Below are 269439 nucleotides of genomic sequence, written 5' to 3'. Positions count from 1 at the left end.
AGCACCCACAACCCATGTTTATTTTCTCCAGAGATGAAGGGGGGACTGCAGGTCAGCAGGAATTGTGCATTCTGACTGGTATTTATTGACTCAGAAGTCCTTGCTGACAGACAGACAGACAAGTAGAAAAGGCTTCCATTACAGTGACGTCGTTTCTTTCCCTCTTTGCCCCTGAGGCTTTCACTTCTGACACTCTTTACACATTGCTGTGGCTTCTCCAGCTGCTGCTGAGGCGAATGGCAGCTGCCTTTCACCTCTCTGGTGCTGGAAGACTGGATGCCCGTAGGGAACAGGACTGTCAGGCTTTCGGTGACATACTGCAGCACATCTATCAGAACTGCAGCAACAACACAGAGCTTTGGTGTTCAGCTTTCCCTCTGGGACCTGGGTAAGACTGGAAGTCTGGGTCAGATGCTGGATGTGAACTCCGGGTGGCCACTGGGGGTCAGTACACAGGGTCTGTATGAAAGTGAAACACCCTGTGCTCGCCCCCATTTCCACCTTCCGTTCCTCGAGAAACTCTCTAATTAGGTTTTTATTTGCCCTATGTTAATACTGTGCTTTAGGAGAGATCTTAGCAGTTTGCATGAGTGAGGGTGAGGCACACCTACTATCAGCTCTTCATAGGGATGCTGTGCTGCAACTCTGGAGCCTCCATCCGTGTCAGTGGCCATGGCTTCAGTACTTTTGATTCCTAGTGTTGTTCCTCCAGAGGGTCTCATTGGATTTAAGACCCTGCTGGAGACTTCTGTCTGTTGCAACCATTACAACCACCTATGCTTTTAACCACACAGGGCAGCCTTTTATAATGAGCCATCACTGGCAGTGCAATATATTGGATACTTTTTCCTTTGTCAGAATTGAGAAACAAAATGTCCATGTTTAAATAGGGTGAATTGTTTCTCCTGTCCCCCACCTTTTTTTTTTTTTTTTCTTAAGATGGATTGTCTCATTTTGAGGCCAATAAAGAAAAGGTGTCAGTTCCTAGAGGATGCAACAGGCTGAGGTACAAGATACTGAAGTATTTGCAGCAAAGCAGTATCAGATAGATCAGGTCATAAACAGTAGATTCTTTACTCACTTTAAAAGCATCATACTCGCAGCATGGGTGAGTGAATCACACTAATCTCTTGCTTAGTGAAGTTTTCACTAGGAAGATTCAACAAAAGGGTGCCCTTAGTCAGATTCAGTCCTTAGGAATATGCTGTCTGTGTAAATACAAACAAGAACCCAAGCATCAGATAATTTTGTCCACTTCTTGATTGCCAATGCAATCTTACACGCAACAGTGCATGCTTTGTTTTAACAATCTTAAACAATGAGGTATCTTCCACATTTGGATTCTTATTGTTTTTCTTGTAATTTGATTCATGCAGTGAGGCATGATTGCAACACTTTTTGTTCAGTGACAGAATGCTTCTTACATCACCTAACATATATGGAATTCTTTTCAGGCTCTACCTCATTAAAAACTGATGCTCAGATCTCCTGCTTCTCTAATGTACAGGGGCAGATCTAGGCATATTTTCACTTTGAAAAGATTTCCTTTCCTTTTCATTAATGACATCTGTACAGCTGTCTAAAGACTGCGGAGATTTCCTTCTACACTGCTGGATGTTTACTATCTTGGTAATCTGTTTGTGAAGGGCCACATGCTTTTGTTCCTTCCATAAAGCTCCTTTAAGTGTAGCCCGTTTTCCCTAATGCGGCCTTCCCAGTGAATAGGAGTAAAAGGGGTGAGGGGCTCAGTATTCAGTGTTGCAAGGAAAATGCGCTTTCCTGGGTATGACTGTTAGCTGCTGAGAATACCTAATGTCAAATGGCCATGAGTGCAGAGCTCTCCTCAAAACAGAGCACATAGAGCATCTTCAAGGTGCTTACATATGCACATCAGCGTAGAGTCCTCAATGTGAAAATGCTAAAACAGCCTCCAAGTATTTTCTAATCCAGCCTTGCTGAGCTTTAGGTGTAATGGAGTAAAATATGTTACAAGGATGCAAAAACTGAGCACAGCTATCACTGTTCTAATGGTCTTCCATGACTCAAGAGGGAATAATTGGACCACCTAGTCATACCTGAGGGCTAACATACACCACTTGAATTCCCTGAGCTGATTCCTGTTTAAATAAGAGCACGTACATAGAAACAAAGCAACCCTTGATTTGAAAACAAACTTGGTAATTACTAGTCTGTTACAGGACTGTCCCACCTTATTTTTTGTATCTTTAATCCACATTTTTTTCCCCATGAGGTGCAGTGTTCTCATGTCAGTGGTTTTCAACCTCTGATCCATAGATTTTTGGAAATCCGGGGACTGCTTCTAAAGGGGCTGGGAAAGAAAAGCAATTTTTTTATACATGCTGTGTTGTAATCTACATATGTGAAATTTCTAAGGAAGATAGCACGTCTGCAGGAAATTGTTTTGGGAATACAAAAATCAAAAAGTGTTTTTCAAGTACTGCTCCATGTGACTAGTGTTACCCTTTTTCATTTTTTCCTGACCTTAATAGGAAATTATTTTAGGATCTAAGAATACTCTTAATTTCTAGCTCTTTTCTGAAAATTTCCTGCTGTTACATCCCTGTGTCAGTAGCGCTAGATGAAATAGGAGTTCTATCATGCATGAGGCTTGAGGAATCATGGACATTTTAAACACCACATTGTCTAAATTTACTTAGGGTTAGGCATAATGGAGGGGTGACAAATACTGATCAGATTCTTTCCATTTGATAAGGCTGTATGATCTGCAGCAGAAGACCCTTACTTTGAATGTCTCCTGTGTTGGGGTGGGTAGGAAAGTAATATGAAGAGCTTTTTGTCATGGGAGGAAGCAGGAGACTTAAATCCTAAATTTGTGGTAGTTTTGTTATCTTTAGATTCTTTCAGTGCTCTCTTTCAAGAAAACCATGCTGGCTGGTACTTCCACAACTGACTGAGCCTCTCAGGAGTATCCTGTACATGCAGATAGGCTGCGCAGTACAAGGGATGTTTGCATTACACTGGAATAGGTTCCCTGCTACTGAATTATACTGCATTTGGCCCAAATTCTTGTGTGTCTTTGACATGACATCCCTTCACTGGGAAGATGCTGACATGAAAGAGTTTAAGTTATCTCCCTAACAAGATGGGTGCAGATACAAATGTCCTGGATTTGGAGGTGATTTTTTTTTTTGATCTCACGCAAGCCACTGTAAGTCACAGTTATGTTTGATCGCTACTTCAGATCCTATTTAATCCCTTTGAAGTCCATTCCACTGTGTTTTCTTTTTTCTACCTTGTCTCTTGGTAAATGTGCAACCACGGACCGTTCAGCTGTAGTCCTCCTCTCAAAAGGCTTATGGAAGTGGCATGATGGCCATGTGACATGGCATCTCAGGTGATGGAAATCCAGCTATCAGTCACATAACAGGTACATATGTGGCAACTTAACAGAAAGGCTCAAGCTGAAGAGACAACCTAAAAAATGACCCATGGGAGTACATAAGTAGTAGGGTTCACCTCAGCAGAAACTCAGGGGAGTCAGTGCTTTCCCAGGTATACTGTACTCCAGCCATACCTTGTGCCTTCTCTGGCACATTGTCCCTGCCATCATGCCTGATTCTGCTAGCAAGCAGGATGGCCCAGGTGAACACTACCATGGAAACTCTGACGTGTCCTGTGGGCCTCCTGCTCATTAGTTTTGCCACATTTCCAGTTCTGTTACAGAGGCCACGGTGAAATGCAGCCTTTGATTTGTACATGGATCACTCACAGTTTAAGTCATGCTGGTTTATCAGAATCAGAAAGAGATCAATAGGAGTTAAAAGATACTTTTCTGAGAAAAGGATGAATAGTCAATCCTCAAGGTATGAGTCTGGGTTCAAGAATCAAATAAGAATGAAGAAGTAATATTGCAACCTGTCCATTTTGTTGAACAAATGCATATGCAAGTATAAGGGGAAAATAGTTAACTAAATTTTGTTATCCAAAACAAGCAAGGGTGCACTCTCCTAATCCTGTGTAGAAATGTATTTTTTGTCACGGTCTCGTAGGCATACATATTTAAATTGAAAAGCTCTAAACTTATGGATTAAGGTTTTGCAATATAGTTCAGCTGGAATTATCAATCTGGAATTATGAAATATGCAATGGCAAATTGTTGTTGATGCTCTTGGCTGCTTCCCTTTTGTCTAATTTTGCTTCTGTGTGTATGCCCTGCATCCCTCCTTTATTTCCACGTCTCTCTCACCTGTACCTAACATGCCTGCTATTAACACGTACTGTTAATATTGTAGACTGCTAATATTATAGTTTTCAGAGACGCTGCACAAAACCAAAAGCAGCTGCCTTTGGCTTTGACTGGAACACAGCACCTCTCAAAATCAGACACTAATGTTTTTCAGTTGGAAAAGCGGATTCCCTTCTATAAAACAATGCTTTTCATTTACAATTTAAAGAACTCCCCATCTATATAGATTTTAAAATGCTGTGTACATGCTATGTTCCTACAGGAATCTGGCAGCCATTTCTAGGGAGCATTAAGCAACAAGATCTTGTAGTGAACAACGGAATTATTTTTTATTTAGAGATTACATAACTCTAACAAAATGGAAACCAGCCCTGTGCTTCACTGTAGACCAGAACTTTCTCTTCCCAGATGGAGGATGACCTTTAATTGTGTCAGTTCCACCCCACATCCTCAGAAAACAAGGGCAGCTGCTTCACACATGAAGGGAAGCAGAGACTGTCGCAGCCATATTGATTGAGGATAGATCATTACTAAAGCAACCTTACAATAGCTACATGAATTAGACCCCATCCATCAGTCAGGTCTGTTAGACTCTCCAGACAACAATAACGGATCTTAAATGTCACAAACTGAGTTAGCCCCTGCCTACATCTTTTCTGTTTAACAGCCACGGTCACAGGAGTACTAATGCATCCAGAAAAGCTGCCTGTCAAGTTGGGCAAGCAAGGTTTAATGCTAGCAGTACAAAAGGTGAGCAGCTGTGGTCACTCAGTTATGGACATGGAGGAATGGACTCATGGGGAGCTGATGGTGTCCTTGCTCTCAGTCTGCTGGAGAGGGAGCTGCCATGCAGACTTCAGGTAAATGGGACTCACAGCAAAGCCTAGAAGTACTAGAAATGCACCAACAATTCTACCCCTGATTAATTCATCAGTACTTCCATACATGACTTATCAATAATTGTCCCCAAAATTCTGGCAGCACTTATGTTCCCCTATCTTTCCCTCCTTTTGGTCGAGCCACTGTGCTATATGTTCAGTTTTTGATTCTCTTTCCCTGTTCCTTTAATGTCTTCTTGGTGCTGAGGGGGTGGGTAGGCAGGGTTTTCTTGGACCCCTTCTGTGGAACAGCTGTGATTGTTTCCCAGGGATGTGTGAGAGTTGGGAGAGATAGTGAGGCATGATTTTTGCTATATGCTGAAAGGCTTTCTCCATCAACCTGAAGAAGGACCTGAAACGTGGTGAAAAGGTATAGAGTTGTCAGCTCCAAAACAAAAGCGTTTGCACAGTTGGGAAGTAACTGGACAGTGTCTGCATCCTCTGATGAGCTGAGACAATTCCATTACCCACAACTTGCCATAAATCAGCGGTCTGCTGCTCTGAAATAGGCATTCAGTGTTTGCTCTGCTATTTCTTAAAGACTGGGGCTCTCAGTCAGAGAAATGACTTCAGTGCAGTGATTGGCATGGAGTCACTTTATCATTCCTTTTGACAAAGTTGTCACTGAATGCAGTCACATGCTAAAATACAATTAAAAAATTTGAATTCACTTTGGCTATGTTTATGTTAACTTTCTGTGAACAGTCAAGCAATTTAGTTTTATTGACAAGAAAATCTGTAAAAAGTCAATGTCAAAGATACATATGTGTGCATTTAAGTAAACTAGTTTTAAGTTCTCATGCATAAGCATTCAGTTTTGAAGTGCTTACACATTCCCCCAGCCAAAGGAATGGAAACAATACAATGTGATTTATCTGACCAATCAAACCTAACCCAGACAGCTGCAGCACAGGCTCTCTTGCTGGCTGTTATTTCAATACCGACAGAAGAGGGTAGATGCCTCGGATTGCATTTGTGTTTTGAGCCGGTCACTTAGCTCTTTTGCTGATTACGCAGAAGCTAGGAAGTGCACAGCCCTTAAGGGTCAGATGTGAAAAGTGTGGGAGCCTACAGCTATGAACCTGGCACTCACCAAACAACTGTTTGCTTGTGGCATTCACTAAATTTGGTCTTACTGAGAGGTCTGTTTTTGCATTTTAAGTACTAATATGTTGTTATGAAGCAATTTGCATGCTATGCTGAATATGAACTCTCACACATCCCTGATTGATTTAAAATCATTAAAAGAACTGTTGACAAGTTTCATGGGACAAGTAGCATATTAGGACAAAATGGTGAAAAATCTGCTGACATTTGGTGTCACAATGTGCTCTAGTGTAACATGAGGGAGGCACGATGCCATCATTGACATCAAGCAACATTTGCTGTACCTATGTAACACTGTCATATGAATATTCCTGTGAACAATTCAGAAATGAAAAGCAAAGGCCTCATTAAAAAGGAAAAAACTGCCTTCAAGAACCAACAATTTGGTCACTCCAAGGATATGCTAGAAGGCCAGCAAAACTGCTGCCAGGCCTGGAGATGTCTAAATTCCTTACACATCTACACCTTTCCCAGCAAAGCTCCTTGTGATCTTGAAGATCTGCTGCCGGGCCGTTAAATCTTGACTGTATTACATAGTACAGCACGTAACCTGCAAGATCTCAAGGAGAAAACCAGTGTGGTGTGTGCAGGATTCTCTCCAGCACCTATCAGGTTTCTGTGAAATGAGAAATCCATGCCTGGGACTCAGCAGCAGTGCAGGTTTTGTACATGCATGTCCCATCTCCTCCACTGCCCGGGATCCCTCCAGCAGCCCCAATTTGTTTGTAGCTCCCTGTCCGTGCTGGTTCTTGCCATCGCTCTTACTTCTCTTTCCTCTGTCTTCATCCATAGCAGAGAGTCTCTGCCAAGGATGTGGGAGAAAAGGTGATCTGAGAATGTCTTCTATATATTTTCAGGGAGTGTATTTTGACTGAGGTGTGGATTTGGGAAAATTATAGCGATCAAAGTACAATACTCCTCAAGTCATCTACTAAACCGCTTCTGGCTAAACTGTCAGCATGACCTGCTTGCTGTCTAAAGTAAACACTAAACAAAGTTCTCCCTTTTTTTTTTTTTTTTAAATCAAAAAACAAAACCAAAAACACAAAGCAAAACAAAACACAACAACAAAACACCATTATTCTGGAAATCAGAAAAGCGATTTATCTTTTTTTTTTTTTCCTTTTCTTTTTAAACCAGAAATGAAAACCAGATGGATTTAGAAATCTGCGAGCACAGTGATTTTCGGTTTGCCACTCAACCGCCCCCCACCCTTTGGCATATCTCAAGCCAAACCCAAGCCCAGCCTGAGGTGCCTGCGGTGGGGAGCGGCCGGCCCTGGCTGCCACCTGGTGGCTGCAAGACCAGACCCAGCATGGCCTGGCTTGGCTTGGCTTGGCCTGGCTTGGCCCAGTTTGTCCTGGCTCAGCTTGGCCTGGCTTGGCTTGGTTTGTCTCAGCCTGGCTTGCCTTGGCCCTGCAGGGGAGGATGGCCAGGTCAGCAAGGGGAGCTTCTGCTGGCCCCTGAGAGCACAGCCGCAGCGGACATCTGCTGCGCACGTTTTATTTATTTATTGTTTGGAATGGCCGTGTGAGTGGCGCGGTAAGTCTGACACGTTTTCTCAATCTGTACCCCGAGCAGGTAGGATTGACAGCTGCAGAAAACCGTATATTCGGAGTGCTAAATAGGTTATCTGCCGCCCGTAAGAAAGAAAAGCATTGAGCTTTGCAACTGTGCCTCCCAGTCGTGCCCTTGTTTTTGACTTTGCCACTGGCAAGGCTGAGTGCCTGACCCCTGCTAACGTGCGGTGCCTTTAATAAGGGGAGGGAGGGAAGTAATTTTATACTCAGCGTGTGAGTGATTCATGTTCTCAAAGGGGATAAAAATGTTATTAGAAAATTCTCCTGCCAAATGTGTGGCAAACGAAACCAATTTATTAATGCTGTGAAGCCAATGTGTGAAATTGGGATAAAAGGTGAGGTGCGGTCTCACCCCTGTGCTTACTGCAGCAGAATGTGCAGCAGCACAAAAGGCTCTTGTCCTCAGAAGGTGGGTGCTGCCCTTGTGACTACAAGCACTGGCAGCAAACAAACATTTTCTTCGGCTCAGAGCATTAGGGTAAGAAAGAGATGCTGAGTCTGAAAGAGCAGACCTCCATCGTGAGCCATCTAGCTGCTGCTTGAAACCTGTAAAACATTGTCAGGACACCTTTGAAATGCTTTTATTCTTTCCATAGTTCAAGGCTTCCTCTTCATTTAGGGTTATTCTTTATTTTATTACGTGCTAAGCAGTCTCAGCATGCTCTATGTTGAACAAGACACAAAACAAAAACAGTCCCAGACCCCAGAATACTCTGGATTTGAAACAAAGTCCGCGCAAGTAAGGCGTGGTTTTGGAGCCAAGCAAGAGGCCCAGACATGGTGCATGCTTTTATACTAATGTATTTTACATGGGTTAATGGCGAAGGTGACCATATGTTTGCGAAGTACCCATCAAACAGCTGCTGTACCATTGACAAAAGCATGGTGAAAGAAGTTTATATCAAAGGAACTCCACTGCTGAAACATCAGGAGTCCTCTGCCTCGTGCCCTTAAACTGAAGGGACTGTGGGCCTTCCTGCACCCCCTCCTTTTTTCTTATCTCTGCTACCACAGTGCTTGATGAAACTGATTGAAGCAGCATGGCTAGGGCCATAAGCAGTATAAGCAATGCTCAATTCTACATCTTTTTACCTCATATGCAAATAGCATCATCTCTGTTTTCAGCACCTGGAAAACATCAGCATCTGGACAAAGAACAGCCAGGCAGAGCCTGGCAGGACAGAGGAACTCTGCGGGGGAATTTCTGCCTTGAAAAACTCATCTTCAGAACAGAACATACCCATTCATCTATGGTATCTGCCTTTATATCATCAAGTAAGTCAGCATGGCCAGTTCTTCTGGATTCCTTGCTCTTCTGGAATAGCCCCCAAAACATGCATACTAATAACCCAATTTCTTGGCTGTAGGAATCTGGACACCTAAGCCTTGTTCAATCAGATTTTGATTTCACTGTGGCAGTCATTATCTACAAGGTGGTGGTTTATTGTATTATTTATACCCAGAAACAAATCTGGGAATTGTTCTGATTCAGTTCTGGTGAACTATAATGCAGCCATTTGCTCACTTAACAGCACAGACAGGATACCAAAAACCTTATTTCTGTCCACCATCTCTACATCAGCTCTCTCACATATAATATAGCTGAAGGTTCTGTTATCATTATTCAGGGCCCTATCTGGGTCTGACTAGGATACTAAAGCATCATCTAGAACAAGGTTGTTCCATGGAGAAGGCTATACTTACAAGAATATTTGTTTACTTTTCAGAAGCGTATCCACACAGAAACTCGATTTTAGCTTGTGTATGACTTCAGTGGGAGCTAAAAAATTGCAGAACATTTATTATTTTTCCCTTCTGTTTTGTTCTGGGGTGTTGTGAGGGGTAGTGAAACTGGAATCTGTAATGCACAATCTGGAAAAGCGCATTGCTGAGACCAACTACTTATGGAAAGGTTTTCTGCGTACTGTGGAGTAGAAATACCGCATGACTGACGTGTGATAAACTGAGTGGAGATGTCTTACTGTGAAACCCAATGCTTATTATACACCTCTAATCTCAACAAAGTAGAAAAGCAAAACCTTAGCCAAGTCCCATCTTTTTGCTCACTTTTCATTCAAGAAAGCATTTGTCATATTATCCCCTACTCTGGCTGTAGGGAGGAAGACATGATGTGAAGACAAGCTTTGAACAAAGAAGTGAAATGTATTCACAGTATTTCTGAGCAAAAAGAGGTTTGAAAACTGTCTATTGATCTTTCAGGCTAAAGAGGAATGCTCAGAAATTTGATGAGAGTATAAAGAATAAATTTGAGTTTCTATATGAAAGCACACAACATGGTACGAGTGACTGTATATCTTTTTCCATTTACTTCATGGGCTTGATCTCTGAACATGGTTGTGCAGATTTAGCTATTCTCAAAACAGTAAGTTTTTATTTTTCAATCTAGTTTCTATTAATGAATCTTGTACTGGTAAATTTATTCAGATACAGGAGTTCTTCAGGCTTCTCACAGTTCCCATTGTACTCTTGACTGGCTGCCATTGAACCAGCAAACATGGTTGTGTTTTGTCTGCAGCAGAGATACATAGTTTCTGACATCATTTTAATAGTGTAAGTCACAGAGCACAGTGGCTCAGGCAGTTTAGTGATCCAGAAACCTAGTTAACAATTTGGATTGGTATTAAGTACCAGTAATCACGTGTTAGAAGAGTGTTTCCATCTAGCTCTGCTTGTGGCTGAAGTTGAATGGTGAAGTTTGCAGAATGAGTAGCCCTGTCCCTGTACTCCATATAGTCAGATTACAGCATTCAACTTTCATGCCATTATTTACAAGTCCCTGAAAAAGTCAGGTAACTACAGCTGATTATCAGAATGTAGTGATGTAGTATTCTAAGGTAGAGTCCAAGGTCTCTAGCACATAAACAACCATAAATATATAAAACCTACTGTCAATGAGCAATAAGAAAAGATTCAACTTCTAACTACATACATACCTCAAAGTTCCTGGCTTCAGGAGAGGGTCCTGTCATCATTCCCTGTCGTACTCCTAATCCAAGCCCCACAGTGTTTTTACGTTCACAAGTAGGTCATTGTTGCTGTGTGTTCCTGGTTTTATCTCTTCACTTCATGGGTGAGCTGTCTATGTACTCTACTTTTAAGAATAGGTTTGAGAGTCAAAGCTTAATTCCAGGGTTTGTTCACCCTCTTTACAGTAGTGACCTCAGAAGTATCTGGATGTGGACTCCCTTAGTTGTTACAGACGAGAAGAAATCTCAGATGTTTTTTGTGTGTTGAAATACAATCAAGTGTACACTTCCTTGAAGTATGCATGTACTTAGTATTTTCTGTCAGATCAGCTGTTTCCATATATTATTTGGGCCCTTCAACAACACCAGGAGGCCAGTACAGTTAATCCATGGACTTTCATAGAAGGGCCTTCAGAACAGCTGGAATCTGTTGGCAATCTAGGCAAAGACTATGACTAGATTTTAAAGCAAGATGGACACCTGAAACTGCATCAGAAGTCTTCCATTTCCAGACCATTCTCCAACAACCTGTTAACCACAATCCCACCATTTTTCTCTTCTCTTTCACTAACATGAAGATATTCCACTACAATCACTACAAATCAGACATGAAGAATACTCTGAAATTGTCTCTGTTATTGGAGGAACTAAAGTCTTCTCCATGGAGCCCCTGGGGAGCATTTTCTCAGTTTGACAGGATCTAAGAGGTTACAGTCTAGTGCTAATTCTGGAAATGCATACCCTGGAGAGATGCTGTTATTTTGCTAAACTCTGGTATGCAAACCTGTTATCTGAATTGACTAATCCTTCACTAAAGCCTCTCATGGGTCAATGATATCTGAAAACTATAGTCTGATTAGCAGGCAAACATAATATAAGACAAGTAACTTCATGAATTCTGGAAGGAAAGAAACATGGTTGGCATCTTGTAGTAACTTTGGTTTCCAATAATGACACAGGAGAATGGAAGCTCTTCCTCTAATTGTCTTCAAGAGTGCATTCCTGAATGTATTCTCTGGGGTCAGTGAAGGGCTAAGCTTACCTTGCTGTCTCTCCATCAGCAGGGAAACACTGGGAAGGGCTCTCCTCAACAGCTAGTTATTGTCATATTGACTATCGGAGGTTAATCTCTATGAGATATTATCACTTGTTTCATGTATAGCTGAAACAGTCTCATGTGTTCAAGCAACACTGTAGGAAGAAAGAACATAGAAAGGAAATTACAAGCAAATTAGCATCACAATCTTCCATCTTGCCCTTGGACAGCCCACAAGTCCTTATAAGCCTTGCTTCCACAGAAGAATTTTAGTTTACCCACTCTGAACAGCACAAATACCCAAGAATCTTTTCTGCCACAAATAAATAGTTTTGTATATTGCATGGAGACATAACAAGCAAAGCAATGGAAAGGACAATCAACTGGCTCTGATGCTGCCTGAACCAATGTGTCAATCCTTGGGAGCTCTGCTGAAGTCACTGGAATTACTCTACATTTCCACTGGTATGAATGGATCAAAACATAACCTCATTTGTGCTGTAATTTACTCTGTTAGGGAAGCATAAGAATTTCCCTTTTGTATTACAATACTTAATTGGGTGTTGTTTATTATTGCACTGTTATTATCATATGGTCTAAGTGTTAGTGGCCAGAGTCATATCTCAGTATAATTTTGCATTTCCTGGAGTCCCAGATCCTTGGATGTCTCAGACCCACTGCTTTAGCCAGTAGCAGTACAGGTGTGGCTGAACTGTAACAACCTCCTGGTATTGCTTTACCATATAAACTCTGATTTATAGATGCAGAGCATATCATTTGCATTTGTTGTTGTTTGCAGCTGTATGACAGCAGTTCACAGTGGGCCAGAACTGTATCTGCTTTTGGGTGTTAACATTCTCACAACACGACTGTGTGATTTTGGCTAGTTTTGTATTGAAGGAAATTCCCAAATGCATACATACATTCATATACACATCCTCTTGCACTTGCTCCACTGTTCTGCTAGTCCTTTTGATGCTGATTGCTCAGATCTTGTACCAGAAGCACAATCCGTTAATTTTAGGGAATTCCTCAGAAGGAAGTTGTAGGCCATAGTCTGGCATTTTGTACTGAAGAAAGCCTGCCTACTGACTTGAAGTTCTGTACTTCAGCCAGCAGGAGTGTTCACTGCATGGCCTGCTTTTTGCATGAAACGGTAGCTCTGCACTCCTTTGCATGTAAGTATTTGTACACTCAAAAAAGGACATTTTCTTTAGTCACAGTTTGCTCTATCATAATGCTTATCTATAGGAAACCTAGTATTTGAATTTCACTAAGTATTGAGACTTTTTTTTTCTTTATACTGTCTCAGCAAGTGTGGTTTGCTCCGTGAGGAAAGATGAGCTAGGAGCTGAGGGTGGCAGCAGGGCAGGCAGAGGCTGAGACCTCACTGACACAACAGCACAGTCCTGCAGCACCCAAAGAAGCTGAGCAGGGCAGGTCCAGTGAAGGCAACAAGGCTCAGACAATGAATCTGGTGATTGCCACACAAGACCAGGTCAAGCCAGGAAGTCAAGCCACAGAGACAGGCTCAGGATTAATGTGGTATGAGGCTAGGCACAGGTAGGTGAGGCAAAGGTGAGGCCTTAAATCTTAGTGCAGTTCTTGAGAAAGGTGGGAGGCCTCTCACACAGCTTATTACATCTTTTTGTGGCATCTGATCTAAGGTTACACAGCCATGCCTTTCCAGAGCTGGTTTTGAGCACAGGTGGCTAAGCACCTAAAATGAGAAGGAAAGAGATTGCAGAACATGTTGATGCACTCAGGACAGGTTCTGGTATGTATCAGGACACTTTAATTTATGCATTTATTCAGCAGTAATTGATACCTTATGGATTCATGTTCTTATCTAGTCTCCCAGTATCTGAGAGACAATAGTATCAAAGTTACCTCCTTCTTCTCTTTCATTTACTTCAGGAAAGCTTTTCCTTGTTACCATATTTCTTATAACTTGAAAGTAGCCAGTGGTCTTTTTGCTATCTCATGATCTCCTTGTACATCTCTACCTGTATAATGTCCTTGCATTAGGGGGAAGATTTGTCTTTATTACAGTCATCATTCTGAGAAATAAAATTCAGAAGCTACTGACTGCTGTGAGTTACTATCTGAAAAAATTCTTCCAGGCCAAATAGCTGTTCATGTTGTCCATATTCAGAAAACTCAGCTTTCGCTTTCAGCTTTCTAGTGCAGTCTTCTCTGCAGTCAGGTGATGGCAGGGGCCATCACAGTTCTAGAGATGTATATAAATACTGTTTGATGTAAATAAACACTGTGTTCCTTGCAGTATTTGAAGAAATACTGCTTTGATCAACAGTATGTCTACAAACAATGAAGGTATAGAATTTTCCATGTCTGGTATCATACAGGGCACATCCATCCCCTGGACCCTTCTGCCCTTGAAACACTTTTCAGAATTGCAGAATCTTTTCTCTTAGGGACTCAAAATGTTACAGATTTGTTTAGCGTCTATTGTGGGCTGCTTATATGTATGGAAAACATTCACTGGTCTTTCTGCTAGTGCTGGGCTGCTGGTTACCAAAAAAAGGCACGCTCAGGCTGTGAGGACTAGGAATTGGAAAGAGTTGTCTAGAGCAGAGGTGAGGCAAGAAAATGAGGAAAATTTAATAAGTGTTCTCTAGTCTTATCTTTCATTAAAATTGTAAGTAACGTATTTGCTTAGATGCAAGGCAACTTTGAAAGGAAGACGTTGAACATTTTTTGTTCACATGAACTTTGGAAATGAGTTATTATATAACTTTGCATGCAAAACAAAAAATGGGATGTTTTCCTATATTGCAGTTACAAACTAGATCAGGATTGTCCAGGCTTCCAGCACAACAAGTTTGATACTTTGAACTGCTTCTGTCTCACTGCAAGGTGCTGGGAAACATGCTTCCTCTAGCAGCTGGCTATAAGCAGGGGGCATGCCTGCCCTCCCTCGTCAGGGAGGGGGGTCTATAAGCATTCAGTATGGAGTGAGACTAATGTGGGTTGGGAGTTTATAGAGTGTTTTTTTTCTGAAACTTTCTTCCCCCATCCCACAAATTGTTTTATACTTAGGGGAGTCCAGTAAGCTTTTTTGTTATTAGAGGTTTGGAAAAAGCTTTAAAAAGCACAAAGAGAATTTAAGAGACATCTTCCTGATTTTGTAGACCATCTGCAATAATAAGAAGCCATAATATGTCAGTACTCTGTTCATACTGGTGGTAGGTACTAGACTCCAGTAATAATATCTATTATAGTGTTTATTGCTACAAAAAAAAAAAAAAAAAAAAAAAAAAAAAAAAAAGCATGCCATGATAAAGAGCTATGCTGTCACATCACATTACCTGGACTGTGAGTTCCTGACTGACAGATGACGATCAAAGTGGAGGATGTAGTAAATATGTGCAATTATGATGTACTGACTTTTTAAAGTATGTATAGTAGTTGTTGGGTTCATATTTACCTAGTTTGGGAAGTACATCTTCAAAGAATTATTTTCTTAGTAGCTGACGACTGTCAGGGAGCAGTGAGGGCCAGCTGCTCCCAGATGTTTAGGGAGCTGGGAGCTGAGGACAATAACATGTCTGGCAGGGCAATGGCTTAAGTAGTCAAGGCCTAGTCCCACCATAGTCAAATGAGACAAGCAAAGTAAACTAGAGCCAGGTTCAGCCAAAGCCCAGATCATCAGACAAGCTTGTGATGATGAGGCAGGTGCAAGGTCAAGTCAGGAAGTCAATCCACAGGTCAGGGTTGGAGCTGATGAGGGTAAACATGGTTGACAGAGTCCAGTCACGATGGGACAGGTCTGCAGTGACAAGACAGGTGCATGGTCAAAGTCCAGATTAGTGAGGTTCAAGATCAGGCAAAGTCAAGGTGGTGGCTGAGGTGACAACAGACTTAACACTGTCTTAGTACACAGCTCAAGCAAGGGCTGCAATTAACCCAGGGCTGAATACATATTTTGCTCCTGCACACATGGGCAGGGTGTGTGAGAAGGCTGCAGGTAAGGCTGGTCAAGGCAACTAGGGCCTTTTAATGCAGTTGGGGGCCTGAGTGCTGTTCAACTGAAAATACAGAAGAAATAGTTAGAAATTTGGAGTTTTCCCACTTTAGCTCCTTGTTTAAATAAATTTTTGCTCCGTACAAAGTCTTTTACAATTCCCGTGCTCGAATTCTGCTTGAACTAGCTCATATGAAAAAACATTTCCCTATCAGGAAGTAGGTTTTGCTATCTAAATTGATCACTGTCTAGAGCTAATCTAAGGTTGCATCTTCCCTTGCAGAAGCTCACAGAAGAGCTTTACCTACAAGATTCAACCCATTTCTAGGGAACATGGGTAGTGTGTGTTCACTGATTTTTTATCATAGAATCAGAGAATGGCTCGGGTTGGAAAGGACCTTGAAGATCATCTGGTTTCAACCCCCTGCCATGGCATTCTTAGGGTATTAATCTAATTTTGTATGAAAGTGAGTTGGGAGCATGCTCTCTTCTCTTCTATAAACAAAAGACAGATGCTATGCTTTCAGTTTGGGTCAGTATCAGATAAGGTTAAAAGAAACACTAGGCTGAGAACAGGTCTCCAAAAAGACTTGTTCTGGAGACAAGAGAGATGTATCTTCACCTTCTTTGGAAGAGCTGTAGACTAAACAACTCAGTTGGATTGTGTAAAACTCTGCATAAAGTCCCTGTGCTGCATGATCCACTCTTGTAGTCCTTACCTCATGTGTCCCCAGTGAGAACCCAGGCCATATAGCTGCTGGCTCCATCTGGAACTCTGATGGTTCATGTGGCAAAAGAAATTTTCTACAATTAAGTATTAACTAGGGCTCGGATTTGAACCTTGTTCTTTCCTGTACTGGACAAGTCCTAATCTGCTATTTTGTATAGTCACTTTGACTCCCATTCCACCCCATCAGACGTTTGACTACTTCTTCAAAGTGTAATGCTGTCAAAAGGAGAAATCAAAAAGGGGAAACCTTGTCTCTTAATTTCCTTCTTTCAAGTCAGAGCAAAATCTCCTAACTTATTATTAGAATAGCAGTGGTGAAAACAGTTCAATTTTCCTGTCTCATAGCTAAAATGGCTTTGATGGCTGGTCAAAAATTTTGTTAGTTTTGTAGTTAAAAAAGCTTTGTGTATATGCAGTGTAGTTTTCATACAACTGGAAGCTTGACAGTTTGAGAGAAGTTCAAATAACTGGGCTTTATTTGGGTAAAAGTCAAATCTTTGGTTCTGGTCTGGAAACTGTGTCTGCAGCAAAGAGCCCTTGAACTTCTGTTCATTTTGACTTTGCACTGTTCAATTATTATAATTACAATTCTTAGTGATTACCATCTTTCCTAGCACTAGACTATATAGTGCTGAAGACAGTACTGCACAACTGAGTGGAAAGAAAGAATGCAAGATAATAGGAATAACATATGCTGCTGTCTTGATAGGATGCTGAGCACTGTAAATCAGAGTGGACTTCAGCCAGAAACAATCTTCAGCCCCTGCTGAGTGTGTCAGCAGCATAGAGTTCCCCTAGTTTATGTCCCTTTGCACAAAGATTGTGCAAATTTGAGCCCCCAACCCTCTGGTCCAATAAATTCTGAAGTAAAGAAATCTTGATTCTGCATTCCTGGAACTGCTGATTTCAATCTCAAGACATTTGGCTTTTTTTTTTTTTTTTTTTCTGTATATTTTTCCCTTAAAGTGTCTCTAGTTGAATGAGATAAAATTGTTTTTCTACAGTGTATTGGCAGAAATAATAGAATGTTAATCATAAAATCCCAATGTATTTTCAGCCAGTGCCTATAAACTAATTCAGATATGCTGAGAATGGGCAGTTGTACCCCATGCTGACTTTAATATCAGCTAGCAACACATTGTCTTCAGAAGAATTGCATCACCTTATGCTAAGGTTAAATAGAGTATTTGGAGGCAGTTTCTTTATGCTTTTGCTCCTGTTTTGACAGTTCATGCCCTTTGTGGTAAGTTCTTTGAGTGAAATTCCACAGTCCCCAGCTGGAATGTAAGGAGAAGTGGAAAACCTTTGGCAGTGAAAAATGTTTCTGCAGTTGGCCAATCATCAGGTGAATAAACACAATTTCCATGACAACCATAACCTATAGTCAATGAGTAGCATGTCTGTCTGAACATGATAAATTTATTTTTCTCTGCATGTAGCCGAGCATTCAAATAGGATTCTGTATTTGGAAATAACCCATACTGGGATCTATCTTAGACTCCTCCTTACCTGCTAGTTTTCTTCCTTTTAGTTTCATGTCCAATTTCCCTTTCAGAATATAAATGGTGTAGCGTGCAGGATTCTTTTAGAGCTGTCACACAAAGAATATTCCTTAGATAGCAGGAAATGCAACTTAAATGAATGGTCTAAAAATGAACTGGTTAGACCTGTTAAATTACAGTTAGTGCCATGCTCTAGAGGTGAGTTGTCAAGTTGTTCTTACTGTGAAGTTCTGCATGAAGCTGATACAGCATATTCCTACCCAGCTGGAATGAAGTCTTTTCTTTTCACCTGTTCAGAGTTAATGGAATGCTATACACTAATAGAACAAAATAAGTAGGTAGCCCTGGTGGGATGAAGTCTATCAGTTACAAAGCAGTAACTCTGACAGCAAAGTCCAGCTCGTGGGGAATGACTGAATATGACCTTTTGGTGCAGTGCTATGGCTGAGTGAACCCAGTGAGTGATGGTTGGGTGATCACTGGATGTATAAACAGACAGTACTGAATAAAGAGATCATATTTCCTCTGCAAACAGAACTGGTGATACATATCTAGCACTAGATGTGTGCCCAGTTCTGCTGTCTACACTTCAAAAAGGTGATGAAAAAATGACAAGGGCTAAGAAAAAATTACAAATGCGACTGCAAATGGAGTCTTCATAGTGAGAGAGCAACTTAAGTGCAAGTTAGAAGGAAGCTCAGCCATGTCTGTAGGTAACTATATGGACTGGATTTTGATCAAACAGCTCAGACAAAGGCAGAAATGATCCAGAGAATTAAAGTTAGAGGTTGTGAAATAGAAAAATTCACACTAAAAATCAAGTTCAGACACTTATGGTGAGACTAGTGAGTTGCTGAAAAAAAAAAATACCAGTAATACAGTGTATGCCTCTTTACTTGAAGTGATTGAATAAACTTACATTATTTGTTGTCAGTTTGCCTGTGAGATGTCCCCAGCTCAGCAAGGAGTTTTGGGGATTTGTATAGGGGTTCTGTGCCTTGTATTGCAGTGAAAGCCATTACACAGATTCCCATTTTTTTCCTTTAGCCATTAAATCTGTGTGTCTACCTGTCCATCTGGCATGTGGGATTGCTAATTCCCTTTTGTGGTGGGCTTTGGGCACAACAGTATTTTGCCAACTGTTGTGTAACAAAGATACTGAAAGCTGAGACAGTTTTCTATTCAGAATCTACAGGAAGAGTAAATTGAAGCCACTGGGATCATCTTTCAAACTCTCATCATTAACAAAGAAACTTGCCTATGCTTATTTTAGTTTTGTTCTTGTATGAAAATTTCACATTTGGCAAATAACTGGGATCTTGCTGTTGCTGGTGGTGTCTTCACCACACTCCTCCATTTCTTTTGGCCAACCACAGCTGTTGTGTTGGTGCTGAGTGGCTAGGAAAATAATGATCTGGAACTCAGCAGCATATTGTGTGCAAGAGCAATGAGTTTATGACAAGAGTATGCATGAAATGAATTACTGCCATGACCTCTTTGGAAACCCTCGCTTTCCTTAGTCACGGCTTCTTTGTAGATAGCTTGGCCATTCCTGGTAGACTAGAGCTCTGGCAGTGAACAGTCATACCCAGGCAAGAGACTGCAGCTTGGCATGTGGGAACAGGAGGGTGGGACAGGGAACCAGAACAGGCTCTTTGAAAAGTTGAGGCTTAATTTTGCTCTGCCATGGTGTGGGGCCAAGATAATTTTTCTGAGTCAGGCAGCTATGAGCATCTAGATGAGGAGGGTGGGACTATGTGCCCAAAAGTAAGAAAGAAGAAGGACAGAGACATGTAGTAGGATGCATTGAAAGAGCAAACTTGGAAGGAAAAGTGAGAGTCTTCATTCCTTTCCAGGTTCTGGGGTGAAAACTGAGAATCGCAAATTCCCTTTTTATTCAGTTGCCTTTGAATAATACTGTGAGATGACTTCATCTCTTTTCATAGGACTAAAGAAGTTAATAGAATCATAGAATCACTTAGGTTGGAAAAGACCCTTAACACCATCAATTCCAGTCACCAACCACCACTGAACCATGTTCCTAAGCACCACATTCACACATATCTTAAATAACTCCAGGGATGGGGACTCCACCACCACACTGGGCAGCTTGCTCCAATGTTTAACCACTCTTTCCATGAAGAAATTCTTCCTGACACCTAGTCTAAACCTCCCCTGGTGGAACACGAGATCATTTCCTTGCATCCAATCCCTTTTCACCTGAGAAAACAGATGGACATCCACCTCAGGTAGTTGTAGAGAACAATGAGGTCCCCTCTCAGCCTCCTTTTCTCCAGCCCTAGTTCCCTCAGTTGCTCTTCACATGTGTTGTTCTCTAGTCCCTTCACCAGCTCAATTGCTCTTCTTCTTGGCCACCTGGGCACACTGCTGGGTCATCTTCAACTGTGTGTTTACCCAGGTCCTTTTCTGCCAGGCAACTTCCCAGACACATTTTCCAAAGCCTATACTGCTGCATGCGGTTGATATGACCCAAGTACAGGACCTGGCACTTAATCATTTTGACTCAGACCATTGATCTAGTTAACGATCTAGTATTGCTGTTGTGTATTTGGTAGCACAATGTAGAGCTCTGTTGGGTGAAAAAAATCTGTTTTTCTGTCAGTGATCCATAGACGTATCATTAGTGTGCAACATTTTAGAGGTTCTAGTTTTTCAATTGTAGGTGAAAGTTTTAAAGAGGAAGTGTCATATGGTCATGTAGTTAAAGGTAGAACCATTGTGTGTGTCCATTGGAGAACCTAATTAACTTAGGCAGCATAAAAACAGTCACAGTAGTTTATTTTCGATTTCAGAGTTTCTGTCATCGCAATAGCTACTAATGTTTTTATAAGTTCATTTTTTTGTTTGTTGAATAGTATGGTTTCAGCCTGGCAGGTAACAATAGTCTCTAACGTAGTAGGTATTGGCTGCATTTTGGAAGACTTGTGCCTGAGCACAGTGGTGTTGCAACTCGGCCTATGCTGAAATCCTTAGTCTGTTTTCATTTTCTCTTACTCTTATCATTCCCTTTCTATGGCTTCCCTGAGTCCCAGCTGTCCAAACCAGCACATGCCGAATTCTGCTGCCCATCTGTTCATCTACACAGAGAAGCGTGACCACATCCCCACAGCCTCAACCAATTTCATTCACTTCCTGCTGTCTTTGGATTCCAGATAAAAGTTTTTTTTCTCTCTCTCTTTTTTTTTTTTTTTCTCTAAGAAACCTTCCCCTGATCTGTCCACTTTCTGATGTTAATGTGTGTGGTTTGTATTTAGAAGGAAGCTTTACCATAATTGCTCTCCATTGGCTGCGTTGCCCTCCTAACAAGGACTGTGTAAGTGTGTGACTCAAGACCACAGGAGGGGCATGCATTTCTTTGTATTGGTTCCTGCTAAGCATTCAGTCCTGTGTGTCTCTGTGTTTCAGCCATCACCTGATCTCACCAGGAAGTTCTTGTATCAAGAATTTGCATTTACCACTATTATGTTAGCAGTAGCATTAAAAGCTCCAGTCATCAATATGGCTTTCTTATGCTTGATGTTACATGAACTCATGAAAATACAGCCTCTTCCCCAAATTGCTTACAATGTGCTAGCACCACACAACTCATACTCATGAAGCAAGAAGGGTCTCATTTTATTCCCTGGTATAGATGCCTGCAAAATGAACATCATCTGGAGGCAATGGATCATTTTACCTAGGCCACCAAACATGTGTTTGTTGCTAATAACTTTGGTTTGTTATTCAAGCATGACCCAGCAAAATGAATGGTCTGGATTCAGAAGTCTTTGTATCCCAGCTCCATTCTTCCCCACACATTATGGTATAATGTAAGTCCCTGATCTGCGGACATTTGTTTTATATCCCTATGTAAAGTACCATGTGTTTTACAGAACAGAACATAGTGACAGCCACATTTTCAGTCAATGTGGTTTGGGATTTGGATGTCTTTCCTCTCTCTCTCTCTCCTCTTTAGGTCACTGTATTGTTTTCAGAATGGGTATCTCACAGCCATGAACAAGTTACATATGTTGAGTTTCATTTTTACCTAGGAACTCATTGGATCCTGCACCAAAAGTTTGCTGCAAGTTTAAGAGATGGACAATTTTTAGGAAAGATAATCACAGCAAAGCAAAATGTAGTTCTTTCTTGCAATCATGACATCCAAGCAATGAGTAAGCCCACCAGAATACCTGTCTGGCACTGTACAAGACTGTTGTGTCCATCTGTAAGCCAAAGCACTCCAAGTGATGACCAGTGAAAGCAGGACACCATTGCCTGGGAAACCAAATAAATATAAGCACACAGCCATCCATCACTGCCATCTGGAAAAGATTGGGCTGAACGTCTTCCTGTCAGGATCTGCTACAGTATTTATTTGTATAGCTGAGCTTTGACTTTGGGGATTTCAGCAAAATATTCCCATCAGCGATGATTCGAAGAGAAGATTTGGTCTGATTGTCAGGCTAGTGTTAAGTCCACTGTTCAATTTTGCAAAATTACAATTGCAACTAATAGTTGCATTTCTTTTTTTTTTTTTTCCTCATATGTAGGCACCTCACATATGTGGAAATGACATGTAAGAGATGACCTCATTTTGGCATTATGTACATGTGTTACCAAAGCACCGTGAATGATCATGAGCTGGTGACATGTACAGGTGTAAATGATTCATGATGGATGAGCTTGCTTCTCAAGTATATGTCTAAGCTTGATAAGAAGCACAAGTTTTTGCTTAACACAAATAATCTGGTGGGTTCTCCCTAACATCAGAAGATAAACAAAGGCTGAAAGACGGAATTATTTTAAACATCAAAAAATAGGAACATCTGAATGTACTAATATATAAGGAGCTTGTGAATCAGATAAGTAGTTCTGAGGATAAGGCTGTGCTAATGGATGTATATAACAATGCAGTAAACAAACCTTGAAATTTAATAAAGTGATACTTAAACCTGCAAGGTCAGCATGAGACATACAAGTTATACAGAACAGAAGAGGGTAAAGAGACAATTCTAGCTGGCCACAACTCAACAATGAAAAGTGTACTAATTCATTTTTTCTAAGTGAGGACACAAGAAAAGGGAACAAAAAAAATATAAATGTGCATTTGCTGCTAGCTGCCAAGGCAGAAGAGAATAAGAACAAAATGTCCTTAAACGAGGACATGCCACAAAATGCCAAGCTTAGGGAGGAGTGTAAGCTTTATATATGCTGATAACTGTAAGAAATTCACTTTAGTCAAATAAGCACCAAATAGCTTCCTAAACTGAATGGGAAAAACAAAACAAAACAAAAAACTTTATCATTCAGAAGGCAGGGATTCTAGTAGCATAGCCACTGTCTGGTATCTGTTTTACCATCTGAGAGGGCTGGAGCGGATGAGAGAGGCAGAGTGTAGTTTGGCAGCAGGACCCTGGTGGTTCTGTCAACAGAGGACATGGAGTGAATTAGTGATTTCTTGAGTGTATGGATACAAAGTAAAGAAAAATCTAGAGAGAATAAAAGAAGATTAGGAAATCTAGGACCAAACCCTAAATTCCATGGTCATTGTTTACTTACTTTTCACTCAAGTTGGCACCATTTGACTTCCATGGGAACTTATATGGATAAAACCACAATAAAATAGAATTAGAGCATTAAAATTTTGATTATAGTGGATGAAAGATGTTGAGAACAAGAGCGAAAAACTGGGTTCTTCAGTGGAGGAGGAAAGCAGCCATGCTCATTTTTATCATCCTTTTCTAAATGCACACAGTGAAGCTTGCAAAAACCTAGTGCTTCCCATCAATTTATTCACTTTTATACCATCTTGCTAGTGTTAAATGCATGGGAGTAAGGAAATCCAGAGGTTTTCCACACATGGCCTTGTCTTCATTATTTCCCTGGGGATTCATGTGATCTGGGAGAGGAACCATTTTCCTTCCTGGGAGAGCTGTGTCCTTCCCATAGCGGTCCTAAGAAATTACCATGAAGACATCCTCACAGAGCTTGCGTTTCCCTAGAGCCTTCCCTTCCAGACCCATTGTAATTACAGCACAAAGAGCTAGCGTTTCTTTATGCAAATAACATTTTCAGAGAACAAGAAGTAGGCAGCATATGTAAATAGGCGTTGGTCTGGGATGGGAGGATTTATACACAACTGATCTGTAAATGAAAATGTTGGGACAGAGAGTGTCAAAGCTTACTTGAGACTGGAAGGGATAGGAGAAGACCAGCAAAGGAAGAAGAATGAGTTCATGCTGTCAAAAAGCATAGGGGAATAAAAGAAGGCATTTTATAAATACATCAGGATGAAAAGAAAATATTGGAGAGGGTTTAAGCATGTTTGGATATAAAGAGGTATCTGAAATCAATGATTATTCAAATTAGTCTAGATTCTTTAAAGTGATTTTCAAAGCTAAAGGAAGAAAGAAGGCCAAACCATTAAGTAAGTATGAATCATTAAACTACATTTTCTTAGTAAATTGAGCATCTGGAAGGATGGCTGCCCAGGAATATAGGTGGTTTCAAATAATGAATAACTTTTTATGTTATTTTCTTTTTAGTTTATGGCATTATCAGTGTCATTTTCTAGACAGGAAAATGGAAACACAGTATGTTCATTCTGTAGGAAAAAAGCAGAGATTTAATTAATACATTCAGAGAAAGAACCACTAATATTCAAGAACAGAATTCAGTAGTCAAACTCTTTAGTCTGTAAAGTTGAAATGAACTTAAATAAAATGTAAAAACTCCTGTTTTCACTGAAACTTAAGAAGTTAAAAACAATGAAGTCAAAGGGAAGAGCAGAAGATGAGGTGGAGAAGAAATACAATTAAAAATTCCCTCCACTGCAGGACTGTAGCTTTGTGTTGTTGGGAAAATATCTCTGGCACATTTACATGTTATGGTGATGAATGTACTACCCTTATGCTTAGATATTTAGGTGGGTAGATGTGGCAGAGATGCTAAAAAGTCATACCTGCTTTCTATATCCAGTGTCTTGTTGACTGTGAGGACTCACTCTAGAGATGTCAGACAGCATTACTTCTGCATTTCTTGGATATACTCCATTGGAGGACGCAGAAGTCTTATGCTCTGCTTAGATATCTAGAAAAATCATAATGCACAGTTATAAATCGGCATTTATATTGTTCACATATCCCTAATGACTTCAGCTAGCTCTCTTCCTGGGTCATGATGCTTTCTTTGGCTGCGTTACTGGCATGTAGTAGCTAGCTGGCAGTGTTCTGCCAATATGCAATGCATTACCAAGTCTTTTGAGTAGAGATGTCATTTTATTTTTGTTGTTTTATATTCTGTACCAGAACTTTGAAAAGGGGAGCATTGACATTCTTCTAAAACTGGGCTGAATGTACCACAGAATTATAGAATGGTTTGGGTTGTAAAAGACCTAGGTCATATGATTCCAGCCCCCTGCAGCAGGCAGGAACACCTTCCACTAGACCGGCTTGCTACAAGCCCCATCCAATCTGGTCTTGAACACTTCCAGGGATGGGGCATCCACAGTTTCTCTGGGCAACCTTTTCCTGTACCTCACCACACTCATAGTAAAGAATTTCTTCCTTGTATCTAATCTAAATCCCCTCTCTTTTAGTTTAAAGCCATTATTCCTTCTACTATCAATATACTCCCTGACAAAGAGTCCCTCCCCAGCTTTCCTGTAAGCCCCCTTTAGGTACTGGATGGCAGCTATAAGGTCTACCTGGAGCCTTCTCCAGGCTGAACAACCCTAAGTCCCTCAGCCTGTCTTCATAGGAGAGGTACTCCAGGCCCTTGATCATCCTCATGGCCCTTCTCTGGACTTGTCCTTGTGCTGTGGGTCCCAGATCTGATGGCAGCACTCCAGGTGGGGTCTCACAACAGCAGAGTAGAGGGGGACATTCACCTCCCCCAGCCTGCTGGCCACGCTTCTTTTGATGCAACTCAGGATACGGTTGGCTTTCTGGGCTGCAAGGGCACATTGCCATCTCATGTTGAGCATCTTGTCAATCAGCACCCCCAAGTCCTTCTCAGAGCTGCAAAATTTCACCGTGCATTTTCAGCTCACTTTGTACTGCTAATTCATGCTATATGCATGTATGTCTTGTGATAGATAATACTTTGGCTTATGTGTTTTGCAGAAGCAATTGTGTGTCTCATCCTCTGTTCATAAGAACAGCGTGTTTGTAATTGAAGATGATCAAAATGAAGGCTGAAAATACAGAAAGACATTAAAATTATAACATCTATTATTGTGTATATCTCATGACTTTTAGGTGAGTTTAATCATCTGCTTGCATTTGAGTCACAGTTTCTGAGCTCTACAATTGGCTATGTTTCAGTCTGAAGCTAAAGGGGAATTTTTGCTGTTGACTTCCATATTTGCAAAACTAGGCCATTATATAGGACTCACATCGGTTGATCTAATCTCTGCTAATAGACTGTATTTATTTTATTTTATTTTATTTTATTTTATTTTATTTTATTTTATTTTATTTTATTTTATTTTATTTTATTTTATTTTATTTTATTTTATTTTATTTTATTTTATTTTATTTATTGTATTTATAAGCTGCCTCCAAATATGCTGTATGCACTGATCTGATGAGGGAGGGATTTATGTCATTTTAGAAAAAAGAAACACAGGAAGTCTCTGGTGAAAAGAAAGAAAATAAAAAGAAAATCGCCTGCTTGAACAGAGGCTAGATTTTGCTTTGATGAAGCCGCAAAGAATTTGAGCACATATGAAGAACGTCTCCCAAAAGTTTTTAGAACCCAAGTAAGACATACTTCACCCCTTAAAGCATTAACATAGAGCAAGCCCTCATGTTCTGTAGGTACATTAGCCACAACATATCAAGCACTTCCTATTTATGACTCCGTCATCTCTCGGGTACCTTCTGTTCAATTGGCTCCTTCAGCCCGGTAAGTTGTCCTCATTCTAGGACATTTTAAGTGCAGAAAGACTGGGAAGGCAGGAGAAGAACAAAAACAATTCAGTTTGTATCGTGCTACTGACAATTATTTTAAAGTGATAGAAAATGAGGGAGGAAGCAGAAGGCTGAGTGAAAGCAAATGTAGAGCCCGTCATCAGAAAAAGAAGTAAGATTGATGCTAGTGAATGCTGTGGCTGTCTCAGATGGCATGCAGGCTACCAGCTGCACTGTTAGCTGTGATATAAACACTTTTTTATTTTTTTTTTTAATATTCATGATAACTTTTTGAAAACATTCTTCTCATTTCTTGAGTCACACTCTATGAACTGTAAAGTCACAGTAATGTGCTCCTAGGCCAATAACTATTTAGTCAGGAGCAGAGCTGGTAGATATTTTTCACTTGAAAACAATTTTTGATGAAAAATGGCCTCTTTTGTGAAACCCTCTGTATTTAATGAAAAACAGAAAGCAAATATGTTCTTTGACTCTAAGAGTAAATATCATCCCAAGGCAGTGTGAGCTCCACATGAAGGGGGAAATCAAAGAGTGGGAAAGCGCACACGCTCCCTAGAGCTTCTTTCACTCACAACCTGTCATTTCCTCCATAGGGGTGCTTAATTTAAACTGTTGCGTGGTACAAATCTTGAATATGGATGAAAATAATATTTACAGGAGGAAGACCCCAGCTGTTGAATGCCTTATCAGAGTGGTTGTCTTCAGATTGGAGGTATATCACCCATCTCTTTGAGACATACCTATGTAATGATACCTTCCAGCTACCTTTCATTTTAGTATTATGCATAGTCTTCCAGTAATTTTGTAATATTTATAGTATGACATGGGTTCCCAAGCACACTAAGCTATGTCTAAGGCATTTTTCAGTCTAAACATCATTACCTGTCATCATTTCCTGATGTGCTTAGTCTCTTTTTAGAGCTAGTAATAAGCTGGATTCCTCTCTATCATTTATGTATTTGTGCAGTAAATAGTTTTGGAGTCATATGTCATTGTACATCTCTGTGCTGAAACATATGTGAACTCTCAAGGACTGAATTTCATCTCAACATCGTATATAGCAGGGGGGTATCAGCCTTGTACTGTATAAGGAAGTTTGTTTATTGACTAGCTTGGTGCTTCATTCCTTAAGCACATAGTATAAAAAAGACTAATACTGTGGCTGATTGCATTTCATTGGTGTACTCCTATAAGCTGATGTCTTAATTACATTACTTGTCAAGATGAAGGGTTGCAGACCCAAAAGAAAAGATACACTGAACAGGACCTCTGGTGACTTGGGGATTTGTTATGGGAGGCTTATCCCAGGAAAGGGTCCCTCTTATACTTTTCTAAAGAAAGGCAATGATCAGAGGCCATGGATCACCTAAGAATTTATCTGGCAGGTCTGACAGCTGTGAAATTGTCCTATCAGCAGTGTCATTGAAGCGAGTACTGCACAGATCTTGAAACAGAGCTAAATGACGAAGTATCTCTTATTGGGCTTTACTTCCTCCTAATTGTTCCTGAGCTAAATAACTTCTTTTCTAATGGTGCATGATGTTGGAAAGAACTTTGTACTTTTTCCTTAAATCTGGTCTGGTAAGATAGCACTGGGAATCTGCTGTGTGGAGGATTAGTGAACATAAGGACTGTGTGTTCCTTTACTGGCTATGCTGCACCTGCTTCAGGCTTAGGAACCCTTGGTGTTCTGCAGGACTGTTCTTCTCTATATTACAAGAAGCCAGACTTGACATGTTTGGGAAGAGAAGTCTCTGTTGGTAAGCAGTATCCAGAGCTTGTTGGCAAGAATTAGGAATCCTAGAAAAGCCATTGACTTCATTTTTCCTTGACTGCTAGTCTAATAACATCTCTGTCGTCCAAGGCAGTTTCATCTGCACCAAGGTAGGCACTTGAGGCATAGGACCTCATAATGGATGTTCTAACACACATCCCTACTTGTGTTCCATGATGAGCTGAGTTCAGCACAGCTTGAGGTTCATGATATTCTTTTTTTAAATTTCCTTTTATTTATGCTGACATTCTGAATTTTGAAAAAAAAATTGTTGTGGATTTATATTTTTGAAAGAAAGATTCTTATATATCTTTGAGCCTAGGATGTCACTCCTGGTAAACGAAAGAAAAACTGAAACTTTTACATATAACTGTATTTTTTACCATTTTTGATCGCCATTCTTTAGCAGTTTTTTTTTCAATATGACATGTTGTTCTCCCAGAACTGAGAGAGAAGAGGTTCTGAGTTTTACATCTCTACCAAGACACAACACAACCCTGAGGAGCCAAGGATGCTTCTGAACCTCAACCTGTCTGAAGTGTAGATCCTCTCCATCCTCAGATGGAAGAAGGAACAGTTGCAACTAGCTGACAAAGCTTATTGGTATAGTGGGAATGATTGCTAAAGCTGGGGTTGCAGACTTTTTTTTTTGGTTCAAAACCTCTCTTTGATTTGCCCATCATCATCTGAAATTCTCACCTAAGGGACTCACATGTTCAAGCCTGAACACTGGTCAGATTTCTTAAAAAATGTGAGTTAAAGTGATTTAGTCATTCCTGAGCACGAGGAAAAGTGCAAAAAAATGTTCTTTTTGACTCTATAAAGAGAGCCAGAAGTGCTCTGGTGATAAAACAGCTGCAGGCAGAACCTTCAAATTAGACAGAAAAAACTTCTTCACTAAAAACAAAAGTTTGTGAGTACTCTGATGAAAAATTACTTTAGTTTTGTCTGGATAACAAGCACTGAAAAAAATCACTGTTGGTCTAGGCGTAGTTCATTTTAAAGAGCTCTTGCAGCACTCTTAATAACAAATGCCCACTGGAGCCTTTACTATGTTCATTGTGTTTCCTATATATAAATTATGTTCATGAACTGTTTGTTTGGCATATGCAGTAGTGGAGGGCACTGTACATGTATATTTGAAGTAGGGGAAATGGCAGAAGTAGGCAGAAGGCGGCAGATTTCATTGGTGCTATAGTACTATGATTGCTGGTTTAATAATTGCCTTGGCATTCTTGAGGATCAAAATGCTACGGAAATACAAGTTATAATGTAGTTATATAAAATTAGAGCGGCAGTAAAAATGAGAGTGGGCTAGCGGCAGGAGAGGATACATGAGAAAACAATTCCTAAGCTGAAATGTGGATTAAAGGTTCATTTAGGCAGGTTGCTATGTAACTCTGGACTGACCACAAGCATGTTAAGGCAGCATTCAGCTTCTCTGTAAAACATTTGCTGGTCCACAGGAAGAGTTTGTTGCATTAAGTAATTTATGGGGTGCTAAGAAGTTCCTTAAGCTATTATTAAAAACATACAAAATCTTCCCTGGTTAGGATTCTAGTAACTCAGACTTCTAACTAAGCAGAACTGATAGGGCAGGCCTTTTGATGTTTAATGAGTTCTGAAGCAGATGTGAGATGTGATAGACAGGGGAGCCGGGGTGATTTAGTGCTCATGAAACAAAATGATGAGATCCCCTCCTGAAAAAGAAAATGTAGCTAAAAAGGACAGATTTTTTTTTCCTTCTCTCTCTTTTTTTTTTTTTTTTCTTCCTTCTCAGTGCATGTGTTTTTGATTTCCTCACCCCGTGCCTCTCAGTGCTGGCTCGTTTCCATTCAAACACACACAGAACACTGAAAACTAATTAGCCCTGGATGCAGCCACAGGAAGTTAGCCTGCCAAGTCCCCTTTCCCCCACAATTCCTCAACTTTCTCAGCTTGCCTCAGGCCAACGGCCTTGCACTGGGCCTCTCTGTGTAGGTTGCCAGGTCTAATTTTACAATTTCCCTTCACCTTATCAAGTGTGCCCCAGGCCCAACAAGGGGGACAGGATCAGAGCCAATGTTGTGTTGTGGGCCTTTCTCCCCCACACCCAGTCCCCACCCACCTTTTTTCTTTTCTGCATCAGTTTTGGGAGTCTTGCTTGTATCTAGTTTCAGTGTTGACTTGTTAATCTGACCTTTGCTAATGCTTTTTAAGGGAACCAAAGAGAACTTCACCATCCTGTAAAACTTGAAAGTCCCTCCTCTCCAAGACTTTTCTTGAAGGTTAACAAATTTTCCCGAGAGCCAGAGAACTACAGGTGTCAACCATTTTCAAGCATCTCATTTCAAAGCAGAGCCCACCACAATCCCAATGTGAGAAGCCAGAATCTGATTAGAAGAAAGCAGTGGGCTGGATGCCAATCTACAGTGGGCAGAGCCATGACACATGCAACTTAACTAGAAAATACCAGCGTGGCTGCAAAGTTCTGGAGGTCTAGAAACATTCAGGTATTTTCTTCTGGATTCCTATGCTCAATTGTTGTCTGACATTTAGCAAAAGTCACTTCAGCCCTTTTGACACCCCTTTCTAGGCTGGTGTTAACAGGCCATAAATTTTATGTAGAGTACTTTGAGCTTTGTGGATGAAAGGCACTAAAGTAAGTGACAACTGTTACCAAATCTCAACAGGAATGGGTGAAGAGGAAAAAGAATTGGGTAACCAAACTCCACTTTTCATTCTTCTGCGGCACAGATAAGTGGGAACTGATGGCTTTGTCATAATGTTGTCCCTCCAGGCCAGTGTCCAGATCCCACCTGACTGTGAAAAGTCTTCAGAGGAAGACTTGAGGACCCTGTAGTACAATGCATGACAAAAGAGAAGAGTCTAATTTGACCTTTTTCTGTCCTATTTGGATTTCCAGGAGTTAGAAAGTGTCTTAATCCCTCAAGTACAAAATGTTTGCTATTGTTGCCTGTGACAAATGTGGATGTTCTTCAGAGCCACATAAATATCTTGTCCTTTTCTGGTTTTGTTAGGTTTTGAGCTGTGACAGTTTCTTGGAGCAATGAGTTCAACAGTGTAATTGCATGTTGTGTGAATAAAATCCTTTCTTCATGGTGTGTACTCTGAATCCATGCAGAAACTTATACTATCTCCTGGTGTTGCACCTGCCCCATAGACAGAGAATCCAACCTGCATGACTGGGAGAGGGAGGTCATCTGGGAATCAGCTCTAAATGAACTCACAGTTTGAAAATGAACTGAAGGAAAATGTTAAGTACAGCTGGGAAGGTCTGACACAGGAGAAGAATAAGATCCCATTCTTGTTTCACTGTCCCCTGATGCAAGAGATAGGAAGAGTTTTGTGTGAGCTTTGTAGTGGTTATATTTTAAATACATTTAAAATCTTTTTTTTTTTTTTTTTTTTTTTTCTGCAGTGTAAGCAGTAGAATCTCCAATCTGGAGCATCCTTAAATGTGTGGCATGGAGCATGAGATCAGTCCATTAAGATGAGAGGGACTGCCCTGGTGACTGCCATAATGCTGATGATTAATTAGTTTATTGAACTCAGGTAGACTAGACTATTTTTAGGAAAAAAACAAAACACAACAACAACAACAAAAAAACAGCTCTTCTGCAGGTAAAGATAATTCTGTTAATCTGAATGATGACAGACATTCCTCCAATCAGTGACATTTGTAGTATTAACTCTGCGGGGCAGAGTTTGTCATTTCCTCTGCATCTGGACCTGGCACAAGTGGCTCCCAGTCTGTTTGGCCTGTTCCTGTTACAACTCTAACAAATGTAAATTTGGCAGGGTGGTAGAACTTAGTCTGCTAATTGACCTGCATGCTCTCCCTCTGGCTTATAACAGTTCTCAGAGTGCTTGCACAAAAATAGCCTCTTGGTGTTTTGATCTGTGCCATGACTCTAGTCCAGTCCAAGATTATCACATCACAACTGGTTGGTCTGAAGAAATCTGTGAATCCCAGTGAGAACTAAAAAGCAGGACAACAAATGTCTAACATAAGAAATAGGCTTCCTTTCAAATCTATGAAGTCAAAGAACTTATGTTGTGACATGTCTGATTTGCAAGTACAGCTAGCTAAAACTTTTCCATCCATACCAAATTTTAAAAAGTGTGAGAAGCTGATCTCTCACAAATGAATTTGTGATAAACTATAATCTCCCTCCTGTTGAATAGCACTTAGGATGCAAGATCCTAATGATCTCTCTTTCCAGTCTTGCATATCAGCCCAGATTCCTTCAGGATCTTCCTTATGTAACACAGAAGAGGATGATCTATGAAGTCCTTTTTCTGGAAGGTGCATTTGTGCATTACATACACAGAGACTTACTAGAACACTTCTGTTATATTTTGTTTTGTAAAACTAGTGTGTGGGAATGACCTAGGTGAGGACTCCAAGCCTGATGCAACACCCTCACCTGCTGCTGTCATGTCTTGGAAGATAAACCAAAGCTAGTATCTACAGAGAAAGGGATTCAGACAACTTTGACTGTAATCCCCACCGCTCTGTCCATCACCTTTGGTAATGTCTTCAGTCTGTGACCCTCAGAGTGTAGCTGGATATGATTTTGGGGTTGATAACTTCTTTGAGTAGCCTTCTTAACTTTTCCTCCATATTCTTTATTCCATTCCCCTCTTCGTCTCTGTTTCTTTGCCATCTCTGCTTTCCCAGTCTTCTGTATTTGATCTGTATTTCCCTTCATATCCACCCCCCTCTTCTAATACATGGAAAGGCAAAATTCCTGAAACAGAACAAGTGTCCAAAAGAAAATCAAGCAAATGAGATAATAATGAGCATAAGACACTTCCAAATCAATGTAGTTGGATGTCTTTTCAGTGGCTTCACCCTGTCTTTTTGTTTGTGTGCTACAGCTTGGTGGGAAGTGTTGAATATTTATTTGATTTGGGCATTTTCCCAGGGAATCTGGATTCTTTCGGTAAAAACTCAACATGCCTCAGAAATTAAGATTTTCAGTGTAAAGGTACTAATCTGCATAGTTTACTTGATGTCTCACTTATTCCCACTTGTCAAACTCACAGTCTCTAGTTGTCATCTCACAATCTCATGTGGCACCTTTCTCACCATCAGTCCCTTCATGGTGCACCAGCCAGGGTATTAAAAAATTATCTATGGCTCTATACTAGAGAGGCATAGCAGCATGAGTTACACAAGCAACAGCTCTTCAAAGACGCAAGCTAACATTTCAATAGAAAATGTCAGATTTCCCCTAGAAAGATTTTTTGTCTTCACAAAAGCTGTAAAGAGGAAACACACTCATCTATCTAGTAAAAATATTGATTTTCCATCAAGATGATGATTTTTATTTTATTTTATTTTATTTTATTTTATTTTATTTTATTTTATTTTATTTTATTTTATTTTATTTTATTTTATTTTATATTTTTTTTTACACTCAGTCTTACTTTCTCTCTCTGTAAGCTCTTTGGGTTTGGTCTTTACCTATCTTTTGGAATCTTTAAAAAATATTTTTTGGAGTATAAATATGTTGTGCAATCTGGTATAACTACCACAGCTGGTCTTTTGAGTGATGGTGTGTTATCTTGGTAGCAATGGGTTTATTGGTGGAGAGACTGTGCACTCCTCCTCTCTCAAATCTCTTACCTACTTCACACATCATTAGCACTGCTGGTGGCACTTACAGCCCTGTTTTCTTCATGCATGAGAGCCTGCCTGGTCTTCAAACCAGACTGCTCCAGATGCTGTGCATGAAGACTCTGGTAGTGCTGTGCAGTACTGGTTACGGGGCAGCCTTGTGTTAGCTCTTTTGAGCACTAGAAGGCTAAGATATCCAGTGGGCACCTTTATGGAGAGGAACTTGCCACTGACATGCCACTGACGTTATATGTCTTCAAAAGGGTAAATGATTTTGATATCTGATATCGTATGGGTATTTTTCACAGATGAATATTTGGCACTTTTCTTGTGCTTAGTCACAAACAGCTACACAGAGAAGAACATGACAGACAGATACTAATGAGAGATAAATGTCTAAGTTGCTATATTTTACACATATATATATGTATAGTGAAAGTGAAAGAATGAAATTAATTACCCCTACTCTGTCAGTGGAAAATGGAGACCTCTGTAGTGCAGCTCACATCCTGAGAATGTCTCCGATGCCACTGTCATCTTGGGTTCCCATTTCTGAGAAACCTTCTCTTTATATATAAAATATATCTATGCGTATAAACAAGACTTTTTATTTTTGAAACACATGAAATAATTTAGTACACACTAGAAAATAACTTCCAAATGCCCTCTTTTGCCTGCACTCTTCTGAGAACATATGGGGAGGATAGTACATACCTTCCTTAAAAAGAAAATGAAAATGTCATTGTTTTCCCCAAATGAGTTTGAAAAATATATTTTGAAAAAATGCAACTCTGAGATCAACCCTTCCATGTATTGATGATATCACTACATCATACAAGAAACCAGTTACCTCTGCAGAAACATTTATTGGTTTCCATCGTGCTGCATTGTTTAAGGGATGAGACAGCACGCTCTGCAGAGTGCAGAACTTCCTCTCTTCTCCTCTCCAGTTTAATTGCATTTCTGTTCTCAGCATTACTTAACTTTACAGGCATGTTATAAATATTGTTCTGCGTCATAGATCATGCCTATAATTTATACAGCATTTTCACTTTGACATAGTTTACCAAAGAGAAAGCAAAACATGGGAAATAAAAAAAATAAAAAAATAATAATAATAAAAAAGCCAACCTGCTCATTTGAGAGAAGTATAGCTTTTATTTTGCAGAAGCTGGTCTGATGTGTTTTGCAAGGCATGATTATTCTGCAAAGTCATTTTGGAAAGGTTTGATAAAACCATGATTTTTTTTTAAACTGACAAAACACATTTACAGAATTTTTCTCCCATGTGTACATGGTTTCATATAATAGTTTTTGTTTTGAATTCAAGATGAAATCATGGCTGATTCCCACCCAGAGTGAGGTAATCAGATTAACAGTAGGGGAATGCCTAGTAGTGGGGAATGCCATGTGAGAACACAGGCAAATGTATGAGTGAACTGCTTAATTCCGTGAGTTTGACATCCTATAGTAAGAAAGAGGGGTGGAGAGGAAGAGGACAGGAGAGATGATTTGGATAGTTTTACATGTGTGGGCCAGAACTGGTTCTTCAAATCACAAAGCTGGTACTCAAACCCCAGGGAAGGAGACTGATAGCATGGATTCTGCTGTTGCAGAAATTGTGAAATTGCACACAGAGAATGTAGGAGACTTTTGGCAACAGACACGGCCTCAACTTCATCTAAACCACAGGTCCAGACATTTTCTCTATTTCCTCCAGCAAGTTAGATGTTCAACTCCTTTGACAGAAAATGAGACTATAATCCCAGGCAGTGACAGAATGTGACATCACAGGTATGTGTTCAAATAAATGCATCTTTCTTCCCTGCCGTGCATGTGAAGCCATAAAACCTTTTGCTCTGGTTTACAACACTGGGAAGTACCATCTTGTGCCTTTTCAGGTCTGCCTTTGGCAGTTTGCTTTGCTGGGTGAAAGTGGTGGCAGTAGTGGGCTTCTGAGCATGTAAGGAGATTCTCTTCAGGAACAGCTATCTGAATATTTTCTGTTTCTACAATGAAATGGTACCATACTGAAATGGTGTGTCTTTACAGTACTCTGATGGGATAAGTACTTGGATAGTGAAAGATGGATTTTTACATAAAAAGAGCTGGTTGATTGGAGAACATTATGGTGTCAGAAAGGTATTCCTCTCTCCTGGGGTATGTCCTGGCCTTTAAATATCCATTGTAATTCAGATTTAGTACAAACACATACTGTTCTATGTTAAGTAATCCATATTATTGATGGTGAGAGTTTTGCTCAATTAGCAAGCTTGCAATCTAGCCTACATTTTACTGTTTTTTTTTTTTTTTTTTTTTTTTTTTTTTTTTTTACCTTTCTTTTCATTAAATGATACCTATGCAAACTGTCACCTATGTCATTCAGCGTATAAATACATTAACATTTGTCTTACAGTTGACTCTCAGAGTCTCACGTGGCTGATCCCAAAGTGACCTTCATTTTGAATTTTAGTTATGACTGGAAATAAATATCTAGGTAACACTTTTTTTTTTTTTTTTTTAATAACCTTAAAATTAGCATGTCAAATGGTTGGAGTACCCATTTTTCTGCAAGGGGAGGTTTTGGATTTTGAAAGGCTCTACCCAGAAATGTATTTTTTTTTGACACATTCAGCTAAAACACATTTTATCATCCCTGATCTATATTTTCTTCTTCTTCTTCTTCTTTTTTTTTCTTTTTTAACCAAATTTTAATTATTGAAATAAGCTTCTGTATTTCATTACAGTCTCTGTAGTTTGAGTTCCTGATCTCTCTTGGGAGTGAGGTTCTCTGGCTGGATATATTTCAATGATGTACCCAAAATTTAGTGATCCCCAATACAGTATATCTCAGAAAAAGGAGCAGTATGGAAGGTGCATATGGGATGGGGATGGATCTCATCTAATGGGTTCAGTAATGTACAAAAAATGTAAAAAGTGTAAATGTATAAAGAAAGTGCTGACAGCTTTTGCTAATGGCACAGACCTGGGGACATCACCAGTGCAGAAAGGGTTACAGTTCACACAGGAAAAAGTGAGGGTCTTGGATATTGATGCATAGAAATGGGAGGGCAAGGTTATTCAGAACAAGATATGAACTGGAGATTTTTATGTGATTGCAGGCTGGGAGTGAGTAGTCAGTGTGATACAACCATGGAGAAAACAAATGTGATCCTACAGTGTATTGAAATATTTCTAGCAGAGTTTGACTTTTAATATTGTTGCAGGAGAACTCAGAACACAGTTCATGTCTGGCAAAGGATAAACTGAAAATACAATTGCAGTGGAGGCCTGCTGGAGTGGTTGTGAATAGGAAGCTTGTCTTACATGTAGAGACCAAGCCAATTTGTCTCTTTTTAACTCAGCCAAGAGAAGACCAGGAAGAAGATACTGATGTTCTCCGTACGTACTTCAGGGCCAAGTGGCTTGGGGTAGAGAAGAGCAATAAGCTGAGTGACCATCCTGGCACAAGAACAGATGGCTCTGAGCAAATGTGTGCTATGAATTGGAAGGGTGAGGAAAAGCATCAGTAGGAATAATGGAAACTGGAAGCTGAACAAACTTTAAGATGAGTTTGAGAAGTGTGTTAAAAGGATTATATGATGTGATTGCCTGCTTTGGTGACTCTGGAGGTTCATTACAATCCTATGTTCTCTTGCCTTTCAGACAATACGTCCTTCACTGGACGCCAACCCTTAGAGGAAAAGAGGGCTAAAACAGATTTCCTTCAGTGTGCTAGGATGAAAAGTCTGCCCACAGATCAACTGCACAGTTTGTGCCAGTTTTTGCATATTTTAAAGGATGGGGATTGTGACTGTTGCATCTCTGTGGATCACTGCTTTCTAGTTCCAGTCATGTGGGATCTGCCTCAGGTTTGCCAGGAACTAGGTAAAAAACTTCCATTTCATGTTCTCCATATGGATGCTGTCTAGCACATGACATCACCTAAATGCCCATAATCCTGGCTCTCCCCTCAAAAGACAAAGTGATTAGAGAAAAAAAATAAACCAAATATCCTCCCCTCCCCTATGCCAAAAAAGTGCAAAAGTAAAAAATTTTCATGAATTGAAGGTGCAATGAGGGTTTGTAATTAGTTACAAATACTTAATTGCGGAGTTGTTTTCTATGTTTTTGTTTGGGTGGGAAGCCTACAATTACTGTTAATGCTTTGTAACTTACTTTGTGACATGTGGTAACGCTACAGAGAAGAAAGTCCAGGAAACACATGCGGCTGACAGGCAGGGCCAATCGTTTTCTTCTTGCCAAGTAGTTCATATGTGTTTCTGGCAGTGAGTTGCATGACACCTCAGGTTCCCTCCCTTGTCTTTCCAAGAGTAACAGAGGTTTTCTTCCTTGCAAAGGAAAAATGAAATCATGACAAGAAGTCATAAAAGCTATCATCCTGAGACATTCAAAGGAGTTTAAGAAAGGAGTTGTGGGGTTTCTATTATTTTGAATAATAGAAACAAATAATAACAGAATTATTTTGTTGCAGATTATTACTAGGTGCCTCATTATGTATTTTATTTTGAAGTGTTTCATTTCTTGAAGGTGGTGACCTTCAGAATGCTGACAGAAAAACTGGATGATCTTATCTGACTTTGTATAGCCCAGGTATCGTGATGCATATTAGAAGAAGTGTAAGCTGCTCCTAAGGTATGTTGAGAACATGGCTTTCAAATTACACTTTTGTGTCCACTTTACTCTTCAATAGTGTCTGCATGGGTACATTCTGGGAAAGCAGTGGTAGTTTCCCTGCAGTACAGAAGGAACTGACAGCAAGTTGGGTAGTGGTGCATTGGAGCTGTCCTGTAGTAAACATTGGGAAGATAGATATCCAAGCCCACTCAAGTGATTAGCCCATCTGCTTTTATATATATATACATATATATGCATACACACATTTATATATATAATTCCAGCAATTGCATAAACTGTCTTTCCCTTCTCTCTGATTTGAGAAGACTCTAAGTATTTTACCCTTTATCAGAAAATTACTCTTTTTTTTTTTTTTTTTTTTGGTCAGGGGAATCTTCACCTCCCTAGTCTCTTTCAGGATTTCTTTGTTCTTTCTCTTCTGCAATTTTCAGTCCCCATTGCTCCTTAATATCCTGCTACACTGAGTAGTCCCTCCATGTCTGCTCTTCCTTGCACACAGCATCCTCAAAAAGTTTTGCATTTCCTTCCTCTTTATTGTCTCCCCAAACATCTCTATTTTCCTTTAGTTTTGACCTCCTCCTACATGCTTTCTTGTCTCTTTGACAGTGCAAAGTAGTTTCCAGTGACAGCTACTCCTGTTATCATTGCTAAAGATAAAAGTGTCATGAATGGCAAGACTCGCCTAAATAGGTGGTAATCAATTCAAAGATGAGACCTGAATTCTCTTTTTCAAAATACAATTCAGTTTGTCTTCTCTCCCAGCTTTGCCAAATCTACACACCAGTCTCTTATATTTCATATATATGATCTCATGTCAGAGCAGACATTTTCTGGAAAATCTGAGGCAAATTGGATGAGGCATTCTTGGATTTATATAGAAAATGAAGCATTCTTTTAACTATTTTTTTCATATACTTTTTTTGGCTTTTTATGACTCAAAAGCAACATGGGCTGGAAAATTCCAGATCTGCCAAGACCATGGGTTTTCTCTGTAGACTCTAGGTTTTCAAGTTCTTCTAGGGGTCTACAGAGTAAAATCAGAAAAAGGGGCAATACTTTTTGGTTGGTCCTTTCTCCATTCCCTGCCTGATGGAGGACCGCCAGTTGGCGCTGTGATGCACATCGAAGGACAATCTCCTGTGTAATTACCCATGCAATTGCAGAAACAGAGGGTTAGGGGCCAGGGAAAGAGCTTAGCTCTTTAGATGGATGAGAAGCTGCTTTGAGTTCAGCTCTTGTAGTCTTGTATGCTGGGCCAGTACATGAATGAGGCACAAAGACAACCTGAAGCTTCACTTCAAATTTGGGTCACAAGAGTGAATTTCCTGGTGCACCCCAGACTCAGACTGGATATTGGTCCTCCCCATGACCTCCCCCCGTTTTTGCTGCTGTGCTGTATCCATGTGGAGGCCAGCTGCATCAAGCCAATATGCAATTGGCTTTGTATGTAAATTATCCTGTCCCACTTCCGTGGCTTCTGATTTGTCACTGCTCCACACCTTTCTTTCCCAGATAACCATTGCATCCTATTTGCCCTTTAATATAAATGTCTTTCTGTGGGAGGAGAGCCTGTCCAACCCTTCAGAAATTGCTGGGCTGTGTTTGCCCACTTCTCCAGTCTTCAGTGAATAGAAATACATTATTGAGAAAAATACAATTTCTCAATAACATAGAAAAATACATTTTCTCAATAGTGTAGAAATACATTACTGAGAAAAACAGGAGATGTGGGAGAAGAGTCCTCTCCTCCCCCCAAATAATCTCTGTAGATTTGCTAAATTCATTGTGAATTTTGATTAACCCCACATGACGTTTTTTTTTTTTTTGGGGGGGGGGGGAATACATTAATTATTTACACAAACACATCAATGACTGATTCTTTTGACTAGTTTGGTGAAAGTTTATTAGCTAAGTTGAAAAAAATGTAGATGCTGTATGAGATTTGCTTGCTGACTGAAGAAGCCCTTTCAAGCTAACTATGACATGTTTAAAAGTCTGTGTAGCTTCTCTTCTCAGATGGGAAAGCTTACATGATTTTTTTGATGATGCATAGGTTGGCAGTGATGGGCAGTGTGAGGCAGTCTGCTAGGAGAACAGTGTGACTGTTAGGGCAGAATATGAACTCAGTGGCCAGCACAGACCTTTATTTGAAATGGGCTTTGTGCTGACTTTTTGCATAAGACGAATTTGAGTACAGAAGCATGTGAAAATTTGTCCCTAGAAAAGCCAGCATTGCAAGAAAGAATGTTAAATTAAAACTAAGAAAAATACTATTCATATTAGAAAAGTGAAAAATAATGGTGAAAGACTAGAATTTAAAATAAGTAAACTTAATGGGAAAATTAGTGAGGTAACTTAAAAATCTAAAGCCCCAGAAAGTTCAAGATTTCAACAACCTTTAGTTTGCTTTTGTCTTGCCATACATCTTCCATTTATAATAAAGAAAAAAACAAACAAACAAACAACACTACATTTGGAGTCTGTATATTGACAAGATGAGCCATCAGAGTACATCATATGTAATTAAAAAATATCTTAAGCACCCACCCTGGACATGTGGACATCTACACAACCTGAAACTTTCTTCCAACTTTTTTATCTATGGCAAAACCTTGACTTTAGTGTTTCACATAAGAAACAAAGATTCCCAGCTTCCCACTTAAATTACCCGTTCCATATATTGAAGGTATTAAAACTATTTAATCTTTTTACAATCCCCAATGGTTTTCTTTAAATCAGCTTTTCATTGGGAATTGAATACATACTTTCTGTAACATAAACTGAAATCTGGGAGTTGTAAGCTGCCAGCAAAATATGAAGGTATGCTATATTTGCCCAGATATATAAGATATGACAGGATTTAATATATATTAAATTTAACAGGTGCTGTGATCTCCCGCATAGATACACATTATTCAAAGACATACCCTAGAGAACTGCATTCCCTGTTAGTTCTACATTTCTGTCCTCTCCAGCATATTTTTATCTGTAATCTTACCTCCCATATCTTACAATTTAGAGTCATTATATTTAAGCAACATTATCTATATTTTTATCAAGTTCCTAAATTACAGGCAACATATGCAACCTTAGCTCCAGCTTCCCAGAGGTGTAAGTTGGAGTAATTGCAAACTATTTAGATAAGATGTAGACATTGACAGAAACAGAATATAATTTTGATGTCATTTTTCTCACCCAGTCAGAAAAGCTGTTTCTCTTACATGTTTACTATTAGAATCTTCAGGTGGAAAAAATAATAGGGAGATGGTGGGTGAGAAGAAATAAGAATGGTTTTATTTTTGTGAAAGCTCCTCAGTTTGTGGAGGACTATCGATTGCTACCTTGCAGCTGGGATGTAAATCCAACCATGTCAAATGCAGTCAGATACAAGTGATCACCTGTTTCACATGAGAACAGATGTAAAGCAGGACAAGATAGGGAATAAGATGCTGAATGCTTGGGGTACAGGCCTCTCATCAGCTTGTCAGGAAAGCTCAAGAGTTCACATTAATCTAAAAAACATAGATCTTGCTGAGAAGAAGCTCTTCTTGATTGTCATTTCCAGTGACCACGCTTTGATTTCACTGGTACTGCTGGCTGCATCGCCCAAACAATGCCTTTTAGTTTATAATGTCTAAACCATTCAGACATAAACAAAGATCCCTCCCCCACCAAACATCCATTTGTCATGTCTCCAATGCTACAAGAGGGATGTTTTCTGGACATAAAACACACATGGCCTCAGTCACTCATCTACCATTTCTTTTGTAGCTCAAGGAAGCCACAGCGAGCTTTGCAACCCAGTTTCCAGTAGGGATCTGCCAGCTGGTGAGAGGCAGGTTTTCTGAAAGTTTGTTTTCCTTTTTCTGTCAGAGGATGTTGAAACATCACTTACTGAGAAAACTGAGAGGAAAATGTCATCATCTCAGTGGGCTAAATAGAACCATATTTTGTTCTCTGTCTGGATCAGTATTTTTTCAAAAGAGCAAATTTTTCCATTGATGACGCCCTTTATACAGAAGGAAGGAGACTGTTCAACACAGACACTTCTAGACATTAGGAGGCTACATGTGGCTAAAAGCTGAATATCAGCCTATTAAAACCAGAAGAGGTAAAACAAAGACTAAACTCCTGTAAACACAAGGCACTGATGATGTTTCCAGAGATCTTAAAGCCCAGAGGATCCACTACAATACTGTAGTCTAGGCTTTTCCATAAGATAGGCCAAGCAATTGCATTTGGTTGTTCCATCAACGGAACAGCATCTTCTGATTTATCTTTAAATTACCTTTTAAAAATACATTCACTTTTTGTTTCAAACATCTCAACTGATGGAGAGTTGCTTAGGTAAGTAGTTTCAATGGCTATTTTCATGGACAAGAATGTATATCATATTTATCTTACCCTGAAATTCTCATCCTTCAGTGTCAAGTCACTGGACTGCTTTTTGCATTTGTCTACCTTTTTCTGGAAAACTCTTCCCTGTTAAAAACTTGTAAGGATCATATCACATTGCAAAGAAGACTACATCACAGAATTTCATATGAAATATTATGGGGACACTTGAGGTTCCTTTCCAAACAGCTTTCTGTAGATCTGTGGTGGACAGCACACCAGCTGAAGTCTTGCTGTAAAGGTGTAATGTCATTCTAAAAGGTTGGAGTATTTTTCTGAAAGATATCCAAAACATAAGACAGACGTCTTCATAACCTAGAAGCAGATCATAATGAATCAAATACGGTTTCCCTCAGCCCACATAACTGTCTGGCAGAGGACCTGGGTACAGGTATGACTAGCCTCTCTTAAAGGTGAAAAATGTTCATCTGGGAATACATGTGATAATGTGGTGGGTGGAAACGTAAATTCTGTCTGTTGGATGTGTAAATTGCATCCTTTTTCTAGGACTCTAGTGCTTTTCTGCTTTTCATTGGTTTATGGCTAATGGGATTTGATGAGTCTATTTACTGCTAAAACAGGCTGATTACACTTCTGTGAAATGATGGTGAAAAAGATGTCACTTATATTAGCTACAAAATCAAGGAAAAAGAACACCAAAAAAGTTTAAGATTTCTTAGTGCTGGGCCCACATGTGTTAGCCAAAACAATTACAGAGTCAGCAATAATATTGACAGCTAGTCCTCTTTGGAACAGAGACTTCTATACAGTTCATGATGTGTCTGACAGCCAGACCTGCACTAGGACAATCACATTTCAAATTTATGAACATTTCCTCTAGCAAAATGAGACTTCTATAGAAATATGTCAGCCTTGGTCTTTTTAGATAAGGTGTCAACCTCTAGATATATAGTGGAGATACTAAACCTTATGAGGGATTAGTTTAAAAATTGAGCCACAACAACACCATCAATCTTTTAAAAAACAGTAGGGAACATACCTTGAGCTATATGTTCCATGGCAGGTTACAACTTTTTAATTTCAGTAATAAAGACACAAAAAATGCAGTGCTTGAAAGCTCAGTCTGGTCAAATTGAGACTGGATGTGAAGCATGTGCATGCCTGTGGAGTTAGTTAACTACTGAAGCAACTAACTCAGGGACTTGGTGAATTTTCCAGTACTTGACTTTGTCAAGTCAAGCTTTAGAGAATATGGAAAGGGTGAGTATCAGAACTGGTGTAGAGAGAAATGTTTGGGGCACTCACTGTATAGAACAAATGAAAGGAAGGAAAGCATGGTATAAACAGCTATGTCCAGTGTGTTGGACATCCCTACAATGTGGGGGATTGTCCACACAGAGTTTATATTCTGTGATATAACTTGCCTGTGTCAGGTGGTTCCATCAGTATCTGATCTTGAAGAGCTGTGTGGGCTCAGAAGCACACAGCACCCACAGCCCTGATGCCTGAAAATTATCCATGAGTTCTCACAGACTTGTCATCTGGGCCTCATTTTGCAGCAGAATTTCCACCCATGTTAAATACACACAGCTGAACTGGCATCTCCCAGCATATCACTCACGCACTACAGATGTGTGAAGGTCCTATTAAGGCCAATCAGAAAATGAAATGGGAACAGAAGGTGATCATGTGTAACCACCCTCAATGACATCTTCTATTGCAAACCCCTAATAATCAACAGTGGTGATACAATGCACTTCTAAAACAGAAGGAGTCCCCAGTATGTGTGGTCAGTCCTGAAAGCTTAATGTACTGACATGCAAATGGTGATGCTACCCCATCACATATCTCATCTCTAAATTATTTGCATGTTTTTATAAAGTGAATTTTTTTAGTCTGCAAAACATACATCTTCCTATCCCAGCACCCTGTAGGTAATTTAAAAATATTTAGAATAATAGGGATCTACACAAAAAATTGAAGCAAAATTGAGTGAGGAACCCTGAAACACCACTGTTGCTGCCCTCTCATCTGCTTTTGAAGGGTACTGAAACTCAGACTGACACAATGAGTAGATATTCCTCAACTCCCCTCCTGGAAAAATAATATGAACTCCATCTGAAAGGGGACTGGGAGGATATGTGTTAATGCTCAACAAATTTCCTCCTCATCTCTAATCTAAATCTCCCCTCTTTCAGTTTAAAACCATTCCTCCTTGTCCTGCAGGGCCTGCAGGTCAGTCTGTAGCAAGTCATAATATAAATCATAGAGATGAATCCTCTGTCTGTGGAGTTAAGGTAGCCAGTTAAGAAACTTTATCACGATGCTGTTAATTATAGAAGACCTAATGACTGTTTTGTGGACTTCCTTTCAATAGGGATATGCCAGGGAAGTGTTTGTTAGCCAGTCTTTTCAGTGTTCCAGTTGATTTGTCTGATAATAGATGCTAAAGTAGGAGAAAAATTACAGAATCATCTTTGGTCAATGCTGAATATGTTGATAATATTGCTTAGCACAGAGACTGCCAAGCTAAGAGGTTATTGGAAAAGTTGCAAAAAAACTGTAGGCCTCTAGAGAATTTAAGATCAAAGTCATAAAACAAAATACTTTATTTTATTTTATTTTATTTATTTTATTTATTGCATTTTGTTTTGTTTTATTTATTTATTTTTCAGTGACATTAGTAGCCTGTGGTTGAGTTATAGCATAGCCTCTGTAAATCTTTTCAATCCTGATGCAAAGCTTTTTTATAATGGAAAATCCCTCATGTCTCTGAGTAGGTAATTTCAGTGTTTAATTAGAAATTCTTTCTAATTGAAATTTGTTACTCTCACACTGTCTTTTCTAGCTAAACTAAAAAGCTCTCAGCAGATATCCCTCCCCCACATAGGTATTAGTAGGTAAGTATCAAATGCCTTCTCAAGCACCTTTTCAGTAAGCTGGTGGGTTTGTCTTCTTCCTTCCTCATTATACAGCAGATTTTCCTGACTTTACATAGTCATTAAACTGTTTTGTGAATCCCTTCCAATTTCTACCATCTCTCATGAATGTATACACCAGAACTAGTAATATTGCTCCAATCACAACAAACTTTTACTTTAGCATTAACTCTTATTTATATATTTTTTGTGCAGAAATTAAATTAGTAAGAAGAAAGACACAGCCTTGTATAGGCACCTCCAGGAAGCAATGCAGAAAAGTCTAAATTCCAGTGTTCAAAAGTGCCTCTTGGAAAGGCCATTCTCTTGTTACAGACGGTAGAGGGAACTTAGACCACCTTCCCTAACCCGATGTTTACCGTTGTAACTGGCCTCACAGAGAAAATTCCTTTGCCCATGTTGTCTCTATATGCCCATCTAAGCAGTGAGTGGACAGATTTTCTCAGGCAGATGATTCAGAGAGAAACAGATTTACTCTTTGGCCATGAACCAGGTTCCTGGTTCAAGAACTTTCCTGTCAGTTTTCCATGTGGGATATTACTCTGATTCATATTTGGTCTGGAGCAATAACTCAGTCCTTCCATACAGTAATTTTATGCTTTTCTAGTTTGTTTTCTTGGAAGATTTCAAAAATGTCATAAATATTCATTGATTTACATTCACAGCAATCCAAGGAAATAAATATGACCTTAATAAGATTATTCCGAGTCTTGTTTTAATGCTGCATGTTAAGTCAATTGCAGAGAGTGAAACAGAGCCAGTTTCTCATGCAAACTACTGAGTCCATTGTATCTCCATTTGATAGGAGAATTATTGCAATCCACAGTGAAAAGTATCTCCTTTATCTATGTAAGTAACCAACTGTGTTGCTTCATGGCTCCCTTGCTATACTCTACTGGAAAAGAACCTCTAAGTCTGTGACTGGGCCTGTTGGGATATACTTGAAGACAAGTTGTTGAATGTACCTCTCTTTTTGTTTCAGCAGTGGAGTATTTTCCTCTTAACACTTAAAAGAAAAAGGAAATGTGAGAATAACAGCCCCAAAAGCATAATGGAATATTTCTGGTTCGTGCATTCCTCATTTTGGAGCAGGTTCCCTTGGCTTGCAGAGAAAAGCTCCAAAAGGAGTGGGTTGGGAGTTGTTTTTCAGTGTGTTTGTCTAAGCTGTGGTCCTTCGTGCTATGGGAAACCTCTAAAGCAGTAAGAGTCTTTTTGCTCCCTTCCACATCCTTACTTATCCCTAGATCCCCCTCCCCCTCTTCACTTTCTTTCATGTGGATCAAGGCCTGGAAAATGACAAGCCTCTTGATTAATAGATACAGAAAGTCTTCTTATGTAATTTATTTGCTTTCTGCACCTGACTAGAATCACTAGGTTTATCTGGAAAGGAAAATATATCGTCCTTCCTGACTCCGAGTGGCAGCAGAGAGAGCTGAGCATGTGATATCAAGCTGCGCATGGAAAGCAAACAAAACGCCATTTCTGTATTTTGTAAGCATCTCAGGTCATAAAAGTGTCAGCACGCTATATTTCTTGCTGGGATCCTCTCTGTTTTATTATCTGAGCCCTTTCCATTGTGTTGAATGTGCAAGGAGAGTCTCCAAAGCAGGCAACATCTGTTTCCCTGTCATGTTTTTGATTATCAGCTCCGTATTCCTTGCAAGTCTCCTGCTCACATATTCCCATCAAACTCAATGGGGGCTTCAACAGCAAGGACACTTCCTTATCTCCCTTCCCCCAGACTCTCCATCCATCATTCTCACATGCTGACCCTCTAAATGCTCATGCAAGAGGCCTGTTCTTTACACTTGGGTAACACTCTCATGACCTCTTCAATTTGTTTTGTTTGTTTAAGTCTAATTGCTGTGAGTATACCTGCCTCCATCCTTAACAGGGGAGAAGGGAGAGGAAGGAGGTAGGTGAGACATCTGACTGGGTTTTGTTTTGGTACCTGTGGAGAACAGTTTTCTAATGTGGTTTTAGATTTGTTTCCCAGTTTTCTTCCCTGAAGGGGAAGTTTCTTCCCCTCTTTCTTAGCTCCCAATTGCTAAATCAATTTCTCTCTGCTTTGCCAAAAGATCTGTTTTACCATTTATGCAGGAATTTCAATTTGCAGATGGGGATTCTGCCAGTAAGAATCAATTAAAACAATTGTCTTTTGGCTATCATATTGCAGTTCTAGGATATCCGGCACTCTGAGATCTGGGAAAGCATAGGTAAGCTATGGGTTCTTTAACTGGTTGGTGTTCTACATTTATTTTCATGGAATATTTTTGTATACTTGTGCAGAATGTCAATGAGCAGCAGTGGAGTGATGCAACTGCTGTTGCAGTTGAGAAGCAGAAGTGGAAGTCTATACGTGTGAATTTCATTATTAATTAATTTATTTAAAGAGCAGTTTATTTATTTAATAAATAAATAAATAAATTTATTTTAAAGAGCTACCCATCATTACAGGTGATTTACCCATCCACCCACAATAATGCCACATTTTGAATCCACATGGTAGAGTTTTGCAGATTCAGACAAATGCATTGCTGACATTCATACTGAGGGTCAAAGTCTGTGCATGAGAAATGTGAACACCTCTGCAGTTTCCCTAGGTCCTACACTGCTAGCAGTCCTGAGGTTACTGAAGGCTCTCCTAGATTCCAGGAAGTATGGTTTGCTTGTACACTCCAGGTTAAACCACACCTTAAAGCTCTCCCAGGTCCATTGTGCCCATTACATTACACAAAATGTTTCCCTCAAAGTTTGCCTGTTGGCATTTTTTTAACTCACCGGTTCTTCTTCTGTGACATATGTGGCTTTTGCTCTTTGTGCTACAAGATTTATGTTAGGAATCATGTTTTAGAACCACTCCGTGGATTTTGATGAGGTGTATGTAGGTCATTTTGACCTTTCTGACTAGTGAGACTGGACTTCATATTTGTGTTGATTCTTGCTAGTTCTCCATCACTATAAGCAGCTTGGTTAATATGTGTATGAAAGAGATTAAAGGCTGGCCAGGTCATTAACAGCACCAAAATGACTGTATGATACAATGCAACAAGGACTGAACAGAAAAGAAGAGCAAAGGAAAGAGGGTACTTACAGAATTGCTCTCTTTGAAGTTGATTGCAGGAAACAGAGGTGAGGAATAGTGGGAGATGAGATCGATGGATTGTATCTCAACGAGCAGCCAGGTATTGAAGATGTGTTGTTGAGCTCGTAGTGCTACCTGTGAGAACAAAGGCAGACTGATGTGAGAGACCTGTGGGGTTCACCCAGCTTCAAAATATGTGTCCTAGAGAGGAAGTGGAAATTCCTGAAAGAATAAAAGGTGGAGCAGAAGAAAGGGAACAGTCATGAAGTGGCTGACTGGAGTGAATCAGAAGATGGAGGGTTGGATAGCCTGAATGGGAATTGTGGGCTGGGACTGAGAACTAGAAATGAGTGATCAGGAGGAGAAAGAGGCAAGAGAAAACTGAAGGAGGGAGAAGATTGATTGTGCCAAGCTGTCTTGGCTGCCCAGGAGCTGTGATCCCAGCCTGGTGTGTCCACAGCATTGGCAGGTCATGACTTCTTTCACAGTGAATTTCAGTTCCAAGGAGAGTGGCAGTGTACTTCTGGGTATGATAAAAGCAGAAGCTACCATGAGCATCTGGTAAAAGCACAGGAAAGAGAAAATGGCATGTCAAATTCTTGGATTGGGTATCTGGGCACCTAAAAGCCCTTAAGAGCACACTGTGTTCCTGAAATGGGAGTTGGGAAAAGGAGGCTGATGCTTCTGATGTTTTACAAAGTGGGGTTGGCTATGAGTTTGACAGTTAAAACTGTGAAAGCAGCTACTCTCATTGTAGGAGGAACCACGTATCAAGATAGCAGCAGAAACTGCATGGGGTTATAGGGAAAAGCAGATCCTCTTACTGTGAATTAGTGACTTCAGTTTTATTCATTGATACCTCAGATGGGCTCACTGGGAAACACAGTCCAGTAATGGGCAAAGTACTGCGCCTTAACACCAGGGAAATTGACTGTGAAAAGACAGTCTAGATCTGTGAAAGACAGGACCTAGATCTGTGATGGGTATAAGGCCAGGAACTTGAGGAACTCCAAGTGCAGTTCAGTCACAACTTGTTATCTGGTCCCTCATGCAATAAAAAGGTGCCATAGAACACTTTCCTGTCTTAAGTCTCCTCTGCTTTACCTTCCCAGTTTGCTCCCCCATAGTTTGCCTGCTCGTCTGCCCTTTCTGTTGTACTTAGGAACCTTCATCCTACCCCTGCCTTCCATGTCATTCCCTTGCAATGCTTCCCCCTACTCAGGAAGATGACACTCTTACCATATCACAGAATCACAGAAACACAGAATTTCTAGGTTGGAAGAGACCTCAAGATCATTGAGTCCAACCTCTGACCTAACACAAACAGTCCCCACTAAACCACATCCCTAAGCTCTACATCTAAACTTCTTTTAAAGACTTCCAGGGATGGTGACTCCACCACTTCCCTGGGCAGCCTGTTCCAGTGCCTAACAACCCTTTCAGTAAAGAAGTTCTTCCTAACATCTAACCTAAAACTCCCCTAGCGCAACTTAAGCCCATTCCCCCTCGTCCTGTCACCAGGCACGTGGGAGAACAGACCAACCCCCACCTCTCTACAGCCTCCTTTAAGGTGTCTGTAGAGAGCAATAAGGTCGCCCCTGAGCCTCCTTTTCTCCAGGCTGAACAAGCCCAGCTCCCTCAGCCGCTCCTCATAGGACTTGTTCTCCAGGACTTGTTATGCTGTGTGGTCCTTTCATTAAAAACAAAACAAAACAAAAACAAAAAAAAAAACCACTTTCATCTTGTCTTCCACTACAGGTTTACATGCCTGCTTTCTCCTCTTCTGTTTTCCTCCTTCCCTCACTTTATTTCACTTACAAATGTCAGAATTCCTTAATATCATTGCTGGCTAGTAAGACTCATGTTTGGATCTGTATAATTACTGAATCTTCTGTTTTTTATCAGAAAAATTCCATTGTCTATTTTCACATTCTATTTTTATTTGCTTCCAAGAGTAAGGATGTGTTTATGCTGGTTAACCAAACAGATCTATCTGTCATGAAGCACTCTTTGAGGTGTTGTCTTCTAACCAGAATAGCTACATTCTTATTGCCAGCTGGGAATGATCCCTTGAAATAGTTTGAGAGAAAGTCTGGGCCAAGGCTGTGCCAGGAATATTTGCAGTGATTTAACAGAGAGGTGACATAGCACCAGCTCCACTACCTGGCTCTGCTTGTTGTTTACTATTCAGGGTAGATACTGGGGTAGGTGTAGGCTATGCTACCCTGACAGGCAAGTTCCCATTCCGTTTGCAACTGTAGTTTTTATTCTGTATGCATGTTTAGTAACAGCAGAGATTATATTGGCAAACACGAGGAAAGCAATTACAATATTATTAAAAACAAAGAATGTGTACCACATGTTTAATTTCTATTCTGTTTAAAAATGTTTACTCATGAGGCCCGTATGTCAGTCATTTGTGGTTCAGCACCACAGCCTCTATGACTTTATGGTCCACATGCACTAGACTGGAGTATGGGTCCAGATTGGGAGGGCCGTTGTGGCCATGCATTGCAGTTTGGGGTGCACCACTTTATGTTTGAGGAGCTCCTGGCAAAAATTATGTGTCTGCTCTTGCCTTCTGCTACAGGTGCTTACTCATGGTCCCACAGTATGTTCATCATTTGACTGCCTAAACCCAGTGCTGTCTGAGCCCTGATTCTGTGTGTCTAGTCTCACCTGCCAAGGGATAAGTCAGCAGCAGGATCCGCTCCATGGACACGTGAAGAGAAAGTAGGCAGACTTTGTCAGGAGGAAGTTTTAAAAATGAATTTCAGGAGTGTATGAGACTAATGGAAGAGGGAGAGCAGTGTGTGGAACAGGTCTGATACTAGACCTTTGGCACAGACCAAGCTTCAAATGTGTCTTACATGGCCCCCTGAATGTAAGCCAGCTGTAGTGCCTCCTGTCTTATCCCTTCTCCATGCCTCCAGTGCAGGCATGTCCCTTTCCATATCTCCACGTCCCCGCTGTGTCTGGCTTCCACCTGCTTGAGGTCAGTGAGATGAATTAGAGCAGCTTTCAAGTACTTTTGACTTTTAGGAGGCACTGGCCTGGCAGCCAGATTTGGAAATGCTGAGAATGCTTTGCTTCTAAGGTACCACGGCACTAAGCTGCTTTCCCGTCTTATATCTGGGGCTGTGTCAATCATACCTCAATTGTAGCTATAGACACGGGTTTTTGATTTCAGTAGCACAATTTTAAAGGTTTTATCCATAAAAGCCAAACTGAAAACTACCTGAAAGTGAGCTTACAATCAATATCTCCCCAGAGCAGAATATGTTGCATACTGAGTAATAATTGTGATGTTTTCTAGCATTTTCATAACAGAAAAAACGGTAAGTTTCAACTTTATTGTGTCTGCAGTCAGTGTTAGCATGGAAGGGTACTACCTCAGAGTAATGCAAATAGATTGAAACTGGAGAAGTCAGAGAACCAGAAAGTAGATCACTGGGTGGCAAGATGAAACCCTACTTGGAAAATAAAAACCTATAATACATATGGGGAAAATTATCTAAAACACATTATTCACCAAGGGAGCCGTGGAAGTAGGTAAGCTGAAAAAGACCTAAGTTTGAGAGCAGACAGTAAATTAGACATGAGTTTGCAATGTGTCAGCAATGCATTTTGGGCTGCATACACAAAGGCACCACATCAGAGAACATGATAATAAACCCTCTCTCTACATGCCTGGTGTGACCACACCTGAAAGTTTTGAGGACTTTGAAGTCAGTGGAGCTGTGCCAATTAACACCAGCTGAGAGCCTGCCTGTTGTGTTCGGTTCTTGTTGCCTTATTACTAGACAGTTATTGACAAATTGGAAGAATCCAGTCCAAAGTAACAAAAATTATGAGGGAGCTGGTAAGGCTGACACATATATGTATGTATATATATGTGTGTGTGTGTATAAATGATTAAGTGAACTCTATATGAGATATATTCAAATGTTGGGAAGATGTCATTTGTTCAAATTCCAAACAGCTGTCTGGCTTGACTGCAGCTATGCCCTTTGGTGTATAGCCACTAAGGATGCTTGAGGAGTAGCTGGCTGCCAACATTTGCAAGAACAAAGGTGTTTTTGAATAATCATGGGTATCCATTGTTAATTACAGGGTCTCTTCCTGGATGCATCCCCGTGATTAATCTGTATTTAGACACCTCAGCAAGAGACCAGATTTTTACATCTGCTAATCACCCACAGTTGTCATGAACTTCAATGCTTCTCCTCTTTGCGTGTCTGACCTCTGTTATATAGACGTTAAATATAGATGTATACATCTCAGTGTAGGTGTCTAGATTTGAGTTGCTTCGTGGACAGCAGCTGAAGTTGCCATGAAGATCCTAACATTTTCCATTCCATTATCTATGCACTGACCCTGACAGCTAATTAGAGCCATTTAATGCCATGTCCCTTGAAAGGAATTCCTGAAGATGAAAGTTCCCTGTTATTCTCTGTAAGACTATCCAGGATCTGATCCAGAGCTCTGGAAGTCAGTGAAAATCTTTCCATTGACTTCAAAGTGTTTTGGACCATTCCTAGATAATAGCACAAATTTCACTTCTTTCTTTCTTTCCAATTCAGTTGTCTGAAATTGCACAGTGAGTGATTGAATCCCTATGTCCCTTGCATAGCTTGCATGCCAGCTCCCTTTAACACCTTCTGTGAAGCTTACAATGTTAAATGACATATTCAGTTGCTGTAGGCATCTTCTTTCCAATCTGGACCCCAGCTGCTTGAGGTCTAACAGATAAAGGACAATGTGAAAGCAAAAATTAATGTATCTAAAGGAGTCAGTTAAGCTAAGCCCCTTTAAACATATGACTGTGAAAGTTATGTAATTAATCTGGTTAAGGACAGATAAGCTTCATATGGTCAAAACTTGATTTTTTTGTCATATTTTGTTGCCACCAGATTATGCCAGAGATTAAAACAGGATTATTTGTCTTTGTATTCCACAAGAAGAATAAAAATACTGGAGCTACCTCTCTGCTGTCCCTAAAATTGTTCAATCCCTCTGTCATCTGACTGATGCCAACATCTTCCAGCCAGGATTTAGCTATTGAGATCCTATTGTTACTTCTGGAACCATGAGGTCTGCTAGTTTTATTAACATCTGGCATTATTCCAGCAAAAATTGAAGTTGGAGAAGCTGGAGTTATCTATTCCAAGAGTAAGTTGCCCAAGTGTTTTTGAAGGAAATTCAGGGGATTTGGGCATATCTCTGGAGCTTGTCTACCCTGTGGACAGTTCTCTCAAAGGGTAGGTTCACAGACACTAATTCTCTCCAACACTGTACAATTCACCTGTGCTGTCAGCCTCCTCAATTGAAGATATTATTGTACATGACTACAGTAAAAGACATCAGTAACTCATATAGATGTCTAATGAATGTGATTAATCAAGGAGTGGGCACGTCCTTTGAAATGGAATGAATAACATGGAAGAGAAGGCAAATCCAGTTGTCCTCGTCAGACCAGCTGACCAGGGAATTGGGAAAGAACAAAGTTAAGGAAGGCAGAGGTGAGGCCAGTGTGTTGCCCACCATGGGGGCAAAGTAACAGTGTGCCTTACTAATAAAGCCTGCGTAGAACACAATAAGAAAGACGTTATATGTAGAAACACACTCCAAACACTATAACCACTGACAGAGAGGAAATGAGATGATGGGTGAATGGAATCAGGGAAAGCACATCTGGCGAATCAAACAGTAACTCTCCATATCAAACAGACGCAGAGAGTGCTGTCAGACTCCACCCTGCATTTTGGAGGCTCTCAGAAGCTGCTCTGACTGTGTCAGACAAGCCTGCTTTGTGCTTCTGTACCAGTCCCAGGCACCTATAAGCAGGTGGGATATTAACTGTCACAGCTTCACAGTGCCTTTTTTGAATTAATTCATATCTCCTAGAGGAGTCCTTGGTCCCTGTTGTGAGTCATATATTTCAGCATTTTTGTGAGAATGAGTGCACAGTCCTATAATTTGAAGGAAGTCCTCTTTCAAATATACTAGGAATTATGAAATACTTGTGAAATAATCTGACATGACCTGTGGTGAGACAGGAACCGCTTCTATGACTGAGGGCTTGGAGGTGTCCCTCAGACAAACTCATGCTTAATCTTCAGCAGTGTAGAGCAGAGGAGAAAGGGATAGACAGCACTGGAATGCACTTAAGAGAAATAGATACACACATGAAAGAAAAATGCCTTGATATTTAAAATATTTATGGCCTTAAAAGGGCTGAAAACTGATACTAGCCATTAACTAATAGACATTCTGCCTTTGTGATGCAGCTTATATCCCTAACTAAAACCACATCTCTGCTCTGACTTTGTCTGAAGCCAGGTGCACAGATGATTAAATTTTGGGCCAGTTATAAGGAGAGTGTCTCCATCCTGTCCTCTCCTCTAAGCACACACCATCTGTGTGATACTTATTCATCTCCTTTCGCAGGGCTGACATACTGAGCCCATATTCTTCCAGCATTGGTTGTCCTCATACTGTCAAGCTGTGCAAATGGAAGGGATCTAAGCCTAAGGGAATAGCAGTCTCTGCAAGTAGGCTTGTGTTGTATTAAGCCAGTATGAACTGCTCTGCTCTAACCTTGATGCTGTTCATATGTGTTTTCACAGAAGAAACTTGGGGCTCAAGCTGACCACAGTTGCCAGCTTGCCTCTTACTTCTGTGGGACAGATTCTGGGTTCTCTATCTTTAAATGCTATGTTGCTGTGCACTGCCTCTGTTTGAATCTTTACTGCTTAGAAAAGGGAAGATGATGGCTTTGTATTTGAGAGCATATGGATTCCTTGTAATGAGTGGAGGGTAGATTACTTAAGGCATTTTAATTTTATTTTCTGAACAGGATTTCTGAGCCCCTGTTCCTGCGTCATAGGTGTGCTTGTAGCAGGAAACGATGAACTTAGACCTTGCTTCTTTGAGGAAGTGATAGGTGGAGAAAAGGACTTCAAATGCATGTATGCTTTTCATAAAAATAAAAGACAGTTACTTTAAGTATGCTGAACATACCAGAGAATAGACACAGGTTCCTTTTTTTTTTTCTTTTAATTTATTTAGAAGAGAAGATAGAGTGGGGGGCCTCATGGCAGCCTACAGTTTCCTCATGAGGGGGAGTGGAGGGGCAGGTGCTGAGCTCTGCTCTTTGGTGACCAGTGATAGGACCCAAGAAAACAGCTTGAAGCTGTGACAGGGGTAGTTCAGGCTGGATGTTAGGAAAAGGTTCTTCACCAAGAGGGTGGTCAGACAATGGAACAGGTTCCCCTGGGAAGTGGTTACAGCATCGAAGCTGTTCAAGAAGCATTTGGACAACACTCTCAGATGCATGGTCTGATTTTTCGTGTGGTCCTGTGTGCAGAGCATTTGACCCTAATCCTACAGACAACACTAATACATGCAAATGTTCTTCAGACTTGGATCCAAAGCTTTCAGCCAAGCTTTCTACTCTACCAGATGTTAAGATGCACTAGATGCATTCAAACTTCCATTTCAAGAAGTTCTGCCAAAACAGGGCACTATGGACCAACCTTATCCTTCACTATTTCTTTGTTTCCTTTGAAATGCAAAAACATATTTCCTTCCTCATTTTCATAAGGCTCTAGGAGCTATTTTCAGTTTAGGATGACACCTTGTTGACATGACTCTGCCCTGTAATTCTCATCACAGAATATCTCTTGGATGGTGGGCTCAGGATCAACCATAAGGACTGAGACAATGAATGTGTGCACTTTAAGAAGTGCAGCTGGAGAGCAGACAAAACATCTGATGGACTTCACACGTAAAGAAGCTCATTGTAGAGGTGCAGCTTCCCACCACTGCATGGTTGAATGCATCTTGCTAGGAGGCAACAGCACCCTCTACTCCAGATCACCTTCTCAGCTATTATTTTACATGAGGCCTAAATGTTGAACAATGCTTAAATGTTCAGAAGGATGAGGATGGACCTGTGCTTTCTCTATTTTTCCAGCAGATCATCCACTAGTACTGCATTAGTTTCCATCTCATAGACTGGATAGAACTTTGGGTGTGTTGGCTTTAGGGCAGACCAGCCAGCAGCCTCTTAATGCTGATTTTCTTCCCCCTACATGATTTGTGAAGCTAAAATTCTCTACATCTCCTGCAGCAATTTTAGCCCCAGGGGACCCATTTTGGCAGGATGTGCCCTTCAGTTGAATTCCTGACTCCTCTCTGGATCTGTTTATGCTGGGGCTTATATCCATTCCCCATGAAAATTCCCCAGTGGTACATACACAGTGCTTGTTATTTTGGCAAGTTGCTAATTCCTTCCTTTCTTTCTCTCCTCCACCACTTCATTAAAACTGTCCTTCTATATGAAGTGCTTGTATAGATTGTGGTCTGATGTACTGATGGTTTAGTGTTCCTTGCCAAACCGTGGTCTTGCTGACTAGGATGGATGCCTTCTCAGGGTATATATATATTCTAGCTGTGGGTAGGGGACTCTAGGAACACCTTCATTAAGCATTTACCTCAGGTGCCAGTTATGACTTCTGTGAATTCTCCAACAGTGCTGCAGAAAATGACTGTTAAACTTGTTATAAATGTGTTAAAAGTCCAGTCTGCTGCATGTAAAAAATGCAGCCCAAACTTGGGATATAGAGACAAAAATGGATCTTGGTTTCACTAAAATTTACCCTAGGGTCTCTCTTGGAGTGCATCCTTAATTCTGCTAAAAGAAAGGCTGTATATCCTCTTCTCTCCAGCAAGGAGCTTGGGGAAAACATGGAAACACTGCGAAGCAATTAAGAATAATGAGATATAATAATTTTATGGTGACATTATTAGTGAGATGATTTACTATACTTGAGGTTATAATGCTTTCACTGGGGAAAGAATTGGCCTTGCTGGAGGAAAAGTAAGCAGGAGAGCAATGCAGTAGCCAACAAGTAAGCAACGTTTCCAACCAACCTCCAAACTAACAGGGCAACAGTAGAATTTCAAGCTTCAAAAGCAACACAGTCGGAAAAGACATTAAACAGTTAAAAAGCCCTCTGAGCAGAGGAAGGCAGAGAAGATGAATGTGTGTGACTTTCAGTGGGTTCTAATGTGCAAGCAGAGAGGCTGGTCTGCTAGATCAAAACCTGCTTGCTCTTTAAAGTTTTTGCTCTAAAGAAATAATTCTATTCATCAGGACAGCTGCTTGATTGTGGGATAATACTGGCATCACCACTAGAGAGAACAGGGATGAACGTGCTAGGGGCTATCTAGGTACAGCAAAGAACTTTTAGCCCCATCACACAAACCCATATGTGGCTCCAGATCTGAGTGGAAATGCTTTCAGAGAAGCTGTTTTTAAAGCTACTGTTGTAGACATCTCTGGCTGAGAGGAGCCAGCATAAATGACATGCTTGAAATCTATGTTATGCACACAGTAGATTGAGGAAGAACCCTAATTAGAAATACAAGAATTTCCATCAGAAAGACTCATTTTAAGTTTGTACACCTAAGAAATTTTTTTTTTCTTCTTTTTTTTCGGTAGGCTGAGAAGACTGTTAAGCAATTGATTCCTAGAGCAACTACATTTACTACTTTCTGTACATATCTGTCTTTGTTAGAGAAATTCAATGCTAGAAAAAGAAACCACAAGGCAAAGCTTTTCTCCCTCCACTATACTTTAACTAGCACAGTACTGCATCTTCCCCTGATACAGTGAAATAAAAGATAGGAGCAACACTAAAGAGGTGAAAAAAGCTGGAAATTTAATTCACAGACAAATTAGCTGCATTGCGTTTAATATTCCCAATGAGGAAATGAAAAGAAATCCATTCTGTTTCTGTTCTCCACAATTTCACCAGAAGGAAAGTTAAGGAAGTTAAGAAAGTTAAGCCTCCCTTAGTTAAGGAAGACTGATTCTTTTTTTTCCTTTGGTTAAGGAAGACTGATTCCTTTTTTTCCCTGAGTTTTCACTTGCCCCAAAACAAATTGATGAGAAATAAATGGTGCATGTAAAAAAATCAAACCACGCTCAAAATGTTACAGTCATTCAAATTTCTCATTGTACTAGATACTACAAGCTAAAGAGTTCTTTAGTAATCTATCAGGAGAGTTGGCCAAATGGAGCGATTCATGACCTTTCAATAAAGCAAATCTATTAAAGCAAGCAACTAAAACCAAGGAATTCCTGCTGCTCCTTCAGGGCTGTAAATTTAATATTGTTGGATAGTGTGAAAGTATATATATTTAACAGCTTTTTTTTTTTTTTTTTTTTTTTTTTTTTTTTTAATAAACACTGCATAAATATGAAGAAAAAAGGAAGATTTAAATCAAGAGGGAGATGGGTGGTAAGGTAGAAGGGAGTCTAAGACTGGAACTGCATTGGTAACAGCTTGGCATAATCAGTAATGAAATTGAACTAGAAGTGCAGGCTGAATAGCAGAAGTGATCCTAATGCACGCTTATCAGAGAAGTGTGGATGTGCCCACACAGCTCTAAACCGTTACAGTGATTTTCATTATTTAAGGAACAAGCTGTGAAATAGTAACTGTTTTTGCAACTCATGTTTGTAAAGAATCTTTACATTTCCATTTATTCAAAACCCCAGAATAGAAGAGAGCTTGAAAGTCTATTTAGAGAGAATACAGCTCAGTACTTTCTACTTCATACTTAGGCTATGAAGGTACACTGAAGAAACTGAATGCAAAGGGACCTCTGATATTGTGTAGATAAAGTAGGAGATGACCCTTATGCTCTTTGTTGTTCCTGGCTTTAAAGCAGCTATGATGAACAGCTTAGACTGATCACTCAAACTACTGTGTAAGAAAGATGCACATGAGAACTGCTGTTGTGGTTTTGATCAAAGATCCATGTAGCCTGGTAGTTTTCTTCAACAGTGGCCATTGCAGATGCCTGCAGAAAGGTAAGAAAAGGTGAAGTATGAATGATACTCTCCTAATCTTCAAACAAATTTAGCTCCAGAGATTTCCTCATCCCAATATTTTTCCCTGTTTAATATCCTCCAATGCAGTGCACTTCCAAACATTGTCTAGTGTTTCCTTGAACACAAGTATGTTTTTCATATCCATAACATCCTCAGGCAGAGTACTCCACAGCTTTATTACTTGAATGAAAACCACTTCTTTTTTGGTTGTTTCTGAACCTGGTTCCTGCTAGCATCATTTTGTAGTCCCTAGTTCTTGAGTTGGAAGCAACATCTATCATAATGCATCATCAACACTTCATTCAGGCTTTTGTAGACCTCTCGCAACATCTTTTCTTTTCCTGGCAGAAATGTTCCGGTCTACTGAGTCATTCCTCCTACAGAAGTCATTCCATACTTTTGATCATCTTTGTAGCCTTTATGTGAAGTTTTGAGATGGTAGAACAGAATTGCACACAGATTCAAGCTTGGGGCTAACCATGGGCTTATACATAAGCATGATGTTATTCACTGTTTTGTTCTCGCTTTCTTACTAGCTCCCAACTTCTGACTAGCATTTTAATTGCTCCAGAGCACATAGCTAATGTCTTCATGTCATTTTACCTTCATGTTTCCTTCCTTAGTGGCAATGGTCACCATGGGGTCATAAATCAACATGAGAAGTGGGGACTTCCTCTCAAGTGCATTGTTTTCTACTTATCTGCTCTGAGTTTCACCTGCCAATTTATTTGTTCATTAGTCTTCAAAAACCCCTCTACATGAATGTTTCTTCACAGTCTGCCTTCATCCTCACTAACTTGAATATCTCGTACCATCGGCTAGTGTCATCTGACAGCTCACTCTGCTTCAGATCATTTATGAGTATTGTTGAACATAGGTCCAGCACAGACCTTTGTGCAGCTCTGCTGGTGAAATTTTTCAGATTGGACAATGACTGTTTATCCCTACACTCCATTTTCTTTATTTTAATTAATACTTTCTTAGAATTTTTCCTTTTTGTACTTTGGCTATTCAGTGTACTTAGCAGACTTTACAAGGGACTTTTCAAGACAGATTCTGTCCACATTCGTCTGTCTGCTGCTGATGCTTTCAACAAATGCCAAGGAGGCATCTCAGGAAGGACTTTTCTGTATGCAAGCTATTTTGACTCTTTTGAAATATATTGTATTTCTTTACATATCAGTGAATTCTCAACTGAGCACTAATGATTGGCAAAGAGTAAAAGTTCCTCTCTCATGTATACACATTCTGGTCTCCTGAAGCTGAAAAAATAGTACGAAACATAAAACGTGTTGCCTTGGATGTCCCTGGGAATTGTTTTAAAGATCAGCTTCATATATGAAACCTTCCAGTCTTCAGGTTCCAGAGAGGTTTTAACTGGAAGGTTGCACACTATCATTAGTAACTCAGCATTTTCATCCTTGATTTCTGGTAGGTACCATCTGTTAGTGTTCAGTTTGTCTATTTGAAACATAATCTCATCCACAATTACTTCAATTTCAGACATCCTTTGCATTTTCCCAGTTTACATACAATTCCCCCATTTCTTCCAAATGAGGAGCAATGCCAATAATTAATTTAGCTTCACCATCTCTGAGACCTCACTGTCTCTGAGTTATGCTTGGCCATACAGTGTCCCTAGCAGGTTTTTTGCTCCTGACATTTCTGACAAAGGGCTTGGTACTAGTTTTAATTCTTTTAACTAGTGCTCCTCAAAGTCCTTTTTAGCTTTCCTAATGAGCATTTTGCTTTTTATTTGCCAGACTGCATGATTCATTTCGTTTTATTTGCTTGGATACAATAGACATCTTTTTGAAAAATGCCTTCATACTGCTAATAAACTTGCTTACTTGGCTGTTTATATGTGCTGGCCTCCTTTAATCCATTCTCCGGCCTTTCTCAATAGGTCATACGCAGCGGTGTTGTGCTACCAGTCTGGTGTTCTTCAGTAGTTTCCATGCTGCTGTTAGGATTTGATCCTCTCTGCTGACCTTTCCAGCTTCTTTTTAACAAGATTCCTCATTTCTTGCATAGCTTTTCTTGAAGTTTAGCACAATGACAGGGGAGTATCTGGCCTGTGGTGCTCCGCTTGAGCTGGTGACTCTGAGTTCTCTGTGGTCATGGTCATAGAGTGGTGCTTCCATTGGAAGGGCTAGAACCAGATCATGTACATTTGTCAGTACAAAACTGAGGGCTGCATTTGCTCCTGTGGGCTCTCTAACCATCTGCTCCATTAAATAATTGCTAACAGAGTCCAAAAATGTTGTCGCTGTTTCATGTCCTAGTATGATATTTGTCAATCTACAGCAGGGCAGTTGAAGTCTCCCATTACTACTGTATTTCCTTACCACACTGCCACTGTGATCTCCTTCAGCTTATCAAATACAAGGCATTTTCTTGTCCTGTCCTGTGTCAGTAACATTATCTACCATACAACTTAGCGATATGGTTTAGTGGAGGACTTGTTAGTGTTAGGTCAGAGGTTGGACTCGATCTTGAGGTCTCTTCCAACCTAGACAATTCCATGATTCTGTGATTCTGTACATATATTCTTCATACTTAGCCCTGGAATTTCAATCTTTATAAACACTATGTTACTCGTTGAGTTGCTTAGCTGAAAAATTCAACGTGATGCTAAGCTTTCAGAAAGGCAGATCACTGCTCTGCTGCTGGCACAGTTTATCCTTACTGTGTAGTTTGTACCTCCATATTAGTGTCCCACTGACTGTCTTCCTCTCCCAAAGTTTATAATATGCTGGGTGTAACAGTGTCTGCATTTTGGATCAGACTTTCTGGTTCTTAATATTATTTCTTAGATTTCAAACATCATGTAGAAATGAGTGTACCAATGCTTTGCTTCTTTTCTTGGCACCTCATATAAAAAAATAATATGCTTGCTTTCCATTCCCTGTTGAATTACTTGTGTATTCTTTTATTATGCTTTCCTTGAGGATTCAGAACTTGCCCATTTTTAGCTCATAAGGGCAAGTCCTGCTGAATCTGGGCTTTTCCACACCTGTTGGCTTTTCCAACTGCTTTTTTTTTTTTTTTTTTTTTTCATGTGGTAAAGGAATATTTTTGTTACAGAATTCTATCTAGGGCCTTCATTTTGCTAAGAATGTCTGAGAATGTTTTCAATTTGCTGCCAGACCAAGCAGTATCATGGCAGAGAGTTAGATATGTTGGATGTTTTCAAATCAGCTGGACTTGATGAAATTCCTCCTAGGATACTAAGAGAAGCGTCTGAAGCAATGCCAGAACTATTAGCTGTCATCTTTGAGGAATCATGGAGTACAGAGATAAATGTATTGCCTCTTACTATTTTTTCAAATTATGAGGGGGCAGAGGAAGCAATCGTTGAGCCTTCAGAAGTTAACTACAAGGTGAGTGACAACCAGTATGGGTCTATCAAGAACAAATCATATCAAATCTATATGCTTCTGTGACAGGAACTGTGGATAGGGGAGAACAGCAGAAAGATGTATCTTAACTTTAGTAAGGGTATGAGTAAGCAAAAATGATGAGACTATTTTGTCTGGAAGAGATGAACAAAATGGTTTGACTCCTTCCTTTATCTCAGGATGAAATGGTACCTCTGACAGAATGAGTAAGGAACATACTGCTGAGTAATGAATAGAAAAATATTTTTCTACCATCACAGCTGAATAAACAAGAGTGTTGGCATATTCCTTCTTCCCTGATCTAGATAAGAGCAGCAGATGACTCAGCTGGGGGATCATGTCCAGTTTCTGGTGCTTTAATTAAGGGAGGATGTGGAATACCTGAAGAATCCATAGGAGACAAGTATAGAAAACATGGTTCTTGAGGAAAGGCTGCAGGAACTTGCATGACTTGATCAGGGAAAGAAACAAAGAAGGGGATGCCCAGCAATGATCTTTCTTGTGTTAAGTCTAATAAAGCACTGAAAAAAGATTACTTTGGAAGATGGGGAATCTCCACCAGCGGAAACCAGCACAGGTTTGGGCTTTTCTTATTTCAGGCTTCTCTGGCCTCCTCTCAGCTCTATTTCTACATTCTTCTATGATGGTTATACAAAGGCATGTAAAGACAGTTGTCATTGATTCCCACATGGTCAGATGGCAGCTTCACTCACACTGCAGGTGTAACTTGGGAGTCCTTTGCCCAGTTTGTAAGGTAGAATTCGGGCACCAGTCCCAGGTTGTTCTTCCTCTCAGGCAGGTGCAACTCCCAGGTGCTTCTTGTTTCCACTTTTATTGTGCTCTGTGGATTTGAGTGAGCTGCTTCTTCCACTGACAGTACCATTGTATTAAAAAAAATAAATGATGAAGAAGAAGGAAGAGAAAGGTTAGATGTCTATACAATCATAGCTGGCCTATTGGGCCAGGTAAGGTTATGGATAAAGTAATAAAATAATCTGTAACCAACCCTACATAAGGGCGTGACATGGTTAATGTCATATCCAGCTGCCTCTGACTCGCTGGCTTCAGGGACAGCCGCCCATGGAAATCAAGAGGAAAACTCAAGGCTGAGTCATGCCTGAGCTCCTCTGCTGCCCCACCTTGTGTGAGCTCAGTGTCTTTGGAGGCAGCTTTGGCAGCAGCTTGTGAGGACCAAAGGATGTTCTGGGAAACAGCATCTGCTGTTCTCAAGCACTACTCTTGCTGACGTTAAAACCTTATCCCTATTTTACATACATACTTCAGGTTGTGCTTCACTAGCCTTTATTTGTGTGGTCATTTGCTTGAAAGTAGTCTTAGATATGTGTCTGAGATGAGCAGTGCTGTATGTATTCATACTGAGAACAGACAGACATTGTCCTCCTTCCTTAGGCAGTTCCCAGCAATACTTAAGTGACTCTTGAACCACTTTCTGAAATCGTTTCATATGGTTGCGTGTCCAGTCTGTGACCCTGCTTGTACACTCCCGCCCTGCCTCCTGCAGCCCATGACTCCTCACACAATGGTAAGCATGTCCTACATCAAATCCTACATCAAATCCTGACACAATCTCTCATCCCAACCAAATGCCCTTTTGGCCTGATTCCAGCACTGATGGTGAAGAGTTTTGTCAGTGTGCAGCTCCACTATCTTTATGGAGAGTGGTTCCCTGGTGTAAAGACTGCACTGTGTCTTATTGGTGCCACAAAGCACGCCAGACCTTCCTTGCTTAAAGACATGCAAGGAAAGAGGCTTTCACAATAGAACACCAGGAGCATGATCCTGGTTTCTCCCAGTTTTTCTGGGAGTGTAAAACATGAAGAGAAAGGGTAAACATGAGGTGAAAGAAAGGCACATCACAGAAATTAGGCTACTGAAAGAATCTAGAGGTGTAGGAAGATTAAGGCAGATGGATGGCTCCTTGGTTTGGTCTTCTTAAAGCAATGATTACACTAGCAAGCTGAGAACACTCTAAGAGAAGGGAGGAAAATAGCATGGGTCCAGATTGCACTTGTGCTGAGAGCTACTCACCACATCCCACAGCTTTCCAAATCACAGGCTGTTTCCAGTCCCAGCAAACAGAGGAGCCACCAGTTATGACATCTGCAGCCCCTGTTCCAGTTCAGGGTGGCAGGGTACACTGTGCTCCTCCCAGGATCTGCTGTGTCCAAGGAGTACAAGACAAATGTGGTGCATGAGGAGGAGTAGACTCCTTCTCCCCAAAGGAATTGTCCTGCTGCACCTTGGGTTGGGATGAAGTTGGAGATAAACCTCACAATTTGGAAAGTCCACCATGTTTGATTCCCTTCCCTTTGTCAGAGGGCAGAAAGGATCCCTGGACCTCACAAGGGAAAAGGATCACTGTTTTTCTGATCTCAACTCTCTAGGAGAAAAAGAAGGCATTACAGCTCCAGGGCCATAGTGGCAGCATGAGCCAAATGGGATAGGATCCCATGAGGCACTGTCTTCCCAACACATGTATTTGGATTGCCTGATGTAAGGCAATCTAAGCCTACTAGCACTTGCAGAGCCCATCCAAAAAAGAATATTCCTGCATCGGTGCAACAAAATCATATCTTGTACTATTCAGACAAGAACCCCGAGCACAGAGGTTAAGACCAGTGCTCTGGGAATCTCAAGAACAACTCTGAATGCTCACCTAGGAAGCAGAGGAGCTGTGCTGACACAGCATCACTAGCATTAGTGGCTGTGGATTACTAGTCAGTACTAGCCAATTACTAGTGTTACTGGCTGTGGATTACTAGCCTCAGCATTTCTTTCCAGACCCAATCTACTTTTGCATCTTGCCTTTTCACTGTGCTGCGCCGTGTTGTCCCTGGTCCAGCAGATCTTTCCTTGGTGCTCCCTACTGCATGGTTTACACCTGGTGTTACACCTGATGTACTTCAGACCTTCTCTAAAGCTGGTGCAGCTGTCAAATTAAGATGCAGCTATCTTATGGGGAAAAGCAGGTGACATAGCAGCACATTAGGTAAGCAAGAAAGAAAAGCTCAGAAGTTATGTTGTATTACATGTAACAGTGCACAGGAGATGAGAGACTTTATATGGTTGGGTTTCCAGGCACACAGCACAGAGCCTGGCCGCATGAGCTAATGAAGTCGTCTACTAGCAGGAAACACTTTTCCTTTTTGAGCATTTAACACTGGGGGTAGATGAGACATATTTTCCCAAAGGGCCTTGTAGCTATTTGCTGTTCTGCAGAGTAATGCTGAGAATAAATCAAGCGCTCTTCTGGGTTTTGGAGACAGAGGTGGTTACAGAAAGAACAGCCAAATATTTGGTGGCCTCCTAGAACACTTTCTGCTCAGTGTGTAATAGGCTGTCCCCTTCTGCCTCATCCCTAAATTTGTCCTTTCTCTGCATTCTTCTGTCCCCCTGAAATCCTGTCATCCTGCCCTGTTCCCATCCTGTTTTACTCCCATCTGCTCCGTCCCTTGCTTTGTTCCCTCTGCCCCATCCCAACTGGTCTGTCCCCAGCTGCTGTCCTGCAACTCAGTTTTGAGCCATTTTGTTTCACCTCTTCTCCCCTCCAGTGCTACATAAGGCTGAACACAAGCACAGGTGGCATGGGGGCTGCAGCTCACTAGCTCTCAGTCCTCTACTTGGGGATGGAGAGGCTTTTTGTGTTCCTTTGGCCCTGAGCGGAAGCACGTTCTGTCCTAGACAAGTCCTCAGCAAAAATAACATCTGGATTTCAGGCAAGCTCTGCTGAGCATGTGCAGGCAGAGCACAGTGATTTACAGTTAGCCCAGATCTGGTTGGTTTTTCATACAGACAGCAAGTATAGGCTGATGCCCCCCAGAATCAGCTCCCACTAATTTCAAGCCCCTGCATGAAGCACCGAGCTGCCTAAGTTCTGCTGTGAAACCACTGTAGGACATTTTCAGCATGGGCCAACCACCATATTTTTCCCTAACCTCATCCTTGGAAGTTGCTGACCATCTTTCAAGTGAAATGTTCCTCCAAAAATTCAGCCCAATAAAGAGACAAAAGAAAGAAAATCTCAGCCTTGAATGTTTAAAATATGACACAATTATAAGCAACTGAAAACTGGATCCTATAATCAAAAGTGTTAGGCAAGGTTAAATACAAGATTCATGGCCATCTACAACTATAATAGAGGGGTGGCTATTTAAATATTTAATTATGGGAGAACTTTCTTGCATGACTGACATGCAAGGAGAAACAGCTTTCCTTCCAAACACGGGGCATATGCCCAAGAAACACATCTGATAAGGAAAATCAGTAGTGACTATATGCAAACTGCATTGTGTTCTGGTTTACATTGCTTATAGTTATTTTCTCCTTTATCCTTTAGCAGATTCTTCACTGAGTGTTGTAAAGTCCTGAACTGAACCCGTCACTAGTGGATGTGTCAGTGAGATAGATGTCAGCTTGAGCCGTGGCGATTTGCCATCGGTGGAAAGCAAACAAATATTACCAGCCGGAGTAATGAGCGTCGTGATTGTAACAGGAACTAAAGCACAGATTTACACAGGATCTCTGTGTTTGGACTCATGAGCCTTTGACTATGTTAGTATGAAAAGTAAGCAACTGCAAAACCCCAGCTGTGCAGAACTATGGACAAATCAGGCTTTTGCTGTTGGCTGCTCGACACTCTACCTGCAATACTAGTCCAGATGTGTATTACCTATATTTTCTTCACTTCTCAGAAGAAAGCAAAAAGGAAAGCTTTCATAAAAATAGTCTTTTAAAGTCTTTTATTGAACTCCAATGAAAAAGGATCCAGTACTTAAAAACCTGTCCACTTTTTGCAATTATATAGGAGCTCCATTATTAGATATTATCTCTGTAGCAGACTTTGATTTCCTTAGAATATTAGAGCTTCACCAGCTAATTCAGAAGTATCAGAGAAAATACTACTTATGGAACAAGAAATAATTGCTATTTTGCTGAAAGAAGGGAATATATGTAGATATAAAGTCTCCTAAAAGCCACAGCACTAAAGCAGAGATCTTGTCCTTCTCCTGATCCAAACTACAATAGTCACAGCCTATCTTTAATTTATGTAAAATTATGATAACCAAGAAACTGTGAACTTTATTGTTTGGTGAGTTGGCTGCAGTGTGCATCCCTGAAGTAGCATAATGACAGATGTGACAGAGGACCCTGCAGATAACTTGTAGTCTGAAGTGAAGATCAGGCCAGACTAGATATAGCTACATTTATTGCTATTCTGTGCACCAGAAAATGCTAAGAATAAAACATTGAGAACAAAGATTTCCAAGCCTATTAGCAGGCACTCGTGTGATGTGATAGTATCAGTTTTAAGGACGTTGTGCCTGGCAGGGCATCAAGGACTGATGGTCTCTTTTTGTTATTACCGGCATAAATTGATATATATGACCCAAAGCTGACATCTAGCGGGGAGAAGCGTACAGGATTTTTCTTCCCAGGAATGGTTTTTTTTTTTTTTTTTTTTTTTTTTTTTTTTTTTTTTTTTTTCCTCTCTCTGTGTATTGCAGACAGAGAGGGTGTTTTGATCTTTTCTTCAGAAGTCATGCTGAATGGATTTTTCCTGGGCAGGAAAGTGAACCAAGATGCTCATTGGCACTAAGCTGAATGTGCATACCTTGTCTCATTTGTGACAAGCATATGGATAGCTGAGTACCAGAAGCTAGCTTCACAGTGCTGTCAGCAGATAACAAGCTCTGAAGGCAGAATTTAAAAACCTTTAAAAGATGATGGTCTAGATGATCATGCCTGATAGATTTTGGGAAGAACTTCATGAATACATCTAAGAGGAGAATAGATGTTCACTGCAGCTACAAAGATGATGTCAATGACCTAGTATTTATGTTGTCAGGAACTAAGATCTGCAGTCCTAGACCCAAGCAGCCTCTTGGATAGCAGGTCCCGAAGCAGCAGTGCTATTCAGTTTCCAATTATCCCCAGCCCTTTGTCTCACTCACTGCCTCAGCTGTGTTGCTTGGGCTGGGAGGACAAGATGGCTGGTAAAACTCCAGGAATGTTTTCACAAGTTTCTGCCTCACCTTCTGCACCTGGTATCACATGTTTATAGGGAAAATATCTCAATTTTCAGTTAGTAAAAATATAAGTTTCAAGCTCTCATGCTTGCTTGTAAGAATTGAAAAGTTGAAGCCTAAAGGCTAAAAAACAACAAAGGGCAAATAAAACTGTCCAATATTTACTTTTCATATCTTGCAAATTTAAATCAATATCATAAATCTGTTGGCACCTCAGAGCCAGTTTGTAATGCTTAGCACGGGAAATGGTGGGAAGCACAGAGAAGTCTCACCAGTTCCCAGGCACAGGAAAGGGAGAGGACAGATAGTGCTCCTGGGAGATGGCTGGGTGGGGAGCCAAAGGAGGAAATCTGCAAGGCCAGGGGGAGAGCAGGTGGACCACAAAAGCACTCATAATCCTTAAAAAAATGGCAGAATACAAAGGCTACTTTACTTGTTCATACACTGTAGGAAGTAAAAAATGTCTCCTCCACACATGGTGGTAAATATTCAAGGCTCTGTAGCTGTGGGCTGGAAGAACTCACACTGTCTGTGGATCATCTTTTTGGTGGGACTTGTAGCACATACAGCAGCAGTAAGTTACCAACAGGCTTGAAGGAAATGGTTTGGTTGTCCATGGAGTGGAAATACACAACAAACCTAAAAGGCTTTTTTTTTTTTTTTTTTCTTTTTTTTTCAGACCCATTAGTTTCCCTCAGAGACCTGCACAAAGGTGAGATAACACGAAGACCTCCTGGTAGGGCTACCATGTTTTCAACAAACTGAATTTTCCCCATGGGAAATGTCCTTTCACCTCCCCTCCTATTGCCTGTAACATCAGCAGAACATGCAGAACATGAGACAGGGGACACTGCCAGCACATGACTGAACCTCTCCCATCCCTTCTGACAGGCTAATTTAGGGTTTCAATCAAACCCCAGAAGAAAATTTGCTTCCCTGGGGGTGAATGTGCAGCCTTCAGCCACTGCCAAAGAGCACAGCTCCAGTGTTGTGTCCCAAGCAATTGCTTGGTTGACTAGGTGAAGCGTTTTTTGGAAGGACCTTCTAATGATCTAATAGCCAAACAAAGTTAGTGTTACACAAACAGTACAAAGTTTATTGCAGGATTGAGCTTTAATCTCTTGTGGTTGCTTATTGACTGCAGAAAAAAATAGTACTCAGTGAAAAAACCTTCTCTGCATCCTGTTTGTAAGCTGTCTTGAAACAGAGGATCTTACCTCCTGCTGCTCTTCCTAGAATCCAACGTAAGTCTAAACTGAGGTCTGAACTGTGAGATAATGAGGACTGGGTCTGGATTAATTAAAATTACAATTTATTCTACCATTAAAGGACTTAGTTTATCTTTTTGCACTTCCTGACTTTGGCCTTCCTAACAGTAGGAGAAGCAAAAGTCATAGTCTGTGTTTTATGGTATATCATGATATATGGTATATGAAGTCTTGTGCTGTCAGCTATGGTTGATGTCATGGAGACATACAGTGAGGGCTTGGGATATTTTTACCACCTGCTACCTAATGCCTGCCAGGGTAGACAAAACAATGCTGAAGAAGTAAGTCACGCTTCCTCTTTGTCTTCAAATGATTCCCTCATCCTTAGCTCTTTGCTAGCAGAGAACGGAGTCCTAATTTTCCAGGCATCTCAGTTAGAGAGACATATCCATGTCTGCAATTTGACAGGTTGGATTTGTGTACATAACCTATGTGTTTATCTGTGTCAGAAGTGTACAACATCAGAAACGTGGGACTGGTTTTGGTGAAGCTTGAAACCCCTGCTAATCTGCTGTGGGAGGCTAATCCTGAAAACTAGGGTATTTACTTCTTCCTGTACATTTGTAGAGAAATTAGACCAAAAACCACAGCTGTTTTAAAACTTTATGCTTTCATATACCTTGAAAAATACCTATTTTAATCAGACCCACTGAAGGAATTGCAACAAACAATTTAGCAAATTGATTTTGTCTGTGTTTTGTATGTTTCCTCACACATGGGCACGGTTTGCTAAAACATTAATTTGCATAGTTTTTAGACCTGGCTGGATCACAAGTATGTAAGTGCAGGCATTTGATAGTCAGCATTTATGTTGGTTTGATTAGACATCTGGGTCACACAATGTCACATCTATTCCCTGAAAGATTGAGGGTAGTTCTTAGAATCATGTTTCATGTTTTGGAATTTGCTTTTTGTCAGTGTTTTCTGTCCAAACTATTTGGACATAGTTTGTCCAAATTTTCTATGGTCCTTTTTTAGTGTATATTAGTGCTGCAGTATGCAATGTAAACACCCAGAAGATATTTGTTAAAATAGAGAACTGAAGATGTATAGAAAATATTTTGTGTTTTTCCCCAACTCTGGCCTTGACAATGGCTTGCACTAACAGTTTGGACATAGTTTTATGATGTGTTCATGCCAGAGTATGTTAGATGCAGACTCTTTACTTGCTTCTGAATTTTATGGGCTTGAATTCAGACAAGGAACTCCATAAGTAATGGTTCAGTTAGGGAGCTGTCCTAAGGGACTATCCAGTGAATGATTTTATGGGACAACCTTTGAGGAGAATTGGTGGAATAAATAATTCAAATAGTTTTAAGATGGAATTTGTGATGGAATTAAATGACTGCTGTGTCTTAAAATAGCAGAGGACCTAAAGTATCCTCTTCAGGCTTTTGTTCATTAAGACAGAATAAAGAGAGATACAGAGATGCAAGCTTCTTCCTACTTCCCTACTTTTTTTGGCTGCATCTTCCAGTTTTCATTATACTAGGGCAGAAGATGAATGGCAAAATTTGCCTGAGGTCAGATGAAATAGTTATTCACATTGGGTAATCATAGCCTGATTAAGGAGAAACCGATGTTGGAAAGAAGTTCTGCTTCAAGAGGAATCTCAAGAGGCAAAACACCAGTCTTCCCTTAGCTTCTCTAATTCTGGTGGAGCTTCTTGAGGTCATCACACTTGCAAGATCAAGACTTGAAATTTTAGGAAATACCCAAATAAGTATCAATGGTGTAATTCATTTGCATGGGAGACAGAATATATTAAAGACCAAGTTCAGCAAGCAGTTGAATCCTGATGACTTGGATGTGTTTTTACAAGTTCTTTTAAGTCTGAGGTTGGATTAGATAACCTCCAAATATCCCTTATTTTTGCTAACTCTGCCATGATTCTCTGACAGCTCAGCAGGGATTTATGTCATTTTGGACTTATATTTCAGAAGGCATTAGAGCAAGCTCCTCACACTGCCCTTCAGACTCTAAATTTGTATGAGGGGCAGCCTTGTCAATATTTTGGGACACAAGTACAAGACATTTAGGAAGCTCCATAGATAAATTAAATGTGCTCAGGGACCAGTGTCAAGTGAAGCACTGTTACCTCAAGATTACCCTGATATAAGAGCTGCCTCTGTCATGCTCTTTATTGCCCACTGGAGTGCTTTCTAAATACTGTGGTTACTGGGTATATATGTCAGCCAAACATATTGCAGACCAACATGTGCTACATGCTATCTGTCACCTCCCAGGGATGTGTCTGGCACAGGACATCAAGTGGCAAGGAGAAGCTTGTGGCACCACACAAAAGCCCACTGTGCATGGCACAGCATATAACCATGCTTTGATTATTGCTTACAGTCACCCCTGGATATATAATGCTGTTTGGGTATCTAGCAGCTGTAAGCTATTTACCATGGTGTTGTGTGCTGTGCTGGCTGCACTTTGGAGATGGAAACTGACTGGGACACTCTCAGAAAATAGTCTCAAGAACAGGTTGGGCCACCTAGACTGAGACAACATCTCAGCAACTCTTCTACAAGGGGTCCAAAGTTTGCTTTAAATGCCCTTAGAGAACCCTGGAAGAGAGAGTGACAGTTCATGGATCTAATTTCCACTCAATGTTATTCTTTTCTTCAGGGTTCCCAGAGAATCTCTCTGCAATGGCTATGGTGTGTTTGTCAGACTTTGAAGCTTATGCTAAAAAGTATTTACCCAAGATTGCTTGGGATTTCTTTGCAGCTGGAGCAGATGAGTGTAGCACCCGTGATGAAAACATCCTGGCATATAAAAGGTAATGTAAGGAAGAAGTGGAGGGGTGTTGTGCTGGAAACTTTTAAACTATATTTGTGTGCAAGTACGTGGGCTCCTAACACCTTGCCTCTACAAGTAGTATGGGATTTGGGGAAAATGCTGCAGATAGTGAGGGCAGGCACAATGTACTATGAGGACAGACACAAATGGTAGAGTGGAAGACAGAAACCTGACACTGGGCTACAAGTAGATGTAACCTGTGGGATGGACAATAGGAGAACAGGTGATATAAAGCATGGTAAGCTGAAATGGGAAGTGTAGAAATGAAGTATTGTGGACAATGAGCAGGAGTATAGAATTAGTGTTAGGAGGAAGTGGCCGAACTGCTGGCTGAACTGACCTCTGAAAGCAAAAAAAAAAAAAAAAAAAAAAAAAAAAAAAAAGGAATGATAGTGTCTTTTTATATGTTGTTTTCTTTATTGGCTCAGATATTGGCTCAGATTCCTGCATTGCAATAGGCATATGAAGACCTAGTTTCCATGCAGCTGCAAAAGCCAAAAAGCCACGGGACAACTACTATCTTGAAGGCTGTTTTATTGCTATTGCCTTACAGAATTCATTTCCGGCCACGTATGCTGCGGGACGTATCCGTGATGGACACAAGGACTAAACTCCTGGGGACTGAAATCAGCTTTCCTGTAGGAATTGCCCCCACTGGCTTCCACCAGCTAGCATGGCCCGATGGAGAGAAAAGCACAGCCAGAGGTACTCTTCTGCTTTGCTGTTTTGTACCGAAAAGTAGTTTGTGGAAAAAAAATAAATATGTTTTTCCAGCTCTGCAGCAGAGAAGCCATTAGGATAATTTGAAGTGTGACTGAGCAAAGTGTCCGGGCTCAAAGAAGCAAACCTTCTGACAGCCTGTTTGTGGATGACCCATCACGTCATGTGGATAACCCACTTGGGTCTGGTGACACAGAGTGCATGGGAAGCTGTATATTGCTATACTTCTCCAGCTTCTAGTAACACCAGATCAGCCCCATGGAAGCTGCTGCAAACTTAGACAGAGACCGTAGACACCATTTCTGAGTTACGCCAAAGAACCACACAGTTCCTCAATGCCATAGCCTCTAGAAAGGACACAAATGTGCTTGGAGAAAAGCAGAACCTCTCTTGCCTAATCATTTGTTAAACTTGGAGAGCTGACCCCTAGAAATATCTTTTTTCCTGCGTGCATTTCTGTGTACATTGAAAGCATTAGACTATGCATTCCTGTGAGGAAGTGGTTGTGAAACGCTGATATTTAGTGGTTTTTAAAACGCTGTTTCCAAAATGAAAGCAACAGTTGGTAATTTACCTGAATTTCTTAGTCATGGCCCTGCAACAGCATAAGGCAAATACAGCCAGTTGTAAGCCCTGAGGTGTACTGGCCAACTCACAGAGTTCTGTGTTTGGTAGGATATACATACAACAAGAGTTCAGGTGTTCTCTGTAAACAATGTATAAAAAATATCACACCCATTGTCTGGTGGGACTGTTCAAATTGACCTTTATTCTGATTATTTTTCCATACCTCCCAAAGCGGCCAATGCCATGAACACCTGCTACATTGCCAGCACGTACTCCACCTGCACGCTGGAGGAGATCTCTGCGGCTGCCCCTGGGGGTTTCCGATGGTTCCAGCTCTACATCCACCGCAACAGGGCAGTTTCTCAGCAGCTGGTCCAACGGGCTGAGGCCTTGGGCTTCCAGGGCCTCGTCCTCACCGCAGATCTGCCCTACACAGGCAAAAGACGTGATGATGTCCGTAATGGTTTCCGGCTTCCTCCCCACATGAAGCTGAAGAACTTGGAGGGAGCCTTTGAGGTTGGCAAAATGATCTTGTTCTTTCATTCACTGTACTGGTGTGCACCACATGCGACAGAACCACCAGGTAACTGCTGCTTTGGCATCTGCTGAGTCCAAAGCGAATCTTCTCCCCTCCTGTTTCTGCAGCATTCTGGCTTGACCTTCTGCCAGCCTGGCTTCTGGTTTTAACATCCCAGTACAGCTTCCTTAGAGGCACTGATTTCCATCCCCATTATTATTGTCATCCAGAGATACATGCTTTATGGAGCTGATGAATGTGATTGCTAGCAAGTTTCACGCACCTCCTCCAGGGAGGGAAGGAAAAGACTTCAAGTCTCTGTATTGTTACAGCTTAGATGAGGTTTTTTGCTGTCCTATGGCTACAGGGAGATGACTGTTCTGAGTACGGACTGCCACCCAACAGCTTGGATCCTTCAGTCACCTGGAACGATATTTACTGGCTGCAGAGCCTGACTCGCCTGCCTATCATCATCAAAGGCATCTTGACAAAAGAAGACGCAGAGCTGGCAGTGAGGCATGGAGCTCAAGGAATTATTGTGTCCAATCATGGTGGAAGGCAGCTGGATGGAGGACCTGCCACTGTAAGTGTGAAAATAGATGTCCCAAGAGTATTGTATGTACATTTGTGCTGCCCTGGGTATCTGTACACACGTCTTTGCATATATGCTTCTGGCAGACTTGTGTTTGTTGCATGGCTGTGGATGTGTGCGGATGTACTTTAGTTTTAAAATGTTAAGATGCATGCCTTGGCATGGGCTGCCCACTGAAGTATTTTCTCAGTGTCTTGGGAGCACTGAACTCACATTGCTGAAGCAGAACTACTGGCCAACTTAATGAAAGTTTTATTCATTAGCTGGTGCAGTGCACACATATTCTTTGTGCACTGCAGCAGAAATAAAATGAAGCTCTGGACCAAAAATGTACAAATGAGAGTATAATGTACTCTCATTTTTAACCTCTGCCAAAACATGCACAAACAGTGCAGCTAGATTTAGTGAGAGATGTGCTTGCATATTCACAGACTCAAATCTAAATGGGAACTCATTGACTTTCATAAGCCCGAAGAAAGAATAACGTATCTGAAGAAAAATTCCTCCACTTTTTAATCTGTACAAAAAAATAATGGGTTGTTTAACATGTATGTATTTCATTGCTTTAATTTGATCTCCATTTTTCCAATTCTTCATAGTTTATATGTCTTTATTGCATACTATCATGTTTTTATGGATTTTCTGCTCTCTGTTTTCCTCTATAAAATAAAAATTGACACCAGGGAATTCTCTTCTATGTCAAAGGTGACAAAAATAAATAAATAAATAATTCTAAATGCTAAAGACATAATAATGGAAATGGCATCTATGTAAAGCTTCTTTACATACAGAGACAAAACAATAGATACTTAATTCAGCTCTGTCACCCCTCTGGTACAAACCTGGCAGAAGAAACTATTGTCACTGCTCTTGGTGAGCTACTCCTGAAAAATTTCAACCCCAAAATTTTCAGCCTGAAATTCTAAAAAATGTATGACCATTTGGAAAAATCTATTTAGTTATCTTAGTTACAGCTTCTCTCCCTAAGATGATGAAAAACAAGCAAGAGAGTGTAAGAGATTGTAGAAACGAGATCTTTGAGTTTGCTACGAAGGAGGGTTAATTAGGTCTAGTGTAATGTCCTGCCACCAGTTCTGCTGATCTTGGGACCAGAGCCAGTGTCTCTGCGTGGTACTGCCCTGCACTGCCAACCTGTCACTATGCTGTGTGCTGTAGAAAAGACCTCAGGGAATCAAGAGACTTAGCCTGGAGGAAATGATATGTTGGCTGTACTGCATAGCAAATTAAATCTTTCATAGCTGCTTTATGGGGCTTGAGGAGGCTTTCAACAGGTGGTCACTAGGACTGCGCTGAAATGTGAGTTTGGCAATTTGGACAGTAGCAAGGAGAAGTTTGACATCCTTTTTACAAACACCTATCTTTCATCATTGTCTCAAATTAAAGTATTATTTACAATGAAATTTATTTTTAAAGTCTTTCAAAATTTAATCAGAAAGCAAGTGAAAATACTTCTTTTTCACTTATCAGAAGTGCTGGAAAGAATATCAATGTAAGGAAAACATTATAAAATAGAACTGGCTACCTGACAACTAGAGCATAGAGATGCACTATGTTGTGCAACTTTTGATACCAAGCTATTCATGACTAATTGTTTGGTTTCATTTTGACAACTTATGCTATTAAAGTGTTGTATACCTTTCTGTTTATGTGGGTTATCTCCTTTTTGTCTTACAATCAAAAGCTGATCCCAAGTTGTGAGTGGCTGTTTCTTTGCAGATTGATGCTCTGAGTGAAGTTGTGGAGGCAGTACAAGGCAGAATCGAAGTCTATTTAGATGGTGGAATACGGAAAGGAAGTGATGTATTAAAAGCGCTGGCACTGGGAGCAAAATGTGTCTTTATTGGACGACCAGCTTTATGGGGTCTGGCTTACAAGGTGAGTAAGGAGGTTTGAGTCTGTATCACAGAATTACACAATGGTTGAGGTTGGCAGGGCCCTCTGGAGGCCATCTGATTCAACCACCCTGCTCAAGCAGGTTGCCCAGGACCATGCCCAGGTGGCTTTTGAAGATCTCCATGGTGGGGGATTCTACAACTTCTCTGGGCAATCTATGCCAGTCCTCCATCACCCATACGGTAAAGAAATGCTTCCTCATGTTCAGACAGAACCTCTTGTGTTCCAGTTTGTGCCCGCTGCTTCTTGTCCAGGCACTGGGCACCAATAAAATTAGCCTGGCTCTGTCTTCACTGCATCCTTCCTTCAGATATTTATAGACATTGATAAGATCCTCCCTGAGCCTCCTTTCCTCCAGGCTGAACCACCCCAGGGTGTGTGCTTTCTTAACACACTCTCCAAGACTCCATTGGTGTTATTTAACAGTCTCACAGAGACAGTTTTCACCAGTGAGGAATCTTAAGCATTTTTTTGTTGTTGTTGTTTTGCTGAATTTTAAGTGGAACCACCCCAAACTGAATCAAACCCAGGCATTTTATTTGATTTAAAAATAACACTGAATTTCATTATTTCAAATATGATTTTGAAGCTCATAACATTGTCTTGTGGGCCCTGATTTCTTGACGTTGCAGCTTGGTGTTATAATACTGTGGGAGTCCAGACCACCACTGCTTTTGAAAATTGAAATTTTTGAAAATTTTGGGCTTATTTGCCACAAAAATGAGTCTGAAAATTTTATTTGCTGTCAGCTTATTCAAAAACAATTCATGATTTTGATACAGCAGTTTCACAATGGTATTACGAATTCTTTAGAAATATACATATGGAACTCTATCCCACTGACTTTTAAAACTTTTTAACAAGATCAAGCACAGCACAAGTCCTGTAGGTATCCAAGCGTGCCACTTCTGTCTCAGTTCCAGTTTTGCAGCTTCTTGACTCCTAGTGTATTGCAGTGATGCAGAATCATGAATCAGGCCTCTAATGCAGAAGGTAAACATAAAATATTTAAAATTAAAATGTAATTACACGAGGGTTTTTTTTTTTGTTTTGTTTTCCTTGCTAAGGTTTTGCTTTTTAGCCTCTGGATTGCAGCTTTAAAGCTTTTCTCAAGAAGAAAAAACAATATTTTTGTGGTCTAGATATATTTTGTGTCTTTAAAATTTAGACTCAATCAGTGATGTGAGTCCTATGGCTTTAAGCAAGAAAATACCTGAGTCTTGCAAGAAATCTGGAAGACATGGCAGCACTGTTTCTTTTGCCAATAAACACAGAAAATAGGCCTATCATGAAAAGGGTACCACTTTGATTTGTCTGCATTTTTTCCATCATGAAAACAAAGAGAAGGATTTTTTTTTTAGTTCGTCTGTGTTTGATATTATATATCTTAGGGTATTCCTAGATACGTGCTTCAGTGGCATTACTCTAGCATACAAGAGAGGGAGGGCATGAGGAAGCAGTGACATTGTCTGCACCCAAAGCATACTTCATTCCGAGAAATAAATAAATAAATAAAACAATAATAAAAAATAAACAGAGAATATCTTTCACTATTTTACAGTAAGAGCAAAATCACATGTATTGGATTTTGAGCTTCTTGGAGTTACTGCTTGGAGGAAAAAGAACAGTATACTATTTTTATTCAGCCCTGTATCTGAGTATACTAAAGTTTTTAAAGCTTTACCATATATAAAACTCTCATTACTTCATAAAATAGTGTCAGCATTTTAAGACTTGACATTTTAAAACAAGCCCACTGGAGGAGGTTAACTGAAAACTAAAAAAAAACTACAGCTAGAAAATGTCAGAAGTGATAAACAGCTTTGTTTTCTTTCCCTGTTCAGATGTATCACAAAAGGAAAAACATCTAAATTAATCTGTGATGAACTAAGCACATCCATCATATCATTTTAATCATTCATCTGTTTGAGAGACTGGAATTGGCACTGACTTGAGGGACTGTCCCAGCTCTCACCGTGCAAGCATCCTGCAGCATTGTTCTGTGCCAGTGCTCCTTTTACCCTGACTGCTTTCTTTGTTGGAGCAGGGTGAAGAAGGTCTTCAGGATGTTTTGAAGATTCTTCATGATGAGTTTCGTTTGTCAATGGCCTTAGCTGGTAAGCATTTTGCAGGTGATACAGGTTACAGAGGTAATTGGTGATACAGAGGTTATGAATATGATTGGAGCTTCATGTGTGAGCCATCTAAAATCAGAAGCCTGATGGATGGGTAACAAAGAAGGAAACCATGTGAATTGTTCTGGATCCAGTTGCTATATTTAAGGTGATTCTTTGTCTCCTGTGAAACTGCTTTGCATTTCAAGTGCCACAGCAATGAAAAATGCAAGGAGAATGTAGGTTAAAGCAAGATTTCTGACCCAATTTAAATAGAAGAAATGCAGAACTACTAAGTAGAACTGAGCAAACATTGGAGTTTCTGTTAAACTGGGAAATTAACATTTTCCAGTATTTTACTTAATTTTTACTAGGGTAAAATATATATATATATATTTTCCCACATGAAAAGTTCAGAAAAACTGGATGCAGAATTTTTCTCTGTCTACCACAGAATACAGCTCATTGGTACAGGTTCAGATCTCTTCATTCCACATGATTGAAAGCCTCTGTGTCTCCTCCAAGCTTTAAGTGTTGTTCCTAGTCCTGTGTTTTTCACCTGTGCTCCCACCTGTAGCTGCCACATTTGAACAGCACTCACCAAGCAGCAGATTTGTACAGTCTGGCCTCCAGTTACTTACATGAACAAGTACAGCATTCAGGTCCAGTGCAGAAGTATTTAAACATCAACAAAGGGTCCTATCACACTTCTAATAATGTTTTAAAGACTTTCATGCTCCAGTGATTATGAACTCAGGTGGACAGCAATGCTGACTAGGAAACTGAAACTGAAATCCATTGGGGAATTCTTAATAGTCTGTTTTTTTTGTGTTACTTTTTCTCTAGTAAAGATTACTACAAAGGTTTTTCCAAGAGGCTCTTACGCTTTACTTGCAAAAGGGCATAGAACTTGGCAAGAGCAGCAGGTTGGGAGCTTTTTGGAAGGGCTGTGAAATTCCACTCAGATTTGACCAAATGAAACAGTACTTGCAAATCTCCATCTCCAGTCACTTGACACATGGTGGTCTCTCATCCCTATGTCCTTTTTGTGGACCTTTCACTTCTGCCTGAATCAGATATTTCCCCACTCTGATTGTAATAAGGATTTTTTTTTTCCTAGTGTCTAACTTTTCTTGTGTGGGAAGCCAGATGCCTAACCTCAAGGCAGAGATGCAATTGTGCAGCAGAGCTCCAGGGTGTGAGCTGCTGAGGTGTCATGTCAACCTAGGCCCACACAGCTCACACAAGATTAGGCTTGTGGGCTGTGACTCAGAGAAGTTTCATCCACAGACCTTTCCCTCTCATCAACATGTTTAATTTCTCCATTTATTTCAGGCTGTGCCAGCGTCTCAGAAATTGGCCGGCACCTGGTTCAGTTCTCAAAGTTGTAAACAGCCTCCTGCAATACTCTCTGAAGAGAAGCAGCCAACAGCTGAGGTTCCAAAACTGACTGAAGAGAGAAAAAGAGGTGCAAATGCAAATGTTGAATGTAGATGTCTGAGAAGGCCTTCAGGAAACTCCTGAAGCAATTAGGGAAGGCTCTGTTAGCAATGGTCACTGTTTCCCCCCCCACCCTCCCCTTTTTTTTGACACCAATGAATTCTTTAATACTTCATATAAATGTTACTTGCTTAAATACATGTAATTTAAACTGTTTGTTCTCTGGCATTACCTGTGTTGGGCCTTACTTCCAAAATCTATTATGTCTGGCAGAAAGACTTAGCGGAAAACTATGTCCCTTGCTTCTTCCACTTGGTCATCCTACCACATCAGACTTCAGCTCAAGTTACACACTTTCCTGCTCCAGGTAGTATCACAATCAACGCCTTCCATTGCCTGGGTTTGCCAGGATGAAATCATAGCAGATACAGAAATAAAATGCATCAGCTAACAGGCACCTCAGCTCCCCTTTATGGTGGGATGAGTCTTGTCCTCTGCTTCTAAATGCAGAGAAATGAAGTCACTAGTAACCAAAACAACCCCCTGTGCTTCCCAGAGAGTGAACCTCCTCCTTCACTACATGGTTAACGTGGACTGTAAACTCATCCGAGCAGTGGTCAGGACACATGCATCTTCAGAGCACGGTGCCAGTTTGTGACAGTGCGTAAACAACTCTGCTGGTGCTGTAGTCTCTCATAACAACAACCAGGAGATTTTTTTTTTTCATATATTTTTTTTTTCCCCACATGGATGTTTCCTTTTCTGTAGCATTCTTTAAGTGACATCAAGTTTTTCTCCTCTCTCTTCCTTACTCCATCTCCTTTTACCATATTGTTGTCTCTACCAGCCCCCCTTCTCCATTATTTTTCTTCAGAAATATTTCAATCCTCATCTAGGCTATTATTTTTATATATCCCTAGCTAACATGAGCCTTCCAGTGTCATGGACCTTTGCAGATATATGAAAAGCAGCCACAGCCTCCCTCTCCATCCTCCCCAAATAGGCTGCTACCTCCTGCTGGTATCTTTATGCAACACAGACAGGAAAGATTGCTTGGGGAGGGTGTTTTTTTTGTGGCGGTTTGGCAGCGCTAAGGAGAAAACATTGACTCAGGATGGTTGTGTTCCTGGTTTTCCAGCCTGCCAGCAGCCAGCCACCTGCTCTGCTCTCTCCATGCTCTCTTCCCATTCCAGTCTGGGAAGGTTCATGGGAGCACCGGAGCCACTTTCTGTGCTCCAGCCTGGAGAAGGGAGCAAGGAAGAAAGCTGATGCCCAGAGCTGGGGGAGCCACTGGAGAGCAGAGGTGAGTCAGAGAAGGGGCAGACAGGGCAGAAGTCAGATGATGTCGTTGGTTAATGTCCACTGGGGCTTGTCTGTGCCGTAGGCTGCAGCGTGAACAGAAGTACCCTCCTCCCATCTGGCAGGGGGCAGCTAGCCTTGGGTAAGCAGAGCACTCTGCTTGATAAGCACCACAGCCACAGGTGGTGGGGAGTACCCTGCGCTGGCACCACTTCAGCATTGTCTGAATGTCTGTCATTGTAAGGCTGTGTTTGAAGCCTTATGCATGCATTCCCACCTGGCACTTGTGGAGGGGGTTGCATGCTTCCTTTTCAGAAATAGCAGTGGAACCTATTTTTGTGCTTTTTGTGATCAGTTTTAGCCTCTGGAGTACCAAAAAGGTGCTTTTCACCATTTTTTGCTTATCCAAATGCTGCAGCTACAACGTAATCCACTAAAGATGTGTTTACTCTAAATTCTTCTGCCTAGGAGGAGCTTAACAATGCTTGGATTTTAATCTTTGTGTAATGCTCTCCAAGTAAAGCCATAAACAGAATTCATCTACAATGGCTGAAATTCCTGTGTGGACATTTGGTCTTTGTTATAAATGTGTTATGTAAATCAGTGGGGAATTGGGCCAGTGCAACTGGAAATAAGCTGAATCTCAGTGAAGAGTTTAACTGATTTAACTACTCAGACTTAATCAAGTCTTTTTAAAAAGTCTAGGTAAACTACAAATGAAAACATATAATGTGTCTCTTCTTTAAACATGCAATGTAGTGTTAAAAATACCTGGAAAGAGATATGGCTTCTTGCTTTCTTTAAAGTATTTTTTAAGATCAGACAGCTACTGCTTATATGCTACTTTAGGGCTGCACAAAATGGCTGAGGTATGCTGGGCAGCAAAAGAGAACTGCCATCTTGCTGGGCACCTCCTCTGCTTAGTGCACCTTCCAGTCTTCCTATGCACACAAGACTCCATTTCTTGTACATTCGCAGGTATTTTATTCTTTCTCCCCTCTCCTAATCCCCTGGATATGCAAGAACAGGAAGGACTGAGTCATTCAAAGAAGGATTCAGCTGGTGTGGGGATACCTGAACCCCGGAGCTGTTGTCCAAGGCTCCACCATTCAGCTGGTTCCTCTCCCTGCAGGACTCAAAAAAACCCTGTTGCCCTGCTCTTTGGCATAAATTGAAGCACTTCATGTGATCCATTTTAGGAATGAATCAATTTTATGGATTAGGAATTAATCCATTTTAGGACCGGTTTTCTTCAATGTTTTCATAAATGATTTGGATATAGGACTTGCAGGTTCATGGATGATGGCAAATTGGGTGGAGCTGATGACTCCATCGAGGGTGGTGTGGCCTTGCAGAAAGACAAATTAGAGGGTTGGGCAATCACCAACAACATGAAATTTAAAAGAGCAAGGCCAGGTCCTGCACATGGGAAGGGACAACCCTATATGTACTGACTGGGGGGCAAGATGCTGGAGGTCAGCCCCCCAGAAAGGGATCTGGGGGTTTTGGTTGACACCAAGCTGAACATGACCCAGCAGTGTGCTCTGGCAGCCAGGAAGGCCAAACATATTCTGGGATGCATGAAGCACTGCTAGCCAGTCAAGGGAAGGGATTGTCCTGCTCTATTCTGCACTGGTGCAGCCTCACCTCACTGTGTGCAGTTTTGGGTGCCACAGTATAAGAAAGACATAACTGTTAGAGAGTATACAAATTAGGGCTACAAAGATGAAGGGTCTGGAGGGCAAGATGTATGAGGAGCAGCTGAAGTCACTTGGAGGTTCAGCCTGGAGAAGTGAAGACTGAGGGGAGGCCTCAAGGCAGCCTACAGCTTCTTCACGAGGGGGACCACAGGAGCATGTGCTGATCTCTTCTCTTTGGTGACCAGAAATAGGACCCTAGGAGATGTCTTGAAACTGTGATGAGCAGTTCTGGTTGGTTATAAGGAAAAGGTTCTTCACTGAGAGGCTGGTTGGGCACTGGGACAGGCTCCCCAGGGAAGTGGTCATGGCACCAAGCCTGCTGGAGTTCAAGAAACATATGGACAATGCCCTCAGACGCATAGTCTGATATTTTGGGTGGTCCTTTGGGGACCCAGGAGTTGGAATTGACGGTCCTTGTGGGTCCTTTCCAACTCAGGATATTCTGTGATGCCCATACACATTGATTGTTCTGCCTGCTCCCTGCCATTCTTCTTCCTGTGCAGGGATTGGGGTGCTGATGGTGAAATAAAAGGAGATCCTGGATTTAAAGACCCTCATGATGCACAGGAAGTAAAACCAAGATTGTACCACTCTTTAGTTTTGGCATCTTGAGTCTTTTAAATACTTCACTCATCAATAGAAATAAACTAAATCAGATTTTCTCCCTGTTCTCATGTGTAGTCTACAGCAGATTTTATACCAACAGAATCTGCAAATATTTTGCTTGATAAAAGCAAAATAAAGTACAGTCCATACATTTTAAAATTAACATTGTTACAGTCTAAAGACAAGTCAGAAAGAGTGAGCAGAGTTCTGGTCAGATGGCTAGGACTGGGACTCAGAGGACTCAGCATTTCTACTTGTTTTCTGCTAGACTTTCTCCAGGTTTTTCTGAATTGTACAACCAGGGTATAAAAATGCAGAGCAGTGATGGAGTGCTGGACCTTCTACCAATCTGCTGCTCCATCTTTGTGCGGTTGTCTTCTTTAAGATACCAAGCAGATTTCAGGGCTGTGTGTGTACTGTTCCCTGCTACACCCTCTCCTCCAGGGCCAGGGGGATTTGAGAACTAAGCAGTACTATCAGCAATGAGTGCCATTTCCTTAATGCACAAATGTAGCAATAAGAGCCATAAATATTTTCCCAGTCAAGCTTGTGCCAGTGTCATGCCACAGTGATCAAGTGCCAAAGGAGAGGGCTCTGGGAGTGCTAACTGCACTCTCCCGTAGAGCTGTGGGCACCAGTTCGTATCTGGTGTGACAGAGCAGACAAAATGAAGCAAAATATGGTACCATTAAGATCTGGGCACATACAACTCACAGCAATGAGCTTTGCAATTGGCAGCTGTCATTTTGCCCCCTTCCCTGGCGTGGGTGAGAGGAGCCACGCTACCAAGTAACCTTCTGCATAAGCCCTAAGGTGGCCGTAAGAAGGCAGAAAAGAGAAGCTAGCCCTGTTAGTTTACCCTGTTTAGACCTGAATTTCTCACAGAGATAAAAGTGTCTGCAGTGATCTCCCAGAGGCCTTCACATGGAGGCCTTTCTCTTTGTTCCAGTAATAACAAACCTTGTAGGCAGACTTATAGCCAGGCAGATAAGACTCAAGAATAATAGCACATCACACTCTATGATGAACTTCAAGGCTGTACAAGAAGGGGCTAAATGAACGGTGATTGTTCAGTCCCGAGAGGGCTAAATAAAGGTGGAGGAGGGGCTCTTACCACTGCCTTTTGCTACTCAGTTGGAGGGAACACAGAAGGTGCAGCCTGACTTCTCACATGTGCATAGGAAAAGAATGAAAGACAGTGGGCATGAGCTGCAATGAGGGAAATTCCAGTTAGAAATTAGTGGAGAAAAATTCTTCATAAGGGCGGTCACACACTGCAGTGGGACCCCAGAGGTTTAGCGAAACCTGCATCCTTCGAGGCATTCAGAGCTTGACTGTCCAAAACCCTGAGTAACCTCATCTAAACTGAAATCATTGTAACAAGAAACCTCCAGAGGCTCCTTTCAAAGTTGTTGGGGAACATCAGCCTAAAAACAGTAAGAACAATATATCAGATCTGTACCCTGCCTTACTACCATGGAGCTGCTGAGGAAACACTTAAATATCTGTGAAAGAGGGCCCAGAAAACATTTTCTGAGGAAAATAAAAATATTTGGTGAGTGAGCTTAAAAGAAGAGCTCACAGGGTTCCACTAGGCTGAGAGGCTATTGTACAAGCCCATTCTACAAGTTTTCCAAGACTTTGGAAGTTTTCTATGATCTAGATTAAGCTTTTGCCTGTGTATACCAAAGCCACACGCCCCCTTTCTACACTCTGTCCTGCTGCTTTCTATGTTTGATTGTTGTGAATATCTCTCATGCAAATTTAAGCAAGGTCAAATCTTCCCCAAAAGCTGTGCCCAAAGAGACTGTAAACATGTGGGTTAAGAACTAATCAAACCCTGCTGCCTTCCAACATCCCTGGAGGATGTAGCAGGGACGTGGAGTCAGGCTATTTACAAGGGTAGTTTATCTACAAAATGGATCCAAATTAAACATTTTCCTTTGGCATATGTTGCAAATTTCTACGGCTTTTAGATATGTAATTCACTCATCAATTTCAGTTGAGGAAACGCAGTTCTACCTAAAAGTAAAGGGAAAAAGAGACTAAATGTTTGTTTCTAGTTAATTGCTCAGCACAATTGTCTAAGCACACGAGCAAGGAATATTAAAGTAAGTCTTTCTGATCATGAAGATCATGTAAGGAAAGTTTACAGTCATTTTCTCCCTTCTACCAAAAGAAAATGATACTACTGCAAAAGGAGAGATTTTCTTTGTTGGACTTGAATACACAAAAACATTGAGGCCTTTTAAGGTGGTGATCATCATACCTTTGTTGAAGTGTCTTAAAACTATTCCTCACTATGTGAAGCTGTGTTTAGTCATTCAGCATACTGATCCAATAGTTAATAATTTAAGTCTTGTTGCCCCTTGTCAATGTGTAATCAGAAGACAAAGGAAAATGTTTTCAGGGAACAGTGCCTACCATCCTGAAGGGGAGAACCTATCCTTGGTACATCTGTGACTCAAAGTACACCCACTTTTCCAGAGCTGCCAGCATGTAGACATTTAAGCTTACAGGCACATGATGTTAAGAAACATGTTCATTCTTAATATGAGAAACATATGGATTTGTCATGTGTTTTTTTTTTTTTTTTTTTTTTTTCTGGTCACAATTACTCTATGCTTAGACAGCAAAAGGTCCAGTTAAAATAATAAGCATGTCTTTGCTTTTGTCTGCTTCAGTTCTCATCAGCCCGGACAACCAGGCACAATCTAGCGACCTAAAGCAGACTTTTTTTTTTCTGGACAAAGGGATCTGTCCTTCTCTTCCTACTCCTAGATGGTTTCTTTTGCCTGACTGAGCAGTAATACATCACTTCTGTAAAAACATACTACTTTTATCCTACCTAAAACTTATGTGTTCTGCAAAGGTTATTTTATTTATTCATTCTAGTGCCATGTTTCAGTTTGTTCTAAGTGCTGCCGGGAATTTTTCTTTCACTATTTCTCTCTTTCTGTCTTCTCATCTCCACTCTGCTCAGCACTTCTTTTCACCCCCTCCCCACCTCATGATCCCTTTTTCTCCTTGTGGCAAGTGTAAGAAAATGTGTTCTCCTAATACCAGCCAGCCATTGCCCAAAAGTATTTCTGTCACAGTAGGCACCAAGAAAGCTGGAGCACCAACCCTGTTCCTGGGCCATCAGATTAGTAACATGGGTGCAATGGGACACAGTGGGTTGCACAGGTATTATGCTATCTGCTTAGTCCGTGAATGGCAACTCTCCAATACAAGCCAAAATTTTTGCAAGCAATGATTTTCTGAAATGCAGCTTTTAGAAATGCAACCCATTCCTGTCCACCTCTGTATACATCAGGAAAATATCAGATTGTGAAGGCCTTGTTTTATGATAAAGCCAAGGAGGAGGAAGACAATATAGTTAAAAATGACTGCACCCTGACACAGAGTGCAGTGTTGGCAAACTTTTTAGATGATGTTAAATTTTGTTTTAGTCTGCAAATCCCTAGCCGATGCTATAGCCTTGAATTCTTTCAATTTGTTCCTAGTGGTTAGGGGTCTGACGTGCTCTGGCCTCACTGCTCACTGAAGCTGCTCTGTAAGCACTCTCTGGGGCGTACAGTCCTTTCCAGCATCTGCCTGCATGTGCTTCAGGCAGTACCAGAGCCACTCTGTTTGGCAGCACAGAGGAGCTGTCGTGCTACCTTGCAACACCACAGAGCAGCGCCAAAAAAGAAACTGAAGGTGAGGAAGTTCACTCTAGGCAAAATCACAGGAAAGCACCAGCAAGCACCAGTGGGTCTTAAACTGAGCAAAGTGCCACAGTCTGATCTCCGACATCCACAAAAGGCAGTTCAAATGAGGGCTGCTGTGTAGTGATATGTGAAATTCACTCAAACTGTCCCTACAGTCCTCTACACGGCATTCATGTTATGTCAAGTGCTGTTCCAGCTAAGCTCAGGAATACTAATAGATAAGCATGGTGTAAGAAAATGTTTCATATTCTAAGAGGCTCTATTGCATTGTGTCTTTTTATAATGCCTCTTTCAGGCATTTTATTTCCTTTCTAAAGGTAAAAACAAAGTACCATTTCTGAGAAGACCATTTCTGCAGCAGCAGACTTATTTTTCCTTGCAAAATGCACATACTGCACAAAATTAATTTGCACTAGCTTCTGATATGAACATACAGAGTCAAGGTCCAGTCTGAGAGGAGCCAAGGAAAGAATCACAATTAACTTTCTTTTAAAGCTTTGTGGGGGTCAGAGAAGGATTTTCAAGGACAGTGTCATTGAAACAGTTGCCAAAATTTTATCATCTGTGTCATCCAGAAGTTCTCTTCGCCTCGAACAAAGATGGTTTTGCTTTCCTGCGGTTATTTGAAGGTGCAGTTTTGCTCTAAAAACATAATGATGGGGGATGATGTTCCTATAGCTTTTCTCCAGGGCTCTCTTTAGTGATTGAACCAAAATCATGACCACAGAATAAAGCGGGGAATTTGGGGAATTTAATGCAAAAATACAATGCAGCATTTTTAGAGATCCACTCCAGCTATGCCTGAAATCAGTGGCCCTCTTTCCAGTGATCTCAGTGATTACTTGTGTTTTTGGGATGCTTTGTCATTTCCCACAGCAGCTTTTAAGGTGGCTATCTGTTCAACATCTTGTTTCAGTCTTCCTATCTATGTTTGAGAGAGAGAAAAATACAGCTCAAGTCAGGGCATTCTGCTAGGATACAAAGACCCAGGAAGGCAATGTAAATATTATGCACTTCAAACTTATACCTAAGCCTTACCCTGGTCCCACACTAGGAAAGAGTTTTGCTAGGACTGTAGTGAACCTCTAGTGAGAAATAGCCAGGTGTTTTATGTTGGAAATGTAAAAAATAATGACACAGTTCACTCTAAAGCAAGCCACAGCCTTATTTTGATGAGATACTCTAACACCAGGTATTTCAGAGGTAAATCTTTCTTTCCGGCAGCTTTATTTAACTGCTCTATACTTCAGAACATTTAATCACTTCAAAAGCCTCAAGTATCCTGAACAAATACAAAATCCCTTTTCTCACACAGAGTTAGAAATCCCTGCTATAATGGGGGAGCCCAACATCCAAAAAACTGGCATCACCAACAGTGTAAACAGCTACTCCTGCTATTTACATTTAATGTTAATGTTCTCTCCCTTCATATTAACATTGTGTTACACAAGCAAGCACAGCTACAGAGAGTTATGAGAGTGAGGATTTACCCTCCTAGCACTTAGGGCCAAATCTAATGAGGCATTCAGACCTCGCTGCATCAAGGACATTCCTCTGAGAGGGGAGGGGTGGAAGCATCACATTCATTTGTAGCAAAGGAGATGTGAGAGGGAGGGGAAGAAAAATGTCCAAGGTAGTGCAGTGTAGTATATAAATGCAAGAAAATCTCCTCCACAGTCTTCTGAATGCTAGAGGTGGAACCAAGGATTGAAGCAGACATCAGTGAGGTTTGTTTAGCATTGAAGTTGATATTGAGCATTTTCAGAATTAACTTCTTCAGTTTGAAATAGTAAGTATTTTTTCTCTGTGCATGGAAAAATGTGTAAGCTGTTTCTGTATAGGAATAGATAGCAGAAGTTAGAAATGCTTTTAAAATTATTGTTCAATGTAGGGGTCAGTTTGCTTTTCAATATTCTGTCTTTCTGGTAACACTTTGGGATCTGTAAAGACTCTGGAGGCTGATGTCCTGTGTCTGTTTTCTCAGGCAGGAGGAGAAACTGCCAGTTAAACTTCAAGAGAGAGCCATTTTGGCATTGACGAGCAACCCAGAGCAATGTCACTGGCTGGGGTAAGCTGTCTGGTGACCGGAGCAGGAGGATTTCTTGGCAGGAGGATTGTCCAGTTACTGCTGGAAGAAGAGGAGGCACTGGCTGAGATTCGGCTGCTGGACAAAGCCTTTAGCAGTGAAGCACTCAGGAGCTTTGGAAGTGAGTACCATCTTGTGAGGATGATGCTTTGTGGGTATGTGTGCTTTTGTCTCAGGTGTATAGCTTGGGCACCCTTACCTCCCACCCTAACCTGTTTTTTTAGACACAGGCTTTATTTCAGGGAGTTCTTGCTTTATCCAGCACAGAAATCAGGCATAAAACGTAACAGCAAGACTTTTCTTTGCCAGAGCCTGAGCTTTCGCAAGGTCAGAAGAGAGACCAGTACACTTGTAGAGCAGCAAACAGCTGCCTTAAGCCTGGCTTCTAATTGCATCAAAACCCACATGAATGCAAAAAATCTCACCCTTCCCCTGGGGAGAAGGAAAATGAAGCCAGTGCTGTATCTGGGGGACAGTGTAACCCAGAGCATGCTGCCCTGGGCTCTGATGTGCAAGTGGCAAAGTTGTGGGTGCCAGTTTTCTCCAACCTGTGATCAATTAGATTAACACAAGCCTGCATGGGCTGAGATTTGTGAGGTAATAGCTTAAAATTTGGTTGCTATTATGAATACTGTAGTTGCCTGGCTAGCAGAACTCTTTCGTGGTATGCACAGAAGGGCCAGGACTCATTTGCAGAAGACAAGTCAGGGTTTGTTTTCTTGAATGGACTGGAGACAGCATAAATGAGTGATGCACCCACAGCCAGAAGCAGTATGTGGTGGAGAAATCAGCTCAGAGTATTGTGCTTTAAATGTCCCATTTCCTGGCATCCTGAGCACTTCTATTAAAATATCACATGGGTACCTAAATTTGGTCATACACATGAGTCCCTACCATACAGACACTTAATCAACATGCTTTCCTCCATCACATCTTAACCTCAAAACCGTTCTTCCTCCATACTGACATTATCTATGTGGGAATCTGTACAGAATACCTGCACACAATTTGTTAAAGAGCCACAATCTTTCCATAAAGTGCTGAAGTGTCAGTGAAGAACAGTAACAGCGCAGCATAAACCTGGTACAAATTGCACAAGCCTTTAGGAAGGTTTTATATAATCTTGACTTCCTCTTCATTAAATCTCATTCACCATTTCACTTGCTTGATGCTCTTGAGCCTCACAGCAGTCCTTTCTGCTCTGATTTCCAGGCAGGTCCCACAGCCTGCAATTGCAGTATGCACAAGCTTCTGCAGCACCAGTAGTGTGTGTGGTTTAGCACTGATGCAGCAGGGCAGCACAGAAACATCTGCTCTGTGCCATGAAAACTTTGTGGGGACTGTGGAGCTTCCTGCAGAGCAAAAACAACTGTGTGTGTGAGCACAGTCTTGGCTGGGCTGCCGCGGAGTTTTTGCTGATCCTTTTTTTTTTTTTTTTTTTTTTTGTTAAAAAGAAAGCTCTGTGCCTTCTTTCCTTTTCCACCCACCTTTCTTTCCTGAACATTGCCCAGATATCACCCTCTCCTATTCTTACTTTATTCCTGCTGCCTATCTGACCAGCACAGGAGGAAGGGAAAAACCAGATATCAGAACATTTTTTATTTTTGCTTTTCCCACACAGACAGGTAGTAGGAAGAGCAGGCAAGCAGTTCAGGTGTGTTTGGACTGCCTTAGGCCCTTACATTTGAACTGGTGGTCCTTCTGTCTGTAACAGCCTCTAGAGCTATATCTCTTCATGTGCTTGTACTCAGGACTACCTGAAATAGTTTCCTGCCATTCCCTCTCAAGTCCTTCCATATCACAGCACTTGCTATTCGCAATGCAAAGCCTGTGGGGCTGAAGTCTTCTCCACCATTATTTCTCCCCGTTAGTATTCTCTCCGTTATTTCTCCTGTAGGGACTTTGGCTTACTGGCACACGTTGTTTGGATTTCTTGTATAGCCAGGAGCAGGGCTGAGTCATTTTCTTTCTCACTGAACTCTTGAGCACATTTTGCTTGCAGTAACTTTGCAGAGTCAGGGTTGTAGCTAGTAATACAGGAGCACATGCAAGTTGAACATCCCAGTAGCTGAAATTGGGACAGAATAAACATCTCAGCCCCCACAGACTGAAGACACTAATAAATTGCATTGAAAATACAATTGCCTTTACAAATGAAAAAAAAAAAAGAAATTAAATTGAAATTAAAAATTAAAAAATTGCCTTTACAAATGAAAATACAATGCAATTTCTAATTTTATCCCATGAATGAAAGAATTAGATCATTTTTATGAAGCATCCACTTAATCAGGAAAGTGGAGAGCTCTCATGAGCGCCTCTACCCACCATCCACCCTGCAGCCCTTAGGAGCTCCGTAAAAGAGCACCAAGTACTTCAAGATCCTGAAATCCCACAGACATTACTGGTTGCTTGAACTTTAAAGAAGACTTTGAATAAAGAAAGACAATTTAGGGCAAATAGTCTAACTGCATTGCTGAGTCAGACAGGACATTGTATTTTACTAAGTAAGCATTACATTTCCAAGCAAAAAGTACCCTGTAGCAAGCAGGGAGCATTGCTCGCAGCAGCTCAGAAGCCAGAAAAACCATTGGTGAAGTACAAGAAGCTTTCTTAGTGGCTATGTGCTTTCTCATAACTACAGAATGCAAAAATGGAGAGCTGGGTTGAATTTATTCCCTTCCTCCCTCTTCTACCTGATGCACACACAGGTTTTGATGCCTGGGCAATGGTCTATGAAGACAGAAATCAAGTTTCTCCCTGCTGTCCGTCTCATACTGAAACCACTGTCTCTATCATTCATTTTTTCCCTCTCTCTACTTTCAAGCTCACCTGTCGTTTTCCTCTTCCCAGAGCACACCAAGAGCAGTCTGCTGATTCCTCAGAGATAGCTTATGTTGGTAAGGCGGTGAACAAGGTCCATGTTCTATTTTCAAGGGCAACTTCTTCTGACCAAAGTAGGAGTCAGGAGCAGCTTTCCTGTCTCATATCACACACACAACTTAAATTGCAAGCCCAAGCAAGGCACAAAGCAGCTGGACAGTAGCTTTCCAATGACCGGTACCAGCTGTCTCTGTGCTCAGCTTTATAAAAGGCAGTTTCTTTTATATTTTTCCTGAAAGCTTTGGTTTTCATGTGTAAAAACCTCAATTTTCCTAGCTTCAGCCTAGGTACAGTTACCACTCTGAAGTGAATGTATGTCAGAATTTACATTGTGAAAAACATATCTTTCAATCAATTCACAGTGGAGATCACTATAAACCACCTGAAAACACAGCCTTAGGAAATAAATGCATTCTGTAAAATAAAAGAGCACCAGACAGTAATGCTGGAGGGCAGCAACTCTAGTTTTAGTATGAGTTCTGTAAATGTTGAGCATTTACTTTCTTGGTTCACATTTCAGATCAAGGAGCTGTAAAGAGGGAAAAAAAAATCCCTCAAACCTGTTGCATGAGAATAATTGTTAAATTAATGCAGGATGAAATTCTGTCCGGTTCCACAAATGAGGAGAGAAAACCAGGTAAAAAGATTAAAAGATAATTCCTACATGTATGCATTTATATTTCTTAGCAGCTGTATCTGTTAGTGTTTTTCCATTAAAGATGTGGGATGAAATCCTGCCTGCTTTGGAGACAGCGACAAAAAAAAATAGGGTAGACAAGATTTCGGTCACGGCTCAGGCTAAAAGCTGTACAAATTTTATCAAATTCTCCCCTTATCTAAACGGGCCATTGAATTCCTCTGGAAGAGGGCACAGCATTGCCTGTGCCTCGGAGCCCCCTGCCAGTAGCTGTGCCTTGGGAGCCCTCTAGCGCACGCACAGCAGAGGCTCAGGAGAGGATAAGTGTTGCTGTAGTGACACTGAGTCCTTAGAAGATGTACATCATGCTGAGAAAGTCCCCTCCCGTGACATGGCTGCAGCCAGGCCACCAGACTTCGCAGGAGGGCAGCATGTCGCCGGGCTGCAAGTTTCTCCATGCCATCAGCCTGTGCTGACTCAATTTTGAAGCATAGTTCAGGGCTGTATTAGGATGCTGTGCAGCAAAATTTAGGAGAAGGGTGGCTCCAAGATCAAGAACTGTCACATACATTTGCTGCTGGGGAGTGAGGGAGCTTGACCAGGAAGATCAGGGATTAAAGCAAGCCAGGGCTGAGGAGTGTAGCCTTGAGAGTTCAGATTTGGACCAGAAGGATATGGTTGCTAAAAATGGTCCCACTGTCCACAAGCTGAAATGGAGCCAGCACTAGAGTTATAAGAGGCATGGTAAATTGTGACCTAGGTAGGTAAAAAAGGAGTGGTGCCAGAACTGCAAGTAATGTATTAGAAGATTTGCAACATGAGCAAAGTCAAGGAGCAGGAATTAGGTGTGAACACAGCTCTGTGTACACATTCATCACCTGAAGATGTGAGCATGAAGTGCCTGGCTGTTTGGTACTTGGATTAACACTTTTATTAATAGCCAGTCACCAGAACATACATAGCTAAAGCTTCTCCCTCTGAAATTTAAAACAGATTGATGTCATACCTGAAGGAAGCTTCAGGCCCTTGACAGAAGTGGGGAAATTTCATTTAAAAAACAAACAAGCAAAAAACATGTCAGATTTTGGCTGCAAACATATGGTAGGTAAAGCAACATAGACCTGTACAGCACTGTAGTTAGCACTTGGCTATACAGCCACTGGAAAACACCTTCTGTTTTGCCAGCCTTAAAATATTGCTTCTGTTCCTGGGCGGTCAGCAGCACCCAGGAACAGCTTCAGCATCTACGCAGCCCTTCACCACTCCTGTCAGAGCTCAATTTACGGTGCCCAGCAGGTCTTTTGCTTTGCTGTCTGCTTCCCTTGCAGGATTCCAGGGCAAGACAGAGGTGAAAATCCTGGAGGGGGACATCCGAGATGTGACATTCCTGTACCATGCCTGTCAGGGGGTCTCCCTCGTCATCCACACAGCTTCCATCATTGACTTCTTGGGCCTTGTAGAGACACAGCTGCTCTGGGAAGTCAATGTAACAGGTAAGCAGGCAAAGCACCTTTCTCAGACCTTTTTCTATTAAGTGCTGATCATCATCTGCTCAGGAAAGGGAACACCTGACATGATTTAGTTTTGAGCCAGATTCACTGGGTTGTTGTGCAGTTTGCACAGCTACACATGTGAGTGAAAGCCATGCATAGCCCTATGCAGCTCTGGCCACCTCTACAGCCAGCGTGCATCAGTCACGCTCTGCAGGGCATTGCAGGGCTGTTCACTCTTGTTTAGCACTCACATACACCCATCCTGAGATCTGCACAGTCTTTGCCTTTAGAGGGGAAAGTCATAATTCCATGCTCAGTGGACCTTTTTGGAAGCAATTCATCTCTGAAATCCCAATATGCATCTAAAAAAAAATCTGTAACACAATTGCCTGCATACATTTTCCAGTTTTTACAAATACTACAGGCTTTCACTGCAACTACAGGAAACTTTGATTGCCAATGCCCCAGACCGTGCGTCTCTCTGCTTCCATTCTTTTCCTTCTTCTTCTTTTCATTTGCCTTCACTTGCTGTTATGTCTCTGTGTGTATGAATGCAGTTCAGAGAACGTGTACTTTCCCACTTTGAGCTCATTACTAAGATTTCCCTGGCAATCTCAAGGCTGTGGGAGGGAGGGTTTTTAGTGACTTCAGCAATGGGATCTCCCTTTCTACTAAGGGCTTCCTGTTCCTTGTAAAGAAAGGTCAGATTAAGGCGGAAGGTTTGGGCTCAGGAATGGCCCGTGTGGTATCAGCTGTCAGGAAATTTCAATATATTTCCTAAAAGAACAAGTGCATCCCCCTTCCTGTGATCCCTCTCTATGCCTTTCAGTAAACAGGTTCTGCTTACCCTCCATGCATGCTGACCTCTCAGGCTGTGTTGCTCCAGCTCCTGGGTGAGGATTTGGGGAAGATGTTCTTATTTACATTGATAGTTTTTCTGGTCCTTTGTTCTTCTCTACCACAGGCAAAGGCCTTCTTCACAGAAAAATATGGAACGTATTTGTACAGGCAACACTTTTACAAATATTGGCTATGCTCCAGTGCTCAGAGGAAGAGAGTGTTCTTTGTAGATGAGTTGTCTCTTACACACATCTTAAAAACAGTGAGATGTCATATTTGTCATTTCAGCCTGGCCTATCACCTGCCTATTTAGCTTCCAGAGCCTTTCATTTCTAGTCACTCAAAGCCACAGATTGAAAGCGGCCACAAATTGGGGCCCAGAAGGTAGTTTTTCAGGTCCCTGCCAGGAGGGAAGAGCAAAAAAGGAAGTTCTTGTAAACATGTCAAATTTTTGGTATGAAAAATAAATATACAGGGGCTGTCGTTCAGAGAGGAGATTTATAAAGCTTTCTCTTTATGACCATCCTCCTGTTACAATCTGTTTTTCACAGCAGAATGTGTTGCCTATACCCCTTAAAAAATACAAAATAAAAATTAAATGTCCCAAAAGCAGAACGGAGCAGGATCAGAGCTAGAAGGTTTATTTGTTTGCAGTGTTATTCCTTTCAGCAGGTTTAGACTTAGGCACAAAATATTCAGATTCCCCCTGACAGAGTGTGTCTTTGGGTAAAATAATTTGGGCTGTGAGGGTTAGCTGAAAACAAGTGGTAAAATGAAAGCACACACCAGTACTGCTCGCAGATCAAATAGCCACTAAGGTCAGTTGCTAAATATTAAAGTCCTCTTCCCTTTTCTCCTCTACTTCTACTCTGATGCTCTTTCGGCTTTCCAACCAGCCAAGACACTGCTATGTACTTCACGGGCATGCAGCATGAAAGTTTTGTTTCTCCTAGAAAACAAAATTTTTATAATAAAAATGTGTCAAGGAACCAGATATGTGTGTTCACAAACCAGAACATAAGCAAACAAATTCTAGTTAATTCCCACTCCATTTTTTTTTTTTTTTAATAAAAAATCCGCCTTGCTTCTAATTCAGGCCTACAAACATAGGACACCTAAGGAGGGAAAGTTTCCAGCTCTTTTCAGCTTACCCAGATGGGAGCAGTCTGGACGGGAGCAGACCCAACCTCCCCCATGGGAGCTGACAAAACCCAAGCACATATAGGGAATGGGTCTGGTAATTAAGAGATTGCACTTCTTTTGGCAACCCCATTCTCCAGGTGGGAACCTCCATACTTCAAGCCTTTTGAATGGGATCTCACAAAGGTGATGCGACAAAGCAAGTGCATGTGGATGTGGCATCTCCACATTCAGACCTCAGGTGGGAGTGTGAGAACCTAAATGAATTGTAAGTTAAATTTGCTGTGATGCAGGTGTTTTCTCTGGCTCACATTTCACACAATGCCTCAAGGGTACAGTATCTTTTCAGGAAGAGAAGAGACTTATAATAAATTTTTAGGAGTAAGGGAATTAAATAATAATTAAATATAATCCAAACAAAAGTGCCCTCTATGAACCAGTTCTTCAGGTCTATATTCAAGCTTGGTTCTTGCAATGCTGACTGAAACCAGAAGGACTTTGTGCAAATAGAACTTACAGACCTGGTCCATGGAAGATTTACTTTATTACCTGCTAAGTCAAAGATGCTCAAGTTCCCATTACTGTAAGAACCTTTTCATTTTTTACCATGCAACCTTCATTTCATGAGTTAACACTTAACCATGTGCTGTTAAAAATATAGCACATTTTTTTAGGGTGAAATTGATCCCAAATGGATATCAACTACTAAGATAATTTTATGTTTGCTTTGTTAAAACTTGCTATCTTTTTGATTTTATCCAGCTCCTCTGTACTTTATTACTTTCCCATATTTTTCAAACAGCATCAATAGCAGGAACAGCTAATTAAACTATTACTATATTTAATATAACTTACTAATTAAACTTTTTTCCCTTCTTGAGGAGTTCCAGGCTGGAGCCCTTTTCAGCCAACCCAGCCACATGCAACCTAACTTGCACATTTCTCTTTTGAAGGTACTCAGATGCTGCTGGAGGCATGTACCCGTTGTAACGTCCAGCACTTCATATACACCAGTACTGTAGAAGTGACAGGCCCAAACTGCAGAGGTGACCCAGTATTCAATGGTGATGAAGATACAGCTTATGAATGTATGTCAAAATCCATTTATGCCCAGAGTAAGAGACTGGCAGAGGACTCTGTGCTGAAAGCAGATGGCCAGATGTTGAAGGATGGAGGCATGCTGCTGACTTGTGCCCTGAGATCCATGTACATTTTTGGAGAAGGATGCCCATTTCTTCAAGGTCATCTGGATAAGTGTCTGTTGAACAAAAATGTCTACCTACGCTTCTCCAGGAAGGAGGCTTTAGTGAACCCCGTGTATGTGGGCAACATTGCCTGGGCACATGTGCAGGCAGCCAAAGCTTTGCAGGTCCCACAGAAAGCCAAACATATCAGGGGGCAATTCTACTACATCTCAGATGACACTCCTCATATGAGCTATGCAGACCTAAATTATGAGCTTACCAAAGACCTGGGGTTTGGAATTGAGCCCCGGCTCCCCATGCCTCTGACAATGTTGTATTACTTCTCACTGCTGCTGGAGATCATGAGCTTCTTGCTCAGGCCCTTTGTCAGGTATGTCCCCTCCACCAACCGTCACCTGGTCACCCTCCTGAACACCCCATTCACCTTCTCCTATAGAAAGGCACAAAAGGATTTTGGCTACATGCCCCGTTACACATGGGAAGAGGCCAAGCGGTGCACTGGTCAGTGGATTGCCTCTGTGGTCCCACAGAGGAGGGAGCACTTGAAAATCAAGGCTGCCTAAATCTTAAGAGGAGATGAGGCCTGGCTGAACAAGTAGGGCCATGAGCTAAAGAAGAGCTGGGTAAACAGCAGCAGCAGATAACTACAAATGAAAAAAAAAAACAAAACAAAAACATTTACCATTTACCATTTTCTTTAGTAACATCCTAGTTTAAGTATGGGATATCCAAAGTGGTAGAATACCAGCAACCAAAACTTGCAGTTATATTCTGGGGGCAGAGGAATAAGTCTTTTGAACTTCCATTGAAGTTTTTGTACTCAGCAAACTAGTACTGTGGATGTCATTTGAATGAATGCCATCACTTCTCTCAACATCTCCATCAGAGATCCTCCATTATTAATAAGCATGCAAATCTGTCCCATACTGAAAAAGACGCATGAGAGTGAGGAGGTTTGCGGGTACCTTAAATAATAAAGGATTTCAAATGAAATTTGGAGTTGTAAATTGGATAGAATCATGGATAGAATCTGCCCCAGGAAAATTGATGTGTGTGCTATTTAAAAACAGATAAAAGGCATTATTTAACATATTTTATTTTTCTCGAGGCAGATGAGCAGCACATCTGTGTGCAGGGGGCTGTATTACCTCTGTGATGTGATCCATATTCTTCAACATCAAGTAAACAACAACAATTTTTTAATACTTAAGCTAATTCTACGGTGAGGTCTGATTGATCTTATGGCAGCAGTTTACTAAGGTCTTGTCCCATCCCTTTGTCCAGTAGCAAAGCCAACAGAACAGACTCAAGCACTTATATCTCAGCCATTCCAGCCTGGAGTTTTCAGCACAAAGTGCAGACCCACACAAAAGGTCCACTCAAGCAAACACTGTTTTCCTATCTTTGTTCCACCAAAGGGGTGAGGCAGAAACCTGTGACTGAAGCACCTTTCACTGTCAAAGCTGTTCACTCAAGTGAACTTAAGTAGGAGCAAGCAAAAGTCTCCTTTTTTTTTTTTTTTCTGCTAAATGTACAGCATTTTGAAGCACGCTGTTGACAGTGACCAAAAGAACAGCAGCCTGGTGGCGTGGAAATACCTGAGGCACGAATTTTGTGTGCATCACAGACAAATGCAGAGCAATGTTTTTTTAGTCATCCTTGTCTGGATATAATTTGGCCAATCTGGTTTAAAAAAAAATAAAAAAAAATTGTAAGCTAGCCGATTGTCCTATTCAACCAATAAAACATGGTTTGGGATGGTCTTTAGTTCACAGGCACTTGAGGGAAGGATCCGCCCCTGCTGCTTAGCTCTATTGTCTGCCTTTCCACAGTTTTGCTTAAGCCCAGGCCTTCAAAATTGCCTGAAATGAAATCAAATCAATCCTGAATCAATCTACTCATTACCAACAACAGCAGCCAACCACCCCTCAAACAGATGCTAACAACTGCACAAGGCACACAGGTGAGAGAAATAGTGTGCTTATACCTTGCTTGTGCCAGGTTCGGATGTGTAAATTTCAGTGTCTAAAATATGGAGCAGTTTTAGGCCATTTAATTTTACTCATGTTCCCTAAAATTTCTTCCTAAAAGACTGATAAAACAAACCTGTTCTCTGCCTGCCAGGACTCCGAGCTGCAGAACAGTTCTTGGTAAGAATGATTTGCCCATGAAGGTCAGTAAGTACTCTGGGTGCGACTTGCAAATAGGGAACATCTTACTTATCAGTGATTCCAATAATCATACCTTTATGCTAAGAAATACACCTCCAGACCTCTCCATTCATGCTCTGTTCGTCTACAGACAGAGCTCCATCTTCTGTTGAGCTCTGTTCCCCTCCCATCCAGTTTCTTTGCCCTCCACTACCCTTAGTCAGATAATCATAGAATCACAAAAGGGTTAAGGTTAGAAGGGACCTCTGGAGGCCATCTGGTCCATGTCCCTTGCTTGAGCAGGGACACCCAGAGCTGGTTGCCCAGGACCATGTCCAGACAGCTTTTGAAGATCTTCAAAGTGGGACAATCCACAACTCTGGGCAACCTGTGCCAGTGGACTGTCACCTGCACGGTAAGGAAGTGTTTCCTGATGTTTAGATGTTTAGACAGAGTCTTTCATGTTCCAACTTGTGCCCACTGCCTCTTGTCCTGGCACTGAGCACCACTGAAAGAGCCTGGCTCCATCTTCTTTGCACTTTCCTTCAGGTATTTATGGACATCGATGAGATACCCTCTGAACCTCTTCTTCTCTATTCCCCTCTGTGCATGTTCCATTGCCCTTCCAGTACTTGTGCTTGTACAGTTATCCCTTGTGCCCTCCTCTGTTCTTACTATGTTCACCTCTGGACCATCGGTGCATTTTTCCACTCCTCTCCCATCCAACCTTCCTCTGTTCCCTGCCACACCCCTCAGTTCATGCACCTTTCACCATTTTACAGGTGTGGGAAGATGGGTGTTAGGCCTCACAGCCATTCCAGGCAACCCAGTGTCTTGCTGTCCAAAAACCTGTTCAGGGACGGAGAGAAACCAGGACTCCATAAGAGTGTGATTTGCTTTAACCCCAAAGCCCAGCTGCCTTCCCAGGGCACTCACGTATCCAACTCTCTCCACTCTTTGAGTCTCTTTGTTCCCCTGATCCCACACAACCAGAACTCAAACCTGCAGGGCCCCCCACCTCTGCTCTAACCCCTACACCCTGCTGCCCTTCCCAGGCTTCAGAAACACAGGTGTCCAGGATCTGCCCACTCTTTGAGCAGAGGAGAGGAGGGAGGCTGAATCCAAGGCTGTGGTTGTTTCACTGTGATCCATCCCACACAGCTTTGTTACTCTGGGCTCTGGGACAAGTTTGGTGAATGTGCTTTCAGCCTCACCATTCATATTATTTTCTTCTTCAGTCTCCTGCATTGTTGGCTTTTTATTTTTCTTTTTTCTCACCACTTCATTCCTTTACATTCCACTGCGTCCATACTCTGTTTCCCTCTCTTTCTGTTTCCACTCCCCTCTAGGCCATTTGCCATCTGTTACCATCCATTCACCACAATTCATTCCCCTAAAGTTGCCTGTTCTCACTCTGTTCCTAGGTAGAAGGCTCTGAGCAGGACACAGGCCTCCAGCAGGCTCCCAAGTATGTAAAATTTGCAGTACTCAGTGCTGCTAGTAAAGCTCCAGAGCAGCTCCACACATTTACATATATATAGTTATCTCATTTGCCTCCAGGGTTTGAGTAAGGCTCTCCAAATGGGCAAGATAAAACACTGCTGAAGGTGCTTATCAAATGCTGCTTAGAAAAGCAAAAGGAAGGTGTTTAATAAATGGCAACACCCATTAGTTTTCCAGGCTTGTGAGATTTCATTCTAATGTTCAGCAAGAATGATGATGGGCACAGTCATGGTTGCTCTGTCACTGAAAAGGGAATATCAAACACAATCCAGGCACATAGAAATATAACAGGAAAGGAGGGAGGAGAAGAACAGAAGCAAACCTTCTATTTAATAAGAAAAGGCACTTAACACATCAAAGAGCTGGTATATGAACACGTACCAGAAAACTGGGACATCTTTGCCTAGGTTTAACAAAGCTCCTAAAATATCTGCAGCTGCTGCCAAAGAGAAAAAAAAAACACAACTTTTCTTCCACAGTTCACTTAGAGACTCATTTCCTGAATGTAGGCTCCAGTTGTCAGTACCTGCTTTGTTGTTTTTGTCTTCTCAGTAAGACAGTGGGATTTTTTTCTCTTCTTTCTTTTGTCTTTCTAACGGCTGCACTCCCAACAGTCAGATTATTTAAGCATTAATTTCCACTTTTGCTGAACTTCCTATTTCTTGCTACTGCGCCCCTTCCTTAAATCCCTTCCTGCTGTCAGGAAGCTTATTCCAACATCTTTCCCTATCCTGCCACCTCTCTCCCACCTCATCAACAAAATACTTGCATTATGACAGACACCCACTCCTTCCTCTCTTTCAGTCACACCAAAATATTTATACTTGAATTTCCTTTTTTTTTTTGTTTTTTTTTTGTTTGTTTTTTGATGTCAGGACACCAATGCTCATAGTCCCAAGGGAAAAATGTATCATGCTCTCTGTTTCAGGTGAAGCTTAAATTACTGCTTGAGATGAGTCGTGTATGGGAAGCGCTTCCCACACTCAGCACACATAAAGGGTTTTTCTCCCTAGACCTTCTGGTGCATGTTGGCATGAGAGCTCTGGTTGAAGCACTACTCACATTCAGAACATAGACAAGGTATCCCACTATGTGGATTCTCTGGTGTTCAAATAAATCAGAGCACCTCCTGAAACCTTTGTTACTTTCAGGATGTTGGTGACATTTTTTCTGTCTGCTGCTTCCAATTCGACCTCCAACTGCAGATTTCCTTACAGCCACTGTTGCCATAGAGATCATTGCCTGTTGCATCTTCCGTGTGGGGAAGGATGCCATGGAAACTCACTTTGACCCTTTCTAGATGAATGCCCTTACCCTGTCTCTTCCCAAGCAAGTCTCTCCAGTGCATTTCTGACACACGCTGTCTCTGATAGGTTTCTGCCATGCTACAGCACTGGAAAACGTTCTCTTTAAGAATGGAATGGAGGAACAGAACAGAACAGAATGGAACAGCGTAGAATAGAACAGCATAGCATGAATAGAACAGAACAGAACAGAACAGAACAGAACAGAACAGAATAGTTGGAAGTGACCTACAAAGATCTTAGTGTCCTACTGTCTGACCAGTTCAGGGCTAACAAAAGGTAAAGCATTAAGGGCATTATCCAAATATTTCTTGTACACTGACAGGTATGGGGCATAAACCACCTTTCTAGGAAGCCCGTTGCAGTGTTTAACCACCTTCACATTAAAGACATAAAGCTCTCCTGAACATTGCTCAGATACTGCCCTCTCCTATTCTTACTTCATTCCTGCTACCTATCTGACCAGCACAGGAGGAAGGGAAAAATCAGATATCAGAATGTTTTTATTTTTACTTTTCCCCCACAGACAGGTAGTAGGAAGAGCAGGCAGGCAGTTCAGGTGTGTTTGGATTGCCTTAGGCCCCTACATTTGACCTGGTGGTCCTTCTGTCTGTAACAGCCTCTAGAGCTACATCTTATCAAGTGCCTGTGCTCAGGACTACCTGAAATAGTTTCCTGCCATTCTCTTTCAAGGCCTTCTACAGCACAGCACTTGCTATTCGCAATGCAAAACCTGTGCGGCTGGAGTCTTCTCCACCATTATTTCTCCCCGTTAGTATTCTCTCCATTATTTTTCCTGCAGGGACTTTGGCTTACTGGCACATGTTGTTTGGATTTCTTGTATAGCCAGGAGCACTGCAACCCCACAAAGCTTTACTCCTGGAGGACATCAACCTAAGGACTGTACAAAGACTAAGGTCTGTTCAAGCATATCTAATTGTCAGGCTTATCACAAATAGCCTGTACCCATACTCCGACACTTTTACATCCATAGAAGTATAAACCACCTGTAAACACAGCCTTAGGAAATAAATGCATTCTGTAAAATAAAAGAGCACCAGACAGCACGCAGCAGTAGTAGTGCTGGAGGGCAGCAACTCTAGTTTTAGTAAGAGTTCTGTAAATGTTGAGTATTTAGATTCCTGTTTCATATTTCAGATCAAGAAGCTGTAAAGAGGGAAAAAAAAAATCCCTCAAACTCGTTGCATGAGAATAATTGTTAAATTAATGCAGGATGAAATTCTGTCTGGTTCCACAAATGAGGAGAGAAAACCAGGTAAAAAGATTAAAAGATAATTCCTACAAGTATGCATTTCTATTTCTTAGCAGCTGTATCTGTTAGTGTTTTTCCATTAAAGATATGGGATGAAATCCTGCCTGCTTTGGAGACAGCGATAAAAAAAAAATAGGATAGACAAGATTTCGGTCACGGCTCAGGCTAAAAGCTGTACAAATTTTATCAAATTCTCCCGTTATCTAAACGGGCCATTGAGTTCCTCGGGAAGAGGGCACAGCATCGGCCTGTGCCTCGGAGCCCCCTGCCAGTAGCTGTGCCTCGGGAGCCCTCTAGCGCACGCACAGCAGAGGCTCAGGAGAGGATAAGTGTTGCTGTAGTGGCACTGAGTCCTTAGAAGATGTACACCATGCTGAGAAAGTCCCCTCCCGTGACATGGCTGCAGCCAGGCCACCAGACTTCGCAGGAGGGCAGCATGTCGCCGGGCTGCAAGTTTCTCCATGCCATCAGCCTGTGCTGACTCAATTTTGAAGCGTAGTTCTGGACTGTATTAGGAAGTTGAGCTGCTCTAGTGAGCAGATCCCTCTCTGTAACCTCCTGGTACATGGCCATGCACAGCGTCTCCTCCCATCCTTACACCACCTTCTTATGGTCCCTGCGTGCATCAGTGAGTGAGATTGCAGAGCAGCAGTAATTACCACACATCACACTGTAAGAGGGATGCTCTCCTAACCTGTCCCTCAACCCACCGTGCAGTAAATGTTAGCTGACAGTCCCCTCCACAGGTCCCAGATTAGTGAAGAGCTACAGTCCCAGGGCCAGAGGGCAGGAAGAAGGTGGATGCTGGCCCATGATGGAAGCAGCAAGGGAAGAGACTTTACCTGTTCCTCCCCTCCTGCTGCTCCCTTCAGGAGCCCCCCTTCTCTCTGTCACTGTGCCCTCCACCTGGACAACACAGCTGTGGCCCGTCCCTGCTGCTGCCTGCCAGAAGGGTAGCTGAGGTGGATTCAAAGGGTTACAGTAAATGGGGTTACATCAGGCTGGTGGCCAGTCACTAGTGGAGTTCCCCAGGGCTCTATTTTAGGGCCAGATCTCTTTTATGTTTTCATAAATGACTTGGATGCAGGACTCAAAGATGTACTGAGTATGTTTGTGGAAAAAAATAAATTGGGAGGAGCTGTTGACTCCCTCAGAGAGGCCTTACAGAGAGATCTTGACAAATTAGAGGGTTGGGCAAACACCAACCACATGAGATTTAAAAGAGCAACTGCAACTTGGATGGGGCAACCCTGGGTATGTGTACACACTGGGGGATTAGAGAGTGGCCCTGCAGAAAGGGATCTAGGGGATTTGGTTGACAGCAAGTTGAATATGAGTCAACAATGTCTCCTGTCAGCCAAAAGAGCCTACCGTATCCTGGGGTGCGTCAAGCACAGCATTGCTAGCTTGTCAAGTGAAGTGATTGTCCTGCTGTACGCTGCATCGGTGTGGCCTCACCTCGAGCAGTGTATGCTGTTTTGGGCACCACATTATAAAAAAGACATAAAAATATTAGAGAGTGTCATAAGGAGGGCTACAAAGATGATGAAGGGTCTAGAGAGGAAGATGTATGTGGAGTGGCTAAGGTCGCTTGGTTTGTTCAGCTTAGAGAATAGGAGACTGATGGTAGACTTCATGGCATGATGGTAGACTATAGCTTCATCATGAGGGGGAGCAGACTGGGAGGCACTAACCTCTTCTCTCTGGTGACCAGCGATGGAACTCATGGCAATGGCATGAAGCTGTGTCAAGGGAGCTTCAGTTTGGATATTAGGAAAAGGCTCTGAGAGGGTGGCTGGGTACTGGAATGGGCTCCTCAGGGAATTGGTCACAGCATTAATTCTGCTGGGATTCAAGAAACATTTGTACATTTGCTCTTAAAAATATGCTTTGACTATTAGGTAGTCCTTTGTGGAGCCAGGTGGTGGATTTGATGATCCTTGTGCGTCCCTTCCAACTTGTGATTCTATAATTCTAAGTGATGGGAAGGCAGGGGCAGCCAACCCTGCTGCAGGCAGCAGTACCCTGGGAAGCTGGAATCCAAGAGGGCTGTGGGGGCTTAGTGCTATTAGCAGTTGCCTGCTGTGCTCAGCCTCACAGCATGGGGGTTAATGCCTCATCTGTTCTCAGTAAAGATCTCAGGGTGAGGGTGAAACTGAAAAAATCATGAACCATAGAATAGTTTGGGTTGGAAGGGAACTTAAAGTTTTTCAGTCATATTTTATATTTTTGTCATGTGGTAGGGATTTTTAAGCCTCAATTTCTGTCTTTCGGTTTCTTATTGTCATAGCCCAGGAGGGCTGTTAGCTCCCTGGGTTGAGATCAGCAGGGGCTCCCCCAGGCCAGGACTGTCCCTCTGTGGTGCCAGGAGCTGGGCAGCCAACAGGAGGCTCAGCCCCAGGCACAAGGCACTTCCCCTGGCACACTGTGACCAGGCTGTGGTGGGCCTGCTCACTGGGGCCTATGGCCAGGCTGGGCAGGGCTGTGGATATCTGGGGAACAGCCTTGCTGAGGACTTGCTTGGCAGGGGCTGATAATGCCATGTTAGCCCTGGGGCTAACAACCCCAACAGGGTTGGTGGCACCCTGCAAGTCATGGCACTTGGCCGTCTTGGGTGTCCTTCTCCCAGACTTGTAAACCAGCTACCAAACAGGACCCTGTGGTATGGGTTACCCTTGCTGGTGTTCATGACACCACCAGCTGTGACACCCTCCAGCAGTGACACCCTCCAGCAGTCAGGCTCTTGATCAAAGCGATCTGTGGCCTAGGACTGCAATTGTGTTCCTGCAGTAAATGTGTGTGGCCTACAAAGCCCAGCATGAAGTACAACATGGTATCCCACTGAGAGATGCGCCAGCATTTGGGGGAGAAGGAGTGGAGGAGAGAGCATATGGCTGACTGGGTTTTGAGTTTTAAAGTCAGTACTGGTAGATTTTAATATGTGAATACTTTCACTTTCAGCGTTTAAAAAAATAAATAAATAAAAAAATAACAACAATTGGAAATCTTCCACTACTCCTGAAATAGCATCAGCTTCTTTCCTTCATTGTCAGTTTAACAATGCTCCATTCCTGTGAGAAATGGGCAGAGCAGAAAGTTGTATCATGGGAATTACAAGCAGCCAAATTAAAGACTGCAGGAGAGTATGGAAGACAGAGGTGAATAAAAATCCTGTAGAAAGCAGGGAGGAAAGATGGACCCAAAGAATCATTCTCCACAAGCTACCTTAAGTTTGCATCTGTATTGTCCCTTGGTTCAGCTGTTTGCCACAAATCACAAAGCATTTGCAATAAAAAGTTGTCACCAGCAGAATCATCTGCACCACCTGCTTTAGGTGGCCCTCACTGAGCAGGGGAGTTGGACCAGATAATGTCCAGAGGTCTTTTCCAAAGTCAGCCATTCTGTGATCCTGTGTTTTGGTGAATGTATGAAACTCTTAGGGAATGAATACCTGAACAAGTTACCATGTTACTCTGCAATCACTAGTGTGTGTTCATTCTTACTTAACAATAAACACAAGCCAATCAAGGTATTTCAGGGTGTACTTTTCCAGGACATAGGCACAGTTACTTACAGCTGCTGATTTGCTGCAAGTTTACACTTTAGTCTACATTGCAGAAACTTGTTTATATACTCTCATGCACATCGGTTCAGCAAAGTGGCTACAAAATGTACCTAATCAGTAAGAGCCTTATTTTCCAAGTTTGCTGACTGGCACAATTATCCAACTTAATTAATTAATTAATTAATTTATTTATTTATTTATTTTGGCAATCAGTAAAGCAAACCATTAGTTATCAATGAAACTCCAATTTCAGCAGGATCACAATCGGTAAGAAGGACTTTACATATATATGTATATATACATACTGGGAAAGAAAAAAAATGTTAAGGTTGATTTGCTGGAGAGGTGTTTATTTACCCTTCAAGCATGCAGAAAAGGGGGAAGTGGCTAAGATATGTGTGTGATTCTTAAATGCTACAGAAAAAATGTATTATTTCTGGTTCCAACAGGTACAAAAACCAAGTTTAAAGATCACTTTTTATTATTAAATATTTTGTCTCTAGAGAGGAACAGATTTTTGGTTGCTAAAATGGACTAGGAACTCTGAGCTATTAATGTACATTTTTAATAAATGTAGATATACTGAAGCTGTTCCAGAGGAATATAAACAATATAAGATATTATGTCAATACTGGAAATTGGAAATACATGCCTGGCATTGGTCCAAAGGAATATCATGCTGTTGTTAATAAAGGATACAACCAAGGGAGGACATTTGGAGCATGTTTTTATGAAGAATCCATATTGTCAAACAAGCGTAACATTGGCACTGTGAGGGTATTGCAGATTTTAAACAATGATAAATGTTTTGATTTATGATGATGAACTTTGATTTACAAGTTGTCATTTTACACGATAGGACAATAAATGTATTAATACAGGCTAAATGATAAAATCACAAAATAAATGTTTACTTCCTGATTACAATCTTTAAGTCAAAACTGCACTTAAAAAAATATTTTGGCTCAACCCATAGGCTTGGTGCAGAATCACATGAAATACTATGTATGGCCTTTGTTATGTAGAAAACCAGAATAAAAATAGCCTCTTAAAACTGAAAAATCTGTCAGATCTATACATCTAGTTATAATGAATTATAGCCACTGTAATGGTAATTTGGAGAGTAATAGAATATATTTCTAAAGACATCCTTATTTCACCAGCTCTTGTCATGACCCTGGTAACCACATGCAGTCACTCTCCTCTCTCTTTAAAGTTCTCTGTTTCTTCTCATTCAAAAACCACTATATATCTGAAATTTGTATACGTGGCAGTGCCATGGAATTCTTTCTCATACCCATGTTTGTCATGTCTAGAAAGACAGTCTTCATTCACATAACTAAAATTCTTATATTTCTTGAATAAGATACACCTCTCCAATGTTAGCAGCAAGCACTGACTACAAGCAGTCAAGACCAATCTAAAGGAAAAAAAAAAAACAGTGACCAAAAATAAAAAAGATATATTAAATCTCCAGCTTGGTCACATAACATGTGCCAATTCTGTGAGTGTAAATTAGGCAGATACGAGGCTTGCTGTCATCTGAAATAGCAAGAAGTTCCTGACAGTAAGATGCTGATTTAAAAGATCTGTTTGAACTGAGGACATTGTGGGGTTAGGCTTTTCTTCTCAGAAGACATGACAACTCCATAGAACTACTACTGGTATCTGTTGGTGTTACACCAATAAGAAAGCTGTATGCAAGAAGCTGTGCAAGCAGTGCTCGATGGTCTGGTCTGGAATAACTTTGCATGGTCTTTCTCTGAAATGTCCTCTGTAACTGCATCATTTGTTTCAATCCATCAAGCACATCATGTTGCAACTTCAATTAAAGCTTCCCAAAAAGATGTAAAGAAGCATTTCTTCACAAGTCTTTCAATTTCAAAAGTCTTTACCATCTAATACTGAGAAGACATCCACCTCTGTAAGCCGTAATTTCTTAGGTTTTGTCAATGACAACATGATTAAAGAATTTTAAGGTGTTAATACCCAGGAGAATTTGTGTAGATTGTTAACCAGCTATTACACTCCAAACCCAGCGATTCACCCATATCCCTTCCCAAGGACTTTTTCTCCTTCAGTAAGGCTCAGCCTAGTTTGGAGCTCTTGCTTTCAAAGAGATGCTGTAGCACTTTCACCTCAGATTAATTACCAAGTGATACTCTTCAGAAAGCCATCCAAGCCTTTTAAAAAATATTACAGTAGGCCAAAAGGGACAATTACATGACCTATTCTTATTGCCTGCATAATGTAGTCCACAGAATTTTGCTCCCTTATATCCAGTGATTCTAATAACTTGGGTGTGACTGAAATCTATAAACCAGAAAAGCAAACAGACTTCATCTGTGGGTGTCAAGGGAAGAAGAACATATCAGTTGGCTTGGTGATTGATCCTTCTCACTGCTTAAAATGTATTTATTTATTTTTATAGAGAAACATTATGTTTTATATAAATATTTTTTCAGTCTGAAGTTTACATGTTGCAGCTTGTGAATTTTGATTTTTGTTATGCTTTCTGTACTGGAATAAAAAGACTCCGAGAACTCTGAATTCCCCCTCAGAGAAAGTACTTACAGACTTTGTAATTAACTCATCCCTTTCCCATTAACAAAATAAGTGAATGAAGCGTCTTCAATTTCTCATTGCATGCTTTTTCTTTTTCAAATATTCCTGTGCCTCCACTTTTTCAATGTTGTGATTTCAGCAGGAGCTAGATATACACATTTCTGAAAATCCCACTAGGCATCTACAGGCAACTTAAGGTATTGCATATTAATTAATATTAATATCATTAATTAAGATGAAAGCACACTTTTTTACATGCAGTTGGCCTTCGTGCACACTACTTCTAAATGCTGAAGACATACTAAACAGCGTGTACCCACTGCTATGTTCTAGACAGCCACTCATGGCACATTTCTCCTGGTCCATCTTGCAATTTATGTCTCTTGTCTATAAGGTTCTCGAAGTTAACCCCGGCACACAGATACTGCTGGAGCAATGTGATCTTCCTGGTCGGCAACAAGGGGCAATGAACATATAAAAACTGTTCCAGTCTGAGCATGGTATGGTAGGTTCTGCCTGTGAAGAATGGTTGAGGCAGACTTTTTTTTTTGCATTGTTCAAGTTTTGTTGCTTCTAGGGACTTGCATTCAGCCCTCTTAATTTACTAGTTACATAATTACAGACAGAAAGTAGTTATTTTGCAATGATCTCATTTACTCTCTGTCCATGATATTGCTATACAAGAGGGAAGGAAAATAAGAAAATGTCACTGAGGGACCTTCATGAACTCTTGAAAGAAGCACTGTGATACAAGGCAAATTGACCAGGGCCCACTGGAGGACATAAACGCCATGGAGGATCTCTTTCTTCTGGCCTACTGTCAGTGCCCCTGTGCTTGGATATGGGCTGTGAGAACAGCAGGAAGCAGGAGATGCATTGTGCTCTAAAATGCATCTGCATGTAAGAGCCTGGGCTGCTGGAAGAGGAAGTCACTACTTGCTGTGATGGACAGGCTGGCAGAAAGTGACCACCAGGCATACCTGGATGACATCCCTGTATAAGGACCAGGCCCGGATTTTGATCTCTTTGTCCTTACACAGGGTATTTTGTACAAGTAATGTCGCAGACCGACTGCTGGATAGGGTGAATGCAAAATTAACTTGTGATTTCCCTTGTGTCCCAGCACTGCCTGAACTAGGACCCACTGGGCAGAGTGAGATCTGATACCCAGTACTCCTCAGTAGCATCCTTTGCTTGGAAAGGTTTATGATCTGCTGCTTGATAGGATTGACATTTGCTTTACAGAATCTCTATCTGTGGGCACTATTAGTCTCTGCCTCATGCTGCCACTAGATGGTATCTTTAGCAAGTGTTTCCCCTCACTTGCTCTGTGAAGTCCAATATTTTGACTGCTGAGTTTCTGTATTTACAAAGTCTGCATTTTCATCACAAGTAGTGCAGTGCAAGGTTGTTGATGCAGGCTGCTGGATACTAGGTACAGTAGATTCAGATGAACAAAGCCAAAAGATAAACCCAATATATGAAGCCCAGTATTAATGCAAGTATTAACAGATTCATAGAATTACAGAATGGTTTGATCTGGAAGGGACTTTAAATATCAGGACAGGATGAGCTTGTAACAATAATCTACAGGTACAAATAGGGGCAAAAAAAGAACATAAGTGCCTGCAACAGGAAGTATCTTGGAGAGTATTTCTCTTTGGGTATGGATGATAACCTATTTTGCTCTGCAAAAATCACTGCACAAAGAACTGTTTGTGGAAAAGTACATTACTCTTACTGTGTCACTCTTTTCTATTTTAGTATCATATTCCTCGGTCTTGTTCAATAACAAATCTTTACATAAAAGAGATTGGTGTCCTATGTTGATAGTACTGTGTTACAACACATTGCAAACTGTTTCTGATTCAGTTATAGCTAAGTTAGTGGTGAAAGCTTAACAGAAAGCCATGTTAGAAAGCTTAATAGCAAGTATTTTGGTGTTTTTCTGTTCATCATTACCCAGAGAAGAAAATATGAACAAATTAATCCTATCTATGTTGAAAAGAGGCTGTTTTTCTGATTCAATGGCATTTTACACTTGCACTGCATTGGAAATAAATGACAACACAAAGTAAAGGGCTTTTGTAAATTGAGCCCTAGATACAGAGCTCCCAAAGGAGCTCTGGAAAGTAGGACAGGAAGGGGACTCCTATATCCTTGACTCAGGTCCCTGAAATTGCAGGCAAGCACACTACATTATCATTTTCTTCAGCAGATTACATTTTCTAATTCTAGCATGTCATAGTCAGAAACCCCTTTCAAATTTCTAGCTGAAGTTTATTCAAGTACTGGATGTATCATTTTTGTTTCCTCTCCTGCGGCAATCAGTCTCTTAATGTGTCATGAACAGCAATTAGCCCCTCTGTCACTCTTCCATTTTGCCAGCCTAAACTCTTCTTACCCCTGTTCACACAAGCTCTCCATTCCCTGGTAATCCTAAGTACTCGTGTCTTGTATCTGTTCCATTGAGACAGCGTCTCCTAACTATGGGCAGTCAGAACCATACAGTGTATCTCAAACGTATTGATCAGGCTTTGTACACGAATACTTTTTCAATTTCATCAGAAACACCCTTTCGATGCATACTAACTTTGCACACATGAGGCTCTTTGGCAGAGCTCATTCTGCACACTAAAGGTTTGGATTCAATAAGGGACTGGACTAATTCCTATGAACAACCACCACCCCCCAGTATGTCAAGAGCTATTAAATACCAAGACACCACCTGTGGCTCAGACGGCAGCAGATCACTTTAGGGTGTATTTGTGAGATATCAATACATATGTGTATATATATATATTTCCCCCTACTCTCCCCTAGGAATCTGCTGTTGATCAATGTTGAAACAAGATGCTAGGTTAGACAGACCTTAGTTTTGACCCAGCACAACCATTCTTTTCTTTTCACTTGCTTTTCTTTCATCTTGCATTGGTGATCTCAGTCATTAGGGCTGACTGTATGTTCCAGTTTTTCTCACTGTTCATGATTTCAGACTGACATCCTAGATTGTCGTGGTAAGTTTTATTTCTAGTTCCTGGAGGTATGAGTTTGCATTTGGCTTTTTGAATTTCTTCTGTCTTCTGCTTTTCCAGGCCTTGAGTTTATCTGATTCTACATTCTCTTTATTGGTAATCATTCCTAGATTTCTGCTGCTGCAAGAAAACAACTTCTTGCCTTTACACAAGATTTATCCTAAGACCATGATTTAGTGACATTCATTAATATCCCTAGAGGTTTCCTTCTCCATTTTATACTTCATTATGCCTACTTTAACCAGTTCCTTTTTCACTGTGCAAGTCTTTTGTTCAATGTCATAGACAAATTAATCAAGATGCAGTATTGCATAAATTACTGAAGATCAGCTATATGAGATACATCCTTCCCCTGGAGAATGATTTATCTCATAAAAAGTTGTACCTGCTTAACTGGAAAATTTTTGTCTTTGATATCCCAAATAATTCTGCATCATCAATGACACTTGAGTATACTCACGTGTAGTTAAACTAGAATTTCTGCAGAGGGATTGACAGCAGCCCTAAGCATGATCCACAAATCAGCCATGGATTGGTCTATCTGTCCTCGTGAGCAAATCCATGAGAAATCTCCCTACATCTCACCCCCTGAATCCGCACGCAGTCCTCTGTTGCACACGATGTAGCATACTGCTATATCTATCTCACACATATTCTTAGGGGCTTCTTGTTTGCCAAAGCTTCAATGGAATTGATGAAGAGAAGGGTATGCAGACATAGGAAGCAATAGCTTTTGGAAGAAACAACCCAGGGACATTCTTCCTTGCACAGCTATAATACAATACACATGGATCTTTATGTGATCCTAATTTCAACTCATCATACTATTTTCTTAGTCTTGCAGCAGCTCATCCTTTCTGTTTTATTTCGTAACAGATATATCTGTTGTCTATGACTACTTGTACAAAATAAACCATATAAGAAAGAAAACAGTGAAATTGTTGTTACACATGGACACACAGTGCTTTTTCTTCCTTTCCAATTCCTTCCCTGAATTTTTGCCTGCAAGGAGTTTGGCTATATTAGTAAATGTTCTCCGCAAACCCTTTTACATGGAAGTTTGCTCAGCCTGAAACATTTTCATCAGAAAGATTCTTGCTCTTCAATTTAATAAAATAAAAGCAAACCACCAAGAACCTTCAATCAAACACTGCCACCATCACACTTCCCACGTATGAACTGGCACAAATAGAGTAACTTTCCTTTCCAGGGCACACAGCATGTCTATGGCTTTGCATAGAGAGACGTCAACTCCCAGAGCTACAAGATGAAGGCTATAAATAACCCCTTACAGATTAATTTCAGGATTTCTGAATACAAGTAATTAATATGCAAAGGAAAGGCAAGACACATGGTCTCCAGTAAGGAGCACACACAATGACAGGCTACAAGGAGCAGGGGGAGGGTGACATGCAGGCAGCAAGCCAAAGAAGAAATGAAGGAGGTAAGTTGGCTTTGAGGATATAGGAGGTGCAGACTGTATTTCAGAAGAGGTAGAAGCAGAGGGGTGGGACCCGGCTATTGAAGAAGCAGAGGCAATGCAATGCAACCACAAATGGCATGGTCCTGTTTGAAGAACCAAGAGTACAGTAATAAAGGCTTCAGTATTTGCAAAAATGATATAGACAAGGATAGAGAACTTGTTACTACTACAACAGGAGGCAAAGTTAGGGCTCATTGGCTCAGACCTTGTGACACGGACAGATGTAGCAGACATGCTTTGATGCAAGAAGCTACTTTCACTAAAGTGACTTCAGGGCTGGGCACAGCAGAGAAAGATCAATAGCTGAAAAAGAAACTGTGTTGGTAGTGGCACTGTGGTAGGCAACTGGATGCATCGTGAACATGCTGTGCTCATATGGCAAGCTAGGGAGCAACAAATGAATGCAGAGCTGGATTTCAAGATGGATGGCATACCAGGAGAAGCAGGCGTGTATCAGGTTCCATGTATTGCAGTGAATTATTATACTTTGGAAGAAATTTTCTCTTATGAATTAGCAGTGAAGGAGTTCAATGCATCCTGAGGCAGAAGCACACTGTGAAGACAGAGCACTGGATATAGAGCAGAGAAACAGGATGCACAGGATGGTAGTCATGGCATGCCACAAAAATGAGATACTGCACATAAGCAATATGGGTGATGTCAGACATTAAGAATCATCTACAGTTAATGGGAATCAGAAAGCAAATTTGGTTATTCACTTGCTGTACTGCAAAATAGAGAGCCACAGCAGCAGTTGCAGTGAATTGAAAAGAGTCTCAGTTGGAGCAGATTTCCTTTATGCCCATTTCCCCAGGAACAACATTCATACAATTAAGACCTTCTTCCTTTCAACAGAGGAAGGAACAAATGGCCAGAATTAATACACTGGCTATTTGGTATCATGAAAAACTAGGTTTTCAGCCTGGTGCCTTAATAAAATGACTGTTATTTACAAACACTGTGTATCTACCTGTGCCCCTTGCCCTCATCATAAATAATTTTGAACTTTGACCCAAATGTACCAAAACGGTAGAAAGCTGAAAATTTTCTGAGATTTGGTGGCTTTCAAAATGGCACACTGAAGCAGAGTTAAGCTGCTGTACATGTAGTTTACATCTTGAGAAAAATTTGAGCACTACAATGACCTGTTAAAAGGAAGCAAGGGGTACAGATGATTAATTTTGCAAAAGTGGATCTTGATACGTGTTTATGGTGACATGGACCTAAGTCCCTAATAGAGGTGCAGGGGAACGAAAAGCCGCAGCTCTAACAAGCTTGTGAAATAGGATCAGATTCACAGTCACCTATAGGAGGTTGCTACTGGAGGCAAAGGACACAAAAAACCACATTCTTCACTTAAAGACATTCTTTATTCAATCTTTTTTTTTTTTTTTTATATACAATATTATTTTTAATCTGTAAAAAGTACATATGCAGGATTCCAGGTCAGAGGCAGTCAGAAAGTTTCCACATCAGAAGATAGACTCTTGCCCTTTTATTATTTTGGAGGAAAAATAATCTGTCAGTTTCAGATAAAGCAAGAATAAAGGCAGAATGCAAATCCAACTTCCACCAAGCGATTAGGATTAAAGGCAACAATTCACTGTAACAAGTCAGCTGTCTCCTTCGGTGGTTCCCAACTTTTCTGGGCAATTACAGAGCAGTTTGTTAGAATGCGCTAACATCCGAAGCAGCTCGTGCTTGTCATCTCTGCTACAGCTGTACGCACATAACCAGCAAAAGAGCTTGGGTTTCCTCTTTGTATGGCAACTCAAACTCTTTAGTCAGAAGACTGTTTCTCAAAATTCAAGCAGCGAGAGAGGGAATTCTCACCAGGGTAAACAGATCTCTGAACTACAGCATGGATCAAGAGCTTGCTTACATTTTTCTCTGGTAACAAGAAGCCTGTTTCTAACTTGTCCTCTTAAAAACATGGACTAGACTTATTAGTGTACATAACAGGCTCGATTTGCTATAAGCCTGTTACTACAGCCCTGAGATGTAAACTATCACACCATTTTCTGTGGATGCACAGAATTTTCTGTGATTCTTTCAACGTTAATGCTATTAACCACTTCTCCATTCAAACTAGGGAAAAGTCACATTATAACATTACATTTGCAATGTCTCTTGGGGACAAAAAGAATAAATCAAAAGGACAGCCCAATTTTCTTGCTTAGGAATAAATCAAAACAAAGTATACTTTTAATCTTACAAGATGATATTACAGGGAACATATAATTGCTTTCACTTTTTAAAGTTCCAGATACTCAGTATTCAAATCTTTTAAAATACTGCGTAAGTATATTTCAGTGACTGGAAGATAGAAGACAGTTATTCACAAATTTGTAGTACGGAGCTAAAGGAGCCTCAGAGGTGTGACTGGCACCCAGAACTATACTATCTGCTTTCCTGTTTACTCCAGGGTATTTAGAATCTTGCATACACCTTTTAAGCATTTAGATGTGCAGCAAAAGGAACACCCGGAACATCATTCAAGGTTTTCTTTTTAGTTAGAGGACAAAGCTAAGATGTAGACTTCTTGACTGTAGGACACACACAGCTCCATGGTGATCAGTGCAGAAATTTGGCTTCTGTCAGGCTGTAAAGTGTTAGAAAAAAATTTACTGCTAGCAGATCAGGCAAGCTTGAGGCTTGGATTAGGAAAAGAACTGAATATCTTTGTTTTGACTGCATGCATACAGGAAATAGACAATTCTGGGATTTCCAGGCTCTTGCCCAAATCCAGTGTGCCAATAATGTACATGATTTTCTGTTCTTTATTTCATCCTGTAAGAGGAGAAGGTATTGCAGAAATTGCTAAATGGGACACCTACCTAAAGAAAATGAGGATTGATTTGTTAGAGAATACAGTGTAAGACTCAGAAACAACTAGCACTAAAAATTCATTGTGCTTAAATTTACACTCTTCATGAAAGTATGTAAGACAGCAGCAACAGAATGAAAGTGACGATATTCTGCTGTACCTTTTGTACCCAGAGGGAAAACAGTCTGAACTGTGGATTGCACATAACTCCATTCTGCAGATCAGAACCTACTTCTTTGTGAAGGACTCTGAATGAGGACATGTCACTTCAAACAGAAGTTTCATTATCCATGCTTGGTTTATAGACACACCTTGCTCAAAACCCATTACCTCGAAATTTTCAGCTTGCTCTAGGAAATCTCAGGATGGAGAGATTCATGAATGACACAACAACTAGTCCATAAAACACATTATTTTGGATAGACTATGAAGATCGGTAGCTTCTGTAGGAAAACAACAGTTTGTCTTTTAGAGTGATAGAGTAGAAATTGACAACCATTGGGGTAACTGGAAAATGAGAAACAAGTGTCCTTTATTTGGTACCTGCTGCTTGACTACACAAAGAAGAAATAGCAGTACTGTACATCTGCTTTGAGAAGAATACCATCCCATAACATGAAATGGCTTAGGTCCTCAATTCAAGCGTTCTTGTGGCAGTGAGTTAATGCATTGGGATTCATGGAGTAATTAATGTGAATAGTTGCTCTTTAATTCAAAAGAGGGGTGTGGAAGAGCAAAAAACACAATAATAAGTTTGCCGTTTCTGTGACTCCAAAATTCTGTCCTTGACGTTTCTCTGTACAGACTGGCAGCCATTCTACATCTACATTTATCAGGAAGTTTATGGGATGGGCTAGGGGAGAAAGTGCCTTTTATTTCTTTCTTTCTTAAACAGAATAGTTTGTTTTTCAACTTTCTCCTTTGTACTCAGAGCGATTTAGGAGAACAAGTCAATCCTGTGCCGTTTTAAACTCCTAACAGTTCTAATGGGATGGGAAAAACTCTATTTGAAAACATAACATATCTGAACTTTAAAATGGAAAATGACTAGCTCTTCAGTAACTCATTGAATACTCAACTAGAAAAAATAGCGGACCAGTAAGAAGGTTCCATTTACTTCCAATTATTTCTAATTTTAAATAAACTATTACTTGAAACAGTATTATGTACATCAATTGCTTTATCAGAAATTATTTTTAAGATAATGCTGCCAATTACAGTAACTCAATAATTGGCATTAAGGCAAAAATGTTGAGATTGAAATGTTTTCCAAGCTTTAAGTCTTCCTCCTCTTAAACTAAAGGAACAGTCTGGAGAAAAGCATCTGATAGAAATAATCACTTGACCAAAGAAAAAACACAATGTCTAAATTAGTATCAAAGAAGAGTGAAGGAAAATTTTATAGGGGAAATCCTACTTTAAAGTACAGTCAGATATATTATAATTTGATATAGAGAAAAAGCTTTTATATATAAAACTTCATATATAAGCATTTTTGAGGGGGAGAAATAGCACTTAGTGCCTTTAGACTCGATGCTGTACTTCTGTAGCTTACTGAAGAGAGTTCTTCCACTCACTTCAGTTCAAAAATGTAATCAAGACTTTTGAAAGATTCAACCTGTGCACTAATTAGGAGGGGAAGAAGCACTTCACAGGTCTTTTTCAGCAAAGGTGCCAGTCACCATGGCAAAAGGATTTGAGAGCTAAAAGGGGAATAAAAGAAATCATGTGAGCTGTAAGAATTCTGGAACAGAAAAAAAAAAAAAAGCAATGAAGAGATACTTGAAAAGGTTAAATTTCTTTTAGCAAAAATTGTATGTGAAGACTGAAGCAGACTCTACTTAACTGATATTGTCCAGCCTAATTCCAAAGTATTTGGACTATGCCAGACTAGGAGTACTCAAGAAAAAAAACATGAAGGTAACAGCATCTCATTTCTTGTAAACTAAATGAAGAAGAGACTCTGCAGCTCTACAGTTTCTTTTTCCATTCATATGTAAGAGATGTTATGTCATTTCTGAAAACAATCATGTCGGCTTTGCACTGGAGCAGAAGAAAAGGAGTTTTGTAAACTAAATCAAAGGCAGTTTTAGGTTTCTGTCCCATGCAGAAATAAAATAAGTCAGGATTTCGAAGTTGCAAATAAGGTTTTGTGAATAGTATCCAAAGAAGGAAGTTAATTTTTAGGAAAAATCCAGACTGTGTGGAAAAACATAAAGCAACAAGCTCCTGCTGTTTAGCAGAAGGGGAGCACTTTTAAATGCCATATACTATACCTTGCTATATAAGTCATGAGAGACTGCTTTTCTCATGTAGTTATCTCTGTATATTTGGCTAGAAGAAACAAGAAAAAGTAAGAGAATGTAGACTTTCCATGTGACAGGGTTTGTGAGGAAAGGAAACTTTGGCTTCTATTTACCCCTGCAATATGCTCAACACTTTGTGACTGTAGCGTGCCAAATGAACTAAGCTAATGTTGCTGACAATGAACTACAAACCAAATGCTTACTGTGTTTTGGATGTGAGCATACAACACAGAGCTTTCAACACTGTTTTGAAAAGGGACATGAGGAGGCAATAGTTTTTATAGTTCAGTTTTAATGGTTTAGAGGCACTGAGAATGGCTGCCAGTCTGGGCAAACTGATGATCCTTAGAAAATTCAGACAGGTACAGAAAAAAAATATTCAAATCCTGATGCTGCTGGTGCAGTGATGTTGCTTTTTTTTTGTTGTTGCTTTGTTCATGCCATCATCAAACAAACAAAAAAGAAAAGAAAAAAAAAATCTAAGTATTTGGAACCCACACAATCTGAAGAGGTGACTGGTGTACTGTTCCTTGCAACAGCCAACAACAGCAGCAGCAAGTTTCTGTTGCTGAACAGGAAAACCTCTTCTTCCTTACACTGTTGCATTTATATTAAACAGTAGATTCCATGTCTTGTGAGGGTTCAAAGCACGTGAAGTCTCTGTCCTGCAAATACCACACTAATGTGTTTTGGTCATATATAAAACAACTTTTTTTTTTTTTCAGTTTTGCTTATCTATATGTTGAAGGGCTTTGTTTCTCACGCCTGTACTTGACTCGGAGGTCTAGATTTATCAAGTGTCTTTCTCCTCTCCTGCTTAAAGTTTCAAGTGGTCCATGTAAACAAAACAGAGCTGAAAAGTCTCTCTTCCTCTTCTTAGAGCTGATTTTATCGATAAGCAGGATTTCCTGAAAGTGTGGTGTTTGCTAAATGTAAAACAGGCAGAGGATGAGCTTCTGTGTTAAAAACCCAGTTGTCTAACGGGAGAAGGTCATCATTGGAGAAAAGCAGATACAAATACCTAGATATCAATACAGAGAAGAAAAATGGTGGGTATTAAAGCTTAGCAACAGATAGCAACATAGCAGCTGCATGCCCCACCAGTCAGCCTCTAAAGCTATAAAAAAGTTATTTGCTTTCAATCTTTTTATAGCATCCACACAACTTTTGTCATTATGATGATCTGAAGAGTTATTTCTATCAACTCAAGCCCTGAGATGAAAAGTTGTTACAAAGACAGCATTTTAACTTTTCCAAATAACTTCCATTTTTCAAGACTTCTTCCAAAGACTTACCATATATTACAAACACCAAGACACCAAACATGAGGATTTGGGAGGAAGGGCAGTAGAAAAGTAGGCAAAAAAATTGTTTTTAATGGAATAAACCCCCTTGGAAATGACTACTCTGTTCAAACCAAATCAAAGATTTAAAGAAAGCACAAGAGACGCCAATAAGCCATGCCAGGTATCTTATTTGTCATCACCATGCTGGAAGCTGGTTCAGCTTCTGTGTGGGAGGAAATGGGCCAATATATTGTGCAGAGAGGATTCATAAATGTATATTATAAAGCAATGCAGAGCAAATTAAGCATGTAATAACGTTAAAGTTTCTGGACAGATGTGGAAAAAGACTATTTCTTGGTTCTTTTTTCTTAATACACACTTTTGAGTGTGTGTGGGGGTATTAGTGGTAGGGATATTGTCAAGGCTTCCAAACTCAAATGCTAAAATTCAAAAGTATTTTCCTTGTTCCAGAAAACCTGACTGTGCATGTGCAAGCTTAATATCACAGATGTACAGGACCTCTCAGTTCTTGCTTCAGCCCGATTTCCTGGTATTCAGAAAATGACAGGTCTTGTAGCATGGAACAAGGAAGGGCGTCACTCCCGTTAGTGGGTTCTGTCACATCCAGCATGTGCATACACATTGTTCTGTCTTCACTCTGCTGAGGCTGCTCTTACTTCACTCTCTAAATCAGATGCTGGCAATTTCCACTGTCTATACTCATGTATCACTGCTTGAGCTATAGCACATCTAGTTACTGAGCGACACATCAATGAATTTTGAGATCTACTTGCGATTATTTAAGATCTAAACAAAATTCTAGTGATACAGAACATCAGTTCTGTCACTGCAGAAGTCCCTTAGGAGCAGATTTCATTTTCTAATTTGGCTTTTTATAGGCAGATGGATCACACAGGCAGATGGACCACTTCCTGGGGGAGTACTGTGCCTCTGACTGGACCTGTTTGAAACTTCTGCTTCTTCCTTTCAGAGTATAGCTTTTAGGCTCCAGAAAATGAACTCAAAAGAGTGACTGAAATAAACTTAATAAAGATGACAGAGTACGTATCAGTGGCTGATTTTCTTTTTACAATGATAATACAGGGAAACAAAATATTGTGACAATTTAGAGAAGTCTGGTAAGGAGTCAGCTGAAGGACAGAATGGACAAACCTTTCCCTTATGTGTGATGAACCTGGGAGTCCTTTCTCACCAGTGAAACCTGTTGTGGTGCCTGAAGTAGGCAACAGTGCTGCCACTGTCAGGACCTGTTTTCTCACCTATGTATTTTGAGCTCCTAATACCCCAAATCAATCTTGATAGACAGAAGTTGCTGCTAAAACCTGCTAAATACTGTAAAGTCTGAAAAAAAAAAAAAAGGAGGAAAAAAAAAACTGTTTCATTCTGCAAAAGCTGCACACACTGCTAGATTGGCAAATGATTACAACTGTTTCTTCTTTAAATCACTGGGTTGTAATGATAGAAAGGACACCTTAATGAGTCTTCACTGCTGACAGGTTTGTACAACTACATATGTATCATCCCTTCCAACACATGTTGGCAGAAAGTGGCACAGATATATAACCAGAGACAACAACAACTAATAGCAGATCTGGCCTCATTCAAAGGTTAAAAGTGTCTTCTGGTTAATTCATGAAATTAACAAACAAAAATATTCTGCAAAATGTTATACAGGAGGAAAAAAGGGGTAGAGAATATAGCCAACTCACACCCTTTTCTCCCAGAGGTAGACAATTCACAAGGTTTCAGGGAGGTAACCTACATGGGAACCTTGGTAGATTCCAATGCCAGAACTGAATTACCAAATTCACTGATGTGACTGTCAAGAAACTGTCACACGTTTGGAGATATTGCTTTATAGGCAAAACTCCAGCATGATCACAGCTGCATGACAGTGCTCTTCATAGCTGGTCACGTCATTGATGGAAGAGATGAGTAGTCATAATAAACTTGCTGTTTTAAAAACTGATCTCTTAATGTCTCCATGACATATTCTTATCTTTACACATTTTTCTTATTGTATATTTTCTTACTGTCTCTCTAACTTAAAGATTATAGCATATTCTAGTACTGAATAGCATTTTTTTTTAAATTATGAATCAAAAAGAAGCTTTGAATGCTATACATTGAACCCAATATGCAACAGAGTACATTAACCTCTGCGCAATGGACTACAGGTGTCCTGCAGACTCAACTTGATTGAAGAATATTTAAAAGATTCTAAAATCTGAAGTACATGAAAGATTATAAAATATGCCTGGTATTCTTGCTTACAACAAAAAGCATTCTAGAAAAATATTCTATAGGAGAAATACAGAAAAATAATCCAAGGGCATGGAGGAAATCTTTTTCCCCATTTATTCCCTTGCAGTGACACACACAGGAGAAACAGGTTCTACAGTAACAGAGTATGTCAAGTCAGTGTATCTAAAAATGTCTTTTGCAAATGGAATCTCTTAAAAGGGAGATATCTGTCCTCTATTGTGATGCCAGAAATCACTCTGAAGTCTTAAAAATGAAAGCTCCCTCAGCATAAGCTTCTTGCATGGGAAATTCTACCTGTATTTTATGCTGGGAAAATAGGCTGGCCTTGGACCTAAAGCTGGGAATAAAAGAATGCCCAAACCACCCTGACAAGACAACAGATTATTTAAGTCAACATGTTCTTCTGGAATTTAGATACTGGCTTTTACAGGCACAAGAAAGAGTGAAGACAGCTTACTTCAAAGTTTCAGCAAGGAAAAAGCTCTGCTGTACATCATCATATGTAGGAGATGAGGAATAGACATCCTTGACACCAGAAAAGCCACCACTGACTCGGCAATACTTGTCGATGGCCTGCAAAAAAAAAAATATTAAAGAAAATAAAATCAATTGTATAACAAAATGTGAACACACTGAAATATAAGACTTGATCAAAAAAATAGGCAGGACTTTTCCAGGCTGCATAATTCTGTCACAAATCTTATGTCAGAGGATATCGTAGATGTTAAAAGTTTATGACAGAGGGGAAAAAAAAAGGACTGGACACATGGGCACATACAAAAATAAAATCCCTCCAAGGCTGCTAAAGACACCACATTTGGTAAAACACTAGAAGCTAAAATGGTATCTGGGGAAGAATATGTTCTTTCCTAGGTATTCACTGTTGGCTGATATTAGTGGGAAGACATGGCCTCAGTACACTTTTGCTGACTTTTTTAGACTGAGCTGCTATGTCTGGTCATAGGTAACACTATGTAGAACATTTGTCTCTCAACCAAGGTAGTACGTGGTCTGGGGAGTGTAGGGAGATAAAAACACATCCTGGATTTTGCAGCTGGAAGAATCTGAAAAGTTACAGGAACTCTGTAACTAGTAATTTGTCTTTGTGACTTATTGAAAATAGGAATTGAATATTCATATTTAGGGACTTTTCATTTCATTTTGTAAACTCTTCCAGCTGCTGCTTTCTCCCCACATTTCCATCTCCTATATATGCTTTTCTCTGTTTCCCCTTTATACAGCTGAAACTCAGGTCAATTGGTGTGCTGGACTGCAGAAGAGCATTTTATCTTTAAAGCATAAAGTTTAAATCCATAAACATTCCATGCGGAAAGGGGCCAATGGATCCTTGGTTCACAAACCACGTAGCTGATCAGTTCCAACACAGTCCTGCAAAAAGCCTATTCAAAGAGGAGGAGACTGGGAAGAAACTATCAGTAGTGCAGAGCACCTCTTGCCTATGCTTTCAATCATTTGCCTCATACTCAGGACTTACAGCATGCAAAGATATCACCATTAAAACCAGCCCCAAAGAAATGACTCTGAAATGATTCACAGATAATCTGGGCTTCCCCACTATTTTGGTGATGCTTCCTCAGCAGACACGAACTCTTTTAATAGATTTATGCAGGGTCAGAAAAGGCACAGTGATGAAGGAAACTGTTTGGCTCAGGATGTCTGTCATTAACAACTACTGAACACAGCTATCCATAGTTTAGTAATCTATAATTTGGTCCATTAGTTTGCATGAAGTTTCTTTCTGCATTACACCAGATTTCTTGTCTTTCTTGGCAAAGTCTAATTCTTTCTGTATTTCCTCATCTCAAGTGGAGCTGCCTCCAATTTTGGTTGGAAAAACTTTTTTTTTTGCTGGGACTTGAGCCTTGACACAAGAAGAAAGTGTATGGATGAATTCTTTTGAGATTGGGTTACTGCTGCAGTCTAGGGCGACACTGAGACTATTCACATGTGGGACATAGGTTGACCCAAGTTCTCTCTACAGTCTGGATAAGAAGGTGTACGTGCAACTAAAGAGCACCCACACCCATGACAAACTCTTCAAGTACTCTTGCACATCACAAGTCATGCTGGCTATTGCATGGCAGCTAAAGGTGGGGGGGGGGGAGACAAAAAAAAAAAAAGGAAAGGAAAGGAAAAAAATAATTGTGCGTCATACTTCTGAAGAAGTAATGCACATGCTGTTTATGGAACCACTTGTCCATTCCTCCTTACAAATTCTGTGAGCTGCTAGGCAGGTGTGATATGTATGAATAAAGGTCAAAACGCTTGTAGAAGGTCTCATGCTTGTAGTAGTAAAGAACTGTAAAGGAAAAAATTCACCAGAAGACTATTAAATATCTATTCAACCAAGTAAGGGTGAATAAACTGGCCTTGATTCAGAGGCATACAGTACTTCAGGACACTGAACAGTTTGGTGCTGAAGACAAGCTGCTTAAAAGCCACTTGAAATTTGCAGTGTTTTATCTTTACACAGGTCTCAGAGTACTTGGCGCACAGGCATCTGGTTTGCTACCTAGATACTCTTTCACTCAAGATAAATTTCCTTGACAAAATGATTCTAATTTTTGCTGCACCCTGGAATGCAGGGAAGTCCTAGAGGACTGGAAGAGTATCAAGGGAATGCTACTATTACAAAGCTCTGGCAGGCTGACTGGATAATTTTAGTATGACACACCTAAATCCCAAACAGTTGTGGAAACCCAAGTAAAAAAAATAAAAATAATAAAAAAAAAGAACAAGAGGGCATTTGACACCAATCAGCATGGTTTAACAGAAAACAATTTTTTCGGCAAGCTTGATTTCATTCTTTAAGGTCTACAAAGTGGCAGATAAAGGAAACTGCAAAAGGGTAATAAAACAAACATTTCTAAAGCAATTGACACGGTACCAGAATACATTATGATAAGAAGAAAACAGCACTATACCATATCAATATAATTATCTTAATTAAAAAATGGCCAACAATACTCTAAGAATGATCTGGCAATGTAAACTCATTATCAAATTGGGCTGCTTTTCAGAGATTCACAAGGAATGGTCTTAAATTTTATCAATCACTGTAACACTGCTGCTAGCAAAAATGACATAGGGGAGTAACAGCAGTCAGTGTTATCTGGCAGTAACTGGAACCCACACAAAACAAGTTTCATATGGCCAGATACAAATCCTATATATAGAAATAAAGGCTGTGTAACTGCAGACTAGTCTGGAAAGTAGATACTTAGAAGAATTCAGTGGACAAAAAAGATAACTGAGTATGAATTCCTACTAGGATGTTGTAGCAGGCATACACACAGGGACAGCAAACAGTAGCAAGCATATAGTTTTAATTTTGCACAGGGCTGTGGGTGAAGACAAAAACTGAAATATGCAGTTTCAGAATTAATTTTTAAAAAAGGATGACTAACAACTGAGGTGGGTGCAGGTGTTTGGAGAAAGTGTAAACAGCAGTAAACAGCAGGAGACAGTACAATTTGTTTAGCCTTTTAAAACAACCCAGTAGTAGGTTTGTTACAATCTGTGATAATTCTGGAAAGAAAACATGGGGTAATAAAACACGTTTTAATACGGTAGAGGAAGTCATAGGAAAATCCAATGGTTGACAACTGGAACTATATAAATTCAAATGGGAAATAAAACAGATATTTTTAACAGTACAACTAATTAAATAATGGAACAAACTACCAAAGGAAGTGGATTTTCCACTTCCCCTTATCCAAATCAAGAGTAGAAAAGAAAAATATGTAATATTGTACTCTTGCTAAATACTTAACTCTGGGCTCAAAAATGATTCAAAATGAAATCTTGGGGCCTGTGACATACAAGGAGGTCAGAGTGGATCTAGGTTCTTTTGAAGTAAAATTGTAGTTGCCTCTAGATAAGATCCTAATTCCCTCAGAGGAACTGTGGTTGCATGTGTGACTCTTCTTTACTGTGCTAACATGTTCCCAGAACTCTGCCAAGTTTTTCATCAGCTTACCTCCCAAAACACTCCTGTGGTACTCACAGCTTCCAAACCCTGAATTGCAAATCTATGTTTCATTCTCTAACACCTCCAGCCTTTCCACTACCAGCAGCACCTTTGCCTATTGTCTTATGCCTGGCTGTTTTCTGTCAACTTCGCTTCACTAAGTAGAGACCTATAGATCTTTCATCCCAACTTACTGTTCATCCTCAGTCTGCCTTTTAAGTTAGCCCAAACTTGAGATCTTATATATTTCTTTCACTGTAAGTAAGAACTGCAAATGAACTCCACTACCTCCCTGGTACAACCCTGTTGAGACAGACAGGTAAGTCCTCAGCAAAGACATTTACTCATACAGCTTAGATTACTAATTGGCTTTACATGTCTGTTGTGAGGCGGTGGCTCTTACTGGTTTCAAATTACTAGCCTAAAAAGGATTTTAGTCATCTTCTGTATTTACTCCGGATATCTTGCACACATATTTCAGTAAAAGTTCATGCAAATACCCAGCATACCATCATCCACTTTGGCTGGCCCAGTACAATTGGGATCAATTTTGCCTACAGTGCTAGTATTAGGGAGAATTAGCCTTTTTATTAGTGAAGAGATAGAGACACAGTTCCAGTGATTCCGGATTGCTGTTAGAATCTAGATCCAACTTCCACTGGATGAAGAGATGACAAAGCAGGCCTTGGCAAAACCACATTAGTACTAAAATGCCCAAATTCGGTCCAAATACATAGATAATAAAAGCCAATAAGAAGCTGTCATTAGTGAAATAAAAAGTCAATAAGAAGCTGTCAGAGAAATAGATAATGAAAAGACAGTTCGAAAATATGTAAACACACAAAATACAGTCTTTTGTGCAATTCCCACTGATAAAAAGCAGGAAGAGATCTGGGCTGGGAGTACTAATAAACCTGAGTAATGGGGTAAACCTAAAAAAAGCCAGGCAGTTCTAAAGTGTACTCTGGACCAACTCTGAAGAGTTTTTACAATGAGAGAAACAGGCTTCTAACATATTGGTGAACTAACTCAAATCCATTTGGGTAGGGACCTTTTCATCATCTTTCAAAGAAGCAAACAAGGGAGACCACCAAGAAATCAGTCATCAAACATTAGGTTCAATGCTAAAAAAAAAAAATAATAAAAGACCATTTCAAATTCTGAAACAAAATTATTTTTCCCCTGAAGTGTCATGGATCTATTAGAATTCTGATGAAGAAAATACCATTCATCATGAAAAGTCTGTACTACAGATTTCAAAGTACATTTCAGTGGTCAAAAAGCATCAGGAAAGTGAATACAGTCTGTTACAAAATAGCACATCCTACGTGTTATATGAGGTAATTCCCTATTTATAAATGGAGGAATAAGCACAGCCGGAAATGCATGTGTCAGAGAAGAAGGGAAAGTAGCGAGTAGGTGTGAGGACTAAACATAAGAACTTACTATGTACATGTAGGGAATAAAAAATTCTGGGGAGCAAAAAGCTTTGTTGAATAAGTAAGCAGAAAAATACACTCTGTAAGGACAGATGCAGTTAAGCACGTGGGGTGCTTAATTTACACAACTTCAATGGAGGTGATGTGGGATAAAATAAAATCCTAGCCCAGTACAAATAGAAAACTGAGGACAGGGGAGGAGGGAGGAAGGGTTTGGTTTGAAAGCACTAGGGGGAGCCAAGATATGAAGGCAGATGGAGAAAACTGAATGAATGCAATCCAAAAACATGCTTTGCATTGTGATTGAGATAGAGGGTGTGGCCTGAAAAATTTGCATTTGCATTCTTTAACCTAATATAAATGCTTTAATCCCATCTCAGATCACCCAGCCAGAGCTTCTAACAGGAGCTGGTGTTAGATCGGCAGGCATTTGTTGCACACACACTGGCAAGGAGTAGGTTACTAAATCAATTTATTTGTCATATTAGAAACATTTTTAGTTCAAGCAGAAGGGAAGATATGACTCAATGTTTGATGTTTTACAGATAACGGCAATGGATTCTGGAATACAAATCTGACAAATGTGGAACCTCTCTGCAGAACAACATGATGTTGGTTTTAACAAAACAGTCTACAAAGCAAAACCTAACCAAAACTAAGAAAGAATCTTAAAATATTAGGATTCTTCTACATTATTGTAACTGTACTGAGGAAGGACAGGGATGAGCTGAGTTAAAATATCCTGAACCTTCCTTAACTGTCTTTGGCCTTGTGAATACAGACTTGCCAACAGATCTCCTCTTGCTCCAAGTACTTTTTCTGTGTTTCTTGCCCCTTGAGCTAAACTGGTTTTGACCTGCAGAAAAATATTTCTCTGGGCTCTTGATTCTTCTCTTCCTTGGTTCTTCCCTCATCTGCCTGGCTGTAGTCAAAATACTTCATTAGTTTCTTTTATCTTTATTGTTTATTCTGATCTCTGAAACTGGATTTGAGCTGTTTCCAAAGACTGATGGAACTATAGTAGGAAAGTGGAGGAGCTGCAGTAGTCCACTGTCCACTCAGATCTTGAAGAGGACCAGAAAACTGCTCGAAGTGAATTAGCTTTGCATGACCCCGGTAGAGACCAGCAGGTGGAACCAGTGAGAAACAAGAGACCAGAAAAGACTCGCAGTTCAGTTCTAAGAAGCATTCAAAATGAGAAACCTTTGGAGATTACAAATAATTTTTATGATTAGAATATTACATTTTAATTTGAAAATGAAGCCCAGTTATTCATAGCTAGCTTACAGGCTATAACTCTCAGATATCTATGTGCAAAGGATGAATGAGGGAAGGCTACATGCACAGAGATTAGGATTTTTAGTGAATCCCAGTTTGTGTAGAACAGTATAAGCATTTCCAATAAGAGAGACTCAAGAGCATTTTCACGCTCAGGCATTTGTTTAAGATATACATTGACCAGATTTAAACTCAGTGAAGCAGGCATATAAGGGAGCAACAATCTCTGAATTACCTTAGCAACCGTTTTTAAGTTCTGCCTTATGTGCCATTGCTTATTCACTTTATGGTCTACTTCTTGTGATGCTGTATTTTTTCATTATAATTGAGTAAATTTAAATTGACTGGCAATTTTATTTCCTTCCATTCAGACAACTACAATAAGAAAAAGCCATGATATCTACCCACATGTATATGCTATCTGATCTACAAACTGTCTGAAAACAGCTGTGCTACCACTTGAGTTTTAATAACAGACCAAGAAGAAATCTTAAGGACAGCAGTGTCTTTTAATCTAAACAAAGTGCTAACATGTATTTAATGAAGTTATATATAATATGCTTTCATTTCCCAGGATAAATTACCTCTCCTGGGGGCTGTGGACCACTGATCACAGTAGAAGTCATGACCAATGGATTCTAATTTCAGACCTAAAATTCATCAGATATATAATGCTGAATGTGTCTCATCTGTGAAGCTCTTTTGGCATTTGCAAAACAGGGACAACACCATGCACCTCCATATACACCCTGATTTACTGGAACCCGTAAAAATCAATTACCACTTGAAGTGTTTCTGGATATCAGTACCACTGGATGAAAGTGGCTACAAAAGGAAAATAAGGTTGAATTAATTTAGTGACAGATAATTAATACAGTTACCTGTGTTGCCTCCCAGCCCCACTGCCTGTACTTGGGATCGTGGGTGAATCTCCACATATACCAGTAGGTCTCAATCACCTCTGGTCTTAGGATGTAGTACTTCTCGTTCTGCCGCACCGCCACCGCCTCTACACCACCATCAAATTTGAATGCTTCTGGACCCAGCTTTAATGCTGCAGAGAAAGGAAAAAAGAAGAGAGAGAAAGAAATGTATTCCTTATAAATCTTTGCAGGAAGGGTGGATAGGAGTCTGCTACATCCCAAGCATGTGAGAGAAGCAGAAACGAGCTTGTCTTTAAGCAGACTCATAAATATTTCCTATTGTTGAGGCCTTTAATTTTTCTTATGAATAATTTATCCAATTCCTGTGAGAAAAATACCTATCTTGACAAGAGTAGAGTAATCCTCCTGAAAACTAATGAATCACTGAGAATATAAACACATTAATACATTCAATTATAGGATAAAATTAAAGTGGCTGACATTAGTTCTTCATAAGCAAAAGAAACAAAAAGGGTCACCAGAGGTTTTAATGTTCTTTGATCCCACCCAGCACAGCTGGATAAGATCTTAGAACAAAAACAGGTGTCACCATCACATATAACTGGCATCTTATTCAAATTCGCTTGGTGTAGGGAAGTGCTGTCACACCACCATAACTGATGTGCTTCAAAATGCGATCCTCAAGTAAAGGGTTTCAAATAAGTCAATGTAAACCTAGTCACACCTGAAAATGAATCTCTGAACTAAGAGATTTGCCATTTCTGTCCTTAAAGGAAGATGTAATAGTACTGTGTCAGCATCTGTAGGACTACTTGTTTAAAAAGGATGTACCTTTAGAAATACTTCCCATACTATGAAGTTGCAGCTCTACGCATTTTTAATTACACAGCTACAACCTGGACTGCCACAAGTCCATGGAGCTAGATGGGATCCACCCAAGGGTGCTGAGGGAGGGGAGGTGGCAGACGCGATTGCTGAGCCGCTTTCTATCAGAAGTCATGGTCAGAGAGGACCAGATGAGTGTAGACTTGCTAATGTGATGCCCATCTATAAGAAGGCTCATAAGGAGAATCTGGGGAACTACAGGCCTGTCAGCCTGACCTCAGTGCCAGGGAAAAATTATGGAACAGATCAACTTGAGTGCAATCACGCAACATGTGCAAAACAACCATGGGATCAGGCCCAGTGAGTATGGGTTCATGAAAGGCAAGTCCTGCCCAAACAACATAATCTCCTTCTATGACTGGGTGACCTGCCTGGTGGATGAGGGGAAGGCATTTGATGTAGTCTACCTAGACTTCAGCAAAGCCTTTGACACAGTCTTCTCCTGGAGAAGCTGGCAGCCCATGGCTTGGACTGGCACACTCTTTGCTGGGTTAAAAACTGGCTGGATGGCTGGGCCCAGGGATGGGAGCTACAGTCTCAGTTTTGGGACTACATAAATTCTTCAAGATACTTTTGTTTGAGACTTTCTGAACAATTCCATCAAGGTACATTGTTATTTTACACTTCTTATAAAAACAAGTAATCATTATTCCATGTTTAGCTGCCTTCTGTGAGTCTTGGGACAGAGACAGCATCTGGTCATATCTTAACACTGTCTCAGCTGAAATCTTATTCATTGGATTTATTCTGCATTGGTGCTGTCACACTTAAAAGAACACCTACTGCTATACCCAGAGTCTGAGAGGAGGTCTTGTCAGAAACTTTAAATACGTGCAAGAAGCTTCATCATAAAATAACCACTCTGTAATCAATACTTTATGAACTATTAGCTAATGGGTGAGAAAATTCTTATGTATAAGTGATGGTATATTTTTCTAACATACTGTGTGCTGTAAATCATCACTCTCTGCCACCTATACAAGTTATTATTAATTTAACCTCTACAATACCTAGGAAAGTAAATTATTCAGTTTGATTTCTTAGTGGTATTTCTGTTCCTTTTGTTTCATTGAACATCTTTTTTTCACTACCATTTATGGCTTCCATGTTACTAGTTATTCTATGCCTTTGCCATGTCTCTCAATGGTACAAGCATGTAAAACAGAACTAATCCCCAGTAACCAGAATACTTCAAGGTGTGCAGTCCACACACAAGCTTAAACTTTGACAAACCTAGCAGCATGAATTAGTGAAAATTTTAGCCTTACCAAAGCCCATTGACAGCATTATGACCCCTTGTGTTGTGCCAGTACATGCCCATACAGATCAAAGCATGTCTTGCATCTTTAATTCTCACTATCTTCTCTTCAAACTGCATACATCACTGCAGAAAAATCTCAAAATCTCTTGTCAAAGGATGGGAGATACAGGAGGACTGCAGCAATAATCCATCAATAGGTTATACTACAGAACAAAAGCATAGTAGTTATGAAACAGGCATGTGTGGATTACACATCACAAGAGTATGTGGACTCAGGAAGTATTACTGACTCAGAGGCAGATCAGAATCATGGCTGTATCTTCCAAAGACCATCACCTTCCTCCAGCTGGTGAATTAGAAAGGCATCCCACAAGGACTGCTAGATTGATCCTCAGCTTGAACAGAATCTACAGGGATTTTCCTAGAGCCATAGCAAGAGCCTGAGCTTCTCAAGATAGTCCCAGTCAATTTTACAGGCTACAACTCAGGAGTCTTAAGTCTTCCCCCAGATATTCCTGCAGAACCTTGACAGGTGAATCAGATTTTCGGAGTGACTGAGCCCCTGCATAAGCCCATCGTTGATTACATGAGATCATAATTGTCATTGGGAAATGATGTCCACGGAAGTACAACAGAAAAAGCTGCACAGACTTTCCAACTCCTCTGTACTAATCAGCACTGTGGAGCAGACAGCATTGTGAGAGATGAAAAGGGTAACTTAAGTGCTAAGAGAATGCAATCTGGTGGGAAAGACAATACAAAGGTTGTAGTAACATTAAGCCATGTAGGAGAAGGCTGTCATGTAGACAGACCACCTTATATTTGGACAAAGAGACCTGCACTCAACTTGAAAATGCAACATGCATAGGACAGCAAATTTTTCTCTAGGGGTAGGTCTGCAAGTGACTTCAGATTTGGTCCCAAAAAATAGCAGGGTCTCAACATAGTTTAACTGCCCAAAGCTAACTTGAAGGAAATGATTAACCAGTTTTTTAATAATCAGTCCCCAAGGGCAATAAAAGAAAACACTTTTACTGGAGTTGGGTTACTATGATGGCCAGGTTCCATGTGAAAAAACTCAGATCTGTACAAAGGTCAAGAAACTGACTTTTGAACTGGAATTGGTCTACATCTACCACAAAGTATAACTATTTCCTGTTGTATGTTTTGACTGAGAAGTGGAATAAGGCATCCCTGAAATCAAGAGACAGAAGTCCTCTTCTCTGTGTAGATGGAATGTTCTCCTCTATCACCAACCAGAACTGAGTATACGTATGAGTGTAAATAATCTTTTTAACTCCAAAATGGGGTCTCATCCTTCCTCCACATCTGCTCCTATGAAAAAAATGCATCTTCACATTGATTAATCCTGACTAAAATAGCAGCAATTGCCAACTAACAGTGTTATGTAATAAGGCAGAGACAGAACCCTGTGGGCTGAGACTGAAACTTTCTTTGACCCAGCAAGACAGGTAGATGCAATAGGCTGTAGGCTTAAGCCTACTCATGTATTTTTTTTCTTTTTCTTTACGCTATTACTACACCGATTAAAGTATCTCTCCTAACTATCAAATTGCATTTGTTAAAATTACAAGTGATGATACAATGACACTATGTAATCCTTGTGAATAAATACATGAATTCACATCTTAAAACTCCTTGGAGTTTTAGTTCCCATTACTTCTTCTAGCAAGATATTTCAGAAGCTTCTGTGATGGACCCACAAGGCCATTTACAATTTCTAGCCTACATTCATTCATGGTGAGCATACAATTCTTGTTCTTGGTATAATTGTGTTGCTTGTGTCTTAAAATAGCTCTATTTCTTTTCAGTGTTTATCCCTTGATATGACAACAAATGTATTCCCTTCTTGGTTATTATTTTTCTCATATGAGCAGGCCAATGTCTCTTATTTTCCTACTGTAAAATGAAAGCTCTGTGTCACTCTCATCATTCTGTTGGTCATTCTCTGCATTCTTTCTGCTTCAAAATTCAGATTTGTACAGAGTATTCTGGATGACAAATTATACATGTCTTCTAACACAGTGTTAATGTTCACTTATCTCTTTAGAAAATTCTTTACCTGATACAGACTAGGGTTGCACTGGCATTTTTCAACTTCCTGTTTACAGAACAAGCCCCCGCCTTTTTGCAGTAACTTTTTCTTTCTGACGGTCAGTCCTCAAGGTCTTCCTGTTCCTTATTCTGAGACTCTTCTGTTTTAACTGTTTCTTTTGACTTTTTGGCCACAGCAAGAACAATCAGCACAATCCAACTTTATGCCTCAAGGACACTATTTAAGACAAAATGAAATCTGGTCCAAAAGACTTAACGGAGAAATATCCAGCCCAATGGTGACACTGCCTCCTCCTTAGTCAGGTCTTTGGCCATCTCACAATTTAGTAATCTCCATCCTCTCATGTTTAATTGTACTTACCCATAATGTACTACTACTAAAACAAAACAAAAAAAAAAGGGCATTTACAAATTTCTCATCCTACGTAACTGTAAAAATGGTATGTATGAAATGAGAAACTGCCCTACATATCTGGGAGGACAAGAGTTCACACATACTCCTTCCTCCCTGCACCCACATAGCATATCTTTGCCAACTGATGCAAAGATAGGGATAAACATGCAGGAGAGAACTATAAAAAGTCTGGTTTTTGCATTTACTTACCATGGTGGAGATCAGAGTAAACACATGGATGTTAAGAAAATTACATTGGTATTAAAAACAATATTAGACAAGGAACAGGTCCATAACAAGTCTTAAAAACAACTTCAATAATTTCTGCATTTCAACTACTGAAATAACTAGATTAATAATGCATCTTACTTGTTCTGTCATATGATTCATGACAAGTATGTGCAATTTCAGCTCCAAGCTGCAAGTAATGTCCAGCTTTGTCATCTCTGGAACCATCTGCTCCAAGGGCAAACATTCCCCCTGCAAAACAGGTCAAATGGCCCATCTTTCTTTCAAGGTGCCCATTCTTCCACTCCCCAATGAAGGTCAGTCCTCCATTGGACTTTCTGATGAGATGTTTTTCTATGGCCTACAAGAAGATTAAGAGAACTTTCAAAAACTGTTTTAAATGCAAGTTTTACATACTAACACTACTTTAAAGAATAAAATACTGTTTTCAAAAAGTAAATATGTTTTTCTTTTGCCAAACTCACTTCTGAGCACTACAGGAACAAACAGCTGTAAGAATACAATTTCAATGAACATCAAAAAATACCCTACTTACTAAACGATGCTATTGAGACCAGCCACAGGAAAGTCAAAACACAGATGACACTGCAATTTTATCTGAGAATTCATCACGTTTTATGGCTCACATGGCTGTTTGTCTACCTGTTAGCTCTGAGAAGTAAATAAATGTTCTACTGTGAATTCTGTGTGTACTCAGAAAACACATCCAAATTGGATGCTTTTGGTCAGCAATATACGTAAATGAACCACTTGTACTCTCAGTCAGCCTTTAACAGAAAGTAACAGGAATCCTCCAGCCACCTTTTAGCTTCTCCACAGCAGCCTTCTGATTGCAAACAGGTAAAGAATGGGTGAGGGTTAGAATAGGTGTTCACAAAAAGCACTATTTTTTGCACTACTTTAAGCACTACTTTAAAACAGCTGTTTTTTCTTTGCACATTTGTATCAATATACATTGCTTATTGTGATTTATAAAACGGTACTCTTTTGGTACTGTTTGGAGAACAGTAACTTTCCAAAGTTTGCAAAATACATGGAAAAACACATTTACTTAAGCCTCTTTCAAAGAGGGTGATAATCTCTATCATCTACTGCAGTACTTATTCTCTTTAACATTATACCTTTTTTCTTGTAACAAGTTTCTAGTTACATGACAGTCTGAGTCCACTGTAATTATTTTTTTTACCATGGAGACATTTTTCCTACCTTCTTTCCAGAAATTTCTTTTGTACTTCCACACATAACCATCTGCTGGGTTCACAACTTCCTTTAAAGTGCATGAAAGTACTGGTCAGAGTACTCCAAGGCTGATTAGAGTTGAAGGATTAAAGTGCCATTAAAAAGGCATTTACTACTCTCCCTCCCATCTCCAAGATCTACTACAGAAGTGAACATTTACTCCTTTCCACTACTTTTCTGATGCCTACAATAAATTACACCCTAAAGGTGCACAACTGTATTTTGCACTGAAATGTGATATACTGAGACCACACACAGGATCTTGCATACAACTGCAGTGATTATCTTCGATGTGGAGGTCAAGTCTGCTTCACACAGTTGTATCACTGATATCTAGCCAGTGCTAGCCATACAGGTTGTTACCACACAGACTGAGGCAGCAGATACAGTTTGCAGATTTAAAACTGAACAGTGAAATAGCTGTGACAGTAGATATTCCAAATTAAAAAAAAAAAAAAAAAAAAAAAAAAAAAGTTAAGGCAGTGCTGAAGTACTACAAGGCTGTCAAAGCAGCTGTACTGAACCCAGCAAAATTTGACAGTAGTCCTCCATCCACATTCTGAAATAGCATCTGACAGTCTTCTAAATTTTTCTTCAACTGTACCCCAATGGAAAAACAAACAAAAAAAAAGAAAAAAAAAAGGAAAAAAAAAGCAGCAACAACAAAACACACAAAAGCACAACAGAATTATCGAAATTATTATCAGAAAAAAAAAAAAAAAAAGAATTCTTAGGATTAAGAGCCTGGGGAAGATGATAATATAAATACTAATTGGAAATAGTTGTATGTGTACTTTGTTTTCTCAGTATCTTCTTGACTTCAGATGCTGCAGTGCTTGCAGCAACTTTTCTGAATGATTATAATGATGGGAATCTACACCTCAGCCATACAGCCAGTGCAGATCTTGTAGTCCCCACATGGTCAAAGTGAATGCATCAGACAAAAGCCAGTCCAGTAAATTGCAGGAAGATGACTACTGTTATCAGTCAGGCCCTGCTCCTTACTTGTCTTCAGGACTGAGACATCGTTTAGATGGTAAAGTTCACTACTATAATCTGTTGAGCCCACGTATTCTCAAAGTAATGAAAGACAAGCGCTGATCTGAATTCCCGTTGGCTTCACTTCTTCACTAATACCACTGACAGATCTGAAGTGTGTGCTTGTGGCAGGATCTAGTGAAAAGAATGTAGTAATAACTGACAGAGAAGAAACTACTAAGTCTTAGACAGCTGCCAGAGTGGTTGTGAGACTATCATTCAAATTGATATTGAGGACTACTACAATACTGTGGCTTCTACTGCTGGGACGCCTGATGTAGTTAACTATACAAGCCTCATTTGTCTTGAAAGCACTGCTATAGGAAAGACTGGAGCTGCTGAAAATTATGCCACTGAAGATGATATTAAAATATAGTGTTAGCTCCATTGATTCAGTTATCTTGGACAAAATTGATGAGATTTTTTTTGACTATGAGATTTTTTTTGACTATATGGCACATAAAACTTAGAGTTTTTTTAGAGGTAGCCACTTTTTGCTATGAGTAACAAGAAGACTTAAATGGGTTTGGTTTATTTATTTACTGGAAGAACACTTTTTTTCCAAAATTTTTTTGAATTGATCTTTCAGCAATTTCGTAACTGTTGAGGAGTAAATGGTTGCAGGTGCATTTTCAGGGGAACACAATTGCCGTGGAGAGCCAGACTTCCTCTCAGAATTTGACTGAAGAACATCATGTAGCTGCCATGTAACCCTCTTCTGAACAGAGTCCATTCTGAACTTGAACATGACTGTCTCATGTATAGAGTATTTGAAGTAGTATTTGAAATCTGAAAATCAAGTTCTGTTAGCTAGTTAATAATTAAGTACCATCTTAAAAGAGTAGCAAAGGAAGCATCCTCAAAAAGAAAATAAATGCAAACCTCTTAATATACTGCACTATTCAACAATCTACTGAATAAAAAGGAAAATTAATATTTAGAGTAATTGACAAAGAACACTGCTTGACAAATTGCACTGCTCCTAGTGGATAGGAAAAGCTTGAGAAAGTTGGAAAATATTTGACATTTGTACCCTGGGTTGGATGGCTGGGGCCACAGAGCAATCCAATAGGTACTGTAAAGCAACGGCATCCAGCTTGACCATGATGACATGCACTAGACTGTACATGCGTACTTAAGCTCCCAAAGAAAACTTATTTCATATCAGAGATGTTAGATTAACTGATGGAAGAAGTTTCTTTAGTATTTAAATTCCAGAAATAATAGTCTGAGATATGAATGCAATGTTGTCTTTGATGTTCATACTTTCTGTGATTCAATGATTACACAAAAATTGCATTTTCTGAGCTGTCTTGCAGCAGTATTTGCTATATCCTGATAGTTGAACACTGCTGGATCCTTCTTTTGGCTATCTAATGCTGTGCAATAACAAAGAACATGGATCAATTTTCTAAATCTAACAGATTAGAGCACTCAGCAAACTGAGGCTGTATATGCCATGGATTGCGAATCAAAACATCTGAAAAACAGGTGCTGTCATCCTTCTTCCTATTAGTATCTCCTTAGTACCTAATGGCATGCCACTGTCTACTGCAAGACTTGAGATGGAGGGTGTGGTGGTATAGCTTCTACTTTCCCTTTTATATAAGCTAAGGGAGTGAAGTGTGGCAGGACAGATACCTTCTTTTTGTCTGGTGGGTGCTGTGAACATTTCCAGCTCTGTACTATGAGTAGGAAGAATCTATTTTACACTTTCACCCTTCTGCTTGCATAAATGACAATAAGATTTTGCTCAACATTTTGAAAATCAAAGTAAAATTGTCAGCTATGAAGGAAGACCTATGATATGGGCAACAATCAAAGAACAGTAAGGGAATGAGCTCTGGAAATATTTTGAGATTTTCATTTAAAATTCAATATGCAATTATGTAAAACAAATCCTACTCTGATTCTTTGCACATATCTTTCGGTGTCAAGTAGGACTTCGGATAAACACAAACCCTGATCCAGAAGGATGTTCCAAAATGTGTAAATCAGTATGTTTCATGCAAACTCAAATGCACGTGGGTGTTGTCTGAGAGCAAGCCAAAAAGGAAACATTCCAATGCACTACAGGTCATATCACATGAGAAGCAGAAGCAGCTCAGCTCTTTCTCCCTCCTGTCCCCACCATCCTTTTCTCCAGTACCAAATTTGCTTTGCCGTATCTCCAGGGATGGAGATTTGCCCATGCAAAACATTTGAGATCGGGCTTACAGTGCAGAGAATCAAAGAGGAAGTTTATATTCTCTAATTTTCAAGTGCCCACCATAATAAATTTGAATCACAATAAAATATTTCAAGAGTAACCATATGCCAACTGCTAAAAAAACATTTTTAAACCCACAGGACCCAACACACTACATCTAAGACTACTGAAGGAATTCAGCTACTGCTTTGAACTTATGCTAGTTGACTGTTGACTTAAGCAAACACTGGAAAGCTAACAAAGTTTAAAAGGAATGGGAAATACTGATGCTGTAACAGTATTTAAAAAGATTAATGAAAGAACCATGTAAAATTAGTAATGTAGCTTGAAAAAATTAAGCATTTGATTGACAATTGCATGCTGATATCATGAGGAGTATTAGTATAGTCCTTGGTATTGTACAAAATATTAGTCCTAAAAAAAATCAAGGCAGCACATATGAAACAGATTAAAAACTGGCCTTCTAGAACAGATCAACATAAAATAAAAAATTGTGAAAATTTTTCATCCAATCACTATTTTGCAAGGGTATTTTAATCAATGGTAGGCAGCATATCTACCGATAGTCTGCAAGAGAAGAAATGCTAAAAAGAAATTGCAGAAGACACAAAAATTGATGGAGCTATAGATAATGATAAAGGAAAAGTCAGCCCTGTAAATTCATTCAGAGCAAGTGATAAAATGGGTTTCACCTGAACAATCATGTTTTAGCAGAGATAAGTATAAGGTTGCACACTGAGGAATTGGAAATGTAAATCACAATAGTAGGAAAGCAGTAAATCAAAAATACTATAACCAGCTTCAGAGTAAAATCAACTGAAGAATGGATGACAGTGTCATACAAAGGTTAAAAGTGCAAACAGCTCTTGGCTGGGCAAAGACAAGAAGCTGAGAAGAAATCAGGTGATGACACATTAGTAGAACCATTACAGAAACTAAATATCCAATTCTTGCCTCCACACACTTACAACATTGGAAAATACTTAGGAAAGAGCTTGAGAAATAATTCAAAGCCTGCTTTATGTTGTGAGGTGAAAGGAAATCATGTATCTGTTTCAGAAGAGCATGCCCATCATACCTTTGTCAGTAACCAGCTACATTATAGCTGATAGCCCTTTAAAATAAGGGGAAAAAATCAAGTAGCTGAAAGCCAAAGCTTAGCCAATTTCAGGTCAGAAATAAGACACATTACAGTTTCAAAACAATTTGAACTGGAATTTTATTATATACTTTTTTAAATGTGAATTTTCAGAACTCCAAGAACAAGGATTTTGTTTCAGGAAACTGCCTGCACTAAAACTAAGCTTTCAAAGCTTGTGTTGAAAGAAACATGGCATGCACAAAGCACAGAACAAGTTTGACACCAAATATGAATTTGCATGCGGACAAGATCACACAATCCCTGCTGCTGTTGGCATCATAGCTAACTAGACTTAATCTAGCTTTATTACTCTCTACTCTTCTTAACTGTAGATTAGACACATGGGTATATATGGCTACAAGTAAGTCTGACAAAAGATGGCTGTGTATGGGAAAACTCAAGAAATAACAGCTGGGCAACATAAAGCTTAGAGTCACCACAAAAAGGCCCCGAAAACTCCCACTGAACTGCCTTTACTGGTCTGCTTGGGCAGACACTACTTGAATTGTGAGAGGAAGCAAGATCATATTACAAAAAACCTATAGAACAAGGAATAGGTATGGATTACATTTCACAAGATGAATATTGAATATAGCATTGAACACTTGAGAAAATAATTTGAAGATTAAAACAATTCAGGACTTCAACTCCTCAAATGTTTTTGAACACTGGATAAAAATAATTTGGCCATTCTGCACATCTTAGAGTTGTTAGAGCTGTTTCTAATAAAATATGCTTTGGAGTTTTACTTTATAACATTTTGGATGAGCTGTTATTTTTAGTGCAATAATCTGCATCACATATATTTCAAAATAATACTTTTTAAACTACTTAAAATGAAAGCTAGTCTTATTCATCACTTGATTTCTTAAAACTTACATAATCAAAACAAGTTCTATGTGTTGCTGATTTTTTTCAGTTATCAAAGATGCTTAAATTCCACTGTACAAGAAAACACAATGAATTATAATCACCTCAATTGCATCGTCGTACATTTTCCTTGCTTCTGTGTCCATCTTGTCTGACATAAGCCAGGCTTTCAATAAATATTCATAAAAACTGTCTCCCAGCCCGCCCACGGATGTATGATCTGCAGGAAGGAAAGAGGCAAAAGAAAAATTGAAGATGTTACATAATAGCACCTTAAATATAATTTAAAATATAAACTCACATTTTTAAGTTACGCCATTGTAGAATTATAATTATTTTAAGCCCGTTTAGTAGGACAAAGCTGTACTGTCTCCCCTCTGAACTTATTTCACAGACATGGATAGCCACAGCAGACAATGCAATTTTCCGTGCTCACTACTTGCCATTCTACACAGGCTATCCCTCATATCACAAATTTAATTTAACTGAAGTTTTTACTTAATTCCACAGAACATAATTGTTTTGCTACTAGGGTTGTGTGTGTATACATACGTATGTACAAAAAAGCCATAAAAGCTCAGGATCCAGGATGCAACTAGGTCATGTGGCTGGCTATAAACCATCATCAACTATAAGGAATTTAATCTTTCCAGGAGATTTTTATTTCGAACAGGACATTTACTTAACATACCAATAAATTTCTCAAGAGTAAATGTTCTTATTTAAATTCCTCTACTTGAAAGAGAAGTAAATAGTATACAACATAAGCCCTGCTCTGTTCCACTGTGCCTGAGCAGCCACACTGTGTGCCGTAGCCAGACTGCTTGACTACTACAGTCCAGCACCACATAAGCCAGACCTCCTAATGCACAGATTTCCTTTTTGCCATCTTTTCTTTTTCTTGCAGAGGTAGCCTTTCACAAGTACTGTCATCACTATTCCGTGCTGACAGACATTAAGAAGCACCTATGTTTGCTGTCTGGGTGACTATCACATATCACACAAAGCCTACTGATGGCCTGACTCAGTTTTAGACCTCCTGTTCCAACCATGGCAAGCACTCCCTCAGTATACCCTTCATTCAAAAAGTAATATGACCTCCAAGATTTAATACACAATTCCAACCAGAAAAGTGCATAACTTCTGCTGGCACCAGAGCAGTCAGTCTGCTCAATATAGGATAAGGAAATGTTTAAGAACAATATGGTCACAATTACAGAAATTCAGTGACCTAAGCACAGTTGTGATACAGTCATACAACTTCCCTTTACTGGGTGAAAGACAAAACGAAACAAACAATATTTCTTTTTTTAATGTTCCTCAGAAAGGTGGTATTATTTGCAGGCTGTCTGGGATAAAGGTGTAGAACAAAAGGTAGAACTCTCCTTCTGGTCCTTCTTCTTGTAAAGCACTGTTATGCCCTACAAGGGCATATGTAGAAACAAATGGAAAGCCTTTAGCTTCTCCATTTGTCTTCAGGTTCTGAGTTTGGCGGAAATAATTTCATATGCTTTTCTTATATCTCAGTATCTCTGAGAGCCTTTTCACACCCAGCTATTCAGTGATTTAACTATGAGCAGTGAACTTTCATATGCTATCTAGTTCTAAGCTGTAAGAGGGCATTCAGGCCATTTTCTTCCACAAATGCAAAGACTAGAAATTACATCTTCAAAGAACAATTATATTCTTACATCGACATGAGAACTAAGGGTCTGTGGTTTTCAGAAAAAAATAAATCATCCCGAGACTTCAAAGTTACAGCTCACGTCAGCACTACTCAAGGACTGTCTTCACAAGAGATATAGCTTAAAACTACTTCTGTTAAGCTGCTGCCTTCTCTTCAGTTGAGTTCCCATCACTTCAGAGACTGCTGCCAGCATTGCTACTCCACCAGGTTTCCTTCACAGATGCACTCAGTCCCCAGCCAGGACAGGGCTGCTGAATGTCTCTGAGCAGCATTCCTCTTGTAGAAGCTCCAGCTGGGTTCAGGGCATGCAAGAGTAGAGAGATGAGTGGGAAAGGTTTATGTCTTAAAATAAGAAATCCATGTACAGGTGAATTTCCAAAGTCAACTATCAGGAACACTCCCTGTTTCACCTCTGCTTCTTCAGACACTCATTTGAGAACTGTCTTTGTGTCCTGTCAGCAGCTCTTCTCCTCCTCCACATTGCTTCTTGTCTCAGATGAAAGTACAAGGAATATGGAAACAAGTCACATCAGGACACAGCACAGAGCCACCTCCAAGGCAGCCTTTTTTGCACCTTCTTCATGTGTTCAGAGAACAGAGCTGTGCAAGCCTCTCAGATGCAGATTTTCCTCCCACTCAACCAGTGGGATGCAAAAATGGTAAGGCTAAGAGGTTCTAAGGGCCTCACAACTCTCTGCGGTATTGTTTTGTTTATTGCCATTTTGCGTACTTCACACCAACTCTGATGTACGAGCGGTTTTCAAGGCTCCTCACTCATTAAACTCTGTGCTGCCACTACCCAGCTGATGCCCTTCACAGATGGACCGCAGGAAAGACCTGTCAGGGGCAAACTGATTCTGTGCCATTTCTTCAGCAGCAGGAAAGGGTGAAAAGAAATACATTCTGTGGTCACATATGACAAGACATCATGGGCAGGAAGAAAGCACAGGAAACCTTTCACATGGGAAGGAAGCAATATTTCAAGGAAACTTGCTGTATCCAGATACAGCTGTCTATATTTACCTGGCCTCTCTCATCTGCAAAAAAAACAGCAGAAAAAGATTGGAACTGAAAAGGAAGCAACCACAGCAGCTGAGCTAAGGTTTAAGCACAGCAAAATTTCCAACTTCTACAGCTGCATTACCTGCAGCCCTGGCACTATCTTCCTCAGGTTGTATTCTAGGGTCAGAAGATGTTGTTAAAGCAGAATTCACTGCAGTTTGTGTAAGTACTCTCACTAGAAATGGCTGAAAATTAAACAACTTTTTGTGACAGGTTGCAGGACTTGAACGACTTGCTCTTAGTATGGAAATGCCAAAAAGTATTTTTCAAAATCCCTTAATGAATCCATAAATGGTAAAAATTGTAGATTTGGGTCATCACACACCTTTTTCTCTCATATAAACACAGCTCCCTACCCAGACTTATCACCATAAGGTCTATGTTGGTTATCATATTCTCCTGCTGTTTGAGAAACAGATCAGATGGATTTGGAAATTTAATTCAGCTCAGCTCAGCTCAAAATGTTTTGCTCAAGAATGTCTTGTGCATAGAATATTTTGAATTGTTTTGTTTGTTTGTTTGTTTTTTAATCAACCCTAACCTTGCATGTCAATCCAGAGAATGAAAAAGGACAGCTTATGATTTGAATAATAAAGTTTGTAATAGGGTCCTGGCACTAGCTACTCTTTAGTAGACAGTTGTGAAGGTATTATGTTTAAAATGTTTATAAGTATTTTGCAAATTTGGAAATTGATTTTTCATTAATTGGATCTATAAGAATTATTTAATCAGCTGCATAGCATTTAAAGGCTTTTACTGTGAAAAACTATTTCACAGTGAAATCCTGAATGAAAATTCTTTGCAGATAAAGACAAATATAGCAAAGGAAACAGAAGTATGAGGGCATATCCAGTATGGCAGAAGCCACATATTCTATTCAATGACAACTCTATATTTTTAGAACACTACTTCCTTCCAATCGAAGACAAATTAAGGTATTTTTTTCATTCCTTCCTGTGCCCCCCTCCTTTTTATTTCTTTTTATTTTATTTTACTTTCTTAAGATTAGGCCCAGGTGAATTTTTTCAAACATGAAAGGATTCCAGTCAAAGATTCCTTGGAAAGTCTTATTTTAAATTAAAAGGTACAGTAAGTGCAGTTGCAAAGAATTCCTTCAACAACTGCAGCCAAAAGCAAACACAAAAAGCACCGCATTTTTCCTTGTTTATTATACACCTGAAAGTATGTGCAAACCTGCACAATCAGTCTGTTTGCAGGCTTCCTCCTTGCCAGGTAAAGCTAAATAAAATCTTAATAGAAGGACCAAAATATTTACAGGTCATAGCAATATTTTTGCCCAGTTCAAAAGATTTACATCCTGTAGAATACTGGCATTTTCCATCTTAGCAAACAGCATGCAACTGAAAAATAAAACAACAACACTCAATTTCATAGCAGTATTTTAATAAGCTTTGCATTTACCAATAAAAGACGTATTTAGTCAAGTATTATTTCTGTCTCAGCTAATAATCCAGAAATGACATTCACCTCTTTCCTACAGACTGAGTGGAAGACCTTTAAATTCTCACATCATCTAGTACTTCTAAGGCTAGTCTCACTCGAAGTGATTTTATTCATATCAGCAATCAATTAGCTCACTGCTGAAGCAGCCTCCTCTGAAGAGAAAATGGACAATCATTTCACAGCAAACCACAGAAATACATGGCAGGTCAGAAAAGAGAGTGCATGGTATCCTTCTGAAATGACAATCAATCTGAGCTTGGGATAGGAGGGAGAGTCAGTGACTCTTGTATGATTTGTTCTTTGTAAATGACATTATTTCTTTATAAATCTGGACAGACAAAATTGTTTTTCCTCAAATAGCTTTCCAGGGCCAGGACCGCAGGCCTTCCCATCCTCTATTACCTCTGAGGCACTGTCTGTTATTCTTTTTCTGGATTAATTCTTGGAATGGTAGCCTGAGTCTAAAGTAAATACTACAGATACTAGGCATCTATTCAGCTCATTCTTTCTAACATTCAGATCTACCTAATGGCTGTAAATAACTTCCTTCTGAGCCAGACAATTTCTAAATGAACTGCAGTGGTTCCCAAGAATACAGTTATGACAGCAGACTCCAAGTTAAGAACAATTCATCTCCTTTTGTTTACTGTGAAAGTTTGGTTCAGTAAGCAGTAAGATATTTTCCACAACAACTTAAAGACTCCTAAAGTTAACATTAATAAGAAAACCTGCTCTAATGAAGGTCTACCTGCTCTCTAGAGCAAACTTAAGATGTGTAAATTATTTTTAAACAGATGGCTTTAAGCAGTTAACAGCAGCTTAATGAGGTGAATTAAGAACAGTTCATGATTTGCTAACCCCTCTCTGCTTTGTGCTTTAATTGTACAATTGTCATTTCCTGGCAATGCACAGGAATAAAGAAAGAAGCCAAGCACTGTTTTAAAAACAAAACATCATGCAGAACTGATACCGCAGTCCCAACACCTAAGGTGAGGCTTTGTGTTAAAGTAGTGCAGGCTGAAAGTCAGCCTTGCCCCTTCCTGACCTCAAGGCACCTCCTCCTGCACTGCCTTTGCGTTCATAAAGCTCATGCTTTATTTACTTCACGCAGAGTGAAGAAGGTGACATACAAAGCTGAGCAGAACTGCATTTCATGTGTCCAACCCTCTGCCAGTACATAAACACAAACAGCCAGAGAAGACAATCAACTATAACAATATTTTTAATTCATGCATTTGCAACTCTAACACCGACTGAGCATTTTTAAGTATATACAGATAAAAACAAGCAAATAATTCGAAATTTGGGAATCCATAAAAGAAACTCAAATCTTACAAACGGAAATGTTAATTATGACTTTAAAGCAAAAAGGAAAACTATTTTAAATCTGCATGCAATGCTCTATAACCAATACACTGGAAACAGCAAGGTGAACAACTACTAACTAATTTCAACCAAAAAGTAGTAATACTGACTACTTTGTAACAAAAGAACAAAGTAGTAAAAGGTGATGTGGATTTTACTTTGGGATCATGAACACTGTATCTTTGACAAAGCACTATTGTATTAAGTCAGGAAAGGATTTCAAGAGTGGGGAAGTTAAGACTAGGAGGGAGTAGTGAAGTGATTCAGCTAGTATTAAACTCTCATTAAGAAATCTTCACACCAGTTGTTCTGGGTACCAATTGGCCTTACACAACGCACAATCTGTATGAGCACCTTTTCTCTGTGTAGGAAACTTTTAAAGAAGTGCTTTTCTGTTTGTCTTCAGAGTGGCACTGATTAAATTTCAGTTCAATCTTCCTTCACCTCGTAGTTGGGCTTAGTGCCCCTCAACTGCTCTAAATAGGTGCAAGCTCTCTTTTTAATCCTTTAATCCAGAAAGCTGAAGCCCCAGAAATTGCAGCTGCAGCAATCCACAGTGGAAATTCAACCTAAAGATGCCATAAGCCATAGTGGATGGCTTTAAAGTGCAAACGCTTGTAAATTAACTACAGCAGAGGCAGCCCTGATAAAAGAAGGTGGAGGTGCAATTTTTAGTCAGGTATGAATCATTCATCACTAAGGAACATGTTACCAGCATGACAATTTTTCTGAAAACATGCAGATTGTCACATAAAAATCTACATTAAAAAAGTAGATTTAAAGTGGAAAAGATGAGCACTGAGAAATTAGGAGACAGCTGAGTTTTCAGTTCTATCGTCTGGTGCCACAACAGATTCAAGCAACAAGAAAAGCCTAGCTCAGCTCCTCCCAGCCTAGCGTTGTATGATGATGAATGCTTTGGCACATACAACTTCAGAGAACTTAGCTGAACTCTAAAAATTCCATATGGAGAAAGTAAACATGAATATTTTTCAAAGGCCTGAAAAAAATATGGGTGGTTTTGTCCTCCAGCAGTGCTAAAATAAATAACTCCCACAGTATTTAATATCCAAAACATGATGATTCTTGAGATTCTTAACTGTATGCTTAGAAGAAACAAAGTATAATTGGGTCATAACAATATTGCATCTTGAACCTCATATAGGAATGGTTGAAGCATTTTTATCAAAGAGGAGGGAAAGGGAAAAAGGAAGGAGGAAGAGAAGGAGAAAGGGAAGAAAGAAGGAAGGAAGAAGACAGCTTGAGGCTTGAAGCAGATACAATATTCCAGTTGGAAGAGTTGAAAACTGGAAGCTCCAAAAATCTGAAAACACAATCACTTAATAGAAAATGAACTTAAATGCTACCCACAAAATAAAACAAAGCAAAATGACTTATTAGAACTCTAGTTAAACTAAAGATTAAATTTCTCAAGCTTACACAATCCAAGTATGTACAAAGACAACAGAAGGCCAGCAAGTAAAACTTGCCCAACTAATACACACACATATATGTGTAATCAACGTAACTCATGAACCAAAACACATCTTCAACTTGAATGTCTTTTATGATTCTATTTATGATATCTTACAACAGGCTCTCCTTTCAAGTTGAGGATTTGACAGCTGGAACAAATATTTTTGTTTTTATATTCTTACTTACCTGAAACGTCAAAATACTCAAACTGTTGTTTACAGTTCTGGAAAGATTTAGGTCATCTCTCAGAAAACATGTTCCTGAATTAAAGGTCAATCAACTAATGATGTAAAGTCCACTTGCAAAAATTCAAAAACACAACTGACCTTTATACTGCTGATTTCATTCAGAAGGAAAGTGGCCATTTATCACCTGAAGTTGTCTTTTCCAGATTATTACACCCATCAGCATCATCCAAATGAAGTAGATCAGCCTCTCTACAATTTAGGTAGAAAATTCGGAGTAGGTGTCAATTCTAACTGTGCTGGCAGCTTTATCTAAGTTGCTTGAATTCACAGTGGATTGATGGAAATTCAGGTACGTGTATCTCCACACTGCAGCCCATGGAGGAGCCCCCGGTGGAGCAGGTGGATGTGGCCTTGAGGAGGCTGCGGCCCATGGAGAGCCCCCACAGAAGCAGGCCCCTGGCCGGAGCTGCAGCCCGTGGAGAGGAGCCCACACAGGAGCAGGGGGTCTGGGGGGAGCTGCTGCCTGTGGGGGACCCGTGCTGGAGCACTTTGCTCCAGGGGGATGGACCCCATGGTACAGAGCCATGTGGGAGCAGTTCTTGAAGAGCTGCTGCCTGTGGGCAGCCCCCACAAGATCAGCTGGGGAAGGACGGCATCCCGTGGGAGGAACCCCACGGGGAGCACGGGCAGAAAGTGACTGTGAAGGAGCAGCGGAGAAAAAGCATCAGGGACTGACTGCAGCCCCCATTCCCCTGCACCGCTCAAGGGGAGGAGGCAGAAGAGGGTGGTTGGGGGGGGAAGGTGTTTTTAGTTTGCTTGTAGTTTCTCACTGTTCTAGTCTGCTAGTGATAGGCAATGAATTACATTAATCTCCCTACGCAGAGTCTGTTTTGTCCATGACAGTAACTGGTGGGTGATCTCCCTGTCCTAATCTCAACCCTTGAGCCCTTTATGTCATATTTTCTCCCCTTTTCCTTTGAGGAGAGGGAGTGAGAAAGCAGTTGTTGTGGAGTTCAGCTGCTCAGCACGGTAAAACCACCACAAGGTGGTAGGAAATCAGGTTGTGTGAAAGGCTTACTCAACAGCGGAGTATGGACTGAGACCGAGCTATAGCACTCTACATTTGCACTGCGTTCATCACCATGCCTTTCTGATTTTTGACCACATCGGCAAAAAAGTGCCACAGAGTGATTTGCAATCACAGATCAATGTCTTCACTTAGATCTCCAAGATGAGAGGGTATTTTACCTTGTTGCTCCAGGACAGTCCAACTCCTAACAGAACTTTATGATTAAAAGAACCCAGTATGAAAATGCACTCTCTATCCAGAGAGTAAAAGTATAGACCCTCTCTTCTGCACCGAACTGGAAGCTTTTCTTTTTCTTTTTTTTTTTTTTCTTCTTCTTCTCTCAAGAAGGTACATCTCCCCATATAGCCCAGAATATAAAATCTCACATGTTGAAGACAGAAGAAATGGACAATTATGTGTCATCTGAAATCTATTATTGGTCCAGAGAACAACACTGATCTAATTATAAACAACTAGTTGCACAGCCTCCAACATTTAAATGATATAGAAGGAATAAAATCAAAACATGTAACTGTACTATGGCTGTAAAAAGTCTGCAATTAGATTTTCATAGACTCTCTTTTCATAGGAAATCAATGATTTAAAAATGGTTGAAAAATACAGTTTAGATATCCAAAGACTCTGGTACAAAGATCAATTACTAAAGAAATATATGATTCCATAGGAGCTCAGACTTTAAAACTCACAGAGCTTGTATCAAAGTATGCACTTTTAGTCCCTAATCATTTTAAATTAGCTGTCCTCAAGGTCAACAATTTAAACTCCTCAAGAATATCAGGTAAGTACCCTAATACATGTTGGATTCTGTTCATAAAGGCTAATTGACTGGCTTTACAGTGAGGAAAACAAATGTTAGAGCTGCTAGAAGACTGACTTCAAATTCTAGATATTGATGCGCTCCCCATCAATATCACGGTATAAAAGTGTAGTTTGGTGGTACAGCAAAATAAAATACTCATTTCTTTCCACATCAGTTTATGCAAGCACTTTGAAAGCTCAAGTTACACCATATCTGAATCCTATCTTTAGGAATTCTTTATACACACCCCCTTTCAAATACATAACGCATATAAATATTTAACCTTCCATTAACACTAAAATCTTAAACACACCAAACAAAGCTTCTATTTGTTTAGCTTTTTCAGCATCTTGATGAACAGACCAGCAAAATGTCTTAACCTTGCAGATTTATAAAAACATATTCCCTGTAATGCATTGCTCTGCTGTATGTCATTAAAACAAAGCTTTAGCAGATTAACTTGTTCTTGTCTTCTACTGAATAATCAGATTTGAATACAGCCTTTTCTTGAAGCACTGTTAATTACATTTGTATATGTTTACAAAGCAAAAGGGCAAGGGGAATTCCCCATCAGAGATTACACAGATTATTGTATATTCAAAACACATGCATATTCCTAAATGCAGAACAAACCAGGATATTTTTGAAAGAAAAATTAAGGAAATCTGCCAGGACAGCACAGAGAACTAAACAGCAGAGAACCATCCTCACCTTCTTATCTGCAATGGTGAGAAGCCTGCTATTGGAGATCTAGAAATCATGTTGTATTTTTTTGTTCATAATGTACTGAACTGAAATCAGATTTAAAAAACAAAACCACCACCAACAAAAAACAATAAATGCCTGCATCCAATCCCCAAACTAACCATCACATACATGGCATAGCTCCAGTTATATAACTGCTGTTTCAAAAACAAGTCAAAAATGAAATGTACTTGCTGAATTAAATAAATGTGCAAAAATGAAGTCAAGCTGGGAACTATTTCTACAACAAACAAAATTAATTATTTTAATCCTGCATCATTTGGACTTGAGAGAGAAAATCTTTTCCTTGTACTAAAGGGGAGAAAATCACCCAAGAATTAAAACAGTAGAAGCTACTGTCCACCAGTCCAAATTGAAAATGTTTTTCAAAATACTTTTTTTTTTCTTTTCTGAAAATACAGGCCTACTTGACACAACTCTTTTAATTTCCTTTAAGGTTATGGATGTTTTGATGGGGCTTGACGTTGTATTTCATAATTTGTTTTTCCCACTATTCTCGACATTGCTGGTTTCTTAGTTCTGTATATAGCACACCTTTTAATGTGTACTGTATCTGTATTAACAGATATAACTTGAGAGACCACCTCTGCTAAAAAAAGGCATCTAGTACATTTCAAAAAAAAAAAAAAAAGGAAGAGTAGAAAAAAATATTGCAAAATATCTTCATGGTAAAGGAGAACACTAACAGCTTCAGTTGGCAAAGAAAATAGTTTTGTAATATTAGCATCTTTCTCACTACCCATAACTAATCAACCTATTAATTTATGCTACAAAAATATTTTTAGGTTTCTAAGTTATTTTCAATATTCCTTTCATCTTTTGAAAGACTACTTCATTCTTCAGTATTATTCATTTCACCTTGCAATTAGCAGGGCTTTTACCTTGCAAAAGTAGATGTAAATACTGACAGAAACAGTCCAGATAATAGAAACCCAGGCAATGACTTACTTTTCAATCTCTGCAGCACCTTTTAAAGTTTGCACTCAAGAGAGCCACTCGTATTTTAAATAGAGCTCACCCTGCCAAGACATATCATTCATTTAATTAATCCTTCCCTATTCTGACATGTGGGGTTATGCACAATGTGAAAGCATCTTCTTTGTCAAGTTATCCGTTTAAGGAGTATTCCGTATGAAAGAAGTATCAAACAAGGAAATTGATTAATTAAACACACAGACATTAACAAGCTGGTGGCAACAGACAATAACAAAGATCAGAACTCTTCAGTTCCTGACTGATGGGTCAATAAAGGACCTGCTCATACAGCCCTAGAGAGTCAACCTAAATGTCATCACTGATAAGAACGGGGAAACACAATAACCATGAATATTATGAGATATTTGAGGGAAACTCTATGACTGTGAAAAATATATCTATGGGACAGCTGAAGGAGCTTCTGACTTCATGTAAAACTTACAACTGGATTTTAGGGGAAGGGCCAAAGGCAGAAAAAGGAAAAAATCAGGGTGGACTGGGGAGGAATAAGCAAGGAAAAAATGAAGATCAGGTGGGTTAAAAGGGCCTGGCTGCATGTAAACAGGCCGGCCGCCTATTAACATGCTTGCTTTCCTGAGCCCTGTACCCACTCAACAGTCTGTAACTCTCTTTTTATCAAATCCTTTTTTAACCATTTTTTGTGTCTACTTTTACTCATTATCCCATGTGTGAGTGCTGCACGGTGTAAACATCAGCAACCGGAGAAGCCATGGGCCACAGAGCCTGCAGGTCTAGGTGTCAGCAACTGGAGAGACCGGCATGCAACAGAGGTCCATTGACAGTAACTGGAGAGAGTGGGATGCATGTTGCAAGGTCAGAGTGACAGCAACCGGAGAAGCAGGTTGCAGCAAGTGGAGAAAAAAGAATGTCACAGGTCCCTAGGTATGTGTGTCAACAAATGAGAAGACCTACCTGTGTTTATTTTTCCCAGTTAACTTGATTCAGAATGCATGTCTGTACATGGAATTCATTAGCAAACCTCAAGGTGGACAGGATGGTGAGTAGGAGACCTGCATCTGGAAAGACCCAAGGTCTACGTGTAAGCTGATGCCTGGATAAGGGGCCCAGGGTCCAAGCACAGGTAGTAGGCAATTAAGTATGTGAATATTTTAAAGATTCCTGAGTGTGATTGTTGCTTGGGCGAAGAGAGTGTAAGTGCATGCACCTATTTGGCCACAAACATGAGGAGGATGAACAAGACCTGGCTACCAGTACTCATCTTTTATGTGAGTATTACATGTGGATGCTACGAAGGCCATGTTCTGTCAGTGGTAGTCCATGTGGGTGGCCATGTTAGTGTCCTCTTAGACTGTGTGTACCTCTCTAGGATACATGCTCAGCCTCACTGCTGGGCCAATATGCACGTTGTAACAGCAGCAGTCACATCCACTGGACTGAGACAGACACCTCCTGGGTCTCAAAATGCACTGGGCAGGGTATCAACAGCTACAAAGGAGCAATCTACAGGTCTGAGATTCTGCTAGATGCAGTGACTTTCTTAACATCTATAGTAAAGTGTATTATAAACATTTATTTCAGATTTTTTTTAATTTTTTCTTTTAAATACTGACAAAAAATATAGACAGATGGTGCCATATATTTGACACAATTTCATATCACAAACGAAAATAGATTGGGTGTTTTATTCTTGGTTTGTCTATTACCTGCAAGAGTTTAAATGAAGCAGTTCAATTAATTACCTAGCTCAACTCAAGAGCATTAGTCTAAATCCATCTGTACAAGCAGGCATAAAAATTCAGGGCCCACTATTTGCACTGATTTAATGAAGGTAATTTAAAATCGTTTTTATGACTTTTCCTACATGTGAAAAATGCACTGTTTTAAAGAAAATGTAAATCTAATCCAATTCAATTAAATCCATGGAAGCCTTCTCTAAATAAAGTTAAATACTGAAACTGCTTGTTTTGGTTTACTTTAAGCATTTATTTTGCAAATGAAAGACCACTACTTAAATTAAAATATGCACATCCACAAAGACATTTGTTTTGGTTTATTTAAGGGACAGTCTACAGCAAAAGCAACTGGGAAACAGATATAAATTTTTCCCAGTCAGACACATTGGGTAAGCCTCAACTTATTCTGCACTACAGCTGCAGAGAACAGCAAGGAAGTGAGAAAATCACCAGAAGGTGCTAAGGCAGCATGTGTAACAAGGTGGGTTATATACCTATGTGAATCCTCTTACTTGTCTTTATAGGATAGACATCACTTTGTATAGGAAACAAGGTATTTAAATTTAGAATATTAAATAAACATATGTGGTCTGATACCACACTGATAGCAGTCCTAGTAAACCAGCTGCCAGAGTGCCCCTCATCAAAATTTATAACTTGGTCCATGTGCAGATTTGTCTAAAAGGGCTTGTCTTAGGTAACGATACATGAAAAAAGCACTGCACAACAGACCACAACCTGACTATTCATCGTATCAGTGCTGGTAATTTCAGAACCTGCCATTACATTCCTAATAGCAGAGTTCAGTGTGTAAATGTACACACCAGCTTACTTTACAGTAACTTGTTTATGTACTCATATGTCATTAAGGTGAATAAACACAGAAGGCTAACATAGAATAAGTATTTTTGTTACTTGCATGCATAGAGAAACCATATATAGTCTAAAAAACGTCTTTAGTTCAACTGACACTACTTTCTTAAATAATAAATGCAGGTAACTCTATAGACAGACCAGTTCTAGGAACTGAGATATGAATCCAGAGTGATTTGAGTTCCCCTTCAGTAACATCTTTGCTAGAGATTTTGGAAGTAGATGAAATGCAATATTTTATTCTCCATATTGAAAAGTAGAAAGGAAGAATGCCCAATTTACTGAAATGTGCAAATACAAATAGCATTTCCTAACTTGGCAATAACATGCAGAGTAGCAATATCGTTGTTATTGCTTTTTTATTTGGTATTCACATCCAACTTGCTTGCAAATGTATATTAGAATTAAATTTTCTCAACATTTTCATTTTAGGAGAAAAGTTCTTCACTACAAAGTAATTTCCATAATTCTGAAATCTCTTATATTTAATCAAAATTTTAGGCATTATATCTGCATAGCAGGCTTCTTGAGAAAGGACTGTCATTTTCATTGAAAATAATCCAAATTCACTGTATGATGTTCTGATGCTTACACCAAACAAATTGCTCACCAAGTGAAAAGTAAAGCTAACAAAAGTTAACTGCACATTAACATGAGAAGTTAAAACATGCTTCTTGCCAACTATTTTTATTTCAAGTTTTACAGAAACTGGAACTCCAAGACAGAAGTAGTGTAAATCACTTGCTTCCACTGGACCATCACATTAGTCCATAATTAAAAATCGAATCTGTCAACATTCCTGTGGGCATTACAGCTTTGTTTTCTAGCAAAAACCCCCATGAGATGACAAATCCTGAGCTGAACCCATTAAAAGCTGTCTGTCATGCCACTCATGCTGTAGTAATACCTGCACGTTATAAGCTTATACACAAATATTTAGCCTACACATGACATCGTTTTCCTCCTCCTGCTACACAGCACTATGCTACCTTTCAAAGCAGTTCCACTGGAAAGCAGAGATGAAGCAATGACTAGAAAGCCATTCAACCGGCAGTTTTTAGAATTGGGTTTTATGGCATTCAAATGGAAAAAAAAACAAAACAATTGTTGGAATGGCAGTCCTCGCTGCAAAACTGCCTGCAGAGGCTCTGGACCCTGATGACTGCTGCTGCATGAGATAGGCAGGAAAAAAAAGAAGGGAATCTGTCACCAGAGCTGTTCTTCAAGTGCAAAATAAAATGCATTAAATACATATGGAAATTTTTATTAATAAAAATGTAAACATTAAAAAGACATGTCTATAGATTGGATTTATGTAACACTATATGGCTCTACTTATCTTTCCAACTTGTTAAGAACCTGGAAGCCATCATCATGTCCTTGGTGAAACAATAATTAATAACTGACTGGTAACATACTTTACTGGATATATATTTTCAGGTATTTGCAAAAAAACCACATTGACTGGCATGAGTGAAGTACAAATGAAAATGAGCATCACAAGAAGCAACCAGAAGAATGAGCTAAAAGGATGGCCTATCTCAGGACACTGTCCCTAGAGCACCATTCCCAAGCAATGAAATTGAGGAGTGTGCTGCTTTTATCAAGACCAAAAAGCCTGTGTTCTGATAAATCAAACCACAGCACAATGACTCATCAGCAGAAGACCCCGCATCCTGATGTTAGAAGGATTTTGACAAGGTTGCAGCACATCACATGCACCACTCCCCTTCCCCTAGCTCCAACAAGAAAACAAACCATGGACATACATTTTAAACACATTTAAATGAGGAAAAAGAGACAAGTCCAAGATCTATGGAGGGATAAGTCAGAAAGTCTCTGAGGAAAAGCAAGAACCTGTAGCAATTGCTGATCCCTAGGCCCAAAAGATCTGCGCAAAAACTAGCTCATCACTAGTCATTCAAAAACACTAGATAAGTGAGGAAGAGTGAAGTCCTTTGAGTCCGGACAACTCAGCCGTATCTTGGTACCTTTCAGTAACAATGAATTCAATTTATAAGACAGTGAAAGTGTGCAGGTAAAAATCAGCTCACTTTATGATTTTCTAAACAAATAGCCTTTCCATACAACCTTGCACTGAATTTTATTATTTTAATTTCCCTACACTAGCAATGGAGATAAAAACTTAATATTTGTGAATTAAATCCACTTAATTCAAGTTTCTGATGGATGATGTATCTTTTAGATACTGAAGAAAGGCAGTAGGTTTTTACATGTGCTGAGAAGTTACTTCAAACAAATCTTAGATATCAGTGTGCAGAAGTCTTTTGTCTGCAACGGAAAGGGACTTAAAACCATGCTTTTATGTGGTATCATACATTACTGCACAGCTCCAGTTCTCTGGACTAAAGAGGAAAAAGGAAGTAAAGGTTTCTGACTGGGACATTTCAAAGGCACATTAGTTACTCATGCTAGAATTTAATACTTGGGACTGAAAGTCAAATAAAGTAGACGCAATCCTTGTTGTTTTTTTATTGTTGTTTGTTGTTGTTTTTAAACACATAAAATGAGGCTAGGCTGCTTGTGTAAATACCTCTGAGAAGATATCAGAATACTGTTCTTTCCACAAAATTCATGTTGGAAGTAGAGATACATACAGCCCAAACCCTACAGGGCCACACCAAGGTTACTGAATATGTTTGAGGTTTCTCTTTTTTCCATAAATCTGTCTTGCAACAGGAATTGGTTCTAATTATTAAAGTTTACCTATCAGCTTGTTAGAACAGAATTAAACAGAAATACAACAGAAGTGTATCTATTCAGTATTGCTTCTAATCAAATCATATATACTTTTATTTTTTCAAATATTTTACAAGCTAGTTGTAAAGACAAAATATAACTATGAGAAAATGTTACTTAAACAGATTCTTCCATCATATAATTTTGTTTAATACTCTCTGGATAATCAACTGGCAGTAACTGGCACACCACAGGTATTTTTATTACTTCAAATAAAAGCACTCACCACCAGAGTACATCCACTATCAGCATGACTGGTATAGAAATTCAAAACATAGCCACCACTAGAATGATGCTACATTTCAGCAAAATCCCATACTTCCTCAATATTCTATTTGATGGATTTATTTTACTTATTTCACACCACTTTTGACTTAGCTGGAACACTGTACAGATTAACAGAAAACGTATCTAGAACTGAGCCAAGCCTGAGGAGGAGAAAAAATGTTAAAAGGAAAAAAAAAAAACAAAAAAGCAAAAAAAACAACAAGCAGAACTAAACAACAAACAAACTATCAAACAAAACCGAAGAAATACAGAAAGGTCAGAGCCAAGAGTTACATGTACCTAGGCCAATAGAGTTCTGAAATAATTTTCAGGAACTGAAATTTTCAGTAGCTTGTACAAGATAAAAGTTGCATCAGACTAAAGGTTACAGGAAAAAAAAAAAAAAAAGAGAAAAGAAAGAGAAAGAAAAAGCCAGGGCTGCTTGGCTGCTTTTCCAGAAGCTGAAAGAAAAGTTATGCTTTGGTGCTCTTTCCACTGTCTCTGTATTTCCAGTACTAAAGTATATAACAAGCAAAACATAATATTCTTTGAGATTATCTTCTGAGGAAGATATAAAAGCTTTTTTCATCCTTAATACCAACAATATGAATAGGTCGTTAACAATATCATGGACTCTGACAAGAGTCCTCTACGGAAGTGAGATTTATTGCATGAGAGTTATCACCCTTACTTAACTGACTTTTGTGATGCAGGATATGGCCTCTGCAAGAGAATCAGAAGGAAGGAATATCTGTCTCAGCCTCAGCTGTTCCAGCTCATAAGTCCAATGTTTCAGCATTAATGCATTGTTACTCTAAGTCACGTTCTTAAATTTCTGCAAATTAATTTGAATTCACTAATGACTTATCTCTCAGGACTACAACAAAGACAGTTTCTCATTGTCCCATCCTGTTTTGTGGCAAGTAAAAAAAAAAAAAAAAAAAAGGATTATGGATTCTTGCTTTCTTGTCTTCACAAACCTTTTCCAGGTAAGTTTATAAATGCTACATTGATGAAATGTTATAAACACTCCTAGAAGCTCTGTATCAGCACTAGGTGCCCTATTTGCCTTGGGGGGAAAAAATCCAAAACAAATTCCAGGAAGTAAGTTTGTGGTTAGTAAGCAGCACAAAAATATTAAGTGCTCTATAAAGGTGTAGTTCTTTTCATCCTAAAATCTTAAATCATAATCTGCAATCCTAAATTCTACTTTCAAATGTATAATCTTTCAAAATTCATTTAAAAAGTTATGTTAGAGCTTCATCAAGCTTTGTCAAGTTAAAACTTCCACTGTATGTTTATTTATTATTTCCTTCTCCAGAGTTGCTAATAGTAACAGTATTATTACTAAAACCAATAAAAAGCCCCTGTAGAATCCTAGTAATATGCCACAATATACTACCTTTGTTGAAACCAGTAAAAGCAATTGGTTAGGAATAGAAAAAGCAATATAAAAAATATTTCACAACAAACAAGTTGACTTTTTAATAAGTTATAGATGAATGTTTGTATTTACTAGACCCTCCCCCCCTTTTTTTTCAGAAGCATTTGTAAGCCTAAATTTGTCTGAAGGATTTATTTCATTAATCCAGGCACCCATCTCTAAAGGTGGCCCTGTTCACTTGCACTCTTTGAAGAGAATTTTGGTCTTACAGATCTAATTAGACAACTCTTTTCAAAGTCACTGCAATGATAGCTGCATTCATTTCCCTCCTGTTCCAGACTCAAAGTCAGAAGTAAATTCTCAATTTGTAAGCCAGAACATGTTCTGTCGGATATTTACAGCCAAACACTGAAATCACCAAAACCTGTCAGTGATGTCAAACAGGACAAAAATAGACCATCTTTCTTGTTTTTCCTAAATCAACTTGCATTCATAAAAGATGAAGGAATAGAAGCCTTGAAGAAAAAGAACTATCTTCATCATCTATATTATGAAAGCACTAAAACATCCAACGCTTCTTAGAAGAACCACTTCAAGAAAAGGAATCAGGGTTGTGTATGTGTTTTCGTGTTTTCCCTCTCCACATAGACTGTCCACAAAAACAAATACATTTTAAAAGTTTTCATCCCAAAGCTATTCTGTTTTGTTTTAATGAGACACACATAGATAACAGCAGGATCTACAGAAATGTTCAGGACACTGTAGCTTCTTCACAACAAGAAGAAAAGGGGAGGTGCTGGTTACTTGCAATAGGACCTGAAGGAACAGCATTAAGCTGCATCAGAAAAGGTTCAGGTTGGATATTAGGTAAAGGTTCTTTACTGAGGGTGGTCCGTCACTGCAGTATGTTCCCCAGGGCAACGGTAATGGCACCAAGCCTGCTAGAAGCAATGTTCAAGTAGCATTTGGACAATGATTTCAGATATATGGTTTGATTTTTAGGTAGTTCTTTTTGGAGCCAGGAGCTAGACTTGATCATCCTTGTGGGTCCCTTCTAACTTAGGGTATTCTATGATTCTATGTCATTTCACATGTCACTAAGAAGAACAATGATCCTTAAAAATTGCAGTCCCTAATACCAGGTGAAAGTATGTATGTATGTAGAAATATATGTAAATATACTTTCCCCAGGTGAAATATATATTATATTAAATATAATAAGTATATTTAACCAGATGAAGGACTTCAAATATAACCAGCACAAACATGCATAATTAGTCACTTATAAACGGTATCTTACACTACACCTGCAAACAGTAATCCACTAACCAGATGGCTACAGATAAAAAAACAGGAACAAAATCAAAATGAGGAACTGTTTTTCTGTCTCATTCTTTATTACTAAAGATTTTACTGACAGACAGAAGTAAAAGATATGCACTGGATTTGGTAGGAAGCTGCTGTCAGAACATATCATAAAAATGAGTTGCATGATTTCTGAGAGAATGATTTGCAAAAATTGGTTTCAGGAAATCTAAAGTCTAAGCAATTCTTCTACATTTCATATTTTCAAGCAGTGCTGCTAATGCCCTTGAGAATAATTTTTCTGATCTCCAACTTAGCATCAAAGAAAGAAGCAGAGCTTTAATTACGAATGAATAAAATAAGAATACTTACGCTGACCCCATCGGCCTGTTCTTGGATTCAAATAATTTGGATAAAGTCCATTAGGACGATCCATTTTTTGAAGTAACTTCCGAATGTGCATGACCTAAATTAAATCAAGAATCAGTATCACCACTAACATCTTTCACCAACTCTCTGCATATTGATAAATCTAAAATTTTTTTTTCAGAAGTTTTCATAATCTGATCTGTAATCTGAAGCTTTCTTGAGGGCTTTCTGTTTTGTTTTTTAAAGGTTTGACACATAAACATAAACATATTTTTAAAATGTGATTTTTAAATGTACGTTGAAACAAATAAAAAAATCTTCTGTTGTCATAAATTTCTAAAAAGTCACCTATTTGGTAATAGAAATACATGTACATGTTCGAAAGATTTTACTTGCTAGCAAGAATGCAGATAGAACATAATCCATTACAAAATGCAATACAGGAGGCACTTTCCTTTAATGCAATTTATGCTGAAACAGTAAAAAAGACAATTATATGATTTAAAAAAATGAATTTGATACCTACCTTGTTGTAATACACAGGGTCCCCTGTCAAATAGCTGAGGTGGACAAATTCCATATGTAGAGTACCAAACTCAGCAAGGATGCTGCTTCCTGCGGAAGCCCAGCCCCAGTTTCGACCCACTCCGCTGATTTTCAAGAAATACATGCAGAAATCAGGAAAAAAAAGGACAAAAAAAAATCAGAATTACTGTGCACAGTACTAGTACAACTACTGCAGAAAATTAAAGAGGTAACAGCAAAATATTAATCTGTATTTAAGATTACTGGAGTTGTGGTTTGGTAGATTGGTTGGTGATTTGGTGGTATAAGTTGGGGAGAAAAAACAAACCAAAACATAGTGTCATTGATAAAAAGTCCTGTGATTATATTTTTGTGCATCAATATATTGTATATTTCAATATCTTAACGCTGGATCCAATCTCTCAATTGTTTTCTATTCATTCTATATTATTAAGAACAAGAATCAAAAGCAATTATCAGATGAGACAAGTATACTTCTAAGTGTGGCAGCATTAGCTTCCATCTTCTGTCAGGTATTTGCTGTCTTCCCTTTATTTGTGCTTAAAGTAAGCGTTAGACACTTGAACAAGATGGGTTGGGCCCTATTTCTCTCTACCTAGGAAAATTGTATGTTTACGGTAGGCAGAATATTATGAATTTCTCAGATTCACATAAGGAACCATCAGAATTTATCATGCCATAGATCTTTTGCACTGTAAGAGATATTATGTGTTAATTCTCAACTCCTAAATTACCTCTGTTTTAATTTAATCTGTGAGTTTTCACCAGCTTGCAGGACTAGGTCCTTTAATTTATTGTTAGCCATATTTTCCAGGAGATTCCTTCTACTTTTTTTCATACAAGATTTCAGTTACCAGTAAAATTACAATTACGAATGTCTTCTTACTTATCATAGAAAAATAGAATGACTTGGGTTGCAAGGGGGCTTAAAGATCATCTAGTTCCAACCCCCCTGCCATGGGAAGGATGCCACCCACTAGATGAGGTTGCCCAGGGCCTCTTCCAACTTGTCTTGAACACCTCCAGGAATGAGCTTCCACAACTTCTCTGGGAAACCTGGTCCAGTGTCTCATCACCCTCTGAGTGAAGAACTTCTTCCTTGTATCTAATCTAAGTCTATCGTAATTTAGTTTAAAACTATCCCCCCTTGTCCTGATTTTGCAAAAAGTTGCTCTCCATCTTCTTTCGTAAGTCCCCGTCAAGTACTGAAAAGCTGCAATGAGGTCTTCCCAGAGCCTTCTCTTCTTCAGGCTGAACATCCCCAGCTCTCTCAGCCATTCTTCATAGGAGAGTTGCTCCAGACCTGTTCTGACAGATCCAGATCCTTCTTGTGCTGGGGGCCCCAGATCTGGATACAGCACTCCAAGTGAGGCCTCACAAAGGCAGAGCAGAGGGGGACAATCACCTCCCTCGCAGACGGGGACAATCACCTCCCTCGACCTGCTGGCCACTCCTCTGTTGATGCAGCCCAGGATACAGCTGGCCTTCTGGGCTGCAAGAGTGCACTGCTGGCTCATATAAAACTTTTCATACACTACAACTCCGAAGTCTTTCTCTGCAGGGCTGCTCTCAAAGCATTCTTCTTCCAATCTGCACTCGTATCTGGGGTTGCCCCAACCTAGGTGCAGCACTTTGCACTCATACTTGCTGAACCTCATTAGGTTCACATGGGCCCAATTCTCAAGCTTGTCCAGGTCCCTTTGGATGGCATCCCTTCCTTCTGTTGTATCAACTGCACCACTCAGCTTAGTGTCATCTGCAAACTTGCTGAGGGAGCACTTGATCCCATTATCTATGTGACTGATAAAGATATTAAGCAGTACTGGTCCCAGGACAGAGCCTTAAGGAACACCACTCATCACTGGCCTCTGCTTGGATGTAGAGCCAGTAACCACCACTTTCTGGGTGTGGCCTTCAAGCCAATTCTTTATCCACTGAATGGTCCACCCTTCAAATCCATCTCTCTCCAATTTGGAGACCAGGATGTCATCTGGGACCATGTCAAATGGACCTTGCAGAAGTCCGGGTAGATGACACTGGTCAGTGTTCCCTTGTCAACTGATGCAGTTACTGTGTAGTAGAAGGCCACCAGACTGGTGAGGCACAATTTGCCCTTGGTGAAGCCGTCCTGGCTGTCTCAGATCACCTCCTGGTCCTGCATGGGCCTTGCCATTGCTTCCAGGAGGATCCGTTCCATGATCTTTCCAGGCACAGAGATGAGGCTCAATAATCTGCAGTTCCCCGGATCCTCCTTTCTACCCTTTTTAAAAACGGGAGTGATGTTTCCCTTTTTCCAGTCACCAGTGACTTCACATGACTACCAGGCCTTTTCATATATAATTGAGAGTGGTTGTTTATTATTACTATTATTATTATTATTATCATCATCATAATCATCATCATTATCATTAAAATTGTATTTTATATAATTTTAATAATATTTTATATAATTTTCTAATTATATAAATTATATTAATAATAATAACAATTAGAAAAAGGAAACATTTAAATGAAAAACATTGGTAATGGAGCAGCAATTGTAGCTTTACCTGAGACAGAACATCTTTAAAAATACAGTAACCACTGTTCACAGACTGTATAGAGACAAAAACGTTTTATTTATTTATTTATTTATTTTTGGCTCAACTCTCATAGAGAGAGAAAATAAAGTGTTTCATGAAAAATACAAAATCTAATAAAACACAAGTTGCTAATTTTTCATATCTGTCTTTCAGGCCTTGCCTGTTATGTGTGTGTTAGCCTTATGATAAGCATTCACACATACACATGCTACTGTCACTGCTTCCTTGCATGTCAGCCACTGTATTTTCTGCTGTGATGCCAGCTGGCTCTGTATGCTACCAAGAGACTGAGACAGTGAATGCACTCACAGGAAAATTTTGGCACCACAATGATAAAAATAGAAAAAATGCCTTGTGTCAAAAAATGCTTTCAAAATTTGAGGGAAAACCCAGAATTGAACAAGCAATGCAAGATAAATTAGACAAGGCAATTTTCTTCCACAAGGCAATTCAGACCACCTAAGTTCAGTATTCAGCTGAACAGCCATCAAAGGAGCCTATCCATCTCAACTGACCATAGTGGACTTCAGCACACTAGCCTTTATACCTAAGCCAAACTGTAAAATGAATCATCATGACTGAGTATCTTCAGCATCCTAAAACTTTTTGAGATTTCTGATAACATACAGCTCACAAAGTGCATAAAAAACAGTAAATTCAACCACGGCGTGTAAACAATTTTGTTTTTTAATAGGAATGTGATGACTAAACAACTAATCATTAAGTTCTAGGACAACATATGGCATAATAAACTCAGTATGTTCTAATGACATGTTGAATTCTTACTGCAGAATCAGGGAAAAAATTAATGGTCACAAATTATTGCAGTTAATGAGGTAGGATGCTCTGAACTCTATTAACATTATTCTTAAGTTCCAGAAATACCAATTTGTCATCATTTTCTACAATTGCACTACTTAGAAGAACTGACATATGCCATTACTAATTCTAAGTTGGAGGAAGGGGAAAAACACAGAGAACACAAAAGAAAATTCGTTACCTTTTCAGATTCACCATTGCCCATGGTATACCTGTAGGCGTGTTGAAGGCTGGAAGAAGTTTTCCTGCCAGCTGCACTGCTTTGATCTTGAAAACCTAAGATAGTAGGATCAAGTGGAAATAGTTACAAATTCTGATTTATCTCCAAGAACTATAAGGACTGAAATTTCCTTGCCCCACCCACTTCATCTAAGAAAAGCTTTATGTTGCAAAAAAAGATAATGCATTAACTTCTCATTTATTTTCACTTGTTCACTTTATGAATATCATTAGGATTTGAACATGAAAAGAAAACTTGTTATGTTAATGACTCTGCCTCCATGCTCGCCAGCAACTTTGCGAAGGTTCCTATGAAAGAAGGATATCAATCCTCACTCTACCTCCTTCCACCAACATTAAGAATTTCAAACACTGTCTAAAGCAGTCTTTAGAACATACTTTATATTTTGGAGCTAAAAGCAAGACAACTCCTCCACCTGACACACAAGTGTTTTAACTTTTACAAACTTACAATCTCTTTAACAATATATTTAGTGTAGACAGATCTCCTATCTTTTTATGAACACTGTCTAAGCAAAACCAAATATGCGCAGTTTCCTGTAGCTTTTATTTCATTGATAATACAGAAGAAAAATAACAGGCTTAGTATTTCCTCTCCAGTTTGATTAGTCATACAATTTACTGACAGGACAAAATTAATTTCCATTGTTGTTCTTCATGTCTCTAAAAAATGTGCTTTCAGAACATAAACCTGTAATATCTTTATTTAGAGCCTGATGTTCATTAGTTAAATGAGTAACTTGGAGAAAGTTCCTGCTAAGCCTATAGGAAGCATCTTTTCCAAGAAGGCATACTTGGCAGATGCCTATGACATAAAATTGGTCTTAGTAGCTAGTTGCTAGCACACACATCAATTAACTCATTGTCAATATTCACCATATTTCTGCAAAAGCATCTTCTTAATTAGCAGATAACATTATTCATCTGCTGAGGCACTGCGCAAACATTTAACAAAAAGAGCTACCATGCTCAACAATTACTTATACAACAGGGACATACTATAAAAACAGTATTATCAACTAGCTGACCAATGTTCTGTAATGAAGAGAATTAAAAGCTTTAAGAAGGACTGCAAGACAGCTCTGTTATATTTATAAAAAGTATTTCTTCCTTTTTTAAAGTCTAGAGGAGGAAAAGAGAAAAGATGCTGCCTGGAGAATCTGAAAAATAAGCAATCAAGACTATTCTCATTTTTCATATGAAGGTGGGAAAAGATCAATATCTTAATATTTTAGAAGGTGACTAGTAAGACATGAAATAGACAGAAAAGAATATTAAAGATGACATCTAATTGCATTTGATGCAGTGGAGTATGAAGAGATGGGGGTGGATCTGAAAGCAATGAGCCAGGAAAAAACTTCTACAGAGGTATTCTAAATGAATTCTAAGATGAAGTATGTCTAAACTGAAAAAGCGGATACTGGAATCATCAAAATAGGATTTGATGTAAGTGTGAAGTAATGGAGGCAACGTGGCTTGAATGATTTTCAGCAATGATATTGACAAAAGACAGTGAGAAAACATGCTGAAATTTAACAGTAAAATTCAGAGACTCTGACTTTGAATAAAGACCCAAGTCAAAATAGGAAGGCATAGTATAAGTAAGAGGAATAATACAGGTGGAGTCTATGGTAATTGCAAAAAAAAAAAAAAAAGAAAAAAAAAAAAAAGAAACCCTGAAGAAAACTAAAAGCTCTGCCTTGGCATTGGTAAATTAGCAGCTTTGCATCTATGAATGTATGTCAAAAATGTTGCTGAAATTTTAGATTTTTAATAGATGGACCAAGACCAGATAGAACTGCTATCACCACCTGCAGTGAGTTACCTCTACAATGCAGAACAATTTCAACACCTCCAGAACAGAATTATAAGTTCTACTTAAACAGTACATAGTTTGGAAAGATGCCTCTGACATGAATTTATTAGCTTCAGCTTTTGGATCCTGCACCTTTTGAAAACTCTATGCATACAATTATTTGTTTGCATTACTCTTATTATGAAAATTACTGAAAAATTGTGGCAAGAATATTCAGTGGGAGAATGTCCCTAGAAACTTCCTCACTAGAATATTCCTAACGGCTAACTATTTATGTACTACTATCCAGCTTTTAGTCAATATGAAATGCACTACAATAACTTAGGAAAAAACAATATATTGGAAGCAGTTTTTTAGTAACAGTGCAGAAAGCACAGGCTAAGCTGAGCAAAACGTACATGAATCTACACAGGGGCAGGGAAAGCAATATAGTCACTGTGCCAGCCATTTCAGCATGTGAAAAAAAAACAGAAAGCCAGTGGAAAGTAGCGACTGTTAATTCAGACAATGATATTAATAGCATCTGTGAAAACTTGCTGTGATTACAGGCACATTCCTGCCACCTCTGTTGAACTGAGGACTCTGAGCACTACTATTTAGCGCCAAAGGGTGAAACTGCCCCTCCTTACCCTTCTCATCAAAGAAAACACTAATATTCAACTGATGATAGGCCATTACTTCATATTAGCGTACCTTCCAACCCTACCACTATCTCAGAGTCCTACGAATTTCTCACTGCTGTTTTTGGGTAACAAAACAACCTAATGTTTGATACTGCATTTACCTATGCATACTCATTTATCTATGCATACTCATTTCTCTCCAAGATTGGAGAGAAAGCTACTTAGGTTTTTATCAAAGCAAAGTAACTAGAAGAGCACATTTGTAGAAAGGTAGAGAAAAGAGGGAAATAAAACAAGCAGTGGTAGATGAAATGTCATTTGTAGGAGAGACTGCAGATGTGACCACAGTATTCTGCTGAGCTAACTTAAACAGCTCCTTCTAATAAATTTCAGACGTACCACAACAGCAGCAGTAAATGCACGAGGCCCTAACTTGTAAATAATGCTATGACAGCAGACAACATGATCACTTATAATATAGTAAGCATGAGTTGTTTGTTTGTTTGTTTTGAACAAGTTGAACTGATACATTCTGTTTCAGCCTTGGCAGTTCTCCATTGTTAGGCACTGCATTTCAAGAACAACACAAGCAGGAAGAACAGAGAAGAACCCAAATGAATGGATGCCTTGAAATTAGACCTTGTTAAGAAACAGTAGAAGCACTGTGGTTATTTAGCCTACAGAAAAGATGAAGACAAGATAGTAACCTTTCAGTCCATACAATGCCAATACATGGAAAAATGAAATAAACTGTGTTTTCCATGGTCATGGAGAATATAAAATAACAGAAGCATGAAGTAAGGTGTCAAGGCTGGCCTATTCAAATACTGAAAGCAGATAATGAAGAGAACATCTCACACCAATAGATTCAGACCGCTGAGAATATTGTTTGGCACAGTCTAAAATCTTGACTCAATCTAAAGTAGTTATCTTTTTACCTTTGGAATTCAATATGCATTACTGAACTATTTACAGTTCTTTTGTGGATAACCACCCATTTAAAATTCAACTCATCAGTTAGGACTTCCTGCATGAGCAGAGATAGGGACTAGTGGTATGATTTACTGCTGAAAACCAAAATATGTAGCATTATTGCAAAAAGAAACATAGCTACCTTAATAAGCATATTTGTTTCATTGCCTATGAAGGCACAGAATAAAAAGCCTGCAAGACAGGTGAACAGCTGTAAGTTCCAAAGACACACAACACCCCTATATAAGACTGGGAACACCAGAGTTTTACAATGTTCCTAGGGAGTTCCCCGCTGAAAGAAGGGATATCATGCTACGAAGAAATAGGTCCCTCTTTATAACGTATTTGCTTCTCATAAATTCCAAGGATTTCATTAGAAAGGTCTCTTGTGACAAGAGGGAGATACAAAAAGGTTGAGGTAACATTTCAGCTATCATAGTATGAAGAAAAAAAAAGTGGAAAAGCACTTTGTGAGTAATGATTGAAGAGGTCTGTCTCATCTAGAATTTGTCCTGGAGAAAGTAAATCTGTGATGATGTGAGATTTAGCAAGGCAGCTACAAACTACAACATTTTTGGTGGTAAAAAGATGCAGAATAACATAAATACAACTGCAACTTTTCAGCAGTGGAAGTATATTGAGTCATAGCAGAGGTTTAACAAAGAAATATTAAACACTACCATATGTGTCTTGATGAGCTGTAATGATTACCAAATACTTGACGAACAACACGTAGTGCTTCTAAAAGACAAAGTCTTTAGACAAGAGAAGACTTGTCCTAGAAAGGAATGGTCTCTGAATTTATTTTAATTTCTCTATGACAGAAAAAAATAACACAGAAGTGAAAAACCCAAACCCATCTCAGCATTCTAAGAGTCAAAAAAAAAAAGTTCACCAAGAATCAGCTTAAATCTGGATTATGATGTCAACTGTCTCTGTCTTCTTTGCACCCTCCCTTCACAAATTTATACAGAGATATTTATATTTTATTATGAGATTCCCCGTGTGCTTTCCCTTCTGGTAAGCAGTCCCAGCTTTCACAGCCTTTCCTCATAAGAGAGACTCTCCAGTCTGTTAAGTCATCTTCATGGCCCTTCGTTGGACCCTTTCTGGTGTGTCCACGTCTCTCCTGAACTTGGGAGTCTGGGACTGGATACAGTACTCCAAGTGTGGCCTCACAGCTGCCGAGCAGAGCAGAGAGGAAGGATCACTCACTCCCCTTGACTTGCTGGCAGTACTTGACCTAATGCAGCCAGGATACCATTAGCCTTTTTTCCAGTAAGGGCACATTGCTGTCTCATTTTCAATTTGATGACCACTTCGGTCCTTTTCTGCCTATCTGCTTTCCAGACAGCTAGCCCCCAGTATGTACTGGTGCACGTGGCTGCTCCTCCCCTGGTGCAGGACTTTGCACTTCTCTTTGTTGAACTGCACGGGGATCCTGTCAGCCCATTTCTCCAGCTTGTCTAGGTCTCTCTGGACGGCAGTGTGACCCTCTGGTGACTCCTTATAGTTTAATCTGTGAATGCGCCAATGGTACGCTCAACAGATCAAGATCATTAATAAACATGTTGAACAGGACTGGGCCCAGTACTAACCCCTGGGGTACATCAATAGCTACTGGCCTCTCACTGCTTTGTGTCACTGACTGCTACTCTCTGGGCCTCACCATTCAGCCAGTTTTCAATCTATACCACTATCTGCTCATCTAGCCCATACCTCAGCAGCTTCTCTGTGAGGATCTTATGTGATATGGTGCTGAAAGCCTTCCTGAAGTCAAGGCAGAGAATATCACTGCACTTCTGTAAGGTATGAGGCAGTTATATGCAAAAATTTACAGACAGTCAAAGGAATTGGGTATGGGTCTTTTAATCTCAACAGTCTTCAAAGTTTTAGAACACTGCTAAAATTCACCCTTATGGAAGTCTGGGATCAATTACTTCTGTTTACGCAATTATTGATGTAGAGTCCTCTTGTGGAAGAGAATTCTGGTCTCTCAAGAACAACTCAACTGAGCAGACAATACTTCACTCATAAATATTACATGATTTGCTGATTTACTGGTTTCAGGAAACAAGAAATACTTTATGAAATGTTTAATCTTTTTTAAAAAAAAAAAGAAAGAAAGAAACAACACACAAGAAAAAAACCACCAATCTCAAAGTCAACATTTCTGAATGTATTGCAACTGCTGTTTCCTGCATCTATTCTAATCCGGGCCCCTCTCTTCTGTTTAATGATAGTCTCTAAAGTCAAACTGTTTTTCTTTTTGTTGTTATTGTTTGCCTTTTTTTTTTTTTTTTTTTTTACTAAAGGAAAAGTGCCTTTGTAAAATGAATTTTCCGAGAATTTTCTGCTATATTTTCAAAACTTGTAGACTAGGCCAACATTTTGTTTAGCCAGTGACACTACACATAAGACAAATATTTTTATAAAACAAAGTCATACTGAACACCTCTCTGCAAGATATACTTTTGTAAACAATTTGAAAGAAAGAATGGTAGGAAGGTAAGAAAGGCTGTCCAGTTCCAGATGATGCATGAACTCAGGTGACAGAACAGTTGCCTCTGTTCTAAAAATTACAGTTATGCAAGCCTAGTTACCCTTAATATTTCTATCTAGCTTGCAAAAATTTCTTAACGTGTTGTATTAGAATTATCCTGACTTCAAGGAAAAAGCTGCAATTGTACTCTGCACTCCATTTCTAAAACAAAAAGCCCAGAAAAGCCTGCAGGACTGTACAGGTCTATTCATAACCCAAGTCTCCAGATCTCTTCTTTCCTAGAGGCTCTACACTTTTTTGAGGTAAAAATAAAAGGTCATGTTTTGTGGGATTTTGAACACAGGCAAAGGTAAAGTACCAGTAAAAGATATGGCAAAAAAATACCCCGTTGTATCAACTGATCTGAATGGAACAGACAACCTAGAAAAACTACCCTATTGGTAGTTCCTATGTTACAATTGCACAGAAAAACATTTAAATGTCTATTTGATCATGTAATTCATCTACAGTCTAAAATTGAGCAGAATAATAAATGAAGAAAAATATTTGAACTGCATCAATTAAATCCAGATAAACAGATTATCTGGCTGACTACAATTTTCCCTATTTATATTTTACAAAGGAGCATGTTTGTATGTTCAAATGTTGCTTCTTTAATATATGATAATAAATATTATGGAGGGTTGGTTTTTTTTTGTTTTTTTTTTCTTTTTACCACGAGCAGTGAAGGATTTGCAAACAGAATTCTTAAGTGATACTATCTTTATCTTTTACTAAAGTTTTCCAAACTGCTTTCCTGGACAACAGACTTGAAGAATCTAGTTACTGTTGGCTATAGCATCTTAGGATCTAATGAAATATTCATTGGTTTCACACTACTGATATTTTTGAAAAATCTACATTAAAAAGCTTGTGCATAATTAACTTACTAGAAATATTTGAAATCTTTGCTCTATAAGACCTAAATGTAAAAGTTTGGCATGCACTGGACAACCAGCTAATCACATCTAAATTACCTGGCACGGGTTAATAGTGCCCCAATTAAACTGCATCATTTCCGTTTACTTCCTTGGCATTGGTTTCATGAGTAGAAAAGTTACACTTTCTTCATTTTTAAAGGACCTTCAGATCCGATACACTTCATACCAGTCAGCAAACATCACAAATCATTTAAAATTAAGAATAAGTGCTATGAGAATCTGGCATATAAACGGCTCCTAGATCTGATCGTTCCAGTAAGAGATAATATACTGTTTCTCATCCTGCCTAGCTGAGCCAAAATTCATGGCTGTTTTGAATTAATTCTGTCTTCTATTTTTTTAGAAAGTTGCTTTGAGTCCAGGCATTTTTTTTTTTTTTTTGCTTTATTTTTCCTTCTTTTCAGATTCAATTTCTTTGCTGTAAGTTCAAATATACAGGCTGTATTAACCTGTTAGATCAGTAACCTTCTAGAAGCAACAATCTTGCATTTGTACAACATACCAAACAGAATCACTCACACCTATGCATGCTTCAAAGACACAATTGGGCTTTTAAGAGCCTCTCCATTCACGTGATTTCTTCTTGCTGTGGGAGCCAGAGTAGCACTGGGAACCAGATGTGAGAGCACACAATCTCTGGCATCTGGCTTAAGTGTTCTCCTGGTTGCAGGCAGCAAGAAGAATTGTCTTAAAACAAAAAAAGAAAGCAGAATGAGGAAGATAAAACATCTGGATGGCCAACAGGAAACAAAACAAAACAGCCATCAAGGGGCAGAAGATCAGTGCAGAGCTTTACCAGCAGGGAAGCAAAAGTGGTAAAGGCAGGTCTTCCAGTCTCCCATCTCACACAAAGTGTCAGGCAGAAGAAATTAGAAGAGCATGAACAGGAGCAGAAGGGATGAAGAAGAAGGCATCAGGAGGAAGGCCAGAAAATGAATGGAAGGAAGGCCAAAGCAGAGAAGACAATAACAAGAGACCATGAAGAGAATTACAAGAGTCTAGCTACAAGAAACAAGAGTACTAGGAACAGCCTGGGGAATAGGGAAAAACACTTTCTCATCACCAGAGCAGATTCTTCAGACCTAGAATTGACCCTAACGTATCTGCCTTTCAACATATCTTCCTGGCTAAACACACTCAGACGAAGTAAACAGTAGAAATTTATCTTGGTAGGTTTTTCAGTGTGTTTTTTATCAATGATCCTTGTTATTTTGCTAATACCAAGCCTGTACTATGTTCCTAAGGGTTCCAACCCAACTGATGATCCAGTATCTCTGTAGATTCTAGAACGAAACTATGTATTAGGAACCCTAACAACAGTTCTGAAATCAAGTAATTAAGCCATTTATGCTATATTTACAAGTTTTATGAGAGTCCTTCTCATGCAGTAAAAATTATCTACCACCTCTGATTATTAATCTATAGCATTTTTGGCAACATTTGCTCCTAATACATTCTCCACTCACGTCAAATATCTTATTTTCACATATACTTTTCTGTGCTATGTCATCTTTTTTGTCCTTCAGCTGTGCTTACATTGTATCAGTTTCTACTTTCTGTTATTCCTGTCTCCTCTTTCTCTTCAATGTGCTGCCAAGCTTTCCATTTCAAATCAATCTTGATTTCCCCTTTAGACTTTGCCAGAAATGACTCAGTCCTCCTTAGACTGTATTTGCCTTTACAAAAAAGTTAAACATAGATGAAGTTACATATTGTTTCACACTATGTACACTCATTATAAACAGACTCCTTCCTCCCTTTGGTATGATGTGACAGATTACAGTGCAAAAATCATTCTCTAGAAACAAAATATTCAAAAAAAAAACACATAGCTTTTACATTTACAGAAACATATCCTTCACACTATGTCAGATACAAAATACAGTCCATTACATTGCACCTGAAAGCAAGTAAATAGCGTTTTGTTGGTTTTGCTTTTTTTTTTTTTTTTTAAATGGATGAACTGGCATGTTTTTATATATTTGCAGACATAGTTAGGTTATTCACAGTTATATGCATGCATTAGGTCCAAGCTCTGAAAAAAATTACATGGTGAACACAAGCTATAAGCAATGAATTAGTAAGTACCAAATCTTCATATTTGCATAAATTCTGCAAGACACTAGAAAAAACATTTATTTTGAAAAATGGTAAGAGAAATATCCTAAACTTCTGAAGAATAATTTATAGATCTTACAGCCAGATGTAAAAGACAAGGATTTTCCTCTTTTATGTCATGCAATCAAACAATCAAAAAGGCTCAGAGCAACAATCTCAACTTCTGTATAAAATAAAGAACAATTACCAAAGTAACTTTAAATACTATTTTCTGACAGAGTGACATATCTGGATTGATTTACCTATGATACATTGACTGACTATTCATGTGTACAGGAGTTTCCTCTACCTTTTCATGATTTTTCTACCACTTCTGCTGTTTCTACACATCCTTTTTAAAACATGATTTCCAGTAAGTTTAGAGCATACCAACACTGGCCTTTTTCTTAATGACTTAAACAGAAGTAAATTCCTCCTCATGTTCAAAACTTGTTCTGTAAATCCAAATGCTTACAGGTCTTTTGCCACAAGATTTCACATAAAAAGTTCGAGTTGAGCTGCTCGTCTTCTGTGAATTCCACATATTCTTCAGTCAGAATACTCAAAACACATTCCCTTGTTCTGTTGGTCTGGACAATGTGGGTCATTGTTTTCTGTGTGTTCGTTTTTTTTATAACTAACAGCCTGCATGTACATCTTTGGTAACATTAAAACTGACTTCAACTGTACAAGCCAAAATGACCAGTTGACTGAATTTCAATAGTTTTCTATTTACTTACCATTTCAACATAGGCAAATTAACAGTCAGCTATACATTCTGATGTGAGCCATTTTATTATCAAATCATTTTTATGCTGATGATCTCATCAACTGAATTCCTGGGTGGGGAAAAAGGAGTGAAAATGGACTGACTCACAGATACCTAGGTCACCTTAAATGACCTTTTTGAACATAAACATTCTTCTTGTTTAGGCATGTATCTGAAATTTTGGATTTTTAAACTAAAAGCAAAATAATAATTACTAGGCCAGAGCACTTCTCGGTCATTTCTGTGCAAATTTGTTTGCTGATTTTCCAATTTTTAAACTGTAATATGGTAACCACTGCAGATGGCTTAGCATCCTCTTGATACCTAACAGATTTGAAGAGTTCAGTTTTATCACATGATAGGTGTACATATGCTTAGAGGCAACACAACTTTTGTTAGTGAATTCTTGCTAGTTTTAGTAGTTTTGCTTAGCAACCTTTTTTATTTTTGTTTTAATATTCAAACTCCTTTTTAAAGACGGAATTTAGCACTGAATGCAAAGAAGTTCCAAAATGCAAAACCAAAGATGCCTTTTGTTAAAATGTGATCATGTCTGGAGTTGAATTTTATTCTTGTTTTAGAGGGAAAAGGGCAGCCTAAACAATCCAGCCAGAAGAACTGTGCTCTCAGTTGTCCAAAAAGAACACCATACTTCCTCTCAGAATGAGATCAAGTGTGAAAACCTCCAGTGCAGAAGCTAAACTTCCCAGGAAAGTTCTTGTAAGGAAACTCAGTGAGTAGAAATTAGCATTTACAATGTCAACATCAGTGCAAATTAATGAAACATATGGAAAAATTACAGGTACGATACCATGCTTGCTGTTATCAGTACCCATCAGCATGATAGTTAAAACTACTAAAGAGGGAGCAAAAAGCTAATAGACACAGTCATCAAGAAATGCATGGCATGCAGGTAGTGACAAATGACCTATTCTTTCTTAGCAATTATAACCCTTTACAGTAACGTGACCAAAGAAGATCCCACTGACTGGAAGAGGGGAAACATAACCCACTTTTTTAAAAATGGAAAAAAAGGAGACCAGGGAACTACAGGCCAGTCTCACCTCTATGCCCAGCAAGGTCATGGAGAAGATCCTCCTGAAAACCACAGTAAGGCAAACGGAAAATAAGGAAGTGATTGGTGACAGCCAACATGGCTTTGCTAAAGGAAGATCATGCCTGACAAATCTGGTGGCCTTCTATGATGGGGTTATAGCATTGGTGGATAAGGGAAGAGCAACTGACTTCATCTGCCTGGACTTTTGCAAAGCATGTGCCACTTTCCTGAATGATATCCTTGTCACTAAATTGGAGAGACACAGATTTGATGGATGGACCACTCAGTAGGTAAGGAATTGGCTGGATTGTCGCATTCAAAGAGTCACAGTCAATGTCCAGGTGGAGATCAGCAATAAGTGGTGTTCCTCAGGGGTCAGTATTGGGACCAGCACTGTTTAACATCTTTGACAGTGACATGGACAGTGGGACTGAGTTCACCCTCAGCAAGTTTGCTGATGACACCAAGCTGTGTGGTGTGGTCAACACAGTGGATGGAAAGGATGCCTTCCAGAGGGACCTGGACAGGCTTCAGAGGTGGGCCTAGGAGAACCTCATGAGGTTCAACAAGGTCCAGTGCAGGGTCCTGCATCTGGGTTGGGGCAATCCCAAGCACAAATACAGTCTGGGTGGAAAATGGATTGTGAGCAGCCCTGAGGAGAAGGACCTGGGGATGTTGGTTGATGAGAAGCTCAATGTGAGCTGGTTTAGAGCTCAGAAATCCAACTGTACCCTAAGCTGCATCAAAAGCAGCGTGGCCAGCAGGTTGAAGGAGGTGATTCTTCTTATCTGCTCTGCTCTTGTGAGAACCCACCTCGAGTGCTGTGTTCAGCTCAAGGGCTCCCAGCACAAGAAGGACATGGAGCTGTTAGAACATGTCCAGAGGAAGGCCACGAAGATGATCAAAGGGCTGGGGCACCTCTCCTATGAAGGCAGGCTGAGGGCATAAGGATTGTTCAGCCTGGAAAAGAGAAGGCCCCAGGGAGATCTTAGAGTGGCCTTCTAGTACCTAAAGGGGGCCTACAGGAAAGCTGGAAAGGGACTCTTTGTCAAGGAGTGCAGTAACAGGGCAAGTGGGAATGGCTTTAAACTAAACAACAGTAGACTTAGATTAGACATAAGGAAGAAATTCTTTACTCAGAGGGTGGTAAGGCACTGGAACAGGTTGCACAGAGAAGTTGTCGAAGTCCCATCCCTAGAATTGTTTAATGACAAGCTGGATGGAGGAGCTTGGAACAACATGGTCAGTGGAAGGTGTCCCTGCCCATGGCAGGGGAATTCGAATTAGATGAGTTCCTTAAGGTTCCTTCCAACCCAAAGCATTCTATGATTCTATTTAAGAGTGGCTATCACTGCATAGTTACCCTATTTTTTACTGTTAAAACAGCTTATCCTTTAATTCTAATGCTTTAAGGTTAAGGCATATTACACAAATGGGCAAACCTATTTTCATTTCAACCTACAGTAGAGTCAACAAAATTACAATAAAGTCAGCTTCTTCTTCCTTTCTTCCTCTTCTGGTGCTATGCAGTATTAAGATTCAGCAATAAATTAGGTGAAGTATCATTTGCCAGTCAAAAAAATGTTTACAGAAATTTCTAGTAAACAGAAATTGTCCGAAGTTTATAATCTGCACTACAGTGGGCATACACATGGCACTGCTTTAAAACTCCTTAAAACATATTTTTTTTTCAGGTTGCTAAAGACCTGTGAGTTGTCTGGATCATTTATGAAAAAGCAGCTCATCTCATGGCAATAAACTGAAAATATTGGACAGGATGCACACAATGCTGTCATCTCTTCTGAGTTTTTAACTTTTTGACAAACTTAATTTAGGTAAGCCCCTTCATAAGCACAGGCAAGACAACTGTGAAAACAGTTCACAAAATATATTAGCTTACTGAAGACTTAGATTTTACATATGCAGGTCAGTTGTCAGGGATATCCTCTGGTGTAAATAACACAGTTTTACTAAAGAATTTTCCTGAACAGGAGAAACACTGCATGTCAGTTCCCTGGAAAAATTAAAAAAAAAATCCTTGAAAGGATTATTTTGATTATTTGTTAATGGACCATTGGACAGATTACAGCCCTTGCTCTCGACTCTAAATGACAGATTTCAGGTTGAATTTATCCAAACAAGTTACAGTATCATGCCCAGAAAGAAGCGTCATTTTGATGGTGTTTATAAAAAGGAGAAAAACAACCATGTAAAGGAACTGCTGGCATACGCAAGCACAGTGAATCATTAATCTTTTTCATATTGCAGATGTCATGAATAACTTTCTTCAAAAATAAAACAGTATGCTATGCCTTTTATTGTATTAATAAATCAGCAGCAGACAATAACTGTCTTAATGGCAAGAATGTCCTCCAGCCACCATCACACAACAGCTATTAGAATAATATTTGCTTTGTTTTCTTTATTTGATGCTAGTTCTCAAGTGTGAGTGTAGTGTACTCCCCATAACAACTGACACTGTCAATCCTCAGGCTTCTGTCATCCCATGTGTTACTGCTAGCAGAAATATTTTATGCTACCAGTCACATCAGAAGTTTTAACTGGTGAAGCTCCACTTAATGAAAAAAGCAAGTAGTTCAACAAGTAGCTTAAGGACTCTCTCCACAGACAAATGCTGTTCGTACTAGATAAGATGCTTAGTTCTCCTAACAGCAAAACGGGGCATACTCCAGCATACCTCACAAACCTTTTTATGGACTACTATTAAGTAAACTCCAAGCAAAGCTTATAAGTATCACTTACTAATCCTGCTTATCACTTGCTTTACAAACCAGAACACACAACAACTGGAAACAACCCCAGAATCCTACTGCAAATAGTTGCTGCTGAACTTTTACAGGGAGGCCTAGCAAGATGCCATGGGCTCCATGTTTGGTTTTATTACAGACTTCCCACAAGATGCTAGTCAAGAGAGTTACATCTGAGTTTACAGAGACCACCACCAGCTACAGCACTTCTTGTTTTGATTCGTCTTGCTTCAGAACACGTACTGGATTTTTCAGAGTTTTAAGAACTCTAATCTGTAACTGAGGGTCACAGGCCCTCAGAATACTAACTTCTGAGAAAGGGTAAAGCCAAGCACATGTAACATCATGATTCTGTTCATTGAAGCAAACCTAGATCAGCAAGTATCTCTTGTATTTTATCCACAAATCTATCCACTACTCAACTGATGATGCCTGAAATTAGTATAAGAGGTTCTCTTACAAGAATAGTGAATACCTTAATGAGCAAACATTTATAGGACACATCCAGTACCACTGTACAGAAATAATTAAAAATAGAAGGTTCATCCTGGGTGCATGTAAAGACAGGTGTTAGACACACACACCTGCACAGCCTGCTGTACAGATGGCAGGTAATGACTTGCTCTTCCTTTGTGATCTCCCCTCTGGCTGGGCTTGCATTTTATGTGCTTGCAGGACAGAACGATGCTTCCTAAACAACCTATGACCTACTGACCAAATTCATGTCAGATCTGGCACAGAAGAGCACCTGTGGCACTGTATGCAGCCAGCACATATGCTTTGGAGGGGGAAACCTATGCTCAAAAGAACGACCTTAGTGAACACATTCTGGAGTTGCAGCCTAGTAGCAAGCTCCTTTCAATACCATATTACTACAGATACAGATGTTCATCCATCATTTTGTCCAAAGAACCAGATGCCTCTCACACACCTACTGGACAGGTTTTCTTTTGTGGGTAGACATAGTTGAATTTTGCACCTCAGATAAAATACACCTGTGATGATGCAATTTTTAAACCCCACAGAACAAGCATCTCAAACAAGCAATGAATTCTTGAGGATCAGAAAAAAAAAAAAAAAAACACACACCTAAGCTTACACACTGAAACCCAATGCTTAAGAAGAAATAGTAAGAAAACATGAAATGACTGCATGTCTGTAAAAAGACATAACTAAGATTATGCCAAATGTATATTAACTACAAAAGGTGATGTCACATACAAAAACATTCAAATCAAAATTTCAGCTAAATATTGTCAACTGTCTTGAGTTATTCAGACTCAAAGAATGTAATTTCTCAAAGGCAAAGCTCAGAAAGATAATGAAAGCACACAAAGTGAAAGGATCCATCTTAATATGGATAAAATAAAAAGTGCACAGTGAAACAAACAGAAATCCATGTAACACCATATTCCTCTGACTCTCTTGGTCTGGGTTAGGTCTCTCTCCCCAGCTACTTCATTCTCCTGATGGCGATCTGCAGTCTGTTTCCAACAGTTTAAAAGGGAAACAAGTGACTCCAATAAGTTCTCTTCAGAGGCAGATCTCTCTCTACTGGCTTCAGTTACTGAAAAGTCTCAAGTTTCCTTGCTTATCTCATTCATGCTGATAAACTACAGAGAAATCATCCAACTTGGCAAATTAAGCAGTCTCTCAGGTACCAGAAGCAGTCCTATCTGCCAAACTATTTGAAAGAAATGACGCGTGAACACTTGTTTATGAGTTCCTCTTTTGGAAAATAAAGATAATATATAATCACTTGACAGGAATAATCTTCGACAAGTTATTAAGTGTTTAAAATCCATTGGTGAAACTGATGCCATAGAAATATTTTTAAGTGGCAAAAGTCAGTCCAGTGGTCAAAATTTAAGAAAGAGAATAAAAGCCTTCTGAGAAGGAAAGACATAAAACGTATTGATGAAAACTCTTTACACAAAGGAGATTGCTCTGTCTCTGTTCAAGTGGTTAGAAGGAACTGAAAGGGAAAGGAGTACCCACCCTTACAAATGCAGGCAAACACATGCTTTTGGCAGTGTTTGGCTGCACCCATCTGCATACTGGGGAAAAAGTGTTCTTGCTAAGGTGCTTGTGCAGAGGTATAGCATTGATCTATCTCAATAATCCTGTAGATGAGGAATCATTGTTCTCTCTCTGAGGTTTTCCATGTTCACGGTAGATGACTCCAAGGGGCACGATCCAGCTGAAGTTATCCAGAGACAGGATCAATGTTCGTAGCTGAAAAGATGATGTGGGACTGCACTACTCAATGCTTGAAGGCTTCAGTGATCACATAGTACTAAATGTGATCTGAGCTACAAGTGACAGAAATACAGATTTTTGGAAAGGAATCATCCTTCACTATGCTGCTGAGATCATTACACTAACGGTAAGAACAGCAACTCCTCCTAACAGCTCCAGCTTAGCTGCTCCAGCTGCTCCTTGACACAAGTTGAAAACCACATGCAGCTGAGACCACTCTCCATGAAACATCTTTGCTACAGAAATTGCTACAAGCAGTTTTCCTTGCTTATATCTGATAGCAAAAGAAAGCTTCTGTTCTGGGGGTCTTCAGAAGAAAACTGGTAGGTTAATAATGCTGACCCAGATGAAATTTGGAAGCTTGCTCAAAATAAATATTTGGGATGATCTGTCAGGGATTTTTATGCCTTTTGTTAGGACAAAAGTGTAAAGTAACTGGGCTTGAATTTCACTGCTATTCTGACACAAGTGATAGCTGCTATAAAGGCTGTCTTCCTGAAGAGTTGCCACAGCTATCGGTTTTAAAGATTGACTTGCAACATTGGACCACTCCTTGAGGGCAAAGTATAGGATCATAGAACGGCTTGAGCTGGAAGGGACGTTAAGGACTTTTTAGTTCCAACTCCCCTACCATGGACAGGGATGCCACCCCACTAGATCACGTTGCCCAGGGCCCCATCCAACCTGGTCCTGAACACCTCCAGAGATGAGGTATCCACAACTTCTATGGGATTGTCTCACCATCCTCTGAATGAAGAATTTCCTCCTAATATCCGATCTAAACCTCTTCTCTTTTAGTTTAAAATAATTCCCCCTTGTCCTATCATTATCTATCCAAGTAAAAAGTTTCTCTCTACAGCTTTTTTTTCATAAACCCACTTTAAGTACTGAAAGAGCCCCTTTTCAGTACTTAAAGGGACTTGATTTAGTACTTTACTGAGCTCCCAGTAATCTCTGATGTCAGACCTAAGCCTGACAGATTCTGGAGGCAGAGAAAGACTCACTGCCATGAACGCAAGTTGTTCAGCTCTTAGATTACTACAAATAAAATGGAGTAGCAAAATTCTGTGCTTCTCCTTTCGTTTAGGCCTCTATCACAGACCACATAAATCAGTGCAACAGAAAGGACTGCTTGCAAGTGATCACTCTGCAGACACAGTCCTTGAAGAATGTTGACAACAACAAGGATGAAAAGTAGTACTTGATGAAAAATGGACTCTCAATTTTTTCAGGATACCCGTTGGATTTGCACTCTGTCACTATGCTCTTCTTCCAAAATGAACTCACTTCTAACAAGAAAATTAATGGGTCCCAGGATGATGCCAAATACTTAAAAAGACAACTAATACGGGGTTTCTTCTGGTTCCTCTTAGGGCTGCAGGCTTAAAATCCATGAGAACTTGTTGATATGTATGCAGTAGTCCCCTAAACAAAGGGAAAAAATATGTATGGATACCTGAAAGCATATCAAACTTTAACCTGTGAAATATGGCAGGAAGCCTAAAGTTTTAGGGAGTGGACTACAGAATGGCTAAAATTAAAAAAAAAGAAAAAAGGAAGGAATAGAAAAAAAAATCAAAAGATAAAAAGACATAGGCAACAGATGAAAAGATAGAAAGCTGTTAAGATGTGAGAAGAGCTATGAGTTAATCTGTAGGTTGGGTCAGCCTCCAGCTCCATTAAAGTATGTGAAGCAATGAGGCATGAAATCACAACAATGTTATTGGAAGAGCAAAGTCATCTGTGATTGCAAGTCTTTGGGTATATGCATCCTTTCAATCTAAGCATGCCTTTGGATAAGCACTCAGAAGTGTAAATCTCCAATCTTTTTTAACAGAAATTTGAAAAGTGGGATGGAATTGGCTTGATATTTCTCAGTTTGTCACTGAAAAAATAGCAAGAAGATTGTTGTACTGCTTTTGTCAAACAAACCTGTAGCCTTGCAAGAAAAGTGACAAAAAGATTATTCCTAGCTTTGAGGAGTTACAGAATATCAAAACAAGTTATTTTTGTCACTAAAGAACAGTGATTTGACATTTCAGGTTGATGTTTACTGATGTGGACTTCTTTTGAAAGCATCTCGATAAAACAGTTTCAAAGTTCTAACAAAGGGTCCTAAATCAGCTTAAATGGGCATGGAAAACAACTTTATAGATTCTACTCAAAGAATTTGGTTACTCTGTGTAACTCATTACTGTGAAATCAGTTTGCAAACAATGACATACCAAGATTCTAAAAAAAACTTAATGTGCAACTTGATTTACTAAAATACATTACATGACACAGACACCTTCCAGTATCCTTACCTCTTGGCCTGAAAGGTAGTATGCTGCTAGAAGACCACCAATGAAGCGAATATTGACTTCAAATACAGACACTTCAGAATTCTGAAACACAAAGAAAATGTAAGTAATTAACCAACTCTCTAATCAAAGAAAAAAGGCAAACAGGATGTGAGGAGACTGTCTCAGGTTGTGCCAGGGGAGGCTCAGTTTGGACATTAGGAAGAATTTCTTCATGGAGAGGGTGGTCAAGCACCGGAATGGGCTGCCCAGGGAAGTGGTGAAGTGCCCATACCTGGAGTATTTAAGACATGTATGGACATGGCACTAAGGGCACGGTTTAGTGACAGGACTCGGTAGGGCAGGTTGATGGTTGGACTCAATGATCTTGCAGGTTTTTTCCAACCTAGATGATTCTATTATTCTATATGCTAAACCAATATACATGTAAGGGTTTGTACTGTTTCAATATGTTAAATCGTACCAAAATTCCTTCATGAATGCCTTCATGACACAATGCTAATTCCAGTTCTAGCATCAACTGATTTTTAAAAATCAAATTAGTTTTTCTCCTACTCTCTGATCATATTATCACTACAGAGTACAATTTTAGTTGCTTGGGGACGGTGAGAGAAAGCAACATTTACATTTAGTACATTTCCATAATGCAGCACCTTTTCTCTTATGTTTAACCATAACTTTGAATCTCCTGGTTTACAGGACAAAGTAGAAGAATAATTAGAGAATTCCTGTAACATGTTTTCTTAACATGAATTACCAATGTGCAAATTCAGAGCTTCATTTTAAGATATTCTCCATTGAGGAACAGCCTTTATGTATTCAATGTTGTAACAACAAGAGCTTCTCAGTGGTTTTGCAACTGAAGAGAAACCACTTTACTGCCTCCCTCTACATTAATATATTTGGCTTAAATTCACTGGTACTTTTTGACTCATTTAACCCAATCTGAAAAACTAAGAGAAATTACCTAGTTTTATTATCTTTCTGCCTCCCTCTGAGCCCCACTCACTCCTTTGCTTGCTTACATCCCATGTCTTTCATAAACTTTTATTCATTCAACCCATTAGACACACATGTTGTTTTATCAAAACACATTGAAATAAAACAGGCTTTAATTTATCCAGAAAATCACTATCACACAAGTTTTCCCACCAGTGAGTACTGTCACGGTTTAACCCGGCCGGCAGCTAAACACCACACTGAAACCAGGACAAGTATACCAGTGACATGATATAAACCAGTATATTTTTCCTTTAACACTACTTCTATGGAAACTATAGCTGTATCATGCATTTAGCATGTATACAAAATACGTATATTTTTCACACATTATCTCCAAGAGATTATATAAATAAAGATTTCCTCTAACAGTGCTGATGATTAGAAGTCTGAAGTTTGAAATACTCACAAAAATATTTTTTTAGTAAAAGATGTATTTTAATTCAGATACAGATGACACAAGAAAAATACCAACAATGCAGTGTAGGATTCTAATTAATACCTATTAAAGTCATGAATCACACAAGGAACAGTACAATGTATAGTGAAACCAGTCACTTGTATTTCTCAGTAAAAGAATTCAAGAGGATTTTTTTATTTTTTTTTAGATCTTTAACCACATAAGGAAATCACTCAAGTCTTGCATATACAAGACAACTTGTTAACCTTCAGAAATGTTTTCTGATACAAAGGAAGCTGTAATTTAACCTCAGTGAGTCATGCAAATTTATTTCACCCAAATCCTAGACTAACTCTGTAAATTTCTATAGAGATTTCCTCACAACAGACAAAAGCTGTGGTAGTAATTTATTCCACCTTCCATAATGGCACCATTATGTCTACACCATCTCTGACACATTTAGGGTCTTCAGTTTTATACTGAATAATTATTTGGCACTAACTAAAAAAGGCAGAAAGTAGAATTTCTTTCATGTTTGCCAGACAGGAAATGTATGAAACAAAACAAACAAACAAAATTGCCAACAAACCCTTTCTAAAATGTAGGATTTAATATAAGAATAACAATAAACATCTGCTCATTTCTGACTGTATACCAATGTTTCATTTTGTCTGGGGAGAAATTCTCCTTCACAACTCAGTTATTTCAAGCTATTATGAGCAGTAAACTCTTATTTTCCTGCAATCATTTCTTCTGTAGAAGCCTTGTAGTTTCCCACTGATCACCTTCCTTTTCTTCCATTATCCACTTACAATTTGTACTTTGAAAATATTATATGTATATATCTTTAATTACAATTGGAGAGTTAATGGTGTTCTTTATTTAATATTAAGCTAGAAACAGAACACTTCACTTAAGTTTGCATATCAACTTCTGATACTTTTAATCACAAGTTTTTTAAGCTCCAGCTGAAAGACTTCTCCCCCTCCATCAGAACACCATGAAGGGGACCAGAGTAATATTAGGATGGGTAAATTCTACTCACCACGCTGAAATCAAGATTTTTGTCAATCCACTCTTGTCCTTCTCTGAATTCATCATGAAGCCCCATGATATAAAGAGTATCCAGTGCATCTACTATGGTAGCACCCATTTGTGAGTTTCCTACACACAAAAATAAAGATTTCTATTACAACTGATTATTTCATCACTTTTCCTGAACATCACAGGCATGAGAAAATATCCCAAGCAGTTGCAAAGCAAAGTTACTAGAAGATGACAATATAACAAATAGTCCAATTGAGCAAGGAATAAGCAGCTACAAAAGAGGATTGTATCCCTTTCAAAGCTTAAGTCCTCTGACATAGTTTGGAATCTGGGGAGAAAAAATGACTAAAGACAGAAAAAAACCTTACCTGCTTTCATAACCTGAACATGAGCAACTCTCCTTTGTAACAATAAAGGGACAGAAAGAAATTCAGGTTCAAAAAACTATTAGGAATTCTAGGGCAGAAGTGTTTAAAAACAAACCCACAAAAACAAGATAAAACAATTGGTAAACGAGATAAAACAATCCATGTACTGATGCATTGCATTTCCCAACATTTACTACTGAGCATGTCCCTAAGAGCCACATCCAACCTTTTCTTAAATACCCCCAGGGATGGTTTCTCCACCACCTCCCTGGGCAACCTGTTCCAATGCCTGACTACTTCTGAGAAGAAATTTCTCCTAATTTCCAACCTGAACCTCCTCTGGCACAACTTGGGATTATTCCCTCTTGTCCTGTTGCTAGTTACCTGTGACAAGAGGCTGACCCCCAGCTTCCCACACCTTCCTTTCAGGCAGCTTTAGCGAGCCATAAGGTCTCCCCTGAGCCTCCTCTTCCCCAGACTAAACAACCCCAGGTCCCCCAGCTGCTCCTCACAGGAGTTGTGTTCCAGGCCTTTCACCAGCTTCGTAGCCCTTCTCTGGACATGCTCCTGGGCCTCAATGTCCTTCTTCTACTGAGGGGCCCAAAACAGAACACAGTACTCAAGGTGCAGCCTCACCAGAGCTGAGTACAAGGGGACAACCACCTCCTGGTCGTGCTGGCCACACTGTTTCTGATACAGGCCAGGATGCCATTGGCCTTCTTGGCCACCTGGGCTTACTGCCGGCTCATGTTTGAGCGAGCATCAACTAGCACCCCAGATCCTTTTCCACTGCACTGCTTTCAAGGCACTCTGCCCCAAGACTGTAGCGCTACATGGTGTTGTTGTGGCCAAAGTGCAGGACCTGGCACTTAGCCATGCTGAACCTCATCCCACTGGCCTCTGCCCATCAATCCAACCTGTCCAGGTCCCCCTGCAGGGCCTTCCTACCCTCTGGCAAAAGACGACAAACAACACAGGACAAGCTGTAACCTTTTAAAGCCACCCCAACTCACTCACTAGGCAGAGGTCTTTCTTTATGGAGGAATGCAAGATAATTAGGTATGCATGGGATTATTTATTTTTCACGGAGTGTATAAAACTTCCTAGACAGTAACAAAATAGCCAAATGTCATTGTTCATACCAGTATTCTATGAAGGGTACAATAACTGTATGATTAACAATCTTATGACAGTAGTCCATTAAAAAGTTAACCCAATTTTATTTTGTTAATGTGCTTTTCATCCATAATTGAATTTCTACAGGGCAGTGTTGCCGCTTGCTTGTTTCTACTCATTCATTCCTGCATTTCATGTATTTAGGGATTATTTATTTATTTATTTTACCTCATGAATTACAATAACTCAATTGAGTCATCACCTCCATAGTAGTTCTTTTAAACACCTACGACTGATACGTGCATGCACATTTAATTCCATTTGCAGGAATTTCATTCTCTAAATAACGAAAATTAAACACAACAGTCTTGATCACAAAATAATTGCCAACTAATTTCTTCAAAAATAGCTGTGCAACTGTTTTAATGAATTTGAATGAACCAGATATGGAAAGCAGTGGTGCATTAAAAATATTCATGTATAGATAAGGATATACTACCTTTCTTAAGATTAATTAGAAGACATATCCTTTGACAAGTTGGCTACCATGAACACCTATAACTCTCAGGAGTGAAATTAATTCAGTACAGTGCATAAATACTGCACAGCTTAACACCTCCAGCTAAGTTCTGGATTCCACTGCTTGCAATAGGGTTTTGCTTTGAGCAGAACAACAGCATGCACTTAACTTTGTACCTTTTCGTAAGCCTAATATGACCAGTTATCTAATTTTTCACTTCACAAACACACCAATCAGACCATAACACAAGGACTGATTTCAGTATTACCTGACAAAGTATTTCTGATGTAAAGTTAGAATGTGTTACATCACTATGGCACTAAAAGTAATTTCTGTACTGTTACTTAAACCACAATGAAAACAGTTATCAAATACACAAGGTGTTTGAGTGAATAGGGATACAATGACAACCTGTTTCACACAAGACCCTCTAACACTGTTTGCAGTCACAGAAACACACAGTCCAACAGAACAAAGCAAACTTCTCAGCATTTTTCCCCCAAGAGTCAATTAAAGGGGTAGGTTCATACCTGGAGCATCTTCTGAGCCACTCTCCAACAGCTTTTTCAGGCTCTCTCTTGTGCTACCTGTTTGACTCTCTCTCTCCTCTTTTATGTCTATCCTTCCTAGACCCACAAACATCCAGCAAAACATTACTGATAAAAGCCACTGTTGCTCATACATGCCACTTCCTTGAGCAGTGACAGGTACCTGTTTCTGAGATGCAGATCAATATGGTTGTAGCTTTTGGGTTACAAATGACAGCTCAATCATTTCTTAAAATGGTCTCTTAAGAACAGCATTTACATCCCAACACATAAAAATAGATTCATTTCTCTTCTTATAAGTAGGCTGCTATTTCACCTAAATTTGGTTTATTTTTCCTTTTTCTTCTTACATATAGCATATTCTTACGTAACTAATCCTAATTCCTCACCAGCACATCAATTCCTGAGGAAGACTAAGAGCACTCTTTGGTTTTTAAACCTTTTGAGTTGAACACAATTCCAAAAGTCAAGAGATGACAGAAGACACGTTGCAAGAGATTCTCTACTCAGTTTTCTCCTGTTTAAGTGACAATCAGGCAGCACAACGCAAGCTAATTCTACTCTTGTGCACCCCTTTCATCAAGAGGCATGAGTCCAAAATGTGAAGCTCATTCCCAGAAGTTTTGTATCTACAAGAACAGAGGGTACATCTGGGCATAAAGACATATCCTTTGACAAGGTGGCCACCAGGCATACACGTAACTCTCAGAAAATTAATTCAGTGCAGTGCGTAAGTACTCTAAGGTTTAACACCTTCAGCTCAGTGCCGAATTCCATTACAGAGAATAACAATCTTAACATAACAGCTTGGCCACCCTATGTTGCAAGATAGGTTCGACTTAAAACTATTGCTACGGTGGGTGAAAGATTCAAATTAATGAATTGCTTTCAGCTTCTCTCTCTTGGAGGACTCCAGATGTCTCTGTGTAGGAGATGTCATTCTTAACTTGATCCAAAATACAGAAAGCTTCTGCTGAATTCATAGAATCATAGCAATGTGGTTCATAACCTAATCAGAATAGGCAACGATGCTGTTATAGCTATCTCCTTCCATATTAAAATGTGTTGCTGTACCAGTAAGGCAACAGCTGAAATCTGAAGCAGGAAGAGTTCAAAGATCACTGGTCTGTACTAGGGTCTCACACAGTGCTATAGGGAAAATAGACTAAAATGGATAGGCAGCTATAATTCCCCACTCCTGATGCTGATTCAAACCATTCAGCATGAACTCTCAAAAGTAAGTCATTTTCCATTCATAACACAGTATGGGTTGTTTGTTTGTTTGCTTGTCTTTAAAATTTCGTAGCCATGATAAGATTCATAAATTTTACCTTAAAGGACAAGAGGATAGTCATGGACTTAAATTGCGTGTGTTATTTGAAAAGTAATACAGCACACTATAAACAAAGAGATAACAGTTAAGAGGAGTATAGCATGCCTGCTACCACTTTAACCAATATGATGTGTTATTGCTCCTGATACATAGAGAGTAGATGTCTCATTGTAGTTAAAAAAGCTATAAAACAATTAAATCATAATAGAACATAACACTTTCCCTAGCTGAAGGCACTCCTCCCAGGGTCCACCTCTTTTTAATACAAAGGCTCATTGGTCATGTTGCATAACATAATAACTGATTCCAAAAGGGCTCAGTTTTACAAATGTCAGATTAGGAAGTTTCCTCTTCATATAATTACAGTTCTAGTTGATTGAACTCCAAATTTAATGAAGTTTGCCTAATGAATGCAATACTCATTCTTCTAAATAAAACAGAACATCCATCATGAGCTAATGGAAGGAATTGAGCAGCAAAATAGCTCAACTATTAACAAAATTATGCACACTCATTAAGCAAGAATATTATTTGAAAGGACTGCAAAATAGTAAGTCAGGTTTATATTTAGATAGACTTCAGTTTCCTGAGATTAGACAAATAATTCCTTGGTATGATAGCACATTAATCCAGAGTCTGAAATACCTAGCAAATGATATGACTATCTGTAAGCAGCAAGGCCATTAAAAGAAAATTGGTCTTCCACTTCTTTCCTCTAAAATTCTTTCAATATGCTGAAGTGCTAGGTGAAGAACTGCTTTACTTGCACTTTTTAAAGTCTCACAAGAGACTATCAAAGTATTTAGGAAAAAAATCTTGTCGTGTGTTCCATGACAAAAGAAATATGAAGACAATAAGTAGCCCATTTTCATTCTACCATAAGGTTAAGTGTAGAGATTTATAAAGTTTGATACTAGCTACAGAACTGCTTAGTGTATTTATTATGCAGAAGCCAACAAGACTGTGAGCACTGAGGTACTAGAGAAATTGAACAAGCTGTTCTGATGAATTATGATCACAGAAGACCTCAAAATTTGAGACATTGCCACATTATATAAATAAGGAACAAAATGATAAATCTTTTGACAGCAAAACTTCAGTAATGCACTCTGAGCTGAAAAGTAATCATCAAGCAGGTACTTCACAGAAACTTTGATTATTTGACCTGTCATCCACATCTATTCTTTACTTAAACACGTATACACCACACACAAATCTTGTTACTGGAAAACATTTTTGTGAGGGCTTTTATTAGCCTGAGTTGAGGGCTGAGCAGCTATACTGGGTCTGTCTGGGATGGAATAAGTTTATTTCATAGCAGCCATATGGTGCTGTGTTTTGTATTTGTGACTGAAACAGAGTTGATACCACAACCGGAGTTCTGGCTACTGCTGCGCAGTCTTTGCAGAGCATTGAGGCTTTATGGTTTTTCCCATTCCGCCTCTGCCAGTCGGTAAGCCAGATATGGGCAAGAAGATGGGATGAACACAAATGGGACAGCTGACACAAGCTGACCGAATGGACAGTCCATACTGTATAACATCATGCTTAGCAATAAAAACTAAGTGCAAAGGAGGGAGGAAGAGGCAGACAGACATTCCTTTGTCTTCACTTATCAATTTTTATCTTGTCCCAAGGGCTTTCTCGCTTTTGGTCTTCCTATTCTCTCCCCAGTTCCACTGGGTGAAATGGGAAGTGAGCAAGTGGCCGTGTGGTAGTGAGCTGCCCACCGCAGCAAGAGGTGAGACTCAAGAAAAAACAAAGCTGGAATTTGTATGGCCAACAGATTTCAAGTAACTACAACTATAGAAAGTATTTTTTTTTTCTTTCCCTTTTACTCTGTCTGCTGTGCTCTAACACATGAACGTTACAACACACTTCACATCTATCCAACGACCTTTTAAAGAAGCTCCTTGTCAGAGTTTTTACAGGGCAAAAAAGTCTGCAGCAAGTACTAAAGAAAGGCAGGGTGGACCCACACCATGGCACTGCTAAAACAGTTCTGATTAGGCAGACCACAGATGCCACAAATTTAAGGAAACACAGTGTATTCGAATGGATCTCTCATTATCAAAGTGCACTCTAGGTCAAAGCAGGGCTGCAACAACCAACTCAAAGAAACCAGCCTAAAAGACAAGACAACCACAAGGCCACTCCTTCTCCAAGGAAAGTCATATACAACAGGCCTAACTGGCACGTGTAACCATTCTCACCCTTCAATCTTAAGCAATGACTGAAAAAGAAATACTTTATCAAGTAGAAAAGGCAGCACATGAAAGACCCAAAAGTGGAATGCTCATTAGTTCCTTTAAAATAAAGATAAGTTTTTAATACTTCCTAAACCAGTGACAAAAATATAAAGGAATCTATCAGAGATTCTTCTTCTTACTTACATGGTCAATCTACAGATAACACCACCAACCATAAAAGTTAAAGAAAGTGTTAAGATTGCTTGAAGAAAAACAAATACCTACGATGTTATTGAAGACAATTGCCTTATATCCTCATTGTAGCCTTCCAGTACCTAAAGGGGGCCTACAAGAAAGCAGGAGAGGGACTCTTCATCAGGGAGTATGGTGACAGGACTAGGAATAATGGCTTTAAACTTAAAAAGGGCAGATTTAAATTAGATATTCAGAAGAAATTCTTTACTCTGAGGGTGGTGAGGCACCAGAACAGTTTGCTCAGAGAAGCTGTGGATGCCCCTTTCATGGAAGCGGAGGAATTAGATGATCTTTAAGGTCCCTTTAAACCCAAAGCATTCTGTGACTCTATATCTTAAATAAAATGGATAAAACTTTAAGATTCTAACAAACCTTTTGTGGCAGAAACAGTATTTATCACAGTGACCAGTGACCAATTCCCAGTTCTCATTTATTTCATGGCCCTGGACAGACATCATCTGCTGGAAGTAGAACCTACTTCTACTGGTGCAGAACATCTTTGATTACTGGTGTGTTTCACCAGGGGAATCAATCTGCAGAAAGAATCTAAGAGGAGCACAGTCTTGAGAGGATAATTCAAAGTTCAAAGTTAAAATTCCACTCAAGTGGGTGATCTGGACTTCAGCACGGTACAGCACTACAGACACACTATCCCAATGTCTGGAATGTGCTCCAGCTCAGAACGGATCCTCCCTATCCTGCTGCACTGATTCCAGAAACAAAAGGGGAAATCTCGAACCTCCTCAAGGAAACCCTCCCTGGCACGCTTTGAATCTAAAAGATTATCATTGTTATTTTTCACACAGGAAGGTATATTAATCCCTAGTGTGGGAGTTAAAATGCTTCCTTGATAAACTCAGCCTGATACTAAACAGAGAGTTATTACAGTCTTAAAAAAATATTCTCATTATCAGTAGTCTTGCCTGGCCAGTTTGAGAGGGACTAAAACATGCAGACTGGGCAAGACTATACAGATCTAGGGAAAGTATAGCAATTTCTATCTAAAAAGATTCAAAGAATCTAATTTAAACTGCAGCAACAGGATTTCTTAATGTGATAGACAATTACAGACCTGGCAGAAAAATATACAACATGAAAATTAAAAGCAAACAATTATCAAACCAGTCGTCTTTATCTTTAATGAGGCTCTGGCAATAAAGCTGCCACTACTGAAGCATACCACTTGTAAAATATCTTAATGACTCACAATGAACAAGATAATGTTTAAGAAAATGAATTAAACTTTTGAACAGAATTTAATTCCACCGTGAAAACAAGTGGCTCAGAATTAGTCAATGAAACAATACATTTCATACAAAACTGCAACGTATGATTTCAGCTCAGCCTTAAAATGCACTGAATAAGCCTTTAAGTATCCATGGAGAAGCCAATTGTGTTTAAAATTTTAGACTAATTAAAAAAGCAGAACAAAACACTAAGCTTGTTGATTGCTTAGTTCTGTTAATTTGCTGATAATAGACAGCATGAAAAGGAGTCCCTAATCTTTTCTACCAGACACTTAAAGTATTTTAGCATATAAACAACATTAAATAATTGATTATAATGCTTTGCTTTATTTTATAAATGAGGAAGTAATAGGAATGAAGCATTGAAGTGTATGCTAAGTCTTTGTTCTTTGAATCTATAGAAAAGGGAACCTACAGGTGGATACTATGAATTAAACTGCTGTTTAAATAGCTACGTCCTAAAGACTCAAATTTAAAATCTTTGCCTAAGAATTTGTATTACAGTAAACCTGTCTCTTCAGTGAACTTCACCTGATTGCTTTGCTTTGCTCTCCAAATAAATCCTCCTTGGTCCTTCAGCTTAATTCAAAATTCATACAAGTGCTAAATGCAGTCCCTTTAGTACAAAGCCTGAATATGCACATAACTAATTTTAATAGGGCTTGGCATATAAGTATCAGACTGTTTTGATTTTCTCTATCATCAAGTTTCTCTATCATCTTTGCATTTTTTTTAGTTGTATTTTTTAAGCATAAGCACAAAATTGAATTACTGTAGACAGAAGGAGGAATTAATGGATTGTGTGTAGCCTATAACTAAGACTAACACTGGAAATACAATCTAAGTTAGTGTAAGGATGAAACCTAGTGATAAACGAAAGGCTTCAGTGTGAGAAGGAAAAGATGAGAATGAGCTATGGAGTAAGAAAGCAACAAGGGAGAGGAGATGGCATTAAATTGAGTACAAAGGAGGAACATGAGAGGATGGAAGTATGTCAGAGAAGAGGCAGAATGACAGACAAGAAGTGAAGGTGATGGCAATGAGCTACAAATATGAAAAAAATAAATAAAAGTACACATCTGGAGCCGCTTTATTTTGAGAAATCAGGAAATGAAATTCTAAAGGGAAGAGTATCTGTGAACAATGGCTCAGAAGTTTGCAGAATCTAAATGAAGGCAGCAGACAGTTAAAACCAGCAGCAAACAAAGTAAAACTAATATCTGACAGTAAATAAGAGAGACCAGTATTATCTGGACTCAGGAATGGTTGTGTGAACTGCGTTTCTGTACCTTACATACAAAGTGAGTTAAATACTGACCTTTCAAGATGGTAAAGATACAAGTTCTTACAGATAATTGTAAACAAAACTTCTTTACCAGCTATGCAGTAGGAAAAGCATCACAAAAACCACTCCTCTATGTTATGATGTCACATAAACTTTTCCATCTTCAGATAAACAAAAATATGGGCCACTTCTACACGCTTTGGTCCAAACCACCTCATAAACTCACTCTAAACTGAAGGAGAACTAATTTCAGTTGGATAGCCATGTAACTTCATCAGAATGGTGCAAACCTTGAATGAATAATCTCTGATTGAAGACAAAATACATGAGGCACAATCACAATGCTGCACTCACATGGTTGAGCAGCTTCTGAATTACAGCTGCCTCACAGCAGGTTTCAGATGACAGCAAAGCATACTTGCATCTGCCTCCAATTCTGTATGCATGCTCACACTGCTGTCCTTACGTATTTAAAGTTCAAGTATACTAATCCTTATTTAGTTGTCATGCCTGTTTACTTAATATTGAAACACCATCCAAAATACACATTCTTAATTTCTTTTCCATATTGCATGTTCTGTTCATAATTCCAAATGATAGGAAATGAGTTAAAATTCAGGAATAGCAGTCCTGCAATCTAAATAATTACCAAACCAAAACAAATGGAAGCCCAAAGATTTCCAATGGGAAACATATTTTTTGTTCCTCAGAGCAAATCATCTGTTTTATATGAGAAAAGCAGGGTATGATGGTACTAGAGATCATAAAAATTCTCCACATGATCTTGAACCTTGAATTCTAATGATTTAATTTCTTCCTTACTATTTGATGTAGATGTGAACCTCACTCTTCTATAAAGCAGGTTACAGAAATAAGATGTGCTTGTCTAATCTCACTTTGCATTTGCATTTAATTATATTTTTTTTAAAGGCAGAGTTTTCAATCTTCTGAGTAACAACATAACATTTAGCACCATCAGTTCAGAAACAAATAATAAAAAAAAAAGCTATTGAGATGACTGAATCTAAATAGGAAGTACATGAGTTAATACACACTGGGCACGAGTGTGTATTCCATGGGAATACTGTAGTATTAAAAGGAAGAACAGAAGACAACAGCTTCTTATTGTGAAATATCCTCATATGCATAGGCACACATGACAATTTGACAAAACAGTAGTAATGTTTAAAAAATGTTCTTAGCCAACTACAGCTGTTTTTATGGCACCAGCACTGTAAGCAATTAAGAGCGAATGAACAGAGAAATTGCATCCTTCTTGCACTCATTTGCAAGTTTTAGAGAAATTAGAGCCATATTCTGAATAAAACACCACCTCTACTGCAGTGAAGCAAAGTAATGTTTACAAAACACTACTTGCCCAATTAGCAGCATCAGCAGAAATTTAAATTAGATGAACTGAGGAAGAGTCAAGAGTTATTGTAGAGGGAAATTATATGTTAGCATCAACGTTAAGTCTAAGAAGTCAACCAACTAGAGAAAAGATTTGGAAGATACGTGAGAACAACTGTTAAAGATTCTTAAGAAAAAACTGTCACAGGATAAGAGAAAATTATTCTCTCACAAATGAATAATGATTTAAAAGATAGTAAAGTACAAATAAACAATTACTGTGAGGGGAAATCACCAGTGAGGTTGTACAGAGATGAATGCTTGGATACATGCTATTGCACATATTAATAAATCATTTGATCTAGTGGGTGGCATCCCTGCCCATGGCAGGGTGGGTGTGGAACTGATGATCTTTAAGGTCCCTTCCAACCTGAGCCGTGCTATATGATTCTATGATTTGGAAATGGTGTACACTCTGGATGTGGATACTGAAAGGAATGCTAACACAAAGAAGCCATCCTATATGGAAATTCTAGACTCCATAAGCTGTCTGAAAAATGCAAAGTACAATTAAAAAAGGAACAGTGAACAATCAGAACAAAAAGTTGCTAATTTCCCTCTCAACAGGAAAATTTGAAAACATTAGAGAAAAAAGACAGCAATGTATAGGGATTAAAAACACCTGTGTATGAGAAATGGCTTTAGACCAATAATCTCCATAGAAGACAGACACACAATTGAGGCTATGTACAGTTCTACAAACTCATGAAAGGCAAGGAAAAGATTCATTATGGATGTTTTCTTCAGGTTCTGCTTCAACACCAAAATTTGTCACCTAATACAGTGTGCAGACAGTTCAAAACCAAAAAAAGTTCAGAAGTTCAAAACTGTGGAACCACTTGTAATGACACATTGTGGGTGCTCTTAAGTTTGCATAAACTCAAAAACAGATCAGACAAAATAATGGAAAAATAAACTAAAGGTTATTAAGTAAAACTTGTTGCCTCTGAGTCCAGAATCAGTAACACCACATAAAATTCTGTACGCCCGGACAGTACTCTGAGAAACAGCCAGTAACCACGTGCTTTTCAAGTTCTTACATTTTGTCCATAAGCACCTACTGTTTTCGGTTTTTGGTGAAAGAGTAATTATCATGTTTGACCTTTCATTCAACCTGAGGAAACTTTTATCGCATTATCAGAACACTTTCCTGATTCCAGATTAGGCCAGTAATTCACGACAATTATGTACTTTCTTAAAATTTTGTCTTTCCAAAATTCGCGTTACTGAGAAAAAAAATACACATTGCCAGTGCATATAATGTTCAACATTGTCTCAGCGTAGCCATTCACTTCTGATTTTGCAGAGATCATTGCTGCACATGGCTATCTGAAAGCCAGTTTCACTTACTTTTAAGTAAAATACCTTTTCTATCTTTTCACATTTTTTTCTGAAATACAGAGATCAGGCTGAAATTTGCGTCATGCAATTAGCTCTCTTCACTAGTTAGTGTGCGCAGTTTCTTTCCCCTTTCATTTGCCACTATATTTTCATCAAAATGACAAGAAGCCAAGAACCTATTTGTTTACACATACACATTATTCCTTTATTGCTTTTATTTATCCTCCACATGGAATCAGAGGCTAAAGGCATACACAGAAAAAGGACATTGAGCATAAGTTTTTTCTACTGTCTGTCTCTACCTTATGATTTTTACAATGAGAAGACACCACGAGTTTTTAACCATATTCCTGAATGGTCATCCCTTTGTGTGATACATCCCTTTGGGTGTATCATCTAGTTTCCTCCTAGTAAAAAAGTATTTTTTCTCCATTATTTTTATATATTTGTTGGTTATTTGATAGCCAAAAATACAGCAAAATGGAAGGCCTGCAAAACCTCATGCTCAGTTATATGAACTTGAAAAGTTAATGACAAATAATCAGACAACAGCAGACAATAGTGTCAGAGCAGTTTAAGGAGCCCAAGAACCAAAACAATGGAAGAAGACAAAAATGTCTAATAAATATTTTTCCAGAGTAGTACAAAAAAAATAAAAATCTGTAAAATCTTGTAGCACTACCAAGAAGTATTCCACCTTTTATTTTCTAGATCACAGACTGCACATAGAAATAGGATTATTCTCTTAAGCTATACTGTACTTGCCAGAAATACTGGGAAAATAAACTCCTTTGCCTGACTCAGCTTATTCTTGCAACCACCCCACGTCTTTGCAGTCTGACAAATGCATTTTCTCCATGGGTCTTGGGAGCATTGCTACTCCTGCTCTCCAGCACCGTAGAGAAATGCACTGACAGTTCTCCATTGCTTAGCAACAAAGAGATCTGAGAGGAGAGCTTCCCACGCTGCTGCAGCAGTAGTTGGCCATAGGCTCTGCCAGGCAGGCAGCAGCACGCTCTCTTTGGTAGCAGACAGCTGGCTCAGCGATGTTCTCCTGGGTCTCATGGGTTTATCACTGGTGCTGGTAGCAAAAAGCTGAGATGGGCTGTGCTTTAAGCGAGGCAACAGGATGCATGAAACAAGTGGGTAGAAACCAAGTAATCAATTGGTAAGTTAATAAAAAAAATAAGTTCGGCTTACTAACTGTCCAAACTGAATCCTCAAGTTGTTTGCAGTGATGTATCTTGCTTGTTAAGACACATTACGCATCAAAATTTCATTTTTTCCAAACAGATGAACCAGAAGCACATTATATGTCACTCAATATGCCAGACAGAAAACCCTTATAAAACAGAAAACACTGTATTTGGTCATGTGTTAGGAGAGAGATATGGCACTGCATTGGAACCTTAAGGCTTTACTAGGTAAAACAAAGGCAACAATGCAAATGCAATGTAAATTCATACACAATTTTCTCTTCCTCCTAGAATGCCAAAACACAGCTGGCAGATGTTGCAGATTAAATTGACCATTTGCATAGCATGAGATAACAGAACAGGAGAAGCATGAAAGCACAATAGAGGCATGAGAGTTATAGCATGACAGAACACAAAGTAATAGTTTTTTCAAATGTTTGTGCATAAGAACAGGCCTGTCTGTATGCAAGTGTCTACTAATTAAAAATTCCACATAGTTATCCCTATAAAAAGATCTACTGACATCCTTGAAAATATATTTAGATGTGTATCTATGTGTGTGTACATTATCAGATCATCTTCACATAATACAGCTAATCTCTAGACAGAAACTGTCCAAGTGCAAAGTTTAGAAATGCACTTTTAGTAGTATGGAGATGATTATAATTTTGCAAGAGTTTGTATCACTACTTTATCAAATACTTTATAATAACATGACAAACCGCACATCTTCATTTTATTCTTAGATAAGATTACTCCAAACCCACAAATTGATTTCAGAGCTCTCATTTCAAAAAGCATCAGGTCAGATGACAAACAGTGATTTCTATTTATGCTGAGGCCAGTGTTCTGAGTTGCTAAAGATTATGATCATTTTTCTTTTTTCCTTTTTTTTTTTTTTTTCCCATTTGGGTTCATTCAGATTCTCATTCAGTTGCTCAGGTTCTCAAACTTTTTTTTTTTTAATTGAAGACCGATACAAACCCTTCAATATAAACAGCTCAATTTAAATCCTAACAAGGGGTCTTCAAAGCTTGTGCAACTGTAATTATTTCATGAGATATTGAACAAAAAGGTGCCACAAATACACAATTTAAATCCCTGAATCATATCTGGCCTGAGTAATTTTAACAGCGTTTCCAAAAAATGTTCACCTATGGGTCACCAAACAAGTGCTGGGTCAAAACAACTTTAAAAAGTTATTGCGATCCCCACGAATGAACCCAGGCAAGATTACACTACAGCAAGGCAATCTGAAAATACTAGCAACTGATGTGGTTTTAGCTAAACCTTGAAAACCTTCCAAAGTAAGCTTAGGGTTTGTCGTACTTGCTCATTATCTACATGCATCATTTCCCACCAGTCTTTCAGACTTTCTTTTTTTTTTTCACATCCTTTGTGTTCCAATGAGAACTTGACCCAGATACCATGTAACCCCACCTCTACAATAACACCATGAGGCTGTCAAATTATTTCAGCAGCTTAAGCTGCCCAAAATTATTTTTTTAAGGTCAGCTGCAAAAAACATCAGCAGACCTGCAAACCAAGTTAACTGAAAAATTATATACCTTCTCTCTGCTAAGGCAGAAATAAATGACAAATCTATGATTTTTAAAAGCAGGCAGCTTTCACAAATAAGCAGATAATCTGTGTTTCACCAATACAGAACCTATAAAGGTTCATATCATGTTATCTACGTGTAAGTATCTTTAGAAGCCCATCAATTGCCAGTTACACTTTTCAAAAGCAGCACCATACTACTAATGCTTTGACTCCACTGTTGAAAAGGCACTATTCAGGATTTTGGCTGACTGACTACACAGTTTGATAGGCAATACTTTCAGCAGACTCTGCTTTACATTTTACAGTCATAAGTGTCAGACACCTCAGAAATACTGTCAAGAGATTCTATGCAGGTCACCTAACGTAACCTCAGGAGGCTTTTTTTTAAGAGTCAAACTACTAATTGGAGCAGCCCACAAATGTTCTTGCAGGCATGCTTCAGTGAGGTACTGAGAATATTGCTTTGAAGTTTATCACCTTCTCTTATTTATTTTTTTAATGACTTAGAATTAAGATTTATTAAAGCAGTGAAGGCCACCTCATCTTCCCTTTTCTCACTCAAACCTGAACTCTGCTAGAGCATGTGATGCTGGGAACACTGAAGTTCATCCTGGCATAGGTATCAATACACACTATCTCAGATGGAAAAAGGAGTCCAACAGGGAAGCCTGCGGCCTTATTTACTTTTTATATTGAATTACATTTACCTCATTTGCAAGATTCAATGCAAAAGGATACTGTGTCAACCAGGCTACCACCTCCTTGCTAAATCTCATAGACATGCTATGAATTGAGATAGAAGTGCAACAGGCTCCAGTAATGGCAGAAAACAGTTTGGGTCAAATAATCTTTGGGATTAACAATAAAAGCAGCTTTTGCTGAGCTGCTTTTTATTAAAAATAGAATCAGATTTCAAAAAGAGTTCTGTAATGCTTCTATAAAAGCAAATACCACTGGGAATGGTGTCGTCATTGGTAATAGAGATTGGTAACGTACTAGCAGTAACAATACAGCCTGGATAGTCCTTGATACGACAGCAACAGATTTTTTTTCCCTTCTCCATCAACCACCCACCAAGTCAACAATAGCTGATGCTATTTTAGGTTTGATATATCCTGAGGATATTACGGAAAAGTTTTCCATTGAAATAGCCTTTAACAGAGCAATCATAACATGATTTGGCTAAAAATTAAATAACACAAAATAGCATCTGGATTTCAAAAGAACCAGCACTTAAAAAAATGACTGGGAAAGTTAGCAGGAACAAGAGAACCACAGACCTAAATGTGGGAGAAGTCTACAATTTCTTTCAGACAGCAATGTTAAAACTACAAAGAATAACCATTCCAAATGTGAATCAAGTAGAAGGTCCTCCATCCTCATTAGGAGATATAAGAGAAGCAAGCAGAGGTGAAATGAAAAAAATAGAGTAAAACGGTAATTCCAAATAATTCTAAAATATTGCATCAGACACATTAAAAATGTTTACTTGCCATATAAATAAAAAATAATAATTTCACATGCTGAAATAACATTTTTTTTAACAAATTAATCAACAGAATTACACGTTAATTCAGCAGTGAAGACTACACAATCATACAGGTGAATGAACACTGAAAATTTTCATAACAACTTCATCAGCTGGAAAAAATATACAGAGAAGCCATGATTTAGAGATGACAGACAACTAGGTAAAAAGCAAATTACATCATGGGATGCCTAAAAAGAGATTTTTTTCTGATAGGAATTCAAAGTATTGCCAATTTACAAGGTAGCAATGAGAAATTGCCTAAGCATACCGCACAGTACTTTGAAAACGTAAGAAACGTCTTTGTCTGTCACAGCAGAAGCCCGTTGCTCTCCGCTCTTCCCCGCAGTCTCACATTATCTCCTTGCACTATGCTCAGTGCTGACTGAAGTTTTAGACTCTTCTATTTCACTCTTCAAACTCCCCGTCCATTCCAGATGCTTTTTTCTCCTGAGCATGCTAAATTGTTCACCTTACCCCCCAGACAGCTCCATCTGACCCAATCATTTTCTTTATAAAGGAATATAGAGAAGTAAAACAAATAGCACCTTTCACATCATACTGAAGTGTAACAAAACACGTTCCAGTGCATGAACAAAAGCAATCAATGCCAGACTCCAAGCCATTTGTTTGCAGTAAAAGTGAATAGTCCTTGCTGATGGCAGGGCTGGTATACAAACTGAAGTTACTCTCCTATGAATTTAAAAAGGCTTCCATGTACTATAAGTTTGTGGGTTTTTTTTTGTTGTTTTTTATTTGTTTAAAGTATTTCAGAAATTTTCTCTTCTTAGAAGATTGCACTCCATTGCTAAGAGCAGGGGAAAAAAGCAGAGTGCCTTGTTCTCCTCCAGTATGCATTTTTTTTTTTTTAAGGTTGACATTCACCAACGTGTAAATTTGACAAAAAACAGCTTGAATATAAATAATATTATAACACAGCTTGTTAATTTGTAAGATATAAGAATGGTTTCAAGATAATATTTATGGGGAATAATAGCAGGGACAGAACACCCTACAATCTTAGAAGAGCTCTCTTTTGTGCATTTCAAAATAAATGCATGAACTTCATTGGTCAGTCATCTTAGGTGTTGTGCATTCTGGACCGGTCCAGGCTAAACCTTGTGATGGTTTCACACTGATGGTTGGAGGAACTCCACCACAGCTCTCTCACTCCCTCTCTTCAAAGGAAAAGGGGGAGAAAATACAAAAGAAAAGGGCTCAAGAGTTGAGATAAGGACAGGGAGATCACTCACCAATTACTGTCGCAGGCAAAACAGACTTCAGCGTATGAGAGAGTAATATAGTTTATTGCCCATTACTAAGAGGCTAGAGCAGTGAAAAACTAAAAGCAAATTAAAAACACCCCCACACACACTTACACACCCTTGTGTACCTCCTCTACTTGAGCAGTGCAGAAGAACAGCAAATGGGTGCTGCAGTCAGATCCTAACACTTCATCTCTGCCACTTCTTCATGGTCACTCTGTGTCCCTGCTCCAGTGTCAGGTTCCTCCCATGGGATACCATTCTTCCTGAACTCATCTTGCATGGGCTTTCCACAGGCTCCAACAGGGGTATATAACAGGTGGCAGCTCCCCCCAGACCCCCTGCTCCTGCGTGGGCTCCTCTCCACGGGCTGCAGCTCCGGCCCAGGGCCTGCTCCTGCAGGGGCTTCTCCATGGGCCGCAGCCTCCTCCAGGCCACATCCACGGGGGCTCCTCCACCCATGGGGGGGCTGCAGCGTGGAAATCTGCTCCATGTGGGACCCATGGGCTGCAGGGGGACAGCCTGCTCCACCAGGGGCCTCTCCACCCGCTGCAGGGGAACTGCTGCTGCCTGCCTGCAGCACCTCCTGCCCTCCTGCTGCACTGTCTTTGGGGTCTTCAGGGCTGATGCTCACTCCTCACTCTTCCAGCTGCTGTTGAATAGCAGGTTTTTTTCTTGAATCTGCTCTCATAGAGGCACATTCAATGTCACTCATTGGCTCAGCTCTGGCCAGTGGTGGGTCAATTTTGGAGCTGGCTCGAACTGACCCTTACCTAACATGAGGCAACTTCTGGACTCTTCTCACAGAGGCCGCCCCTGCAGATCCCACTACCAAAACCTTGCCATGTAAGCCCATACAAACCTTAATCACTAACTCCAATGTTATATGTTTTGTTACACCAGAAAATGAACCTAGAGAGCCTCCAGGGCTCAGTCTTCCAACAGTCACAACTACTTCTTTTATACTGTCAGTCTTACGAAATTGGAGACAGAAAAGAGATTTCTTTCCTGGTATGAGCACCAATAAAATACTTGCTATTTTCCAATCACAATTCCACTTATTCTGTCTTAAGGCATATATACCAAAAAAGCAGTAGTGCTGCAGATTGCTGAGATTTTAAGGAAGAAAAGTCCATCTTGTTATCTATTCTGATCACACATATGCAGCGCATACTATTCAATTTCTTGATCTTTACCTTCTTCATGTTTCATACTGTTCAAAATGCCATTTGTAACACTTACATTCACACTCCATTGCTCAAATATCTCCCTTCATCCTTTGAATTTCTTCAAACCTTTGAATTTCTTCAAACCTTTTCCTCACCCTCGAATTTCTATATTTTTCAACTTTTCTTTCTTCTATTCAGGTTTCATAATCACGATCCATAGGTCACACATCAGATAACATCACTCTTACATATACTTTTTTTTTAAAGCTACTTAAAAATTCATCTTGTTACAAGTAGCTTTTCAGCATCTTGCAAACACTTTCTTGTATCATCCTCCAAGAATTAAACTTGAAAATTTAGACAAGAAGAGGTGAGAGTTTTGTTTTTAAGATAAATGTACATTCATTGCATCCCCAAATATCATCACCACACTACCTTATAAATATATATATATATACACACATACACAAACCAACAGTATGAACAGACATGACTTTGCTTTTGCAACAATAAGAACAGGTTACTCCCAAAAATATAGTTTAGTGAAGTTACTCACTAAACCACCACTGAAGTAACTGACAATTCTGTGATCCTCATTTCTATGAAAACAGAATTTACTGGAACACTTGGATAGATGTTCAAGGAGAATAGCATAAACAAACAAACAAACAAACAAACAAAAGAAAACATAGCCTACCAAATATGTTGGTGGAATGTCCTTTCCTGGCAATCGGTTTGAGCTCATTATGTCCCCATCCATATTGCCTATAATTGTCCCAGGCATGCTTCATCATCTAAGAGAGGGAAAAAATAGGAAAAAAATAGGATTTGGTTATGTTGTGAAGCTACTTCATAAAAATATAGTATTTTACTCCTTATTTGAGGCTTCATCTCTCTCAGTCATCCCAGCATACTGATATTGCTACTATTTCTATTTATTTAAGAAGTCAGGTTATATATCATGAGTAAGTATTGAAAACAACTTAAGTCTATTCGACTTGCGATAGAAGATGCTCTGCATTAGTTCACTTACTTTTTCTTTGACTTAAATATATACATAGACATTAAGAAATCAGTGAAAAATACTGGCAAATACCCAAGCTGCTAGCCTGAAGAAAACAAACAAAGAAACAAATAGCAATATCTGAAACATAAAAGATTTATTTACACTAATTATTTATTATTTACACTGGTGAATCAGAGCATGACTAAACAATGTTGCAAAAGGCATGATACATTTTTTTTGTTAGCAACACCTACTTGACAGAAACATACTGTGGAACAGCCTCTACCATGAGAAATACCAAAAGCTTTGTTCATTTTGTTCTTTAGAAAGTATAATGAACAAAGCAGTAGAAAATTCATTCACAGCTTCAGGTTTCTTGTTCCCCCAAACACTCTTTTTAACAGGGATTTATGCTACATAGTAAACTTAAAAAAAAATAAAAGTCTTGTTGGACCATGAGTATTAGTTGCACACATCAGCTGCTAAGCGGTGTTCTTATGTATTTGCTAGAACTTTCAAAATTCCTTGTTTGCATACAGCTGAAATTTAGCAGCCACAAAATTGCAAAATTGAAAGTACAGAAATGCAGTTTAATCAAATAAGGTAAGTTACCTAAACAGATCAAAGCAAGTACCATGGAGGAAATCTGATTCTAAAAACCACTGCCCCAGACACAAGGAAGTTAGAAACAAACCTTTTCTGAACAAGAGCTCTGAATCAACAGCCATGCAGCTGTATCCACAGTGTTATACATAACTTATTTTTCTATCATGTCTTCAAAACCAATATTAAAATATTGTTAAAATAAACAAAAGCCTCCACAAATGTACAGAACTTAAATCACAATATCCACAAGTTTGAGAAATGTTCCCTAAGAGGAAAAACTATGCTAATGCAACTTGTAGACCTATACTAACCCTTTAAGAAACTGATTATTTCAGGGCAAGGAAATTCCATGATTTACAGGAATATAGTTTTTCTTATTGTAATTTGAGGGTCACCATGTTCACAGAAAATATGAAGGGACAAGTAGATGTCAGCTAAGAAGTAAGACGGAGTCATTTGCCCTATTAGCACTAGCTCACACAGAAGCAAGACACCAGCTCTCTTTTAGAGGAAGTCAGCATCCAGTAAACCCAAGCATTTTAAACTGTATCCAAGCTGCCTACTGGGATACGCAAACCGTGAAGTCCCCGTCTCTCTATAATCATCAAGAGATTCTCGTCCAACCCACACAGCCGTAATTCATTTGAACATAAACTAACACCTGAGAAGCTTGAAGGGAGTCAGCTCGTGCCCAGACAATAACTTGAAACAGAGCAGAGGTGAACATACAGAACATGCTCCTGTGTTAAACGGATATCAACCGAGGCACACATATCCCTCTCAAAATGGCATTGGTCCCACTCCTACTGTGCACCATGCCAAGTCAACTTATACGGGTGTTCTCAGTTTTCAACATTATTTTTCACATTATTAAGATTCTGACAAACAATTAGTCTTTTTTTTGTTGTTGTTTTTGGTCATGAACTTGTAATGTAAGAAAAAGCATATGCAAGTATTACACTAAAAGGAGAGAGGAGACATTTCATTAGTATTGACAGATTCTTTAGTGTTTACTAAGCAATTCACTAATTGATCGATTAATAGCTACTAGAAAATGCAGTAAAATCCTGATCATAGGTAGTGTAGAACTTCTTCCGAGAGCTCTTACAAATATTATCCTGAATCAATCCACAATTTATATACACATATGTATATACATACATAGATATATGTTTACTAAAGATCATACAGTCAAGAACCACAGATTCATTCATGCTGGAAGGGACCTTGGAAATGTCTCCAGTCCAACCCCCTGCTCAAAGCAAGATCAGCTATGAGACTGGGGCTTGATTCTTTATCCAGTCAGGACAGGACAGGACAGTCAAAGTCTTCCTGAACTGTCCTGCTCAAAACCGAAACAAGACACTCCTAAAAACATTATTTTGGGAAAAAGGAAAAAAAGACCTGAATTTTTAGAAGGCACTACAGGATAGAGCTAAAGAAGCTGATCTCTTATTTCAGTTTGATAATAGGTAGATATCTACATAACAAGGTGATCGTGACATGACAGTTCTAACCAACCTCTTTCCAAAAAAAGGGGAGTTGAGCTTTGAGACCTTGGAATGTATCAATGAAATATTTCATGACGTAGAATAAATGACCACTAATGTTTTAGCTCTGTAAAAGTTTCAGACAAATTGTAGACACACAGCAGTATAGAACAAAAATTGGCTAGCCCAAAAACAAGAGCAATAAATTGTTTCCTCATGGCAGAATGTTAACCATGGAATATTCTACTGTCCCCACTTGCTGTGCCTACTGGGGGTCTGAGGAGAATGTGTAGATTTTGGTACAGATTTTTTGTTTGCAGATTTTTTTTTTTAGCTCTGAGGAAATTACAGACATTACAAAGGGCTAAAACAAAATCCACCACTACCTAACATGTTTTTATATCTGTAAGTTCCTAAGATATAATTTTTCCTGAGATAAAATTCAAGAAAGAAATTTTAAAGGAATCAATTTCACCAGATTCATCCATTAATGGAAAAGTAACTTAGGAAAACACTACTGAGACCAAAACCACTGCCAAACATGAGACTAAGGCATAGCTGACTGCATCATCTAAGGTTCTGAGAAAGGAAATCATATTTTGTAGAGACTAAGCTACTTTCATAAACATGAACAGGTGTCTTTCCTGTCACCTCTGCCTCTCCCAAACAGGATACAAGTCAAATGGTATTATAATTCCCAAGAATCTTCTTAACATTTTTACACTAGCAAGTCAACTGATCTTTTCCAAATGAATACTGAACACTATTCATGCACACAATGTGATGCTCTTGTCTACCACTAAATGAATAAATACTTGATTATATCTGGTTAGCAGATAACTGCACATTACATGTAAGGCAGAAGCCCCATAGCTCCTGTACACAATATTAATTTTTTTAAGGATCATGTACCAAGAGACCTAATAACAACATAGGATTTCTGCTGTTGCCAGAAGTGGTAGCAGGATATACTGTAGATATAACACCTATATAACTGGAAGTAGTTGTGCAGGCAGAAGCTTGTGAGAAGACAGGAGAAAATGTAACCCGCTGCCAGCTAAAACTTTAACAGAGGATGCCACTTTGGCTCATGAAGTATAAGTAATGACCTCTTCATCTGAAAAGCCAGATTATCTCTACAATTATGCCAGAAAGCATTTATGTAATGAAATTTGCAAATACTGAATTATAGTTGCCAGTAGGCAGTTGCAGGTCTTTCCTTAAAAAACTTGTCTTTACAAGGATAGGGAAGTTTCAGACACTGACTGGAACATCAGCACTAACGGTGATAGAAAGAAGGTAAAAATATGTGATAGGGAAAAAAACACAAAACAAAACAATAAATACCCTGTCAAGAAGCCATTACAGGAGAAACATAAGCTCAACTATGTGAAAGAAAAAAAAATCAACTTGTCCAAGGATGCATTAATAATTCTGTCAAACGAGAAGTGGAAATTTCTATAGCTGAAATTTCCACACCAGAAAACAGTTTGCCAAAGCAAGCCCTTGGAGTTGACGGTGTACAATATGAAGATCTTGTCATGTGGCCACCCAAGAATGAATGTTTTTACTGATAGAATTCTCACTGGTTCTATTAACTCCAGATGACAGATCTTACTTTTGACAGGAAAATGATTCATATGGAATAGGTTCACTGAATACCAGTCTTGAAAATGTTTATCATGGGATGCATCCAAAATACAAGTCAGCAAGACAGCATTGCATGTACAGCTTGATGATTCTACCAAAACAATGAATTTGGACTCTGCTACTATAAAGCCAGAATGGCAAGAAGTGGGATATGTCTCAAATGAAACTGCTTTTGTAGGTACACCATATCTAGATATTTTTACTGACTTTAGAACGCATATGCCTTGTTCATTGGATCTGATCCTCTGCAGTTGCTGAGAAATCAGTATTTTATAACAGCAGAGCGGTAATGTGTCTTAACAAAACCACAGTTTTAACAGTAAAAGGAGGCTACAGTGATGAAAGCGAATTTTGTCAGGAAGTCCCATCACTACAGCAGTGTGTTAAAACAATCTGTATTCTAAATTGTTATTTCTAAAAGCCCCTTTCCACTCCCCGAAAAAGGGCAGACACTTTAAATTAGAAAACTAAATCAGAGTCCTAAGAAATAAGCAAATAAAGCCATTTATCAGCAAATTGCAAAGAATGGTTGTACCTAAAAATCTATTTTTTCATTGCCATCCATCAGGAATATACATAACAGAGACAACAAATAGGCTTTGCTTTCAAAGGAACATATTCTGGTTAAGAGAACGATTTCAAAAGATTATATAAAACACCTCTAACTTCTGTTTTTAAATTAGCAAAGGACTTGCTAGAGAAGCTTATTGCTCAATTGGCAGATTAAAAATTAATAAGCACTTTCCTAGTGTCTGTGGAGATTACTTTCTGGAGGTTCAATTGAGCAATGATCTTTTCATTGTATAGATAGTCTGATGTTTGAAGAAAATTAGAAAAATTATTATTTTACTCTTGTGGGAGCTACAAATTTCTACCTAAACAGAAATTACTTCTGGCATCAGCCTATACCTCTGTCATGCATATCTGAACATTGCTACTGAAAGCATCTGTTTGGAACACATTCCTAAAGAGCACAGAAAGCTAGGTTTTCTTCATTTAGTGATAAGCGCAGTAATAGATCCATTACTAAATTGAAAAAATAACGTTTATTAAATTAATGTAACACAGGAAACTTGTTTGTTTGCATAGAAGACAAAGTGTAGACACCTGATGGATCTAAGGGGATAGTACTTCAAATGGTGAAACCAGAACGGTAGATGTAAATGGCCTAAACTTGGAAAGCTTACAGAAGTGGAATGAGTACTCAAATTTATGTAAGCAATACAAAAACACTTTTTTTTTTTTTAACATGATGAATCCATATTTTTGAAATTGTGTCTTCATCGTTTCAAGAGAAAATGGTAGTCACAGGTTTACTCATCCCGTGTCCAGAAAACTAAAACCTCACAGATTACCCTTTGTAACAGGACTGCAAAGCAACCACTAGAAAGTTCTTTTCTTCAGTGTTCTAACTCTTGCCTTTTCAGGCAATCTAATCATCTTCACCAGCTTACTCCTGTACTTCTGACAGTTTTACCATACCCTTTTTTAAAGTGAAAGACTAGAACTACATGAAGCATGCAAGACGCAGAAGCACCTTAGTTCATACACAAACAAAAGAATCTTGCCTGTTTTGTTCTCCCTTCCTAAAATACCAAAGGTTTGTTTTTTGTCTGCTATTAAGCACTACAGTGACCTTTCCAAATAACTACTACAGTCACAAGTTCTCATTCTCAAGTGGTAATATGACAAGGTATTAGGTGATTTTTTAAGCGTGAAGTTCAAATTTCTTTCCTTCTCAGTCTCAATATGCATCATTTTATATTTATCTGAGAAATAAAAGGGGAGATAAGAATCACTCAGTACCCCTAGATTTTTCTGCGATTCTTCAGTCAGGTCTCAGTTTTCTACTCCAAATCTCCATGTCAGCTAAGTTGATCATAACACTACTGTAGTAGTATTACCCTGCTGGGCAGCTGAACTCTATTACTCCGCTCTCTCACTCCCCCGCCTCAAAGCGGAAGGGAGAGAAAATACGATGGAGAAGGTTCAAGGGTTGAGATAAGAACATGGAGATCACTCAGCAATTACCATCATGGGCAAAACAGACTCAGCATAGGAAGATCATCGCAATTTATTGCCCATCACTAGCAGACTAGAACAGTGAGAAAATAAAAACAAACTAAAAACTTCCCCCTCTCATCCGCCCTCTTCTGCCTCCTCCCTACAAGTGGCACAGGGGAACAGGGAATGGTGGCTGCAGTCAGTCCTTAACACTTCGTCTCTGCTGCTCCTTCACAGTCATTTTCTGTATCTGCTCCAACATGGGGTCCCTCCTGCTGTTGTGCAGCAGGTTTTTTGCCTTTCTTAAATATGCTATCACAGAGGTGTAACCTCCATGAAGCTTTTTGAAGCTTTTTGACTGAGCAGTTCTGACAATGAGTAGTTTACCTGGGGTTTTACTCACTTCTGTTTGGCTGATTGTAACAGGAAAATGAAGCGTTTCCTTGTTTCTTTTATTTTACTTTGCATTTATAAATTTTGAATACTGTGTGTTAGTTCATTGTTGAAAGACAGGTTTTTTTCATAATGAAAGAAGTCTGAAAGAAGTTACTTTTAAAAATGAAGACATTCTTGAATTTTTAATGTTTCCAATAATTTAAGAGTACTAGAAAATTCTGCAATTGCTGCAACTTGATTTGTTTTTTTAAATACCTTCAAACACTCAAACTTGCATTCTTCATTAGTAGCACATTTTAAGTTACCAGCCAAAGCAAACTATCTAGGATATGCAGCTGAAATACTGCACCAGCTACCCACTGAGAAAAAGTTTTATTATCCTCCTCCTGTCTGAGCAGAATGAATACACCAAGATACAAACATACATAGTCACATACATAAATTAAGTTTTGCAACTGTTAAAATTAGGAGTTTTTTGTACAATCACCAGCATGTCAGGATGCAAATCAGTGCAGGGCCATTCCTAACTTGCCTGTACTGGCCAAAGTGCTGATCACACAACTTTCAATCTGATAAAGACATTGAAAATTAGTTTACCAACAGACAATCCTATGTCTTGATGAGGAAGAGTCCATCCTTACTTTACGTAGATTTCACTTATTTAGTAAAGATGAACATCAAAGAAGTACAGTGAAACTAGCTTGAAGCCAACATAGCTGTTCCCAATATGCTGAATTACACATGAGGATCCAGAATATTTCATGAGTGTTGAAACAGAACCACTTACTAAAACATATGCACACACATGTAGGGAGTGCTACCTTAAATACTAAAAAAAAAAGTAGGTCACAATATTTATTGCACTTCATTTTTATTATGATCAAAGCCAGAAGCAGTAAGATATAAAATGCAGTGCAAAAAACTTCACACAATATATACTAAAAAACCTGATGTTCTAACCAAGTAGCAGTCTGAATACGCTGACTGAAAACAAATACACTGTGGTGTCAGCTAAGGAAAGTATGTAAGTTTCAGTAAAGAAACTGCTAAAACATATTTTTAAATGCTGAAAGAAATCCGACACTCAAAAAAAGAAGGCCAATTTGGCTACATCAGAAACACTGCAATTACAGAAAATAAACGAGATTCAGCAATGGAAGTCATATGAACAGTTAACTATGAAAACAGGAGTTATGAAGCATGAAAGAAATATTTAATCATGTATAGGTCTTTTCTCCAGCACGGCTCTTTTCTCAATAAGCACACAAAACAGAACTCAGGTAATGGATACTTATTCTTTTTAAGATGATTTCTTAAGAGAGTAAGGCTTAGGCAATCTTCCTGTCTATGTAACTGTCACTCACCACATACATTTGCAGTAGCCTTTGAATCCATTGTCTAATTTCAAACTTGATTTCACAGAATTGGAGGAACCAGGCATTTGAGACCTCTACTTTTTGTGAAAAAATAAGAAATCAATGTCTCTGTAAGGAAGATGGACAGTAATGAGTACCCCAACTGAGAGAAAGGCAGTTATAATCCGTTCCTTTATTCATTCAAAGGGACAACATTTAGCATACAGGTATCTCTAAACCATGCACAAAACAGATTGCGATTCATGCAGTCAAATAAGAAGATAAGAGGAAGTTCACAGCAATGAGTGCATGAGAGAGAAGCAGAGGGTGGTATAAGGATATGTAGGTCAGAAAGACATGGGAAACCATTAGTTTTGCTGCTTATAAAGCTGTTACTTCTCAACATTGTTAGCAGCCTCTTGAGCATCATCCAAAGACCATGATGAAAATACATTTTAATCATCTCTCTTCTTGGCACATTCTTATAAGTGTTTCCGAAATTGCTTCTGCTAATATGAAATAAATTATTCCCCCTCTGAATAAATAAATACCTCCCTTCTAAAAGGTAGCATATTGGAATTCACATTTTAAAAAGACAATATGCTTTAAGTTTTGCTGAAAAACAGATTAAGCTCACTGGCAGAACTCCGGTCAGAGCATTGTTCCTCACTCATGCGATGTCATCCGAACTCAGCATTCTGCAGGTGTCAGATGCTATAAAATGGGCATCCAGGGTGCATAGGGGACAGTTAAAGATGACTTCCAACAACTTTTGATTAAGAGGCTTGCTCAATGTTTTGCCAAAAAAGCTACAACAGAAGCAGGAACAAAACCTAAGTCTTGCTGTATTGAAAACAATTTGTCAGATACTAATAAAGCATCTCCTTTCAAGTCTATGTCGTGATGCTTAATAAATTTGTGAACAAGGAGCAAGCATGCTACACAGCCAGAACCTCCATTAACTTCAAAAGTGGCTTATTCTGTGAACAACACCGACCCTTTGAGCTGAAAAAGGTTCTATGCACAATTAGTACTGCCTAATTACATGATTACAATTCGTAATGAATGCAGAACAAGTGGAACAAAAGCTTCAGAGAATTCTCAGACTTGCTAGCATACCTTTGAAACCTAGAACATACAATTTCACTCTATTTACTTAGACTACATGTTTGTTCCATTCTGGTAAAGCTTTCTACCAGTTGACAGGCTTAGCTAACAGACTTCACAGAACGGTTGCAGTTGGAATTGACCTCTGAAGGTGATCTGGTCTTACTCAAGTAGGGTCACTGCGAGCACATTGCCCAGGACCATGTCCAGACAGCTTTAGAAACCTGTTGAAGGAGGGAGATTCTGTAACCTAACTAGGCAACCTGTGCCAGTGCTCAGACACCCTCACAGTAAAGAAGTACTTCCTTATGTTCAGGGGGAACCTCCTGTGTTTGTGCTCACTGCCTCTTGTCCTGGCACTGGGCACCACAGGGGAAACTAACTAACTGACTAAACAAACTAAAAAATGCCTGTCTCTGCCCCTTCCTTCAGGCATTTATACACATTGATGAGATCTAACACCCCCCACACACACTCTCTCTGTCTTCTCTACGTTAAAAAGTCAAGGCTTTCACAATTTTCCCTCAAATGAGAGGTGGTCCTCAATCATCTTCAGAGTCCAGGCTCTCCTCCAGCATAGTGTTGTTCCCCCCAAGTGCAAGGCTTCACACTTCCCCTTGAACTTCATGAGGTTTTTATCCACCCATTTCTCCAGCCTCTCCAGGTCCCCTCTAGATGGCAGCACAACCAACCCTCTGGTGTTTCAGCTACTCCTACTTTTGTGTGGTCTGTAAACTTAATTCAGGGCATGTTCTGCTCCATCATCCAGACTATTAATGAAGATTTTTAACAAGACTTGACCCAGTACTGATACCTGGGGTGCATCTCCAACTAGACCACACCATTGATCACCACACTCTGGGCTCAAACATTCAGCAGCCACTTTTCAATCCATGCCATTGTCTGCTCACCCAGCCCATACTTCAACAGTTTCTCTGTGAGGATCTTACTGCGTACAGTTCTGAAAGCTTTCCTGAAGTCAAGGTAGACAATATCCACTGCTTTCCCCTCATATACTAGGCCAGTCATTCCATTGTAAAAGTTTATCTAGCACATCTTCTTCTTCATGCATCTACACTAGCTATCCCAACTATCTGCTTGTCCTTCACGGGCCTGAGAACAGTTTCCAGAATTAGCTGTTCCATCACCTTCCCAAGAATCAAGGTGAGGCCAACTAGCCTATAGCTTCCTGGGTCTTCTTTTCTGAAGATGGTAGTGACATTTGCTATCCTCCAGCCTTTAGGACCTTCTCCTAGATGCCACAATTAATCTAAGATTATTGAGAGGTTTCACAATGACATCAGCCAACTCCCTCATCACTCATGGGTGCATCATGTCTAGGCTCATAGACTTATGTACGGCCAGTTCACTTAAGTGTGTCCTGACCTGACCCTCTTCCACTAAGCTACACTGTCCTTGCTTCAGTCTTTCTGTGACCTCCCATGCCTTGGATTCCTGAAGGCCAGTCTTACTAGTAAAGACGGGCAAAGAAGGTATTCAGTACATTGTCTCTTTCCATCTCTTGTATAACCAGATCTCCCGTCTCCTTCAGGAATGAGTCCACATTTTCCCTAGTATTCTATTTGTCATCCATGCACTTAGAGAAGCCCTTCTTGTCATCTTTGTCATCACTTGCCAGATTCAATTCTATGTGGGCATTGGCTTTCTTAACCCCATTTCTGCATCCTTAGACAGTGTCTCTTACTCATTCTGGGTTACTCATCTTTGCTTTTACCTTTTGTGCGCTTTGTTTTTGTGTTTGAGTTTGGCCAGGAGTTCCTTGTTTGTACCATGCAGGTCTCCAAGCATTTTTGCTTAACTTCCTATTTGACAGGAGATATATTTCTTGAACTAGGAGATAATCCTTGAATATTAACTAGCTTTTTTGGGCTTCTCTTCCCTTTAGAGCTTCATGCCATGCTACTCTACCAAGCAGATCCCTGAAGAGATCAAAGTCTGCTCTCCTAAAGTCCATCTTGCTTTTAGCCCTGCTCCCTCCCTTCAGAATCCTGAACCCCACTTTCTCATAATCACTGAAGTCAAGGCTGCCTTCGACCTCCACATCCCCCAACAATCCCCTTGATGAGTATGAGGTCCAGCAGAACACCTCTACTCACTAACTCCTCTACCACCTGGGTGAGGAAATTATCATTAATACACTCTAGAAACTACTTAGATTGCTTAAGCCCTGCTGCATTGTCCCTCCAGCAGGTCCTGAGGCACCTGAAGAAGGACAAAAAGGAACACCAGACAGTAAGTCAGTTTCAGTAGGGTCCCAACTTAAATCACTCTAAGCAAATACAGGTTGCACAGGAAACAAGCAAGGAAAACCAGAATTTTTAGCCCAGTCTCGGGGCTATGATACCACAGGCCTCAGTGAGATGTGCTGAGATGGATGGCTACAGGCTCTTTAGGAGAGATGGGAAAGAAAAGAGAGGAAGTGGGGGTACATTAGGAAAGGTCCTGACTGCATGGAGCTTAGATATGGTGATGAAAGTGTTGAGTGTATCTGAGTAGGAGTCAGGGGAAGGGCAAACAATGTAGATAGTGTGGTTAGAGTATATATAGAACACCCAACCAGCATGAAGAAAGACAATATTCTACAGGCAGTTAGGAAATGACTGCTAGCCCTAGTGTCCTGATTGCTAGCCCTCATTCTCATGGGAGACTCCAGCTTCATAGATGTCTGCTAGAAACACAATACAGCAAAGAAGAAACAGACTAAGGCATTTCCTGACTGTGCAGAGGACAACTTCCTCACAGGTAGTGAGGAAGCCAACTAGGGAAGATGTCCCTACTTGACCTGTTAGTTAAAAAGGAAGGTCTCATAGGTGATGCAATGGCTGGAGGCCATCTCAGGCACAGCTATCAGATGACAGCTCTCCATCCTTGAGGAAGAAAGCAGGTCAGTCAGCAGAACTGCTACTTTGCATTTTTGGAAAGCAGATTTGGGGCTGTTAGGGACCTGGCTAACAGAGTTCCTTGGAAAATAATTTTAAAGGGCAGAGGTGTCCAGGAAGGCTGGATATTATTTAGAACTGATATTTTGAAGGCACAGGATCAGACCATCCCTATGTGCCAGCAGAGAAGATGAGCAATCTGGATGAACAGAGAGAGCTTCTTCTGGAACTCAAGAAAGAAGGACAAGATAGTTTATAACCTTTGTAAAAAGGAGAAGGCATCTCAGGAGAACTACGAAGATGTTGTGAAGTTATGCAATGAGAAAATTTGAAGGACCATAGCCCAGCTAGAACTTAACTTAGCTACTGTAGTTAAAGACAATAAACATGTTTTTATAAATACATAAACAAAAGAAGGAAAATATAAGGAAATATACTTTATATATATAAAAAAATATAAAGGAAAATATACTTTAATTATTGGATGGGGGGACAACATAGTGACAAGACATAAGGAAAAGGCTGAGGTACTTAATGCCTTCTTTGCCTTGGTCTTTATTAGTGAGACTAATTGTTCTCAGGGTTTCCAGCCCACTTTGCTGGAAGACAGAGGCAGGGAGTGGAATAAAGTCCTTATTATCCAAGGGGAAACAGTTAGCAACCTATTACACCACTTGAACACACAAAAATTGATGGGTCAGATGGAACCCACACAAGAGTACTGAAGGAGCTTGCAGAATTGATGAGCAAGCTACTTTCAATAATTTATCAGAAGTTCTGGCTAACTGGGGAGGTCCCAGTTGACTGGAGGTTAGAAAATTTGACACCCACCTACAAGAAAGGCAGGAAGTAGGCTCTGGAGAATGAGAGGCCTGTCAGTCTGACCTCAGTGCCAGGGAAAGTCATGGAGCAGATCATCTCTGCTGCCATCACACAACATGTGCAGGACAACCAGGTGATCACATGCAGTCAACATGGTGTTTATAAAGGCCAGGTCCTGCTTGACTAACCTGATCTCCTTCTACGATAAGACTATATGCTTAGTGGATATGGGAAAGGCTCTGCATGTTGCTTACATGGACTTCAGCAAAACAGTTGTTTCCCACAGCATTCTCCCATAGAAAATGGCTTCCCACAGCTTGGACAGATGTACTGATTAATGGGTAAAAAAAATGACTGGATGGCCAGGCCCAAAGCATAGTTGTGAATGGATTAAAATCTGATTGGCAGCTGGTCAAAAGTGGTGTTCCCAATTGCTAAGTACAGGGGCCAGTTTTAACATTTTTATCAACAATCTTGATGAGTGGATTAAGTACATACTCAGTAAGTTTGTAGATAACACCAACTTGGGCAGGAGTACTAATCTATTTGAAGGTAGGAAGGCTTTGGCAGAGGGATCTGGATAGGCTAGATCAATGGGGCATATCCCATTGTATGGCATTCAAAAAAGCTAAATGCCAGGTGCTGCACTTAGATCGCAACAACCCAATGCAGCAGTAAAGTCCCAGGGAAGAGTAGCTGGAAAGTTGCCTGGAAGAAAGGGACCTGGGAATACGGGCCAAAAGCTGGCTGAAAATGAGCCAGCAGTATGACTAGGTGGCCAATAAAGTCAATGGCATCCTGGCTTGTATCAGAAGTAGTGTAGCCAACAGGACTAGGGAAGCAATTGTCCCTTTGCATCAGGTTTACATGGCAAGGTTTTGGTAGCAGGTGGCTGCAGGGGTGGCCTCTCTGAGGAGAGTCCAGAATCTGGCCCTTGACAGATAAGGGCCAGTTTCAGCCAGCTCCAAAATTGAACCACCACTGGCCAGAATGGAGCCAATGAGTGACACTGCTTGTGCCTCGATGAGAGCACATACAAGAAAGGGAAAAATACTGCTGCACAACAGCAGCTGGGAGAGCAAAGAGTGAATAACAGCTCTGCAGACACCAAGGTCAGTTCAGCAGGAGGGCAGGAGGTGCTGCAGGCAGGCAGCAGCAGTTCCCCTGCAGCCTGTGGAGAGGCCCCTGGTAGAGCAGGCTGTCCCCCTGCAGCCCATGGGTCCCACATGGAGCAGATCTCCATGCTGCAGCCCCCCCGTGGGTGGAGGAGCCCCCGGTGGAGCAGGTGGATGTGGCCTGGAGGAGGCTGCGGCCCATGGAGAAGCCCCTGCAGGAGCAGGCCCTGGGCCGGAGCTGCAACCCGTGGAGAGGAGCCCACACAGGAAATACAATATTGTAATACAATACAAACAGACTTGTACGTAAAACTTGTACGTCCATAAGTTCAACACTTCTCAGAACAACCATTTATGGACCTGATCAAAATAAACATTCCAATGTTTAGAATAAGATATATAGAGAACAACCTGCACGGGAATGGTGAAATTATTGGGTTAAATACCCTGTTTTGCCAGACAAGCGCTGGCAGTAAAGCAATAGTGTGAAGTTAGTCTGAAATGAAAAAACTTAATCCTGAATAGGGTACAAAGAGCTAAAAGAAATAAAATTTTAAAAAGGAAGAAGATTTAAAAAAATTTTCCTTACTTGACTGGGTAAAATTTAACTCTTCAAGGAACCAAAACTCATTAAAAACAGTACAATATCCATAGTGATTACATTTTAACTGTGGCAAAAATTAATATTCTGAACACTAAAGGACATAATAGAAATTAAGCTTCCTGAATTCCTACTGCTCATGCAATTAATATCTAATTTAACTTAGAAAGAAGACAATGATTTCTAAAAAAACAGTTTTATTCTTAATTTCTTTACATTAGCCTCAAAAAAAAATCTTAAAATCTTTTGAAAGACTATACAAGCCACATCTACCCTTTTATAAAACTATTATAATCTTTATCTTAGTATGAAAAAATCACTACAAAATGTTTGTACTAAGCTAAATTGTAGCAACAAGAATTACTTTCAGATGTTTATTCTTAATAAAGTAATTGCTGTTCTGGTTTTGAAAAACATCTTTTTTAAATCAGTCGAGTATACTAGAGAAGTGCTACAAAGCTTGAATAGTAAGCAGGTAGGAAGACCTTTAACTCTCAAAATTGTCACTGTACATCAAAAAACTCAAAAATGGTCCTTATTTAAATAACTGAATTAACAGAATGTTAGAATAATATAGACAAATTATACAGTTCTGTGATTTAGTTACAATTGAGAACATAGTGAAACACTAAATATAAACATCCGAACCAAAGAAAAAATTAAAACCAGGAGATGCAGATTAGTTTCTGGATTATTTCATGATCTCAAGAAGCTTCCCTCTCTGTGCTCAGTAAACATCTTATTATATACAGCTTCCAATGCTTTACAAAACTCTTAATAGCGTTACACATCTTCTAATTATATTTATGCATGCTTTCTTGAAAATCAAACTGTTTCTAAAATATTTTAAAGTACTGCAAAACTACTTTCTACACTGTGATCAAAAAAAAAAAAAATACTTCAGAAAGTTTCTAGTTGTTTGGGAAGAAGTAGATGTAGCAATATTTTTCTTCTGTAACAGTGACAGAAACTAGTCTGCCTCCCAGCTGCAAAGAGCCATGTTCACGTTACAAATTGACCCCATCAACTCGCCCATGTCTACATTTTCACAATTTGATACTAGGTGAAGTAGGCTACATACATTTGTTTTGTGAATTTAAGTAGTCTAATGCTGTTCTTTGAGAGCAAAGTTCCTCAAATATGCATCAGCACACTTCAAAGTAAACCAAAACAAGAGCCAGTTGCCTCCTCAGGACCACCTAGAACTCTGAAGCCTGTCGATCAGTCTCTATAAGCACTAAACACTTCCCTAGGCAATTTTTTTCATCTTAATCCAGGCAACCGTACTGTACTGCACATCAGAAATGCTACATACACTTGATGTAGACCTCTGCCTAAGATATTATCTCCCAGAACTTGTTCTTTTTGACACATCTGTATCTCATCTACAAAGACTGTTTATATTAGTCTACAATGTTTATGGAAAACAGGAAGAAAAGACATCAGCAGTGATTGCAGCATATTTCATGATGTAGGATTGCATCTCTGGAATCACTGAAGCATTCTGTTATACAACCGATACCCCAAGAGCAGGTTTCAGGCAAAATATTACTCATCTGACACTGTCAATACATGTTTTTACCTCAGCCACATTACATTCACTGCATGCAGCAGATGCCAAAATACAGAAGTAGATACAGAGGCCACACACTAATAATACTGAAACAACATCGCATTCATCAGCATTACAATTCATCCATTCTCATTAGTAGACCTTCTAGTGCTGTATTCTACAGTCAGATGCATGAAGGAGCAGAAGAAACAGTCTGCTGCATCAAACAACTTAAATTCTGGAATTCATTTGACAGCCACAGTACCGATAAGACTGACTCAATGAAGGCAAATCTCACAACAAAGGGAATGTTTCCGTCATACTAGGAAGAGCCTGGACTGCTCAAGTCCAATAGTCACACTGGCAAAGAATGCTCAGCACAAAGATACGATATCCTAACTGAAGTACTCACCCAGCTAAAGCTTACTTCCACGGAATCTTTGGTCTGTCGATGAGAAGCTACACACTTCAAAAAACACAAGCCATCAACAAATTATTTAATTAAACATCTTGTCAATGTGACTCACACTTTGACAAAGAAAAAAGTAATAAGCCTTTTACAGCACAAGATATATGGCAACTGCAGGTAAGAATCATGAGAGCTATCAGTTATATCACTCTGGATTCCCCCACCCACAAATTACTATACCTGCAGATTTAAAACAGAAAGAATTGTCCAAACTTCACTACTTATTTTTATCACCAAGAAAATTACTATTCTGTGTTAACTTAGAAGATTTTTGTCTCCTCTCAAATGTATACATTCTGACAAAACAACCTCAGTAATGCATATTATCAACCTTCCCCTTTAATTCTAGGTTTGATCTAAAGGAACTTTAGTTTTCTTCAAGCTAGTTCATCATTATTAGCTGTGCTCAGTGCTTTCACATCACTTGGTTAACTCCTTTTAATTCTACCCATTAAATCAATCAGTGGTAAACTCAAAAGGTATTTAAATACAGTAACCTCCAGTTAAAATAAAGAAGAATTGACAACTGCATGACCATATCATTTCAGCATTCATTTTCATCCTACAAACAAGAGTTGATAAAACTAAATTATCTGTATAATCTCACAGGATATGATGTGAGGGCTCAGGATATGAGGGCTCCTCAGTTTTGAAAAGCAGCCTTTTGAAGTCCACAAGTCAGTGCTGTCCTTTGAGAAAGGACATGAGAAAGGAATCTAACAAAGCAGCATCAAGGGGATCCAATACTATATGCACAACTTCAGTCAAAAGTGTTTCTGCAATAGTCACCAATGGAATGTTCACCACTTCACAGGAAGGGTTTGCTACCTGTAGGTTCAAATAGCCATACAGCTCCACAAGCATAAACAATTTTTCATTAGATGAAATCCATTCTTGCTAAGCAGTGAACATTAATATTCGGTAAAATTCTAACTTGGGTGACCTACCCACAGCATGTCACATACTCCAGCTGCTGTACTTCCCAATTGCTAGGACAGCTACATAGAATCACAGAACACGCCGAGTTGGAAGGGACCCATAAGGATCATCAAGTCCAACTCCTGGCACCGCACAAGTCTGCCCAAAAGTTTAGACCATGTGACTAAGTGTGCAGTCCAATCGCTTCTTAAACTCCGACAGGCTTGGTGCAGTGACTACTTCCCTAGGGAGCCTGTTCCAGTGTGCGACCACCCACTTGGTGAAGAACCTCTTTGTGATGTCCAGCCTGAACCTCCCCTGCCTTAGCTTGACACCATTCCCTTGGGTACTATCACTGGTGACTAAGGAGAATAGGTCAGCTCCTACCCCTCCAACTCCCTCTCATGAGGAAGCTGTAGACCACAATGAGGTCTCCCCTCAGCCTCTTTTCCAGGCTGAACAGGCCAAGTGACCTCAGCCTCTCCTCATACATCTTCCCCTCTAGGCCCTTCACCAGCTTTGTAGCCCTCCTATGACTATTTTTTTTTTTAAATGAGCTTATCAAATTCAGATGATAACTTAGTAAGTGACTACATGAGTTAAATCTTCAAGTGCTGTGGCCCCAGACATTCTTCAGTAATAGCATTTGTGCTTGTCTACTTCTGGCCTGAACCATTTCTATCTGCTAAGCTGACTACGGTGCATAAAACTAACCAGAATTGGGGGGGAGGTCCCATAATGTTTCTATCAGATGAGCTAAAAACACAGATTCCGAAAAAAGCCTGGTATAAATAATAAGTTCATATTATCAGGGTAAAAGAGGGCAATGAATCTTACAGGTAGAAAAGATGGCATCACAGTCAGCAATTCCCATGGCAGAGACTGCCACAAAAACAGAAGTTTAGGCCAACATCTTAGTTTGAATGTTTCACAGGAAAATGAGGCGATCTACTTAAATGAACTCACAGTTTCAGAGTCACTTAAAACTTGCTTTGAAAAGCAAATGATAATTTGGTAATTTGCTAGTCTTAGCAATAGGTCATTTTTCCCCCCATCTTTTCAATTCAATTTCATAAACATTTATCTTGCAACACTGTATCATACCATATTCTTTCAATGGAACCTGATAAAGTCAGGCTCTGCTTTAAAGATACACCGTTCCTGTTCCACACCTTAATGACCAACTACAACACCATCCCCATTCTACCCCCATAACACCAAATTCTAGAAAAAATTCATTTTTAATATTTTACTGCATAACAGTTTAACACTCCAATATCAGAAAAAAACATGCAATAATCTGTCAATATTTATTCATACTTGATTTGTACTTTTGACTTACTGTTAATTAAAAAGATTTCTAGTCCTATTTTTTTTATTTTTTTAAACATAGCCACTGAATGTCATAAGTAACTACTATCAGATACAAGAATGGGTAGGACCACATCATCATATTTACCTCTTTAATTTTGTTCCTCTTCTCTCGAATATCCGGGTCTGCTGGTTCTCCACTGTTTATCCCTATAAGATTTGGTAAAGGAACAGGGGGCAGTGGCTTGCTGTCTTTCTTTTTCAACTCTTGCACTACTTTGTTCTTTTCTGTCTGAATCTCAGCTTGTATCTCATCACGTGATTTCTTCAATTTCTCCTTAGCCTCTTCCAGAGCCTTTTCATGATCTGCTCGGATCTTATTTCTCAGACGTTCCTCTTCTTCTCTAGAGACACAAATGCTAGTCAGCATCTCATTACTAAAAATACATTGATCATAAACAAACTGCAGCTTCAAAACAGAAGCCACATTCCAAGTTGGTTTACTCTAAATAATTCTAATGATTCAGACAAGTTTATTGCGTAGAAATGTGCATTAACATATTTCAATTTTGCCATGAAGCTCAAAAGATGAACAGCACACACATCAGTGAAAGTATTGTAGAAAAATGTACCATAAGGTATTCTGGATTATACCTAAGCACCTTTGCTTATCTATTCAAGACTTTAGAAAGGAAAAGCTCTACATCCTGTACTTCAACTACAGGATATACGCACAGGCATATCTAACAATCAGTCTTAATATAATCAAAAGGGCTCTTCCTCACCTTCTGCACAATAATACATCACATGCAACTTGTCAAGATCTGGAGTAATAACTACAAAAAATTGCAGTAAGGCCCTTATTAACAATGAGATCGCAGCAAGAGCTGTAAACCCCATCACGCTCTGTTTTGCCTTGAATTCAGTACTTATTGTTCTGATTGGTATCATCTATAAATCTCACAAACTAAAGGCAGAGTTAATTATAAAGCAATTTAAGAACACAAGGGTTTTTAATAAAGCATGCCTTTGAAACTCACTGTTGCCAAAAGCAACAATATCTTGGTTCTAAGCACAATCTTGCACCATGATCTTTAATGATCAGTAAAAGATGAGTGTCACACACAAAACAAGGAGTGCTGTTTTAAAGCCTGTATTAAAAAAAAGGTTATTCTAACAAATGAAAAATGTCCTAAAATGCTTAAAAGCATCAGGAAAATACATATCATGACCCTCAACATAACAAAACCTTCTTTACAGAGTTGTTCAATGACCAATGTAAGCCAAAATAGTTGCAGAGATTAAAAACAATACACTCCCTACCCTCTGCCTCCCTGGACAAAAAAAATATTCTTTTGCCAAAAAACATTAAGTGGATAACGGAAAGAAGAGAAGGCATGCAGCAAACCACATAAGAGATACCAAGCTTGGCCTAACCACTTTTAGTAGGAGCTGAGTCACTTGACACAAATGACATTTTTTTTTCCAGTGTATTGAAGCAGTACTAATGAAAAGGAACAATCGCTTTCTGATACATGACAATCAAAAGCCAATCCAAAATTTACAGAAAACACAACCATGGGATTAACTCTTAAGCATACATTAACAACAAAAAAAGTAGAAGATACCTACATGTTTAAACTGGGCTACTTTTCCTATAAAATTTATTAAAAATATTTGACATCTATGATAAACTGGTAACATTTCAGAGATTCAACCAAACTAAGTAACAGATTGGGGTGCTGCATTGGAATATTTAGACTGCAATATTTAAGAATATGGACAGACCTTACTGAGCTTTCCAAGTAGAGCAGAACTGTTTTTATTAACCTCATAGATCATGTCATGACTATTATACAGCACTGTTTCACCTTTCCAAAATAGGTCGGAGAACAAAGGCAATATGAGTAACTTGCATGAAGTTATGTTTTATATGTTTTAGACAAAAGACATTCTGCTCATTCTGCTTTCTTTACAGTGTCTACTGCATTTTTAATAATGGCTACTGGGATGCTTCAAGTATTAATAGGGGCTTTGAGACACAAGCAGGAAGGATTAAAAAAATCAAGCAGCCATATCTCAAAGATGATGAAAATAATAATAATAAAAGGATAAAAACACTTGCACTCTGGATATAAAAATATTGCCAGATGGTTTGCAGAATTGATCTAAACTGGGGCAGAGAGAAAAGAAGCCCACAAATTAAAAAAAAAAAAAAAAAAAAAAAAAAAAGTATTTTAACAGCACCTAAAAGAGAATAGTCTAAGGATATGCTTTTCCTGAGCAGATGTGACAACGTAAACTTGTAACTACTGCCCTACAATGATAAGGCGGAGCATAGTAAGCATACTCACACACATCTTAAAAAAGCTCTTCTTCCATCTACTTTCTTATTAAAAATACCTCATGAACATGCTCTCTATACTGTATGCCAATACTCAGATTTCCAAGAGAAAGCACAAAAGGTATCCATCAGAAATAAACTACTAAGAACAGCTGTTATACAGAATAGACTAGACTATTGCAGGCCATGTACCAATTTAGGAATGGAGGAAATTCAAAATGTCTTCTCTAACACAATTAAAAGGTAAAAACTTCTTCAGAGTAGAGGGAATATGGAAAGGACACTCAAGCAGATTAGAATGGGAAGAGGCGCATAATAACCCTGTTGCAGAACATCTCAAATTAACCAGATAAGTTGCAGTAAAATAGATAAAAACAAATTGAAAGAAAAAAAAATCACCAACTTGTCCCAATATTTTAAATGCATCATTCTAGAAATAGGAGTCTTAATGTATTAAAGCGATAGTCTACATTTCAGCACAGAAAAGAAATGTAAGATAAGGACTGCTATGTTTTGAGATGCATTAGTTAATGAAAGTTTATGTTCAACATAACGTACAAAATAGAAATCAGAATTAATGCAGATATAAAGCACGCTGAAACGTTAATGAAGTGTTAATGCACTAACTAGCATTTTCTGATTTTAAACTATTCATTCTCTTAATCTTAAAAAACTGCTTTTGAAAACCGACTAAAACTAAAGTGGATTCCCTAAATTTCTTAAAATCCAATTGAATACAATTTCAGTTACTGTCTCACAAACTTTATTTGACAATTTCTATCCTCCTGGACTATAAAAATGTTTGGGCTAAATATTTCTATAATTTAGCACAGTAATAACAGAGCAATCCCCATAGATTAATCCATTTTGTGTAAGGTGTATGACAGTTACAGTTCTCTGATGAAGGATTATCTAAGTCAAAGTGTAGTAAATCGGGCTTCTCGTTCAAGAAATGCACAGTTCAACCCCCCAGTGCACTAGCCCTGACTGTTATCACATAAATACACAGTATATTTTTAAGTTAAAATGTATATACATCTCAGCTGCACTCTTTAGCTCAGCACATGAGCTCAAGGACTTTAAGGCACGTTTTGTTCGCAGTTTGACATAATCTGACATCACTTGATAACACATGCTGTCAACAAAAAGCTTTGTTACACAGACCGTTGTATTAGCACTTTGTTTTTTTCTTAAGTGCTATTATGTTTGCAATTAAAAATTATAGTAGCACTATTACCTTTATATATTTCATCATGAGAATTGTAATGAAATGCTTTAACAGATGCAATGACTGAAAGGCTTTTAAAGAATTTCTTCAGCCACTTTTCATAGTATCATCCACGTCACATTCAGTTTCTCCTAAACAATGAAAATGAAGCACTGAGCTCCTCTTTATGACCATCAAATCCAATCTCATTAATACAGATGAATAGTAGCAGTCCTTCAAAAACTTGAAACCATAGGTCTGTAGTCTGGAAAGCTTTTTTGAAGCTAGCAGAAGGTGGCTTTGTGGGAGATGCAGCTAGACAGAATGAGGTAGCCAGAACTAGAGATCATTTTGCACAGTCACATTTTCACTAAGAAAGAGTATTCTGTGCAGAAACCAAAGACATGGCTTATGGAGAATGAGAAACAGGAAGCATTATTGAGGTATTTTGATTCTTAAACGTTCAGTGTGGGGTTATTGTATTTTGGAAGCATGTTTCTTGTTTTCAAACTCAGTATCTGGAGGCAAGTGATAACATTTACCTTTTGACTAGATCTATTAATGGTTTTGCTAGTAAACACTGAAATCAGGTTTTTCCGTGAGGCTCATCCTTTGAAAAAAAAAAAAAAAAAAAAAAAGGAATTTTTAGAACATGATAATTATGCCTTTCAGGCCTTCATAAAAAGATGTTCATGGTATATCCACATGAACCTAGTTTGCAGAGGCTACTTTACAATAAATGTGCTTTATCTGTAGATATAAAATTTTTGGTAAAGCCTGTGGTTAACACACATGTACCCAAAGACAATCCCCCAAAAAGATGTGAAAAAAATTAACTATGTTTGAGTAGCTAGAGTAAGTGTGACTCACTAAAGTGTGCCACTGTAGTAACATGCTTTGTGCGTTATCACAACTTTGTGCTACCAAAATCAAGCACCATGAAGATTGTACCTAAGTCCTTCCCTTTAATTTTCAGTCCCAGGACAAGTAACTGGTGTTGAACCTTTCTACCATCCTCATTTATTTCCAGATTCAAACAAAGCGTATGAAACAGCCATAACTCAGAAAAGTTTTGAACTCACGTCTAAACTACTACTGAACTACTATATACATTTATATAGTAGTTTTGATTTCTACAGCTCTATAACCCAACAAGATTCATTAAGAAGGTCTGAATGACAGTCTACTTTCCTTCACCCACTCAGCAGTATATTTAAGTGTTTGAAGAAAATATGCAAAGACTCAATATTAAGATGAAAAGCTCTAGCACTAACTGTATGATCAGCCAAAAGTCTTCCAGGAAGTGACATTTTGAAACAAACATACGAAAACAGTAAGATGAAGAGAAAGGTCAACAGGTATTTGAGGGAGTTTACAGTAGATAGTACAAGAGCTTCTTCTGCAGACAGAAATTCACTGTGCAATTACCAATGATGGACAGCCTGAGCTGCAAGAAATGTCATATTGTATGTTCCAGCTGAAGACGTATTTTACCAAATATATTGAAGTATATGACCTTAGCAAAAGAAAAATCACACTCCTAAAAAGTCACATCACTTTTCTTGAGTTCTTAGGCATTATGACATAAGTGAAAATACATAATGAAGTTGTGAAAAGATTTGAAATGTGTGACCAACTGAGACTCCCCACTGCCTCCCACTCCCCACCGAACAGCACCCAAATGCCAACAAACTCCTCATCCAGTATAAGAAAGAGTCAGCAACAGTTCAATGTGCGTAGATATCATTACATTCAATAAATCATGGAGATAAAGAAGAGAGACCTCAAAGGACCAAAACTAAGAACATATTTGCAATTGAATAAAGATTGGAAACAATCCCAGCATAAACACATATCACAATGTGTCAAAAACGGTTTCCCTACCCAACTATCCCCCTGCTCCAGGCAACGCTAGCAAGCTCTTACAATACACACCATTTGGAGTAATTCTTCAAAAACCTTACCTAAAGCAAAGCTATTGCTTCCTTTAGTCACCCCAACAGCTTGTTCTAAAAATTTTGAGACAAAATAGAGAGGTCTACGTACCATGAAACTACATTGGTAGCATCTTTAAAACAAGCAATATTAAAAGGATCATCAAGTGGATGCAAGGACCATAAATAGACCCAAATAATTACAATCTGAAACTAGACAAGTGCATACCAGAAACAGGTGCAAGTTTCTTAAACAATCACTGTAGTTAACTATTGCAGCTGCTTATGCAAGAATATTGTACACAGTCTGCACAAGCAGACAAAATGTCATTCGGAAAAGACCACAAGTTGTAAGCCTTGATAATAGAATCAGTAGGTGAATCTTTATGTGCTACAAATATGCATGAGGTAGGGAAGTTTCTGAACTTAAGAGTAGCCACTAGAGCTTCCCTTGCCCTGATGACTTTTAATGCAAGTCTCTCCTACCTGCTGTGAGAGAACAAGCTTTTGAATAACTGATCTGGAAGAAAAGAAAAGAAGAAAAAAAAAAGCTTTAAAGCTCTTTCATTCAAGATTTAAAAAGAAAACAAAATTAAAGGAAAGAAAACTGGTGACCAGCAACTGCTCTCCCACACTAAAAAGCATAGCATAGGGTTACCAAAGCAAGACAGCAACCAGTTTATTATTGTTTGGATTCTCAGCAGATGGGTAGACAAGAAAAAAAAATTTGAGTCAGTGACTCAAAAAACATTTCACACATTAAGTATTAAAGTTGCTTTTCCTTCCAACATACACCGTTTTATAACATACACACATATTACAAGCCCATCATGTTTTCCTAGGATATGGAGAATACACTTTCAAGCCATGCAAGGACATAGGTTAACTTTCTGGGCGATGAGAGGCAGCAGATAGTAACTAAAGGTACACACTTCTGGAGTGGTTCCTTTTAGACAAAGGTGACAGTAGAACTTATTTCTAGCAGATGGTTACATTGGCATTGACAGGCGGTACTCATGTCATAACATAAACAAGTGTTTCCTTATTCAAGCACTTTTATCCCTCTCCCTCTAGTTTCAGAAATTTGTCTTGCCATTGCACTTTCCCTTGATCTTCATGTTCTTTTTTCCCATCTTCCTTTACTATTATTGATACCGAGTTATCCTCTGCTAGCTCGCTTCTTTGCTGTTCTTCAAGGACAGTTGCCACTCCAAACACCAGTCCTCCTCACTTTCGTCAGTCAAGTTCTTTGGACTGTGCTAAGGAAAGGTGAGAAATAATTCAATGACACAGTTGCTTCCCTTTAATACTAAATAACCGCTCTTAAACTGCATATAGGCTTTCTGCAACACACTTCTTTTCCACCTGTGAACAATAAACAACACAATAGAATAGTTCAGTTAGAAGGAACCTACGAAGATCACCCATTTCGACTGCCTGAACACATCAAGGCTAACCAAAAGGCAAGGCATATTATTAATGGCGTGAACCAAATGCCTCTTGAACACCGACAGTCATGGGGCATCAACCACCTTGCTCAGAAGCCTGTTTCAGGGTTTGACCACCCTCATGGTCAACAAATTTTTCCTGATATCCAGTCTGAACCTCCCCAGCACAGCTTTGTGCTGTTCCCTTGTGTTTTACCATTAGTTAACAGGGAGAAGAAACTGGCGCTTCCTGGTAATGATGTGTCTGATTTCTTTTAATTTTTTTTTTTTAATCTTAGGCCAAAAGCCTGGGCCTTCAGACACTTTCAGCACAGCTCTCAAATTCCTCTCTGTGATGGAAGCTCACAGATTCCGTTCCAATCTCTCTTGTAAAGCAAAAACCTCAGTCTCCAACATTTCTTTGCAGATAGCTGGGTGTCACCTTCAAGTCCAATGAACCGTAACTTTTAATCTTCCTCCCACGTCTTCTGTTCAACAGTGCAAATTTCTCCATTACCCAGATTGCTCGTGTCTGGGCATTTTTATTTTTTTTCCAGAACTTAACAACACCTAAGATTTTCCTGCCTTGTTTCCACATATTTTAAACATGGTCTCTCTTAACCCATTTGTTTAGGGAACCCTCACAGCTTGTTCTGTTCATTCAGCAATCCTGTCAGGAAGACATTTATCAGCTACTTACATCCTTACACTGCCTTGCTGCATTTTCTTTCTGCAAAACTTGTTACTCATTATATATATTTTTGTTGTCACAATGGCAAGAAAACAGCCACTTTTTTAAGTCCAATGTTAAATTTACTAATTCTTGTGGCTGATCATTAAAGGCCAATGCTTGTTGTAACTTCTGTATCTATCTGTACCCAACTGTTTTCCTTTATCTTGTGATGCAGATAGGGTCCTTTGAAGCAGCTCTGGAATAATAATATTTAGAGAGAATTTCAAAAATAGAGATTGAATGGGCACTCAAGAGAACTTGCCAAAGGGACTGGACAGCTGAAGCACATCCCTTATGCATGAAGAGCAAGCCCACTACAAAACTAAAAGCAAAAAAATTCCTTAGTATTGATAGATATGCTAAATTCAAGTTAATGCTTTTCTTGGCACTTGAAAGCACTGTCATAGCCTGCACAGTCAGCTTAATTTTTACTTGGTGAAGAAAGGCAGAGGTTTTCTGCAAACACTCTCCAACAGTTGCATTCATAATAGCAGCTAGACATTTGTCAGTGCTAAAAAGGGTCACTAGAGACCATGTAAGCATTTTATGCTTACCGTAATTACAAAACTAGGATATTTCATGTATCAGCTCATACAGATTTTTCAGATTAATCAAACCAACTATTTCAGGAAGACATTCAATTCAACAGATATTAACAAAAAAATAATTAACAAATAAATATAAATTAACACAATGCTTTACACACATTTTCAATACTGCATAAGCAAGCTTACTGTTTTGTGTGTAGTGTCTTAGTGTGACTCGACAAAACACTTAGAAAATGCAGTTGATGCGTAAAGTTCAAAAACGTAGAGATTTCAATCACTACAGCTCTATCAAAATACTTCCTTAGATCTTTTTCATTTATATGATGTAAAAATGCATACAATTAGATTTGCCTCAAGGCACTAACAATCAAAAATAGGCATTACAACAGAACTTAGGTTGATTAAAGAAAATTCATTTAATGGCTGCAGCTGGTTGCTTTTGTGCAGAATATTAAGCCTCTATAGAGCAAAGTCTCAAACCTGATTGTCAAATCACTTACAATGCTGTTTCTGAAGAAAAAAAGCTATTTTTAGGAATTGATCTTATTTCCAAAAAAAAAAAAAAAAATTTACTAAAAGCTTATGATATTTCAGAATTCTTTATGTTTGATCAAGAAACATGAATCAGAGGAATGTTACCACCTGCCAAATGTAAAAGGATTCTAAACACCTTCTCGGCATAATATTGACTGGAGCATTTTATCTTCATTTCCAGTGTGTAACCCCATGAGACACTCTTTTTTTTTTTTTTTCCCTTAAAATAATAAAGATGGAAGAACTTTGGAAGAAGCTTGAGTGAAAATAGTATATAGACTACAAGAATGATACACAGAAAATGAAATAGGTATAGGACAAGAGCATCGGGTAGGATAAAAAGTTAGAAGTGAGCAAGACAGTAAGAACAAATATCTGGAAAAGTAGAGTTCATTTTGATACAAGATTTTAACAACACCAAAAATCTTGTAGAATACTTTTAAATTCAAGAAGCCTATTACACTTAATGATGTCAAAATAAAAATTACCACTCCAAACCTCTCTAGCTGGAAACTGTTGTGTAAGTTTAGATATGTATATAGTGATCTATCATAGTATTTAGACTCTATACTAATCGCACTCAAGTCCTATAAAGCATTTGCCAACATCTTGCATGCTGTATTCATTCCTGATTTACAAGACTTACCGTTTGATCACAGCAGAATGACACATAGCTGGTCTTGAGATACTGAGAAAACAATTACACAGAACTGCGTTCTCATACAACAGCAGTGCATCATCTGCTAAGCACACTTACATATAGGACAAACAAAGCAGTCCCACTGCTGTCAATAGCACAAATCAGATACTGAAACATGCTCAAGAAGAGAGAAAGAACCAGGGCACTTCATTACACAGCATCAAGTTCTTAAGTATTATTTTATGTCCAACCTACTACTAGTGTCAAAACCAAGTTTCTTATAAGAAAAGGCATAAGCCCAACTACACAAACCAGGAAGGAAACTAAAAATGGTGCATTCTATCACAGAAGTTGCTGCAAATTCTGAAACACTACTGCATTTTCCATACAGCACGAAGTTGTTCTTTTTCAGAAGTAAACTTACTATGCTCTTTACTAAACGTGTTTATTTTTCTTTATGCTACACAAAACTAAGTATATACTCATTTTTTACAACACTTAAAACAAAACTGCTTTGATGGCAACATTTTTCCTAGCAAAACCACAATCCTATTTAAGCTGCCCAACATCCCAAAGATAGCCAGACTTAGATGGCTGATTTCAGATTACTTAAATGTATATATATTCAAACACCTGAAAACCAAGGCACCACAAAATTACAAGTTCCCACTACACCTTAATTCTCAACCTTTTGAACACACGTAGAACAACTAGCACTTCCTACACTACTTAACATTTTAACGTTCCCTGGAGTGAAAAGTTGTGTTTTGTTTTTTTTTAATGCAGTTCTTACATAACTTTTTTACCTACAGAAAATGAATCATGAGTCCCTTTTAGCATAGCACCAGCATCTGTTTCAGTATATGCTGTGAGAACTCGCACTACATCTTCAGCACTACTGTACCGACTTGCTACTCCTTCACTCACTGCACTAGCTACATTGCCTTACAGTTATACCAAAATGGGGCAGGTTCATAATCCAGCTCTGCACAGGAATTTTGGAAGGAGATGGAATAGGAAACAAGAATAAAGCAACAACAAAAGAACTCTAATTATATATGTACAGTACAGACAGCATCCTTGCTCTCCCTTCTTTCCTGATCTTCTTCCTGACCCTAGAGTTACAAATTCCTCCCCCTTCTGTACATTATACTCCCAGAGGAGAAAACAGTTCCTGGAGGCATGCACAAAATCTTCAGGAATCAATGAAAGGCCCCACACAGTCTCCAGAAACTGAACAAGTCCTAAGGCAGGAGTCTTAACCAGCTGAGAAATTCTCTGTCCTGAATACTCACATTGTGAAGACAAAAAGGAATTTCTTAGCACATCTATTGATTATAGTATGTTTGTGTTCAGGTAGTTTAGCTCAATTAACAGAACACTGTGATATTAGCTTGACTAATATGCTACGAACCGTTTCCTAACATTTCACTTTATACAAAAACAGCAATGTATAAAAGAAAATTTAAGCAAAAGAGAAACAGGATTTCACCTGTTTACCTTTACAAGACATAGCTTGAAAGCACTCTTCCAGCAGAGATCAAAGGCTTGCTGAAACCAGTATGTAAGAACATCACAGAGAAAGCTGCATGAATACCTTGCAGTAAGAAGTGCTAAATATTAACATATTAAATACTTAATATACCAGGACAGCCTCGCTCTCCATATGTGCTATTAAACTGACAATACTAAGAACAGACTGAAAGTTTTAATTTAAAATACTAAGTCGATAACAATAAGAAAAAAATAAAACACTGAGCTGTAATATATTGCTGAATTTTAAAAGCATAAAGTAACTGAGTTTTGGAAACTAGAAAGGAAAAAAACGGTGCCATTAAGACACTTGTTGTATATAACTAAGTACATATGTATATATTTAAGAGAAAACTAAGAAGCAGCAATCACTAAAAGGTATGATAATCATTTTAGCATCCCAGTAATTCACAACTGTAATGTTGGAGCTTTACATCCATTACAGACCCTATCATTTGAGCTATAGAAGATGACAACCTTCTGCTATCAGTTACTATGTAGGTCAACAGCAGAGGAAGAGAAACATACCTTAACAGGGTTTCACATGTATCAGCTTGCAGCAGGAGGCAAAAAAAAAAGGCTCAGGCTACAGTTTCACATGATATTTAAGCTGATTAATGCCTAGCTATTGCCAAGTACAAGGTCCCACTCAGCACTGCACCAGCTCTGGCACTTGTCAGTGGCTGGTGAACTGACTGAGGGTCTTAACATAAAAGACTACCTAGGGGCTTGGTTGTGTTGCCCTGGACATTTGTTCACTGAGTTTTGTTGCATGGGCTTAGCAACCTGAGTTAGCTATGGTAGGGTCAGATGACAGCCAAAAGATAACATGAGGAAAGAAGCAGGAGCAATATTCTGTCTATGGATGAGTCCACACTGCCTTCCCATTACAGGGTCTGCCAGAAACAAAAGTGCACATTGTAGCTAAAAGGTGACTTATACCAAAAAACATACTAATTATAGAGCTCTGAGGTACATAGACAGTGCCAACAGTAATAAGGGAGGGGTCTACTGGAAACTGGCAACTACTAGATATACGCATCATAATATATATTATTATATTAAAATAATGGTAGAAGAATAAATTAACTGACTGGACAACCAACATAACACCCAGACCAGAGATCACCAATGTAAGCACAAGCCCTGGCAGGTTAAGTCTTGTGAAGCTCTTCCAACAGCTCCACCAACCCAACTTCCAGTTAGGGAGAAGACGGCCCTATCTTCATTGTATGCCCAAGGCAGAGAAGTCGCATGCATGAGCAGTAGGAAAACATCCCTGGATGAAGAGAATTTGCTCACCACCAGCATGGGTAACCTCTTCCAATGGCGCACAGGAGCACAACTTCTCTGGCCATGCTACACTGACTCACTGATTGCCAGAAAAGTAGGCATTTTTTAGCATCAAGTCAACCAGCACATGAATGATGTCTCCACATCCACTTATGTTGTGAATTTTAGTATTGCTTACATGTAACAGCAGCATTGATAATATGATCAGCAATATTACATAAAACAATATTCCAGCTGTAACTCAATATTCCTTGTGTTGGTTAGCATCTCTGTGCAAATCATTCTTTCAGAGCATTGGTTGCCCTAAAAAAACAAACAAAAAAAAAAAAAAAACAGAGAAAGAAAAGAAAAACTCCCTTACTCCTTATGCTGGTATTCAGGAGACCAGACAGCAAGCCACTCAGTCAGTGGTGAGCTGAGCCACCTGAAAAATCATTGATCATTTAAGGCCACATCAGGCCTCCTAACAGGCTGACTGTCCAAACACTACTGCTGGAACTCAGATACAGGCAAGATTAAATGGCTGACCACATGGGAGAACAGGACATGAAATCCAAGTGTTACAGAACTGCATATTCAAGAATCTTAAAGTAAATTAAAGTAGAGACCAAGCGACAAGGTGCAGTTTTTCTGCACACAAACTCACATGATCAATAACCCCAGTCATTCCCTCTCCCACCATCACATCTAGTTTCTACTCCTCAAGTTTATCCCAATGATATTGCTTCCTCCATACAATAAGTCACTCCCTACCACCCTAAGGCATTATTTATGCCTTACTGAGCACTCCACTGTGCTTGAAATGTCTCCTTTCCCCAGTGCCACTCTGCTAAGTCTTTGATACCTCACTCAGCCAATGCCCACCTCTTCTCGTGTCTCAGACAACACTTTTTTTTTTTTTTTTTTTACTCTGGGAAAAAGGAGAAGGCAGCTAAAATTACTATTTCACAGCCATCCTGTATTATTTTATTTTGTTCAGTGTGTACTTCCTATCTGCAGATTCCAAAGAAATAAATTGTTCCTTTTCATCACCAAGGCCCTCTGGTAACCCAGACTTACCCCTTCCCCAGGTTCTTGTTCCTAATCAGATACTCATTTCCCTTTTCCTTTTCCCACCCCCTCTACTGTAGAAATAAGAACTCTATCTGACCTGTAGCAATGCCTTTTTCCTGCAGCCTGTGTTCAAAAGTGGTACCACAATAAATATGGTGACTCCTTCCTTTTATAACATGAGTCTTCTCAGCTTCCAGAAGTAATGCTGAAGATCCTCACAAACCAAAGAAAAAGAGCTGAAGAAAGTTAGTAGTTTAAAGCAATAGCCATGATATGACTATTCTTTTAGCCTAAAAAGTACTCATTTTTTCAAATATAATAGTTGAGAGCTAGCAAAAATACACATAAAATGGCTATTGCAAAGGCAGAGTTGCAAACAGCATATAGAATAGACTCTGAGATGGCAAACTTTCAGGTAAGCAGATGGCACTAGACTTCTTTGCACGGAAATCCCCCAGCAGTTTCCACAGAGCACTACAGAACAGACTACTCTCACACAGATGTTCTGTCAACACAAGCTAAACTTCTATAACACTATTTACTCACCCAGCCTGAGTTGCTTTGCACATCCCTGAAGCAACAGTGCTGTAAATATACTACTGAAAGTCCACTTGCACTACTCAGTTTTATCCTCCTCAGGCTATAATTGTTGCTATATTGCTATATGATAAGTTGATATTTTTATATCAATGTTTAAAATCACAATAGTGGTCAATGTGCATGGCACCATAAGACATGCACTCAAATGTACAGCACAGAACCTGAAGAGGAAGAAGAATCCTTGGGAGCTATTCATATAGGAAACTGACACTAGCTCTTCATTGCAGTGGGTCAACATCACTAGGGTTTTACTGCTTAGGCTGAACAAGTTCTAAAAATACAGGTCTCAGCAATTTCTCTTGATTTCTCTTACCACCAGAAAACAGTTATATGCAGTCCTTCGGGTCAATACAGCTTCAATGATGGTCAATTAGCATTGCTTTGGTGTGGGAGCAGCATTTTATCAGTCTGAAAGACAGATTAGCTCCTTGCACTTAGTGTTGGCAGGATCATTCCAGTTGCGATACTCCCTTGCTACTATGTGGCAGCAGTTTAAAAAGTAGTCCTACTTCAGAGAAATTAGAAGAATTATAGAGCAATGATAGAAAAAATTAATTTTATCTCAGTCTCAGAATGTCAGTAGCTTTTAGAAGATATTTCATCATATGTCATGAGAAAAAGACAGGAAAGGAACAGCAGGCAATGGTACAAAGCCTTTACTTACTTCAAGGGGAAAAAAATATATAGGACTTATTTTATACTGTGAACCAGAAGGAATGCAAAAAAGTATATCCACACTGCAGTCTCTGTCCTCTTGTAACAGTAATATTGGTTTAATTAAAATGGAAATACTCTACAGAAAGTTCTCCCATACCACACCTCTGGGAGTGGTTAGACGGAGAGAACAGCAAATCTTTATACCTCTCTACTTGTCAAATCAGCCAAATCAGTAACTGAAGACAGAGCAATGGGCTATCTGGAAATAATGATGTACTGTCCAATCTGCACTTCTCCACAGAGCAAAACTATCTCATTACTCACAAAATTCTTTAATCTTATCAATAAATCAGAGGATGAAAGACAAGTGTGTGACAAGTTATTTAGCCTTCCAAGTGCTTCCAGTAAGTTTCCACATAAAAAAATCCACCCTACTAATAAACTACATAATGATGATTCAGGAGACTGATAATTGGGTGGATCTTTTTTCCTATTAAAAAAGGGAAGAAAACCAATAGTGGGTCAGTTACTCCCCAGAACATATTTATATTTATTCATATTATATATATATATGAAATAATGCAACTCACAAAACTCAGTACATGTATATAAATTTATTATATAGAGTAAACAAGCATGCAGTACAAGTATTGATAAACCAAAAGACTGCACTCTCTATGACCTACAGTCCATCAAGAGCTTGGGCTCAGCTCGACCAAAAACTTAACGTTATGACAGGATACTCTAACTGTTTTAAGTCTCAAAAGGTAAGAAAAACAGTGAAATTGCTGAGACAGTAATTTAACTCAGAAGAAAAATACTGACAAAAGACATAAGACGTTCAGGAAAAAAAAAAAAAAAAGTTGGACTACATCAACTCAACCAGATCAAAAAAAATAAAAAAAAATCAAACTACTCCAAGAAGGAAAGGCAGTTAGTATTTTCCTTCCATACACCTTCCACATCAGCAGGGACTCATCAGGCTGGTAAGCACATTAATCCTTTGCAAACTGCCTAACCAGTTAAGCAACCTGCACTACCTAGAAAATAATTGCTCTGTCTCTGACATGAAGAACCTCTGTGCATGCTAGAAGATGCCAAAACCTCATCCACAGCAATTCTGTATCTTACATCCTTAAGAAATTAAGTTTTATGGAGGCTTTCATTTACTCTTGCTACTCAAAGTGAAAGTTAAGTTTCAATCATTCTTCATGTTTTAGAAGAAAATGAGGCAGTACTAGCCACCCATCACCAGACTTTTTTTTTTGAGACTATGCCTTGTCTTTGTGGAAGAAAAAGGTTGAGAAGAGATGGTGATGTTGTTTTAGATGCCTCAGACCACTCAGACATTTTGAATAGCACTTACAACATTCATAGTCCTATTTTATTGCAACTGTCAAGCATTGAACTGAAAATGGTAGGGTCAAATTGCTAAAAATAAGTGACCAATTTATAAAAAGGAAAAGTAGAACAGAAACTGGAAGTAAAATATAAAATCAGAGACTATCTACCACAAAATTTCTTTGAACAGATTGACGTAAATAAAGATTTCTAACTCTCAGACAGTGTTCCATTTTAAGCATTACTGGACCCACCTGAAAGCAGGTGAGGCAAGGTTACGCCTGATGCAGTTTAAGGCAACTTGTCTCATGCTAGAGTGGAAGAACCCTACTTAGTTTGCACAGACTCCAGAATTTCTCATTAGCAATGGAAGTAAGGTAGATGGAAAAAATGAATTTATATATCAAATAAAGGAGCATTTAAACATTTTATGCTTTCATATAATTCCTAGCTACTACAACAGTATATTTGAGATAAAGAAACTATAGGTAACATATAGATGTAGTAATAGTTATTCCCATAGTATTTTATTCACACAATGGCACTTATATCACTATTCCAATGCAGTAAAACAATCTTAACCTCGGGATATGGTTTAGTGGGGACTGCTAGCGTTAGGTCAGAGGTTGGACTTGATGATCTTGAGGTCTCTTCCAATCTAGAAATTCTGTGATTCTGTAATATTACATAGCTTGCTTTTTTTCCTAGGAATTCCATACTATGGACTTGGAAAGGTTCAAAATAAATTGGAGTTTCCTGGGAACCTAGGAATAGCAAGTAATTATGACTTACTCAACATAATTATACACACCACTTTGGAACTGGGGATGGTTGCTGATTAGTTTTCTTTTTAGTGTAGGAAAGGAAGCATCATAGGCACTTCCTGGTGTTTTTCTTCTTAAACTCCATTGCATTTTGAATTTCCTCAGGATCACCACCAGCAAATTCTAGAGTACAAGAAACTTTGAATTAATGTACTAAACCTGCAGTTGTGTGCTGGGAATTGATCAGGTGACTTGTGTCAGTATTTGAACCTTCCAGAACCAGTAAAGGTGGCATTTTCTTTGCAGTACTGTACATTTCTCCTGCAAGTGTTCCTGCAGGTTACATTACCACTTGAAACGTCACATATTTCATTGAGCATAATCATTTAGGCATCTTGCCAAATTGACACGAATATGTCAAGCGTCATTTTTCTTTGTAATAGCAGTAGACCGGATGATCTAGTCCCACTGTAGTGTGACAGCCAGATGCTATTCTGAGTAAATTACATCTAAGGGGGAGAAAAGGGCTGACAAGCAAACCACTACACAACTCCAATAGTATATCCCTCTGAATAAAATTAGTGATCAAGTGATTTCCATATCTGTAATACATTAAAATCAAAATAAACATTAAAAACCAAGCTAACCAAGGGCCTGGGGTTCACACGAAGAGTGGTAGTGATTCGCAAATTTTGTCAGTTTGGAAACAAGAACAAAATAACCACTGGGCATTTTACTTTATAAGCCAGTAAACTGTTCCCGTAGCCCACTCTGGCCAGCAAGCAGCTAGCAAATGCTGCAATGACAACACAGGTCTGGGTGAAAGCCAGACAAAGATTCCAGGTTCTCTTCCACCACTGTTCTGCAGGCTTTGTTGCCTGTTTTGTTTGATGTTTCATATCAAGTAAGACCAAGAATCATGAAGTGCTGTTTTCTGTTTATTTGGGGGCTTTTTTGTTTGGGCTGTTTTTTGTTTGGCTGATTGTGCTGTTTTGGTGTTTTGATTTTTTTGAGGGGGAGGTGCGGGGAGGTGTTTTTTTTCACTTAATAAAAAAAAAAAAAAAAACTTCTTTCAGTTACCAATACAATTCTGAACGATTCTCATTCTTTTCGGGAATATCATGACAAAAAAAAAAAAGTTTATAATTTGTAACAGAAGTTCTTTGTAAAAAACTCCTGTACAACACCAGTCACCTCATTTGTTTGAAAGTTCACGTACAAGTATTGAAACAACATCAGTGACAATTGATCACCCACTTCACAGAACAGTTTCATATATATACACACATATATCAGAGACCAAGGCAAAGCTTCCATAGGTATCAATCTCTCAAGATGAGAAAGGTGACAGACAGAAAACCCTCCAAAAAAGCTATGATTACCAGGGTGACAGTTACTGCAATGCAGGTAAGTTTCCTTCTATCCCTTTCATCATCCGAGGTATGAACTACTAATATAAATAGGCAAAATATTCATACTGTATGAACTTTTCACCTTACTGATCTGGACCAACTTAGTGACAGTTAGTAGATCCAACTTCACTATTTTGAAGTACTTAAAATCAGTATCTTTAACAGTGTTGATTAACTTTATCACTGTACCTGGTATGTTACTCTATTTAAATTAGTTGTTGTTAATGTAAGAGAATTGGTTAATTCTTCAACAGCAAAACTAATTTGTTTCAATTTTCCCATTTTCTGGAAAGCACCTATTTCAGAGACCATGTTAAGATATCAAGCTGCAGCAGGGGAGGTTCAGGCTGGATATCAGGAAGAGGTTCTTTATTGAGAGGGTTGTCACGCACTGGAACAGGCTCCCCATGGACACTGTTACAGCACCAAGCCTGTCAGAGTTTAAGAAGCATTTGGACTGTGCTCTTAGTCATATGGTCGGAATTTTTGGGTAGACCTGTGTGGAGCCAGGGGTTAGATTCAATGATCCTTATGGGTCCGTTCCAACTCGGGATATTCGATGATTCTATATTAATGGCTATGGACTCCACAGTCTCTGGAAGGTGAAATTATTCACAAAAAATAGAAACTTGAATTCGTTTTCCAAACGTGCCCTTTGTAACATCAGAACTCCACAGTGCAGTGAGTCCACTGACTATTCTGCTGTATTTTCTTCTCCAGAACACTCTGCATTGCAATTCAGAATTTAATACAAGTGTTACTTAATAATTTGGAGAACATTTTCCACTCAAACAGAAACCAATGACAGCAGAACAGATGCCTTTAGGAAACTAAGGATGTGTGATTATAGCACTGGGAAAACAGACACATGCTTGCATCATCTGTAATAATTAAGTTGAAAACAGCCTTTAGTACTTCCAAGATAAATCTGATTCACAAGAGATTTAAAAGGTCACCAGAAACACGGTTCTTAGTCAAACTAGTTCACACCATTTTTTTCAGGACTGATTTTTTTTTTTTTTTTTTTTAAGACTTACTAAAAGTTCTGTAAAATTCTGCAAATCTCAGTAAATTGCTATTAACACACTGGACTTTTCTCTACTAACATTTCTTAAGAATCCCTCATTATTTCTACCCTGAAGATTTTAACCTATGCTCTTATATTCTGATCTCCCAAAACAGCTAGAAAAGTTTGCCTGAATATAGAAGAAAAGATCAACTGGATTTATACATCAGAAAATATGACTGCAGAACATGGATTCAAGAGGATAACAAGGTTTTGAGGGGTTTGTACTGCCTGTCCCCTTTGGGAACAATGGAGTAGGGGAGACCATCTTATCAGGAAGATAATTTCTTATTCTCTCAGAAGTATTTCTCCCACTACTTTTGCCATCCCAGACAAATTCAGATTGTTGTGGGTGTTTTTTCAGATTTTGTTTTTAAATCAAAAAGTAATTTATGATTTCATTAAGTAATAAAAGAAGCAGAAAACTTGTGGTCCAGAAAGACAGCTATATATTAATATTTTTTAAATACACTACAGAAAGAATGCAATATTATGGAACAAAAGAAGAGTCCCTAACTTCCATGGAGAAAACAGTAAATAACACTTGAAATGCAATAAACTCCTAAAGATAGCAACATAACAAGAAAAATCTGTGAGGAAGTAGCACATGCTGTAAGTTATTCTTTCCAGCCAGCATGGCAAATGGGATCTTCACCATCCCACTGAAGGATTTAAGGGATATGCCACTCCTCCAACTAAGATGTTTTTCTTCCCCTTTGTGATCACATTCATTTGATCCAATAACAAGTAAAATGGATTAGTTTGATTTACCACTGACAGTCATCTGCCCGTAAGTAGCCTGACTGTAAGCTTCAGCAGTTCAAACATGTCAGCAGCTCCAGAGGAAAAACAATAACAAATTGCTGAGAAGGAGAACACTCTGAAGCAGCTTGCCCATGTAAACTTCAAATGCCTTGCTGGCCTACAAACTGTGCTAAACCTAAATGGAGATAATTATCATCTTACAAATGCCGTCCAGGTTGCTAACAGCACACACTAAATGTGAAATTTGACATTTGTTTACTGGTGCTAATAGACACAAAGTAATCTCTTTTAAGAGATCTCTTACAGAAAAAAAGGGAAAAAGTACTTTAATCATATGCACTCCCTTAAAGCTGCAAGTAATTCTACTTATACCATATTTAGCAGATTGCATAATTTTAAGTCAAACAAAAACCTCTAACTTGCTCCCTGCCCATTGTAAGCTTCAACAGCAACTCTACGGCAAGGAGTTGCGGAAGTGTTTACAAAACCCTCTGGTGGTTTAAGAATTGACTAACAAGTAAAAGAAAACAGAAAATATTAATGAACCTAATGCCAAATACCATATACAAGGCAATCCTCTTCATAAGTTTGTATGTTTTTTAAATGTTCAAGAACATTAAAAAAAAATAAAGACAGCAAGACAGAATCATAAATATGATTCAGTGTCTGGACAAAAATCCTGCAAGGAACAGAACTATCATTCCCCAGCATTTCACGCATTAGGGTTCTTTAGCTTTCTAGACCAATGTTTCCTACAACGTCAGTAACACATCCCATCAAACCCTACTAACCCCAACCCATTAAACCCCACTAAACCCTACATATTGCGAATGGCTCAGAGTTACACTGGGACAGACTGAAAAGCAGCAGACCAAGTTATCACAGAAAACTCTGGGGCTCACAGTTGTGATTCTTCCTTTCAACGACGTCCCTAACCAAGGTCTCTCTCTTTCACGCAGAAATTAGATAGGCACAAGATACAGAAACGTATTTATTTTGACAGGTTACCCTCTGCTTCTGATAAAAGTTAAAGGAGGAACAGAGGGAATGTAGAAAAGAAGAGGGTCAGCACCACAGGTGAACATATGGTACAACCATATAAACTTTGTTTGCTTAGGAGAAGAAGCAAAAAAATGCTTTAAAGAGAAGCCTCCAACTTAGAAAAGAAGGCTAATAGTCTATAGCATATCTGATCAAAATTTTTATATTTTGAAAACCCCAGTGAACCTGGTCAGGAGCTCAAACAAACAACTCAAAGTTACCAAAAAAAAAAAATAAAAAAAAAATCAATCTCTCATTTCTTTTTAAGATCTTCAAATAATCCCAGAAAGTTAACTGATTTAAGAAAGATTTAGAGCTTCTGTATTTGAGTGAATGGATGAACCTACATGATTTGCTCTGTAGGAGAGGCTAGATCAGGCAACATAGATAATACAGGTAGAAGGAATCAAAAAATCTACAAATTATTATTATATGGTAAGAACTCCACAGTTCTCAAAGCTTTGCCAAGTATTTTCCAACCATGAATACACACTTAATACAGTAAGATTGTGAAATATTGTTGAATTACTAAGTTCAAAAGACAAATAGTAGAAGTCATACAGGTCAAATAAGAGGTACGTAATTATACTGTAAATGCAAGCACTTTGAAAAAGTTGGTCATACAGGACATTCAGAGCCTTCACAATTCTTATTTCAACATTTAAATACCTCCCCCACATCTCCCTGTTTTTCCCCTTTCTTGCTTTACCACCTTTAGCTTGTTGAACACTCTTCTTCCCACAAGCAATTAGCTTACAACAGAACTCTGAATTTAAGTAATCAAGTGACAACCTAGGTACTGAATTAAGACACGTTACAGCAGTCACTTGATTCTCCAACCGGAAACAAAGGCAAAAGAACAAATCCCACAAACTATGTTGAAACACAAACACTGAGGTTCCCACTTAGCTAGTCTTTACTGTGAGAAATAACTGTCTGCGTGTCAGACCAACTTTCTCTTGATCTGCAATAGCAACAGGGCAGAAGGGTGGAGAAGAGACACTGATCATGTTTTGGACTTCATGGGTTTCTTAAAAAAGAACACGAGAAAAAAACATTTTATAACTACCTCTAAAACAAAAGTGTATGCAAACATTTTGCAAGAATTCACAAATAACTATTCAAGTAATAAAGCTTTTCTAGAGCAAGTCTAAACTGAAAATACAATGCTGTAGTCCTCAAAAACTTCATGCATAGATTGCTAATATTTTTCCCCCTTACACAAGGTGAAAGTGGTAACATACAAGAGCAAAAAAAATTTACAATATATTCTCCCTTTTTTTGCCAGTATTAAGTGTAAATTCAATTGTTATGAAAAAACGTATGCATACAACACATAACCAAATGTGATTATTTTTACATACATTTGTGGTAAGCAAGCAAAAATCTGCAACTCGGAACAAGCTGAGAAGGATCAGGATGTTTGTATTTACTACATGCTACTGACAAGAGCGGCAAATGGGAGAACTCTTAGGGCACAGTATGCCCACGTTGCTTACTATTGCCTATACCACTGCAAACACATCAAGTAACCCACATTTATATTAAAATTCTTCTGAGATTTTAATCTACAAAACTCCAAAGCGCTACTGCCTTCCACCCACTAGCTGGCCTAAATCCAGCAAGCAAACTTTCTGCTGTTTTCCCACGCCTAATTGTTTTCCAGTATGCAGACGAAGTATAAATCATGCAGAAAACCAACTTTTTTTTTCTTTAATGGAAACGTTAAGAACTGGAGAACACGATTGGTCATCTCCTCTTCCACAGTGCAAGAAGTGCTTTGTCAAACTTGAGTACAGCAAGATAACTTAAAGAAGCACTCTACACATGATGTAGGCTGTTAAGCAGATGGGGGGAGGAGGAAGGACATCTATACAGATGGTCTGGAATTTGCATTTTGTAATTCAAAGATGGAAGTATTTCTCAGCCTACTATATAATGCACTCATTTCAGCAGAACCTTTTGATATAAGACAAGAGGGTACTCCTCCCATAGCCCAGTACAACTTCAGAAGAAATTCAGATCAAATTTAAGGGAATGTGAGGATTCTGGAAGACATCAAGTGAAATCAGATTTTGGTACGTCTCCAAGCACCAGCATCACTTCTCAACACTCATCACCTGAGCTTACACTCATTGGCCATACTGCACACAGATTGTGCAGTCTGCTCTGAAGGCTCAACTTCATGGAAAGGGAAATTGGACAGAGTATGAGTTTACCCCAGAGGCTACAGCAGATTCCAAGCTTTCAGGGGAAAAAGCAAGTTATCTGAATCACCCATATACTCGTAATTGCACTAATACTCATAATTGCACTAATGAGCTGTGCATCAAGTACGTGCAGGGAGGGAAGAGCAAAAGTTGGCTTTACACAGCTTCATACTTGATGGCATGGCAGAGGGTGATAGGAAACACTGATCCCACTGAGCAATAGCAATTAAATTATCTCCTCTGCCCACTTCTATGTCTTAACAGTGCACTATAGGTGGAAGCCTGTAGCTAGCAGTATCCCCCAGGTGTCAGTACTAGGTCCAGTCTTGTTCAGCTTATTCTTCTGTGACCTGGATGATGCAACAAAGCCCACACTCAGCAAGTTTGCTGATGACACAAAACTGGGAGGAGTGGCTGACACACCAGAGGGCTGTGCTGCCATTCGGAGGGACCTGGACACGCTAGAGAGCTGGGCAGTGAGAAACCTCACGAAGTTCAGCAAGGACAAACGCAGTGTCCTACAGCTAGGGAGGAATAACCCTAAGCACCAGTACAGGTTGGGGGCTGACCTGCTGGAAAGCAGCTCTGTGGAGAAGGACCCAGGAGTCCTGGTAGACAGCAGGGTGACCGTGAGTCTGCCATGTGCTCTTGTGGCCAAGAAGGCCAACAGCATCCTAAGGTACATTCGGAAGAGTGTTGCCGGCAGCTCAAGAGAGGTGATCCTGCCCCTTTACTCAGCCCTGGTGAGGTGACACCTGGAGAGCTGTGTTCAGTTCTAGGCTCCCCAGTACAAGAAGGACATAGAGCTACTGGTGTGAGTCCAGCAGAAGGCTACTAAGATGATGAAGGCACTGGAGCACCTCTCTTACAAGGAGAGGCTGAGAAAGCTGGGCCTGTTTAGCCTGCAGAAGAGAAGGCTAAGAGGGGATCTTATCGGTGTGTACAAGTACCTGAAGAGAGGGCACTGAGAGGATGGTGCCAGACTCTTTTCAGTAGTGCCCAGCAACAGGACAAGAGGTGACGGGCACAAACACACACAGGAAGTTCCAAATGAATACAAGAAAACACTTCTTTGCTGTGAGGGTGACAGAGCAGTGGAACAGGTTGTCCTGAGAGGTTGTGGCATTTCCTTCTCAGGAAATATTCAAAAGCCACCTGGATGCCATCCTGCACAACGTGCTGTACGTGACCCTGCCTGGCAGGGGGGTTGGACCAGATGAGCTCCACTGTGATTCTGTAATTAAGCCACGTAGACCACAGAAGATAAGAGTCAAAAAAAGCATATTCAGTTTTTCAAGTTTCTTTCCAATTAAGAAGAGTGGCAGGATTTAGAAGAATGAAGAAGAGAGACTAATAGGTCTTTGAAAATATTACTTTCACCTCTTTTAACCTGTACAGCAGTAGCAGCTACTGTCTTTAGAGGTAACCATATATTGAACAACAAAGAAAGAGTGCTTTTAAGCGATTGCCATGCAGCTGCTGACATACACCTGGTCATATCAACCTGCTGAGCTTATCACTTCTGTATAATTCAGAAGCTGATATACCTTAGCCTCACAAGAACAGCTTCAAAAGCATGATTTACGTTAATCTATACGAGCTTACACCCCAAGGCCAAGGTAGTTGCAGTGGTCAGTTGCATTAGTGGTAACTGCTACCAATCTTTTGAAAAGAGAGCTTGTCTTATTTTTAAGTAAGGGTGGGAATTGTGATTTGAAATAAAATAACACAGGAATTTAGCAGCTGAAGATACAGCTCTGCAAAATTCTGAAGGATTGAACCGTTGGCACAGCAATAGTCCAGAGTGCTGTCACAAAGTGGCTTTGCAACTTTGAGCTCATAGAATTATGTATTTATTGCTTCTCCAAATAATGCAGTTTTTCCACAGAAATAATCTCAATTTTTGTCAATATAAAAAGCAGCTTACTAACACATCATTAAAGAAACAAGTCTGCTCAATGTTCTTATTGCAGATACTCATTTTTATTAAAAACTTTCTAATAAATCAAAAAGATTACAGACTGCATTCTCACTTGTTTATATTAAATGCCAAGAAACTATAAAAATATTTTGTTTTGGTTCCAAAGCTATCTTTCAGACACAGTATGGAAGAATAAAATACCTAAAATAGTTGGAAAGAAACTGGGTAGTGAGAAACAGCTTAAGGGTTTTTTTGTTTTTGTATTGTTTTGTGAGTTTTTTGTTGGTTTTTGGTAGCAGAATATGTAGAATTTTCTTGCATAGAGCTGTCACTTCTCACCAAACTTGTGTGTCATTCAAGATTTAGGAGATGTGTCTTCAAAACTGTGCTTCTCTTGTTCCAGAACCTCTGCAATATCCTATTTAAAGCAGAAAGAAATCCATCTTGTAGGAACTGAAGTGGGCTTTTAAAAAGCATGCATGTGTACGTATCTTCAGAAGTCCTTAACTAGTCTTTTCCACCCTCCTTCACCAAGGCAAGATTTTGATACACACCTTTCTAACATTACTAACCCACTCCCTACGTATTACCTTCTAAGAACAAATGAAGAGCTTTCCCCCAAAATACACAGCTAGAAATGTCTATTGTCTATATGAGCTTTGTGCAAGCCATTTCCCAGAGTATCAGTTGCAGCTTTATTTCAGATTTCAACCCCCTTCTTAAAAGAAAGTTGTTTTTCTTTATTTGATAGGCAAGGACACCACAACTCTTGAACAAATGCTTAAGCAATGTGATGGAATACAGAGAAGTTTCAGAAAGAACCATTATTTGCACACCTAACACTAATGCATGGCTGCATGACAGCCCTCTACCTACATCCTTGCTATATTTTGCGAGATAGAAATATGAATACCCTCCAGCAGGCTATAAAGCTCAAAAATTAAGGGATAAGGGAAAACGAACATTAAAATACTATACTCTATATAACAAGAGAGCAGTATAACAATATGGTTTCATTTTTTTTTTAAAGCTTTTGATATCAGTCAATAGCTGCTGTAACAGAATAAATACTTTCCCTTAATCACTAAATAAACACACCTGGCACTTTATGATAAAGTATACTTCATATGAGTGACCTTTGATACGATTTCTTCTTAAGTCTCACAACTCTTGGAAAGACAGCTTGTTAGTCCATTATCATACTTCACATCTTAGACTGCACCCTCCTTTGTGCTACAGTCCAGGTTATTTTCTCGTGATCTTTGCTTTAATTCCTAATTCTATCCAAAAAATAACACCTATGGAGTAGCTGATGCTCAACTTTGCTCCTTGATGGTAAGCCTGACAAAGTTTTTCATCCCAAACTGAGATAACAAGATATCTAGAATTCATTTTTGAAGACATTTTGCTTTCTAAGAATACTGTTGAGGTCCCTGTGACCCATGAGCAGTAACCAAGCACTGAAAATGTCAACAGGCATATGTTTTCCTCTATGGAAAAACAGTCACTATGCCAACCCTAAACTAGCAAATACCCATTGATAACGCTATCAGGTAACAAGCCCATTAAATTACTCCAGAAGTAAAGCACATAACCTTGCCTCACAATGCACATGGTGGAATTCACAAAAGTGTCTTTTAAGCAGGCAGGCTTTTTTTTTTTTTTTTTTTTTTAAACTAGTTAAAGCATGCTTAGAGTTTTGTAATGGATCGCTGGACTAAAGCAACAGAAATACTTATTCTTGCTCAAATACAACCTGAAAGGTGGTCATAAAATTTGTACGTGAGAGGGACAATTTTGGATTGAGGTAGGGAGAAGTACATATTCACAACTTAGAGAGGAATTATAGAAGAGTTAACTGATGACACAGTAACCACTCCTTTTAAGGTTTATTTGGGGTCTGTTTTCGCTTATCAACCATTGGAGCTAAATGCATTTTGTTTATCTATGTGTGAAAGAAAAGCTGTATGCACTTTCGTATCACTACTGAAGCTGTAGCCTCAGAAATTACACGAAGAGCAAACCTGAAAAGGACTCTCATAAGTAGGTTAATCAAGAGCATCACTTCAGAGCCATTAGTATTAAACTCTTATATGGCCCATCTACTAGGCAGCACAAGGTACAACAATCACAGCTGGAGTTTTGAAAATTTCTGCTGAACTCCTTTTTGTTTCATCCGACATCTATTTTAGAACCTGATTTTGACTGTTTTGTTTCATCTTCTATTTTAGAACTTGGTTTTTGACTGCACGTACCATTGTGACGGGGTGAAAAGAAGCAAGATCACAAGAGACAAAAAAAGACAAAGATGAGAACTTCAAAGGTATATTAGAAAGCATCTAAACCTATGTCTTGTGCAACATTTAACTGCACCAGCAATTAACATCGCAGACAAAAGAAGTCCTTGTTAAATATTAAGCGTCCGTGCCCTTTCAGTTAGCAAGAAAGAGCTCATGATAAATGCTCCAATGATATCTAACGGCAAAAACGCCATAAGGAAAAATAGAACAGTATTCAGGTAGTCTGTATAACTCACAAGATGTTAATAAAAAGAGGCAATTACATCCCTTCCTTTCAATCTAGGGCAAATAATCTTTAAATAATTCTAATATGATGTCAATAGGATACATTTCAAACTGTTCCCAAAGAACACTATCAGCATAAGTAACATTTACTTAAATTTCACCATATTATTAATAGCAACATTGAAGAGAACATATTCTATCATCCATTGTCATCACATTTTACACATCTTTGATAGTGAAGAGAGAGCTTACCCGGGCATGAAGATGTGATTTAAGCAATTAATGCATATTAAAAGCAAGTACACTGCAAAACCTTCATTTAAGTTTTTGAATCTGTTTTGAAGACATCTGCACATGACCCAGCCTTGAACGTTTAGGGGCTCACACTGCACAAAGATTTAGGAGGCCCCAAAAAGCTATCAACATCGTGACATTAACACTTATTACTCTTAATTGCTGTTTTATTTCCAATTTCTTCACCCTTGCTAACACAATTACGGAAACTTAATCACTGACACCTCCAATCGTCTAGAATAATATTATAGCAACTGATTTTAAGGGTCACAAAGGGTGATTAAGCCATTTAATAGTTCAACATCCCACACATCATACACTGACAGATTCCATGCTATAATCCTTAGACTCTATCAGACAAAAATCCCACAAACTATTCAGCATCAAGTCAGTGTTTTGAGTAAGCAAGGAGAAGCTATTAAAAAAATGCAGCAGTCACTTAGGCTATCTCCCCACATGCCATAATTTAATCACCCCTTATCTTCCCCCCTCCCCGGCCACGACTGACACTACGTATTGCCTATACTAAGAAGTAATTAAGCACTGGAGGAGAGTGCAGGTTTAGCCACCTAGTCCTCACTAGTCAGAAGGCTAGAATTAAACTCACATTAGGAAAGAAAACATGAAGATGTATCTACGTATGGCAGCTGGAGAACAGGAGAACTCTGAAGTTAATACATATTGGAAAGACATATGATTGATGGAGAGAGTAGCAACGGCAGCATGTGAAAGACTCTTCCTTTTCGTGGCCAGATCCAAGCCCTGGAATGCCTCTGGTCTCTTAAATGACAGTAAGCAGTCATAACTTCTACACTTGGCAAAGGAGCAAATAAACTCCTTATTTTCAGAGGTACATTTTGCTGGGGAAAGGTGGAGAACACAGAACACCCGAGGTCCCGTCCGCAGAGGTAGAAGCCCTTATGAGCGGGGTCTCTCCTTAACTCAGCCCCACTCCCCCGGGCTGCGCTGGCTGGAGCAAGCGAGCGTGATGCACCGCAGCCGTGCCGGGGACGCGGCCACCTACCTGTGCCGATGCTCATCGTGTCCTTGCCCGTGGATCAGGAAGCCTCCGAGGTTTTTGCCCCCTTTGCTGGTATCCACGTGGGGAATGAGCACATCCTCCAAACCCAGGTCAAAGCGTTTGTGCTTCGAGGAGTCGGGCAGGAAGAAGAACGCCCCGAAGCACAGCGTGATGAAGGCACTAAGGATAAGGAGCAGGATAAATTTCTCCGAGAGTCTCAAGGTAGCTCGGTGGTGCGGGAAGGACGACGTCCCCAGGTTCAGAGGGGGCAGCCTCCGCCCGGACAGCGGCAGCAGGGCGGGGGTGGTCATCCTTCCGACAGCGACCCCAACGCGGGGCGCAGCCTCACCCCCCGCCGCGGCGGCCGCCGCCACCTCTCACCCCCTGCGGAGCGCTGCCGGGGCCCGCCTCGCCTCGGCCGCCTCCCAGCCCGGCGCGGGGGCCGGCGGCGGCTTCACCATCCTCCCCGCGGGCGCCCTCTCGGAGGAGCGAGGTGAGGGCTGTGAGGGGAGGAGGGGGCCGCGCCGCCCCAACGGCCGCCCCAACGGCTGCCCCAACGGCCGCCGCTCCCCCGGGGGCTGGGACGCAGCCGCCCCGCTGCCTCCGCGCCCCGGGGCCAACAGGGCCCGAGCGGGCGGCTCCGGTCAGCGGCGCTCCCCGAGCTCGGCGGCGGCTCGGCTGCGGGACGGCGGCGGCGGCGAGCGGGCTGCTGGGGGCCCGGCTTGAGGCGCGGCGTCGCTCCGCCCGCGTCCCCTGGGCCGGGCCGGGCGCAGGCTCATCCCCACCGCCCCGCTGCCAACGGCGCCGGCAACGGCCACCGCAAGCCCGCTCCGGACCCGCTCCACGGCCCGGCTGCGCCTGCGCGGAGGCGGCGGAGAGCGGAGCAGGCGCGCTGGGGAAAAGTGAAGGCTCCAGGAAGCGGCTGCCAGCACGGCCCTGCCCCTCCGGCGGGAGGGGCGGGCCAGGGGCGCGGCCACAGGCAGCGTACCTGGCTTACCGCCTGCAAGCGCTGAAATGTGATTGTTGTCCCCCAAAATGGTGTGCCTGACGGCCCGCACACGTGCACAAGCCCGAGTCCTTTGCAAAGGGTGTCATGTAAAACTAAAAGGAAGTGTAAACTGAAGGATTGGAGAAGCGGGCAGCAGGAGCCAGATTACAATCGTAGAATAGTTACTGTTGGAACAGACCTCCAAGATCACAATGCAACCATCCCGCTACTACCAACGTCACACACTAAACCGTGTCCCTAAGCGCCAGGTCCAACCCTTCCTTAAACACCTCCAGGGTTGGCAACTCCAGCAGATTGCTGGGCAACTCAGTCCAGTGCCTTACTACTTCTTCTGAGAAGAAACGTCTTCTAATTTCCATCCTGCGCCTTCCCTGGTGCAAGACGAGGCCATCGCTACAGTCCTATCGCTACATTCCTGGTAGAATTGCAAGTCTCTGCTGAGCCTCATCTTCTCCAGGCTAAATAACACCAGTTCTCTCAGCCACTCCTCATAGGACTCGTGTTTCAGGCCCTCTACCACCTTCACAGCCCTTCTCTGGACACACTCAAGGGCCACAGTGTCCTTCTTGCACTAAGTAGGAGGAGGTTGTGAAGGAGGAGGAGGAGGAGGAGGTGGTGGTGAAGGAAGAGGAGCTTCCCTACCCTGATTTTGTGATTTCTGTGATTCTGTGATTCTGATTCTGTGATTCTGTGATTTGAGCACTGGCTTCTGAAAAATATAAACAGGTCCTTGCAATCTCCCTGACTTTGTGGTTGTTTTGCTTCCTGGCCACCTTGCTCTCTGTGCCCCTGAGAAGGGCATGGTGGTATCAATGACCTTGAGCCCAGAGATGTCAGGAGCAATTGCCAGGAACCAGGTGTGTAAAGGTGGCTTCTATGGGAGGGTCAGGTCAGGAGCACTGCCCACCACTCATAGTTCTAGTTCCATTTGTGACTCAGTAGGACCATACACCGTGGTTCTGTAAGGCAGCAGCTGGCTAGTCCTAGCATCATCATGACTCCCTGGGATACGTTGCCTGTCCCCTGATTGGCAGGCTAGCGATTGTTAGCTGTTTTGCAACTAGTATGTCATAAACTGAGGGTGTGTCTTCTCCCTACATAAGGTCCAGAGGGTGGCAGTGGGAGGCAGAGTGTTCGGGACGGCACATGGTGCAGCAGCTGGGAGAGGGAGAGGGAGAGGGAGGAGGGAGAAGGAGGGAGAAGGAGAAGGAGGGAGAGAAGGAGAGGGAGAGAAGGAGGAGGACGGAGAGGAGGAGAAGGAAGAGGAGGATGACAACGACAAGAAGAAGGAGGGGGAAAAGTTCATGGAGGAGAAGAAGAAGGAGGAGCTGGAGGTGGTGGCGGCAGCATAAAATGAGGAGAAAAGTAGGTAGTCGCGGGGGCAGAAGCACTGTTGGCTACGGGGGTGCTGAAGGAGGCGCCAGCAGTAGTGGCGGCGGTAAAGGAATAAGTGACAGAACAGCAGGTGGTGGACGAGCACGTGGTGGAGGAGCAGGGGAAAGGGAAAAGGAGGAAAAGGAGGAGGATTAGGAGGAGGTACTCCTGGAGGAGGAGATGAAGGAATCATAGAATCATTAAGGTTAGAAGATAACTTCAATACCATCCAGTCTATCCATCCTCCTACTGAAAATGAAAATGTTTTTAGACCTGTGGTACGAGGAGTTGGATTTGATGGCAGATACGGCTCCCTTTCAATTGGAAATATTTCATGATTCTACATGGTGGAGGAGGATACATAGAATATGAATAGAATAAATAGAATAGATAAATTATTATTATTAATATTAATATTATTAATAGATACATTATTGGTGGAAGAGACCTTCCAGATCACCATGCAAGGCGATGGTGGTGGAAGAGGGGGTGGTGGTGGAGGAGAAGGAATATTTTTAAGCCTGAAGTACCATGAGTTGGACTTTATGATCCTTATATGTCCCTTCACACTGGAAATATTCCATGATTCTGTTTGGTGTAGGAGGACATATAGAATCATTTCTGTAGAAAGAGGCAGTCCAGATCATTGTTCTAGGCGGTGGAGGAGGAAGAGTTGATGAAGGAGGAATTGGTTTTAGACCTTAAGTACCATGAGTTGGACTTGATAATCCTTATTCCTCCCATCCTACTGGAAATATTCCATGATTCTATGTGGTTAAGGAGTATATATAGAGTTATTATTTTTGGACGAGACTTTAATGATCATGGTTCTAGATGGTGGTGGAGGAGGAGGTGGTGGTGGAGGAGGATTTGTTTTTCGATCTCTGCTATCACGAGATTGACATGATAATCCTTTTCTGTCCCTTCACACTGGAAATATTCCAAGATTCTATGTGATGGAGGAGGATACTTAGAATCATTCTTGTAGGAAGAGACTTTGAAGATCATCAGTCCTGGCGGTGGTGGAGCAGGAGGTGGTGGTGGAGGAGGAGGAATTGTTTTTACACCTCTGCTAACATGAATTTGACTTGATAATTCTTATTTCTCCCATCACACTGGAAATATTCCATGATTCTATGTGGTTAAAGATTATATAATGAATTATTATTGTTGGACGAGACTTTAATGATCATCGTTCTGGGAGGCGGTGGAGGAGGAGTTGGTGATGGTGGAGAAGGTATTGTTTTTAGACCTGTGTAACGAGGATTTAGACACGATGAATCTTATGTGTCTCATCCAACAACGAATATTCAATGATTCCATGTCGTAGAGGACGATACATAGAATCATTATTGTAGGAAGAGACAGTCCGGATCATTGTTCTAGGCGTTGGTGGAAGAGGAGCTGGTGGTGGAAGAATTGTTTTCAAACCTCTAGTACCATGAGTTGGACTTTATGATACTTATATGTCCCTTCACACTAGAAATATTCCATGATACTATGTGGTGTAGGAAGATATATAGAATCATTATTGTTGAAAGAGACTTTCAAGATCATCGTTCTAGGCGGTGATGGAGGAGGAGGTGGTGGTGGTGGAGGAGGAACTGTTATTAGACCTCTGCTAACATGAGGTTGACTTGATAATCCTTCTTTGTCCCTTAACACTGGAAATATTCCATGATTCTATGTGGTGGAGGAGGATACATAGAATCATTCTTGTAGAAAGAGGCATTCCATATCATTGTTCTAGGCGGTGGTGGAGGAGGAGTTTGTGAAGGAGGAATTGTTTTTAGACCTCTGCTAACATGAGGTTGACTTGATAATTCTTATATGTCCCTTCACACTGGAAATATTCCATGATTCTATGTGGTGGAGGAGTATACATAGAATCATTATTGTAGGAAGAGCCTTTCAACATCATCAGTCCAGGCGGTGGTGGAGGAGGAGGTGGTGCTGATCGAGTAGGAATTCTTTTTAGACCTCTACTAACATGAGTTTGCCATGATAATCCTTATGTCCCTTCACACTGGAAATATTCCATGAATCTATGTGGTTGAGGAGGATACATAGAATCATTATTCTTTGAAGAGACTCTCAGGATCATCGTTCTAGGTGGTGTTGGAGGAGGAGGTTATGGAGGTGGAGGAGGAATTGTTTTTAGACCTGAAGTACCATGAGTTGGACTTGATAATCCTTATTCCTCCCATCCTACTGGAAATATTCCATGATTCTATGTGCTTATGGAGTATATATAGAATTATTATTTTTGGACGAGACTTTAATGATCATCGTTCTAGGTGGTTGTGGAGGAGGAATTGTTTTTCGACCTCTGCTAACATGAGATTGACTTGATAATCCTTCTTTGTCCCTTCACACTGGAAATATTCCATGATTCTATGTAATGTAGGAGGATACATAGAATCATTACTGTAGGAAGAGACTATCAAGATCATCGTTCTAGGCGTTGGTGGAAAAGGAGTTGGTGGTGGTGGAGGAGGAATTGTTTTTAGACCTCTGCTAACATGAGGTTGACTCTCTAATCCTAATTTCTCCCACCCTACTGGAAATATTCCATGATTTTATGTGGTTCAGGAGTATATATAGAGTTATTATTTTCAGACGAGAGTTTAATGATCATCGTTCTGCGAGGTGGTGGAGGAGGAATTGTTTTTAGACCTCTTTAACGAGGACTTAGACTTGATGAATCTTATGCGTCTCCTCCAACTGCGAATATTCCATGATTCCGTGTCGTGGAGGAGGATTCATAGAATAATTATTGTAGGAAGAGACAGTCCAGATCATTGTTCTAGGCGGTGGTGGAGGAGGTGGTGGTGGTGGAGGAGGAATTGTTTTTACACCTGAAGTACCATGAGTTGAACTTTATGATCCTTATATGTCCCTTCACACTGGAAATATTCCGTGATTCTATGTGGTGGAGGAGGATACAGAGAATCATTCTTGTAGGAAGAGCCTTTCAAGATCATCAGTCCTGGCGGTGGTGGAGGAGGAGGTGGTGGTGGTGGAGGAGGAATTCTTTTTAGACCTGTGTTACGAGGATTTAGACTTGATGAATCTTAGTCGTCTCCTCCAACGGCGGATATTCCATGATTCGGTGTAGTCGAGGAGGATACATAGAATCATTATTGTAGGAAGAGAAAGTCCGGATCATTGTTGTAGGCGGTCGTGGAGGAGGAGATGATGGTTGCGGAGGAGGAATTGTTTTTACACCTCTGCTAACATGAGGTTGACTTGATAATCCTTATATGTACATTCACACTGGAAATATTCCATGATTCTATGTGGTGGAGGAAGATACATAGAATCATTCTTGTAGGAAGAGCCTTTCAAGATCATCAGTCCAGGCGGTGGTGGAGGAGGAGGTGGTGGTGGTCGAGGAGGAATTCTTTTTAGACCTCTACTAACATGAGTTTGACGTGATAATCCTTATGTCCCTTCACACTGGAAATATTCCATGATTCTATGTGGTGGAGGATAGATAGAATCATTCTTGTTGGAAGAGACTATCAAGATCATCACTCCAGGCGGTGGTGGAGGAGGAATTCTTTTAGACCTGTGTTACTAGGATTTAGACTTGATGAATCTTATTTGTCTCCTCCAACTGCGGATATTCCATGATTCTGTGTGGACGCGTAGGATACATAGAATCATTATTGTAGGAAGAGACTGTCCGGATCATTGTTCTTTGCGCTGGTGGAGGAAGAGATGATGGTTGCAGAGAAGCAATTCTGTTTAGACCTCTGCTTACATGAGGTTGACTTGATAATCCTTATTTCTCACATCACATTGGAAATATTCCATGATTCTATGTGGTGGAGGATACATAGAATCATTCTTGTTGGAAGAGACTGTCCGCATCATTGTTCTAGGAGGTGGTGGAGGAGGAGATGATGGTTGCTGTGGAGGAATTTTTTTAGTCCTCTGCTAACGTGAGGTTGACTTGATAATCCTTATTTCTCACATCACACTGGAAATATTCCATGATTCTATGTGGTGGAGGATACATAGAATAATTCTTGTTGGAAGAGATTTTCAAGATCATTGTTCTAGGTGGTGTTGGTTGAGGAGGTGGTGGTGGTGGTAAAGGAGGAATTGTTTTTAGACCTGTGGTAGCGTGAGTTGGACATTATGATCCTTATATGTCCCTTCACACCGGAAATATTCCATGATTCTGTGTAGTCGAGGAGGATACATAGAATCATTATTGTCGGAAGAGACAGTCTGGATCATTGTTCTTTGCAGTGGTGACGGAACACGGGATGGTTCCAGAGATCAATTCTTTTTAGACCTCTGCATACATGAGGTTTTCTTGATAATCCTTATTTCTCACATCACACTGGAAATCTTCCAAGATTCTATGTGGTGGAGGATAGATAGCATCATTCTTGTTGGAAGAGACTTTCAATATCATCGTTCTAGGCGGTGGTGGAGGAGGAGGTGGTGGTGGTGGTGGAGGAATTGTTTTTAGAACTCTGCTTACATGAGGTAGACTTGAGAATCCTTATGTCCCTTCACACTGGAAATATTCCATGATTCTATGTGGTGGAGGAGTATACATAGAATCATTATTGTAGGAAGAGCCTTTCAACATCATCAGTCTAGGCGGTGGTGGAGGAGGAGGTGGTGGTGGTCGAAGAGGAATTCTTTTTAGACCTCTACTAACATGAGTTTGCCGTGATAATCCTTCTTTGTCCCTTCACACTGGAAATATTCCATGAATCTATGTGGTTGAGGAGGATACATAGAATCATTATTCTTTGAAGAGACTCTCAGGATCATCGTTCTAGGTGGTGTTGGAGGAGGAGGTTATGGAGGTGGAGGAGGAATTGTTTTTAGACCTGAAGTACCATGAGTTGGACTTGATAATCCTTATTCCTCCCATCCTACTGGAAATATTCCATGATTCTATGTGCTTATGGAGTATATATAGAATTATTATTTTTGGACGAGACTTTAATGATCATCGTTCTAGGTGGTTGTGGAGGAGGAATTGTTTTTCGACCTCTGCTAACATGAGATTGACTTGATAATCCTTCTTTGTCCCTTCACACTGGAAATATTCCATGATTCTATGTGGTGGAGGAGGATACATAGAATCTTTCTTGTTGGATGAGACCTTCAAGGTCATCAGTCCAGGCTGTGGAGGAGAAGGAGGTGGTGGTGGTAGACGAGGAATTCTTTTTAGACAAGTGTTACCAGGATTTAGACTTGATGAATCTTATTTGTCTCCTCCAACTGCGGATATTCCATGATTTTGTATGGTCGAGGAGGATACATAGAATCATTATTGTAGGAAGAGAAAGTCTGGATCATTGTTGTTTGCGGTGGTGGAGGAACACAGGATGGTTGCAGAGATCAATTCTTTTTAGACCTCTGCTTACATGAGGTTGACTTGATAATCCTTATTTCTCACATCACACTGGAAATATTCCATGATTTTATGTGGTTTAGGAGGATACATAGAATCATTCTTGTTGGAAGAGACTTTCAAGATCATCGTTCTAGGTGGTGGTAGAAGAGGAGGTGGTGGTGGTCGAGGAGGAATTCTTTTTAGACCTCTACTAACATGAGTTTGACGTGATAATCCTTATGTCCCTTCAAGCTGGAAATATTCCATGATTCTATGTGGTGGAGAAGGATACATAAAATCACTGTTGTGGGAAGAGCCTTTAAAGATCATCAGTCCAGGCGGTGGAGGAGGAGGAGGTGGTGGTGGAGGAGGAGGAATTCTTTTTAGACAAGTGTTATGAGGATTTAGACTTGATGAATGTTATTCGTCTCCTCCAACTGCAGATATTCCATGATTCTGTGTGGTCGTGGAGGATACATAGAATCATTGTCGTAGGAAGAGAGTGTCCGGATCATTGTTGTAGGCGGTGGTGGAGGAGGAGATGATGGTTGTGGAGGAGGAATTGTTTTTCGACCTCTGCTAACATGAGGTTGACTTGATAATCCTTCTTTGTCCCTTCACACTGGAAATATTCCATGATTCTATGTGGTGGAGGAGGATACATAGAATCATTCTTGTTGGAAGAGACTTTCAAGATCATCAGTCCAGGCGGTGGAGGAGGAGGAGGTGGTGGTTGTAGACGAGGAATTCTTTTTAGACAAGTGTTACCACGATTTAGACTTGATGAATCTTATTCGTCTCCTCCAACTGCCAATATTCCATGATTTTGTATGGTCGAGGAGGATACTAAGAATCATTTTTGTAGGAAGAGACAGTCTGGATCATTGTTCTAGGCAGTGGTGGAGGAGGAGGTGGTGGTGGTCGAGGAGGAATTCTTTTAAGACCTCTGCTTACATGAGGTTGACTTGATAATCCTTATTTCTCACATCTCACTGGAAATATTCCATGATTTTATGTGGTTTAGGAGGATACATAGAATCATTCTTGTTGGAAGAGACTTTCAAGATCATCGTTCAAGGTGGTGGTGGAGGAGGAGGTGGTGGTGGTGGAGGTGAAACTCTTTTTAGTCCTCTGCTCACATGAGGTTGATTTGATAATCCTTCTTTGTCCCTTCACACTGGAAATATTCCATGATTCTGTGTGGTTGAGGAGGATACATAGAATCATTATTGTAGGAAGAGACAGTGTGGATCATTGTTCTTTGCGGTGGTGGAGGAAGAGATTCTGGTTGCAGAGAAGCAATTCTTTTTAGACCTCTGCTTACATGAGGTTGACTTGATAATCCTTCTTTGTCCCTTTACACTGGAAATATTCCATGATTCTATGTGGTGAAGGAGGATACCTAGAATCATTCTTGTTGGAAGAGACTTTCAAGATCATCGTTGAAGGCGGTGGTGGAGGAGGAGGTGGTGGTGGTGGAGGAAAAATTATTTTTAGTCCCCTGCTCACATGAGGTTGATTTAATAATCTTTATGTCCCTTCACACTGGAAAAAAGGGGATGTCGTTGTGGGAGTCTATTACAGACCGCCTGGCCAGGACGATAGCGCCGATAACTTATTCTTTACAGAACTAAGAGAGGCCTCGAGATTAACTCCCCTTGTCCTTATGGGGGACTTCAACTTGCCAGACGTTAACTGGGAGTGCCACACGGCTGACACGAGCAAGTCCAGGAGGTTCATGAAGCACCTAGATGATAACTTCTTGGTGCAGGTGCTAACGGAGCCAACTAGGAAAGGTGCCCTCCTAGACCTGTTGCTAGAAAACAGAGAGGGTCTGGTGGGAGATGTGGTGATTGGTGGCCGCCTCGGTCATAGCGACCATGAAGTGGTTGAGTTCAAAATTTACGGTGACAGAAGGAAAAGTGCCACCAAAACCTCATCCCTAGATATGGGGAAGGCGGACTTCAGGCTGCTCGGGGAACTAGTCAGCAAGGTCCCCTGGGAAGCTGCTCTTGAAGGCCTTGATGTCCACCAGTGCTGGTCACTCTTTAAGCGATGCCTCCTAGAAGCACAAGATCAGGCGATTCCTAAATATCGCAAGTCAGGCAGGCGGGGCAGGAGGCCGTCGTGGCTGACCAGGAACATTCTTAGGGAGATTAGGCGGAAACAGAGAGTGTTTCGCTACTGGAAGGAGGGCCAGGTGACATGGAAAGAATACAGGGATGCTGCTCGTGTCTGTAGGAAGAAAATTCGTGTGGCTAAAGCACACCTAGAGTTGAAGCTGGCTGTGTCTGTGAGAGAAAATAAAAAGGGGTTTTTTAGATATGTGAATGGAAAAAGGAGAACTAAAGAATACATAGGGCCGCTCCTTGACAGGGAAGGTCTTCTCACAGACGATGACATAGGCAAAGCAGAGACGCTTAACGCCTTCTTTGCCTCTGTCTTCAATGCCGATGATGGGCTTCGGGACCCAGGGTGCCCCGAGCTGGAGGACCGGGACGGTGGGGATGACAAACTCCCGACCGACCCTGAACGTGTGCGGGATCTGCTACTCCACCTGGATCCCTACAAGTCCATGGGTCCGGATGGGATTCATCCCCGGGTGCTGAAGGAGCTGGCGGACGTCATCGCGGAACCTCTCTCAATTATTTTTCAACGATCCTGGGAGTCTGGAGAGGTCCCGGTAGACTGGAAGCTGGCAAATGTTGTGCCGATTTTCAAGAAGGGTCAGAAAGAAGACCCTAGCAATTACAGGCCTGTCAGTCTCACGTCAGTGCCTGGTAAAATCATGGAGAAGATGGTTCTCGAACGTATTGAGGCGCACCTGGGGGACAAAGCAGTCATTGGTCCCAGCCAGCATGGGTTTGTGAAGGGTAGGTCCTGCCTAACTAACCTGATTTCCTTTTATGATAAGATCACCCGTATGGTGGACCAAGGGAAGCCAGCTGATGTGATTTTTTTGGACTTCAGCAAGGCTTTTGACACGGTTTCCCATAGGATCCTACTGGACAAAATGTCCAGCATACAGCTAAATAAAAACATCATACGATGGGTGAGCAATTGGCTAACGGGCAGGGCCCAAAGGGTTATGGTGAATGGGGCTGCGTCAGGCTGGCAGGCGGTCACCAGTGGGGTCCCTCAAGGCTCCATTTTAGGGCCGGTACTTTTCAATATTTTTATAAACGATCTGGATGTAGGAATAGAAGGCATTTTGAGCAAGTTTGCTGATGACACCAAACTTGGAGGAGTTGTGGACTCGAATGAGGGAGGAAAGGCCTTGCAGAGGGATCTGGATAGGTTGGAGAGCTGGGCGATCGCCAACCGCATGAAGTTCAATAAGAGCAAGTGCCGGGTCCTGCACCTGGGACGGGGAAACCCTGGCTGCACGTACAGACTGGGCGATGAGACGCTGGAGAGCAGCCTAGAAGAGAGGGATCTGGGGGTCGTGGTAGACAACAAGTTGAATATGAGCCGGCAGTGTGCCCTGGCAGCCAGGAGGGCCAACCGTGTCCTGGGGTGCATCAAGCACGGCATCGCTAGTAGGTCGAGGGAGGTGATTGTCCCGCTCTACTCTGCGCTGGTGCGGCCTCACCTCGAGTACTGTGTGCAGTTCTGGGCACCACAGTATAAAAAGGACATGAAGCTGTTGGAGAGTGTCCAGAGGAGGGCTACGAAGATGGTGAAAGGCCTGGAGGGGAAGACGTACGAGGAACGGCTGAGGGCACTGGGCCTGTTCAGCCTGGAGAAGAGGAGGCTGAGGGGAGACCTCATCGCAGTCTACAACTTCCTCGTAAGGGGGTGTCGAGAGGCAGGAGACCTTTTCTCCATTAACACCAGCGACAGGACCCGCGGGAATGGAGTTAAGCTGAGGCAGGGGAAGTTTAGGCTGGACATCAGGAAAGGGTTCTTCACAGAGAGAGTGGTTGCACACTGGAACAGGCTCCCCAGGGAAGTGGTCACTGCACCGAGCCTGACTGAATTTAAGAAGAGATTGGACTGTGCACTTAGTCACATGGTCTGAACTTGGGTAGACCTGTGCGGTGTCAAGAGTTGGACTTGATGATCCTTAAGGGTCCCTTCCAACTCAGGATATTCTATGATTCTATGATTCTATGATTCTAAATATTCCATGATTCTGTGTGGTCGAGGAGGATACATAGAATCATTCTTGTTGGAAGAGACTTTCAAGATCATCGTTCTAGGTGGTGGTAGAAGAGGAGGTGGTGGTGGTCGAGGAGGAATTCTTTTTAGACCTCTACTAACATGAGTTTGACGTGATAATCCTTATGTCTCTTCACACTGGAAATATTCCATGATTCTATGTGGTGGAGAAGGATACATAAAATCACTGTTGTGGGAAGAGCCTTTAAAGATCATCAGTCCAGGCGGTCGAGGAGGAGGAGGTGGTCGTGGAGGAGGAGGTATTCTTTTTAGACAAGTGTTATGAGATTTAGATTGATGAAGGTTATTCGTCTCCTCCAACTGCAGATATTCCATGATTCTGTGTGGTCGCGGAGGATACATAGAATCATTATTGTAGGAAGAGACTGTCCGGATCATTGTTGTAGGCGGTGGTGGAGGAGGAGATGATGGTTGTGGAGGAGGAATTGTTTTTCGACCTCTGCTCACATGAGGTTGACTTGATAATCCTTCTTTGTCCCTTCACACTGGAAATATTCCATGATTCTATGTGGTGGAGGAGGATACATAGAATCTTTCTTGTTGGAAGAGACTTTCAAGATCATCAGTCCAGGCTGTGGAGGAGAAGGAGGTGGTGGTGGTAGACGAGGAATTCTTTTTAGACAAGTGTTACCAGGATTTAGACTTGATGAATCTTATTCGTCTCCTCCACTGCATATAATCCATGATTCTGTGTGGTCGAGGAGGATACATAGAATCATTATTGTAGGAAGAGACAGTCTGGATCATTGTTCTTTGCGGTGGTGGAGGAATAGATGATGGTTGCAGAGAAGCAATTCTTTTTAGACCTCTGCTTACATGAGGTTGACTTGATAATCCTTATTTCTCACATCTCACTGGAAATATTCCATGATTCTATGTGGTGAAGGAGGATACATAGAATCATTCCTGTTGGAAGAGACTTTCAAGATCATCCTTCAAGGCGGTGGTGGAGGAGAAGGTGGTGGTCGTGGAAAAGGAATTGTTTTTAGACCTCTGCTAACATGAGGTGGACTTGATAATCCTTCTTTGTCCCTTCACACCGGAAATATTCCATGAGTCTTTGTAGTCGAGGAGGATACATAGAATCATTATTGTAGGAAGAGCCTTTAGAGATCATCAGTCCAGGCTGTGGTGGAGGAGGAGGTGGTGGTGGTGGAGGAGGAATTCTTTTAGACTTGTGTTACTAGGATTTAGACTTGATGAGTCTTATTCTTCTCCTCCAACTGCGGATATTCCATGATTCTGTGTGGTGGAGGAGGATACATCGAATCATTATTGTAGGAAGAGACAGTCCGGATCATTGTTCTAGGCGGTGGTGGAGGAGGAGGTGGTGGAGGAGAAATTCTTTTTAGACCTCTGATAACATGAGGTTGAGTTGATTATCCTTCTTTGTCCCTTCACACTGGAAATATTCCATGATTCTATGTGGTGGAGGAGGATACATAGAATCATTCTTGTTTGAAAAGACTATCAAGATCATCAGTCCAGGCGATGGTGGAGGAGGAGGTGGTGGTGGTGTAGGAGGAATTCTTTTTAGACCTGTGTTACTAGGATTTAGACTTGATGAATCTTATTCGTCTCCTCCAACTGCGGAAATTCCATGATTCTGTGTGGTCGAGGAGGAGACATAGAATCATTATTGTAGGAAGAGACAGTCTGGATCATTGTTCTTTGCAGTGGTGGAGGAAGAGATGATGGTTGCAGAGAAGCAATTCTTTTTAGACCTCTGCTTACATGAGGTTGACTTGATAACCCTTATTTCTCACATCACACTGGAAATATTCCATGATTCTATGTGGTGAAGGAGGATACATAGAATCATTCTTGTTGGAAGAGACTTTCAAGATCATCGTTGAAGGCGGTGGTGGAGGAGGAGGTGGTGGTGTTGGAGGAGAAACTCTTTTTAGTCCTCTGCTCACATGAGGTTGATTTGATAATCCTTCTTTGTCCCTTCACACTGGAAATATTCCATGATTCTATGTGGTCGAGGAGGATACATAGAATCATTATTGTAGGAAGAGACAGTGTGGATCAATGTTCTTTGCGGTGGTGGAGGAAGAGATGATGGTTGCAGAGAATCAATTCTTTTTAGACCTCTGCTTACATGAGGTTGACTTGATAATCCTTATTTCTCACATCACACTGGAAATATTCCATGATTCTATGTGGTGAAGGAGGATACATAGAATCATCCTTATTGGAAGAGACTTTCAAGATCATCGTTCTAGGTGGTGGTAGAAGAGGAGGTGGTGGTGGTCGAAGAGGAATTCTTTTTAGACCTCTACTAACATGAGTTTGACGTGATAATCCTTATGTCCCTTCACACTGGAAATATTCCATGATTCTATGTGGTGGAGAAGGATACATAAAATCACTGTTGTGGGAAGAGCCTTTAAAGATCATCAGTCCAGGCGGTCGAGGAGGAGGAGGTGGTCGTGGAGGAGGAGGTATTCTTTTTAGACAAGTGTTATGAGGATTTAGATTGATGAAGGTTATTCGTCTCCTCCAACTGCAGATATTCCATGATTCTGTGTGGTCGCGGAGGATACATAGAATCATTATTGTAGGAAGAGACTGTCCGGATCATTGTTCTAGGCGGTGGTGGAGGAGGAGATGATGGTTGTGGAGGAGGAATTGTTTTTCGACCTCTGCTAACATGAGGTTGACTTGATAATCCTTCTTTGTCCCTTCACACTGGAAATATTCCATGATTCTATGTGGTGGAGGAGGATACATAGAATCTTTCTTGTTGGAAGAGACTTTCAAGATCATCAGTCCAGGCTGTGGAGGAGAAGGAGGTGGTGGTGGTAGACGAGGAATTCTTTTTAGACAAGTGTTACCAGGAT

At 39.7% G+C, this 269439-nt stretch overlaps 3 protein-coding genes across 8 annotated transcripts; 2 read left to right on the top strand and 1 right to left on the bottom strand.

Moving 5' to 3' along the window:
• The first annotated feature begins 70850 nt into the window (after positions 1 to 70850).
• Positions 70851 to 81918, top strand: HAO2 (hydroxyacid oxidase 2). Of its 2 annotated transcripts, none has more exons than XM_005026308.6 (8): positions 70851 to 71006; positions 73665 to 73818; positions 74392 to 74543; positions 75358 to 75641; positions 76010 to 76225; positions 77972 to 78130; positions 80196 to 80265; positions 81598 to 81918. In XM_005026308.6, the coding sequence occupies exons 2-8, from the start codon at positions 73688 to 73690 to the stop codon at positions 81651 to 81653; spliced, it is 1068 nt and encodes a 355-aa protein (XP_005026365.1). In that variant the 5' UTR covers positions 70851 to 71006; positions 73665 to 73687; the 3' UTR covers positions 81654 to 81918. The 2 variants fall into 2 exon arrangements, with proteins under 2 accessions (XP_005026365.1, XP_012961298.1); XM_013105844.5 differs by having other exon boundaries at positions 70902 to 71006; positions 73767 to 73818.
• Positions 81919 to 82060: 142 nt separating this feature from the next.
• On the top strand, positions 82061 to 100294 carry HSD3B1 (hydroxy-delta-5-steroid dehydrogenase, 3 beta- and steroid delta-isomerase 1). 4 transcript variants are annotated; one of them, XM_027449704.3, is made up of 5 exons: positions 82061 to 83005; positions 91005 to 91227; positions 94507 to 94623; positions 95952 to 96116; positions 99050 to 100294. In XM_027449704.3, exons 2-5 carry the CDS (start codon positions 91074 to 91076, stop codon positions 99862 to 99864), a joined length of 1251 nt encoding a protein of 416 aa, XP_027305505.1. In that variant the 5' UTR covers positions 82061 to 83005; positions 91005 to 91073; the 3' UTR covers positions 99865 to 100294. The 4 variants fall into 4 exon arrangements, with proteins under 4 accessions (XP_027305505.1, XP_027305504.1, XP_071899743.1 ...); XM_027449703.1 differs by lacking the exon at positions 82061 to 83005 and adding an exon at positions 90595 to 90747; XM_027449702.3 differs by lacking the exon at positions 82061 to 83005 and adding an exon at positions 90620 to 90809.
• A 19216-nt stretch (positions 100295 to 119510) lies between these two features.
• MAN1A2 (mannosidase alpha class 1A member 2) lies at positions 119511 to 255108 on the bottom strand. 2 transcript variants are annotated; one of them, XM_021278243.4, is made up of 13 exons: positions 254664 to 255108; positions 225946 to 226201; positions 207193 to 207289; positions 188161 to 188279; positions 185720 to 185800; positions 167511 to 167605; positions 163909 to 164032; positions 163386 to 163479; positions 143943 to 144058; positions 137462 to 137681; positions 132474 to 132646; positions 125342 to 125457; positions 119511 to 122333 (listed from the first exon to the last, which is right to left on the bottom strand). In XM_021278243.4, exons 1-13 carry the CDS (start codon positions 254969 to 254971, stop codon positions 122201 to 122203), a joined length of 1932 nt encoding a protein of 643 aa, XP_021133918.2. In that variant the 5' UTR covers positions 254972 to 255108; the 3' UTR covers positions 119511 to 122200. The 2 variants fall into 2 exon arrangements, with proteins under 2 accessions (XP_021133918.2, XP_038036677.1); XM_038180749.2 differs by lacking the exon at positions 225946 to 226201 and having other exon boundaries at positions 254664 to 254788.
• Positions 255109 to 269439: the final 14331 nt, after the last annotated feature.

This window comes from Anas platyrhynchos, chromosome 1, assembly GCF_047663525.1.
Source record: "Anas platyrhynchos isolate ZD024472 breed Pekin duck chromosome 1, IASCAAS_PekinDuck_T2T, whole genome shotgun sequence".
Taxonomy (NCBI): domain Eukaryota; kingdom Metazoa; phylum Chordata; class Aves; order Anseriformes; family Anatidae; genus Anas; species Anas platyrhynchos.
The sequence above is the reverse complement of the archived record's forward strand: the minus strand, read 5'-3'. Positions and strand labels throughout refer to the sequence as shown.

Excerpts from the sequence above, each read along its gene's own strand:
- HAO2 (XM_005026308.6), top strand. The coding sequence starts at position 73,688 with ATGGCTATGGTGTGTTTGTCAGACTTTGAAGCTTATGCTAAAAAGTAT. Across the intron at positions 73,819-74,391 it reads AACATCCTGGCATATAAAAG|AATTCATTTCCGGCCACGTA; the intron begins GTAATGTAAGGA and ends ATTGCCTTACAG. Across the intron at positions 78,131-80,195 it reads TATGGGGTCTGGCTTACAAG|GGTGAAGAAGGTCTTCAGGA; the intron begins GTGAGTAAGGAG and ends TTGTTGGAGCAG.
- HSD3B1 (XM_027449704.3), top strand. The coding sequence starts at position 91,074 with ATGTCACTGGCTGGGGTAAGCTGTCTGGTGACCGGAGCAGGAGGATTT. Across the intron at positions 91,228-94,506 it reads AGCACTCAGGAGCTTTGGAA|ATCAAGGAGCTGTAAAGAGG; the intron begins GTGAGTACCATC and ends TTCACATTTCAG. Across the intron at positions 94,624-95,951 it reads AAATGAGGAGAGAAAACCAG|GATTCCAGGGCAAGACAGAG; the intron begins GTAAAAAGATTA and ends CTTCCCTTGCAG.
- MAN1A2 (XM_021278243.4), bottom strand. The coding sequence starts at position 254,971 with ATGACCACCCCCGCCCTGCTGCCGCTGTCCGGGCGGAGGCTGCCCCCT. Across the intron at positions 164,033-167,510 it reads GCAATGGTGAATCTGAAAAG|CGGAGTGGGTCGAAACTGGG; the intron begins GTAACGAATTTT and ends CTTGAAAATCAG. Across the intron at positions 163,480-163,908 it reads ACCCTGTGTATTACAACAAG|GTCATGCACATTCGGAAGTT; the intron begins GTAGGTATCAAA and ends GATTTAATTTAG.